This window comes from Sciurus carolinensis, chromosome 1 (genome assembly GCF_902686445.1).
Source record: "Sciurus carolinensis chromosome 1, mSciCar1.2, whole genome shotgun sequence".
NCBI lineage: Eukaryota > Metazoa > Chordata > Mammalia > Rodentia > Sciuridae > Sciurus > Sciurus carolinensis.
This window is the reverse complement of record NC_062213.1, coordinates 147,918,530-148,206,887: the sequence shown is the minus strand read 5'-3', so window position 1 is coordinate 148,206,887 and position 288,358 is coordinate 147,918,530. Positions and strand designations below refer to the sequence as shown.

General features: G+C 33.4%; 2 protein-coding genes across 2 annotated transcripts; one reads left to right on the top strand and one right to left on the bottom strand.

The window, feature by feature from the left end:
* Positions 1–67,144: 67,144 nt before the first annotated feature.
* On the bottom strand, positions 67,145–265,665 carry Lrriq3 (leucine rich repeats and IQ motif containing 3). The gene is made up of 8 exons (XM_047566903.1): positions 265,537–265,665; positions 249,914–250,162; positions 249,029–249,352; positions 227,846–227,979; positions 182,943–183,099; positions 130,790–130,916; positions 76,904–77,627; positions 67,145–67,988 (listed from the first exon to the last, which is right to left on the bottom strand). Exons 2-8 carry the CDS (start codon positions 250,160–250,162, stop codon positions 67,832–67,834), a joined length of 1,872 nt encoding a protein of 623 aa, XP_047422859.1. The 5' UTR covers positions 265,537–265,665; the 3' UTR covers positions 67,145–67,831.
* A 123-nt stretch (positions 265,666–265,788) lies between these two features.
* Fpgt (fucose-1-phosphate guanylyltransferase) lies at positions 265,789–273,552 on the top strand. The gene is made up of 4 exons (XM_047555386.1): positions 265,789–265,904; positions 267,182–267,349; positions 268,519–268,611; positions 270,880–273,552. The coding sequence occupies exons 1-4, from the start codon at positions 265,823–265,825 to the stop codon at positions 272,319–272,321; spliced, it is 1,785 nt and encodes a 594-aa protein (XP_047411342.1). The 5' UTR covers positions 265,789–265,822; the 3' UTR covers positions 272,322–273,552.
* The last annotated feature ends 14,806 nt before the right edge of the window (positions 273,553–288,358 follow it).

Genomic DNA, 288,358 nt, shown 5'->3' with positions numbered 1-288,358 from the left:
TTTTGTAGTAGAGTTGAAGATCTGGTATTGCGAAACCCCCTGCTTCACTCTTTCTGCCAAGGATTGCTTTAGCTATTCTGGGTTTTTTATTCTTCCAGATGAATTTCATAATTGCTTGCTCTATTTCTGTAAGGTACATCATTGGGATTTTAATTGGAATTGCATTGAATCTGTATAGCACTTTTGGTAGTATGGCCACTTTGACAATATTAATTCTTCCTATCCAAGAACATGGGAGATCTTTCCATCTTCTAAGGTTTTCTTTAATTTCTTTCTTTAGTGTTCTGTAGTTGTCATTGTAGAGGTCTTTCACCTCTTTTGTGAGATTGATTCCCAAGTATTTTATTTTTTTCGATGCTATTGTGAATGGGGTAGTTTTCCTAATTTCTCTTTCTGAAGATTCATCACTTATGTATAAAAATGCATTAGATTTATGTGCATTGATCTTATATCCCACTACTTTACTAAATTCACTTATGAGTTCTAAAACTTTTCTGGTGGAATTTCCTGGTTCCTCTAAGTATATAATCATATCATCAGCAAATAGGGATAGTTTGAGTTCTTTTCCTATTCATATCCCTTTAATTTCTTTGGTCTGTCTAATTGCTCTGGCTAGAGTTTCAAGGACGATATTGAATAGAAGTGGTGAAAGAGGGCATTCCTGCCTTGTTCCAGTTTTTAGGGGGAATGCTTTCAGTTTTTCACCATTTAGAATGATATTAGCCATGGGCTTAGCATAGATGGCCTTTACAATGTTAAGGAATGCTCCCACTATCCCTATTTTTTTCTAGTGTTTTGAGCATGAAGGGGTGCTGTATTTTATCAAATGCTTTTTCTGCATCTATTGAAATAATCATGTGATTTTTGACTTTAAGTCTATTGATATGGTGAATTACATTTATTGATTTCCTGATGTTGAACCACCCTTGCATCCCTGGGATGAAACCCACTTGATCATGGTGCACTATCTTTTTAATATGTTTTGTATGCAATTTGCTAAAATTTTGTTTAGAATTTTTGCGTCGATGTTCATTAAGGATATTGGTCTGAAATTTTCTTTGCTCGATGTGTCTCTGTCTGATTTAGGTATCAGGGTAATATTGGCTTCATAGAATGAGTTTGGGAGGGTTCCCTCCTCTTCTATTTCATGGAATAGTTTGAGGAGTATTGGAATGAGCTCTTCTTTAAAGGTTTTGTAGAACTCGGCTGAGAACCCATCTGGTCCTGGACTTTTCTTTGTTGGTAGGCTTTTGATGACTTCTTCTATTTCATTACTTGAAATTGGTCTATTTAAATTGTATATGTCCTCCTCGTTCAGTTTAAGCAATTCATATGTCTGTAGAAACCTGTTGATGTCTTCGAAATTTTCTATTTTGTTGGAGTATAGATTTTCAAAATAGCTTCTAATTATGTTTTGTATTTCAGTCGTGTCTGTTGTGATATTTCCTTGTTCATTCCGAATTTTAGTGATTTGGGTTTTCTCTGGTCTTCTCTTTGTTAGTGTGGCTAAAGGTTTATCAATTTTATTTTTTCAAAGAACCAACTATTTATTTTGTCAATTTTTGGTATTGTTTTTTTTGTTTCAATTTCGTTGATTTCAGCTCTCAGTTTAACTATTTCCTGTCTTCTACTACTTTTGGTGTTGGTCTGTTCTTCTTTTTCTAGGGCTTTAAGCTGTAGTGTTAGGTCGTTTATTTGTTGAGTTTTACTTCTTTTATTAAATGCGCTCCATGAAATAAACTTTCCTCTAAGTACTGCTTTCATAGTGTCCCAGAGATTTTGATATGATGTTTCTTTGTTCTCATTTACCTCTAAGAATTTTTTAATTTCCTTCCTAATATCTTCTGTTATCCATTCATCATATAATAGCATATTGTTTAACATCCAGGTGTTGGAGTAGTTTCTGTTTTTTACTCTTTCATTTATTTCTAACTTCAATCTATATGTTAGTCTTAAATCTAGTAACATTGAGAACTCTTCTTTTACTTCTAACATTTGTTGAATTCTGTAGGTTTTCATACAAATTGTTATATTTTGTGACAATAATGACTATTAAATATCTTCCTTCCACAGTAGAAACTATTCAGTGTGCCTATCCCTTGGTTGCCATGAATGTCTCTGCTAATGGTTTATACAGGCCATCTCTCCACAGAATGGTTTTTTGGTGACTGGAGTTGTCTTACTAGGAGTTGCCTGAAAATTACACCCTCTCCCTCCAGTGATGACCATATCCAGTAATTGATGAGATGAGGCTCCCTTGCCTAAAAGACTGAATCAACTTTAGAGCAATTTGCACTCTGGCACTCTTTCCAAGATCAGTTTTTAACTAAACCTCATCTATAACTGTTTCTGAGTTCCTTTTATTTTTCCATTATTGCTACCCTCAAGAGCCTTGTTAACATTTTTTCCTCCTAATCATCTATCACCATAAAGTTTTGATACCACAGATATACCATTTGTTATGGCTCAGATCTGGAATGTTCCCCCAAAAGCTCATGTGTTGAAAGCATGGTCCCCATTGCAGCAAGGCTCAGAAGTAGGGCTTTTAAACAATGCTTGGATCCTGAGGGTCCAGACATCACCAGTGGATTACTAATACATTGGATGGAATAATGATGAATGGATTATCTATTGATAGCTGAACAGACTATTGGGAGGTGGGACCTAGTTGGAGAAAGTAGGTCACTGGGGGCATGCCATGGAAGGGTCTAACTTCTCCCTGGTTCCTCTCTCTCTGTCTCTCTTTCTCTCTCCATGTCTGTTGTGACTGATTAGCTTTCATCTGTCACAACCTTCCACTATGGTATTGTGCCTCACCTCATACCAAAGAAATGGAACCAGTTGACCATGGAATGAAACCTTCAAAACAATAAACCAAAATAAATCTTTCCTCCTCTAAGTCGTTCTTGTCAGATATTGTGATCACAGTGACAAAAAACTAATAAAACATCTATTGGTTTATTTTTGCAATGTGATCCTTTGGAAGGCCCAAAACAACTGTAATGTCTTTTACCCCTCTGAACAATCAATTTTCACCCTCTTTGGGATAATATTGCTTTATTGAAAATATATAATGTAAACCAGATTGTTTGTTTTTTTTTTTCCTTTCTATGATCTGCTTCCCCCTATCCCTTATAGTTTTCCTGAAAACCTTCTTTGCTGGTCACTTACATGTGAACATTCATTGCAAGCTCTGTTGCTAGAGAATTCAATCTAAGTTAACTTACTTTTTTGTCTAGCTATGTACCATCCAGTCATTATAATTCAAATTCCTCTATTTTTCTTTTAATTCTTTGCTGCTTATTTGAGTATTGTTGTGAAGAATTATAAAATTATTTTATCAAACTTAAAAAATCTAATTGAAGTTTGATTTTAATTATATTAAACCTATAATAGAAGTTTAGACAAACTAGTATTTTAACAATATTTAGTCTTATTCAGAAATAAGATACATGACTTTATTTGATCAAAAATTTTTTTATGTCCCTCAGTAAAATATTACATGCATTTCTGATCAAAGTTGTCCCTTAAATCTTTTACATTGGTTGTTATTATGGAAGAATTTTATAATTATTATTTTATTTTCTGGTTACTAATTGTTTTATAGAAGTGATAAATTTTTTTATATATGATTTCTAAGATGTAAATCCCAGTGTGGATCTACACCCACACTGATCCAGGTGTGGTGGTGCATGCCTGTAATCCCAGCTACTTGGGAAGATGAGGTAGGAGGATCACAAGTTCAAGGGCAGTCTGTACAACTTAGTAAGACCCTGTCTCAAAATTAAAATTAAGAAGGGCTGAATAAGCAGCTCAGTGGCAAAATACTTCCGGGTTCAATTCCCAGGACTTGAATGATGACAAGACAAATAGAACTGCTAACATTATAAGACTAAAGAATATAAAATTAACACAACACAGATGGAACTCAAATCAGGATCAAAACACAATTGGGCACCTAGTGATTTTTTTACAGTAGAAGAGTATGAGGAAAAACAAAAGAAGACGAAATGAGAACAGATTAGTTCATAAGCTAAGTAGGTAAGCTGTATAATACTCTCCAAGAACAAATAATTGGCAAAACCCTAGATTGTATTTAAAAAGAAAAGATCAGGGAAGAAACTGTAAATAATCATCTTTCTTTTGTCAGCAATAATAGGACCTTGTTATATATAATACTGATGTATTAGAAGCCAATATTTCTATCAAAAATAATTTTATATCAGTTTAATAAAGGTTTTAGAATTTTCAAATCATAAATTTGTTGCAGCTATTTAACTACTTAGAGATTTCCATTTTTTTTTTTTTAATTTTAATAAGCCAAGCTCCAAATTGGCTAAGTAAAGGTCCAAATAGGTAAAACTAATTTCTCGGATACATTTTTCCTCCTCAGCTAAAGCCATCAGAATTTTTTCAATACAGAAATTGGAGTCATTTTAAAATTGCTTTTCTTTTCATCTCATATTCAATCAATGATCCCAGGCCTACTGTCTTTCTGTCCTAGACATCTGGCTAGCCCACAGACACTGAGGTCATTAAAGTCCTCATCAATGACTCCATGGTTTCATTCCACCAATGTTCCTCTGCAACTCCCACCAGCCATCACTGCACTAGAAGCAGCAGAGAAACAAAGGAGTAAAATTCTGTTTGTATCTACATTGGGTTCCCTTTCACTCCTTATTTTGATTTATCTTGAATAAGTTATCAGAGACTATTTTACAAAACATAAATCTTATCATTCTTAAAATTTCTAGGTAGTTTTGCATTACCAGGCAAGGTAAAGACCAAGTCCATCATTTGATCCCTCTTATTTTTAAGGCCCCTTGCTCATTACCACACGGACCTGTGCTGAAGCCACAGCCACACAGAAGTACTGACTTTTCACTAAATAGAATAGGGACTTTCATACAATAAACATAGAATGTCACCTTCCCTTTCTCTAGCATATTTGGAGGAAAGTATAGATGTCAATCCAGTCATCTCCTTGGTTACTGCTGCCATGGGAAATGCGATCCTCCTTAGTGCCTTCCGCTCTAACTCTGGTCATCATTTACTTAGTGGCTGGGCAGGACCTGATGTTCCAGAAAGCTACTCTTCCAAATGGTGCTCCTGCAGTGTTAGCAGCTTCTGTGGAAGGTGATGTAGGCATGGCCATTCTCTTCTTTAGGGACCCATCCCTAAGTCTCCCCAAGAATCACTACAAAAAAATTTATATAAAGTAATAGACTTTTTTGTAGTTTTGAACTAACTAAAATACATGTAAAACAAATCTAAACATTATGTATCATTGTTTCCAGTATCCAAGAAAAAGAATTCTTAATTCCTTTGTTCCTATCCTGAAGGACTTCTTTCTCCCTCTCTTCAGTATTCTAAGGTAAGTAACTGCCACACCCTTCTGCTCCCCACTCCAGGAGACTGGAGCCCACCTTTAACTGTAAGTAGCTCTACTTGATGGTTCTTCAGTTGCTTCAGCATTTGAATCCAGGCAGTGAATCCAATCAGAAAATTCCAAGGAATGCTTAAATACTTCATGAGTATTCTTCTTTAAGATCTCCATGGCAGTGTGAGATATCCACATGCTTCTGACTTCTTCCTGTAGTTCTGGGTAAGTAGCTATTGAAGCACATGCTTACAAACACACATAAGTCCCTTTTAAGGGAATTAGAAATTTAACAGTCCATGATAATGTAAAATCACCTTAAAACAACTATTTTTTCCTGTACATAAAATTTCTGCATTATTTTCCCTGGCTAGGATGTACGTAGAACTGAACATTTTAATGAAGAGTTAATTCACTTCTTTTCTAGGTCCCAGGTAATGCCCAAAGGATTATTGGATTTTTTAAGGTGGGTCATTAAGATATTCAAACAAACATCAGAACCATCCATAGCTTTCTCCTGTGTAGAAATTAAAATCCCACAGTGTGCAAATATGAGTGTTAGTGAGCAAAAAAAAAAAAAAAGAAAAAAAAAAGTAAAGAAAGTAGATTCCCCCTTATTTAAAATAGTATCTTGTGTTATTTTTTCCTTTATTTTCTTTTTGATAAAAATGACACTTCTACTAGTGATAAGGTTCAAGTGAAGTATCTTCTACCTGCCTTCCTTTACTCTCCTGTGCAGTTGCTCACTTGCCTGCCCTGAACTTCTCATAATAACCTACACTTACCTATCTATAACCCAGCACACTTCATCACATTTATTTCCATCTGTCTCTCCATGTAGCCTGTGAACTCCTATGCAGACAAGAACTATATTGCATCCATCTTTGTCTTTTAGTACTCAGTCATAGTATGTATTCAGTATATGTCTTAGAAATAAATGAGAAAAGAAATAAATTTTCAAAGTTACACAGATTAATGACAAAGTATATAAAAACTTGGTGCTTACGATTCCTGGTCTAGTATTTTCCACAATCATTATACAATTTAGTTTCCAAGCAGCATTTAATTTCCAAATTGCAGGCTTGACTTCAAAGCAATTTAATGAATTTTTCAAGATCACACTGATAATGTCAGAAATGCCATTATTTCAGTAAAGACAGGCTAGGTTATACTGCAGTAATGAGCTCAAAATTCCAATGCTTTAAAATAACACGTTCATTTGTTGCTCCTGATCCAGGTTCACCACAGGTTAGAAGGGAAGATTCACATCACACTAATTTCAGTCTGTAGAAACATAGACTCCAATGTCTGGAGGATATCTTGCCATCTCTGACACTTTCTTCAATCCTTCTGAGAGCCTCTTCTCCCATTGAAGAATTAACCACTCCTGTCCCATTACCTCTCCTGCACTCAGAGTGTTACCAAGGGATTGATTATCAGCTGGTTTCATTGGATAGTAAGCATTCAAGGACAGAGATCACTTTGTTTTCAGTTTGTTCCTCCCACGTCAGAGCCCTGTTCCAAGAACAGAACAATTATTCCATAAATATTTTGATTAAATGAACCTGTATCTTTATCACATCTTTGTTTTATTTCACAACTATGTGTACTTGTGAAAGTATCTCAGTCTGTAAGAATTTTATAACATGGACCTTGCACAGTTATTGAGGGTGTTAGATGAGAAAACAAATTAAATATTTAGTAAGAAATGATGTACTCCATACCATCATTCCATCATTCTCTGCCTAAAACAACAGTCCCTTCAGAAGCAGTGGAAGGAGGGAAAACTTCTTTTGGAAATTCTAATATTAAGGACAGGATGTGAAATATCCCTTCATTCCCAAGTCTGTCTGTCTTTCTGTCTCTCTCTCTCTCTCTCTCTCTCTCTCTCTCTCTCTCTCTCTCTAATCTCTCTCTCTCAGTTAGAAAGGTCTAAGTCATCATAATATTTCAAGAAATATGGAATAATTGCAAACCTAAAAGAAGTTTAACAAAGTTTGTAAAGCAGTGATTAAACTTCATAGAAAACACCTGGGGAAATTTTTGCCATAAACAGCAGTGAAACCTTCTGGGAAATTTAACTCTTAGATCAGGTCTCATTTTGTATGAACTTAGTAAAATCATCCCCCCTAATCTACAGGTTTGTTTTCTGAGACTGGTTACTATAATCAACTATGATCCAAAAATATTGACATTTGTAATAGAAACTATATTCACATAACTTTTATTGTATTATATTGTTATGATTATTGTATTTTATTATGAATATATTTCTCTGCCTAGTTTATAAATTAAAGCTTACTATAGGTATGAATTCATGGAAGAAATCATAGTATTTTACAGGGTGTTATGGTTTGGATGTGAGGTGTCCCCCAAAAGTTTATATGTGAGACAATGAGACAATGCAAGAAGGTTCGGAGGAGAAATGATCCAGTTGTGAGAGTCGTAACCCAATCAGTGAATTAACCCCCTGATAGGAATTAATTGAGTGGTAACTGAAGTGGCAGGGTGTGGCTGAAGGAAGTAGGAATTGGGGTGTGACTTTGGGGTATCTGGCAAATGGAGACTCTCGCTGCTTCGTGATCACCATGTGAGCTGTTTCCCTCTGCCACATTTTTCTGCCATGATGCTCTGCCTCACTTCGTGCCCTGAGGAATGGAGCATGTTGTCTATGGATTGAGATCTCTGAAATAGTGAGCGCCTAAATAAACCTTTCCTCCTCTACAATTGTTCTGGTCTGGTCCTTTAGTCATAGCGGCAAAAAAGCTGACTAAAACATAGGGTTCAGCATATGGATGTCTTTAGATATCCACAAGGGCATCTTGGAACACATCCCCCCTGATAAGCAGGGACTACTGCATGTAAACATGTAATGGTATATTTAATAAACAACATGTATTCATCCATTTATTGAGCAAGTATTTATTAAGCATGTAAATTATTTAGGGAAAATCAAAGCATTTTATCAAATTAACCAGTTAACTGCCCTAGAATGTTCTAGGATATTTTAAACTATAAGTGACCTAGGAGCACTTTTGAACTATAAAATATGGACTCTTTAAAGACCAAGTCCCATATTTACCTATTGTGTGAATTTCCAAAAAATGTGCATTGATTAAGTGCAATCGTCACTATAAAATTATTTTTCAACCTTTATTTAGTTTTTTTTTTTGTTTGTTTTTTGTTTTTTTTGGTCGAAGATGATGTTGAACTTTACCAGAACTCAGTGATACTGGATCATAATGATGTTAAAGAAATCCCCCCACCCCTTGGAAATAGTTTATTACGAAGAAACAACCCTCCCCATGTAATGTACTTAAGACTCAGGGATATTATCCTTGTTCCCCTATGACAAGGTCAGGCAAAATCCTCCATATTCTCTTTCTTTGTTTCATTAATAGTTACCTATGCAGCTTATCCCCACTGATCAATGAGAACAAAATGCTACCAAGCAAACTTTGGTCAAACTTCTGTCTTTCCTCTAGGCCTGCATCTCGACTTTGAAGCACCTTTATGGTGAGCCACTATACAACCCTTTAAGAGCCCCTCATAAGAGCAGGCTCCTCTCAAGGGTAAACACTCCAATTCACTGCCCAATCCATTGTCTGCACTTTCATCCCTCTTATCCAAGCCAGGATTTTTCTATAGCTTTGTTTACTTCTTTCTATAAAAGAAGAAACTCTTTTTGTTTTCAAAAGCTGGCAGATCTTGTAGTCCTTTGCAGTAGCCCCTTTCCACCCATTAGTCTTTTTCTTCCTTTAAAATTATCCTTTTGAATTATGTTTATCTAATTCCATAGTTATGTTTTGATACTGACTTTAATAGAGGACTGACCCCTTTCACATACACACAATGCACAAATGTAAATAAATTCTCTACTGTAGTCCTAACTTTAATTTTTTCCTTTGATCTCATTGGGTATGTTTTTTTCAATTCACTTTAACATTCATATTAACATTCAAGTTGCATAAAGAAAAATATTTAGAACTGGTATCAAATGAAGGTGTTTGCAAATGATAGTTCCATGACTGTCTAGGGATTTGGGGAGCAGTTCAGAAAGACTGCTTTTCTGAATATTGGGGCTCCTCTTAATTACACAAACTCCCCATAAGATTGAATATGTAGTGCCATCTACTGGCATGTACTGCAAACTTAAATCAAAACAAATTGCACTTCTTTCTTCTACACAACATGTAAACACATTTGTTGAAAAGATGGTCTTCTCAAATAACGGACCTAACAACAAAAGTATGTTCTACGTTATTTATTGACCTACTGTGTTTACTACTCCTTTGTCTCATATTTTCACAAAAGTAGTTTTTAGTTGCTAAAATATTATTAACTGATTTAGGGTTAAATATCTGAACAAATGTTATTTTTGTATAATGTAGACTAGAATGACACAGTTCAGCATAGTACAGAGATTTGATGCACAAACTGTTGTCTGCCGGCCAATGGTAACAGCATCATCTGGGAGCTTGTGAGAAATGCAGAATCTCAGGTTTCTTTTCAGACCTATTTTTAAAGAATTTACACATAAACAAGATCCTTAGGTGATAGATACTCACGTTATATGAGAAGCACTAGTACAAAGTATTGCACAGCAAGCAAAAACAAAAATACAAAGAAAGGGAAATTCTCAAGATTACTGTCATGGTCCCAGAATCATTTTTCATTTTTCAATCTTTAAATGGACTTCAACCTACAATTAAGATATTTTGAATCACTGTAAGATAAATTGAAGCAGTTATGAAACAAATTATATCTCTGTTAAAGAAAGACAATTAAGAACAATACCCTCAAGCTATATGTTAATATTATACATTTGCGCATATTGGGATTCATTCTTCTGTTTGACACCATTGATGAGACTTTCCATAAGATTAATGACTGAGACAGCTACACCAGCAGCCTCTCGTGAAAGTCAAGGGATAGTCAAGGGAAAGATACAAACCACGGCATTGGAATTGAGAGTAAAGTCAGTTAGGGATAGTAAATCACACACGTGCGTGCACACACACACACACACACACACACACACACACAGTGATCCCCCAATATCAAGTCAATAGTCCCCAGGAGTTGAAATTTGACAGGTCCCTGGCCTTCCACAGATTCCATAATCACTGTATTAGAAGGGGATTCCACTGCCTTAAGCAATGTCATTTTGTGCACTGAATACCTCTAACTTGAAAAAGAGACACAAATAAAAGTGTGCTCAGTCTTCATTTTTCATAAATTTCACTCTTTAAAAAAATTATTGAGACTTCAATTATGAGTACCACCTAGCACTTTTTTAATGTTTCATGTGTGCTTGAGAATGTGCATTTTTTAGTTATTAGGTGCTAAGTGGGTAGGTAGATTCACAGTCTATGTCAATATTGTTTATTTCTTTACCTGCCCAATCACTAATACAAATACATTAATATTCCCTGCTATAATGATGAATTAAAATTATTTCTTGTTCCAAATGATTTCACTTCCTATATTTTAAGGCTATTTTACTAGACTGTTTATATTTTCCTGATAAATTTATTATTTTATACTTACATTATTTTTGTCTTCATTCTTAATAATTATTTCATCATAAATTCTATATGATTTAATACTACTCAAAGTAAGCTAAACTTTATAGGTTAAGGGTCAGAAGTTTCCAGGGCCACAATCCTTCTGACTAGTTGGTTACAACTCAAGTATTCCCTCAAATGCCCTTCACTTCTTTAATTCACCAGAAAGATTCACAGGACTCACTGAAAGAAAGTAATATACTGACAGTTACAGTTTTACTATGGTAAAAGGATACAAATAGAGGAGGTGCATATGGTTAAGAGATGCATAGGCTAAAGTCTGGAAGGGTTCCCAACACAAAGCTTTCAACATCTTTCTTTCTAGCATTAAAGTGTGACAATATTCAGAATATTGTCAACCAGGGAAGTGTTACTATTCATAGTTCTCGTGGAGATTTAATCATGTAAACATGATTGGTTAAATCATTGTGCAACTCATTCAATCTCCAGCTGCTCCTGTCTTCTGCAGGGTCAGGCTGATCTCAAAATAGTTTCTTTCCAGAATAGCCAAACCTACCATTAGTCAGTTTAGTAACATGAACTATCTAGTACCCTTTCCAAGTTACCACATTAGCATAACCACCAGGTATGTTCTAACAGACTACTCATGACAGAGATCAATTATTTGGAAAATGTTAAAGGTTTGGAAGCTACTTCCCAGAAGCCAAGAGGAAGAACACCCTTTTCTTTGGGAAAATTTGATTCTTCATCAATAATAGTGCAGAAATACTAATATTGGTACCCTAATTTTTCTTTTTCTTATTTATTATATTTTTTTTTATTTTTACAGACTGCAATTTGATTCACTGTACATAAATGGGGTACATCTTTTCATTTCTATGGTTGTGCACCATGTAGATTCATACCATTCGTGTAATCATACATGTACATAGGGTAGTGATGTCTGTCTCATTCCACCATTTTTCATACCCTCCCTTCCTCTAATTTGCCTCTACGTAATCTAAAGTTCCTCCATTCTTCTCTCATCCCTCACCCCCCATTATATATCATCATCCACTTATCAGGGAAACATTCGGCCTTTGATTTGGGGGGATTGGCTTCTTTCACTTAGCATGATATTCTCCAATTCCATCCATTTATCTGCAAATGCCATAATATTATTATTCTTTATGGCTGAATAATAGACCCTGCACAAAATAGAAGACAAGGTAGATCTGAATCTTCATCATGTTGGCTTAGAATCAGACTTCCTTAATAAGACTCCCAAAGCACAAGAAATCAAAGCAAGGATCAATAAATGGGATGGATTAAAACTACAAACCTTTTTCTCAGCAAAGGATAGAATCAATAATGTGAAAAAAGAGTCTACAGAGTGGGAGAAAATCTTTTCCACATGCACTTCAGATAGAGCACTAACCTCCAAAGTTTATAAATAAGTTAACAAAACTTTACACCCAAAATACAAAGAACCCAATCAATAAATGAGTCAAGGAACTGGACAGACACTTTACAGAAAAAGATATACAGGTGATTAATAAATATATGAAAAAGTGTTCAATGTCTCTAGTAATTAGAGAAATCCAAACTAACTTTCTTTTAATTAGGATTTTTCCTGAAAACATAAAGTCAGATGTTACAAATATCCAAATATTGCAATAATGACAATAAATGTGAATGGATGAAGTTTAGTATTAAACAAAATTTGTTGTATTGGGGTAAAATAATTAAGATATTTGCCATTCAGTCCTAAATTATATGAACATATCTTCAGATAAATGCAAATTAAAACCACAATAGTACTTCACTACACAGTCACCAGAAGAGGCAAACCTAAAAAGACTAATTATACCTACAGTGTTCAGATGTGGCACAACTTGAACTGTCACATATTTCTAGTAGGAGTGTAATTTGGTTCAATAACTTCTGGGAAATGTCTGCAATATGTACTTAAGCAAGATGTATATATAACTTATGCTCAAATTTCTGCTTCTGGGTATACACCCAATAATACCATTTAACAAAAGACATGTACAAGAATACTCACAGCAGTTTTATGGATAATAGTGAAAACTGGAAACAACCCAAGCCTCAAGAGTCACATAGGTATTTTCACGAAAAAGGATGAGCAGATGCAAGAATATGGATGAACTTTATAAAATAATCCTGAAGGAACAATGTTAGACACAAAAGAGTAAATCTCATACCATTTCAATTAATATAAAAATTTGACAAAGGCAAAATAAATATATAATGATAAAAGTCAAAACAATGGTTATGGTTGGAAGCAGGTAGTGAATAGGTAGGACCTGAAGAATTCTGTCGGTTACAGATCATCATAATTTGAGCTATAGTTACACAGGAGTAAACATTTATATGTAATATAAATACATATAAAAATCATCAAGCTATGCAATTAAGACACATGTATATGCCAAATCTCAAACAACAATAATTGAACCATAAGGATATAGAAAGATATTTGCTTCCAAGGAAGCCTCACTTTCCAGTTACACACATCAATCTGCCTTCAACTGGTTTCAAAGCAACAACAGAAATAGTACTAGACAAGATATCTGGGGTGTGAGTGGGATGCAGAAGGAGCCCAGAACAAAGCCAAGACTTTAATGACAAAAGTTAATAGAGTTGAACAAAGACATCTCAGTGCTTAGATTGAGAAACTGGGATAAGAAAAGGGAGAATGTATAAAACGAGGAGGTAATGTTGAATGGAGCAGTCCTACAAAGGAAAGCCAGGAGGGTCATCAAGCCATTACTCTGCTTCAGAATGGTGGGCACAGTTGCATATTTAATGAAGTTTCATTCCTATGAGTCAATGAAATACTATGAGAAAGGCATTGCACATGAACAGACACAGTACTAAATCTTTGGACGCATTTTGTGATGTATGAATGGTGCAGGTCCTGGGACATAAATGCCTGTGGAATATCTGTGCTTTTGCTGTCCCGAAGGTTTCTAACATCTAGCATATTTCCTTCTGGGTCCAGTTGCAGTTTTTCTTTTTCTGATTATATTAGCTTTCTAGAGTTATCACAGAAAAGTACCACAATCTGAGTGACTTAAGCAAAAAAGTGTTTTGCATCACAGTTGTAGATGTCAGAAATCCAAAATTAGGTGTCAGCAGGGCCATGCTCCCTCTACAGGGACTAGGGAAAGATCTGATTGAGGCCTCCCTCCTAGTTTCTGAAATTCCCTTATTTTGTGGCAGCATAATTTCAATATTCAGATGGCATTTTCCTTCACGTAAATAATTTCTGTCCAGTTTTCCTACTTATAAGGATATCGTTATATTGAATTAGGACCCACCCTAATAATGTCATTTTAAATTGATAATCTGTGAAGACCCTCCAAATAAGTTCATTTTCACAGATGCTGGGAGCACATCTTCTGGGGAGATGTAACACAACCCATAACACTAGTCTACCATCGTATACTAATGCCAGAATGTCCTTGAACTTTTAAGTTTCCGAAACCAAGTCTTCCTTCCTAGGATCTCCTTTTTGCTACCATTAGTGGCCAGATGGAGATTACCTCATTCATAGCCACAAATAAATCACCTACCCATTCTCCGCTTATGGCAGCAGTTGTTTCAACCATTATTCATAAAACCTCTAGCAAAGCATCACTTTCTAAAATCAAGTATCCCAAGGAGTCTAGATGTCCAGGCATTTCTGTCACAGTGTAAATGTAGGCAAAACCTCTGGGTTAATGCACATTACACAAACAGGGGATGGAGATGTAGAAATTGGAATGCTAATGTCTCTTAAACTGTTGACCTCCTTCATCCCCAGTTCCATTACCTAAATTCAAGCTTCACCATCTTCTGCCTGGATTATTTTAACAATCTCCTAATGGGCTTCCTGCCTCCAATCTTACCTCCCTCAAATGCATTCTCCACATTAGACCCAGAATGATCTTTCTAAATCACCCACTCCCCTCCTCAAAATCTCCGTATTTGCTCACAACTGCTCTCAGGATAATGTCCCATATTTTGATAATGCCTTTCAAGCCCTTATTTAAATTAATTTCAGTTTTTTAAAATTCACCTTGCTCTTTCCTTCAGGAAATTGCTACTGCTTTTGTTTCTGCCTGGAATACTCTTCCCACCTCATCCTTTGTTTCAAGTGGCTAACTCAGTTGAGCACTTAATCCTTGCATAAACTTTTCCAGAATATCCAAAAGTTAGATTAGGTGCCCCCTTTCACTATCCTCAAATACTGCCACAGAATTCAGTACTTAACTCTTACTATGGCTTTATAGCTCTGTTATAATTATGTGTGCACCCATGTGTTTCCCCAACCATTCTCTAAATTTCTTTAGGGCCAGCATCATGTGTTGTCATGCTCACTATTGTCTTAATGCCTAGTCATGTCCCTTTCACATAGTAAGTATTTAGTAAAGTCTTTCTGGAGGGATAAATTAGTAAAATAACCAGATTAAAAGAAAGAGATATTTTTTTGACTGCTATGAATATTTTCTTCTGTATAAAACTGTCTCCAAACTAATTTTGAATGAATAAATTTCATTGCTTTTAAAACAATGGATTATTGCACTAAAGTCATCAAATACAAAGAAGTAACAATTTAGGTAGGACATATTTTTGTTTGATTCCATCCAAACAGGGTTAGTTGCTAAAGTCCCCAAAAGACTTCTCTCAGGGGTAAGTTTTCCCAGCACAAGTCAGTCTTCTATGCTTTCCTTTAGAACACAGAAATGTGTGACACTCAAAGGAAACTTGTGAAATACAACATGTGTTTTGAGATATTAAAACATGAAAGGGAACCTTTTGTTCACAAAATAGAGTTCTTCTGTTTTGCAAAAAACACACAAATATCCTCTACTAAATAGAAAAATGTAAAACTTTGAAGGAGAGAATAATACTGTAAAGTATCTTATTCCCCTTTCTTGCAAAATTGGGATCATAAAACTGCATAACTTTCCAAAACACTTTATTCCAGATTTCAAGAATGAAAAAAAACTAAAAAAAAAAAAAAAAAAAAAAAAAACTCACAGAAGATTTTTGTAAAATGCATACATACATAGATATATATTTTGTGCATTTCTGCAAAAAAGTACCCATTTTGAAGACTTCAGAGAAATAAAACACTATTATGAGCTAATACATTTCCTCTTATAGCTATTCACCAGGACACCTATCAAAAACAGGCCTAATCAAGGGGTTAATGTAGTTTCAAATGGAGGTCATTAATCTGGTGACAGTGCCCAATTAAAATAACCCTGAAAATCACTTCCTTGGAGGAGTGAACTATTGGTGGGAAAGTGGGATCCTTGTTTACTGTCATTCCTGACTAATTACAACATGATTGCTTAAGGACAAGCCAATTGTTTGCCTTGTGTAGAAAGGAAACAAAGATAAAGAAACTCCCTTTTGAAGGAACTCAGCTTTCTAAGATGTACATTTCTTTTATTGGCTCTTGTTAGTAAACAGGGAGAAAAAGATCCTGTTCTTCCATTCTTCGTGTAAAAGTTAAAGATTTCATTTAAGGTAACATAATAAATATAACATTTTGTATGACTACACAGTATATAAATTTTAACAGAATTAGAATAATTTATTATCTTATATCTCTGTACACTACTAAAGTAAAATAGCCATCAAAAAATAAAGTTTCTTACATTTTGCATTTCATTTTAGAGATGTGACAATAGCCAGAAAAATATTGATCTCACTGAATCAAATATCTCCTACCTTTTAATTTAATCTGTTTGTCATTATGAAAATGCATGAGATTTATTTGCAATTATTCTCCCACATATATACTCAAGTTTTGATTATCTAGAGTGCAAAATATAACCAAGATAATTCAACCTCAAATCACTCCCTTGTCTAAACCTCTTCTAATCAATTTCACAAAGCAACTTCACCTCAAGTTGATATGCCACTGAGCAGAAAAATCACCAAAATACAAGTATGAATTTTAAAAGTGAAAGAGAAACAGGACCCTGGAAAATGATTGACTATGTCAATCTTAAAATACTTCTTTATGAGGTAGGTGCAGGTTAAAAGTGGGAAGGGAAATTATTGCATTGAGTAAAATGCAAGACAGAGTTTGTCCTTTCTGTGTATAAGTCATATACACATGGAGGACTAATATGTTATGAAATGAAAACAGAGAATAAATTAATTGATCTTATGGGGCAATGGAATAAAAATTTAGTTTTTATTAACTGTGAAAGGAAGCAGTAATGATAAAGCATTTCCAGACATACATCAAATATCCCCTAAGTATCTTTGTTACTATACCATCTTCAAGAACAGTGGTCAGTAAGACAAGCACAGTTATTGCTTTTGAGAATCTATTATGAAAAGAGATATTAAGTAAATTTTACATTTAACCAATCAATTAAATAGTCAACACTATGAAGTCAATGCCATGGAAACACATACTGAGGAAGTGAGAGTGTCTGAAAGGGAAGCATCTTCTGGGGAAGTATAGTTTAAAAATCAATGGGGGTAAGTCAACGAATCTTACTGAACATGTTTTATATAAGGTACCATATGATACTTGTATATAATTTTGGTGGCATGTATAGGACTACATCTTTTGATAATAAGATGTGATCATACAATAAAGGTATGTTAAGTCATTGAGAAATAACTACCATGGAAAGTAGAAAGCATTGCTTCCTAAGAGAAGTACTTCCTAAGAGAAGTACTGATATACACTCTAGGAATATTCTTGGAGAAGCAATTGCCATCACATCATTTTCTTGATAATATTAAACAAAATTGAAAATAAATACCAATTGGGTTATCAGAATAACAATGGTAACAAGCTTACCTCTGATTAGTTTCCCAACACCAGAAAGTGACAGACAGCTTGCTTCTGGTGCACAATGATATCAGAGAGAGAGTGTCCTCACAATGTATCTTTTAGGACCAGATCCTATAGCAAAATGAAAACAGTATTCCCAGGGACTCTTTAGAGGTGGGCTTCTTAATGGGCCATGTGTAATTATACAAACATTAATTTGGGGACATGAAGTTCAAGTCCAAGTCCAAATAGCTTCCATTTCATGTTTCCTTATTGAGTAGGCTAAATTCATATAATCTTTAGGTTGCGTCTTTCATTTAGGAAAAATAATGGAAGCATGAATCTGTCAAGTCTTTTATATCAATAAAAATTGTGATTTCCAGAAATCCAGTAATATTAATATGTGGATAGAACTTTAATTAATGGATCAGCTGGTAAAGGGTATCCATATAAAACAGATATTTATAATCAGTCAAGTGAATCTCAATGAACAGATTTCTGTTTGATCCTTGTACGAGAAAATATGATGGATTTCCTAAAAAGATGATAATTATCACCACCCTTGTCCTGGCAATAACTCCTATCTAATAAGTACAAACTATGGGGTAGATTCTGAGTAAAATACTGACTATACATTATCTCACTTAACTCTCCCAACATATTTGTGAGGAATTCAATAGTCTGCTTTCAAATGAGGAAGCTTATTTACTTTCTGACATTCAAAAAAAAGCAGATTTTAAATCAGGCACATTTCCTTACTATGAGTAATACAGCCAGAGAGATTGTCAGAAAATGTTGGAGGATATTCTTAGCAAATGGTAGACTAGGATTTGGACTCATAATCATATCTACTATGCTATTGTTCTCCAGCAGTTGATAGTGGTTAATAATTAATAAAATTTCACTTTTAATTAAACTCTGAACTGCAAAGTTCAAAGATCAAGAAGGAAAACAGCCTTATGAGCAGGAATATGTTTGTGGCTTTCCAAATTACATCCCTTACAGGTACAGAGAAACTTATCTGCTGCTTGTTCTATCTATCACTGCTGTACAGAGCAGATCTCTTGAAAGCTATGATCTGCATGTGTTGTTTTATCTTATTTAACAAAGGATTTTGAAAGTGGCTAAATATTACAAGTTAAATTATGAAGTACTTTTAATGTACTCTTTTTACCCATTTATCTGATTCAATGCAAAAGTTTTGATGTTTTCATGTTGTATTCCTTTTGTAAAAGCTCTAGCCTACTGGTTCAATGATGACATGCTGATGTTAAAACAAATCAACTAAAGCTCAAGATACCAGAACTGAATAAAACAGAATCTTTGATAAAATGTCCATATTTACTCAATTAATGGGCGAACAAAATTGTATTCTATGGATGATGTCATATTTTGTAGTACCAACTAATCTTATATTTAGTCACTTGCATGATTGATAGCTCCATATATGCACATTTTTCCTATCTATATTTTTGCACAGTATTCAAGCAATTTAATTACTTATTAATAGAAAACTTTTTGTGCATCATTAAATTTGAGAAAAATCTTAAACCTATATATCATTATGCTGTTGTCTTTCCATTTTAAATACACTTAAACATTTTCACATGTTCACATTTTCTTTTGGAAGTTGCTTGGAATTCTGGGCTAATGCCTCTGTAGGCATTTGGACAATTATGCCAAACACTCAAGAAAAATTAGACACTCTAAATGATCTAGTTTTGTACACAATGGAGAGAAAACAGTTGATCAGAAAACCAATCATTATCTAAGCTTATAGATTTACTTTTAACAATTGGATTGTTGATTTTTTACAACCATGCAAAAAGTACCTCTGTGACCTTCTAAAAATTAAAATTTTAGGTACTTTTATAATTTGAAGTAGGACAAGATCATCCGAAGAATGTTCCTGTGATAATTTATATCATGCAAATTTAGCTAAGGTTAAAAGTGAACAATGCAAGTTATTTACTTCTATGTTATTCCAGTGCTGCCTTTTCACATGTGAACTGATATAATATACTTCATATTATTTATCATTTTTAGTTGTTTTCATAGTTGGTCAATTAATTTCAAATACAGAAAATGCCATTTATTTATTTGTTTATTTATTTATTTATTTATTCTCATTGTCAGCATGGAAACGTATAGCTGGTATGAGATAACTACTGCTCTTAACACTGATCAGTTAACAACAGTGTACATAGTATCAGGTGGCCTCAGGCGATGTGGAAAGACATGAAGAGGTGAACACTTTGGTTCTGACCTCAGTGAATTTGCAATCTAATGAATTCCATATAACACCATCATGGAGTCATAGGATGCAATAAAAATCCCTTACAAATATTTTATCTCAGATGCCAAATTATCATACTGAAATGTCTCTATATCTTTGTTCAAAAATATTCATTAAAATACCATTGCTAATAACATTAGAAAATATCTATTTCAAAAGGGCCATGAAAGATCCAAACATCTATATAAATAACATGACAGTTAATTCCACAGAATGTCTAATAGGTGCCAAGCCCTGGAGTTTTATGAGCATTCTCAATTAATCCTCATGACTACTCTGCCTATAGGGCTTGTCTCCATTTTCCACATGAAATTATCTAGGATTAGAGAGACTAAATGTTTATTCAGGTTACATAGCTAATAATACTAGAGTGGGGCTTGAAAATGAGTTATTCTGACTCCAAAGTTTAAACTTTTCTCCTTTCTTTAGGCAGCTTCTCAAAGTCTTCATATTCAAGATTGTTTCTCACTTTACAGAACCTCTATGATATTTACTGAATTGGTTAAAAAATTTTTCATTATACATCTAATATTGCATGGGTTACTGTTGAGAGACTTATAAGAGAGCAAGCAGGTCTCTAACAAAATAGACCTTGTATTCTATGGAAGAAAGTCAGTGGGTGAATATATCACCATATGAAAATAACAACAGATATGTTTAGGACCATTTGCAGATTTTGGAGAGGTACCAGTCTCAGATGTGAGTGGAAAGGGGGGAATAAAAGTAGGTATATGGAGACAGTTTCTCTATTTTTAAATAATACATCAAATCATTATTAAAAAGGTGATGTGATATTTTGATGCATGTATACATTGTGCAATGTTTAGATTGAACATATCTAATTCCACAAATTATTATTTCTTTACAATAAAAGTATTAAAAAATTTATTTAAGTTGTACCCCATTTGTTTACAATAAAAAAATAATTTATTCTAACTTTCTGAAATCCACAGTTCATTGTTGTTATCTACAATTAATCTAATGTGCAAAAGCACCCCCAAAGTTCCTGGCTCTTATCTAACTGCAAACAAGTATCCAATGATCAAGTTTTTCCCATAACTTTCTCTCTCCTACCGTACCTAGGCTCTGGAAAACAGTATTCTCTCAATTTTTATAAAATCAACACTTTTTGACTACACATATGAATGAAACCATGTGCTGCTTGTCTTTCTTTGCCTGGCTCATTTCACTTAATATATGATTTCCAGTTCTATCCATGTCATTGTAAATGACAAGAGTCTCATTCTTTTTCATAAAAGAATAGCATTTCATTTTGTATATGTGTCATTTATCAGTTGAAAATAATATCATTGTTTCCCCTTCTTGGCTATTGTAAATAGTGCTGCAATAAATGTGCAAGAGTATATGACTCCTCAACAAAAAATTTTCTTACTTTGGGATATATGCCCAGGAGTAGAATTGCTAAATCATATAGTAGTTCCACTTTAAATATTTGGAGTAACCTCCAAACTGTTTCCCATAATGGCTCTACTACCAACATTGTTCCCTTTCTCCACATCCTCACTAGCACTTGTTATCTTTAGTCTTTCTTAAAACAGTCATTCTTATTGGGAATGGTGAAATTTCATTGCGGTTTTGATTTACATTTTCCTGATGATTGGTGATGTCGAGCATGTTTGCTATTTGTGTATCTTCTTTTGAGAAATGTTCATTTAAGTCTATTTTCCATTTTTCTTTTTCTTTTTCCATATTTTTGGTCGTATGGTACATTATAGTTGTACTTAATGAAGGGATTTGTCATTACATATTAGTACATATGCACAATAAAAATTTGGTCAATATGACCCCCCCGACACTTCCCATACATAGTGTTTGTATCACTATAGTATAATTACTGTAATTCTTTAGGATAAATACTGAGGAATTGTATAACTGGGTCATATGGTCGTTCCATTTGTAGTCTTTTGAGGAACCTCCATACTGATTTCCACAGTGGTTGCACTAATTTACAGTCCCATAACAATGTAAAAGTATTCATTTTCCTCCCAGTCCTCTCAAACGTTTATTATTGTATTCTTGATGACTGTCATTCTGAGTGGTGTGGGAGATGAAGTCCCAGTGTAATTGTTTTTGCCTTTCCCTAATTGCCAATGATGTTGAACACTTTTTCATTTATTTGTTGACCATTTGTATGTCTTCTTTACCAAAGTGTCTGTTTAACTCATTGACCCATCTGTTAATTGGGTTATTTGACTTTTTGGTGTAAAGTTTTTTGAGGTTTTTATATATTCTAGTTATTAATACTTTGTCAGAAGAGTATCTAGCAAAGATTTGCTGCCATTAATCACATTCCTGATTATTTCCTTTGCTGTTTAGAAGACTTTAAATTTGATGCCATGCCATTTACTAACTCTTGGCACTATATCCTAAGTTTTAGGGGTCCTATTGAGAAATTTGTTGCCTGTGCCAATGTGCTGAAGGGTTGACCCTACATTTTCTTCTAGGATTTTCACAGTTTCTGGACTAATTTCTAGGTCTTTGATTCATTTCGAGTTCATTTTTTTGTACAGTGAGAAGTAATGATCTAATTTTATTCTTCTACATAAAGATAATCAGTTTTCCAAGTACCATTTGATAAATTAACTATTTTATTTCATGTATGTTTTTGGCAATTTTGTCAAGAGTCAGATGACTGTAGATGTGTGCGTTTGTCTCTGTGTCTTCTATTATTCTGTATCTGTTTATATATAAATATCATGCAATTTTTGTCACTTTAACTTTGTAATATAATTTAAAATCAGGTATTGTGATGACTCTGGCATTGCAATTTTGGCTTAGAATTGCTTTGGTTATTATTCTGAGTCTTTTATTCTTCCAAATGAATTTTAGGACATTTTTTCCCCTAGTTCTGTGAAGAATGTCATTGTTATTTTATAGGAGATTTTGTTTAATCTAGATAGAGTTTTGTCATTTTAATGCCATTTGTATGGCCATTTTAACAATAGTAATTCTGCTTACCTATGAGCATTGGAGGTTTCTCCATCTTCTTTTTATACTCTTGAGTTCATTGATTTTGGTTCGGATCTTAATTATTTCCTCCTTTCTACCGGTTTTGGAATTGGTTCATTCTTCTTTTTTAAGAGCCTTGAGATGCACCATTAGGTTTTTTATTTGGGATCTTATGTAGACACTCATAGCTATAAAATTTCCTGTTAGAACTGCCTTCATAGTGAACCAGAGGTTCTGGAATGTTGTATTATTATTCTCATTTGAGTCTAAGAATTTTTAAATCTCTCCCTTGATTTCTTATATTACCCATTTATCATTCAAAAGTGCATTGTTCAATCTTTGTGTATTTATATAGTTTCTGTAGGGTTTTGGTGTGTTGATTTCTAATTTCATTCCATTATGCTCTGATAAGATGCATGAATTATATCAGATAATTTTGTATTTGCTTAGAGTTTTTTTTTTAATGGCTTAAAATATGGTCTCTTTTGGAGAAGATTCCACGAGCAGCTGAGAAGAGGGTGAATTTACCTGTTGTTGGACAAAATATTCTACAGATGTCTATTAAAACCATGTGATTTATAATATTATTAAGGTTCAAAGAGTCTTTATCAAGTTTATGTCTGGATGACCTATCTAATTGTGAGAGAGGTGCATTGAAATCACCCAGTATTATAGTACTGTGGTCTATCTGAGACTTCAGTTTGAGTAGTGTCTCTTTTATGTAATTAGTTGCACCCACATTTGGGGCACAAATGTTTATTATTGTTATATGTTCTTCTTGAATACTTCCTTTGAGTAGTAGGAAGTCACCCTCTTTGTCTCTTCTGCTTCATTTTGTTAGATATGAGAGTAGATCCCCCTGCTTGTTTTTAGGCTCCATTTGCATGACATACCAATTTCCATCTTCTCACTTTCAGCTGTGGTTGTCTTTGCCCAGAAGGTGCATCTCTTGAAAACAACATATAATTTGGTCTTGTTTTTTAATTCTTTCTGCCAGTCTAGATCTTTTTATTGGAAAATTGAGACCATTTACATTTTATGTTATTATAGAAAGAGTTTATCAATCCCTGCCATTGTGATTTACTAGAAATGTTTAATTTGGTCCCATTTCTCATTTGTTGAGTTACACTTCAAGTGAATTTGCTCATTTGTGGTCTCTAATTTTTTTTTTTAAGTATTTCTGTATGGAATATTTCTTTAATTAAATTCTGTAGTGCTGGTTTAATAATCATGAATTTCTTTATTTCTGCTTATCTTGGAAGATACCTTTGCTGGATATAGCAATCTTGGTTGAGTTATTTTCTTTCAGGACTTGGAACACATCATTCCAAGGCCTCCTGGTTTTTAGAGTTTATGATGAGATATAGGAAATAATTCTGATTAACTTGCCTCTAAATATGACTAGACATTTTTATCTTAAAGATTTGAAAATTCTACTGTTCTGTATGTTAGGTGTTTTAATTTTTATAATGACTCTTGAATTCTTTATATAATTTTTCATCCACTTCAATATTTCAGGAACTTTGTTATGTGGTGTCTACTCTGGAGAGATTAAATCAACATACCCCTAGGGCATAGAAGTTGCCAATCTTTGTTGGGAATCTAGATCTCAGGAACCTCCTGAGAAATCTACTTGTAGTTCAGGGGAGGCAATACTCCACATGCTGTGCTGCCCATGAATACAATTTTACCGGTTTAGTCCAAGTGTGTTCACCCTTACCTGTTCAGATTCCTGACTCTCTTCACTAAACCTGTGAACTGCTAGATTCAAAGAAAAAGCCAACTGGACCCTTCACTTTCCTAATTTGAATCTCCCCAGGTACAATTTTCTCTGTTCCTGTTTCACCCACATTTTGCTAGGTATACCTTAGGTCTCATGGTAAGTACTTGCCAGGACAGTATGGCATCATTTGCTTTGATCTCCTGGCTCCTATAGCAGCAGCTTCAGTGTGGCCACATGAAGATGAATCTTGCCTTAGTTCTCTGAAGCCAGTCGAGAAATAGAGTATGTTTTAAAATGCAAGTTCACAAATCAGCCTCTGGATTGTCAAGTTCAAGGTACTCTTTTGATTGTAGACTTTTCCATACCAAATTCATCCCTTGTGTTTTTCTCTGTGTTTTCCATCCATTCTGCAATGAATCAGTGCTGCTACTGCTACAGCTGCTAAAACTAGTATGGTTCCAAGGTACTCTTTCTTCTTTGTTTAGTGTACCCAAATTTCTTAGTCTCTAGGACATTCTGACTTTCCAATATTGAATTTTAGCAAAATTCTTCTTTCAGTCAACTTATTGACAAGCAGTATCCTGAGTCACATATCAACTCGGAATACAGCCTTCCTTAATCCACCATCTTGAATCTTTATTGTCCATTTTTAAATCAGGCTGTTTCCTTGCTATTAAATTTTTCAGTTCTTTATATATTCTGGATAACAGTCTTTTGTCAGATGTATAGTTTGCAAATGTTTTCTCCCATTATGTTGTTTGCCTCTTCATTCAATTATTTGCTGTGCAGAAGCTTTTGAATTTTTAAATTTTCGTAATCCTGTTTATATCTTTTTGCTTTTGTTTCCTATGCTTTTAAAGTCTTATCTAATCCTTGCCCTTTCTAATGTCCCTGGTGTTTTTTTGCCACTAAAACAGTGATTTAGTCAATAGTTTGAATAGAACACTTGCTTCTCCACCACTGCAACTTATTTCTTAAATAGACATATTTTTTCTCTTCCTCTCCATTCCCTCCTCCCTAATATCCCTGCCCTAATCTCCAACTCCCTAATCTTCCTTTCCCTAATCTCAGGGAAAACAAAATTACCTCCTTTCCCATCCTAGACTTTATCCCATCCTAGAGTTATCTGTCCTTGAGCACACACCCACCACAGAAATGAAGTAATTTCAATTTCAGGTTGGTGCCAGAAAAATCTAAGGCATCTCCCAAATTGACAAAAGGATATGATTCCTGACAGGGCACACCTGAAATGTAGCCTTTGAATCACCTCTTTAAAAACCCTCTGTTCCCCAAGATGGGTAGAACTATAAATTCTGGGATAGAATTCCCAAGTGTTTCTTCTTTCCTAGCAAAGCAATAAAACTTCATTTTCCTTTTTCTCAAAATCTTGTCTTTGTTATTGTATTGGCATTGAAAATGAGGACTAAACTTTAGAAAATAGTAGTTTCAATTTCAGGTCTTACATTTAAGTCTTTCATCCATTTGAGTTGACTTCTGTAACTTGAGAGATATGGTAATCTGGTTTTGTTATTCTATGTTTGGATATCCTACTTTTCCAACCCATTTATTGAAAAGATTGTCCTTTCTCCACTTCATGTTTGAACAGCACCTATATTGAAAACCACATTGCTATAAATGCATGGGTTTATTTATAATCTTTCTATTCTACTCCATTGATCTAAATGTTTTTGTGATAATACTATGCTGTTTTGACAATTACTGTTTTGTAGCATATTTTCAAATCAGTTAATTGATGTCTCTTGCTTAGTTCTCTTTGTTCAAGATTGTTGTGGCTATTTGTTTTTTTTGTCCTTTTATTGTTCCATAAAATCTTTATTTTTCTTTGAAGAATATCATTGGTAATTTGGTAAGGGTTATGTTTTATTTGTAGAACACTTTGTTTATGTAAACTTTTTAACAATGTCAATTTTTCTAATCTAAGAACACAGGGTGCCTTCCCGCTCCCCTGTTTTTGTATTCACTTTCTTTTATCAGTGTTTCATTCTTATTATTTTCATTGTAAAATCTTTTATGTCTTGTTAAATTTGTTCCTAGGTACTTTAGGGGGTTTTGTAGCTATTATATATGGGTTTGCTTTTTTAATGGCTATATTAATAATTCACATTGACATATAGTGATGGTACTCATTTTTGTATGTTGATTTTTTTTATCCTGTGACTTTGTTGAGTTCATTTATTCATTCTATTATTAATTATTTTGGTGGAGTTTTTGTGGTTTTCTATATAAGGTCATGTCATCTGCAAACAGTGATATTTTAAATACCTCCTTTCCAATTTAGGCATCTTCATTTATTTCTCTTGCCTGATTGCTCTGGTTATGACTTCCAGTATCATGTTGAATAAAAATGGTGTAAGTGTGTATCTTTGTCTTGTTCTAGATCTTACAGAGAAAGTTTATTTTTATCTTTCCCTCACTTGGTATTATATTAGCAATGAACTTATTATGTTCAGATACATTTATTTAATACTAATTTATTTAATTTAACTAATTTATTTAATACTAACTTTCTTAGAACTTTTATCATGAATTTAATTAAATGTCTCTTCTGTGTCTGTTGAAATGATCATATGTTTTTTCCCATTCTGTTGATGTATTATATTAACTAAATTTACCATTATCTCCTCCTATATCTCACCAAGAATGTTTTCCTTTAGGGTCCCACCACCCAAGGCAGACACTGAGGCATTACCCTGGATCCCATTATTTGTTTTTGCATATGTTGAATCATCTTTGAATATCTGAGATGCAATGTCATTTGATTATGATAAATAAATGTTTTAATATGCTGTTGGATATGATTTGCCAGGATTTTAATTATGACCATGTTTAAGCCAACACAAGTAAGTAGTGGTGGTTAACATTCCAGACAAAGGGAATATCATGTTCCAGGTAGGTGGAACTAGGTTTTATAGGGCTTTTTTTCCAATGCCAAATTGCTCAGATTTTAACCTGAAACCAATAGTTTTCATAATTTTTTTATTGATATTTGTTTTGGTTACATAAAAATTTACTCACTTAAATAAAGACTTAAAGGGTTCTTTTATGTGCAGGGGCATACTATTTGTTTTGTATTGTTTTTAGATAAATAGTGGCAGTTACATATTTGTATTTTAGAAAGATCAATGTGTCTAGGTGTGAAGCAGAAAAACTGAGAGGAACTAAGAGATTGTCTTGCAATATATTCAAATAAATAAGATTGTCTTAACTAGTGATGGAAGAGATTTTAAATGGAAATAGATGATAGACTGTTTAGATGAAGGAAAAATGAGCAAGGGGATCCAGGGTAATGCCTCAATTTCTGTCTTGGGTGGTGGGACACTGAAGGAGAACATTCTTTGTGGGATAGAGGAGGAGATGATAGTGAATTTAATTATAGCTTGAATGACCTACCAAGTTTTCAAATGGAGACGCCCAGAAGATATTTCTGTGTGATTTATTGAGATGTATCCATATTCTCTTTTAACATTTCCTATACATTTTAATCTGACAGATTTTTTCTTTAATAATTTCTTGAGATAATAAAGGGGTGTTACATTATAATCCTTAGAATTCACACAGACCAAGAATAAAATATTACTTACAGTCACTGCTCAGTAAGGATTTGCTTCTTGACAAACAGATTGATTTATTCCAATAGATTGACCCTAATACTTACTGAATGAAGTTGGATAATGTTTACCTGAGAGAGATTCATAAAGGTTTTATTTGAAAAGTGTGGAAGGCAGCAGACTTATACTTATCAAAAACCTCTGTCCTAAATATTTCTAATATATACCCTAAATACTTGGCATCTTAGAAATCATTATTTATGTATATTTTGAGAACAAATATTGTGGTTTATTTTATCCTCACTTTATCATAAGTCACTTTTGTGGTACATAGTAGATATTCAACACATATATTTGAATAACTATATGTATCACAGTCACTAAGTCACAATTTACATAGCAAATTAAATTGCAAAAGTTCATATTAAATAGCAGCTCCATGATATAATTGATGGAGTTTATGTAATTTTGCTGTCCACTAATCACAAAGAAGTTTTGTTTGCTATCTTTAAGATATATTTGTAGTTGGAGTCTGTGTTTTTATATCTGAGCAATTCTGCTTCCATCTGCTAGTGATGCCAGATGGAGGAGAGGCAGGGAGACCAAGAGATTAATGAAGTAACTCATCAAGTTGTTTGAAAGGCAAAAAATATGTAAGAAAATCAAATCTGTTGAAATTCCCTTTCCAAAGAGTAATGGTTGCATATTGTTTAAGTATAAAGTTTCTGGAGACAAAGAAACTAAGAAACAAGAAAGAGAGGGAAAAAAAAAAAAAAAGAGGAAAGGAATGAAGGAGGAGGAAGGGGAAAGAAAGGAAGGAAGGGAGAGAGAACTAAGAAAAAAATTCTGTAAGATAAAATCATTAATGACTTATAAGATGTCTATTTTGGAAAGCAAAGGTTTCATCTTCTCCCCAGTATCTACTTAATACCCTGGTAACAAAGGGCATTAACTCTTTCTGACCACAAGGGTGAAATTAACTGCACTGGGGAGTACAGAGTTCAATAGCCAAAATGGTTCCCCAAGGCTCTTTTTGGGTGATGGGCTCAGACACTATGAAATAAGTATGCCAGCTTCTCTTTTCAAAGAAAAACCTGTACTTGAGAATAAGAATATTGCCTGTAATTTATAGGAGACAGAGAAAAGCAATATCAGGTAAACTGAATCGTTCACTTCTCTGGAAAGCAACATAAGGAACTGAAGACAGAAAAATATATACAACATTTTAGGACAGTGCCAGACCTCAACGAGTGAAATATAAAAGATTTAAATCCCTCAGTGTTTTAATGAAAGAAGCTATCTCATATAGCTCACCATTTGAAAATATATTCCAGTTGAAATAAACTCATTTTGAATGTTGATAACTCATAAAATTTCATGACAAGAAATAATATTGATAATATTACAAATAAAAGAATGGAAAAATTTTATCTGAAAAGTAACTAAAGCAGTGAATAAATTTATATGTAACCAAAACAAATATCAATAAAATAATTATGGAAACTTCTCATTAGAATTGCATAATTGTTCTGGTTAAAGAAAATTTTAGTATTTTAGAGTTGAGAAAATATAAATAATAATATTTTAACTTATAGTTGTTCAGCTCTCCTGCGTAGTTGATAGTCTCCCTTGTCCTAACCTTACTTTTCTTTACATTTAATATCTCAACTCCAATTTTTTTGGTTGTTTATAAATATATCAAATTTAATAGAATTCTGAGTTAAAAATTTTTGTTAAATTTACCTTATCTTACAGATTATAAGACTTTTTAAAATGCAAATAATTTTATTTGGTAAGAGCCATAGGGAGTCAGATTTGAAAAGAGAGGAAAAAAGGCAGAATTAGATTTAGTACTAGGTCTTTCTTGCTGGGTGCTTAGGAACACTTATCTTCTTTTTTTGTTTGTTTCTTATAGGAATCAGAGTTTTTTTTTAATTCATCTGTATTAATTCATTTATTCCTTCATGTACTCATCTGCTCAAAAGACATTTTCAAATGCTTACTAATACGTTAATCACTCTACTAATTATTAAAGATGGTGCAGATCTTAAATTGCTATATATAATATACATATATATGAAATACATGTATATTTCAAATATATATTTAATATACATAATATAAAATATGCCTACATATTTTAAATATATATATATTTAATATATGTAGCATATTTGAAATGAAGTTTTCGTATGATTGGTCAAAGATAATGCCCAAATGCTTTCTATATCAGAGGTGAGTTTGGCTGTTTTATCTGTTTCCCTGCATTTCTCAAAGATTTAGTGTTACGTGAACCAAGTGGAAAGTTCTGGGTAAACAGCTTTGAGCAGATTCAACATATGCCATTTTACAACCAAGGCATCCTAGGACTGTTAGGCTACCTCCTTTCTACTGTGCCTTCTTTCAGTGCTATAGCAACACTATAGTCCATGTGGAACAGACATTGAACATATAAATCAGTGGAGCTCTCCTCAGTCACATTGAACATGTAATATCAGTGAGAAATGAACTATGTGGGACTAAGATTTGATTATCTGTTATCCTAGCCTATTATTTCACACTGCTTAACTTAATGGGATTTTCCTGAAAGGTTGGAGGAAGTGTTGATATGAAATGTAGAAGTTCTTTCACTTTAAACATTTCTTGACTACTGGAAACTATGCTTGCCAAAGTATTGCATATTATACAAATAAAATCATTCAGTTCTTGCCTGGTTAGTGACTACTTCTATTCATGATAAGATGGAAGAAGTTTGCACAGTTCTCAAATCCATTTTGTCATGAACTCTTTCCTTTCTCTATAAAACATTTCCAGATTTATTCCATTCAGGCATATTCATTGTGAAGATACTGAGGCTTCAGCTTTAGTACTCATTATTTTATGGGGCCCATCCCATGTCTTCTATCTAACTTCATATTTTAAGTTCTGTATTGTTTTTAAATGATCCTTACAGTTGAACAAGCTTCAGTTCCCACAGAAAACTTAATCCAATCCTAATTGCTCTTTTATATTACTGCATTTTATCTGTTATTATGTCTTATTTTTCTATTTCTATCAGTTACGTATCTACTCTCCAAAAGCAAACTATGTGCCAATCATGGTGGCAAACTCATGAAATGCCAGTGAGATTGGAGGCTGAGTTAGGAGGATCACAAAACTGCAAACTGCAGTCAGTTTGAGCAACTTAGCAACACCTTATCTCAAAATGAAAGATAAAAATGAACTGGCAATGCAGCTTAGTGATATAGTGCCTCTGGGTTCAATCCCCAGTACTATAAGAAAACAAAACAAAACAAATGAACAAAAAAGTGAACTATGAAAAGCCTCTCCTTGTGGCATAGGAAGTGATCATGTGTATTTTTCCATTTTAGGTTATTAGGCCCAAGAGTTGACTCCTTTGTTTTAAACCATTGCTTTTGTTAGCTTCAGTCCTTTTTAGGAGCTCTTATTTGCATATGCAAACTGGTACCTTCATATTCATGAAAAAACATAAAGGGAGACTTACAAGCACACATAGAGGCACATTTTATGTTTTAGTTTTAGTTCTGTTTTATTTTCCAGATAGTAAGATGACATTGCAATAGAGACAGACCCTTACTGTGTATCAGTATCAGATGAAAAAGGAGTTTCTACAAACCCACAGATTCTGCTACACAGGTCATCTACTTTCATGAGGCATAGTTCAAAAGTTGCATATTGTACTTAAGGAAAATTAGCTAAACTATTTATGCCTGTGCTGATGGATTTTTTTTTTTTTTTTAAGTCAGAACTGGTCTCTCAATGGAAGAAAACCAGTCATGACTACAAAGTAGATTTCCTCTTTCCAAAGTACTTCATTGTGTGTCATGACGGTTGTGGAATGGGAAGGATCCTGAGTGCACTGATGGGCTAGAAGGATGGCAGCAGGAGTGGGTAAAGCAGGCCAGGAAGAGTCTGGCTAACAATTATGCATGCAGGTAGTGTGTTGGAACTCTTTCTAAAGCAATGATAAAGTACTTCATTCTTTATTTAACTCTCATAATCACTCTTTTTCTTTATCTAAAGAACCACATTTTTAGAAGTAAAATTCTAAAAAAAAAAAAAAAAAGTCAGCTTTCACGTTTTTATTTTTCCCTTCTAAAAGTAGGAAAAAAAGGAGAGTAGGAGGTTTTTGAAATGACTATAAATGGGGTTTTTAATCTAAAAATTGATTCCTCACCAGTTGAAGAACAGTTGAGAGAATTATTCAAAGAATAAGGCAGGAGGAAGTTTCCTTCTTGAAATTTTAGTGGCACTGAATGCTTATGTCTCAGTTTCATCAACCTATAAAAGATATTCACCAAATTTTGCCTCTACACAAAACATGAAATTTTAACAAAATCAGTTAAATATTTAAAGGATAATCCTTTATTCTTAAAACCACTTCAAGGGCTAAATACCATACACAGAAAATTTCAAATATCCCTTTTTCCTTGACTTGTCAAGAACTGGGGATATTGAAATCAACAAAATACAGTGAATATACAGTCAAAAGGGTAGAGAAAATTATAATCCAATTGCTGAAATACCAGGAAGTAAGTACTCTTGTGGGAATATGCACAAAAGCATCATGAGAAAACACTCACAGGGAACAGCCTGTGAACTCTCTAGGAGATCAATGGGAAGTTCTCCAAGCAAAAAGGGGATGAGGGCACATCAGAGAGGAATCTGAGAACTGCGAAGTCTGATAGTGGAATATAGAGTTTAAGAGTTCTGATGGAAAAAAGAACTAGAAAGGTAGGAACTGGCAAGATCATTAAGAATTTTTTTTCCTGGTAAACCAACAGGGTTTTGACTTTAACTTATGGCAGTGTGGAAACTACCAAAGAGTAAATTTTTATTTTAGAAGGTTATGGAGGACAGATTTGAGGAAAAATGGAAAGAACTGAACTATATTTTTTCATTGGAGATTCAGAATAGAAGTATTTGGGGAATGATAGATAAGAGAATGGACAAGATATGGTTATATAAGGAATGAGAGAGAGAGAGAGAGAGAGAGAGAGAGAGAGAGAGAGATTAGAGACTACATCTATAAGATAGGTTCTGAAAAGAAAAATCATGAATTTGTTTTGCAGTGTATTGAATTTGAGTGTCATGTGGGACATACAACTGAACATGTGCTGTGGATTGTAACAAATGTATCCAGAGCTCAAGAGATGCTGTTAAAACTTACTACTATACATGTGATGTCAAAAATTGAAGCCCTACATACCATGAACCTGAAAACACATAAAAATTTCAAAGTAGGTTGCATGTGGAAGAATGATATAGTAGTCATTTTAGACTGTCACAGCAGAAATGCCACAGTTCTGGGGAATTGAAAAACCCCAAATCAGGGTGCTGGCAGATTTGTCATCTGGTGAGGGTCTGCATCCTCATTCATAGATGGCTATCTTCTTGCTATGTCCTCACATGACAGAATGGGTGATGGAAGTACCTGGGGCTTCTTTTATAAGGCTACTAATCTCATTCATGAGGTCTCCTCCTTCATGACCTTTTCACCTCCCAAAGATCTCACCTCTAAATACTATCACATTTGGAATTAGGTATTTACATATGAATATGTGGGCATACATTCATTCTACAAACATCTAACATTTAAGAAAAATTTACCAGGGACCAACACTGTCAGAAGGTTAAGGAAAAATAAACAGAGCAGCATATGATATCATAGAAATCAAGATGGGAAATGTGTCTAAGAGGGATAAATTAATAGGATGAAATACATCTGACAATTTTGGAAAAAGAAGGGCAAAAGAAGTTTCATTTAGCAAATAGGAGGTTACTCGTGATTTTGTTGAAGGTGGTTTTATTGCAGTACCCTAAGACAGAACAGAAGTCTGCCTTTATAGGGTCCACAGGTAAAGCATAAGATAGAATGCTTGTATAAAGATTTGAGTGACCTGAGAAAGTATATATTTAGCTGAGAAGGAATCAATGAAGGTAACAAATAAGATAGAAAACTATACCAAAGAGAGAATAACTCAAGAGTTTCAATATGTGCATTTATAGTAAAAATGAAAAAAAATAATAGTTTTCTTTTTTGGATATAGGTGCTAAGCAAAATCTTCTCACAACTGAGGGAGACAGCAGTACATTTTCTTTGAGGATCACTGTGCTGTATAGGACACTGCCTGAAAGAGCCATGAAAAAAAAATATGTTAAACAAATTTCCTGACCATAAGGATTTTTATAACCTGTAATGATTAAGCAGATAGACAGGTAGAATTAAAAGTAGGGTAAGATGAGCACCAAAGGTTGTACACTCAGCATTAAAATAGGCCCTCAATTTACTGTACCCTTAGATTAGCAGTGTCTGATGTGTTCCCTTCCAGTCCCTTCCACAGCAGAAAAAAAATCACAGTAATAAAAAAGATTAATAATAATAGCAAGCACATATCTTGGACATATTCCCTTGCACTGTTATGAATGCATTATATTCACTAATATCTAAAAATTTATGATCACTATTGTTATACCCATTTGGCAGATGATAAAGATATAAGTCTACGTGTAAACCTCAGAAAAATCTTTTGCATGTGAAATGTAAGGTTTATTGAGATGAATAAAATACATTAGAATTCTTATTCTTGCATTCATCTGAGACCATTGCCAGTGAGAAAAATAAAATTATGGATAGTTTACCCCCAAGTTGGTTCCTGAAGCCAAAGAAAGTCCCAAATTCTATTTATACTGTTTCTACTGACATATACATACTATGATAAAGTTTAGTTTAAAAAGTAGGCATAACAAGAGCTTTATAATAACAATTAATTATGAAATAGTAAAATTATAAGAATATACTATAATGAAATTTATTTGAATGATAGCTCTTTCAAAATAACTTATTGTAGGGATGGAGATGTAACTCAGAGGTAGAGTGCTTGCCTACAGAGCATGTATGAGGCTCTGGGTATAATACCCAGTAACTTGTAATAATAATAACAATAACGGCAAAATAATAATTTATTGTACTTATATCTTCTTACTTGAAGGCAACAATTTACAGCTTCTATTTAACATAACTGAATTTACAACATCACATTCTAAGCCCAATCCTAAGAAACAAGTGTTACATGAACACAAGCTTTGCTATACTGAAATTCCATGCAAGCTTATATGATAACTGAGATAACTACTAGGTGACTTAAAGGATGAGTAGTAAATATAGCATGGAGACACTGAAAAAGGGGTGATTCACACACCTGCCAAACATAGCAGGGAGGCACAAGATTTTAATATGCTATTCAGAATGACATGCAGTTTAAAATTTATGAATTGTTTGTTGCTAGAATTTTAATATTTTGGACTGTGGTTGACACTGGGTAACTGAAACTCCAGAAAGATAGTTGGTAAAACGTGAGTCAAAAAAATCTGGAGTTTCAAGGTGGCAGACCAGAGAGTGACTGCATTTCATGTCACTCCAGGACTCAGGATTCAAGAAGAGAGGTATTGAGAGACTCAGAACCAACTCAGAGCCACCAGGTGAGTCTCTCCCATTGGGGAGGTGCCCCGATCGGGGCGGTAATCCTGAAATGCAGGAAACTTTGTGAAGTAGAGTTGCCCAACAAGACTCCCCCCTGGAGCGGTAAACTCAGACAAATGGGAGCATTGTAGAGGAGGGCCATTCAGCGAGAGGCTTAGGAGCAGAGTGAGAGTCGCAGGACAGCAGGCAGCTTCTCGGAGGAGGGGGTCACCCAGCAAGACGCTTCAGTGCAGAACAAGGCTCCCTGACACAGGAGGTAAGTCTACACCCCTGGGGACGTTGCAGAGGAGGCCTGCCTGGCCCAGGTTGTAGTTCTGGACCAAAGGGAACTTTTAGGAGGGAAGCTGACCAGCAGACTTCCCCACCAGGTGAGTCTTCCCTGCTGGGCAAGGCTTTCCCACCAGGATGGTAGAACCAGAGACACAGGCCAGACCAGCCATGCCCCAGCCCAGTCTAGTTCCCTTTTGGCTGACCATTGGTCAACAAGTAGAGGTACCTCTGCCCACTAGCAGGGAATAAACCACACCCAAAGGCCACCACCCCTAGAGGGGCAACTTCCTTGTGGAGCACTGCATTATCAACTTCCTCCAAAATTTCAGGCTACTGAAGCCTAGGAGGTGAGATACTGGAAATCTACAGGGACACTATCAGTCAATAGAGGAAATCTGCAATATCTCAGAGTTTCACTGATACCTGACCAATATGAGAAAACAAGGGAAGAAAATGCCCCAAACAAATCTAGATGTTACATCAATAAAATCCAACGACAGCATGGCAGAAGAAATGTCAGAAAGGGAGTTCAGAATGTACATAATTAAAATAATCAGGAAAGCAAATGATGAGATGAAAGAGCAAATGCAGGCTTTGAATGATCGCACCAATCAAGAGTTACAAGAGAAAATATGGGAAGCAAAGATCATTTCAATCAAAAGACCATTTCAAGAGATACTGAAAAAAAAAAAAAAAAACCAGAAATCCTTGAAATGAAGGAGACAATAAACCATATTAAAAACTCCATAGAAAGCATAACCAATAGGACAGAACACCTGGAAGACGGCACCTCAGACATTGAAGACAAAATATTAATCTTGAAAACAAAGGTGACCAAACAAAGAAGATGGTAAGAAATCATGAAGAGAATCTAGAAGAATTATGGGATAATACAAAAAGGCCAAATTGAAGAATTATTGGGATTGAGAAAGGCACAGAGAAACAAACCAAAGGAATTAATGATATATTCAATGAAATAATATCAGGAAATTTCCAAAATCTGAAAAATAAAATGGAAAATGAAGTACAAGAGGCTCATAGGACTCCAAATACACAAAATTACAACCGACCCACACCAAGGCATGTTATAATGAAAATACCTAACACACAAAATAAAGACAGAATTTCAAAGGCGGCGAGAGAAAAAAATCAAATGACATTCAAGGGGAAACCAATACTGATATCTGCAGATTTTTCAACACACCTTAAAACCTAGAAGGGCCTGGAACAACATTTTTCAAACCCTGAAAGAAAACAGATGCAAACAAAGAATCTTATACCCAGCAAAATTTACCTTCAGATTTTTCGATGAAATAAAATCCTTCCGTGATAAACAAAAGCTAAAAGAATTTACGAAAAGAAAGGCGGCACTACAGAATATTCTCAGCAAAATATTCCTTGAGGAAGAGATGAAAAACAATGATGCAAATAGCAAAGGGAGGAACTATCCTAAAGGGATAGCCAAATAAAGGAGAAACCAAGTCATGTCAAAAAATAAAAATGAGCCAAATGACCAGGAATACAAATCATATCTCAATAATAACCCTGAATGTTAATAGCCTAATCTCATCAATCAAAAGACATAGACTGGATGATTGGATTAAAAAGAAAGATCCAACAATATATTGCCTGCAAGAGACTCATCTCATAGAAAGAGATACCCACAGACTAAAGGTGAAAGGATGGGAAAGAACATACCATGCACATGGACTAAGCAAAAAAGCTGGAGTATCCACCCACATTTCAGATAATGTGGACTTCAAGCCAAAGTTACTCAGAAGGGATAAAGAAGGACATTTCATACTGCTTAAGGGAACCATAAATCAGCAAGACATAACAATCATAAATATCTATGCCCCAAACATTGTCTCTATCATGTATGTCAAACAAATCCTTCTCAATTCCAGGAATCAAATAGACCATAACACAATAATATTAGGTGACTTTAACACACCTCTCTGACCACTGGACAGATCTTCCAAACAAAAACTGAACAAAGAAACCATAGATCTCAATAACACAATCAATAATTTAGACTTAACGGACATTTATAGAATATATCATCCAATAAAGAGCGAATACACTTTCTTCTTTCTTCTCAGCAGCACATGGATCCTTCTCTAAAATAGACCATATATTATGCCACAAAGCTACTGTTAGCAAATACAAGAAGATAGAGATACTAACTTGTATTCTATCAGACCATAATGGATTGAAATTAGAAATAAATGACAGAATAAAAAACAGAAACTACTCCAACACCTGGAGGCCAAATAGTACACTAAATAATAACAGAAGACATCAGGGGTGAAATAAAAATATCTTAGAGGTAAATGAAAACAAAGAAACAACATATCAAAATCTCTGGGACACTATGAAAACAGTTCATAGAGGAAAATTAATTTCATGGAGCACATTCAATAAAAGAAAAAAAAATTGACAAATAAACGACCTAACACTACAACCCAAAGCCCTAGAAAAAGAAGAACAGAGCAACAACAAAAGTAGTAGAAGACAGGAAATACTTAAAATCAGAGTTGAAATCAATGAAATTGAAACAAAAGAAACAATAAAAAAATTGACAAAATAAAAAGTTGGTTCTTTGAAAAAAATAAACAAAATTGGCAAACCCTTAACCATACTAACAAAGAGAAGGAGAGAGAGAAAACTCAAATTACTAAAATTCGGAATGAACAAGAAAATATCATGACAGACACAATTGAAATACAAAACATATTAGGAAGCTATTTTGAAAATCTATACTCCAACAAAATAGAAAATCTCAAAGACATCAACAGGTCTCTAGAGTCATATGAATTACCTAAACTGAACTAGGAGGCCATACACAATTTAAATAGGTCAATTTCAAGTAATGAAATAGAAGAAGTCATCAAAAGCCTACCAACATAGAAAAGTCCAGGACCAGAAGGGTTCTCAGCCAAGTTCTACAAATTCTTTAAAGAAGAGCTCATTCCAATACTCCTCAAAGTATTCCCTTCTAAACTCATTCTATGAAGCCAATATCACCCTGATACCTAAACCACACAGAGACAATTTGAGGAAAGAAAATTTCAGACCAATATCCTTAATGAACATTGATGCAAAAATTCTCAACAAAATTTTAGTAAATCGCATACAAAAATATATTAAAAAGATAGCACACCACAATCAAGTGGGTTTTATCCCAGAGATGCAAGGCTGGTTCAACTTCCAGTAATCAATAAATGTAATTCACCATATCAACAGGCTTAAAGTCAAGAATTGTATGATTATTTCCATAGATGCAGAAAAAGCATTTGATAAAATACAGCACCCCTTCATGCTCAAAACACTAGAAAAAATAGAGATAGTGAGAACATTCCTTAACATTGTAAAGGTATTCTATGCTAAGCCCATGGCCAATATCATTCTAAATGATGAAAAACTGAAAACATCCCCCCTAAAAACTGGAACAAGGCAGGGATGCCCTCTTTCACCACTTCTATTCAACATTGTCCTCGAAACTCTAGGCACAGCAATTAGATCAAAGAGATTAAAGGGATATGAATAGGAAAAGAAGAACTAAAACTATCACTATTAGCTGATGACGTGATTATATATTTAGAGGAACCAGGAAATTCCACCAGAAAACTTTTAGAACTCATAAGTGAATTCAGTAAAGTAGCAAGATATAAGATCAATGCTCATAATCTAATGCATTTTTATACATAAGTGATGAATCCTCAGAAAGAGAAGTTAGGAAAACTACCCCATTCACAATAGCCTTGAAAAAAATAAAATACTTGGGAATCAATCTAACCTAAGTGGTGAAAGACCTCTATAATGAGAAATACAGAACACTAAAGAAAGAGATTAAAGAAAACCTTAGAAGATGGAAAGATCTCCCATGTTCTTGGATAGGCAGAACTAATATTGTCAAAATGGCCATACTACCAAAAGTGCTATACAGATTCAATGCAATTCCAATTAAAATCCTAATGATGTACCTTACAGAAATAGAGCAAGCAAACATGAAATTCATATGGAAGAATAAAAAACCCAGAATAGCTAAAGCAATCCTTAGCAGGAAGAGTGAAGCAGGAGGTGTTGCAATACCAGAACTTCAACTATACTACAAAGCAATAGTAACAAAAACGGCATGGAATTGGTACCAAAATAGACAGGTAGATTGATGGTACAGAATAGCAGACATGGACACAAACCAAAATAAATAGTTTTCTCATACTAGACAAAGGGGCCAAAAGCATGCAATGGAGTTATAAGATAGCCTCTTCAACAAATGGTGCTGGGAAAACTGGAAACCCATATGCAACAGAATGAAACTAAACCCCTATCTCTCACCCTGCAAAAAATCAACTCAAAATGGATCAAGGGCCTTGGAGTAAGACCAGAGACTCTGCATCTTATAGAAGGAAAAGTATGTCCAAAACTTCAATATGTCGGCTTAGGATCAGAATTCCTTAACAGGACTCCCATAGCACAGGAAATAAAAGCAAGAATCAATAACTGGGATAGATTCAAACTAAAAAGCTTTCTCTCAGCAAAGGAAACTATCAGCAATCAGAAAGCCTACAGAGTGGGAGAAAATCTTTGCCACACATACTTCAGATAGAGCACTAATTTCCAGAATCTATAAAGAACTCAAAAAACTCTACATGATGAATACAAATAACCCAATCAACAAATGGGCTAAGGACATGAACAGATACTTCACAGAAGAAGATCTACAAACAATCAACAGATATATGAAAAATGTTCAGCATCTCTAGTATTAAGAGAAATGCAAATCAAAACTACCCTAAGATTCCATCTCACCCCAATTAGAATGGCAATTATCAAGAATACAAGCAACAATAGGTGCTGGCGAGGATGTGGGGAAAAAGGTACACTCATACATTCCTGGTGGGGTTGCAAAATCAGTGCAGTCACTCTGGAAAGCAATGTGGAGATTCCTCAGAAAACTTAGAATGGAACCACCATTTGACCCAGCTATCCCACTCCTCAGCCTATACCCAAAGGACTTAAAATCAGCATACTACAGAGATGCAGTCACATCAATGTTCATAGTTGCTCAATTCACAATAGCCAGATTGTGGAACCAACCTAGATGCCCCTCAATTGATGAATGGATAAAGAAACTGTGGTATATATACACAATGGAATATCACTCAACCATAAAGAATAATAAAATTATGGCATTTGAAGGCAAATGGATGAAATTGGAAAATATCATGTTAAGTGAGACAAGCCAATCTCAAGAAACCAAAGGATGAATGATCTCACTGATAAGCGGATGATGATACATAATGGGGGGCAGAAGGTAGGCAAGAATGGAGAAAGGAGGGACTGTATAGAGGGAAAAGAGAGGTGGGAAGGGTGGGGGAGGGAAAAAACAACAGAATGAATCAAACACTATTATTACCCTATGTAAATGTATGATTACACATACGGTATGCCTCTACTTCATGTACAAACCAGAGAAACAAGATGTATCCCATTTGTTTACAATAAAAATAAATTACAAACAAACAAACAAAAAAAAAAGAAAGACATCTGGAGACCAAGCTCAGAATATGAGGAAACTCAAAAGGATACTATGTATCAGAACCTTGGGAAGATAATGCCACAGTAATCGTCGTCTCTTTTGTTATAATCACTGGAAGTTTGTTGCTGCCACTACTGAACTCAACATCATGGTAAATGACTTAATTGTCTATAGTCGTGGTGTTCCTTATTTACAAATAAAAGTGCTATCATGAGCGTCAAATGATGATTCTGTGTGCTAGAAATTTGGGTGAAAATTATTTGATTCCTCTAAAGATTTGTTAGGACATGGATCATTGGTCTAAATATGTCTTGACCAAAGTATATTATCCTGAGAGAAGATATACAGATGATTTAAAGAATAAAATATAACAAAACAAAAAGAATCTGAAAAATCTCAATTTACATCTTTCATCTGATACTAACTCCTCTCACTACCCCTAAGAGTTGTCTGAATCTTAGCATAAATATACTTTTCACAAACACAAAATCCATACATCTACCTTCCTAATGGAAATAATTTGAAGTCTCATTAGTTTCTACATCCAACTGAAACTTGATATCACTGAATGATATACATTAGTATTTAATTCAGTTGTAATTTTACATTAGTATCATATAGTTAAGAAATGGAAAATGAAGAGAAAGGAAAAATACATTAGCAAAATTATACAAACAGGAGAGGTTTCAAGATGGCAGAATAGAGCTGGTCACTCTCCTGGCTGCTCCATGGAGTAAAACCAAGAAAGCAGGCAACTTTTCAGCAAGGTGGGTGAATGAAAAATGTCAGGGGACTTTACTAGAATTTAATATTGGAAAATCAAAGTTGATCAGGGACTTAGAAGTTTGTATAAAATCAAATAAGAAAGAAATCTCCAGCACCACAAATGTTGCTGCAGTTGGAGGCACAAACCAGACCAGTCCCTCCACAAACACAATAGAGAGATAAGGAAATTAAAGGAACCCACATTTTTAGAAGACTAAGACCTGTCTGGCTAGAGAGAGTTTAGAGATGAAAGACACTGACTGAGAAAACTGAAAGGTGTACTGCACAATAGCCTTGTGTGGGAAAGAAAGTATTGCATGCAGAGAACAAAAGAAGGAACCATGTTGCAGTGGCACTGCTGGAACCAGCAGCTGATAGAGCTAGGTCCTGGCGAACCCACACTAACAAAACATAATGTGCCAAAGTGACCAGGACAAAATCAAACATGGAGAGAGGTTCACAGGGGACGACCGGTCACCCACCCAGCTCTCCCCCTTCCCCTCTAATCTGACCACTTGCAGGACTAGCTGGGAGAGATGCACCTGGCCAGGAATTCAAAAGGGAAGGGGCAGGAGAGACTGTGAAACTGACCTCAAGACCAGGAAACTTGGGATCCACAGGTGACATAGTGGAATAAAAATTGGATCCTCCACCATATGAGTGTCTTTCAGCATGAACTGGCAATTGCTGGGTCCTGGAGGTGTGCTTATTAAGAATGTCCAAATGAAGCATAAATCAGCAAGACATAACAATCATAAATATCTATGCCCCGAACACTGGCTCATCCACGTACGTCAAACAAAACCTTCTCAATTCCAGAAATCAAATAGACCACAACACAATAATACTAGGCGATTTTAACACACCTCTCTCACCACTGGATAGATCGTCCAATCAAAAATTGAATAAAGAAACTATAGATCTCAACAACACAATCAGCAATTTAGACTTAACAGACATATATAGAATATACCATCCAACAAAGAATGAATACACTTTCTTCTCAGCAGCACATGGATCCTTCTCTAAAATAGACCATATTTTATGTCACAAAGCTACTGTTAGCAAATACAAGAAGATAGAGATACTACCTTGTACTCTATCAGATCATAATGGATTGAAATTAGAAATAAATGACAGAATAAAAAACAGAAACTTCTCCAATACCTGGAGACTAAATAATACACTATTATATGATGAATGGATAACAGAAGACATCAGGAGGGAAATAAAACAATTCTTAGAAGTAAACGAGAACAAAGACACATCATATCAAAATCTCTGGGACACTATGAAAGCAGTACTTAGAGGAAAGTTTATTTCATGGGGTGCATTCAAAAAAAGAAGTAGAAATCAACAAATAAACGACTTAACACTACAGCTCAAAGCGCTAGAAAAAGAAGAGCAGACCAATACCAAAAGTAGTAGAAGACAGGAAATAGTTAAAATCAGAGCCGAAATCCACAAAATTGAAACAAAAGAAACAATTGGAAAAATTAACAAAATAAATAGTTGGTTCTTTGAAAAAATAAATAAAATTGATAAACCCTTAGCCACACTAACAAAGAGAAAGAGGGAGAAAACTCAAATTACTAAAATTCGGAATGAACAAGGAAACATCACAACAGACACGAGTGAACTACAAAACATAATTAGAAGCTATTTCGAAAATCTATACTCCAACAAAAAAGAAAACCTCGAAGACATCAACAAATTTCTAGAGACATATGAATTACCTAAACTGAACGAGGAGGACATACACAATTTAAATAAACCAATTTCAAGCAATGAAATAGAAGAGGTCATCAAAAGTCTACCAACAAAGAAAAGTCCAGGACCAGATGGGTTCTCAGCCGAGTTCTACAAAACCTTTAAAGAAGAGCTCATTCCAATACTCCTCAAACTATTCCATGAAATAGAAGAGGAGGGAACCCTCCCAAACTCGTTCTATGAAGCCAATATCACCCTGATACCTAAACCAGACAGAGACACATCGAGGAAAGAAAATTTCAGACCAATATCCTTAATGAACATCGACGCAAAAATTCTCAACAAAATTTTAGCAAATCGCATACAAATATATATTAAAAAGATAGTACACCACGATCAAGTGGGTTTTATCCCAGGGATGTAAGGTTGGTTCAACATTTGGAAATCAATAAATGTCATTCACCATATCAACAGACCTAAAGTTAAGAATCACATGGTTATTTCAATAGATGCAGAAAAAGCATTCGATAAAATACAGCATCCCTTCATGCTCAAAACACTAGAAAAAATAGGGATAGTGGGAACATTCCTAAACATTATAAAGGCAATCTACGCTAAGCCCATGGCTAATATCATTCTAAATGGTGAAAAACTGAAAGCGTTCCCCCTAAAAACTGGAACAAGGCAGGGATGCCCTCTTTCACCACTTCTATTCAACATCGTCCTTGAGACTCTAGCCAGAGCAATCAGACAAACCAAAGAAATTAAAGGGATACGAATAGGAAAAGAAGAACTCAAACTATCCCTGTTCGCTGATGACATGATTATATATTTAGAGGAACCTGGAAATTCCACCAGAAAACTTTTAGAACTCATTAGTGAATTCAGTAAAGTAGCAGGTTACAAGATCAATGCTCATAAATCCAATGCATTTTTATACATAAGTGATGAATCTTCAGAAAGAGAAATTAGGAAAACTACCCCATTCACAATAGCATCAAAAAAAATAAAATACTTGGGAATCAATCTCACAAAAGAGGTGAAAGACCTCTACAATGACAACTACAGAACACTAAAGAAAGAAATTAAAGAAAACCTTAGAAGATGGAAAGATCTCCCATGTTCCTGGATAGGCAGAATTAATATTGTCAAAATGGCTATACTACCTAAAGTGCTATACAGATTCAATGCAATTCCAATTAAAATCCCAATGATGTACCTTGCAGAAATAGAGCAAGCAATTATGAAATTCATCTGGAAGAATAAAAAACCTAGAATAGCTAAAGCAATCCTCAGTAGCAAGAGCGAAGCACGGGGTATTGCAATACCAGTTCTTCAACTCTACTACAAAGCAATAGTAACAAAAACGGCATGGTATTGGTACCAAAATAGACAGGTAGATCAATGGTACAGAATAGAGGACATGGACACAAACCCAAATAAATACAATTTTCTCATACTAGACAAAGGTTCCAAAAATATGCAATGGAGAAAAGATAACCTCTTCAACAAATGGTGCTGGGAAAACTGGAAATCCATATGCAATAGAATGAAATTAAACCCCTATCTCTCACCCTACACAAAACTCAACTCAAAATGGATCAAGGACCTTGGAATCAGACCAGAGACCCTGCATCTTATAGAAGAAAAAGTAGGTCCAAATCTTCAACTTGTTGGCTTAGGATCAGACTTCCTTAACAGGACTCCCATAGCACAAGAAATAAAAGCAAGAATCAACAACTGGGATAGATTCAAACTAAAAAGCTTTCTCTCAGCAAAGGAAACTATCAACAATGTGAAGAGAGAGCCTACAGAGTGGGAGAATATTTTTGCCAACCATACCTCAGATAGAGCGCTAATTTCCAGAATCTATAAAGAACTCAAAAAACTCTACACGAAGAATACAAATAATCCAATCAACAAATGGGCTAAGGAAATGAACAGACACTTCACAGAAGAAGATGTACAAGTAATCACCAGATATATGAAAAAATGTTCAACATCCCTAGTAATAAGGGAAATGCAAATCAAAACTACCCTAAGATTTCATCTCACCCCAATTAGAATGGCGATTATCAAGAACACAAGCAACAATAGGTGTTGGTGAGGATGTGGTGAAAAAGCAACACTCATACATGGCTGGTGGGGTTGCAAATTAGTGCAGCCACTCTGGAAAGCAGTGTGGAGATTCCTCAGAAAGCTTGGAATGGAAACACCATTTGACCCAGCTATCCCACTCCTTGGCCTATACCCAAAGGACTTAAAATCAGCATACTACAGAGATACAGCCACATCAATGTTCATTGCTGCTCAATTCACCATAGCCAGATTGTGGAACCAACCTAGATGCCCTTCAGTTGATGAATGGATAAAGAAACTGTGGCATATTTATACAATGGAATATTACTCAGCCATAAAGAATGATAAAATTATGGCATTTGTAGGCAAATGGACGAAATTGGAGAATATCATGCTAAGTGAGATAAGCCAATCTCAAAAAACTAAAGGACAAATGATCTCGCTGATAAGTGGATGAGGACATATAATGGGGGTTGGGAGGGGTTAGCATTAGGTTTAGGGTTAGGTTTAGAGTTAGGCTAAGGAGAGCGGTAAGAATGAAGGAAAGAAGGACTGTATAGAGGGAAAAGAGGGGTGGGAGGGGTGGGGGAGAAGGGAAAAAAAATAAACATCATTACCCTATGTAAACGTTAAAAATAAATAAATAAACAAAAAAAAAAAAAAAAAAAGAATGTCCAAATGAATTGGCATCCAGTGAAGAGTCTGGAGCCAACCTAAGCATAAACTCTGCCTCCAGGAGTTCTGCCTAAAGGATTACCTCTCTCATCCTAGCAGGATTCTGGTTCTTCCTACAGGATTACCTCTCTACCCTGAGGGCAGAGCAAGTACTATACTCCAGATAAACCCACCTAACTGCTGAGAAGGGAAGCTGAGAATCTTTTGAACTCCAAAGGAAACAATTATTTTCATTGAGATTTTTTTCTCTTTTTTTCTTTTCTCTGCTTAATTGTGACCTTAAAGGTTCATGGATGTTGATACATATTCATATTTGTGTTTTTTTCCCTTTTGTCATTTTTGGCATTTTTGAAGCCAGTTATTTTTAATGGGTCAGTTTATTAAGAAGTAGGAAGATTGATTAGTAAATTTGTTTTGTTGTGTATTCATTTTTATTTTTAATTTTTAAGATTTTTAATTTATATATTTTTCTCACACTTATCTGTTTCTCTTGAATCTCTTTCTTTTCTTCTGCTAACAATCTCTGTTGTTCTCTTTCACACTTCCTTTAATTTTTTACTTCTACCCTCTCTCCTCCTCCTTCATAATCATCACATCCTACATCACTTCTGTTCTCTGCCTGTCCACCATTTGAAATTATCAACCATTTTGCAAAAGTACTGCTTTTTTTTAAGTCAATAGTTTATTATATCATTTCTGTTTATAGTAATAACATTGCAAATGTCATAGGTTTAATGCTATATATTGTTTGCATTGGTTATTGTTATTATTCGTCTTCCCCTAAATGGTAAGATATTAGAAACCTTCAGGGACACTATAGGTCTTCAGGATGGACATTCTACTGCCTCACATCATACTGTTAGATGGGTAGACACATGAACAACATGAAATCACAAGGGAACAAATCACCCCAAACAAACTAAGATACTTCAATAAGAGAATGCATAGGCATCATGGTGGAAGATATGTCAGAGAAGGAGTTTAGAATGTACATAGATAAATTAATCTGCAAAGGACAATGTAAGGAGTGATATCAGAGAGAAAATACAGGAAGCAAATGATCACTTCAATAAAGAAATAGATATTCTGGAAAGAAAAATCAAACAGAAATCCTCAAAATGAAGGAATCAATAAAATTACAAATTCAGTGGAAAACATGGCCAATAGACTAGACAACTTAGAGGATAGAATATACAATCTTGAAAATAAAGTTGACCATGGAGAAAAGATGTTAAGAGATCATGAACAGAGAACTTTCAAGATATATGTGAAAATCTGAAAAGACCAAATTTAAGATTTATTTGGTTAGATAAAGGCCAGAGATACAAACCAAAGGAATGCACAAACTTTTCAATGAAACAATATCAGAAAATTTACCAAATGTAAATAATATAATGGAAAATCAGATACAGGAGGTTTACAAAAACCAAATATACAAAATTACAAAAGACCCACACCAAGACACATTATTATGAAAATGCCTAACATACAAAATAGGGATCGAATTTTAAAGACTGCCAGAGAAAAATGAAAAGTCACATTTAGAGGGGAACCAATCTAGATTTCAGCTGATGTCTGATCAAAGACCATTGAAGCTAGGTGGTCTTGGAACAATACATATCAAGCTCTGAAATAAAATTGATGTGAACCAAGAATACTATACCCAGCAAAATTAAGCTTCAGAATTCACAGTAAATGAAAACCATCCATGATAAATAAAAGTTAAAAGAATTCACAATGAGAAAGCCCACTCTACAAAACATACTCAATAAAATATTTAATGAAGAGGAAATGAAAAATAAAAGTGAAAACCAGCAAAGGGAGGAAATATGCTACAAAAGAGTGAATCAAAGTAGAAACTAATTTGAATTAAAAATCAGAAATAAATCAATATGACAAGTAATAAAAAATATTTCTCAATAATAACATGGAATGTAAATGGCCTAAAGTTATTAATCAAAAGACACAGGCTGGCAAATTGGATTAAAAAATAAGATCCAACAATATTCTGTCTCTTAGAAACTCACCTCTTGGGCAAGAAATCTATTGTTTACCACGGGGGCTTGTGTAATGGGGGGTGAAGGGTGCAGTGTCAATAAACACACAGACACCAGGAGCCAGGTAAGTTCAGGCAAGCTAGTAGCTGCTGACTCATTTATTGTGGAAGCTTCTTCTTCTTTTATTGAGTACCTATCCAATCAGTGCATCAATCAGCATGTCATACTGCTCGAAACCACCAATCATTTAGTCTCCTAGAACCACCAATCATTTGAGGGTTTTGTGTTTTGCACCAATGGGGATATATGATTCCACATTTCTCCCTTTTTCTTTTCTTTTCTTTTTCTTTTCTTTTTTTTTTTTTTTTTTTTGTGCATTGTTAAGTCCTCTGGCCAGGAGTAACACTATAACACCACCAGGCGGTCAAACTGTGTGGACACTGCAGGAGATAGGCAGCTGTGCCTGTCTTAGGTTGTCTCCCTCTGGAGATCTTACCCATTATTGACTACTAGCCATCATCAATCCCAAGTGTATAGCACATATTATAAAGGTAACATGTTGATGTAGGGGCTTTTGGGCATCCTCTGATTTTTCTTATGATTTTTTCCTTTTTTATGCTTGGTGTCTTAGAGATCTTCATCAGAAAGTTGTTCTGGTTCCTGTAGACAAACTTATTATGGCTTGGTGCTTACCAACATTGCCATCGATTTGCTGATGTTGTCGATTTGAATCTGTAATGAATTTCCTTAACAGCATAGCAAGGTATATCATTAGAAGCATTTTAGTCAAGCACAGGTATTTTTAACAGCTGTAGTGGCTCCCTCCCAAACAAGTTGTTTAATAAGAATATGCTTAGCAAACTCATCAGAAGTAGTGCGATCAACAGCAGTCTGAACACGTGTGAGGAAGTCCAGGTCTTTAACCTGATCATAATAAAGGTGACGACCCACAGTGGCTTGATTCCTAGGGTGTGTTTAATCACCGCGGCCCAATAACATGTCAAGGGAGATAGGCTCTCCATTGACAGCACCTGTTCTGGCTTGTGAATCAGCCTCCATGTCGCAAATGGCTTTCCATTATACAAATTGACCAGGAGATAAGCAGATCTTAAGAATGCTGAACCAGTCAAAAGGGGTCTGTAATTTACTTCCCCATTGTTCTAAAACTTACATAAAAAAGGACAAATTAGGGCCAGACTCGGAGGTAGCCTTATGACATGCAGTAAGATTCCCAAGTGTCGTAGGGAGCCAGGGGTTGTCCTCAGCATCAGGACCAGCATTGACAGGGAAGGCATAAGGAGGAGGCGCAGAAGAGGAAGGAGTGAAATAATACTGCACTCTCTAGATCCTTTCTCTATAGAGTTGTTTCCAGGTCATTTAGCAAGTGTTTGAAAGACTTCATAATGCCAGGTATGGTGTGGAAGGGTGACTGGGCCAGGCAGGTAAAGACAGACCAGAAAGAAAATCACCCAGAAACAAGACATCAGGCAATAAAACCAGCTGAAGCTCTTTACAACCACTCTTCAACCAGTGAAGCAGACTTACCATCAAGCTTTGAACAAGAAAGTAAATGCCTAGAGTTTGGAAAGAGTAGTTAAAGGACAAAGACAAAGTAGATGAGTGCAAAATCAACTTATCATTATCCACGGAAGCATTAGGTTTTTGAAATGTAGCTTCAGTGGAGGAACCCTGGAGGAATGCGATGATAGCTAGGAGAATGAAAAGAAGGACTCGCATCTAGATGTGTGGGTCCCAAATATTTTTAGAATTAATCCAAGGTGCCAGAACTATAGTCTCATTCCAAAACTTATCAAGGTCAGAAGTTTTTACTTTAAGGCCTCTCTGGGACAGAAGAATTTGTAAAGTGGATAATTGAGGCATTTTCTGGGTAGAAAGGAGATTGCTGATGTTGAGGGAATGCAAAAGAGAATAGAGGAAAAAAAGAGCAAAAAAACAAAGAAGAGGCACGAAAAAAGAGAAAAGTGAAAGGAAATCATAAGAGAGAAAGTGAAAGTAAAAAGGGAGACAAAGAAGGGAGCCCTAAAAATGTGGTGGATCAATGTAAATGCTTAAGCAGGGGACTTGCAACGTTTTTTAGGTGTTACCCTTATGCCTGCTACAGTGTCTCAAATTGTTCCCAAGCCAATTCAGGCAAGGGTGGTTCAGCATTTTAAGTGTGATCAGCACTGAAGTAAGTGCCCTGGACGAACCAAAAGTGTTGCAGCTCATGAGACAAACAAAAATGGGAAAAAGAAGGAGCCTATTTTACCCTATAGGTTCCGTATAAAACAAAACATAGAACAAACCCGAGAGACACATAAAGGGTCGATAGGGGCCCTTACCCAAGAGCTGAAGAAAGGGGCTGGGCAGCGGCAGTGGCCCCATGTTGGGCGCCAGATATTGTATACCACAGGGTGAAGGGCACAGTGTTGATAACCACACAGACACCAGAAGCCAGGTAAGAGCAGGTGAGCTAGTAGCTGCTGACTCATTTATTGTGGAAGCTTCTTCTTCTTTTATTGAGTACCTATCTAATCAGTGTATCAATCAGCAGGTCACACCACTCGAAACCACCAATCATTTGAGGGTTTTGTATTTTGCACCAATGAGGATATATAACTCCACAGACATCCAAAGACTGAAGGATGAGAAAAAGGTAGAAGGATGGGAAAAACCATATTATTCACATAAATCTCGTAAAAGAGCAGGGGTTTCTATCCTCATATCAGATAAAGTGAACTTCAAGTCATAATTAATCCAAAAGAACAACGAAGGCCATTTCATATTGCTTAATAGAATTATATATCAATAAGACCTAATCATAAATATGTCTGCCCATCAAAATGGAGCATCATCATACATCAAAAAACCCATCTCCATAGAAATGAAAAGTTGTACCCCATTTGTGTACAAAGAATCAAAATGCAGTCTGTAAAAATAAAAAATAATTTTAATAAAAAAAAATCTCAACTTCAAGAATCAAATAGACCACAACACAATAAAAATGGGTGACTTTAACACACCTCTCTCACCACTGGATAGAACATCCAAACAAAAACTAAATAAATTTATTTTATAAAATAAAGAAGATATAAAAAATCAATAAATTAGACAAAAACTAAATAAATTTATTTTATAAAATAAAGAAGATATAAAGAATCAATAAATTAGACTTAATATAAATATATAGAATATTTCATCCATCAATGACTCAATATACTTCCTTCTCAGCAGCACATGGATCCCGCTCTAAAATAGACAACACATTAGGCCACAAAGCAATTCTTAGTAAATACAAAAAAATAGAGATAATATCTTCCATTCTATCAGATCATAATGGAATGAAATTAGAAATCAATGACAAAAGAAAGTAAAATCTGTTGGGACTAATGACACGTTAACTAACTCAGGCTGACTCCTTACTCCCTGACGAGTGAACTAGATCAAGGCCTCAAAGGCGGTTTCAATAGTTAATGACGATAAATCGGACCACCGTCAGGGATTGGTTAACAACAGTTACGCGAACGTGATCAGCTCGTGCTTGCCATATAGTCCTATTGGACTCTCACCTGCGTGAACCCATGCCTTGCTGACCTTTAAGCTGATTGGTTCCCGCCTAGCCTCCACCCTACATAAAAGCTGTGTGATTTCCTCAATAAATGAGATTCCTGCTGTGCCTCATGTGCTGACAGACCTCCCGGCTCTGGTGTGTTTCCTTTGCTGCCGGCACTCATCATCCTGCTCGGCCTGGTGTTCTCCTCAGGTGGGCCCTGAGGAGGTACATCGGACCTTGTTGCCCGACAGGGAGCAACAAAAAACTACTCTAACACCTGGAGACTAAATAATATGCTGCTGAATGATCAACAAATAGCAGAAAGAAAAAACAGGAATGATATAAAAAATACTTAGAGGTAAACCAGAATAGTGATACAACATATTGAAATCTCTGGTACACTATGAAGGCAGTTTTAGGAGGAAAGTTCATTGCATTGAACTCATTCATTAAAAGAATAGAAAACAGCCAAATAAATAACCTAAAATTACATCTCAAAGCTCTTGAAACAGAAGAACAAATCAACACCAAAAGCAGTAGAAGATAGGAAATAATTAAAATCAGAGCTGAAATCAATGAAATTGAAACAAAAGAAACAATTCAAAAAATTGACAAAACAAAAAGTTGGTTCTTTAAAAAAATAAATAAAATTAATAAATCCTTAGTCACAATAATGAAGAGAAAGAGAAAACTCAAATCACTTAAATATGTGATGGAAAAGGAAGCATCACAACAGATAATACTGAATGCAGATGATAAACAGAAACTATTTTCAAAAATCATACCTCAATAAAATATAAAATCTTGAAGAAGAATCAACAAATTTCTAGAGACATATGACTTATCCAAACTGAATCAGGAAGACATAAACAATTTGAACAGATAAATTTCCAGCAATGAAACAGAAGATGCAATCAAAAGTGTACCAGCTAAGAAAGACCCAGGACCAGATGAATTTTCAGCTGAGATCTACAAGGCCTTGAACAACAACAACAACAAAAACAAACAAACAAACAAACAAAAAACCTAATACCAATACTCCTCAAAGTATTCCATGAAATAGAAGAGGAGGGAACCCTTCTAAACTCATTCTATAAAGCTCATAGCACCCTGAAACCAAAACCAGACAAAGACACATCAAGAAAAGAAAACCTCAGGCCATTGAACATAGATGCAAAAATTCTTAAGAAAATACTGGAAAATCACATACAAAGCATATTAAAAAGATAATGCACTATGATCAAGTGAGGTTCATCCCAGGAATGCTTGGTTCAACAAATGGAAATCAATAAACATAATTTGTCACTTCAATAGACTTAAAGGCAATAATCACATAATTATCCCAACAGATGCAGAAAAAGCATTTGACAAAATAGAGCATCCATTTATGTTTGAAACACTAGAAAAACTAGGGATAGTAGAAACATACCTCAATATTGTAAAAGCTAACTATGCTAAGCCCATGGCCAACATCATTCTAAATGGAGAGAAATGGAAAACATTCCCTCTAAGAACTGGAACAAGACAAGATGCCCTCTTTTACCACTTCTATTCAACATCATCCTTGATACTCTAGCCAGAGCAATTAGAAGAAATTAAAAAGATATTAAGAGGAAAAGAAGAATTCAAACTTATTTGCCAACAACATAATTCTATATTTAGAAGACCCAGAAAACTCCACTAGAAAATATAAATATAGCAGAATATAAAATTAAAATTCTTAAATAAATTACAATCCTATACAATAAATTACATCCTATACATCAGTGATGATTCAGTTGAAAGAGAAATTAGGAAAACTAATCCCACAATAGCCTCAAAAAGAAAGTAAAATATTTGGGAATCAATCTAACATGAGGTGAAAATTCTCCACAATGAAAATTACAGAACAATAGAGAAGGAAATTGAAGAAGACTTTAGAAGATGAAGATGCTTCCCATCTTCATGGATAGGCAGAATTAATATTGTCAAAATGACCATACTACCAAAAGCACTATACAGATTTAATGCCATTTCTTTTAAAATTACAATGATGTTCTTCAGAGAAGTATAAAAAAGCAATCATGAAATTTATTTGGAAAAATAAGATGCCCAGAGTAACCAGAGCCACCCTCAGCAAAGAAAAGTGAAGCAGGAGGCTTAACAATATCTTAAGTTATGCTACAGAGCTACAGTATCAAAAATGGCATGATATTGGCACCAAAACAGATAAGAAGATCAATGGCATAGAATAGAAGACACAGAGACAAAACCACATAAATATAGTCATCTGATACCAGACAAAAGTCCCACACACATACATTGGAAAAATGATATCCTCTTCCAAAAATGATGGTGGGAAAACAGGAAATCCATATGCAACAAAATGAAATTAGACCCTATCTCTCACCCTACACAAAACTGAACTCAAAGTGGATCAAGGGCCTAGGCATTAGACCAGAGAACCTGTGCCTACTAGAAGAAAAAGTAAGTCCAGCTCTCCATCACGTTGGCTCAGAAACCAAATACCTCAATAAGACCCCTAAAGTGCAAGAAGTAAAACTCAAAAATCAGTAAATGGGATTGTATCAAATTAAAAACCTTCTTCACAGCAAGGGAAACAATCAGGAACCTGAAGAGACAGCCTACAGAACTGGAGAAAATCTTTGCCACCTGCTCCTTAGGTAGAGTATTAATCACCAGAATATACAAAGAACTCTATTTTAGTCAGCTGTTTTTCGCTGCTGTCACTAAAAGACTTGACCAGAACAACTGTAGGGGAGGAAAAGTTTATTTGGGGGTTCACACTATCAGAAGTCTTAGTTCATTGAAGGCCATCTCCATTCCTCAGGGCTCAAGGTGAGGCAGAACATCATGGCATAAGAGCGCAACAGAGGGAAGCAACTCACACGAAGATCAGGAAGCAGAGAGAGAGAGTCTCCACTCTCAAGACACAAAATATATACCCCAAAGTCATGCCCCAATTTCCACCTCCTCCAGCCACACCTTACCACTTATTATTACTCAGTTAATCTCTATCGGGGAATTAATTCACTAATTGGGTTAAAACTCTTACAACCCAACCAGTTCTCTTCTGAACCTTCCTGCATTGTCTTACATGTTAGCTTTTGGAGGACACCTCACATCCAAACCATAATAGTCTCAAAAAACTTAACACCAAAATATTGAGTAACACAATCAATAAATGGGCAAAGGAACTGAACAGACACCTCACAGAAGAAGAAATATGATAAGTCAATAAATATATGAAATATATTTATTGAAATATATTACTTCATATATTTCATAAATATATGAAAAAATGTTCAACATCTTTAGCAATTAGAGAAATACAAATTAACACTACACTGAGATATCATCTCACTACGTTAGAACAGCAATTATCAAGAATACAAGTAACAATTAATGTTGATGAGGATGTGGGGGGAAAGGTACACTCATACATTGCTGGTGGGACTCCAAATTCATGCAACAACTATCTAAAAGAGTATGGAGATTCCTCAGAAAACTTGGAATGAAACTACCATTTGACCCAGTTATCCACTTCCTGGTTTATACTCAAAGAACTTAAAATAAGCATAGTATAGTGGTGTGGCCACATCAATGTTTATAGCAGCTCAATTCACATTAGCTAAGTTATTAAAGCAGCCTAGGTTACCTTCAACAGATAAATGGATAAAGAAAATGTGGTATGTATACACAATGGAATATTACTCATCCATATAGAATAGTGAAATTATGGCATTTGCCAGTAAATGGAAAAAACTGGAGACTATCATTCTAAGTCACTAACCAAATCCCCAAAACCAAAGGCCAAATGTTCTCTCTGATATGTGGATGCTGACTTATAATAGGCAGGGTGAGGGGAGAAGGGGAGGTTCACCAGATTGGAAAGGGCAGAGAGGGGGAAAGTAAAGGGGATGGGAATGGGAAAATAGAATGAATCAGACATAACCTTCCTATTCACATAAGAATATATGATAAATGTAACTCCACATCATGTACAACTGCAAAAATGGGAAGTTATACTTCATGAATACATGATATGTCAAAATACATTCTGTCATGTAAAACTTCACTAGAACCAGAAACTTTACCTTGTATGTTTACCCAAATAATCATTCTTGAAAAACACGAACTCTTACTTGTAGAATGCTACATGCCCTTTACTATTAACTTAAATCCTAGATCTGGAGGTATGTAAAGATGTTCCAGGACTAGCTGGAGCTCTATCTCTATTATTATGTGCTCTTATTGCATCTCAACCATTTTATTTCTTTGATAGTCAGAAACTTATTGGGAAAAGTAAGCCTGGAAATTCTCAGATTAAAGTGTGGGCAGGAATTTAGAGAATTTAGGCAGCAAGATACAAATTGAGATTATACTATAATAAGAATCTCCTAAGAACTGTAGCTACTACTTCTGGAATGTTGATGCTGCACTGCAGTAAATAATTAATCAAATACCCCTCTTGAAGCAATACTTCTTCAAAATTCAGACTCCTGAGCAAGAATGCTCAGGCAATTGTCCTAACACTAGCTGACAGAATAGGAGAGGAAATATTTACACTGTTAGCCCCTATTGTGGAAGATGAATGTCTTTCTTCCTTAAAAGTCTGCAAAGCTTACCAATATTCTTCCTTTTCAAATAGAGAAACCCCACTTGCCTAAAATAAGGTGAGGAGAAAGTTGAATCCCCTCCTATTCCACTGCTGCATCCTGGTTTAAACTCAAGATCCATACCAGCTTTAAAATGGAATTTCTCTTTCACAATATTTTTGTGCTGCTATTCCTATTATCTAGAATTCTGCTGAGTCACCTTGTACATATTTATCCATTATTAGTTACAATAAAGCAATTGGTCCAAAATATATATGTTTGTATGTCAAGAATGGTGAATATACCCAGCACCGCAAAAAAAAAAAAAAAAAAAAAAAAAAAGAATGGTGAGTATATTAACCTAGTTTGTTTTATATATGAGAGTTAGAGTTTTGGGTGGGGCCAGAGACAAGACCCCAATTAAGAGTTGGGTGTATCAGAGACCCAGAGACAGGACAAGGTAAAGGAACATGGAAAACAAATTAGTGAATAGTACAACACTTATACATGCATACTACTAAATGAAAAGAAGTAACTCAGTGTTAGCAGTGGTTATCTAAGAACTGTTAATTTTCATTGCTACTAATGCCAGTTTAAAATTTTATATTTTTCTACTTTTTAAATATATTATTTTAATAATTTAAATGCAAAAAAATTTAAATATTACAGTGACTCAGAAGTGGGTATAGAATATATCCGATTGAAAGCTTTAGTCAAAACAGATTTCTTTAAAAATTATGCAGGAGACACTGCTGAAACATACCAACTGAAAGAGAGAAATACCAGAGCCATGGAGGAAGGCAGATTACATGTTGATTTTGAGAACCATTGGTGATATAGTTTGAATGAGATATAGGTAACAAACAGTACTATTAGAAAGTTTATTCAGAGATAACAGAAAAATTCCCAAACCCAGAGAATGATACAAATATTCAGGAATATGAAGGTTAGAGATTACATCAGATTAAACTCAACCAAATCTACCTCAAGACATAATCAAGATCTTAAGGGTGAAAGATAAAGGTAAAATTCCCAAGACTGCAAGAGAAACAAATAATTCACAAGGTTGTCTGAATTTGCTTGACAACTGACTTCTTATCAGAACCCTGAAAAGCCAGAATAGAGTGGCAGGAAATTTTCTAAGTATTGAATTAAAAAAAGTAAAGAAAAGCTGTAAACCAAGAATGTTATACCTTGAAAAACTATCTTTCAGAAGAAGAGAGATAAAGTTCTTCTTAGACAAAAGCTGGGGGAATATACCTCCACCAGACCTGTCCTATGGAGGGCACAGTGGCACATGCCTATAATCCCAGTGACTTGGGGGGCTAAACCAGGAAGATCACAAGTTCAAAGCCAGCTTCAGTGAGACACTAAGCAACTCAGTTCAAAGACAGCCTCAGTAAAAGTGAGGTGCTAAGCAATCCAGTGAGACCCTGTCTCTAAATAAAATACAAAATTGGGCTGGGGATGTGGCTCAGTGATCAGTGCCCCTGAGTTCAATCCCCAGTACAAAAAAGAAAGAAAGAAAGAAATGCTAAAGGGAATTCTTGAAACTGAAATAAAGAAATGCTAGTGAATAGGAAGACATTGGAAGGTATAAAACTTCCTGGTAAGAGTAAATACATGGACAAATTTAGAATGTTCTACTATTCACATAATGCACAAACCATTTAGATTATTATTATGAAGATTAGAAACCAAAACCATTAAAAATTATTACTGTACTCAAATGTTAAAAGATAAGCAAGGTAAACTGATATACAATGAGATATCAAAAATTCAAAATGTGGCCTGTAATCCCAGTGACTTGGTCGACTGAGGCAGGATGATTGGGGGGAAAAATCAAAATATGGCCAGAAATGGAATGCAAAAGATTTTTAATTTTTTTTTTGGTATTGATTATTGAACCCAGGGTGCTCTACCACTGAACTACATCTCTAATCCTTTTGTTCATTATTTTGAAAAAGTGTCTCACTTAGTTTCCTAGGCTATACTAAAACTTGTGATCCTCCTGTCTCAGTCGACCAAGTCACTGGGATTAGAAGCATGTGCCATTGTACCTGGAACACAAGTGTGAGTTTTTTACGAGTCTTTTGCTCTTCATTTTTTTTTTTGTTTCTTTCCTGTCTTTAAAAATCAACAAGAAGTAGGCAACAAATTAGAATAACTTTTGATAATCAAAAAATATTTTCATAACCTAATTGTAACCACTTAGTGAAATTTATAATAGACACATGAAAAATAAAAGCAAGGAATTAAAACACACTATGAGAACAAATCAGTTAACCACAAAAGAGGGCTATAAAAGAGGGACACAAAGAGCTGTTTCTTCAAAAAGATAAACAAAATAAACTTTTAGCTAGACTAACTAAAAAAATGACTGAAGACTGACAAAAATAAAATCAGAGATGAAAAAAAAAATAACTAATGACACAGAAATACAAAATGATCATTAGAGATTATTGTGAATAAATATAAGACCACAAATTTGATAACTCAGAAAAAATGAATAAATACCTGAGCACATATACCTTACCAAAATTGTATCATAAAGAAATACAGAACCTGAATAGACTGATAGGTAACATGATTAAATCGGTAGAAAACAGTCTCCATCAATGAAAAACCCAGGGTCAGATGTCTTCTCTGCTGAAGCATGCCAAATATTTAAAGAACTGGTACCAGTTCATCTTAAATTCTTCCAAAAATTTGAGCAGGAGGGAACTCACCCAAACGCATTCTATGAGGTCATCATTATTCTTATACCAAAACCAGAAAAGGATATATACACACACACACACACTCTCTCTCTCTCTCTCTCTCTCTCTCTCTCTCTCTCTCTCTCTCTCTCTCTCTCTCACACACACACACACACACACACACACACAATAAATCTAAAGGCCAATATCCTTGAAGAACATAGTAAAAAATCTTGAACAAAATCTAACAATATGTTAAAAGATTATTCATCACTATGAAGTGGAATTCATCCTTAAGATTCAAGAATGCTTCAAAATACAAAAATCAACATGATATATCATAGTAGCAAACCGAAGGACAAAAATCACATGATAATGTTAATAAATACAGAGACAATTGATAATTGATAACAATTTAATATTGCTTTATGACAAAAATACTGGAGAAATCATGTATGAAACATACTTCAACACAAAAAAAGTCTATATATAACAAACCCATAGCAAACATCATACCGAATGGGGTAAAACTGAAAGCTATCTCTCTAAGATATGGAACAAGAAAAGGATATCCAATTTTACTACTTTTATTCAAAACAGTGCTGGATGTCTTAATGAGAAAAATCAGACAAGACAATACACAAAGTGTTCACATTTAGCCAAGCTGCAAGATAAAATGAACAGAAAAAATTAGTAGTAATGTTGCACACTACTAGCAAATTTTCTGAAATAGGAATTAAGAAACAATACTTCTTATAATAAAATGAAATAAAACAGAGGAACAGATTTAAGTGATGAGGGAAAATATTTCTTCAACAAAAACTATAAAACATTGATAAAATAAATTGAAAAGAACACAAAAAAATTTTGAAAAACATCCCATGTTAATGGATTGGAAGAATCAATATGGTTAAAATGCCCATAATACCTAAAGTGACCTACATATTCAATGCAATTCCTCTCAAAATATCAATAAATCTTTTCATAGAAGTAGAAAAAATAATCCTAAAATATATACAAAACCAAAGAAAAGTTCAAATATTCAAAGCCATCCTAAGCAAGATAAAGCAGAAGGCATTATTATACTACCTGACTGTAGTCATCAAACAGCATTGATATAGTCATAAAATCAGATAAACATCAACAAAATAGAATGGAGAGCTGCAAGTAAACCCATGCATCAATAGTCAACTCTTTTAACAAAGGTGTTAAGAACATACACTGAAGAAAGGACAATCTTTTCAATAAATGGTGCTGATAAAATTGGATATACACATATAGAAGAGTGAAAATAGACTATCACCACGTACAAATATAAAGTCAAAATGGATGATGATATATAATGTGGGTGAGGGGGTGGGAAGTAAGAGAAGAATGAAGGAACTTTAGATTATGTAGAGGGAAATGAGAGGGAGGAGGGGGGTATGAAAAATGGTGAAATGAGACAGACATCCTTACCCTATGTACATGTATAATTACATGAATGGTATGAATCTACATCGTGCACAACCATAGAAACAAAATGATGTACTCCATTTATGTATCAAACAATGAATCAAACCGTAGTCTGTAAAAAATTTTTAAAAAACACACCACAAAAAAGGATTAAAGACTTCAATGTGAGACTTACCACTGCGAAACTACTTAGAAGAAACATAGGGTAAATAGACCAGAACAGTGGAATATACTTGTCAAATACTTTTTGACAAGACTTCAAAAGCACAAGAAACAAATGCAACAAGAGACAAATGGAATTTCAACAAACTAAAAAGTTCCTGCACAGCAAATTAACATAGGGAAGAGACAGCCCAAAGAATGGGAAAAATATTTGAACTATACATGTGACAGGTGTTTGATACACAGATTATATAAGGAACTCAAACATCTCAATAGCAAAAAAATAAATAATACAAAGGACCAATGCAAAAATGATTTGATTTTTAAAAAGATAAACAAGATTTATAAATCTTTAGTCAAACTCACCGAAAGAGAGAAGACTCAAATAAATAAAATGAGAGATGAAAAATGAGATATCACCACAGAAAATGTTGAATTAGGAACTATTTTGAAAACATATATTCCAACATAGTAGAATATCTAGAAGATGTGGACAAATTTTTAGACACTTATGATTTACCCAACTTGAACCATGAGTACAGACCAATATCAAGCAAAGAGACTGAAGCAGAAATAAAAAGCTTCCCAACAAAGAAAATCCTGGGGTCAGATTGATTTTCAGCTGAATTCTACCAGACCTTTAAAGAAGAACTAATGCCAATCTTCCTCATATTATCCAGGAAATACAAATAGAAGGAACTCCCAAATTTGTCCTATGAAGCCAGTATTACCCTCATACCAAAACCAGATAAATACACATTGAGAAGAAAGCTATAGACCAATATCCCTGATGAATATAAATGCAAAAATTCTTAGTATTAGTAATCCACATTGAAAAACATATTAAGAACATTGTACACCATGATTAAGTTTATTTTATTTCAAGGATGCAAGGTTGGTTCAACATACACAAATCAATAAATGTTATTGATCACATAAACAGAATCAAAGACAAAAATCACATGATCATCTTAATGGATGCAGAAACATCTTTCAACAAAATCCAGCACCCATTCATGTTAAAAACACTGGAAAATCTAGGGATAGAAAAAACACACCTCAATATTATAAAGGCTATTTTATGACAACCCCAAAGTCCACATCAAACTGAACAAAGAAAAATGGAAAGTATTTCCTTTAAAATCAGGAACAAGACAAGAATGTTCACTCTCACTACTCCTATTAAATACAGATCTTGAAACTATAGCCAAAGTAATCAGGCAAGAGATTAAAGGACTGCAAATAAAAAATACATCAAATTATCTCTGCTGATGTCATGATTCTATATCTAGAAGACCCAAAATAGCTCATGAAAAGACTTCTAGAGCTGATAAACAAATTCAGAAAAGTAGCAGGAAACAAGATCATCATACAAAACTCAGTCTAAGACTATATGTCCAATAATGAATCTTTGAGAAAGAAATCAGGAAAGCAATTTTATTCACAATAGCCTTAAAAAAGGAAACTTGGGAATAAATCATAAATCTAACTAAGGAGATGTAAGACCGATATGATGAAAATTGTACAACACTGAAGAAAGACATTGAGGAAGATCTTAGAAGATGGAAAGACCTACCATGCTCTTGAATAGGCATAATTAATATTATCAAAATGACCATATTACCAAAAACAATATATATGCAATCTCCACCAAAAAACCAATAAAATTCTTCATGGAACTAGAGAAAACAATCCCAAAATTCACATGGAAGAATAGGACCTAGAATAACCAAAGAAACCCTGAGAAATAAAGGTGAAGCTGGAGGCACCACGGTAACTGACCTCATATTACACTACAGAGGTATAATAACTAAAACAGCATGGTATTAGCATCAAAACAGACATGAAGACCAATGGAATAGAAGATGCAACTGATCCAGGAAAAATAGTCTTTTTAATAAGTGATGAGAGAACTAGATATCACTATGCAAAGGAATGAAATTAGATCCCTATCTCTAACTGTGAACAAAAATCATCTCAAAGTGAACCAAAGTCATAGGATTTAAAACAGAAACACTGAAACTGCCATAAGAAAATGTAGGATCAGTACTCCAACATTACTGGCACAGAAACTAACTTCCTTAATAGGACTCCTTAAGAAATAAAACTAAGAATTGATAAACAGAATAGTTTCAAATAAAAAAAAACTTTTGCACAGCAAAAGTGTGTGAAGAAAGAACCTATAGAATGAGAAAATCTTTGCCATCTACTCTTCCAGCAGAAAATTGATATACAGAAAATGTGGCATATATGCACAATGGAGTTTTACTTGGTCATAACAAATTAAATAATGTAATTGCTGGTAAACGGATAGCACTGGAGAATATCATGCTGAGTAAAATAAGCAACTCAGAAACTGAAGAGTCAAATGTTTTCTATTATATGCAGAAGCTAGAGATAAATAAGGAAGTAAAAAAAAGTGTAAGGGATCTCATGAAAATTGAAGAACAGTGGAGTAGAGGAAAGAGAATGAGGAGGAGGGAGGGGGAATGGGAAAGGGAAGAAATAGCAGAATGAAATTATTTTAGTCAGCTTTTTTGCTGCTGTGCCTAAAATATCTGACCAGAACAACTTTAAAGGAGGAAAAGTTTGTTTGAGGACTCATGGTTTCAGAAGTTTTAGTCTTAGTCTATAGAAGACTGTCTCCATTTGTTGGAACTCAAGGTGAGGCTGAACATCATGGCAGACGAGGGTGGCAAAGGGAAGCAGCTCACATCCTGGTGATCAGGAAGCAGAGAGTCTGCACTATCCAGATACAAAATATATACCCCAAAGTCATGTCCCAATTACAATCTCCTCCAGCCACATCCTACCACTTCAGTTACCACTCAGTTAATCCCTATCAGGGGATTAAATCACTAATTAGGTTAAGACTCTTACAACCCAATCATTTCTCCTATGAACCTTCTTGCATCGTCTCACACATGAGCTTTAGGGGAACACCTCATAAGCAAAACCATAACAAATTAATGGAATTATGTCATGTATGTATATGAACATATCACAATGAATTACATTTTAATGTATAACTAACTACAGTGCACAAATTTTAAAAATAATGTTTAAAAAAATAAGTCACTCCAATTATCTTTTTAAATGGGCAGTAAACCTAAATAGACAATTCTCAAAAGAAGATGTAGAAATGGCCAACAGATGACATGATAGAATGCTGAACATCACTAATCATCAGGAAATGCAAGTAAAAATCACCATGAAATACCACCTCAACCCAGTAGGTAGGCATTTTATGTATGCAGTGGTATTTTCTGCAATTCCAAGACCCGCTCCTGTTGACAGATAAATAAATGACTTTAGAAAACATTATCTTCAAAGTATAATACAAATCTAAAGGTATCAAAATATTAGAAAAATTTTAAAACAGTCATTTCTTAAGAATTGGTGAAATCTCACTACCATCCTACCTAGTTATCACCATCATGAACTGAACATGACATAGTAATGCCCTGTAGGTTTTACATAGTTATGTCATTTACAAATGAAGAAGATCCTTATTGACTTTCTCAAAGTTACACAACCTCAGTTCTTTTTTACTCCAAAGCCTATGCTTTTAACCATTACTTTCTATTACCACAAACCACACAATTTGGACTGATTATTGGACACCAAATATAGATTTACTTTTGGTTCAAAGGACAGAAAAGGAAGAGAATGTTGATAATTAACCTGCTTTAGTTTCCTTCTGAGACGCTGCTCCTGTAGTCCCTGGAAGCTGGTTCAGTACTGCAGTGGCCTCTGCTTCCCCTAAGGACACACTAGGAAGACGTAAAAGGAAGCTTTTCTAGAACCAATATCTCTTCGAAGGAAGAGGTCACAGTATGTCATCTCTCTGGTTCTAATCTTTTTTCCAATAACTTTCTTTTTTAGTCTAACTTACCATTATTTCTTCTTTTAACTCTGACTTCAAGATGGCACTTTCTTTTGTAAGCCCATTTTATCCAGGTAATTATATATTGTTTTAATGATGATTTATTTTAAAATATTTCAGTATTATTATTATGTGTAAATAAAATTATATTCATCTACAACTAAACATGAGGGAAATTTTATTAGTGTAAGTAAAGTTACAGTAGTCATTTATTTGAGAAATTCATTATATTTTAAGGTTATATAAGATTGGAAGAGGGAACCCATCACCTTTAAGGAATAATATTTTAAAATATGCAAGTTCATCTACCAATGCACGGAATCAGAAAACTATTACTCATTGATCAAATCTGGCTGGTGTCCTGTTTTGTAAATAAAATTTTATTGCAACATCAGTTTTACCCAGATTTCTATTGTTTAAAACTCAATAATGTACTTCAATTAATTGCAAGAGAGACTGCAAAATATGGACTAGTTGTGCCATGAAGAAAGAGAAAATAAATTGCTGAAATGCTTGCTAGTTTCTACCATAGAGAACATTATAGTTAGATTGATTAGGTATAATATTTAATAAGATGTGCTATCTTCTAAGTATTCAATATGTGAATCTGTGTAGATGGTTATGTATCTACAACTGCTGGGAAATATAGAAGCAGCAGCAAGATGTAGGAGAATAAGAAAATAGTATTAATATATAAATGAATTCCACTTTAATGTACAATTTTTAAAAATATGTCAGGCCTTCAAAGTAGAGGTGTTTGGCATGCATTTCATACTATAGGATGCATATCAGGACTGAGATATAATCCAGAGGTACAGATTTTGGATTATTCAAAATAAGCAGTAAGTGGCAGTAAATTTCATGAAACTGACTTGGCATATTACATAAATAAGAGAGTTATAAACATTAAAAGCATAGTATGTAACATATTTGCCTTAGTAGAAGTAATAGAGACAGATAGATGAATAAAATATCCTTTGCCTCCAAGAAGCTCACAGTTGGCTGGAAATAGTTAAAAAAACCATTGATTGCCTGTTGTGTGATAAAAGTTATAAAAGATTCACAGTGTGGAATGGAAATATAGAGGAAGGAACAAGAAACATTCAGCAAATGTATGGATTAAATGAATGACTTATTCCAAATACATCACACAAATAAGCTCACTGTTCCTTGGTGGTTCCTGTCAAGTCTCATATAAATAGTTAATGAATCCTCCTCTAACAACAGAGAGAAGATGATTTCTGCTTCCACTCTTCTCACTTAACATTTATTAAATGCTTACTTTGTTGAAAATACTGTGCCGTTTTATTTATGTTGGTTTATCTTCATTTAAGTCTCATAATAATGCATCTGAAATGGATTATTATTTTCATTAAAGCCCCTAAACATATTTATTATTTCCAAAAGTGGAAGAGAAAATTGGATGAGTTAACTTGCTATAGTAAAATTAATATGTTATACTTTATACCACCCCACCACTCCATGGTATCTCCCTTTGTTCTTTTTGCAGAATAATTAGAAATACCAATATGACTTGCTCATTAGTTATATGTTAATTAGTAGGAAAAGGAAAGCTGGTGTCATAGATTTAAATAGACAGCTATTATTTTACTGAAAATTAGGAAAATACTACCAGCATTTGGTAGCAGTACAGCATAGAATCACAAATGAATAATAAACTCTGGAAATTTACCATAGATTGATAAAATTAAAGATTCTTTAAAGCAAGACAGGCTTAAAATATGTGAATTTAACTGATTTTAATATTAAAGAGAAATTCTGTTATTATGTTGTATTGTGAGTGATGTCATAATTATAGAGATATATTTATGTTCCTTAGATATATGAAAACACATTAAAAATTGACAAAAATTTTAAAAAGGATTTTTATCTTTTTAATGCTTTTCAAATTTTCTACCATTAATCAGAATTAAAATTAATATATATAATTTCTACATACTTTATGATCTCAGTTACATAATTATATGTATTCTTTCCTATTTCTCCCTACCTTTCTCTTCCCTGCCTCCCCATATTCACAAAAAAAGATAAACACATCAAAAGTAAGTGAGCAAAAAATCTTAAAACATCTGAGGAAGGTGATAAGATTGTTTACTTTTAATCATTTATATTTTCCAAATTTTTATGAAAGTATGACTCACTGATACAATGCTGAAATCTCTACTTTGAAAAAATAAATACAGAAATCATTGTAATAAAATAAATGGGAAATATAATTAAATGTATGAAAGTAGGTAATAAAAGAAGTCAAAGTAAGCAGTATCTTAATAAAAGTCAGCAGTAGGGGTAAAATTACTATGCTAACCTTGCCAGAGAAACTGAAAATAACTTACATATTGCTATACTCAGAGAGGATATGAAAGAGAATATACACAGTGTGTTTTCAATATTGCCTGCAATAAAGAAAATCTTTTTTAATTGTTCCTTGGGAATCTGGATATATAAGGAAACTTTTAGTGCTGCTAAGTCAACTTGATTTAAGTTAAATTATGACTAATACAAGAAACACTCAATTCTTTGTATATTTAGAAAATTTACATATAAATCCATCTGATGACACAGAGCATTATTTTCAGAGTATTATTTCAAAGTTCCTCAGGTAAAACTAATGGATTAAACTTAAGATGAGCATAGAATGTGACCTGCCATTGGTTCATTTCATCATTCCACTGGGAACATTAAAGACAAAATTTGTTTTCACAAGTGCAACTTTTGATTTAGCATCTTGATATCTCTCAACAGCTTTCTGAAAGTTAATCATGTCCATAACAAACTTTTCTGCACAGTGTTTTTTGTGTATTTCTTGAGCCCTAAAAGGAAAAAGAAAAGATTATAAAATGTGATAGTTTTAGGTTAATAAAATAGTAACAATTAGATTGTCAGGTTATTAAAACAGTAACTATTAAATTGTTAACTAATGATAATTAGATGGCTTCAAAACAGGTATGTAGGAATGGGAAACAACTCCATTTAAAGCCTGACACAGTAGTGCATGCCTATAATCCCAGTGGCTCAGGAGTCTGAGGCAGGAGGATAGTAAATTCAAGGCCAGCCTCAGCAATTTAGCAAGACACTGTCTCAAAATTAAAAATAAAAAAGGGCTGGGATGTAGTTCAACGGGTATGTGTCATTCAGTTCAATCCTTAATACTCCCCCCCAAAATTTTTTTTGGATAAATTATTTAAATTTTCTCTATCTAACTTTCTTTGTCTCTAAAAAGGGATAATACAATTCATAGAGATTAGTAAATGACTAAATTAGGTTTTTACATTAAAAATTTATATAAGAATGCCTGACATTTAAAAATTACTTTTTCTGGAAGAATAATAGTGGTGTGCATCAGACTGAGAAATGCAGAAAGAGCCAAAAAATGGCAAAAAGATTAGTTTTGTTTTGGTAACATTGTTCAAGAACCTTGCTATCCATGCAGTGACTCCCAAGGAGCTGAATATAGAGAAACAATGGCTTGTCATAAGAGTACAGGTAGTGGGGCTGGGGACATAGCTCAGTTCATAGAGTGCTTGCCTGTCAAGCACAAGGTCCAGTGTTCAATCTCCAGCTCCCCCACAAAAAGAAAACAAACAAACAAAAAAGGGTACAAGTAGTAAGATCATTCTTTTGGGGTTTAAAATTCAGCTCTGAAACTTAAGGATTTGTGATTTTGAATGAATTATTTAAACTTTCTGCCTATTTTCTTCATCTTTTTGAAGTTGGACAATCCAACTATAGTTTTAATAAGCATGTAAACTAATATATATGAAATACTTAAATGAGTTCCTGAAATTTAATAATTATTCAGTTAAAGTTAGTACCTACTATTATGACTCTAGAGTTCAAATAATCATATGTGGATGCATAGTAGAGTAAAATTCATGGCCAGAAAGATTTTATACATAAAATAAAGGGTATTAAGACACATATAGAAATAACCATTTTCACAGATTAAAAACTCTGGAAAAAATGTAAAAATAGAACTTAAAATAATTGAAGTGTGAGAAGTACAAAATAAGCAATTATTTTTACATATACTAAAATCAAACAATTAGAAAATGAAATCAAGAAAATAATTCCACTTAAAATATGATCTGAAAAACATAAGATACTTAAACAAATCAGATAAAAGGTAGGCAAGACAGACTTGAAAATAATAAAAAATTGCTGAGAGAAATTAAAGAAGACCTAAATTAATGGAGAATTATACCATGTTCAAGATTGGAAGATATTATTAAGCTGTTGATTCTCTTCCAAAGTGATATATAGAATCAATATAATCTCAGTTTATATACCAAGAATATTTTGGGTAGAAGTTAGCATTTAAATTTGTTTTAAATATATGTTAGATTTAATTTATTTATTTTGAATGCATTAAATTTAATTTTTTTAATTTGATAAACTTCTTATGGAAATGTAAAGGTCCTTGGACAATGGAAGCAATCTTATAGAAAAGAGAACAAAGTAGGAATATCTATTTTACATCCATAAATATGTTGACTTACAACAACAACCTTATATTATCTCATAGTTCTCATAAGTTAGAAGTCCAGGCATGTCATGTCTAATTTTCTTCTCACATTTTTTATGTTTTCCCCTTCATCTTCAAGTTACTAATATTATATCAAATCTTTCTCCTTGAATCCCTCTTGACTTACTTTTTTTGCCCTGGATTTAAAGGCTAATGTAATAACATTGGGCCCACCTGGATAATCCAGTATAATTTATTTTAATAGGATTAATGAGCAGTCTTAATTACATATGCAGGTTCCCCTTTACTAATACATTTACAGGTGTGGTATCTCAACTTATTCATAGCCCTGGAGATAAGAACATGGTATCCATTTTTGGGGGGGCCATAATTCTGATTAATGGAGACATGCATTCTATAATTTTACAGATTCCTAAGAGCATAAGTTGAAAGATCATTAGTTTCTAACAGAAATTGGAAAGCTAATCCTGAGAGAGTTGGGGAAAAAAGGAGGATAAATCCATAACATATAGAATTTTATAGATATGGATATACTAAATTGAATGAATTCAAGCTGGAAGGCCTAAATTCTTTGGAAAATAAATTTATTTAGGATAAAGTGACTTCCTGGGAAGTAGGTCATAAGTGGTGTTGGATAGGGTGATGGTTTGAAATTGATCTTGTAGCTAGTCGGTTAAAGAACAAACAACTGAGGGAGCAGCTAAAGTCAGAGATCATAAAATTAACATTGGCATAAATCTACAGGTCAGTGATTTTCTCTATGCATTTTGGCCTAACTTCAAGAAATAAAGATAGATAATTGGGTACAGACTGAGGAGTGGTATAACTGGGTCAAATGGTAGTTCCATTCCAAGTTTTCTAAGGAATCTCCACATTGCTTTCCAGAGTGGCTGCACTAATTTGCAACCCCACCAGCAATGTATGAGTGTACCTTTTTCCCCACATCCTCTCCAACACCTCTTGCTGCTTGTGTTCTTGATAATCGGCATTCTAATTGGGGTGAGATGAAATCTTAGGATAGTTTTGATTTGCATTTCTCTTATTACTAGAGATGTTGGATATTTTTTCATGTATCTATTGATTGCTTGTAATTCTTCTTCTGTGAAGTGTCTGTTCATTTCCTTAGTCCTATTATTGCTTGGGTTATTGGTATTCTTGGTGTAAAGTTTTTTGAGTTCTTAATAGATTCTGAAGATTAGTGCTCTATCTGAAGTATGTGTGGCAAAGATTTCTCCCACTTCGTAGGCTCTCTCTTCACATTGTTCCTTTGCTGAGAAAAAGCTTTTTAGTTTGAATCTATCCCAATTATTGACTCCTGATTTTATTTCTTGTGTTTTGGGAGAATCAGCATACTACAGTGATGCAGCCACATCAATGTTCATAGCTGCTCAGTTCATAATAACTAGATTGTGGAACCAACCTAAATGCCCTTCAATTGATGAATGGATAAAGTAACTGTGGTATACATACACAATGGAATATTACTCAGCCATAAAGAAGAATAAAATTATGGCATTTGCAGGTAAATGAATGCAGTTGGAGAATATCATACTAAGTGAGATAAGCCAATCTCAAAATAACAAATTATCTCTCTGATAAGTGGATGATGATACATAATGGAGGTAGGAGGGGGGTAAGAATGGAGGAAGAATGGATTGTATAGGGGAAAAAGAGGGGTGGGGAGGGGCTGGGGGAAGGAAAAATAACAGAATGAGACAAACATAATTACCCTGTGTACATGTATGATTACACAAATGGTACAACTTTACTTCATGTACAACCAGAGAAAAAACAGTTGTACCCCACTTATGTACAATGAATCAAAATAAAAAATATATATATAAAAATAGATAATTGGATCATTACCACATAGGAATTGATGATGAAGGGACTTAGCATTGTGGAGGCAATAAAATGAAGGGATTTCAGAAACACTGGACAGAATATACCAAAGAATATTTGAATAACCTGGAGCCTATGCCAGGAGTGAAAAGAAGTATATGATAGAGGTTTTTGAGGGATATATCTATCTTAAATCATATGTATATGATTTGAAATATATATATATATATATCTTTGAAAAATGTTTTTGGTGAAACTAAATGAAAAATTGAAAAGATAGATATTAGCCACACATAAATATACAAGAGTCTAAAATTTCGGAAGTGAGATAGTTCCAAGTGATGAGAGAGGCTTTGTGTGTCTACAGATAGAAGTTTATTAATTTTAAGCTTGATAAGGATTGTTGGAATTAAAAATGACTAATGTTAGGTTAAGTAATTTTTTATGTTAGGTAATTATTGATTTTAGAAAATCTGGAAGTTAATCATGATTTTGGCAGAGGTTTGTTGGAAAAAAGCTTTATGATTCAGGATAGAAAAACCATAGTGGATAAAGGGGTAATAGTAGGTCAACTGGTGTCCAAATAAAGACAAGTAAAAAATAATATAATTGAAAACTACCTTATTTGCTTCATCTTTCATGCTGATACTGTACTTCAAAATGGATAACTTGTTCTACTCTGAATATTATCATCACTTCCTCAGAGTGTGAACAAGAACATATTGGGAAAACCTACAACTAGCCTTTATTGGATAGATAAATTCATTTCAAATTTCTTTAATTCACACTTATATACTTCTCTGGATATTTTATCAACTTCCTAAATTAGAATTTTCTGTTTCCCTCTTGTTTTTTCTTCTTCATTTTACATTTCAGGATCAGGGAGCTACATTCTCAGTAACTTCACTAATTATTGAGAATCATCAGAATGCTTTCTAAGTCAAGTGATTGATACTGATACATTAATGAAGAATCAACAGTAGAGACTGCATCAGGATTGAAAAACTTCTGAAATCTCTAGACAGACTTTATTTTTTATTTTTATTTTTTGAGTCACAGTTCCTTTCTGCTTATTAATATTCAATTTAAAAAAAACAGAGAAAACTCAAAATTATTTTTTGGAAACTACGACTAACATAACCAACACTTTGCCTTATTTATGTGTGCTTTCAAGGATAATATCTCTTCAGACTTAGAAGATAATTCAGTTAAGATTCATTAGTAAGCTCATTTGACTCTGTATTCTCTTTGAATTAATTATGGTCAGACATTCAATTTACTGTGATTAAAACTAGGTTTATTAAATTTATCCAATGTTCATTTATACTGGACATATTTTGACATAACAAACTAGATTTTATTGTCTTTTCCAAGATACATTTTTAATAATAAATTATAGAAAATTATTTTCAAAAATTAAACACACTCACACAAACCACACATTAAGGTAAAGGATTATAAATTTGGTGAGAGAAAAACAAATATTTTTCATACCTAAGGAGATATTATACAAAGTCCCTTAGTAAATAGCTTAATATTGCTTATAACCAGGAAAAGGTATGTTTTCTTCTTATATACAATTCTTCTAGTAAAACAATTTTAATCATAGTATTTAAAAATTTTAAAGAAATCAGCAGCTATTAAGATCTTTAAATATTGTTATTCAAGTCTTCAATACATACATATATATAGTTTAGCCACTTAAAATACCACTAATCTAAAACTGACTGGTAAGCTTCAATATAGCAGGAAAAATAAATGTGTGAAATATTTTAAAGGGTAAAAAAGAAATTTGTGTGGTTTTTGTCTAGTGTACCCTTCAGTGTTTTCTGTGCCTTTCAACCTTTTTGAGCTATTTTACAACTCTACAAGTTGAAGAAAATTGTGCGTAATGGAAATGTTTCTTGTTTATGCAAATATAAATAAATTTGTGCAGTAAGATTATTTCTTAGTAGATATTGGCTAGTTTTACAGATATTTAGACTTTTTTTAGCATTCCTGTTTGTATATATGCATATATGCTTTTTGCATTTTCATTTTAATTGGTTGTAATGTCTTACTGTCTCTTCATCATATGTTAAATAAAATTTTTGCATGTGCTAATTTTATATATGTATACCATGTTTTTATGTTCTTAAAATATATCCTTTGACAACTACTGAAATTTAAATTTACTACATATAAATTAAAATATTTTGACTCAGTATTAATTCTCAGAGCTCCCACACATCAAAATTTAAATAAAAATCAAAAAGTCTTTATGGAAAAAACAATTTACATTTCTTTTTGTATTTGCTTGAAACAGATTTGTCAAAAAATCTCTTCTGAAGTCACATTCCAATCTATTTCTTAAAAAAGATTTTGTGGTAAAATGCATATTTAAAATGTGTATTTAAAATATATTCCCTACCTTGGTTGTCTCTCCTGACTTTACCTATTGTGAACTTTCCAAATTTGTTCATTCTCTTCCCAGTTAATAATGGTCTCCCCTCATCCTCTGCTTTTCCAAATTCTAATAGATAATCATACTTTTACTTCTGCTTTTTGTAAGAATTCAAATATCTGCCCATGTTTGTCACTGAACTATAAGCTCTTAGGGAATCAAGAATATCTTAATTCCTCTTTTTATGGCAGAGCAGAGGAGAATTGAAGTGAACTAACACTTTGATGTTTAGTTAAACCTTAATTTTGAAGGTTTTGATGGAATGTGGGCAATGATACAGCTTAGCATACTGAGTATTTTAAGCTGAAGGAAATTGAAAAAACTGTAGAAGCCTAAGGATCTCTGTGAAGTTCTCTTGTCCCCTCTCCTTTGAAGAACCTAACGTTCTTACCTATACCGGAAGGAAAGGAACAGTACATGGAAAGACAAGAATGGTCTGAATAATCTGAATAATCTGAACGTTCTTACCTATACCTGAAGGGAAGGAACAGTACATGGAAAGACCAGAATAATCTGAATACACAGTTCCCATCAGTTCCTTACTATTTAGGTCATGTCCCCTTTTTGTCCAACCACACCTCTACACAACTGTGCACTCTTCATCAACCCTAGGCATAAAAATACTGTTTTTCCTGGGCCTCTGATTCTTAATTTCTGGAAGTTCACATGTCGTGTAACTTTTGGTTTAATAAGGTTATTATGTTTTTCTCTAGTTAGCTTCTTTTGTTACAGAAGTGTTAGTCATGAACACTGATAGGTAATATATAAAATCTTCTCCAGTTTTCTACATGACTGCCACCTACTTATTATCTACCAGAAATTTTAATTCTGTCTCTTAATAGTTTTTGTGTTGTTACTTTGTATTATTATGAATTATTATTTAACTCTGGTAGTCTTATGGTCTTTTTTGCCTTATCACCTACATAGATTTTCCAGTTTGTTGGGCCAAATGGCTTTTATGTCCCAATATTACATGTGATAAGAATCTCTGAGGGCTAAAAGTGAATCACAACTTTAATAATTTGAACAGAAGATAGGTACTCATTGGTAGAAATACAAAGGAATGATCACTAAGGGAAAGAAAATAAGTGTGTACAAATTTATTGCCATGAAATAAGCACCTATGTTAACATGGATATTTATTCTAATTAATAGCAAAGCTATTTTCACAGCTTGGTTAATTATATTTTTATAATTCATTTAAAAATTCATGCTTGGATTTAGCTCAGTGATAGAGTGCTTGTCTACTATGCCAGAGGCTCAGGGTTTGATCTCCAGCACTGAAATCAATTCTGATTACATATCTTCATTACATAAAAATTTGGGAAAATTATGCATTATTTCTCATCACAATTGTTTAAGTTTTGAGTTAAAATGTATAAAAACACTCGACTTCTCAGAGGCAATTATATGACTTAAATGGAGTAATATACAATCACTGATAATTGGGATTCATACCTATTTTCAACAATAAACATTTATTGAATATATTCTTTTTTTTTCTTTATTTTATTTATTTATTTATATGTGGTGCTGAGAATCGAACCCAGTGCCTCACACATGCTAGGCGAGTGCGCTACCACTGAGCCACAACTCCAACCCCTTGAATATATTCTTTAATTAAGTACTGTACCACACACAGAAATGGAAAGATGAGTCAAATTATTTTATAAAAGATTTCACCAGTTCACTGATATGATATAGATTTTCCTATGACAGCTGCTAGAATTGACATTTAAATAAAGTGTTATGGAATCACCAAAATATTAAAAGGACTAATTTAGACTGGAAAAGTCATTGGAGAGAAATTCATATGACTTACTTTTAGTTGACTGTTAAAGGGAGGAAAATAAAAGAATGAGTTTTACCACTGGTTGTTCAGCTCATGTATTATATGATGGGAAATAAAAGGATGAAACACAGCCACAAACAGCTAAGCATCAACTACCTGTGATGTTTCCTTAGAGGAAAGACTATGTTTTCCATCCCATATAGAAATCACCTGACCACTAATTTGAAACATCCAAAGCATTCTGATTTTCATAATAACCAAGAGACTTTTGTTGCACAATAATATATAGTAACACTGTGAGCTTATAGTGCCATGGCAGGGTCATATTTGAGAGAAAAGGAAATAATAGTATGAGAAAAGTCATAGAAATAAGAAAGTATAAAGTTGTATAGGGAATGCAGAATGAGTCTGTCTAGAGAAAAATATGCTATTGGAGGTAGAGGGTGGACACCATAGTAGAAAATTTGGTGTGAGATGACTCTAGAATAAAATAGAACATATCTTTTTTGAAATGCCAGAGACTAAATTTAATTATGTGGGCAATTGAAAGCCATCGACTTAAATAGACATGATCAGAACTTTATTTTTAAAATATATTAGACATTGGCAGTGAGGTAGACTGAGTTGTAAGACTGGATTCTAGCACTGGTCAAAAGGCTGATGAAAATAGTATTTATGACAATTATAAATAATTATAAATTAAGCAAGTTTTGTAGGTTAGCAAAAAGACATGAGTTGAAGAAAAGATAGAGAACAGAAATGGCAATCTCAATTGGAAGATATAATTATTAGGGAGATTATGAGAGTTGGGAATGAAAAAGATCTGAGACTCCTCTCAGAGTAAAAAGAATACAAAAACGCATTAGATGTTGGCAGTGAGGGAGAGTGAGTTGTAAGATAGGTTTCTAGCACTAGTTAAGAGACTGACAAAAATGCTATTTATGACACATATAAATTAATCAGGTTTTGTTGTCTGAGGTTGAGAGGTAGAGAAAAACAGTTGTATTATCTAATCTATGATAATATATTAGTACACAATTGTCTTTTTTGTTTCCACTTTCCAAAGTAGAATGCTTTAAACAAAATACTACTTATCAGAATTCAGCATTTAGTATGCAATAGTGTAATTGACTTCAAAGTTTAGGTTGCATTAAACTGTACCTACCTATATTCCTTCATTTGGTTGAGTAAATTCCTTTGGTACTTTTCTTCTTCACGTTTTTTCTGAACGTTCAGATATTTCTGTTTTAGGAGAGCTTCTTTCCTCTTCAGTCTATCAATTTTAATAATCCCTTTGGTCAGAAGAGTACGCTCATTACTTAAGGTTTGAATTAATAAATGTTCTTCAGCCTTTTGGTTTTTTTCTTCTAGAAACAGAGTGCTTCTCTCTCTAACTTTTATAAGGTAGCTTAATCTGTCTTGCCAAAGTTGCTGTAAATCTTTCTGAATTGTGTCATGATCTCTTTCAATTAATTTTTTTGTAGTATTTTTTTTCTTATTTATACTTTCACGAACAATTAAGCCAACTCTTTTTTGGTCAGCTCGTGCCTTGGATACAGCTCTTATTTTTTCTTCATGGCTATCCTGCTTCTTTTGTTCTGCATAATATTTGTCAATATCATTAAGTGTTTCGAGTTTTATACCAGTTCTTTGTGTTGTAAAAAACTGTCTTATATTTGTTGCTGATAATGTGCCTTTTTTAATTATTGGTTTTGGATGACTGGTAGAAAACAGATGGGCATGCACAGGAAAATAATCTTGTTTTTTCTCTTTCAATACTGCAGCATACTTCAATGAACCTGGAGTATATATGGGTAGTTTGAATGCTGATATCCGAAAACTGGTATCCAATTCTTCATCCTCATTTTCATCTCCAGACTCCTTCTGACCTACATCAGACAGCAGACAAATTTTTATATACATATATATATTACTACAAAAGTTAACTTATTTTCTGTTCAAATTGTTTTGAAAGCTATATTAATAAAGTTGATGAGAACACATTATAAGTGTGATGAGAACACACTAATAAGCATTTTCCCCAAATTGCTTTCCAATTTGTGACTTTGGAGAGGAAAATCACAGCTAAAACACCTTAACACAGAAATAAACGGAAATAAATCTGATTCCTGTTTTCAGTGATTTTTCACAATTATTTAAATTGGACTGACTCGACAACAGAATCTTTTCTTATCCTTAGCACTTATAGATAGTATTTTTTCATTTAGTTTGATGAAAGGCAAAACTTGACAAATTAAACAGAGTTTAACTGAGCAAAAATGATTCACGAATTGGATAGTGTCTAGAAGACTAGAGATTCTGAAAGCTCCATTCCACAACAAGAGTAAGGATTACTTACAGACACAGTCATATTAGTGTTGGAATCTACACATACAGGAGGACCACTATCACAAGCACTACCATCTCTCCCTCGGTTCTCATTGCCATTTTTTCTATTAGACATTATAGTAAAAAAAAAAAAAAAAAAAAAAAAAATTGGTAAGATTGTCTCTGTACTACCAGTCTTTTTATTCACCTGTATTTACAATTTAACTCAGATATGTATTTCACCTCTATTCTTCCTGCCAAATTGTTGAAACTCTTTCCATAAAAGGCTTTTATGAAAATAAATGCAAAGGGTACTGTTTTGTTCTAATATTTCCTGAATTCTCAATGTGATTTAACATACATGTCCATTTCTTCTTCTTTTTTCCAGATTCTGTAATAATAGCCTCTCCTATTTTGTCTGATTGCTCCTTCCTAGTTTTGTTTGCAGACACTTTGTTTTCTGCCAAATCTCTTCCTGTTGGACTTTCTGAGGACTTGCTACTAGGCCTCCTTCCCATTTCTATCTATAGCCACTTTCTTTATCTGAATAATTCTCTTAGCTTTACTGATAAACTCTCAAATTCATCTTTTCCACTTGCAAGTCTTTTAGGCATATTTTAGGCATGCTACATTAAAAAAAAAAGCATTTACTTGCTTCCACAAATCTATTCCCTCTAAAATCTGTCTTTCTCACCTCAGTAAATGATACCTAATAATTTAGTTCCCCACATAAGTTTTATAAAAAAGTCCTGTATATTTTTCCCTCCAAATGTAACTCAAATTAATTCGTCTTTCTCCATCTCCTATCCCCTACCCTATTTCAGGCCTTTCCCAGCTCTTATTTTATGTATTATAATTTCCCAACACATAAAATGTTATTGTTTACATAGTGATCAAACCACAGTGATCCTTTAAACTGTTTTTACATGCCCTTATGATAAAATTCAAACTCCTTGCCATTGTCTACAAAGTTTGTATTTTTTTGATTTGTTTAATGATCAAATATAAACTTCCAGCTACTTATGACCACATTTAGTATCTATACCCAAGACATGAATGAGTTTTGGGGGTAATTACCAGGCAAAACCACTGGGTTCTAAGGCTACAAATGACAAAAATAAGGCCAATTCCTTTAACTAAATTTTTATAAGTGAAAAGTTTAATTTGAAATAGCTGAAAAAATGTAATTTCAGTCAGTATCTTCAAAATATGAAAATAGTACTGTTTGTTAAGAGTATTAGAGCCTAGTGAAGGTGACAAAGCTTATAACTTCAAAGTGTTTTGGAAATTTTAAAATACAAACAAGGAAACCTTGGAGGCCTAGAAGAAAGACAAACTCATTTCAGTCAAAATAAGTGATTAGGGACAAAAATATTCCAGAGACTGTTGACAAATATTATTTTACTAAACCCGAATCAGGCCCTTCTGAGTTTTCCTAATTCCTAATTCATCTTGGGTTCTGACCTGGGTCTGTTCCATCTAGTTTTATCAAGAATTCTGCTGATTCAGCTTATCTCTCATAAAATTCCTTATTCTCCAAACTCTGTATCTACTAACCCTACACTGTCTTCAGCAAGAACTTTGTGGAATCAATCTAATAACAAGAACAAACAAACAAAAACTTACTGCACATCCCTGTTTTTGGTAGGACTTTCTACAGAAAGATAATACAGAAAGGGAGAGAATTTAAGTTTACCTCTGAATATAGCAAGGACAAGTTATGATTTGTAGAATAAATCAGAGTAGGACCAATAGATGACAAATTACTAAGAGAAATCATCAAGTCTAGAAGGATTTTTGATCACAAAATTCTTACTAAAGACAGGACAGCATGTTAAGATATAGAGGTCAGTGGATGAGGACAGTAGGATACATTGAGCTAAGGATGGAAATTTGGGATAAATCAATAGTCAATATGAATATACTGGAAAAAGAAAACATGAAAAAGAAAAAATATCTAGGATCATAGCCTCTTGATGTGCAAATTTCTAAATAAATTGTTATTTGCAAAGGGAATTGGTATATGTAAATACTTTATTTTGCCATAGAAAGTCCTAGCTTACACCTATGACCCTGGTGATGTTTATTAACATCAACTGCTTTCAGTCTTAGAAGGGACCAAGTTTGGAAGCTAATTCATATAGTCACTCTAGCAGGGACACAGATGAATAAATAAAATAAAAATAGGACAGTAACATTGTGTTAGTTGTACTGTTTTAGGTTAAAGATCCTAATAGAATGTCTAAGACTTTGTAGTTGTTTAATAAGTGTCATTTTTTTTTTCCAATTTAGGGTTAGATCTCAAAGTCTTTGTGAAAGTTGGGGTCGTGTCTGCTTGCTCACCACTGCAAGCCAATTACTTAGAATAATATGTGGTTTATGATAGCCTTTCAAAAAATATGTACTTAACGTTTTTTCTGAAGACAGCTAGATAATTCAAATGTAATAGTCACTACTTCTGAATAGTATTTAGGTACTTCCTATCTTTGGTTCATGCTTTTCACACTCATTGAAAAAGTCTCATTTGTATTACCATCAAAAATAAAATCATTTATCTTAAAAAACATGAATGTTGTCATTTATTTAGCCCTTATCATGTGGCAAGCATTAGGATAAATTCTTCACATTAATGTTACCATTTATTTTAAATACTGGTAACATGTAAACTAGATATTATTGGTCATTTTCAGAAAAAAACAATAGGGTTACCTAAGTCAAATATCTGTCACACTGGGGTAACATCTTACAAAAATTAAACAAAATCCAAGTAAATATTTGAGGATAGTGAAGAATGCACAAAACAAGTACATGTTAGTGGTTTGCTAAAACAAAACATCTACACTCTTATAACAATTCAGAATATCACAACATAGCATTTTTGGTGCCCAAAATATAATCCAAAACATGTCATATTAATGAAATTGCATCATAAAGAAGGGTAAATGTAGGTGACTAAATGGCCTACATGTTAACAGAGTTCCATATTTTATTTGAAATATATAAAACTAACACTAAGTAGGTTGAAGAAAGAAATTATATTGTATTTCCTAGAGAAACTAAATATATAATGCAAGAGTTGCAGTTAAAAATCCACAGATAAATCAAGAATGAGCTTTAAAAACAGGGAAAAAAGAGAAAGGCATACAACAAAGAAGAAAATAATAAAATGATAGACCTACACTACAGTGATCAATATAAATAATCAATAACTTAATTTAGTGGCCTAAATAAGCAACTAAAAAGGCAAAGATTATCAGAATGGATTTTAAAAAGTTAAAGAATTCCATCGGAAACCTAAGATAGCTAAGAAAATTTCAACTATTTGAATATTGAACAAAAATCCCAAATAATCCATGAGTTAAAGAAAACACAAGGAAATTTAAAATTAAATAATAATGAAAATGCAGTACACTTAAACTGGAGGGATAAAGCTAAAGTAGTACTTGCAGTTTTAAATGCTAATAGAAATCAAATCGTTCACATTATTACAGGGAATAGAAGGCAAAGTTATGATTCATATCCTGCTCCATTTGATCATACTATTAGTTATATCTCTTTCATGTCTATAATCCTAAATTAATACTTTTCTCTTTTCACAAACCTCCTTCTGTCACTTAAGATGTTAGAAACTGAATATTTATGTATGTCTCTCAAATTTATATGTTCAAATCTCAACCTCCAAGCTGATGGTATTAGGAGGTGGGGCTTTTGAGAGATGATGGAAGATGGAGGTCTTATAAATGAGAATAGTGCTCTTATAAAAGAGACCTGAGAGAGAACCCTTGCTCCTACCACTGTGTGACCCTAACCTAGAAGGTGCAGACTATAAAAGTGGATTCACTGCAGTCACCAGATCTGCTGGTTCCTTAATCTTGAGCCTATAGTATTATAAGAAATAAATTTCTGTTGTTTATATGGTACTGAATTTATAGTATTATGTTACAGTTGACTGAATGAATTAAAAATCCCAACCTTCAGAATGACTAAAAAGTAATTAAGGTTAAGTGATGTCATAAGGGAAGGCCATTGATCCTTTATATGAAAAAAAATTCATTTTCTCTTTCTGTGTAAATAGATGGCAACATTCTATAAAACAGCCAGCCCTCAAAGGAAACTGACCATTTTGGCATCCTGATCTCAGAATTCCAGACCCAAAACTGGGAGAAAATAAATTCCTGTTGCTTAAACCACCCAGTCTGTGTTGTTTTCTTATGTAGTTTGAGCATAGATACAAAGGAACTTCCCTCTTTTCTGAGTTTCTGAGCAGTTTCACAACTGGTGTACTATGGCACACTAGTATGCTATAAATGGATAACAGGAATGCCCAAAGACTTTGAACATTCCGGTAAGAAATAGGGTTGCTATAGCATCTAAGATTCTATTTGTTATAAACTTTATCTTTGGACTTAAGTGGAGTCCAGTATATTGTCTGGGAGGATAGGCAACAGAAGAAGACGGGAACTCAAAAATGTAGTTAAGCTGTGAGTTACAATGGGTGTTGCCAACTATAGACAAGAGACTCATAAAGTAGGTGCTTAAAAAGCAAGGCACACATTCTAAAGTATACCTAATCTTGGATGGGTACTCTAAAATCCAGACTATATATATAAGATGATTTTATCCATTTTTGGTTGATAAAAGTTTTTGTTGAGATTCTACCTAGTTGTGAGATAAATGCTTTTCTATACATTTGCATTTCATAATTCTTTTGAAATATAGGAGGATATAAAAATTCAATTAGATATGAAGTCCCTTCATATTTGCATACATGCACAGCATCAATGTTATACTTGCCAATAAAAAATGTAAAAAGATCATTAACTGTTAGAAATGTCTAAATGATCATAAAAATGATTTTTCTGTTTACTCTGCCAGTTATTCATTGTTGTAGACAATGAAGAGTTAAAAAGAAAGTAATATTAAAACCTGAAACATCAGTTACTTATTGCTAATTAATAAATTACTCTAAAACATAAAAACTAAAAACAGTAAAACTTTATTATTTCATAGTTAATTTTTGGGCCAGAATTCAGAAGTAGCTTAGCTAGGCAGTTGTACAGAGTTTTCTATTGTGTTCCCATCAAGATGTCAGTCAGAGTCATTTATCTGAAGGATAGACTAGAACTGGAGGATCCCATGCCAAGATGGTTCATTTACCTGACTATTTATAGAAACTTTAAGTTTCCTACTGGCTGTTGATAAGTGGATTCAGTTCCTTGCCACATGACCCTTTCAAAAGGATTTCTTGAGTGTCCTCATAAGATGGTAGCTCTCTTCCTCCAGGGCAAGCCTGGAGCAGGACATAATGCCTTTTATGATCTGGTCTTATGAGTCACAAATCATTTCTTTTGCCATATTCTATTATATGTAAGTCACTATGTCTATCCCACACTCAGAAAGAGAAGAATAGGACTTCACCTTTTAAAGAGAAATGTTGAAGGCTGTATGGAAATACTTTAGATTACTATACCTTATATAAAACATTTATTTTCATGGAAACCAAGTTCAAGTTCATCAATAAAATAATTGTACTTTATTTAGAAGTTTTATATAAATTCCATATTTTCTATTTTATCTTAAACTTATATTCTATTTTAATTATTATAGTTGAATAATATAGCTAGAATATAAGTGTTTATGTTTATCTAGAGATAAACAGATACCTATACAATATATAAATATACAATAATTATACTTCCTCAAATTTTAATCCTGGATATTTTGAAAATAATATTATTAATCTGTGCCATGAATGAGTGAGTTTGGAAGCACTGTATCATAGCAGAGAAAAATAAAAAAAAAAACACTTTGTAGAGAATTCTGTTTATATTGCAGGTGCTCATCTTAATTCCCTGAATAAATTTCATGTTTGGGAAGATAAGAAATATGTCTCATATATGTTTTTATCCTCAACTACAGTTAGAAAGTTGTTTTGTATTCTTTGGTATTCAATTTAAAATTTCAACTATTTATTAAATGTGAATACTTATACTCAAAATTACAATTTTATTTATTTTTAATGTGTATATTCAATACAATATGCCTTAATATATATATTTAATCATCCAATCCCTTTCTTAGAAGACACCTTTATACCTTGCCTGCACCAATCCAAATTTTTGACAAACTACTGATGTAATTACTGATGTAATCCCCTTCATATTTGTGGCATTTTCTTTTAGAACTTATTTTAAGGGGGCTGGGCTTGTAGTTCAGTGATAGAGTGCTTGTTTAGCACATTTGAGGCTCTGGGTTTGATCCTTGACACCACATAAAAAATTGCAACTCTGATTAGCCCAAACAAACTTCCTTCCTTAACCAATTTCTGCTAAGTTTCCTTATGCTCAAAATACCCTTTAATACATCACAACAGCTCCATTTCCCCCTCCTTTTTCTGGTAACCTCACCATTCTGTTCTCAGTTTCTATTATTTAGGTTGTTGTTGTTGTTGTTGTTTTTTTAATCCACATGCAAATGAGATTATGTAGTACTTTCTGTGTCTGGCTTATTTTACTTAGCATAATATCCTCCAGATTCATCCATGTCATCACAAAAGGCAGAATTTCCTTTTTTAAAAGATAATAATATGCGTGTATATGTCAAATGTTTTTATAACTTCCTCTACTGACAGACACTTGGGGTGTTTCCATATCTTAGCTGTTGTGAATGAACAATGATGCAAGAATGTGGGAGTACAGATATATATCTCGCAAGATGCTGATTTCATTTCCTTTAGCTACAAATGTAGATGAGGAATTGCTGGGTTATATGATAATTCTATTTTAATTTCTGAGAATCTTCCTCATTGTTTTCCATAGTTGCTATACCAATTTACATTCTCCACAATAGTTTATAGGATTCTGTTTTCTCCACACCCTCAGACTTGCTACCTCTATTCTTGCTGATGGCAGTCATTCTAATAGGCATGCGATAGTGTCTCATCACAGTTTTGATTTTCACTTTTCTGGCAATTATTGATGTTTGAACTATTTTCATATACCTGTTCACCATTTGTATACCTCTTTTGGGAAAAACTCTATTCAGTTCCTTTCTCCACTTTTTAGTTGGGTTATTTGGTTTTCTGCTATAGAACTGAGTTCATTATATATTTCAGGTATTAAGGGCTTATTCTATGTGTGGTTTACAAGTATTTTCTACTATGCTGTAGTATACTTTTTTATTTCGTTAATATTTTCCTTTGCTATGCATAAAACTTTTACACTGAGGTACTCTCATTTGTTTATCTTTGCTTCTGTTGTCTGGGTTTATTTGTGTCAATTTTTTAAAAAAATCATTGCTAAGATCAATTTCAAAATTTCCCCCGTCTTTTCTAAGAGTTTTATGGTTTCAGGTCTTTAATTCATTTTGAATTGATTTTTGTGCATGGCATAAGGTAGTTGTCCTTTCCTCTTTTTTTTTTTAATTTTTCTCTTCAGTTTTCCCAATGCCATTTATTAAATTTATCCCTTCCATATTATTTATTTGATGCTGTTATTAGTTGACCATATATGTGTGTGAGTTTATTTCTGGGTACTCTATTCTGTGCCATTGGTTTGTTTCTGTTTTATGACAGAAAGTTTTAAAATTGCATTTTGTGCTGCATTTTTTTCTCAAAGACAGTTTGTATTTTAAAAGCAGGGTCAAAATTCCCACTGCAAAATTTAGATACAAAAAACTATTGAGCAATTTGAAAAGTTGATCAATCAATCAAACATATACCTAGGAATAAATTTAACTGGAAGTAGAAGATCTGTGCAAATAAAATTATCAAACATTGATGAAAACAGTTTAAAATATTTGATATGTACTTCTTCCCTCATCTGGTTTACTTATTCTATTTTTTCTCTGTCTTCTGATAACTTTCACTCATTTTTTTCCCCATGGCCTTTTTGTTTTGCCTCACTGTCAATAGCATCAAGAATCTTTCTTAGATTCCACTGAGAACATTAAAGGCTAAAACAGTAACTATATTAGTTTAGTAGGTTGCAAAGTGAACTTCTAATACAATAATTATAAGGTCTACATGTGTAACAGTTTTGTACTGGTAATGTTTGCCATAATCCTTCAATATTCTATACAAATCAATAATAATAATAGTAATAATAATAATAATCACCATAGCCTGCATATACAAGTACAAATCTTCAAGATAGACTGGTGATCTTATATATAAGCAACTTCTGTATGATATAGAAACTAGCAATTTTTTTAATAACAAGTCACAAAGTGGTATTTATGTTTTTGAATTAGGAATCAACAATAAATGTAACTCAAGTGAAATGGGTGAAAAATGTCCTATGTATACAACGCAAGCAATACTATCAGTGGCATCACCTTTGCATATGAAGGGCATTGACATAAAGTAATGAAAACTGTCATATCATGGCAAATAGAAGAGGAAAAAAAATGATATGAGGTCATATTGGTACTGCATCTCTGACCTAACATTACTATAGAAAAATGTCTAGAAATACATGTTTTCAAAAAAATTCTCAACACTGCTATGGTAATAGTCCTTTACCTAACTTTCTGAGTCATGTGAGAAAATGATTTATATAATTCTATTTAACACTCTGCCATATAGTTTATTTTCAATTTTCAAAAAAATAGAATTGGATATTTAAATTGTAGACTTATAAATGATAAATATGTGGCCAATGATTTAGAGTAGTTCTAACACTGTATGAAAATAAGATTTTAAAATAGTTTTGAGTTACACTTGACTGAAAGACCATAGTAGGGGTTTAAAATCATAATAGAAAGTTGGTTACACATATACATGTTCTCAGGAACACTTTGTTAAAATTTTAGTACTCTACATTCACCATAAAATTAATAACTTTTCCTGCTTTCTGGATATAAAAATGATATTAACAAGTTAAAGCTGTTAAACAGATAACAAAATGTGAAAACGCCTCATGCAAAACCCATGATTGCTTGTTTTTAGTGCTCCTACCCTCCCACTCCCAAATAGAAAGGAATCTGCCCATAAAACTCTCCTTAGGTAAAATAATGAAGTGATGAATGAATGTAACACGTGTCAATGGGTTCTATGACAAATATGTTAGAAAAGACCTAAAGTTCTCCATGCTTGGAAATAGAATTTCCAAGGAAACCTTTGATATCTAACATTCTGTTGCCCCTTAAAAAAAAAAAAAAAAAAAAAAAAGGTGTTGTATTGTATTTGAATATGCTCAGAGGAATTTTCTGTTTCTTTGGTTTTCTTTTTCTTTTTTCTATTTATAAGAAGAGGACTAATAACAGTATATATAAAAACAAAATGATGACATGTTCTTTAATACTGTTGTTGTAGGTAACAAAGGGACATTACAACAGCATTTGATAGGTCTCTGGGTTAGTGTCTTAAAATCTCTAACTCAGCACTTCAGCACTTATTTTAAAAAGTACAAATTTAGGCTAGGTCACAACATACACACCTCCTTCTTGAATCTAGAGTCAAAAATTCAAGTAATAATGAGAGATTTATTTTCTCACTCTCTTTCACACCAAATTTCTTGTGGGGTTTTTCTATTTAGTTGAAATATACAGAAAACAAAAGATACTGTGAAACTTCAGTTGTAGTAACTACAAAGTGACCAGAACAGCTAACCTCTTGAGTGTTTCTAAATAAATCCCTATAAGGAATATTAGAAATTCAACATCTAAAAGCCTTAATCTTTTGACAAGTCCCAATGATAAGGGTTCCAAAGTAGAAATAAATAGAAGTGTCAGAAGTCTCACAGAATCTTCAGAGACTATAAACAGTCAAGTATAAAATAGATATTTAACATTCTTAATTGTTATTTACACTCAAATCAGAGTTCATTTTTCTCTTTTCTACAGTTCTAAATTATTGTTTCTATTTATAATTCAGCCTAATGTGCTAATGATTTTAACTTTTTAGATAATCCTACTATATTCCAAACTGTGTGAGCATTTATATAGCCTTGAGTCTCAAATCTCAGTGTTTTATATGGACATCTTCTTTCAGTGGCAGCTACTTAAAATCACACATGATATCAATGAAGAATTAAATAGCATCTAGCATCCTAAAATAATTTTGATTCATTCATCAATTTATCATTTATCCTTCCAACCATCCATTCATATTTGTAGTACATTGTAAATTCAACTGATACTCAATGATTACAAATATGAAAGTTCTTTGTTCAATCTCTTTCTAGTTCATAGTTTTTTTCTATAAATTTTGTTTTTACTTTGGTTTGATAATTATTTGTTTCCTATACATACTACTGATCTCTCTTTCATCAAAATATTTTCTTTGCTAAATATAGAAAATATTATAATTGCAAAAGTGTAACATTTCCCATGTGTTAGGCATTTGTCCAGATGAGGAAGGTAAACTCATTACTAAGAAAGATATAGCCCCAAGTATCATGTAATCTCTATTCTAGAGGGAAAAAACAGATTACAAAATCATAAACAAAATGTGTTTATGGGATGGATGCTATGATGAGTGTTAATAAAAAAATGTCTGTGGAAGGCTCTAGGAATTCTATTGGGTGGGAAGGAAGGACTTTTAAAGGGAAATTTGATTTAACTTTGGATTAGAAATACAAGATGTAACAAGTGGTAAGGAAATAAAGAAAGTGGAATTAGATATAGTCAGAGAGGTAAGGCAGGGGCTACATTCTGTGGGGCATTGTAGCTCATAGGAAAAAAAGTTGTGATTTACATTTGGAGTTCTTTCAATAGAGAAGTTATATAATAGGTGTTTTTACCATGAAGAAAATGGGTTTGAATGTGAACCACAAGAATGTAAGGAGGGAGAAGGTTAAGAGACTGCTACAATAGATCAGACAAGACATAATGATAGACAGGGTCATAAAAAAAAATCAATGCAGTTGAAGAGAAGTAGAGAAACTTGAGACATGAACCACGCAAGAGGAAATTGGCCGTGAGCTTCCAAGGTCTGTTATTAAGAGCTGCTTTGCTGTTGGGGTTTGCAGCTTCCACGGAACCCACCTGCCGATGGGAGGAAGAAACTCTCCTTTCACCACAGAAACTTTTTAGAGAGATTCATCATTGGGAATTCCAAGATGGTGGACTAGAGGGCGGCTGCATTTCATGTTGCTCCAGGACGCAGGATTCAAAAGAGGAGATAGTGAAAGACTTGGGACCAACTCAAAGCCGCTGGGTGAGTCTCTCCTGTTGGGGAGGCGTCCCGGATGGGGCGGTAGCCCCAGAACGCAGGGAACTTTGTGAAGTAGAGTTGCTCGGCGAGACGCCCCTCCCCCCACAGGAGCAGTAAACACAGACAACTGGGATCATCGTAGAGGAGGCAGCTCAGCACAGAGCTTGGACTTGGAGCAACCACTGGGGCTCCAGGCGGCTGCCTGAGGAGGAGCTGCGTGGCAAGCTGTTTGGACTCAGAATGACCACTTCTGAACACCGGGGGGGTTGCCCGGAGGAAGAGGAGTTGCTTGGCGGGTCGCTTGGTCTAGGAGTGACTGCATCAGAGCCACAGGCAGTTGCCAGAGGATGAGCTGCGTGGTGAGCTGTTTGAACTCAGAACGACCGCTCCTGAACACTGGTGGCCTGCCGGGAGGAGGAGCACGGTGGGTCACTTGGTCTAGGAGTGACTGCATCAGAGCTACAGGCGGTTGCCAAAGGAGGAGCTGCGTGGCGAGCTGTTTGAACTCAGAACGACCGCTTCTGAACACTGGGGGGTTGCCAGGAGGAAAAGGAGGAGTGTGGCGGGTCGCTTGGCCTAGGAGTGACTGCATCAGAGCCACAGGTGTTGCCAGAGGAGGAGGCAAGTGGTGAGTTGATTGGACTAAAAATGACCGCTCCTGAACACCGGTGGCCAGCCTGGAGGAGGAGCCTGGTGGGTCCCTTGGTCTCAGAGTCACCGCTCCTGAACACCCTGGGGGCTACCCCGAGGAGGAGGAGGAGGAACAGGGCGGGTCACTTGGACTCGGAGTGACTGCCTAGGGCTACGGGCAGTTGGCGGGAGGAGAAGACGCGAAGTGAGTTGCTTGGACTCCTAGTAACTGCATTGGAAACCAGGCCGCTGTCCGGAGGAGGAGGTGTGTGGCGGGTCTCTGGGTCTCGGAGCTATTGTATGAGGCTCCAGGTGGCGGCTCAGAGGAGGGGCCGCATAGCCAGGTGATTAGGTGCAGAGCAGGGTCCCAGGAGCTAGGCGGCTTCTTGCTGGAAGAGCCGCACAGAGACACGCCTAGGGACGGAGCAAAGTTTCCAGGACTGCGGGCAGATTCTCTGAGGAGAGGCAGCCTAAGGAGACTTGCCTGCAAAGGGTGAGGTTCCCAGGCCCAGGAGGTAGGTCCGGGCCCCTGGGAACGTTGCAGAGGAAGACAGCCCAGCCCAGGCAGTAGTTGTAGATTGAGGGGAACCTCTAGGAGGGGAAATGACCATCGAGACGTCCCCACCAAGTGAGTCTTCCCTGCCGGAGGAGGTTTTCCCACAGGGACGGTAAAACTAGAGACACAGGCACAAACAGGCCTTGCCTCAGCCCGCAGCCTGGTTCCCCATTGGATGACCACTGGTCAACAAGTGGAGGCACCTCTGCCCACTATCAGGGAATATACCCCACCTGAGGGTCACCACCCCTAGAGAGGCAGCTTCTTCGTGGAGCTCCGCATTATCAACTTCCTCCAAGACTTCAGGCTACTGAAGGATAAGAGGGGATATACTAGCAATCTTCAGGGACATTATAAGTCGATAGAGGAAATCTGCAATATCTTAATGACCCACTGATTCCGGAACAATATGAGAAAACAAGGGAAGAAAATGCCCCAAACAAATCTAGATGTTACATCAATAAAATCCAACGACAACATGGCAGAAGAAATGACAGAAAGGGAGTTCAGAATGTACATAAATAAAATGATTAGGGAAGCAAACGATGAGATGAAAGAGCAAATGCAGGCATTGAATGATCACACCAATCGACAGTTAACAGAGCAAATTCAGGAAGCAAAAGATCATTTCAATAAAGAGTTAGAGATATTGAAAAAAAACCAAACAGAAATCCTTGAAATGAAGGAAACAATAAACCAAATTAAGAACTCCATAGAAAGCATAACCAATAGGATAGAGCACCTGGAAGACAGAACTTCAGATATTGAAGACAAAATATTAATCCTCAAAAACAAAGTTGAACAAACAGAGAAGATGGTAAGAAATCATGAACAGAATCTCCAAGAACTATGGGATATCATGAAAAGGCCAAATTTGAGAATTATTGGGATTGAGGAAGGCTTAGAGAAACAAACCAAAGGAATGAACAATCTATTCAATGAAATAATATCAGAAAATTTCCCAAATCTGAAGAATGAAATGGAAAATCAAGTTCAAGAGGCTTATAGGACTCCAAATACACAAAATTACAACAGACCCACACCAAGGCACATTATAATGAAAATACTTAACGTACAACATAAAGACAGAATTTTAAAGGCTGTGAGAGAAAAGAACCAAATTACATTCAGGGGGAAGCCAATACGGATATCAGCAGATTTTTCAATCCAGACCCTAAAAGCTAGAAGGGCCTGGAACAACATTTTTCAAGCTCTGAAAGAAAATGGATGCCAACCAAGAATCTTACTTACCTTCAAATTTGACGATGAAATAAAATCATTCCATGATAAACAAAAGCTAAAAGAATTTACAAAAAGAAAGCCAGCATTACAGAACATTCTCAGCAAAATATTTCATGAGGAACAGATAAAAAACAAAGAAGCAAATCAGCAAAGGACGAATTATCCTAAAGGAACTGTCAAATAAAGGAGGAATGAAGATGTGTCAAAAAATAAATAAATAAATAAAATTTTAAATATGAACCAAATGACCGGGAATACAAATCATATCTCAATAATAACCCTGAATGTTAATGGCCTGAATTCATCAATCAAAAGACATAGACTGGCAGATTGGATTAAAAAGAAAGATCCAATGATATGTTGCCTGCAAGAGACTCACCTCATAGAAAGAGACACCCATAGAGTAAAGGTGAAAGGATGGGGAAAAACATACCATGCACATGGACTCAGCAAAAAAGCTGGAGTATCCAACCTCATTTCAGATAATGTGGACTTCAAGCCAATGTTAGTCAGAAGGGATAAAGAAGAACATTTCATACTGCTTAAGGGAAGCATAAATCAGCAAGATAACAATCATAAACATCTATGCCCCAAACAGTGGCTCATCCATGTATGTTAAACAAATCCTTCTCAATTTTAGAAACCAAATAGACCATAACACAATAATACTAGGTGATTTTAACACGCCTCTGTCACCACTGGACAGATCTTCCAAACAAAAATTGAACAAAGAAACCATGGATCTCAATAATACAATCAATAATTTAGACTTAACAGACATTTATAGAATATACCATCCAACACTTTCTTCTCAGCAGCACATGGATCCTTCTCTAAAATAGACCATATATTATGCCACAAAGCTACTGTTAGCAAATAGAAGAAGATAGAGACACTACCTTGTATTCTATCAGATCATAATGGATTGAAGTTACAAATTAATGAAAGAGTAAAAAACAGAAACTACTCCAACACCTGGAGATTAAACAATATGCTATTATATGATGAATGGATAACAGAAGATATTAGGAAGGAAATTAAAAAATTCTTAGAGGTAAATGAGAACAAAGAAACATCATATCAAAATCTCTGGGACACTATGAAAGCAGTACTTAGAGGAAAATTTATTTCATGGAGCGCATTTAATAAAAGAAGTAAAACTCAACAAGTAAATGACCTAACACTACAGCTCAAAGCCCTAGAAAAAGAAGAACAGACCAACACCAAAAGTAGTAGAAGACAGGAAATAGTTAAACTGAGAGCTGAAATCAACGAAATTGAAACAAAAGAAACAATACAAAAAAATTAAAATAAATAGTTGGTTCTTCGAAAAAATAAACAAAATGGATAGACCTTTAGCCACACTAACAAAGAGAAGATGAGAGAAGACCCAAATCACTAAAATTCGGAATGAACAAGGAAATATCACAACAGACACGACTGAAATACAAAACATAATTAGAAGCTATTTTGAAAACCTATACCAACAAAATAGAAAATTTCGAAGACATCAACAGGTTTCTAGAGACATGTGAATTGCCTAAACTGAACGAGGAGGACATACACAATTGAAATAGACCAATTTCAACTAATGAAATAGAAGAAGTCATCAAAAGCCTACCAACAAAGAAAAGTCCAGGACCAGATGGGTTCTCAGCCGAGTTCTACAAAACCTTTAAAGAAGAGCTCATTCCAATACTTCTCAAAGTATTCCATAAAATAGAAGAGGAGGGAACTCTCCCAAACTCATTCTATGAAGCCAATATTACCCTGATACCTAAACCAGACAGAGACACATCAAGGAAAGAAAATTTCAGACCAATATCCTTAATGAACATCGACGCAAAAATTCTCAACAAAATTTTAGCAAATCGCATACAAAAACATATTAAAAAGATAGTGTACCATGATCAAGTGGGTTTCATCCCAGGGATGCAAGGTTGGTTCAACATCCGGAAATCAATAAATGTAATTCACCATATCAATAGACTTAAAGTCAAGAATCACATGATTATTTCAATAGATGCAGAGAAAGCATTTGATAAAATACAGCACTCCTTCATGCTCAAAACACTAGAAAAAATAGGGATAGTGGGAACATTCCTTAACATTGTAAAGGCCATCTATGCTAAGCCCATGGCTAATATCATTCTAAATGGTGAAAAACTGAAAGCATTTCCCCTAAAAACTGGAACAAGGCAGGGATGCCCTCTTTCACCACTTCCTTTCAATATCGTCCTTGAAACTCTAGCCAGAGCAATTAGACAGACCAAAGAAATTAAAGGGATACGAATAGGAAAAGAAGAACTCAAACTATCCCTATTTGCTGATGATATGATTGTATACTTAGAGGAACCAGGAAATTCCACCAGAAAACTTTTAGATCTCATTAGTGAATTCAGTAAAGTAGCGGGATATAAGATCAATGCACATAAATCTAAGGCATTTTTATACATAAGTGATGAATCTTCAGAAAGAGAAATTAGGAAAACTACCCCATTCACAATAGCTTCGAAAAAAATAAAATACTTGGGAATCAATCTCACAAAAGAGGTGAAAGACCTCTACAATGACAACTACAGAACACTAAAGAAAGAAATTAAAGAAAACCTTAGAAGATGGAAAGATCTCCCATGTTCTTGGATAGGAAGAATTAATATTGTCAAAGTGGCCATACTACCAAAAGTGCTATACAGATTCAATGCAATTCCAATTAAAATCCCAATGATGTACCTTACAGAAATAGAGCAAGCAAACATGAAATTCATATGGAAGAATAAAAAACCCAGAATAGCTAAAGCAATCCTTGGCAGAAAGACTGAAGCAGGGGGTATCACAATACCAGATCTTCAACTCTACTACAAAATAATAGTAACAAAAATGGCATGGTATTGGTACCAAAATAGAAAGGTGGATCAATGGTACAGAATAGAGGACATGGATACAAACCCATATAAATACAATTTTCTCATACTAGACAAAGGGGCCAAAAATATGCAATGGAGAAAAGATAGCCTCTTCAACAAATGGTGCTGGGAGAATTGGAAATCCATATGCAACAGAATGAAACTAAACCCATATCTCTCACCATGCACCAAACTAAACTCAAAATGGATTAAGGATCTCGGATTCAGACCAGAGACCTTGCATCTTATAGAAGAAAAAGTAGGTCCAGTGCTTCAACATGTCGGCTTAGGACCAGACTTCCTCAACAGAACTCCCATAGCACAAGAAATAAAAGCAAGAATTAATAACTGGGATAGATTCAAACTAAAAAGCTTTCTTTCAGCCAAGGAAACTATCAGCAATGCAAAGAAAGAGCCTACAGAGTGGGAGAAAATCTTTGCCAATCATACTTCAGATAGAGCACTAATCTCCAGAATCTATAAAGTACTCAAAAAACTCTACACCAAGAATGCAAATAATCCAATCGACAAATGGGCTAAGGAAATGAATAGACACTTCACAGAAGAAGATCTACAAGCAATCAACAAACATATGGAAAAATGTTCAACATCTCTAGTAATAAGAGAAATGCAAATCAAAACCACCCTAAGATTCCATCTCACCCCAATTAGAATGGCGATTATCAAGAATACAAACAACAACAGGTGTTGGCGAGGATGTGGGGAGAAAGGTACACGCATACATTGCTGGTGGGGCTGCAAATTAGTGCAGCCACTCTGGAAAGCAGTGTGGAGATTCCTTAGAAACCTTGGAATGGAACCACCATTTGACCCAGCTATCCCACTCCTTGGCCTATACCCAAAGGACTTAAAATCAGCATATTACAGAGATACAGCCACATCAATGTTCATAGCTTCTCAGTTCACAATAGCCAGATTGTGGAACCAACCTAGATGTCCTTCAATTGATGAATGGATAAAGAAAATGTGGTATATATATATATATACAATGGAATATTACTCAGCCATAAAGAATGATAAAATTATGGCATTTGCAGGCAAATGGATGAAATTGGAGAATATCATGCTAAGTGAGATAAGCCAATCTCAAAAAACCAAAGGACAAATGATATCGCTAATAAGTGGATGATGACACATAATGGGGGGTGGGAGGGGTTAGTGTTAGGGTTAGAGTTAGGGTTAGGGAGGGGGGCAAGAATGGAGGAAGGAAGGACTGTATAGAGGGAAAAGAGGGGTGGGAGGGGTGGGAGGGGTGGGGGGGAAGGGAAAAAAATAACAGAATGAATCAAACAACATTACCCTATGTAAATTTATGATTACAGAAATGGTATGCCTTTACGCCATGTACAAACAGAGAAACAACAAGTATCCCATTTGTTTACAATAATAAAAAAAAAAGTTAAAAAAAAAAGTAGAGAAACTTGGAATAATTTGCAGATTAAAGTCAGTGGGTGGGGGGCTGGGGAGATAGCTCAGTCGGTAGAGTGCTTGCCTTGCAAGCACAAGGCCCAGGGTTCGATCCCCAGCACCCAAAAAAAAAAAAAAAAAGTCAGTGGGTCTTGCTGATAATTTGTGTGGCATAAATAAGAAAACCAATAATCAAAGATTAATGTCAGCATTTTGGTTGAGGAACAAGGTAAATGGTGATATCATTTACCAAAAGAGGGAGAAAAGAAAATTTGGTGAATGGAATTAAACATTTTATATGTGCTACTGTTTTTACAATCCATAATCAACTTATGAGTAATATTCAAAGATGTAAACTAAAATTTTAATAAAACACTATTATATGTAAATCCCTTATCCTTAAAAAGCCATTAAATTTACCTTAATACAATTCTACTTTAAAATATTTTATTCTTAAAATAAAAAATCTTTTTCAATCAATTGTATTTATTTCCATTACCATGATTACTAACAATATCTAAGCAAAATTGAGGAAATTGACATCTTTGTATACTTTTTATTAATATTACCATATAAAATTTAAAGTACAAATTCTCATTTCTCACTCATAGTTTCCGTAAACTGATTTTTTTAACTTGAGGGTGCACAATAACTTATTTTGAATAGAGATTTCCAACAGAAATAATTGTTTGTACTTAACTATTTGAAATCAAAACAACTGGATCACATTACAGTCAATTTAGTCTCACTTATCTCCATGTATAGTTTTAACTGTCACATGGATGTTTCAGAACTCATAGGAACACAGAAGCCAGTTATCATTTGTGGTCAACAGAGCTTATTTGGTTCTTCTAAATGTATCACAGACTTGTGAACCATCTGTGATGAAGAAAACTGTCTAAGCCTATTTAAAATTAGTGTAGCTATGATCTGACTGTTCCGAAATGGGTTTGAAGCAGCTGTTGTCCTCAGCAACTTGCCCAACATCCAAATATAAGTGAATGACCTTGTGTAGTACATAGATGTCAAGACAGCTTTGAGTTCAAAGTGAAGCAAAGAGTAGAAGGTTAGAGGGAAGAAAATGAAAGGAAATGTAAGAAAACAAGCAGTGGCATCAACTTCTATCATGTAGTGAGTTTTCTCTGATTTGTTAGCCATAAAAATGTCATTGAAGTTATGACATAGTTCCCATTTTCTTCCTATTTTATTAGTGACGATCCAAAAATGTTTGAGTGAAGTCCTTCTTTTGAGTCCCATTACATATGAATTCATACTGTGGCATAAGTTAATCGTCTAAGGCATGTTATCATAAGAAATTTACCTAAAATCACATTTTATACATTGGAGATAGACTGCAATAAGATATGAAGAGATTCAGAGAAATTATCTCCCCTACTCAATATCACTAATCTATTTCTGAAAATTTGTCAGGGACTGTTGGATAGTGATCAGTTGTCAAATACCAGGAGCTAACTAACATGGCTTTCTGAAATGTCACATTGTAGCATTTCAAAAAGGTGTCATTGAGAAAGTTATTTAACTTCACAATGCCATTGTGTATTTGTCTATAAAAGAAGGGAAAGAACATGTTATAGGTTTGCTATAACAATGAAGAAGAGTGAGAAAGGTTTGGTTCCTAGGAATTTTTAAATGCTAGCATTTTAAAATATATCAGCTGTCAATTTCATTTTGAACTTATTTTTATCCTCATTTCCTTAATGATGAAAGACACTTCCAACACTATTCAACATAAAAACTCAGACCCCAGAATAATATTGCTGTATAATTTCAACACAACTCTCTCATTGAAAGGTCATTCAGATATAAATTCAGTGAAGACCCTTCAGATTTCAAAGCTATGATAAATAAAATGGACCTAAAGACCTAGAGACTATTTTATTCAAGAGTCAAATTCACTTTTGCCTCAACTACATAGTTCATACTTCCAGTTACAAAGCAAGTCTTAGCAAATACAAAAAAATAGATATAATCTGTTACATATTATTGGAGCGTAATGGAATATAATTAGAAATTAAAAGCAAAAGCATATATAGAATACAGTTTTGAACGATCAAGGAGCAAGAGTTGAAAAGAATTCTAAAATTCCTACAATCAATTGAGAATAGAGATATATCAAAATCTCTGGGATACTATGAAGGTAGTTTTAAACATAGCTATGAGTGCATATATTAAAAATCAGAACTATTCCAAGTGAATAAGTTAATGATGTATCTTAAGCTCTTAAACAAGGGCTGGGGTTTAAGTGCTCAGTAGTTAGAGCACTTGCCTAGCATGTGTGAGGCACTAAGTTTGATTTTCAGCACTGCATATAAATAAATTTAAAAAAAAGGTCCATTGACAACTAAAACAATATATACAAAAAAATTTAAAAAAACATCTTAGTCAAACAAGAACAAACCAACTCTAAAACCTATAGAAAGAAGTATATAATTAGGATTAATGTCAAAATTAATGAAATAGACAATGAGAGACTATGACAAATCAATAAAACAATGTATTGGTTCTCTGAAAAGACAAGTGAGATTGATAAACCTTTAGCGAAACTAACAAAAAAAAATTAAATAAATAAATAAAAGAGAGATGAAAAGGGAGATTTTACCACAGACATATCCAGATTTCAGAAGACCATTACAGATTATTTTGAAAATTTATGTGGCAATAAATTGAAAAATACAGAATAAATGGACAAATTTCTAAATGCATATGACTAACCAAAACTGAACCAGAATGATATAGCAAATGTAAATAGATCAATAACAAGCAATGAGTCTTATCAAGATTTAAGGCAGTAATAAAAAGACTTCCAACACAGAAAAGTCTAGAACCAAATAGATTCCCAGCTGAATTCTACCAGATCATTATAGAAGAACAAATTGCAATATTCTTCAAGTAGTCCATGAACCAGAAAGGGTCAGGGGGTGGACCTCCAAAATTCATTCTATAAAGCCAGTACCACCCTGACACCAAAACCAGATAAGGATAAATCAAGGAAAGAAAACTTCAGGTCAATGAACATAGATGCAAAAATTCTTAAAATATTAGCATTTCATATTCAAAACCACATTACAAACATGATCAAGGTGGTTGCATTCCAGTGACCCAAGGACAGTTAAACATATGCAAACTAATAAACATATTTCAGCACATAAATAGAATAAAGGAAAAAAGCACAAGATCATTTCAATAGATGCACAAAAAGACTTGAAAAAAAAAAGAACCCAGTTCATGTCATAAACAGAGAAGAAATTAGAGATAGAAGGTGAATATGTGGGTAAAAAGGAATACTTATATACTACTGATAAATTAGTTAACCACTACAGAAATCAGCTTTCCAAATGAGTAGCAATGGAACCATCATATGACCCAGTCACACTATTACTTGCTATTTATCAAGAAGAATTGAAGTCAGCATAATATAATGATACATGTGTACCCATGTTCATGGCAGCACAATTCCCAGTAGATGTTCAACAGATGAACAGATAAAGACAAATGTTGCATATTCAATAGGTGAAAGGATAAACAAAATGTTGCATATATACACGATGGAGTTTTACTCAATTCTAAAAAACAAAATTATATTACTTGCAGAAAAATGGAGGGAAAGGAGAATATCATGCTGAGTGAAATAAGCCAGACTCAGAATGTCAAGGGTTACATATGTTCTTTTATATGTGGAAGCTAGAAAGAAAAGGGGGAGAAAGGAGATCTGATAAAAATAATGAAGACCAACAAAGGATAGTGGGTAAGGGGAGAAAGGAGGGGAAAGAAAACGGGAGTTATTATTGTATTGGGGAATGAATTAGAGCAAATCACACCATGTGCTGATATGACTATCACAATGAAGCCTACTACTCTCTATAATTCACCAATAAAGCAAACAAAAAACTTAAAAATAAGAAAATAAGCAATCTCTTTTACAAATTGGACAAAAGTTCTGAACAGATACCTCACCAAAAGGATAGACTGATGTCAAATAAGCATATGGAAAGATATTTCACATCTTATAGGGAATCTCAATTTAAAGAGATACCAACACATATCTTTTTAGAACGAACAAAATTCAAAATGCTGACATCACCAAATACTGATGAGGAGGTGGAATAAGACCTCTCATTCATTTCTGATAGAATGCAAAATAGTATAGCCACTTTTGAAGATTATTTGGTAGTTTTTTATAAAATTAAACATTCTTATCATAACATCCACCAATTGTGCTTCTTGGAATTTATCCAAATAAATTGAAAACCAATATCTATACAAAAACACAATTCAAAATTTCCAAAACATGAAAACAACCAAAATTTACTTCAGTAGGTGAACAAATAAACTTGTGTAAATCCAGAGCATGGACTATTATTTAAAAAAGAAGAAAGGAGCTATCAAATCATGACAAGTCATAAAGGAAATTTAAAATAATATTACTAAGTGAAAGAAGCCAATCATAAAATGCTACTTAGTATATAATGACAAATATAGGACATTCTAAAAAAGGTAAAATTCTGGAGACAATAAACAGATCAGTGGTTGCTGAGAGTCAAGGAGGAAGGAGGGATGAATAGGCATAGCACAAGGGTTGGTTTTCTGTTAAAATTTTGTTTGTTTTTTCCCAAGATGTGGTCTTGTTATGTTGACCAGGCTGGCCTCAGACTTGTGGACTCAAGAGATCCCCTGGTTCCAGCCTCCAGAGTAACTGTGCCACCATGCCTGTCTCAGAAAGAATTTTTATGACACTGAAATGATTCTGCAATGACAATGTAATGATGAATATAGGTCATTATACATTTGTCAAAACCCATAAAGTATAGAACAAGAGTGAACCCAAATGTAAATATGGACTTTAGTGATGACTTTCATGTAGGTGCATCTACTATAACACATGTACCACTGTCTGATGTACCACTTTGTTGTGGGATATAGATAATGGAGGGGAGGTTATATATGAGTGGGACAGGGGTATAAAGGAATTCAGTACTTTCCATTCCATTTTGCCATGAACAAAACCTGCTCTAAGATATAAATTAATTGCAAAAAAGGAAACAACAGATATAAAAATCATATAATTCAATGGCTTTTTATCACAAAATAATGCAATCATCATGACTAATTTAACAACATTTTCATCATCCCCCTTCAAAAGAAAGTAGGTACTCATTAGCAGTCACTTATTGTTATCCCTTCTTCCCAGACCTTGACAATAACAATCCTTCTTTATTTCGCCATGTTTCTGGATGTTTCACATAACATGGAATAATAAAATATATGACTTTATTTGCAAGGATCAACCATATTATAGCAAGCATCAGTACTTCACTTCTATTCATTAGTGAATCAAATTCATTATGTAGATATAACACATTTTTATCATCAGCTGATGGATATTTAATTTGGTTCTACTTTGGGGCTGTTATAAAGTGCTTCCTTTAAATGTAAGTTTTTGTTTTTTGTTTTTGTTTTCGTGTTTTGGTATCAGGGATTGAACCCACGGGTACTTAACCACTGACCCCCACATCCCCAGCCCTCTTTGTATTTTACTTAGAGACTGGGTCTCGCTGAGTTCCTTAGGGCCTCACTAAGTTGCTGAAACTGGCTTTGAACTCATGATCCTCCTGCCTCAACCTCCAAAGCTGCAGGGAATACAGGCATGCACCACTGTGCCTGGCTCAAATGTAAGTTTTTATGTGCATGAATGTTTACAATTCTCTTAGATGAAAAGCTAGGGGTGTAATTATCGATGTGATAAAAACTCTATGTTTAACATTTTGAAGAACTGCTAAAATGTTTTAAAGAGCAATGTGTGGAAATCTGCCAGCAAAGTTTGAAGATTCCAATTTATCCTTAACCTTACTAATACTTTGTGCTGTCTTTTTTTTTATTATAGTCATCTGAGTAGGTGTTGTAGTGTTTTATTCTCCCAAACAAAATACTACAAACTGGGTAGTTAATAATAAATGTAAATTTATTTATTAAACAACATTAAGCTGCCACATCTGGTAAGGGCTTTCTCTGCTGTTTTTGTTCTATCTGGCCCCCAGCAGATTGAATTTTGCACCCCCCCACATTGAGGATAGATCTTTCCCTACTCAGTCTACTAATCTTTTCTGGAAACACCCTTATAGACACACCTATAATAATGTTTTGCCAGTTCTCTGGGTATTCCTCAATTCAGTCAAGCTGATACATAAAATTAACCATCACAGCAGGTGTGAAATGTTTTTTACTGCATTCCCCAAATGGTCAAAAAGTTTGAGCATCTTTCTATGTGCCTTTTGAACAGTTTCATATATTCTTTGGATAAGTTCATACTCAAATATTTTGCCTATCCTATAACTTGAATATTTTCTTTTGTATTCCTGAATTACAGAAATTTTTTACATATTCTGAATATAATGACCTTAACAGATATGTGATTGGTAGGGAAATATTTTCTCCCATTCTGAGTTGTCTATTCACTTTCTTAAAGGTATTCTTTGAAGTTCAAAAGTTTTTTTTTTTTTTTTTAATTTTGATGTAATCTTTCTCAGTCTTTCTCCTCCATCCCTCTGTCTCTCATATAGTCTCTCTCTCTCTCTCCCTTTTCTTATTTTTATTGACTTGTGCTTTTGGTGTCCTAAGTAGCCACTGCTTATAAGTCAATTTTAGAAAGAATTAATTGTATGTTTTATTCTGAAGGATTTAGAATTCAATGCCTGTGTTTAGTTTTATGATCTGTTTAAAATTAATTTTGGCATATGGTGTGATGTGAGTAGGGATCCAATATCATTCTTTTGAATGTAGACATTGCATTATCCCGGATGTTTTAAGAATACCCAGCTATAACTTGGAGTTTAAGTACTAGAGAGTTTACCAATCCTGTCCTAACAGAAAATGAAGAGGAGCTGGATGTACAGATGACATTTCATAACTCACGACTTTTATTAATGTTATTATTATTATTATTATTATTATTTGCTCACTTTTATTTTTGGGGGGCTCAGATGCAAATATTTTGCATCTGCCACTGGGCTAAATCCCCAACACCTACTACTGTTACTTGGTTCTGGGTAAGTGAACCCAGGGGCACTTCACCACTGAGCTACATCCCCAACCCTTTTTATTTTATATTTTGAGACGGGGTCTGGCTAAGTTTCTGAGGCTGCCTTGGAACTTGTGATCTTCCTGCCTCAGCCTTGAAAGTAGCTTTAGATGCAGGAAGCACCACTGTGCCCAACTGTATTTTATTGCCTTTTTTTTAAAAAGGAAATATATACCCATGATTTAAAAATTTTCTCAATAGTTCAGGGTATCCAGTGAAAATTCTCTTTCCTACTCTTCACCACAGTCATTCTCCTTTGGGACCCTGGTGTCATTTCCTTGTGTATCCAGAGATGTTCTATGCACATACAGACATAAGTGAGGTTTCTACAAAAAAACACTCCTGTACATATTGCCTTGCAACTTACTTTTGTCTCTTTCACCTAATATGTCTTGGAAGTCATCCCACAATATCCATGGGCTATGAAATGTCATCTATATATGCTTGTAATTATATAAATATCTATACTATAATGTTAATTGTAAAAGATAAATTTAAAATGATTTATATAACAGTTGCAATTATATGAAAGGTGAAATAGAAATGTTTATACAAAACTAATTGGAAGAAAATAAGGAAATATACCAAAATGTTAACCTTAGGACTATGGATGATTGCTTTGTCTATACTTTCCAATAGTCACATGTAAATCTTATATTAAAAAAATAAACTTTAGGCTGAGGATATAGCTCATTGGCAGAGTGCTTGCCTAGCACATGCAAGGCACTGGGTTCAAGCTCCAGCACCAAAAATTTTAAATAAATAAATAAACTTTTAAAAAATAAATAAACTTTTAGTTGTACCCCATTTGTGTATAATGAATCAAAATGTAGTCTGTAAAAATAAAAAGTTATAAAAAAAAATTCGATTTTATTTATTTTTTATATTTTGCTCTGATTTCCATTTCTTCTTAAGTCACTTTGGGTAGTTTATTTCTTTTATGTATTTGTTGTTAGATAAGTTACACATATTTTTGAATTTCATAAATTTCCTTCTGTTATTGATTTCTAATATAATTGCATTGTGGTAAAAGAACAGGCTTTATATGAAATTCTTTTTAAATTCATTTAATTTTGTTTCATTCTAATCCTATGGTCTATTCTAGAAGATTTTCTATGTTTATTTGAAAATTATATATATTCTCCTGTTGTTCAGTGGTTTATTAGGTCTGGTTGCTTTAAAGTGTTGCTCAAGCTTTCTTGTTTCATATAGTTGTTCTGCTTAGTTGTTCTATCCTTTATTGCAATTGGAGTATGGAAATTTCCAATTATTATGGTTGTATTGTCTACTTCTTTAAGTTTGGTCATATTTTGCTTTCTGTCACTTGGGGTTTTCAATAGTTAGGAGAATATATGTTTATATTCCTAAAATGTTGGAACTTTTATTAACAAGAAATGTTCTTCTTTATCTCTAGCAACATTTTTATTATAAAATTTCTTTTGACTGATATTAATATACTCATTTCAGTTCTGCATGGTTGCTGCTTACATGGTACCTTTTCCTATCATTTTACTCTTGACTTATTTAAAACTTTAAATATAAAGTCTGTTTTGGAAAATATATAAGTAGATATTGGGGGTTTTAACTTCAATCTGTCACTCTTTGCATTTTGATTAAACTGTATGTCAATACATAGTTAATTTTATTTTGATATGACTGCATTTAATCTATCATTTTATTTTTGTTTCTTATAAATCTCATGACATTTTCCTCCTCCTTTCATTCTGTATAATCTTTGTTTTATATTAAATAAATTTTTTCTCTGGTGACATTTTAATCATTTTAATAAATTTTAAGTACATGTTTAATATTTTCTCTGTGGTTATTATAGGGTTTGCAATAAATATATGTTATCTAGTCAAAATCAACCTCAGATTTATAGTAACATTAATTCTAGTGAAATGTAAAAAGCTTATGTTATTCCCCATCTTGAGCATATATAATAAATAGTATGTTTATTATGTCTATGTGGTTAGACATTATATTTGCATACTAAAAACCTAATAGTGTTTATATAATCTCTGCATAAAGTCTATATATTGTCTCTATATTAAAATATCTATATATTAAATAATGCCTATGTATATCTGTTTTAAAAATATAGATATTAAAAAACAAATTTTTGTCTATATATTGTCTATATTTTAAACCTCCATTATTTCTGATGAAGTTATTAATCTCATTGTGTTTCTACTGTATATGATGAATTATTTTTGTCATATTTATTTCAATAACATTATTTTTACTTTTGGAGCTATGAATAAAATTTCTTCTTATTTGAATATGAATGAAAGCATAATATTTACATTATCAATGTGTATGTATAAAAAGGAGTACCACAGTGTACACTTGATCTTTGATATGTTGGATTACTTTTGTTTAAAATTCATGTTTTTTTCAAATTTGCCCTTCTTAACTCATTACGTTCTAGGTTTGAAAGATTTCATATCTCTTCTCAAGCATATGAAGCTTATTCTCAAATTATGACTTTTGTTGTTTCCTTTGCGTAGGATACTCTTCCCTACCATCTTCAAGTGGATCATTCCTTTTCATTATAGAATGAATACTATTTATTCATATATGGACTTATCTATATAAAATAAAAAGCCAGTTACAAAGCCTGTGTTATCTAAAGCACCACATTATCCTTCCCTATAGTCTTTATTTCTATGGTTTATTTATAGTACCTATAACCATTTAAAATTACTTTGTTCATTTGTTTGCTGTCTGGCTGTTGTCTCCTGGTTGTCAGAGAGCCTGATTCTATATTCAAAGCACCTAGAACAATATTTTTTAACTTCTTGGTTTTAAGAACCTTGTATAACCTTTAACAATTACCTAGAACCTCGAAGAACTGCTTTTGTGTATAAAGATACTTATGATACATGCCATATCATAACTTATAACTATTTTTAAATATTAATCAATTAGAATATAATAGTAAACTTAATACATGCTAGGAACAGTGATGCCATCATCACATATTGTGCAACATCTACAGTGCTGTTTTATGCCTGTCAGAGGATGAGGGTGTAAAGCACCTTAGCCCAGAGGAACATACTTATTTTGAGTCACAGTCTATTAACTAGAAGTAAACTTTTGAACCCAACCAAATTTAAGGAAAGCTGGGAAACATAGGAGAAACCGGTTAAGTAGCTAGTAGGTACAAAGGCATCACCAAAGGTCCTCAAAAGAAAGTCATCTGAAACCCCACCAAGGCCAGAATCCTTAGATGTGTGTAGTATCTCTCAATAAAGCCTGGATAAAATTTTAGTATAGAGACATAAATTAAAAGACAAATCATCTGCCTCCTGCACCAGCTACCCATATACAAATTGAATATTTAAGGCACAATAAGGAAAGCCTAACTACAAATGGGAGTAACAGTAGATAAATAGGCTGTGCCTACCTTCAAGCTTAAATGACTCATGGATTAGTTCCTGACTGTTCTCTCTGAGCAATTCTGTCTTCTGGAGGTTTTGTTTTTTCATTACCTTCCTTATTTATATCACAGGTGGGAGATTAGGAAATTGCCTACCTGGAAGCTTCAAAAACTTTCTCTCTGTACTTCTTAGTGCTGAAGAATACAAACTCAAGTGTATATGCAAGTTTTGAATGGTCAAAGGTATTTTAGACTAAGATTCTTTGCTAATACTCTTCCCTTATAATTGTAGATGTTTGATCTGTTTTCTTATCAGTTCCATATACCATTAACCACAAAACAAATTCTTTTGAAATCATACCTAGTACTCAGGTCTTTTATTTTTCCTTGATTTCCTCCCATAACTTACTAACAATTTAATGAAAGTTACTGCAAATCTATTTAGAAAAATAGGTGGGAAGTACACAAAATCTAAACTCTGATCTCAGCCATCATTATCAACTAAGAGCTTTAGGCTTTTGTCTCAAAGTTTTGTTAAATTTAATTCAATTTAGGATTTAGAAGACAGCTTTTTCAAACGTTCAAGGCTTTGATTTTGGAACATTCCATTTTTTTAGTTTGCCTTGCAAACCAGCTATTTTCCTGATCTCTTCTTTTTTTCTTTTTAGGGTGACTTGCCAAATATAGTCAAATCCAACAAACACAGAATCAATACTCCATCTTCCAGCTTCTTTCCCTACAGCCATAAATTTTTGCACACACAGATTACCTTCTAAGTTATCACAGAAAAATGCTTTGCTACTAAAAAGCATTGAATTGCCATCCTTTCAGTGTGGTATATTTTTCTTACCTCGTGCAACTGATTACATAGATGTAACCATATTCAAAGATTTTATTGCTGCTATTGTTGTTGTTATGGTACTAATTTCTATATTTATCACCATTCTTAATTGCTTTTATTCTGAAGTGATAAGTTTCACTTTTGCTCAGAGTCAAGTGGAAAGACTGCTCACATAATTCCTACTTAACTGTACAAGAAGTTGGGCAACACAGGGAAATACATGGAATATGTGGCATTAGTGCTTAAAATTACCAAATAAATCCAAATATACATAATTTGAATTTGCCTTTCGCTTTCTCTTCTTGGGAGTAAAGATATTAAAATTAAAATTAAATCAATTTGAACTATTATATAAACACAATATATATACACATCTATATTGCTTTTAATTTTAAATTTTGTAGGAAAGATGTCATTTTAAATGCATAAGTATTCTCTAATTGTTCATCTGAAGTAATTTAGTTGATTCTATTTTTATGTTAATCTAAAATTCAGTCATTTCAGCAAACAATTTAGAAGAATAGAAAAAGAAAAAGTTCTGTTAAAATTGCATAGAGACAAGTGGGTTGAATTCAGCAAGATATGATAAATTGGATGAATTTGGAAGAAAAATGTTGGAGGCAGAAAATGTAATGTGTTTCAGTGGAAACCATAAAATCTCCTTTAGAGTCTTCATTTCAGATTTGAAAGTGGATTGGGAGCAAGACAAAGTATGTAATGGAAGAAAATAACTGAAGATTGTATAAATCTGATCACAGGCACTTTGATATAATGACCCTCAAATAATTAACCCTTTGACCTTGTATTCAGAATAAGAAATGTTCTCAGAAATGTCTTTTTGTAGCAGCTGGCACTTTCTGTAAAAGATTTGAATTTACTTCTTTATAACTATATCTGAAACATAATGGCATTCTAAAATAATTGCAGAATTTTGTCCTATCCTCCAATTATTCTCACAATAAATGATTAAAAAACATTAACATAGCACACAATTTCAGGGTTCTAGTGTCAATCTGGTATGCCATATTCTTTCAGTATAAATCAAGAAATTTTACATTTAATTTCTAATACTAAAAAGTCTCTTACTTATAAAGTAGAATAGGTTCCCGTGAAGTATTTAGAAACTCTGACCTGCAGGAATATATCATTTTAACTAAAAAAGCTAAATTATTTTTTTGGGTAATATAAAATAAAAACCAGAAGGAATAATAATTTTGGTTTAAGATAAAGAAGATAAAAGTGTATCTATTGACTTCTAGGTAATTAATAAAACAGGAATGTCAGATAATGTTTACAACGAAAACAGTCAGCATCTAAAATGTCATATGTAATTCAAATATTTGATTTGTTTATTAATATAAATAAAATAATTATCCTTATTTGCAAGCTACCAGTAGGTACCATGAAGATATTTTTTACCTCATATTCTTATGTATTTTTACTAAAACATATAATATCCCTATTCAAACACACTAGCACCATGAGGGTAGGGGTTTTATGATCAATTTTACTGTAGATTTTAAATGCCTAACACTGAAAAAAAATTTACATAGTAATAACTTAACATGTAATAAAGGTAAAACTAAGTGTAATAAAATATTCTCAAATGTCAAATATCTGCTGGATGTGTTGGAAGAAAGAGTTAAAGTATAGGGGAAAGCAAAAAAGACACGTGAGTTACCCAATCTCCATATCAACTGGAACTCCAGAAAAAAAATTAGACAAATAACATTTATTAGGAGGAAGAAAAATTATCTATTGAATGCTTGTAGCATGATGGTTCCCAGCTAAAGAATTGCTCATATTAAATAAAACCAGAGTCTGTGAGGTACACTCCCTGGAGAATGTCATATATGTTTAACAACTCTCTGGAATATATAATAGAAATATTTTATGATGTAAACACTTACTTGTCCGTGAGGTAAACAATAAAACTCACTAGAAACTTCATATTTTTCATGGCCAGATGTATATGTTCTTCAAGGGAAGAGAAGACCTGTAGAACTACCCTTTATGTCCCAGTTCTCTATCTGCTTTTTTCAAGTCTCTTGATTATATCCTTGAAATTAGTAGTAAAGTTTGATACTAGTGTAAGATTTCCAATTTGTCTGAATCTAATTTTACAATTCAATCATGTTAAAATGACCGATGGATGAGAGATAATGAGGCTGTCTCACACTTGTATTACCATATGTATTTATTTAATATTGATGGACCTTTATTTTATTCATTTATTTATATGTGATGCTGAGAATCAAACCCAGTGCCTCACATATGTTAGGCAAGAGCTCTACCACTCAGTCACAACTCCAGCCCACCCATATATTATTCAAAGTGGGACAAGTTCAAGACTGAAAGACACTTTTACATACCAGGACAACAGATACTAACAGACTTTCCAGGGCAAACCTGGGGCACATTGGTCATGCTACAAATAGCTATGAGTCTTTCACTCATTAGTTTACTTATTTATGTGATAAGGGTTTAAAAATTTCTGCCAAATTTGAAAGTCCAGGGGAAAAACTGAGTGACAAAATATAATTTCATGCAGGACCTGCAGGATTCAGCAATATATGAATTATGATGATGATCTTACATTTACAATATAAGGATCAGAAAATATATAACAATATAATATGTTATTTCTAATTAAATATTAACAAATAACATTGTTGCTATTGATTGTTTATTCACATTACATATATCTACAGAAATGTATTTAAGGATAACATCTTAAAGTTGGAATGATAGTAACAGGTAATATGAAAAGCACTTAGATTAATTTAGAGCCCAAAGGGACATTGAGCACCTCAAATGTCTTAAGTGAATCTTATAAAATGTCTGATATTTAGGAGTTGCTCAAGGCATGAAGACATAAAACAATATGCATGATCAATGATACAGAAACATTACCTACACATCTTAGAGATTTGTAAAGGAGCACAGAATCTTCTATATGTGATTCATGTTTTTATCAACTGATTTAAGCACCTCAGATAGGACTTTGAAGAGTTCATGAATGCCTCACAACTATAAATGAAATTACTCTGTGGTCATATGTGCATTTCTAGAACTGGGAAGAAGCTGACATTTTTATCAGATTTTTAAATTTTTTCAGTTATGTATATGTGACCAAAGAAGAAAAAAATATGAATCAGTGCTCATGAGAAATAGTATCTAGAGGATAGTTCCTATGAGAGACGACCTATATTGTGAGGCAATAATTGCTCAAATTCATGCTCTGATTAACATACAGATTTCTGGTCTATTTAGAACAAGGTACTTATTAACAAACATACCATTTTGAAAAATATTAACCCATAGCCATCCACTCAAATTCTCTTAACCTTAGAGGAAGGGAATAAGTAATTGCCTGACCAACCATCTTCACAAGACTCTCCCCATCCCTTATTTACCAATCTACATCTTATAGAATATCCAGAATTAACTTAAGTACAAGTTTGTTATTATTAAAATATTCTAATCATAATGTTCTTTCATGCTTTACTTATAATAAATTTTCAAAGTATAAATAAAATATTCATGGCGATAACTTGGGATCATAAGTTAGCATATCTTTTATTCAAAAGGTTTTTTTTTTCTTCCAGTGCATTGTTTTGAAGAATATAAAGACTATAGATTTTGAAACTCAAGAAAGTAAATATTGACAACGTTTTTACTTCTTTACTTCCATTCATACGTAACCTTCTCCAACATGGTTCCTATCTTTGCCACTATTGAATTTTCTCTTATAAAGGTCACCATTGATTTCCATAATTCCAAATTCAACAAACACTATTTTGTTATCATATTCTAAGACTTTTCAGCTTTTATTCAATTGAGTTGAATAGTCCATTCTTTCTTAATTAAAATTAATTTGATTAAATTAGTATATGTATGTATTCTTATAGGTATCGTAAATCACAAAATTAAAAATAACTTTTCTCAAAATAAGGTCAAAATGAAAGATCAAAACTAAGAAGTATTTATCAGAAGTAGTATATAGTATGCATGCAATTTGACATAGGGGCAGGGGATGTAATTTAGTGATAAAATACATGCTTAGCATATCCAAGGACATGAATCTGATTCCCAGTGTCATACAAACACAATAAAAAAATATGGAAGTTTCCATTTATAGAAATTCCAGTTTGTCATTAAAAATATTGGAAAAAAATCTTTTCTGCAAAAAATAAAATATGTATATGCATATGTGTGTATTTATGTGTATATTTATTCCACATACATATTTTCTGTTTCCTAATATACTATATTTTATTCTCCTTGTCATAATTAGTGTAATAAATAATTTTTTCACCAAGCCTCATACTGATGCTCTCCAAAATCATTCAGTTTGCCTTAGTGTGCCATACAGATTTTATAATTTTCAGCAAGTGCTCTTATTTTAGAAAGGTTGAAAAACACAGCTATATGGGCTTGCTGAATGAGCATCTGCCTTGGACATGATTGTGTCTTGAGTGCAGATAGGTACTCAATGATTACTTGTTGGAAAAATAAATTAATAAATCCACAAAAGTTGTGTTTCAGAAAACAGAATAAGAAATTACTACTAACCATACTCTGGTTTCTCTTCAGATCACATAAATCTTTCGCCTTTTACTACTAACCACATGCTTACTTGTTGCCATGTAATTTACCTTTTCTAGGTAGAATTTAGGAGTCATTTATTGAAGATTATTTACAAATACTTTGGACACAATGCACTCTCAAATATTATAAGACAGAAGAGAAAAAAAAAAACAATCACTATTTTCAAGGAATTCACATGTTGGCATAGGGAAATCTGCCAAACACAGTCATAACAAAAGGAACAAATAACATATTATGGGGTGAATAAAAACAAAGCATTTGTTTTGATTATGGAGAAAACTAAATAAAATGGAGAAGACGAATATAATTATGGCATGAAATAATTTTTAATAGGCAAAAATGAATACACTTTCACATAGAGAGGAAAAACAAAGAGAATAGCAATAGTTGTATACTCTTGTAATTTAAGTGTCAGGAGCCATAAATGAATCATTATTTTGAACTGTCCTGGATAGTGGTGACACCTCCCTTGGGAATTTGTGGTGCAAAGGTGGCAAGAAAACTGCCTACCTGAGGTGGTCCCTGTCAAAAGGAAAAATTATTTGCCTATCACAGAATTTATTAGCTCAATAGCTTTGAGTTCAAATGCCAGCTGCCTGGAGGTAGAAGAGCTACAAAAGCAAGGTGATAAGCCCTAATTAGGCTGTTTCACTCACAACCTCATTTTTGTTTGTCTTGAAGTAGCTTTCTCACAATTAATGCTTTTGATATTTAAACATATATAATAAACATGAAGAGCCTGCTCCTAGCCAGTCTCTCTCGAATCAGGAGTTTGGCTGTCCACCAAATCCTGCTCTCTCTATATTTGTGTATGTTTGTCTTATTTGCAATCCTCTCACTATACCATTCAGGAAACTGAATAGATGTTGCTCTGGCCATGACATAAAAGTAGTAACATGGAATAATTTGTAAAGGAGATATAATGAGATATGATTCTGAAAGACAGCCTGAGTATAGATCAGGTGGTAGAAAGCTATGCTAAAAAAGAAAATTGTTGTGTAAAGACTGATTATATTTTTAAAAAGTTTCAAAGCAAGGAAATAATAATATCTGATACATGTTTTTGAAATGATGTATTGGTAATTAGAAGCTAAATTGGTAGTAACCATAGGCAAGAAAAAATATTAGAATGAGTATTTAATCTATTGATTGATGTTGGATCATAATCTAGGTAGGTATCTTTCTAAGGTTTTGGAGTGTACCTAATTCAAAAAAATATTTGGTATGATAACACCAAATGGGAATGAGTTATTGTAGAGTATGACCTTTGCCTTAAAGTATATCTCTTTTCCTCTTAATAAATTTATTGGACAGGCATAGAATAGAGTCTGATACTTGCAATTTCACAACACACATTATCAAAAACAGAAACCACTAACTCCAAGAATATGATGTCTTAAGCTAAAATTAAACAACTTGGATAACAAATAATATTGGAATCAATATTATAATAAGAATTTAAAATAATTGTATTGAATGTACAGAGAAAGAAAAGGGAAGAAAAAGCAATATGAACTAAGAATAAGAAATAATACTAAATTAAAAAAAATCTATCTTAGGAAGGCAGATAGTACAAATAATAAACTGGAACCTGCTATAGAATATTACATGAGTCTGAAGATAAAATTGAGGAACTAACCCAGAAGAAACCTGGGAAAGATAGATACAAAATAAAAGAGAAGCGTTGAAAGACATGGAAGATAGAAGTAAAAGTGCATAGTACATATCCCAGAAGGATAGAAAAATAAATATGAAGAGGAGAATATACGTGAGGAAATGATTTAATATTTGATGAATAAAAGAGAATAAAAGAAAATATGTATGCAGACATACATGTGCACACTGAAATTTTGAGAGATAATTTTAAAAGCTTCTAAAGAAAGATGAATCAAATAGCATTAGATTTTTCAATAGCAATACTTACTGTGAATTTTAACAAAAAAAAGTGCAGTAATGATTTTAAGTATTAAATGAAAATACTTTGCACATAGGCTTCAAAAATTTAGCCAAATTATTGTTCAAATGTGAGGATAAACAAAACCAGTTTGGGCGATAAAAGATAAGAAGGTTTCCTACTCACATTAAAAACATTTGAAGAAAATCTTGGAAATGTTGCAAATGATCTAAAAAAATTGATCAAATAAATTTAAATGGTTTGTATTTCCCTTAAAGTGTTTTTTAAAGATAAAATCAAATAAACAGAAAAATTAAATATAAATTGTAAGGATGCGGAATAAGGTGTCTGAAAAAATAGATAAATGAAAATCTACCAATGTCCTAAGGATTGGGCAATTTTTCTTGTCATAGGCAGAATATTACAGAATTCTTCTGGGAAAAAAAAAAAACTGACATTTCTGCTCATAGAATAGAAAGTCTAGACACTACTTAATTATTATACATTAAAGATCAAAAGTTTTTAAGAAAACTATACATATATAAACAGAGTTTCCAAAGGTAATATTTCAGGAACTTACTCTTCAATATGGGTGAACAAATAAGGATTATCAGCATTATTGAAAATAACTCTAGCCAGGCACAGTGACGCACACCTGTAATTCCAGCAACTTGGAAGCTGAGGCAGGAGGATCCTGAGTTCAAAGTCAGCCTCCACAATGGCAAGGCACTAAGCAAATCGTTGAGACCTTGTCTCTAAATAAAATACATAATAGGGCTGGGAATGTGGCTCAGTGGTTGAGTGCCCCTGAGTTCAATCCCTGGTACCCCCCCCAAAAAAAAAAATCACCAAAACCAATGAAAATAAGTCTAATAAAAAAGTAACTTGGAAGGAGAATACTATATATTGAAGAGCCATCCACAAAAATTCAATCATCATTATGATAAAAATCACTCAAAACTCTAGAAATGGAAGGAAACTACTTCAACTTAATAAATGCCACATAAGAAACACCTACAGCTAGCACTACACTCAATAATAAAATATCAAATCGCTTTTTTCCTTTAGGAATAGATATAGGACAAGGTTGTCCACTTTTACCACTTTTATGTATTATAGTACTAGAAGTACCACTTTTATGTAATATACTACTAGAAGTCCTCCCCAGAGCAATATAAAAAGAAATGAAACATGCAAATTATAAAAGTAAAATCATCTTTTCACAAAGAACATGATCTTTATTGAAAACTCACAATGATTTCACATTCACACAAACACACTCACACACACACACACTTGGAATAAATAAGCTAATTCAGTAAAGATGCAAGACATAAGACCAACCCACAAATATCAGTTGATTTGTATATAAAAAATTCAAAAAAACAAAATTAAGAAACATATTTCATTTAGTGTTAAAAATTAAAAGTTCAACAATAATTTAACCAAAAAGGTGAAAGGTCAAGACTATAATGCTTTATTTCAAGAAGTTAAAGAGAACACAAATAAATGAAAAGACATCTCATGTTCATGAACTGGAAAACCTAAAAATGTTAAATACTACCCAATTGATCTACAAACCTATGCAATCCCTAGCAAACTCCCAATGGCATTTTTAGTGGAAACAGAAAAATATCCTAAAATCCAAACCAAATGTCAAGCAACCCCAGAGTAAATATATATATCTTTTATATATATATATATTATATATATATATCTTTTATATATATTATATATATTTTATATATATTAATAAAATAATAAATATTTCATTTATATATATATATGAAGATCAAAGTTACTAGTCTCACATAACCTGATTTCAAAAGGTACTTACTTCAAAACTATGGTAATTAAAACAGTAATTAAAATTATTTTAATTATTTAATTAAAATAATTAAAACTTATTTTATTCCTGGTATAGGTAAAACAGGATGGAAGTAAAATCCTCCACTGATAGCCCCCCCACAACGTAACAAGGTGAACAGTTAACCACACACCAAACTACCTTCACAAGAGCTAAGAAAATGAGGTGAGAGACAACAGTGCCTATTTTAGTATAACGAAATAAAGAGAGGTATTGAAGAATGCAGAAAGAAGAGTTACAGAGTTATCCCACCCGCAATTCCAATCATCCCAACTTGAATCATCTCTGCTTAGAAAAGGAAGAGAGCATTAAGTCCAGGTCCTAGATTTGACACCCAATGCCAGGCTTGCTGTGGTGCTTCCAAATGCTGTGGGCAAATTTTATTCACCCTTCTGCCAGGCCAATTCTCATGGTCTGAACTGAAACTACTATAGGCCAAGTGACTGACTGCTTTCTTTCCATTCTCCAACCTCCATCCTCAGGAGGCAGAGCAGGAAATAAGACTCCAACTGCTTGTGAGTAGTGCACAAAAACAAACACAGGGCTTTGTATTAGAGCTCAGTGCCAGGCCAGTAAAGGTGAGAACAAGTATTCACTATAACTAAAGAACTGTATGCAGGCCAGAGCCCACAGTTAGAGTCTAAAACTGGTCACAAGGTGACCTGTGCACCAGTAGGATAGACTCAAGTTTTTGCTTGAATCATTGCTAATCCTTAGGCATATGTGCCTCGCTACCAAGACTGCATTTTTCTTTGGCTCTGAGACTTATAAGTAACATGAGTAACTTATAAGTAACCAGTTTAACATGAGACTTGGTAGCTAAGGGAATGTCTCTACCACCTATCCCTCCCTCAACCTTGAGCAGAATAGTGTGGTGAAAGACCCCATTGACTGGGTGCAGGATATGATAGAAAGTAAGATTCTGTTCTGAAATTTAGTGCTGGGTTGGTAAAACTTAACACTAGGAAGATCCTAATGAACTATCCCTAGGTTTCTCTGAAACATCTCCAGTGCCAGGGGAAGAGAGGTGTATGGCCCAAGTCTATTAGATTTGTATTTAAGTTAGCATGATCTGTGGCTGGTTGCAGTAGTTCATACCTGAGAAATAGGCAACCCAGAGATAGCAGTGCAAGCCTTTAGCCTAGCCCAGTTTTATTCTGGTCTGCATAAGCTATGGGATCAGGGTACAACACAGCGTGTTGCAATAGCAACAACAGGTATTGTATAGGAGCTGAAGCTGGCCCACTTACAGTGACTCTGCCCAGAGAGAGTTGAGCAGAATCCCCAACATCTTGACCTTAGGCTGGTTATAGAGGAGACCTACCCAAGTCCCAAGGAGAAAGCTTGTGAGAACAGACTATTCTTTCTGTGTGCTTTCCTTGTTCATTCTGAACAACACACCAAAAAGTGTTTGGGGAATAAAAGTAGGCTTAAATTTCTCTCTAGTACTGAAATAGTGACAGCACACCAAGAGCACTCCTGGCAAACTTGCACATAGCTACCATCTAGTGCTGAAGCAGCAGAAGGGATAATGAGCTCAGAGAGAATCAGTAGCATGGTTAGAATTTCTGGAGAGACACATACAATAAGAAGACTAGAATCCTTCAATGCCCAAATGATATGGCATGCCAACAAGCATCAGAAGCGTTCAGGAAAACATGATCTCACCTAGTAAAATAAATGCCAGAAAATGGCCAGAGGGTAATCAGTATGATAAAATGCTCAGAGGATTTAAAAGAGCTGTTTAAAAGAAATTCAATGAGGTTGAAGAAAACACAGAGAAATTGCTCAATACCTTAGCAAAAAAAAAAAATTTTCTACAAGGAGATGGGAGTGATTCAAAAAAATCAAACAGAAATTCTTAAGCTGGAAAATACACTCAAGGAAATTAAAAATATGATAGAAGTTAACAACAACAATGGATAAAACACAAGAATTAGTGTACTTAATGACAGGCTAATGAAAATACAGAGTTGGATGAGAAAAAGGGAAAAAGAAAGATGAGAAATAAATAAAGCATGTTAAAATAACAAATATCACCTTCTAGGGTACAAGAAGGACTTGAGAATGTCAAAAGGGTAGAAAGTTTATTCAAAGAAATAATACCAAAACTTTCCAAACCTAGAGAAGGATAACATATATCCAGAATAGGAAGGTCATAGGTCACCAGTTTTAACTCAACCAAGTCTATCCTATGATATCCTACAATAATGCTCTTAAAGGTGAAAGAAAAGATTCTCAAGGCTGCAAAAGAAAAGAAACAACACAGAATGGTATCCCAATTCACCTTATACCAGACTTCACAGAAACCTGACAGGCCAGGAGAAAGTGTCATAAGATTTTCTCAGTACTGAAGGAAAAAGATCTGTCAGCTGAGAACAATGTACCCAGCAAAGATATCCTTCAGAAATGAAAAAGAGATAAAGATGTTCCCAGGTGGAAAAAAAAAAGTTGAGAATAAGCACCTCAGGCAAACCTGTTCTACAAGAACATCAAAGGCAGTGCTTCAAACAGAGACACTAAAGAATAAGAAAAAAATGGAAGATATAAAACTCTCTAATAATTACACAAATTCATAATGTTCTGATATTTTTAAACTGATGTATTAATCATTTATCTAGCATGAAGTCTAAAAAATAAAACAATAAATATATTAATATGTTAAAAGGAAATTAATATGATAAAGAAGGATGCAAAATAGGATAGCAAAAATTTTAAATACAGAGAGAAATGGAATGAAGGAGTAGTTTTCTTGTATATTTTCTCTTATTCTTGTTTGTTTCTGTTCTTATCTTTATGATAATAAACTAGTATCATTTCAAAATAGACTGATGTAATCAAAAATTTATTTTGTAAGCCTCACAAAAACCGCAAAGCAAAAATCTATAAGAAGTAAACTAAAATTAAGAAAGTAATCAAAGCAAACTATGAGAGCAAATGCAAAGGAGATCTATAAGAGTGAGAGAAAGAAAAATAAATTACGAAGAACTAGAAAAAAAGTTACAAAGTAGTGGCATTAATATTTAATCAATCAATAATTACCTTGAGTATAAAATTAAAATAATAGAGTAAATGAATAGATTAAAAAATAAGACTCAACTTTATGTTGCTTACAAAAAATCACTTCACCTCTAATGACACACATAGATGGAAAGTGAATGAATTAAATAAGATATTCCATGCAAATTGAATCCAAAGGAAAACAAGAGTAACCATACTTATAGAGAATGAATTTTAAATGACAATCAGTAACAAGAGATGGAGAATGCTATGTAATGATACAGGGTCAATTCAGCAAGAGGAAATAACAATTATCAATAAAGTCTATACCCAATATCACAGCATCTATATACAGGTATATAAAAATTGCTCAACATTACTAATTGGGCTGGGGGTGTGACTCAGTGGTAGAGTGTTTGCCTAGCACATGTGAGGCACTGAGTCTGATCCTCAGCACCACATAAAAATAAAATAAAGGTATTATGTCATCTGTAACTAAAAACATTAAAAAATTACTACTGGCGGGCCAAGATGGCGGACTAGAGGGCGGCTGCATTTCACGTTGCTCCAGGACGCAAGATTCAAAAGAGGAGATAGTGAGAGACTTGGGACCAACTCAAAGCCGCCGAGTGAGTCTCTCCTGTTGGGGAGGCGTCCCGGATGGGGCGGTAGCCCCGGAACGCAGGGAATTTGTGAAGTGGAGTTGCTCGGCGAGACGCCCCTCCCCCCACTGGAGCGGTAAACACGGACAACTGGGATCATCGTAGAGGAGGCAGCTCAGCACAGCGCTTGGACTCGAGCAACCACTGGGGTTCCGGGCGGCTGCCTGAGGAGGGGCTGCGTGGTGAGCTGTTTGGACCCAGAGCGACCGCTTCTGAACACCGGGGGGTTGCCCGGAGGAGGAGGAGAAGCCCAGCGGGTCGCTTGGTCTGGGAGTGACTGCATCAGAGCCGCAGGTGGTTGCCAGAGGAGGAGCTGCGTAGTGAACTGTTTGAACTCAGAACAACTGCTCCAGAACACTGGTGGCCTGCCTGGAGGAGGAGATCGGTGGGACGCTTGGTCTGGGAGTGACTGCATCAGGGCCGCAGGTGGTTGCCAGAGGAGAAGGCGAGTGGTGAGTTGATTGGACTAGAGGCGACCGCTCCTGAACACCGGTGGCCTGCCTGGAGGAGGAGCGTGGTGAGTCGCTTAGTCTCGGAGCCACTGCTCCTGAACACCCGGGGGGCTACCCCGAGGAGGAGGAGGAGGAACAGGGCGGGTCACTTGGACTTGGAATGACTGCCTGGGGCTGCGGGTGGTTGGTGGGAGGAGGTGACCTGAAGTAGGTTGTTTGGACTCCTGGTGACTGCGTCAGAGACCGGGCGGTTGTCCGGAGGAGGAGGTGTGTGGCAGGTCTCTGGGTCTCGGAGCTATTGTGCGGGGCTCCAGGTGGTGGCTCAGGGGAGGGGCTGCATAGCCAGGCTATTGGTGCAGAGCAGGGTCCCAGGAGCTAAGTGGCTTCTTGCTGGAGGAGCCGCACAGAGACGCGCCTAGGGGCGGAGCGAAGTTTCCAGGGCGGCGGGCAGATTCTCTGGGAGAGGCAGCCTAAAGAGACTCGCCTGAGAAGGGTGAGGCTCCCAGGCCCAGGACGTTGCAGAGGAAGACAGCCCAGCCCAGGTGGTAGTTGTAGATTGAGGGGAACCTCTAGGAAGGGAAATGACCAGCGAGACGTCCCCACCGAGTGAGTCTTCCCAGCTGGGGGAGGTTTTCCCACAGGGATGGTAAAACCAGAGACACAGGCACAAACAAGCCTTGCCTCAGCCCACAGTCTACTTCCCCATTGGATGACCACTGGTCAAAAAGTGGAGGCACCTCTGCCCACTATCAGGGAATATACGCCACCTGAGGGTCACCACCCTAGAGAGGCAGCTTCTTCGTGGAGCTCTGCATTATCAACCTCCTCCAAGACTTCAGGCTACTGAAGGATAAGAGGGGATATACTAGCAATCTTCAGGGACATTATAAGTCCATAGAGGAAATCTGCAATATCTTAATGACCCACTGATTCCGGAACAATATGAGAAAACAAGGGAAGAAAATGCCCCAAACAAATCTAGATGTTACATCAATAAAATCCAACGACAGCATGGCAGAAGAAATGACAGAAAGGGAGTTCAGAATGTACATAATTAAAATGATCAGGGAAGCAAACGATGAGATGAAAGAGCAAATGCAGGCATTGAATGATCGCACCAATCGACAGTTAACAGAGCAAATTCAGGAAGCAAAAGATCATTTCAATAAAGAGTTAGAGATATTGAAAAAAAACCAAACAGAAATCCTTGAAATGAAGGAAACAATAAACCAAATTAAGAACTCCATAGAAAGCATAACCAATAGGATAGAACAGCTGGAAGACAGAACTTCAGATATTGAAGACAAAATATTTAACCTCGAAAACAAAGTTGAACAAACAGAGAAGATGGTGAGAAATCATGAACAGAATCTCCAAGAACTATGGGATATCATGAAAAGGCCAAATTTGAGAATTATTGGGATTGAGGAAGGCTTAGAGAAACAAACCAAAGGAATGAACAATCTATTTGAAGAAATAATATCAGAAAATTTCCCAAATCTGAAGAATGAAATGGAAAATCAAGTTCAAGAGGCTTATAGGACTCCAAATACACAAAATTACAACAGACCCACACCAAGGCACATTATAATGAAAATACCTAACATACAAAATAAAGACAGAATTTTAAAGGCTGTGAGAGAAAAGAACCAAATTACATTCAGGGGGAAGCCAATACGGATATCAGCAGATTTTTCAATCCAGACCCTAAAAGCTAGAAGGGCCTGGAACAACATTTTTCAAGCTCTGAAAGAAAATGGATGCCAACCAAGAATCTTATACCCAGCAAAACTTACCTTCAAATTTGACAATGAAATAAAATCATTCCATGATAAACAAAAACTAAAAGAATTTACAAAAAGAAAGCCAGCATTACAGAACATTCTCAGCAAAATATTTCATGAGGAAGAGACAAAAAACAAAGAAGCAAATAAGCAAAGGGAGGAATTATCCTAAAGGAACTGTCAAATAAAGGAGGAACCAAGATGTGTCAAAAATTTTAAATATGAACCAAATGACTGGAAATACAAATCATATCTCAATAATAACCCTGAATGTTAATGGCCTGAATTCATCAATCAAAAGACATAGACTGGCAGATTGGATTAAAAAGAAAGATCCAACAATATGTTGCCTGCAAGAGACTCACCTCATAGAAAGAGATACCCATAGACTAAAGGTGAAAGGATGGGGAAAAACATACCATGCACATGGACTCAGCAAAAAAGCTGGAGTATCCATCCTCATTTCAGATAATGTGGACTTCAAGCCAATGTTAGTCAGAAGGGATAAAGAAGGACATTTCATACTGCTTAAGGGAAGCATAAATCAGCAAGATATAACAATCATAAACATCTATGCCCCAAACAGTGGCTCATCCATGTATGTTAAACAAATCCTTCTCAATTTTAGAAACCAAATAGATAATAACACAATAATACTAGGTGATTTTAACATGCCTCTCTCACCACTGGACAGATCTTCCAAACAAAAATTGAACAAAGAAACCATAGATCTCAATAACACAATCAATAATTTAGACTTAACAGACATTTATAGAATATACCATCCAACCAAGAGCGAATACACTTTCTTCTCAGCAGCACATGGATCCTTCTCTAAAATAGACCATATATTATGCCACAAAGCTAATGTCAGCAAATACAAGAAGATAGAGACACTACCTTGTATTCTATCAGATCATAATGGATTGAAGTTACAAATTAATGAAAGAGTAAAAAACAGAAACTACTCCAACACCTGGAGATTAAACAATATGCTACTATATGATGAATGGATAACAGAAGATATTAGGAAGTGAATTAAAAAATTCTTAGAGGTAAATGAGAACAAAGAAACATATCAAAATCTCTGGGACACTTTGAAAGCAGTACTTAGAGGAAGATTTATTTCATGGAGCGCATTTAATAAAAGAAGTAAAACTCAAAAAATAAATGACCTAACACTACAGCTCAAAGCCCTAGAAAAAGAAGAACAGACCAACACCAAAAGTAGTAGAAGACAGGAAATAGTTAAACTCAGAGCTGAAATCAACGAAATTGAAACAAAAGAAACAATACAAAAAATTGACAAAATAAATAGTTGGTTCTTTGAAAAAATAAACAAAATTGATAAACCTTTAGCCACACTAACAAAGAGAAGACCAGAGAAAAACCAAATCACTAAAATTCGGAATGAACAAAGAAATATCACAACAGACATGACTGAAATACAAAACATAATTAGAAGCTATTTTGAAAATCTATACTCCAACAAAATAGAAAATTTCAAAGACATCAACAGGTTTCTAGAGACATATGAATTGCCTAAACTAAAAAAGGAGGACATACACAATTGAAATAGACCAATTTCAAGCAATGAAATAGAAGAAGTCATCAAAAGCCTACCAACAAAGAAAAGTCCAGGACCAGATGGGTTCTCAGCCGAGTTCTACAAAACTTTTAAAGAAGAGCTCATTCCAATACTTCTCAAAGTATTCCATAAAATAGAAGAGGAGGGAACTCTCCCAAACTCATTCTATGAAGCCAATATTACCCTGATTCCTAAACCAGACAGAGACACATCAAGGAAAGAAAACTTCAGACCAATATCCTTAATGAACATCGACGCAAAAATTCTCAACAAAATTTTAGCAAATCGCATACAAAAACATATTTAAAAGATAGTGCACCATGATCAAGTTGGTTTCATCCCAGGGATGCAAGGTTGGTTCAACATCAGGAAATCAATAAATGTCATTCACCATTATCAATAGACTTAAAGTCAAGAATCACATGATTATTTCGATAGATGCAGAAAAAGCATTTGATAAAATACAGCACCCCTCCATGCTCAAAACACTAGAAAAAAGAGGGATAGTGGGAACATTCCTTAACATTGTAAAGGCCATCTACGCTAAACCCATGGCTAATATCATTCTAAATGGTGAAAAACTGAAAGCATTCCCTCTAGAAACTGTAACAAGGCAGGGATGCCCTCTTTCGCCACTTCTATTCAATATCGTCCTTGAAACTCTAGCCAGAGCAATTAGACAGACCAAAGAAATTAAAGGGATACGAATAGGAAAAGAAGAACTAAAACTATCCCTATTTGCTGATGATATGATGGTATACTTAGAGGAACCAGGAAATTCCACCAGAAAACTTTTAGATCTCATAAGTGAATTCAGTAAAGTAGCAGGATATAAGATCAATGCACATAAATCTAAGGCATTTTTATACATAAGCGATGAATCTTCAGAAAGAGAAATTAGGAAAACTACCCCATTCACAATAGCTTCGAAAAAAATAAAGTATTTGGGAATCAATCTCACAAAAGAGGTGAAAGATCTCTACAATGAGAACTACAGAACACTAAAGAAAGAAATTAAAGAAAACCTTAGAAGATGGAAAGATCTCCCATGTTCTTGGATAGGAAGAATTAATATTGTCAAAATGGCCATACTACCAAAAGTGCTATACAGATTCAATGCAATTCCAATGAAAATCCCAATGATGTACCTTACAGAAATAGAGCAAGCAAACATGAAATTCATCTGGAAGAATAAAAAACCCAGAATAGCTAAAGCAATCCTTGGCAGAAAGAGTGGAGCAGGGGGTATCACAATACCAGATCTTCAACTCTACTACAAAGCAATAGTAACAAAAACGGCATGGTATTGGTACCAAAATAGAAAGGTGGATCAATGGTACAGAATAGAGGACACGGACACAAACCCAAATAAATACAATTTTCTCATACTAGACAAAGGGGCCAAAAATATGCAATGGAGAAAAGATAGCCTCTTCAACAAATGGTGCTGGGAGAATTGGAAATCCATATGCAACAGAATGAAACTAAACCCATATCTCTCACCATGCACGAAACTAAACTCAAAATGGATTAAGGATCTCAGAATCAGACCAGAGACCTTGCATCGTATAGAAGAAAAAGTAGGTCCAGAGCTCCAACATGTCGGCTTAGGACCAGACTTCCTCAACAGAACTCCCATAGCACAAGAAATAAAAGCAAGAATTAATAACTGGGATAGATTCAAACTAAAAAGCTTTCTCTCAGCAAAGGAAACTATCAGCAATGCGAAGAAAGAGCCTACAGAGTGGGAGAAAATCTTTGCCAATCATACTTCAGATAGAGCACTAATCTCCAGAATCTATAAAGTACTCAAAAAACTCTACACCAAGAATGTAAATAATCCAATTGACAAATGGGCTAAAGAAATGAATAGACACTTCACAGAAGAAGATATACAAGCAATCAACAAACATATGGAAAAATGTTCAACATCTCTAGTAATAAGAGAAATGCAAATCAAAACCACCCTAAGATTCCATCTCACCCCAATTAGAATGGCAATTATCAAGAATACAAGCAACAACAGGTGTTGGCGAGGATGTGGGGAGAAAGGTACACTCTTACATTGCTGGTGGGGCTGCAAATTAGTGCAGCCACTCTGGAAAGCAGTGTGGAGATTCCTTAGAAACCTTGGAATGGAACCACCATTTGACCCAGCTATCCCACTCCTTGGCCTATACCCAAAGGACTTAAAATCAGCATATTACAGAGATACAGCCACATCAATGTTCATAGCTGCTCAGTTCACAATAGCCAGATTGTGGAACCAACCTAGATGTCCTTCAATTGATGAATGGATAAAGAAAATGTGGTATATATACAATGGAATATTACTCAGCCATAAAGAATGATAAAATTATGGCATTTGCAGGCAAATGGATGAAACTGGAGAATATCATGCTAAGTGAGATAAGCCAATCTCAAAAAACCAAAGGAAGAATGATATCGCTAATAAGTGGATGATGACACATAATGGGGGGTGGGAGGGGTTAGTGTTGGGGTTGGAGTTGGGTTTAGGGAGGGGGGCAGGAATGGAGGAAGGAAGGACTGTATAGATGGAGGGGAGGGGTGGGAGGGGAGGGGGGAAGGGAAAAAATGGTAGAATGAATCAAACAACATCACCCTATGTAAATGTATGATTACACAAATGGTATGCCTTTATGCCATGTACAGACAGAGAAACAACATGTATCCCATTTGTTTACAATAAAAAAAAAAAGCCAGCAGGAAAAAAAAAATTACTACTACTCACCAGGGAAATGCAAATAAAAACCACAATGAGTCATAATTTTACCCCAATAAGAATAGCTTTCAAAAAATTTACAGGGGCTGGGGAGATAGCTCAGTCGGTAGAGTGCTTACCTTGTAAGCATAAGGCCCTGGGTTCGATCCCCAGCAGCACACCCCCCAAAAAAAATAAAAAATAAAGTTTACAAATAACAAATACTGGGCAAGTATGTGGTGAAAAGGGAACCATTACACACACTGTTGGGAATGTATGTTAGTACAGCCATTATGGAAAATAGTAAGAAGATTTCTTCCAAGAATTAAAAATAGAACTACTATAATTTAGCAATCCCACTCATAAATATATATTCAATGGAAATGCATTAGTATGAAGAAATAGCTATACTTCCATATTCATTGCATCATTAGTTACAATAACCAGGAAATAGAAAAAATTTAATTGTTCATCACCTGATAAATGGATAAAGAAAACTTGGTATGTTGGGGTCCTCTCTGCCACATCTCCCATGGAGGAAGAAAGAGTTAACTGCCAGAGGAGGATGTTGATGGTTTTTCTATCTATTACCCAAAAAACTTATCTACTCAATGTACACACAAGAATGAATACTCTTTTTATGAGAGGGGATGTGATGGGTCCAGCCATACCAGCTCTGATCTCTTTCAACAACAACATGGAGTTGCCCAACTCTCTTTTATTTTTTATATACAGGTAAAGGGGGCCAGGACCGGGAGGAACTTCTGTGATGGACAGGATAGGGTGGAGTTAGGGGAGTCAGACTTTTAGGGGGGAAATTCCAGAAGGAGACAGGGAACCACTCCCATGCAGTACCATATGCTTCCAGGCAGTTCCTAGAAGGCAGGACTCTGTGTCATATGGCTCAACCTAGTCTGATTCTCTAAAACAAGTACAGCTTCCCACATTAGAATATTTATACAATGGAACACTATTCAGTCATAAAAAGAATTAAATCCTGTCATTTACAACAACAAGGATGAAAATGAAGATCATTATAATAAATGAAATAAAGCAGGTACAGAAAAATAAGTACTGTATGATCTCATTCAGAGGTGGAATCTAAAAAAGTGGACTTTATTAGAAGATGAGATTAGACTGGGTGGTACAAGATACAGGGAGAGTGTGGTAGAAGGGATGGAACGAGATTGATCAATGGGTACTAAATTCTAGTTAGATAGAAATGAGAAATTCTGGTGTGTTATTATTGTACAATGATGACAACAATGTCCTGTGCATTTCAAAAAGTCAGAAGAAAGGCTATTGAAAGTTTCATCATGAAGAAATAACTGTTTGAGAAGATAGATATGTTTAATTTAAATATTACACTATACATATATACTAAAATATTACATGTTATCACTTTTGTACATATAATTGTTTTTATATATAAATTTAAAATGAATATATTTCAAAATCAACATATGAAATAACAAAAGACCAAATAATAGAATAGAGTGACTAGATATAAGCTATTTCATAAATGGTCAAATGATTTTCAGTATAGGTTTCAAGATCAGTCCATGGGTAGGAGTCAGTCTTTTTCACAATAGTGCTTTGAAAACTGGATATCTACATCTAAATAAATGAGTTTGAATTCTTATTTTGTTAAAAAAAAAATTGATGCAAAGAGAATGAGGAATAAAACTTGCTGGGTGCAAAGGCTCATGCCTGTAATCTCAGCAGCTGGGGAAGTTGAGGCAGGATTTGAGTTCAAAGCCAGTCTCAGCAACTTAGTGAGGCTCTAAGCAACTCAGAAAGACCCTGTCTCTAAATAAAGTATGAAAAAAAGAGGTCTGGACGTGGGGCTCAGTGGTTTAGCTCCCCTGAGTTCAATCCCTGACCGAAAAAGAAAAAAATCATAAAACTCATAGAGAAAAAGCTTCAAGAGATTGGTGTACTCAGTGATTTCTTAGATATGACACTAAAATAACAGGAAATAAAATTAAAGTAAATGATTTGGACTTAATCAGAATCTAAAAATACTTTCATATATCACAGACACTACCAACAGAATGAAAGGCAATTCACATAGTGGAAGGAAGTATTTTCAAATCCTTTACCTGATAAGAGATTGATATATATATATATGAAATCCTACTATTAGCCACAATGAAAATAAGCAATCAATATGAAGACTGGTGCTTGCTGTGTTGGCAATACCTGGTAATACTGGCAACTCAGGAAGTTGAGGCAAGTAAATTGCAAATTGGAGGCAGACTTGACAATTTTGTGAGAACTTGTATCAAAATAAAAATAAACGAATGAGAAAGTTAGTTAGTTACAAGTGTTGACCAGGATGTGGAAAAATTTGTACTCTTGTACACTAGTTGGTAGGAACATAAAATGGTACAGTTGCTGTGGGAAATAGTATGGTAGTTCCTACAAAAAACAGAAAACAGAATTATCAAAGCTGGATGTAGTCACATTCACCTGTAGTTACAGTAACTTGGGATACTGAGGTTGGAAGATCACTTGAGCCTAGGAATTTTAGAACATCCTAGACACCATAGTGAACCCGCATTTCAAAGAGAGAGAGAGCGAGAGATAGACTCCCCTAAAGCAGGGAGTGGTTCAAAGAGATATTTCATACTCATGTTCATAGCAGCATTATTCACAATAGCTAAAACATGGAAGAAACTCAAGTGTCTATTGATGAATGAATGGGATAAGCAAAATAGGATATATACACACAAAAGAATTTTATTCAGTCTTAAAAAAGGATATCCAGATACATGATACAGCACAGATGAAACCTGAAAACATAATGCTTGAGTGACTAAAGTCAGTTACACAAGAATAAATATTGCTTAATGTCTCTTGTATGATTTAACTAGAGCAATCAAATTCTAGAGAAGAAAAGTAGATGGTGGTGCCAGGAGGTGGAACCCAAAGGATGTTCAGAGTAAATGTATGATGAATATGGAGCTTAACTTAAGGAAGATGGAAAAGTTCTGGAGATGGGTGATTATGATTGTTGCCCAATTATATGAAGGTGCTTAATATTACCAAACTGTAGAGTTACAAATGATAAATGTTTAACACAAAAATAATATAATAAAAATATCCAGAGCTGAAGGATAACATTTTTCAGATTAAAGGCATAATAAACAATAGAGAGAAAACCCAACCAATCAAATAAAACTGAAAGAAAAGTCACTTATGAAATAGTTGAATATCTGACATAACAAATATTTATTTACAGTGAGAGGTGAAAAATCAACAACAAACAGGAGTTCACACACATCAGATCAAGAACTAAATGACAACAGATGCCAAAAGTAACACTGTTGTCCAGAAAACAATGAAACAATTCTTAAAAAAGAAAACCGAAAAAGGTTCTGTACTCATATTATCAACCAAATTAAGAGTGGCATAAAGACATGCTTAGGCTTTTAAGTTAAAAAATTTACTCTCTATGCATAAGTTCTCAGTAATAGAGAAGGCCTGCCATTAAAAGAAGAAAATAAACCAAGAAAAAACATGATACAGAATCCTGGAAACAAGGGTTTCAACAGCTCAGAGAGACAAGTAAATTCTCAAAATCACAGTTGAAGTGCCAAGGTAACAGCTGTCAGAGGAAGTACAGAAATAAAATTAAAAGAGTGAAAAGATGGGATCCAGCAGGATTATCTTTTTAAAAAAGTGGTTATATTTGAATTGGCAGTGGTTTGAATGGTGTAAGGGATTTTTAAGCACATTTTCAACAAAAAAATAGTATAAGAAAACAAATATATTCCTAAAATAATGTGTGGCTCAGCTGTGAGCAATATTTGCAGAGTCATAATAAATACAACATTAAATATTAGTTAACCCCAAATAGTGATGTTAGAATTCTACTGGGAGAAGAGAGGAGGTAATTGATAAGCGTATGTGTTAGGGAAAATTTATAAGAGAATAAAATTTCAATCTTTCATGGTAGAAAATTATAGATAAAATCTAAATTTGAAAAAGATTTTTTTCTGATTAAGTCCAAATCATTTATTTTTAATTGCAATATGATAAAATTATTGAATTAAATTGCCTTGGAGTAGTAAAAAGAGTGAGTGGAGAGATATGGAGCATGGACTACTATTTTTCCTTTTACTCCATTTTGGTTTATAAGCCTAAGGGTTTAGAAGTCATATAAAAATAAAATTACATTTAAATAAAAGACTTAAGGCTTTATGAAGTATATGAAAATAATGATGAACAGATGAAATATCAAACAGTCACTGACAAATGTGGAACTGGCAGAGTGACTAGTTTCACATGTAAGAAGAAAAAAATCAATCAAGATAAGGATATACTAACATGAGTTTTTAAAGATAGAAAGAATTAAGTATTTCAGAATTAAAGAGGATCCCTTAAGAAAGTTGTTAATACCTTCAAATTATTTTACAGAAAAGGCTTTATAATTTTTTCTGTGAAACATAGTAATAAAGGAAAGAATGTTTATAACATTTTCTTAGAAAAAAATCTGTAAAAATAAAAACATGCACATTAATCACAATTATATTAATAAGATAAAATAATATTCATTTATATAACAAAAACAATTACACAGTTGAAGTAAATTTAATATCACTTTTTAATTTCAAAATTTAAGATTAACCTAATACTTCACGGATTTCTTGAAGAAGGTATAACACTGACAAAACCATACAACAGCAAAACAATTCAGTATGATTCTTATTATCATTAATTTACCAACTTACCAACACCTACACAAAATTAGGTTCTTCAAATTCATGAAATTACCTTCTGAATGTGTATATTTCATGTAATCTTATATTTATTTACAGTCCAAATCATTATTCCTAATGGATAATGTTTTAGTCATTATCAAAATATATTCATTAAATATAATTAAAATTTATACAACTTACCTTTTTGAAAGAGATGTCTTGATTTTTTTGATTTCCTGCCAATATCTTTTGTTTTCAATCCATATAAAATGGAAGAAACATTTTTTCTCTGTCCACTAGCTTTTTTAAAATCAAGAGGATATATATTCTGTGAAAATAAAATAAAAGCACTGATAGCATCTCATATGTTTTAGAGTTCCCAAAGAGCTTTCACATGCATTATGTAATATTTTGATTGTCTAAAAAAAAAATCTGGAAAGTAGGTAAAGAAAAAATGAAGAAAACTCCCTTCTATATTATTTTGATAAACTCCTTTCTACTAATAGTTAATAATATACCTTAGACAAAGGTACAAAGGAGATGGAGGAAAAGGGAGACTCAGGGTGCCATAAGGAGTAACAATGAAACACAATATAGTGTTTACCCAGAAAGTCTAAAGGAAGGTTTAGAGAAAGAAAAATTATTTCACAGAACAATGAAGGAAGTAACATAACCTGGAAAAGGAGGGACGGTAACACAAGAAGAATGTGGTAGGGGTAGTCAGCATAATTACAAGTCTTAAAAGTTCAAGTGGATCAGATATGCCTGGGAGGAATAACAAGTTGAAGAGGAGCTTCATCAGGAATGGGGACATTGTCTAATGTAAATTGTATAATGTCTGTATTGTAATGTTCTAGTAACACTGCTCTTTTTCTCTTCACATTTCACCCAGGCTATTTCAGAAGTTTTATCAGGTCATGAGGAAATCAACTCTATTTTATTGCACCACATTGCTTCTATCCTCAAAGTTTTATCATCATTCAAGAGAGATACTACTCCATGTCTACATTTCAGTCTGGAAAATGGAGGAAGAGAACATTTTAAAAGGGCACAGTCATATGTCTTAAGAATACCTTTTCTGAGATTCTCCAAATGACTTCTACTAAAGATCTCATTGACCACTACACTTACAAAGGAGAGGGTAAGGAATATGGCCTTTATGCAGGGAAAAAAAGAGGGAGCATTGGAATAAAATTGAGGGCCTCTTACCAAGAAGAAGGGAAGGAAAAAAAAGGATAAATAACAATAGGCAAATAATAATCTCTGTCGCACATAGAAAAATCAGAACCATAGAAGGATGTATATGTTTGTACATTGAAAGACTTTTGCAGGATAATGTACTTTCCTTGATGAGAAAAACTGATCTAAATTCTAAAGGCTTAGCAAATATTATCTTCAGCTAGATGCTTGCTTTTGCATATTTGTTTATGTAACACTTACATACAGCTTATCATCTGCCATTATTTTAAGCTCTTTACAGATATTAGCTCATTTAATACTCAAAATAACCAGGAGGTGAGATTTTCACACTGAAAGCTCTCATAGACATCTTTATTCAAGAGAATTAAAGTTATATATTTCCTATCATAGCTGACAGGATTTTGAAATAGAGAATTTATTCTCACATTTCCATCACTACTTTTAATTTTTTATTTCTTCTAATTAGTTATACATGAGAGTAAAATGCATTTATGTATTTTGATAAATCATACATAAATGGAGTATCATTTCTCAGTTTTTTTGATTGTACATATCATAGGATCACATTGGTCATGCAGTCATATACATACATAAAATAATGTCTATTTATTCTACTATCCTTCTTACCTCCATACCCCTTGTATACTTATTCAAATCTCCTTTATTCTTTTATTCTACATTTTAAAGAAAAGATACTTGGATATGTTTTCTATACACCACACAATATAGATATAGTTAATTAAATTTCTAGACTTTCTATCTTTTAAATTGTAACATGGTATTCTCTAATTTATCTTATTGAAAACTATTTGTCTCTGCAATGATTCAGAGGGTTAGGATGTTTTACTGTTCATTGCAGGTACTAAGTATTATCTTTCATGAGTTAATCTCAGGGTTTATTGGTCAGTGAAATATCTTTCACTCATCAACTCTCAGATGATTTCTTTTTAGTATTTACATGACAAAATCACTATTTTTGCTAGAATACAAATAAGCAGGGTACTTTAGAGTTCAATGATGTTCTTTAGACTTCATATTTAGAAATTTTTCTTAAGGTTACCAAGAATAATTATAACTCATAATATCAAAATGTGACATGATTTTAAGTAATGTTGAGTCTGTTTTCAAATAAATATTTTTATTTCTGTTAAATAAATATGACAAAAATAGCATAGAACACTATATTGCAATTAAATCTGTAACAAAAAACACCAAATGCTTTTGTAGCCTCAAATTTTCTATAAATCCTTTTCAAGTTATGGCATGATTTCTGAATCTTCTTACTTCTGTGAATATTGCTCTATTTTGATAACTTCCCTGTCTTTTCTTCCCTACAATTCATCCCATGTTAAAAAAATCACTTCAAACTCCATTTGAACCATGGAAATGGTCTTTTAGATACCACATTTTTATCCTACCCATGAGAAATTAATGCATGTTCTCAACAATTCTGTTTTCACAGTATTTATTCCTTTATGTTGCCTCTGAAAACACTTTGTCAAATTCAAGATGCCTTATCTCTAAACAAAGTTAATTTACAGAATCATGAAATTTAAAAGACTAGAAATTAAGTAGTTAGTAAATTTCTTTTCAAAATATCTTTTCTTTAGTTCCCCCATTTATCCCTTTTCATGTATTCAACCATCATTGTTTGACATAATTTAAAATAATTTCCTTTACATTACTAAAGAAAAATGGATTACAAAGATTTCATATGTTATAGCAGAATAAATCTGTAGTAAGATGATCAGTTAGTCTAGATCCCTAAATAAACTAAAACTTACATGAGCTACCTGATTAAGAAAAGTCTCAAAACTAAAGCTTACACAAGCTATCAACATAAGGAAAATGAACTTTTCTGCTATATATATTTCAAGAAGAAAAAGAAATAATGTGACCATTTATTGATTGATCTCTGAGACCACGGAGAAAGAAAAGCTGTCAGAAGACTGAGACCGATCTAATAAAGATTTTGTTTTCAATAGCAAAAGTGTATTCTATCATTTATAGCATCCTAATCCTCACACTTGTCTTTAATTGTTTTAGAAACTATTTTAAGAATATATTGTAGCATTTCACCAAGGAACATAATTAGATGACAACAAATTAATTGCATCAGATATAAATTCATTTTTAACAGGGTCAAGTTAATTCAGTTCAAATATCTGTGGTATGGTAAACCTAAATTCAGCAATATGTTTGATATATCTTTCATTACTTAAAATATTACAAAATGATTAGGTAGAGAGCCTGAGTGATCACATGGAAAAAAAGTAAGGATTAACAAAATGATACAACTCTGAAGGAATATGTATAATTGCATTATAAACAGATCTGTTCTCAACCGTATCTCAATCAATTTGTATATGTATGTTTGGACCCAAAATACAAAAGAAATGCTTATTGAATTTTCAGAGGAGATGGTAAAGGAACAAAATCACTTAACACCAGACAGCAGTCTAAAACATGGCATGTCCACAGACTGGAGCCAGGGTCAAATTAAATAGATGCATCTAAGTAGGAATAGATATCACAGGTGGGCACAATATACTTAATCACTTGAATACATGATATGATCTAAAGCATGAATGATAAGAGACCCAAAGTATTTCATTTAAGAGTAAACTAATTAGAAATCCATTGTATACAATGTGACCCTAATGTAACCTATATTATTTCTTTTAGAATGGGAAAAATAACAAACTTTTCCTATCACTTCTGATCAAACAGTGATAGTTGATACATTGTGTCAAACCAGAGAAACATACTTAAAGTTTGTAGAAAACTCTGAACATGAAAAGAAAGATGTCAACCCCCTAAAGTATTGTGCAATTAAGCCCTATATAGGTCATGTTTAAGTCTAAAGTAGAGAAAGTTAACAGAGAGATTTAGGCCCCATTTTCTTATGACATACATCTTCCTCATCTTGAAAAATATTCTTCTATTCAAACCAGAAAAAATTCTGTTCTATAACCTTTTTATGAAACTGTATATCTAAGTCATTAGCAAATCTTGGCAATTTTACCTTCAAAATAGGTTTCAAATCTGTTCAATTCTTTCCATTTCTACTGTTCTTTCTCTAAAGTTAAGATTATCTCTTCCCAGTCAAAGTCAAGCACAAATACCTTCTGTTAGCATATAGTGTACAGGATACATTTACATGGATCAACTTGTAAAACGGATCATGTTTCTTTTTAGCTTTCAATGTGGTTTAAAAGTGGTACGTCTTTACTGTGAGGTACAAAATCTCAGCAAAATGTGGCCTGCTGTGGTAACTTATCTCATGCTACTCTTGACTTGGTTCATTATACTCCTGCACTCTGGATTTCAATCAGTCTCCTGAAGGCACCCCAAACAAAATAAGCTATGCATGCTTCCAGTCTTTATTCAAACTCTTCCCCCTGTCTGGAACACTCTCTTTCCCATACTTCACATTATTAGCTCCTATTCTTCTGGTCTGAACTTTAAATATTATCTCTCAGAAAATCCTATAGCAACCTTGTGAAAAATAATCTCCTTCCTATTTTTCTCTACTCAATGTCCTACTTGTTTTGATTATAACATTTATCATGACTTTATTTGCTTGTGTACTTGGGTTATATCTTTTTCTCCTAGAATCTAGTTCACAAGGACAAAATGTTTACTCAGAACTGAGAATGGATTATGGCATTCATCAAATAATAATTATTTGTCAAATTCTGAATAAACAGTGCCAAAGAGAAATGTAATAAAGAGTGGATGGAAGTTTAGGAACTTTAGTTCAATAATATAAAATGGACCTCCATGTTTTAGAGAAAAACCAATAACCAGAAATAATTTTAAAAGAAATTCATATCTTTTATTTTTACATGACTTTATGACACTTTCAGCATTCTTTTATTTCTGAAGTCTTTCACACCTTACATTTACTCCAAAGCTTTTCACTTAGCAACTCTTCACAATGCTCATATTTTTCTTCTATGCTCTTTATCATATACATCAACTTAGACTCTCCAGAATTTTCTAGGATCTCTTCTAATTGACCAGTTCCTGAATTTGTCACATGAACACAAAAGCATAAACATAACCATCTGGTAGGAATAATTATATCTTTCTCAGACACATATCTCTACCCATTCTGTTGATTCTACATCAAAATAAGCCAAAGAACCAAAATAGTAATGAAGAGATTGTCTTACATGGTTTAGAGTGAAGAAGCTAAGAAAAAATTGTCTATACAAGGTTTGGAAGTGGGAGAGACATGCATGTATTAATAAATCTCATCCAATCATAATATGAAAAAAACTTAAGACATTGCTAAAAATGGGAATAAATTAACTGAGGATCAATGGTGTTCCATGTAACTGACAAACCACATATGTACCTGATTGTAATAAAAATAAAATGGATGCTTGTACTAGATATTTTTCCCTAAGAAAGATGATAATTTATTATTTAAAGTTTGAGAGTAGATGACAGTGGTAACAGTTCCCTCTATCTTCTTTCTAGACCAAGAGTAAATATTTTATACTGAACTCTTCTATCTCCAAACCTCAAGATATATTTCAGCTTTTCAAGCTTTGCTTACCAATTTCTCCTAATTAGTATTCCTTAACATTGTAGTTTTGCTTTCACATTTTGTGTTATGCAAATCAAATCCCTTTCACTTTTAAAGGAAATTGCAAGTTTTTGATCAAAGCAGTTTCACAAAGAACCACTGTTATCCTATTCCTGCACTATCTATGCCTAAACGAACATTTGCTTTGTAAATATTATACATTTTTCATTACAAATAGGCTGTATTTCAAAGATCATCTCAGAAACTTCTTTAGAGTCACAGTAATTCTAATTAGGATCCCATTCTTATGGTTGTACATGATGTGGAGTTCGGTGATTGTATTCATGTATGAACAGAGGAAAGTTATGTCCAATTCATTCAACTGTCTTTCCTAATTAGAATACTTTATACTCCATGTATATATAATATGTCAAAATATACTCTACTCTCATATTTATATAAAAAGAATAAAAATAAACCATTAAAAATAATTACCAAGAATACAAGCAGGGGCTGGGAATACAGCTCAGTTAGTAGAATGCTTGCCTTGCAAGCACAAGGCCCTGGGTTCAATCCTCAGCACCGAAAAAAAAAAAAAAAAAAAAACAAGAATACAAGCAACAATAAACATTGGTGAGGATGTGGGGAAAAAGGTACACTCATACATTGGTGGTGGAAATGCAAATTGGTACAACCATTATGGAAAGCAGTATGGAGATTCCTCAGAAAACTTGCAATGGAACCACCATTTGACCAGTTATCCCAATCCTCAACATATACCTAAAGGACTTAAAATTAACATACTACAGTGACACAGGCACATCAATGTTTATAGCAGCTCAATTCATAATAGCTAAACTAGATGCCCTTCAACAGGTGAATGGATAAATAAAATGTGATAAATATATATATATATTATACATATATATCACATATATATAAAATCACATATATATAATCACATATATATATCTATATGATGGAATATTACTCAGGTTTAAAAAAGAATGAAATTCTGGCATTTGCTGGTAAATGAATGGAGTTAGAGAAAATCATGCTAAGTGAAACAAACCAAACCCAAAAAAGGTAGAGGAGAGTGAAGGGAGGGTTGTGGCATGGGGGAAGGAATGACAGTAGAGTAAAACAGACATTATTATCCCATGCACATATATGACTGCGCAACTGATGTGATCCTACAATATGTATAATCAGAAAAATGAGATTATACTCCATTTATGTATGATCTATCAAAATTTATAAATGCATTCTATTTTCATGTACAACTAATTAGAACAAATAAAATAAATTTTAAAAATTTTTAATTAAAGATTAAAAGATTAAAAAGAACCTAAAATTAAAAAAAAAAAAACACAGTAATTCACCAGTCATTTGGCATTCTATCTCCCGCTTTGTTCTCTTTTCTATTTTCAGCCAATACACTTTTTTTAAAGTGCTAATCCAGATCTTAGGTTTTCCAGATAATACTCAATGGGATAACTTTGGAAGTAAAACACAAATTAAAACTGTTCATTTGTCTCAATGAAAAAATTTAGCTCTACTGTTTGGCATCAGTCTCTCATGAAATTAGAAAGCAAACCTTTCAATATAAAGGAGGCTAATGTATAGTGATAAACTTATGATAATCAGATAGAATTTTCCTCAAAGTGTTTAATCTGCAGGTAGCATTTGAACCCTACTTTCAAGAGTCAATGCTGGTTAACAGGAAAAACATAAAGAAAGGGACAAGGTTTAAAAATAGTGTTTTATGATAAATAATTACTTTTGAAGATATTACCCTTTAAATAATCTGGCAGGTTTAACTGACTTGAAAAATTGTTACTACCTTGCATTTGATCCTAATCTTAATTTGTCTTAACAAAGTAGACTAGAAACTATAACACTCTCAATGTTTAAGGAAGAAAATTCACAAAGGATGACCTAGATAAAAAGAGAAACATGACATTTTATTTTTATATAAAAAGTAGTCAAGAGAAATGAGGTTGCCTAAATATGTTTTCTGTAAATGTCCAGTTTAAGAACACATGGGGGGGAAAGGGAATCATAGAAATCTTATGCAGCCTCAGTTAATGCTAGTTTGTGAATGTATAATAATTGGTATCATGTAGAATAAGTTTTAAAAAAAGATATGAGGAAATTTCAGTGTTAGTTTTATTGAAAACTCAGTTTTTTTTTTTTAAATCTCTCCGGAAAGGCATTGGTTTATATTTATCTATATGGAATGCAATTCCATTTATAATCCTATCTTGCTTTTTTATGACATCTTCATAACATTGTCTAATAGCCCATGTACTTTATATAGGATGCACTTTTATCTGAAATGTCTGGGACCAGAAGTGTTTCACATTTTGGAATATTGTATATATATATATGTGAAAAGATACCTTATTGAATGAATCTGATCATGAAACATATTTATTTTTCATAATACCTCATAGACATAACCTAAAGGTAATTTTATATAATATTTTTAGTGCAATTGCATTTTGTCTACAACCCATCGTAAGAGGTCAGGTGTGTAATCATACTCACAGCATCCTTCAGGTACTCAAAAAGTTTTGAACTTTGGAACATTTTGGAATTTGGATTTCAGATCAAGGATACTTGAACCCTGAAATAACTGAGAATAATTCTGTATTTGGTTTACCTAAAGAGCACATTTTAGAAAAAGTATAGCTCTTCCTCCTTTGCATAAAAATGTTGTTAATAACTTTTAAAGTATTTATTGCATCTGGCCTGATGTCAATCATGTATATTTTTCACCCATAGGAGAAATTATTCCTTTTGAGGATTGAGACTGTGACTTTATTATCCCAATATCCCTTTAACAATTTGATGGGATTCATCAACCTCTGTTGTAATATCAACTGAAAAATAACAGGAGAGGATGGGAAATCTGATTATTTATTCAAATAAGATGTATCAAGAGCCAACTATCTCTATGGTACAATGTTAAGGCCTAGGTACAAAGCTATTTGAATATTTAAATTATATTCTCAACTATTTCATAGCTCTTCGTGTAGATGTGGAAAGATAAAACACTGAAACTGAGAAAAAAACAGTAGAAAGTAGACTAAATGGTAACAAAACTCCTGATTAAGCAGGAATTTTATTAACCCTCATATTTTAGCACAATTGGTTAAAATAATACTTTTCAACTAGTAAGTCTAATAATTTTAAAGTGAAACGAAAAATATAAGTTAATATTGCTAAGGAATCTTCAAATAAGACAAGTTTATAGGGTGATGTAAAATTTAATGATAGATAATATAAAACAGAATTTTCAGGTGAAGAAAAAATATCTGAAAATCAAAATATGTAGCTTGAGAGACTATATTTTGAGGTATATTTGAAAAATGTCTTTGTTTATGAAAATAGGAGAAAAGAACAGCAGTTTGGTGCTGTCAAAATTTTGATAATGTTTAGGGTGTTTTTCTTTAACCCAGACACTTTAAGCAAATCCAGCACTTTAGAGCTTATAGGTTTTAAACTGGAGTTTGAATCTTAGGAGGGATTTATATTATTCTTAAGGAAAACATCTCAATGAATTAACATGATATCCCTATGCATAATTATGTTTCTAAAGTATAGCATGTTACCAGCTCCTTGAGTATGCTTTAGAACTGAATTATTGATAAACTACCAAACTGACTCATATTTTCTAAAATTGAGGTTTTATAATCCTGCAACTTGGAATAATATACTCATTTTGGAAGTTTGAAATATATGTAAATGCTTCTTCACATTGCTTTTATTACAATATTAAGGCCTAAAAAGACTATTTTAAAAAAGATTGCTTCAAATGTAGTGTAGTTATGATTCTTCCCCCTAAATATCACATATATCCCAGGAACTGCAGGAACTCTTTTGATCTAAAGATACATTACATAAAAATGTGAAATAGAAATACACATTTGTGTGCACATGGTGTGTGTGTGTGTTAAATTTCCTGAGGCTCAGTAAAGTGTTCAGTGACCCCAAGTATACATTTGCAAGTTTTACAGTTTCAGTGCAAATCTCAGTCTCTCCAACATCACAGATTATTCACCACAACTTCTTTAACAGCCCCAAGCATGCAATTCACTTAAGAAATATTTCAGGAAATGCCCATTTGTAAGTTAGTTACGTGCAGTCCAATATCCCTGTGACTGGATAAAATGACTCAAAACTATAGTTGGTAGCAGCATAAAATGGCAACTGAGTAAAATCCTTTGGCAATCATCTTCAGACACATCAAATTTAACAGCTGTACACATACCAAACTACTTTCACAAGAGGTTTGGATATCAGGTGAGAGATCCTGGTGCCTGCTTTTAGAATAACAAAAAGAAAAGACATACTGAAGTAGTAAAGAAAGAAGGAGTTGCCTTCATCACTCCTAAAAAACAATGAAAATAATGAAACAAAGTGCAGGTTCTTTAAAACTATAAACAAAATAGGCAAACCTTTTCCTAGACAAATTAAGAAAAATAGAAGGCTTAAATAAAATCAGAGATAAAAAGGGAGACATAACAAATGACACCACAGAAATAAAATCATTAGAGATTTTTATGGACAAATAAATTCCAACAGATTTGATAACCTAGAAGAAATTCACAAATTTCTAGACACATACACATAACCAAGACTAAATTATGAACAAACCAATAACACTTAGTGTATTGAATCAGTAATGAAAAGTATTGTAATCAAAGAAAAGAACAGGACCAGATGAATTTACTGCAGAACTCTACCTACCATTTAAAGAAGAACTAATATAAAGAACTAATATCAAGTCTCCTTAAGATATTCCAAAAAGTAGTATAGGAAGGAATTCTTCCAAATACATTCTACAAAGTTAGAATTACCCTGATAAAGAATAATCCAAATTAGAAAATTATAAACCAATTCATGTACATGCAAAAATCCTCAAAAACTAGTAGCAAGTCAAATCCAACAGCATATCAGAAAGATCATATATCATGATCAAGTGAAATTCATTTGAAGAATGCAAGGATGGTTCAACATATGCAAATCAATAAACAAGATGCTTTCCATCAACAGGTCAGACAAAAAACATATGATCATCTCAATAGAGGCAGAAAAGGTTTTGATAAAATTCAACATGTCTCCCTTATAAAAATCCTGAGCAAAGTAGGTATAGAAGGATTGTACCTCATCATAATAAAGGCCATTTATAATAAGCTAATGACTAAAATTGTATAGAATGGGGCAAAGCTAAAAGGTTTCTAAGATTTGGAACAAGTCAAGAATTCCCACTTTCACCATTTTAACATAGGGCTAAAAGTCCTAACCAAGTCAATCAGGCAATCAAGCAGAAGAAAGAAAATAAAGGATAACTAAATTTAGAAATAAAGGTTCAAACTGTCACTGTTTGTGTAAACATTATCTTGTAAGTACATAATCTCAAAGACAACACCAAAAAGTATTGGAATACTAAATGAACTCAATAAAGTTGCAGAATACAAAATAAACATCCCAAAATTAGTAGCACTGTTATAGGTCAATATCAAATTCTCTTAAGTAGAAATGAAGAAAGAAATCCAATTTAGAATAATAACAAAAGCAAATAAAATACCTAGGAATAAATTTAATGATGAGTTGAAAGCTCACTGTAATGAAAATTATAAAATGTTAATTAAAGAAATCAAAGATGATAAAAAAGATACCTCATGTTCATGCATTATAAGAATGATTAAAATATCCACAGTACACAAAGCAATCCACAGTTTCAGTGCAAGTCTATAAAAAGTTTAGAAGTAAATCCACACATCTAAATATGGATTAAATATGGATTAAGAAGTAAATCCATATAACTTCTAGACAAAAGTTCTAAAAACATGCATTAAAACAAGAACAGTCTTCTTGATAAATGGTGCTGAGAAAATTAGATGTCTGCCAGCAGAAGAATGAAATTATACCTCTATTTCTCTCAATTTACAAAAATTACCTGAAAATAAATCTGAGACTTAAACATAAGACCCAAAACCATAAAAATACTAGAAGAAAATATATGGACAAAGAGTATTTGGAGAAAATCACAAAAGCACAGGAAACAAAAAGGAAAGAAAGAGAAGACAAAGAAATAAAAAGGAAAGACAAGTGAGATTATATCAAATTACAAAGTTTCTTCACAGAAAAGGGACCAACAGAGTGAAGGGGCAACCTAGAGAAAATATATACCAACTGTATATTTGAAATAGTATAACAAAAACAATCGAATTTTAAAATGGGCAATAGACCTTAATAAATATTTCTCAAAGACCACCAAGTATGTGAAAGAATGCTGAACATCACTAACCATCAAATAAATGCAAATCAAAACCATAATGATATATCACCTCACCCCAATAAAATTGTGTTTCTTTTTCAAAAAGACTAAAGATAACAAGTGCTGGTGAAGATGTGGAGAAAAGGGAAGCCTCCCACCCTATTGGTAAAAATATAAATGAGTATAGCCATCATGGAAAATAGTACGGAGGTTCCTCAAAACTTAAAATTAGAACTACCATATGAGGTAGCAATCAGATTCCTGGGTACAAATTCACTGGAAATGATATCCATGTGTCAAAGAGATATCTACATACATTCACTGCAGTACTATTCACAATTCCTATGAAATAGAACCAATATAAGTGTCCATCAAGTGATGAATGGATAAAGAAAATGTGGCACATGTAAACAATGGAATACTATATTCAGCATTAATACTATTCATCCATTGTGACATTAGTGGAAAATAGAGATCATTATGTTAAATGAAATAAGTCAGACAGAGAAAGACAAGTACTGTAGGATCTCCCTCATATGTTGAATTTAAATCATTTAGTCTCAGAAGTTGAGAATAAAATGGGGATTACCAAAGACCAGGGAGAGTGGGGCAGGTTAAAAGATAGGGAAAGATTGATAAATGGATATTAAGTTGTATTTAGATAGGAACAAGAAGTTTTCACTATAAAGCAATGATAATTTTTTGAGAAGATAAGAACATTTAATATGATTTAAATACTACCCAGTGTACACATTTTAAAGCATCATATGTTCCCCAAAAACATTTACAATTTTTATATTTTTATGTATACCACTATAAAATAAAATTAATTATTAAAACTAAACTTCAATCGCCAAATTTGCAAAGACACAAACAGATCAATTTAGGGTTTCATAAACTATTGAAATCAGCATTATCAGAATCATGTATATTTTATTAATCAACATTTAACCATAAAGGAATGCCTACTATTCACTATGAGTCTCTCCAGGCTTTTCTAGGTGAATATTGTCATCAAAACCCATGTGTAGAGGAATATTTTGCAAATTACCTTAGGTAAACTACAGAGCAGCATCAGTGTGATTCAATAGTTAATATTTTCTTCTTAAATCATGCTAGCTGAATGTATTTTGTGATGTATAGATTTGTCAACAACAGAAATATTTCCATTAAAGGCTTAGCTCAATATTGAAATACACCGAAATAGTTGAAAAAGTTTAGCTTGAATAAATCAAAATTTATCCTAAGTAAATGATAAAGAATGGTTATTTTATTGATTTTATAATCTTGTTTATTATAAGATGGACAGCTTAAAAGAGGTGCATTAGCAGTCTTCGCAACACAATATTTGTTTGATCATATATTTCATTCAATTAAAAAATGGTAATATCAGTTTTCTTGTATGAGGAAGTAAATGCTTTCATGAACATTTATATGTAAGTTTTAGCTTCTTAAAGTATGCTGACATGGATGAATTTCTACGTGTATTTCTCTTTTCAAACTTTACACTTATCTTGTGTGTACAGCTGATATCCCTAGTGTCCAGAGACAGATTTTCATCCTGTTGTCCAGGCAATAATGTGCACAATTCCTTTTGACATTGATGAAAGGTGAATACACACATCCAGCCCACTTCAGTGAAAATTGACCCATAATTTTGTTTTATCCTGAAGAAAAATACAGTAATAAAGTTTAAAGATGGGAAAAAAAATGTTTAACTCTTCAGGTGAACCATTAGTTAACAACTATCTGCAAACATTACATTTCATCTTAGGATAGTAAGCGCAAGATTATGACTCTTTAAATCACAGCAAAGAATCTAAAATTGAATTTTAACATTTCAATGAAATCAAAAGTTAAAGTTCAAAATAAAAGCATTTTTTACATTATTCTGTCTCTACTGTCAACATTTTTCCTGTGAAATAAATGTATATATTTCCTATAAATATTTAGTAGTTGAAAATAAATACTTATTTCCCACAAGATGACTACACAACGAAACGTATGGATCTTGCATGAAGTTTATTGGTATATCTAAACTAGTATTTTCAGGATTATACCAGAATCCTAAATATTGGGGGGAAATGATGGAATGCTGATTCAGATCAGTTGCTCTAATACCAAGTATCTTACCTGTAATAGTAGTAAAAGGAACATGATATGAAAAGTTAAGGTTATCTACCAAAACATTTTTGTTTTCTCTAGTAATCCTTAAGGATCTACTACTCATTAATTTAACTATACAATTTAATTTCAGTTATTAATATTATCAGCCTGTAGAATTTCTAAAATAATAAGCTTTACTGTAAAGATGACAGTATATAATAAATGCTTAATCTTCTTTGTCTTTGAACGGTATCTAAGTTCTAGTATAATAGGATCAGCAATAAAATTGGTTTTAGTTTCATAATTCATAACTTTATGTCATTGTTTTGACTTGCATCTTATTTTAAACTATTTTCTTTCAATGATATTCTTTATTCTTCCTACTGACATAAAGACCTCAATGATAAGTTGCTATTAGATACTATTTTCATCATAGTGCAGCGGATTAATATTCTCAGAAAATATACACGAATGACTCAGTTATAAGTTATAACTCAAAATAATTTACCAAGAATTTGAATTACATTTCTTTTAAATATAACAGATAGTATTTTAAATAAATATTTGTTGATTGCCTCCTATGTGCATATCACTGTGGTAGGTAAAGGATGATGAAGAGAAATAAAATACAATCTGCCATAAGTGGCTTTATATTCTTAAATACATTGACATAAAATAGTCATCTTGGAAGAAAGCAGGGTATAAATAAACTTTAAAAGACACATGCATAGGATATATATGAATAGCAATATTCCAATTAAGTCAGAGAAACTTATTTCCCCCAGTAGTAAAAAAGAACTTTATTAAAAGAAATCAAATCTTCATTTCAGTTTACATCAGGAGCTAAATCCTTTTATTTAATGCTACAAGTTAAAGTGAAAAGTAAAACAAACAAAAAGGTACATTCTGGAAATATTCACATTTCTAAATAAATGGAAGGAAGAATAGGTGCCAGAAAGGAGGTTTTCATCTTAGAGCCAAGAACTTAAGGTGAACTAGCAAAGGCCTGTTAGTGCCTACTTTGAGATTGAGACTGTTTCATAAACATAACTGTAGGATAAAGGCAATGTTGTAGAATGGAGGTGAAGTGGAAGAGAACACAAAGTGATGCTTTTCTACATTAAGCCTATTTATGACAATGAAGAGACTGCTCTCAATAAATGGCCATCTGATCCACAGGAGTTAAGGTCAAATAGATTAATTCTAACAAATTTAATTTCTTGTACTGGAATCTTTCACAATGTGCAGGTATGACTCTCTTTTGAGGGAAAGGCTTCTGATATAAATATGTTTTCTGTTTTATTCTTTTATGCCTTTGGAGCTACTAAATCTCCAACATACAGAGCCTCCTCTAATAATTATAGACCCTCTGATAGGAGACAACTAAACCTCTCAGATGAATACTTAGAACTCCCTTTTAATTTACCTTTGCTGATAGCCTAACTAATCATGTTGATATTTAGGTTTCTAACTCAATTTCAGTCTCATATATTTCTGCCTTTGCAATATTTCCTGGTCTCTTGCAATTTGACATTTCCCAAGATGCCATCAATCCATCCAGTCATTTAGTTCCAGTTTTCTTCTTAAGACAGTATGTTAGAATAGTGTCTCTGTCTGTATATTGTATCTCAGTATAGACATTTTTTAAAATGTGAGGTTGACAATACAGTTTCACTAAGTTAGACTTATAATGGAATGTCAAAAACAAGATATAAAAAATAATTAACTTAATAGAGATTAGAGAAAAATAATTAGAATTTTATGTAATATGGAATTCAAGTAATCAAAACTATAACATTCTTTAGTGTTTCCCATGAAAATTCAATGATGTAAACAAAAAGTCAAGTAGATAGGCGTTTTTCTAAATTATTATTTTACCATTTGATAAAATTGAAAATAACTAAAATGAAGAAACTAACACAGCACTATTATTTATAGCACTTCCATATTTTTCATTTGAACTTATTATTTGTATTTTTGTAAATTCTTTTTCTCTTTTTGAATACAAATATAATTTTTGTGACCTCTATGGAGTCATAATGAATCAGGTTTCAAGTTAGATTATCTATAAGTATCTACAAACTCATTTAAAAAATAAGTTAAAATTCTTTTATAGTTCATCTGGAAGAGAAGAATATTAACAATTAGTAGGCTCATATTTCTCAGAGTACAGTTTAGTTACTTCCAGATCTCAAGAAATAATGTACAATATATACACAGTTGATAGTAGTAGTAGGAATAAGACACAATCATGAGGACCTATTAACATTTGATTTTATAATCAACAAAAAATAAATCAGATTTTGGTCTCCAATATACTCTTAAAAGAAGAGAATGTGTATAAGGTAAAAAAAAATCTGTACTACTTAATAAGAATAAAAATTTAGTAACAGAAAGAAAATCATCAAATAAGAGAAATAAAATTTGGAGAATAGAGGCATCCATATCTAGAATTGGTAAAATGTAATTGTGGACTAATTCTTATAAAAAGCTGGGTAAAAGATGTTTTTAAAGTCCTTTGAGAATCAAGAAACAATATCCAGCAAGACAGTAGTTTTCAGGTCAAAATTTATTAGAAGGCAAAATCCCACAGCGGCAAGCACTCATATGCTTTTGTTCAGAAAGAAAATTTGCAGAACAGAAAGAAATATGTTAAAAATGGACTATAGCACTAGTGACTCAAGATCTCAAAAGTCAAAAATCAAAGCCCATAATCACCCAGAGAGCACCCTGCACAACTTTAACTGGAAACTCTAAGAGTGGTACCACAATACAAGTAACACAGCGTCAAATCAACATTAACATCAAATGTAGAATGAAAAGTCTATAATAAACCTCAAGCTCTGAACTTCTATGTGGTTTGATATTGGTGGGTGATCCCTAACTCCTAGCAGTAGGAAATTAAAATATTATTTGAAGGAAAGTATCTTCATTTTAGAGTCCAGAATTTAGAAAAATAGTTAAAATGCAGTGAAGAATACACAAGACCCAAGCTAGTGAAATTAATAGACATCAGAATTTTCTCTCTGTGGCCCACTGATTCAAAGAATTTACCTTTGGAGCTATTATTAAATTGAAATATAGGAATTTTGGTAGAGAACAAAAGTCAGTAAGTAATCAAATAAATTTGGAGGCTCTCAAGTTTTTTAAGGAAATGTATTATCAAATAAAGTTCATCCTGAAAAAAAAAAAAAAGCTGTGTTTTCTATACTTCTTTTTTTCTTTCTATTTTTTTTTTTTTTTTTTTATTGTACCAAGGATTGAACCCAGGGGCATTTAACTACTGAGTCTCATCCCCAGCCCTTTTTATATTTTATTTAGAAACAGGGTCTCACTAAGTTACTTAGGGCCTTGCTAAGTTGCTGAGACTGGCTTTGAACTCGCTGTCCTCATGCCTCAACCTCCCAATCCACTGGGTGTTTTCTGTATTTCTAAAGAAATTCAAACGTTCCCAAATCTCTTAAGGCTGTGAAACTGTGCAACACCCAAGAAGAACAAATTTGCTAATATCTACTTCCACTGTGGCAATAAATAATAATAGGTAAATGTTTCACAAGGAAGACATCGGAGATGGTTCAGATGTTAGAACAACTCTACTTCAAAAGAAAGTCGTGTTCATCATTCCTATCAGATAGATTTGGTAACTGCTATGGAAGAATGGTACAGTTATTCCCACTATCTTCCTTTCCAAATGGGAGGTTTTTTTTGTGGTTATCCAGTTTCTATGTCTTCTTATATGCTGGGTGTATAGAAGGTAGACACTTTATATTTTAACTTGTAGCTTGCTAGACCATCTCAGTTAAGTGAGTAAAACTGGATATCTATTAGTATGCCTAATAGAATTTAAGTTTGGCTTCATGTAGTGCCATATTCAAGTGTTATGGTTTGGACATGAGATAGCCCCCAAAGCTCATTTGTATGATAATGAAAGAAAGTTAAGAGGTGAAATGATTACCTTATGAGAACCTTAAATGATTAACTTGAGTTGTAACTAGGCAGGTATGTTATGGCTGAAGGAAATAGGTTACTGGGAATATATCTTTTGGGTTCATATTTTGTCCCTAGTAAGCAAAGTTCTCCCTCTGCTTCATTTTAATCATGATCTGAGCTGTTTTCCTCTACCATGCCCTTAAATTCTGCCTCACCTCTGGCCCAGAAAGTGGAGTTGGCCATCTATGAAATGAGACCTCTGAAACCATAAGACCCAAATAAACTTTTCCCCTTTCATATTGTTCTTATCTGGTTTTTTGGTCACACAACAAAAAAGCTGACTAAAACCTCAAGATAGAACTTTATTTCCATTTCACAAGAACATCTAGGACTAGTAGGACAGTCCCACAACCTTCTTTAATCAGCGGTTTACCACCCTAAGTGTGGCTTTTACTCTCTTATAATCCAAGAGTTCTGACCATGACATACCAGCAGTGGGATGAAGGAAGGCAAAAAGAAGAGAGAAAAGGCATCACCAGTTGTCTTTTGGGAAGATTTTTCTGTATCTGTAAAACAATACTTTCACTGATGACATGATAGGGTAAGGTAAATAAAGGGCTGCCATGATATCTACATTATAAAACCTAGAATCCTGTGAATTTCACCTTTCATGTTAGTTATTTTGGGTTTTCAGAAGGTACCATAGATTAGTGACTTAAACATTTATTTCCTTTCATGTATGAAAATCTAATACTAAGATTCTGACTAATAGAACTTTGGTGAGGGTTCTGTTATTGGCTTGCAAATAGCAACCTTATTAGTATATACACATAGGGCAGGTTAGTGGGATTCCCTAGTGTCTCTTTTTGTAATAATGCTAATGTCATCAGATTAGAACCCTATCCTTATGACCTCATTTAACCTTAGTTACTTCTTTAGATAACTGATCTCCAAATATATCCACACCAGAAATTAGGACTTCAAAATATGAAATTTGTGGGAATACAAATATTCAGGCCCTAACACCTTGTATGGCACAAAGGACTTTGAAAATGCAATTAATGATCTAAGTTTTTAAGTGAAATAGATGCCATATAAATTAAAATCTCTCCCGAAAATACCTGTGGTCCTTGAGATGGGTTGATTATTGGGGTGGGTCTGATCTAAGAACAGAAGTCCGTATAAGAGCGAGAGAGGTCATTAAAAAAGTAGAAAATAGAACAATAGAAATGAGAAGTGGAGAGATATGAGGTAGAGATCACAAGACATAGAAGTCAGGCAGCTTCCAGAAGTTAAATAGGCAAGAAAACAGAATTCTCTCCTGGAGCCTCTGGAAAGACAGCCTACCTTGCACCTTGATTCAATGGCAGAAAGAGTGAAGAACTCTGACAATATTATGAAGACAAGCTGATAAACCAGCTAGGCTAGGCATTGTTTATCTTCTTCTATAAAAGAGAAAAAAATCTGTTTGTGTAAGTCAATGCCATTCAGAGTAATAATTCCCAATTCTGATCAACACTTTCCCTTCTCTTTTGTATTCCTTTTTAAATATTATTTTTTTTCTACTTTTTACAGACTGCATTTTGATTCACTGTAGACAAATGGGGTACATCATTTCATTTCTATGGTTGTACACAATGTAGATTCATACCATTCATGTAATCATACATGTACATAGGGTAATGATGTCTGCTTCATTTCATCATTTTTCATACCCTGCCATTTCCTTCTACATAATCTAAAGTTCCTCCATTCTTCTTTCACTTCCCATCCCTCCCACCCCCATTATATATCATCCTCAACAGGAAAACCAAAGGCAGAATGTTTTCTTTTGTATTTCTTACAGAACTATTCATTTTTATTTTCAGTTGTCTCTAGATACATATTAATGACATGTATAACAGAGTTTTGTCTTTAAAATATAAAATTGGTACAATTATTTAAAAGTGTATGTGTTGTGAGGAATTTTAACTATGAGATGTAGAAGAAACTTTGTTAAATGCATGATGGTTATATACATCTTATGAGCAACTGACACCAAACACGGGTCTTCTAACCAATGAACAAGGATGCTTTTTTATGTAGACAGTATACTCAGCATTGCATATTTTTTGTACAGTAAAATCATGGCCATGTATAAATATTCAAGGGCTACAAGAGACAGCAAATTAAAAAAATGTAGAAATATATTTAGGTCATTATCATTAACTGATATATTTATACAAGGTATCCCTAATTTAAGTGTTACTTTATCATTATAGCATTTCATTTAAAAAGATAATATCTAATGGAGTAGAGGTTAAGTAGAAGTTCTCAATTTTTTTGGCAACCAGAGTCCTTTATACCCTAAAAAATCATAAGGTCACAAAATATTGTCTGTTTATGTACCTTATTCTTTCAGTATGTACCATACTGGAAATTTAAAATATAAAATGTTTTAAATATTCATTAATTTATTTAAAATGATAATAAACTCATTTCATAGTCACATAAATTGCATGTTTATAAAACAGCAATGTTTCAAATATAATGAGAAGGATGGGCTTAGTCTACATTTTTCAGAATCTATTTAGGGTCTAGCTTAATAAACAACAGATATTTTCATATCTGTATGCACTCAATCTCTTATATCATGTCATGTAGCCTCTGAACAAACTTCATGAATGAGAGTGGAAACTTGAAAACAATTTCTTAGTTATTGTTATTATTATCCTCTAAAAGGATTTCAGAATCCACATGTGGATGCTTATTCACAGTGGGGGGCAGCTAGGGAAGAACAGAGGTTCTTTGGATTAGTCAGAGGGGAGTGAAGGGAAGGGAGGGAGTGTGGGAATAGGAATGATAGTAGATTGAATCTGATATTATCACCCTATGTGCATATATAAATACACAAACAGTATAGTTCCACATCACGTACAACCAGAAGAATGAGAAGACATACTCTATTTATGTACAATGTATCAAAATGCATTCTACTTTGATGCATAACTAATTAGAAGAATTTTTTTTAAAAAAAGAAACAAAATAGTACCACATTGAGATGAAGACATTAGACAAAAATATACATTAGCTCTCCTATGTGCATTTCAGTACTCTTCACCATAGTCAAGATATGGAACCAACCTAAATGTCCATTTCTAGAAAATGGATAAAGAAAATGTGAAATGGTTCTACAATGGAATACTATTCAGCTTTAAAGAAAGATGGAAATGCAATATGTAACAAGGTAGAAGAACCTTGTGAACATTTCCTAATGAAATAAGGCCATCACAGAAAGGTAAATATACTGTATAATTTCAGTTGTACAAGAAATACAAAATGGTTCAATTCATAAAATTAAAGAGGAAAATGATGGTCACCATTGGCTGGAGGGAAGGGTGCCAATGAGAAGTTACTAATAAATGATAACAAAGTTTCAGCCAAGAAAGATAAATAAGATCTAAAGTTCTGCTGTGTACCTTGTACATATGATCAATAATAACATATTATAAACTTAAAAATTTAAGAGTGTAGATCTCATAGTAGATGCTCAAATTACAATTAAATAAATTAGAAAAAGAATCAAGTAAATTTGAAATAATTATGCACTTACATCAATACATGTTGGAGGGGGCTAAATAGATGTGATCTATGTATGACTGCTAGAGAAGAGTAAGAGCAGTAAAGAAGAAATTGTATTTAAAGGAGAGTAAGAGAGAGAGAACTTTGGAAACTAGCAAAGTAGTAACAGTAGGCATATTATTATGAAAATGCCTAGTACACAAAATAAGGATAGAATTTTAAAGGCCACAAGAGAGAAATATCAGATTACATATAGGGGGAAACCAATATGGATATCACCATGTTTCTCAATCCACACCCTAAAAGCTAGAAGATCCTGGAACGACATACACAAAGCCCAGAAAGAAAATGGATGATAACCAAGAATCTTATATCCAGAAACACTAAGCTTCAGATTTGATGGTGAAATAAAACATTTCATGATGAACAAAAATTAAAAGAATTTACACAAATAGCCTGCACTAGAGAACATTCTCAGCAAAATATTCCATGAGAAGAAAATGAAAAATAACAATGAAAATCAGCAAAGGGAGGAACTACACTAAAGGAAAAACTAATCAAAGGGAAAATCAAGTCAAGGTAAAAACCAGAAACAAGCCAAAATGACCATGAATACAAATCGTATCTCAATAATAACTGTGAATGTTAATGGCCTAAACTCATTAATCAAAAGACAGACTGGAAGATTCGATTTTTTAAAAAGACCCAACAATATGCTTAAGTCCAAGTCCAAGAGACTCATCTCATAGGAAAAGACATTCACTGGCGGAAGGTGAAAGGATGGGAAAAAACATATCATGCACAGGAACTGAGTAAAAAAGCAGGGGTTTCCATCCTCATATCAGATAAATTAGATTTTAAGCCAAAGTTAGTCAGAAGGGATAGAAAAGGACATTTCATACTGCTTAAAGGAATCATACTTCAACAAGACATAAAAATCAGATACATTTGCCCCAAATAATGGAGCATCTATATATGTCAAACAAATCCTTCTCAATTTCAGGAATCAAATAGATGATAACACAACAATACTGGGTAACTTTAACATACCTCTCTAACCACTGGATAGATTTTCCAAACAAAAATTGAAAAAGGAAACAATAGAACTCAATAACACAATCAATAATTTAGACTTAACAGACATTTATAGAATATACCATCCAACGAAGAGTGAATACACTTTCTTCTCAGCAGCACATGGATCCTTCCCTAAAATAGACCATATGTTATGCCACAAAGTAACTCTTAGCAAATACAAAAAGTAGAGAAACTATCCTGAGTTCTATCAAATTATAATGAAATGAATATAGAAATCAATGATAAAATAAAAAGTATAAGATACTCCAACACATGGAGACTAAATAATAGGCTATTGAATGATGCATGGATAGCAGAAAACATTAGGAAGGAGATAAAAAAAATTCTTAGAGGCAAATAAGAATGCCAATACAACATATCAAAATCTCTGGGACAATATAGAAGCAGTACTAAGAGGAAAGTTTATTTCATTGAGTTCATTCATTAAAAAAATAAAAGTCAACAAATAAATGACCTAACATTATATCTCATATCACTAGAAAAAGAAGAACAGATCAACACTAAAAGTAGTAGAAGATAGGAAATAATTAAAATCAAAGCTAAAATCAATTAAATTGAAACAAAAGAAACAATTGAAAAAATTGACAAAACAAAAACTTGATTCTTTGAAAAAATAAACAAAATTGATAAACTCTTCACACGAAGAGGAGAAAGAAAACTGAAATTACTAAAATTCTTGGTGAAAAAAAATTATGATGGACACTACTGAAATACAAAATATAACTAAAAGTTATTTTTAAAATCTATACTACAACAAAATAGAAAAATCTCAAAGATGTTGAAACATTTCTAGAGACATATGATCTACCCAAACTGAATCTGGAGGACATACACAATCTAAACAGATCAACTTCAAGCAATGAAATAGAAGACATCATCAAAAGCCTTCCAACCAAGAAAAGTCCAGGACCAGATGTATTCTCAGCCAAGTTCTACAAGACCTTCAAAGAAGAATGAATACCAATACTCCTCAAAGTATTCCAGAAAGTAGAAAAGGAGGAAACCCTTCTGACCTCATTCTATGAAGTTAGTATCACCCTGATACCAAAGACACATCAAGGAAAGAAAAATTCAGACCAATATCCCTAATGAACATGGATGCAAAAATTTTTAACAAATTTCTGGCAAATTGAATACAAAAACATATTAAAAAGATAGTGCACCATGATAAAGTGGGGTTCATCCCAGGGATACAAGGTGGACTTGGGGGCTGAGGCAGGAGGATGGCAAGTTTAAAACCAGCCTCAGGAAAAGTGAGGTGCTAAGTAATTCAGTGAGATCCTGTCTCTAAATAAAATACAAAAAATAGGGCTGGGGATATGACTCAATGGTTGAGTTCTCCAAGTTCAATCCCTGGTACCAAAAAAAAAAAAAAAAAAACACAAACAAAAAACCAAAAAAGGTGTTTCAACATTCAGAAATCAATAACTCAAATCAACAGACTTTAAAAAAAAATAATCATATGATCATTTCAATAGATGCATGAAAGCACTGGATAAAATACAGCTCCCTTCGTGTTCAAAACGCTAGAAAAAATAGGAATAATAGAGCTATACCTCAACATTGTAAAGGTTATATATGCTAAGTCCAAGGCCAACATCATTCTTAATGGAAAAAAACTGAAAGCAATCCCTCTAAAAACTGGAACAACATAGGGATGGCCTTTTCACCACTTCTTTTCAACATAGTCCTTGTAACTCTAGCCACACCCAAGAAATTAAAGGGATATGAATAAGGAACGAAGAACTCAAGCTATCACTAATTGCATATGATATGATTCTATATTTAGAGGATCCAAAAAATTCCATCAGAAAACTTCTCGAACTAATAAATGAATTCAGCAATGTAGCAGGATATAAAATCAGCACTCATAAATATAGTGCATTTCTATTCATAAGTGATGAATCCACTGAAAGAGAAATTAGGAAAACTACCCCATTTGCAATAGCCTCAAAGAAAATTAAATACTTGGGAATCAATCTATCAAAAGAGGTGAAAGACCTCTACGATGAAAACTACAGAACGCTAAAGATAGAAATTAAAGAACACCTTAGAAGATGGAAAGATCTCCAATGTTCTTGCACAGACAAAATTAATATTGTCAAAATGGCTATACTACCAAAAGCATTATACAGATTCAATGTAATTCTAATTAAAATCCCAATGTCTTTCCTCAAAGAAACTGAGAAAGCAATCGTGAAACTCATCTGGAAAAATAAAAGACCCAGAATAGCCGAAGCAAAAAAAAAAAAAATTAATATTTAGCAATACCAGACCTTAAAACTATACTACAGAGCTATAGTAATGAAAAATGGCATGGTATTAGTACCAAAATAGGTCAACCAATGGTACAGAATAGAAAACACAGAGATAAACCCATGTGAATATAGTTATCTCATACTAGACAAAGGTGCCAAAAACATACAATGGAAAAAAGATAGCCTCTTCAACAAATGGTGCTGGCACAACTGGAAACCCATATGCAGCAAAATGAAATTAAACCCCTGTCTCTTACCCTTCACAAAACTCAACTCAAAATGAATCAAGGACCTAGTAATTAGATGAGAGACCCTGCACCAAACAGAAGAAAAATTAGGCCCAAATCTTCATCATCTTGGCTTAGGACAAGACTTCCTTAACAAGACTCCCAAAGTGTAATAAATAAAAGCAAGAACCAATAAATGGGATGATTCACACTAAAAAGTTTTTCCTCAGCAAAGGAAACAATCAATAATGTGAAGAGAGAGCCTACAGAGTGGGAAAAAGATCTTTACCAAATGCACTTCAGATAGAGCACTAATCTCCAGGAGTTATAAAGAACTAAAAAACTTAACACCAAAAATACAAATAACCTAATGAATAAATGGGCTAGGGATCTGAGTAGACACTTCACAGAAGAAGATATACAATTAATCAACAAATATACAAAAAAATGTTCAAAGTCTCTAGTAATTAGACAAATGCAAATGAAAACTAAGATTTCTTCTCTCTTCAGTTAGAATGGCAATTATCAAGAATATAAGCAACAATAAGTGTTGTTGAGGATGTGGGGAAAAAGGTCCACTCATACATTGCTGGTGGGATTGCAAATTGGTGCAATCATTCTGGTAAGCAGTATGGAGATTTCTTAGAAAACTTGGAATGGAAACACCATTTAACCCAGTTATCCCACTCCTCAGCCTATACCCAAAGGACTTAAAATCAGCATACTCTAGTGATGCAGCCACATCAATGTTTAAAGCAGCTCAAATCACAACAGCTAAAATGTGGAACCAACCCTGGTGTCCTTCAATAGATGAATGGATAAAGAAACTGTGATACATATATATATATATCATATATATATGATATATATATATACATATCATATATATATCTCATATATATATATATCCAAAGTATTCTATAGATTCAAAGCGATACTCACCAAAATATGATTGACTTTCTTCACAGAAATAGAAAAGGTACCCAAAAATTCACATGAAAACACAAAAGACCCAGAATAGCCAAATTAATCTTGATAGGAAAAATAAAATTAAGCAATGTTGCAAGTATCAAATATCTGACTTTGAAATACATTGTAAAACTTTGGATGGTGTAGAGGAAAATGGGGTGGGAGGGAGTGGAGGATGGAAATATAGTAGAATGAAACAGCCAGTATTACCCTATGTATATTTATGAGTACATGAGTGGTGTGAATCTACATTGTGTACAACCATAGAAATGAAAAGTTGTACCCCATTTGTGTACGATGAATCAAAATGCAGTCTGTAAAAATAAAAACAAAAATTTTAATAAAAGAAAAAAGAATAAATATTGCAAAGCAAAAATAATACCTAAAATAGCATAGTACTGGCATAAAAACAGACACATAAACTAATGGAACAGAACAAAAGACCCAGAATTAAACCATATGCATACTAATTTTTGATAAAGTTGCAAAAAGCATACAGTGAAGAAAACAGTCTCTTCAATAATGGTGCTTGCAAAATTGGATATATATGTGCAAAAGAATGCAACCACAAACTTCTTCTTACCATGTGCAAAAGTCAACTTAAAATGGATCAAGACCTAACTGTTAAACTGAAACTAACAATTATATTCAAGAAAACATAGGAAAACACTTCAAGACATTGGTGTAGGCAATGATTGTTTTTAGCTAAAAGATGCAGGAAACAGAAGTAAAAATTGACAGGTGGGGACTTTATTAAATGAAGAAGTTTCTGCGCTGCAAAGGGAATATTTAACACAATTAAGAGAAAACCTACAGAATAAGAGGAAATATTTGCAAATTATTCACCTGATAAGGGATTGATAATGGACTATATGAAGATTTCAAAATGCTGACCATACAAAAAAATCAATTTTTTAAAATGGGCTAAAGAACTAAATACTTCTCAAAATAAGACATACAAATACAATAAATACATGATAAAATGTCCAATAATATTAATCATCAGAAAAATGCACAATGAGATGTCACGTCACCCCAGTTAGAATGAATGACTCTCATCAAAAAATAAAAAAATAATAAATGCTGGTGAGGAAACACGAAAAAGGAAACTCAAACACTGTTAATAGGAATATAACTTTTATAGTCATTATGGAAAATCATTCAGAAATTCCCCCAAAACTAGAATTAGAACTGCCATATGATCCAACAGTTCCACTACTGGGAATATATCCAAGGAGATGACATTAGACAAAAAGATACTTACACTCTCATGTTTATTGCAGCAGTATTCATAATAGCCAACACATGGATGCAACTTACATGCCCTTCAGTGGATGAATGTACAAAAAATGTGATATATATAGATAAGGGAATATTATTAATGCATACAAAATAATGAAATTGTGCCATTTGCAGTAACATACATGGAACTGGAGGTCACTATGCTAAATGAAATAAGTCACACAAAGAGCAACAAATAGCATATATTCTTGGGAAACTAATCAGTCCATCTTGAAAAGAATGAGATGGAATAGTGTTCATAGAGCCTGGAAAGAGTAGTGGAATGAGAGATGGAAAGATGTTCAATAAGGGCCACTAAAATATTGTTAAAGAGGAGGAGCTACTTCTGGTTCTTCTTTAGCACAGTAGCATAAGTATAGGTTTTTAAAATCCATGATATATTCCAAAATGACTAGAAAGTATGACATTCTCAACACATAAAAATGACTCATGTTTGAATAAATGAAAATGCTTGTTTCACTGATTTGATTATTACATATTGTATACATGTATTGAAATACCATAATGTACCTCATATAAACTTATACAAATATGTCTCAATAAAAAATAAAAACTTAAAACTTAATAAAAAGTTGGGCATATTGGTGCACACCTGTAATCCCAGTGTCTAGGGACACTGAGGCAGGGGGATTGCAAGTTCAAATCTAGCCTCTGTGACTTAGTGAGGCCCTCAGCAACTCAGTGAGACTCTGTCTCTAATAAAATATTTTAAAATGGGCTGGGGATGAGGCTTGGTGATTAAATGCCCCTGGGTTCAATCTCTGGTACCAAAAATTTAAAAATTAAAAAATTAAAAATAAAAATAAATAAGAAATAGATATAAAATATTATGAAAGTATATTGGAAGAAAACTGGAAATCTAGAAAGAGAAAATAAGCATAACACAAACTACAACTTTTAAAAATTCTAGTTGAAAGAGACAACCTTAGTAGTTATATTTTTATTCAAATTTTGTTTACTAAATTGACTCAGAAAAACTTAAATCTTGAATCACCTATTACAATGACAAAAAGATGTTGTAAATATTTACACACTAAAGTATCATAGGAAAATGATAAAGTTATGACCATGCTTTAGTAGTAAATAATCAAAGGACACTTAATTTCTACATTCATCAATTGTTCCAAAGCATAGAAAAAAAAACAAAAAACTCTTAAAGAGTGACCATTGTCCTAATTGAAATTGCTCAAAAAGCAAGCACAAAAAGAAAACAATACATCTCATTTAAGATTACAGAGGAAAACAATCTATAAATGAGCAAACCAAAATGAGTGTTTACCATTCAAACAAAACACACAATGACTTAGGCTTGTTTGAACAATGCAAATACAGTCAAACTTGGAAAATAAATTGATTTAATTCACTATCTTAATATAGTTAACAATAAATGAAACACTTAATAGAGTATAAAAAGGCATGTGATAATATTCAAACACTGTGCTTTATATCAGAATCTCCATAGTATGCCTTTAAGAAACCAGTAATATAGCTTTCTTAATGTGATCAAGACTACCTATCAGAATGGGCAAACAATACACAAGGTCAAAAAGACAGAAAAGTGCTGGGAAAGTTTTGGCATGGGAGATCCCAGGATGAGTAGCCTCCCTGTACTGACCCAGAGGCTCATTAAATTGGTACCCGAAAGTCACCCAGATCTGCCTGTGTGCACAGGGAGTCCTAGCTGGAGATATTTTGGTACCTTCTTGTGTCAGCGGTGAGGAACTCAGACCGAGAACTTAGACCGGTGAGTTCAGGGCTGATTCCAATACAGGAATGCAGCAGACACCAACTGGGAGATCTAAACTGAGCCTAGCAAATCAGGAGAATCTCTAACACAAAGACCATTTTGTCGGAGTGTAATACAATCAGAGAGGTCCAAGAAAGCTCCCCTGAACCCCGCAGCAGGCAGAACCAGAAGCAGGGAGGAGTGACTGAGCTCAGTAATTGGAAACGGTTCTTAACAGTACAAAAAGGGCAGTATTCTGGAACAGAACCTGTGAAGGACCAACTTCCCCCTTCCCACAAATGGTGCCCTGGGGGGAGCCATGGGGTACAGTCCTAGAAGTGAGTTGATTCATTAATGCCTGAAAATTCCCCACACAAACACCTGGTCAATACCAGACCTAAATCCCACCCCTGGAGCTTCACTCACAGAAACTCATCTCATAGAACCCAGCAGCAACTATACCCTGGAAGTATAGCCAAAAGTATCTTCCACAGTTCCTCACACCATCCTGCTGAAAGGGAAAGCTGAGAAATGGAAAGGCAGTTTGGTACAGACAGCATGCATATACTCTCATTATCTGTATTGTTATTTTTGTTTTTCTTTTTGTTTTGTTTTGAACATGTACTGACTGATACATAATGGACATTTATACATTCATACACATACATATTTGTTTCTACTTTTTCATTTCAGCATTTATTGAAGGTAGTTTTTTGTGCTTTGTTTTTAAAGGGATAGGATTTTTGATTAGTATATTTTGGATTGATTTTCTGTTGTCTGCTTCACAAATCTGTTTCCCTTTGTTTCTATTTCTTTCTTTTTTTTTTTTTTTTTTTTTTTTGCTAACAGCCAAACTCTATTGTTCTTTCACTCTTCCTTTAATTCTCTTCCTCCTATTTTTTTGTTCTAGTCCCTCATAAACACATCCTACATAAGTCTGTATTTGCCCTGTTCATCTCTTGAATCTACAAATCCTCTAATATGCCCCCAATTCTTCTATCCTCTTAATGAACTCTACCTAGGACTGAATATTTATACATATTCTTATCTGTTTGTCTCATTTCTAGCATTTTTGAAGGCAATTATTTTTAATGGATGAGTATTTTGAGGAATAAGATTTTTGATTAGTATATATTGATTTTGTTCTTGTACTCTTTTATTTTTTTTTGTTATCTCTGTTTTTAATTTTTCCTTTATACAGTTTTTCTCTAACTTATCTGATTCCCTTCAAATTTTCTCTTTTTCTCTGATAATAGCCAATTTCTATTGATCTCTATTTCATTCTTCTGTTAACTTTTTACACCTATTTTCTGTCCTCCTCCCTCATAATCATCACATCCTACATCACATATGTTCTACCTTTGTTCACCACATGAAATTTTATTTACTTTATTCTTTTATTTTATTCTTTTATTTATATGTGGTGCTGAGAATCGAACCCAGTGCCTCACACATGCTAGGCAAGCGCTCTACCACTGAGCCACAACTCCAGCCCCACCACATGAAATTTTAAAGCCTTTTGTAAACTCACTGTTTTTACTGTGGGAAACAACTGATCATATAATTTTTGATTATTGTGACAATTGACAGTGTGGATTTCATAGCAAGAACTATTTGATTTGATGCCGCTTATTGTTTGCATTGGGTTATTAAGTCCCTCCCTGAACTGTAAGGAATTGGAAACTTTCAGGGACAATATAAGTCTACAGGGTAGAAACTCTACTGACTCAAAGTCAACATTTAGATGAAACATGAAAAAGCAAGGGAAAAGATTGTCCCAAACAAACTAAACAACTTTAATAACAGAATCTATCAATACCTCAGTGGAAGAAATGATAAAGAGTTTAGAATGTTTACAGTTAAATTGATCTTTGAAGTAAAGGATGGTATAAAGGAAATACAGGAAACAAAAGATCTCTTCAATAAAGAGATAGCAATTCTGAAAAAAATAACAAGCAATAATATACAAAATGAAGAATCAACAAACCAAATTAAAAATTCATTGGGAAGCATTGACAGCAGATTAGATCACTTGAAAGATAGAATTTCAGGCAATGAAGACATAATATATAATCATGAAAATAAAGTTGACCATGGAGAAAAGATGCTAAGACACCATAAATAGGACTTCTAAGAAATATGAAATAACATGAAAAGACCACATTTAAGATTTATTGGGAGCCATGAATGCTCAGAGATACAAATCAAAGGAATGTACAATCTTTTCAATGAAAGAGTATCAGATAATTTCCAAAACCTTAAGAATCAAATGAAAAATATAGGAGGAACACCAGATACTAAATATACAAAATTACAATGGACCCACACCAAGGCACATTATTATGAAACTGTCTAACATACAGAATAAGAATAGAATTTAAAGACTGCCAGAGGAAAATGATAGCTCACATTTAGAGGGATACCAATCTGGATCTCAGCTGATTTTTCAACCAAGAACTTGAGAGTTAGGAGGTCTTGGAATAATATATATCAAGTTCTGAAAGAAAAGGGATGCCCAAAAGTACAATACACCCAGCAAAATTAAGCTTCAGAATTGATGATGAAATAAAAACTTTCCACAATAAAAAAAATTAAAAGATTCACAACTAGAAAGCCTGCAATACAAAACACACTCAATAAGGTATTTCATGAATAAAAAATAAAAAAATAAAAGTAAAAAGCAACAAAGGGAGGAACAACCATAGAACAGTCAAACAAACAAAGGAGAAATTAATTCAAATTAAAAACAGAAATAAATCAAAATGACAAGGAATAAAAATCATTTCATTGAATGTAAATAACACTGAATAACATTGAATATAAATGACCTAAGCTCATCAATCAAAAGACATACATTAGCAGATTAGATTTAAAAAATAAGACCAAACAAAATGCTGTCTCTAAGACACTCATCTCATAGACAAAGACATCCACAGACTGAAAGTGAAAGGATGGGGGAAAAAAACATATCTTTCATATGAATCTTACAAATAAGCAGGGGTTTATATCCTCATATCAGATAAAGTAGACATCAAATAAAACTTAATTAGAAAGAACAAAGAAGACATTTCATACTGCTTAAGGGAACTGTACATCAACAAGAAATAACAATCTTAAACATTTGTATCCTAAACAAGGAGCATCTACATATATCAAACAAACCCTTTACAATTTCAAGAATCAAATACATCACAACACAATATTACTGATGACCTTCACATACCTTTCTCACTACTGCATAGATACTCCAAACAAAAATTAAATAAAGAAGCTATAGAACTAAATAATACAATCAATAATTTAGACTTAACAGGCATATGTAGAATATTTCATCCATTGGTGACTGAATACACTTTCTTCTCAGTGGAATATGGATCTTTTTCTAAATCAGATCATATATTAGGCCACAAAGCAACTCTAAGCAAATACAAAAACATAGAGATAATATCTTGCATTTCATCAGATCATAGTAGTATAAAATTAGAAATCCATGATAAAGTAAGAAAAAAAAAGACAAACAGAAGATACTCTAATACCTGAAGATTAAATAATATGTATGCTATTGAGTGAACAATGTATAGCAGAAGAAATCAGGGAAGAAATAAGAAAATACTTAGAGGTAAATGAGAACAGCGACACAACATCAAAGTCTCTGCAACATTATGAATGTGATTCTAATAGTAAAATTCATTTCTTTGAGTATATTCATTAAAAGAATAGAAAGTTAAGAAATAAATAATCTAACTTTACATCTCAAAAACCTAGAAAAAGAAGAATAAATCAACACAAAAATCAGTAGAAGAAGGAAACAATAAAAATCAGAGTCAAATTAATAAAATTGAAACAAAAAATAATTCTAACAATCAATGAAACAAAAAGTTGGTTCTCTGAAAAATATCAATAAAATTGATAAACTCTTAGCCAAGATAAGAAAGGAGAGAGAAAATTCAAATTCCTAAACTTCATGATGAAAAAGGAAATATCACCAGAGACACTACTGGAATACAGATGATAATCAGAAAATATTTTGAAAATTTATACTCCAATGAAATAGAAAACCATGAAAACATTAACAAATTTCTAGAGACATATGACCTATCCAAATTGAATCAGGAGTCCACAGAAAATTTAAACAGATCAACTTCAAGCAACTAAATAGAAGACACCATCAAAAGACTACCAAGAAGAGCCCAGGACCAGACCGATTCTTAGCCTACTTCAACAAGACTTTCAAAGAAGAATTAATACCAATACTCCTCAAATTATTCCATGAAATTAGGAAAGGAGGAAACCCTCCTGAACTCATTCTATGAAACTAGTATCACCATAATCAAAACTAGACAAAGACATATCGAGGAAATAAAACTTCAGGCCAATACCCTGCTGAACATAGATGCAAAAATTCATAATAAAATACTGGAAAATTACATATAAAAACGTATTTAAAAGATAGTGCACCATGATCAAGTGGGGTTCATACCAGGGATGCAAGGTTGGTTCACATAGAAAAATCAATAAATGTAATTCATCACATCAATAGACATAAAGACAAGAAACACATGATTATCTCAATAGATGCAGAAAAAGCACTTGACAAAATCTAATCGTGTTCCAAACACTAGAAAAACTAGGGATAATAGGAACATGCCTCAACATTGAAAAAGCTATATATGCTAAACGTCAGGTTTATATAATATAATTCTAAGTAGAGAAATATTGAAAGCATTTTCTCTAAAACCTGGAACAAGACAGGAATGCCCTCTTTCTCCACTCCTATTTAACATAGTACTTGAAACCCTACCCAAAAGAATCAGACAAAAGAAAAAAATTAAAAGGCTACAAATAGGAAAAGAAGAGCTCAAACTATCTCTGCTGATGACCTGATTCTATACATAGAAGACCCAAAAAACTCTACCTGAAAGTTTCTAGAACTCAAATGAATTCAACAAAATATTAGGATATAAAATTAACACCCATAAATCAATTGCATTCCTATATACCAATGACAAATCAGCTGAAATAGAAATCAGGAAAGCTATCCCATTAAAAATGGCCTTAAAAAAAATAAAGCAATTGGGAATCAATCTACTAAAAGAGGTGAAAGGTCTCTAGATGAAAAATACAGAATACTAAAGAAATAAATTGAGGAAGACCTTAGAAGATTGAAAAATCTTCCATATTCTCTGATAGGCAGAATTAATATTGTCAAAATGGTCATACTACCAAAACTGCTATAAAGATTTAATGCAGTTCCTATGAAAATCCCAATGATGCTCCTTATATAAATAGAAAAAGCAGTTCATTAAATTCATTTGGAAAAATAAAAGGCCCAGAATAGCCAAAGCAACCTTAGTGAGAAAATGAAGTTGGAGGCATCACAATACCGGACCTTAAATTATATTTCAGAGCCACAGTAACAAAAACAGTATGGTATTGGCACAAAAGCAGACATAAAAGCCAATAGAACAGAATAAAAGATACAGAGACATAACCCCATAAATATAGGTATCTTATACTAGACAAAGGGGCCAAAAACGTACATTGGAAAAAAGATAACCTCTTCAATAAATAGTGCTGGGAAAAGTGGATATCCATATGTAGTAGAATGAAATTGAACCCCTATGTCTTATCTTTCACAAAACTCAACTCAAAGTGAATCAAGGACTGAGCTATTAGACCAGAGTTCCTGCACCTACTAGAAGAAAAAGTAGGCCCAACTCTCAATCATGTTGGCTTAGGAAATGACTTCCTCCATAAGACTCCTAAAGCATAAGAAGTAAAATCAAAAAGCAATAAATGGAATGGTATCACAATAAAAAACTTCTTAACAGCAAAGGAAACAATCAAGAATATGAACACAGAGCCTACTAAATGGGAGAAAAATCTTTACCACCTTCATTTTGACAGAGCTTTAATCTCCAGGATATACAAAGAACTCAAAGAACTTAGCACTGAAAAATCAAATAGCCCATCAATAAATGGGCAATGGAACCGAACAGGCACTTCACAGAAGAAGAAATATAAATGGTGAAAAATATTTTTAAAAGTGTTCAACATCTCACCTGAACTACTGAAAAGATCAATATCCAGAAGGTTTATTCTATATAAATTACATGTTAGTCTTTAGTAGAGAATCTTACCCCTTTTCCTTTTTCTCTTTTTCAATTTTGTTTTATTTTGGTTGTTTGTATGCAGGTAGTAAATAAACTTAATCTTCCAAAAAAAAAAAATTTCAACATCTCCAACAATTAGAGAAATGCAAATTAAAACTGCACTGATATTCCATCTTATTCTAATCAGAATGGCAATTATCAAGAATACAAGTAACAAAAAATGTTGGCAAGAATGTGGGGAAAATGGTTCACTCTTACATTGCTGGTGGGACTACAAATTGCTGCAACCCTTCCAGAAAGCAGTATGGAGATTCCTTAGAAAACTTGGAATGGAACCACCATTTGACACAGTTATCCCAGTCCTCAGCATATATCCAAAGGACATCATTACCCTATGTACATGTATGATTACACAAATGGCATGAATCTACATCATGTACGACCATAGAAATGAAATGATGTACCCCATTTGTGTACAATGAATCAAAATGCAGTCTGTAAAAAATTATAAGATAAATAAAATTTAAAAATCAGCATACTACAGTAATACAACCACATTAATGTTTATAGTAGCTCCATTCACAATAGTTAATCTATGGAAACAGTCTAGGTGCCCTTCAAAAGATGAATGGATAAAGAAAATGTGGTACATAAACACAACAGACTATTACTCAGTTATAATGAAGAATGAAATTGTGGTATTTACCGGTAAAATGATGGTACTGGAAACTATTATGCTAAGTGAAATAAGCCAAACTCAAAAAACAAAAGGTCAAATGTTCTCTGTGATATGTGGATGCTAACAAGTAATAAAGGTTGGGGAGGGAAAAATAGAAGTTTATTGGATTAGATAAAGAAGAATGAAGGGAAGGGAGAAGGGATAGGAATAGGAAAGAGTAGGATGAATCAGACAAAATTTTCCTATGTTCATATATGAACACACACCAGTGAAACTTCACTTCATATACAACAGCAAGAATGAGATCCTAATTGGTATTAGTTATATTCCATATCTGTAAAATATGTCAAAATACACTCTATTATCATGTATATCTAAGAAGAACAAGTTTTTAAAAAAGAAAATATAACTTTGGAAGAGAAAATCATTTTCTAATGCATACTTTGGAAATATAATCAACTGAAAATAATTTTATTCATGTTACCAATTAGAAAAACTGATATGCTTTTTTTAATTAAAAAACTAGTCTGAAATTATAATTCAAAACATTTTCAATTCTCAACCAAGACCAAAATTACTTGCAGTAATATTACATATGTAATATATAATTACATATGTAATTAGTACTATACAACAGTGACATTCAAAGAATAAATCAGTGAATGAAAATACATATATATTGTGATTGTTTAGATGACTCAATTTGTCATAGCTATTCTCACAAAGTTTTTAAACACAATAGCATTAAAGTTCAAATATCTATTATACTAATTGATATTTAATTTTATTTGAAGATATAGAATACAAGAGCAGCCAGTAATAATGATGAGACTAGCCTTGTCAAAAATTAGCATCATAAAACTAGAACATTAAATGATGCTGTTTTCAAATAAATAAAAGAACATCTTGTTAAAATGTATTATTCAAAATACATGGTAGAACAATAATTATCAAATAATTTTGGCATAACTTAATTACTGTATAAAATATATAGTTTTATCCTTACCACAATTCAAAGTTAAACTAACTTCAAAATAGAATAAGAGTTTAAAAGTAAAAAATAAAAACCGAAAAGTGTTAGGATAAAAGATTTCATCTTTCACTAATCCTAGTGTTGGGAAGAACTTTTAAAATCATTACATAAAATATAGGAACCAAAATACTCACTGAATTGATCATATTAAAATTAAAATTTTCTGAATAGCAAAGGACAGCTATGATGAAGGCAAATTTAGCTAACATGATCCTTTATAAATTAAGTGGAATAAAACCCTACATAGCAATCCCACATCAATAAAACAATGAACAAAGTTTATAAATGAACAAAGAAAATAGACAAAGGGAAATTACAAAGAAAAGTGTACAATATAAAATAGTTTATCTTCACTAATATTAAGTATGATATAAGTTTAATCTTCATGCTCTTGGTAAAAAATCATATGGTTTGTTAGTTGAGGCATTAACAAAGGAAGTATATATGCAAATTTATTTAAGTTTTAGGAATATTTTTATTTAAGTCTTAGAACTATTTAAAAACTGAACTGTGAATAAGAGCGAAAATAAAATGACCCCTGAGATGAGATTTTAAATGAACAATTAAGTGGTGGATCATAGTGGAAGTAAACATTATAGTAATAGGAAAGGGTTTATTAGGAAAAGAGCCTATAAGAAATTTCTAGTCATGGACAAGGGTTATAAAAATGAGAAATAACTGGAAATGTACAATAAGTATATGGTTTCAGAAGTATAGAATGAACACTATAATAATGTCAGAAAATCTGTCTTTAAATAAGAACAAGTGAATTTAAAAGATGAAGTCTGGAAAATGAGATAAATAAGAATAAAAATGCACATATGTGAGCCAGTCTTTTGCTTGATATAAAATTAGCCACCCCCTTCCAGTTACTTGCACCAAAAAAGAAAAAAAGGTTGAATACTGATGGGAACTAAGTTGAAGGATATCAGATAGGTTTCTAGCCTCTCCATGCAAGAATTCAGGCAAGAATATTGCTATATTTCATGAACACAGTGCCTTTACATACAGAACAAATGATTACTTCAAGTTGTATGCTTATCAAATGGCCTAGGACTACCCTGCCACTGTTTCCTAACAGGTTCCAGAAGGTCAAGGCATGCAGATATGTGAGTGTTCTGTGTGAATCATAGCTGAAAATCAGTTATGAAATATCTTAATAGTATTTTCAGTGAGGGAAAACAGACCCACCTTATTTGAAGAATATTAAGAAGAAGGGAATTAATATTTACATTTTTATTTTTATTTGCCTTGTGAATCTTAGGAGATGATATATTTATACATTTTTTATATTAAAGTTTATAAGTACTGACTTTTAGATAGATTTTTAAAGTAAGATGTTCAAAGAAGCCAATAATTTTATCATTTGGCATAATTTAGAAGGATCTTCCTTATAACTAATAAATTACAAATTATAACTTCCCTGATTTCTGTCTTAAGTTTAAGTTAATTTTCCATCACTCACTTCTAGGCACAAACTGTTGAACAGTACTATAAGAACTTTCTAGTTCCTTTCTCTTTCCCTTTTCAAGGATTATGAATGCATTAGATAAATCCTCGTTCAACTTTTATTTTCTAGTGATCTGTCAATTGACTGTGGCAACCTCACAGCTCTGAATCTCAAATTATGTATTAATCTAGCGTCTACCTCCTGATTTTAAAAACTAATCCTGCAACTACTTGGTTTCAAATCTTTCTTATTCACATCTGTGGAGCTAGGTATAATAAGTGGTGTCATTGATTTCTTCAGCAAAGGAATGGATGCCAAGACAAAACTAAATATGCAAGAGATTCCTTGGGAATTAACAGTTGTTAAAGAAACCATGAAGGAAGCAGGATTAAGTTGGGAAAGCTAGTCTCTACCTGCCCAAGACAGAAGTATAGAGCAAGTCCATCTGTTTGAAAGTTCCAGGCTAACACTGAGCAAAAATAAAAAAGATCCTTATAAAGTTCCCTTAATAATTATCTGGATTCTACCTAGAGAATAATATGACCTTGCCTTGAAATCAGAGGTGAACTTTAAGAAAACGAACAATTGGAACTAACAGCTAACCATACTCCTTGCAACAGCAACAACTGGTATTTATCATTGTATGCCTCTATCCTAGTCTTACAAAGGAAGAAAATTCCAGAGTCTTCTCCCTTTAGTCCATAAAATCTTTGAGTAAAGGAAATATGTCTTATTTTATTTTTACTTCCAGTGACTAACAGAGGACTTGATACCTATAATGCATGTAATAAATAGCTGCAAATCTTTATTAAATTGTTAAATTTAGCCCCCAATATGCTGACAGGGTCATTAAACAACAGGTTGTCTTATAAACTGTTAGTATTGCTTCTTTGGATCTCAAAAGAAAAAAAAAAAAAAAACCTTAAGTAAACTTTAATTATCTTTAGCCTTTGGTAGTCTTTATAGATTCTTTTAATAAACATCATATTTTTCTACCTGACAGGAAAAGCTGCTACTTCCCAAGAGACTTAATAGTTAAGATAGTTCCAACTCCTTAAATTATACTCATAAGGTGTAAGTGACTAACGAAATTGGTTTTGAATCTGTATAACATTCTCAATTTCACACTATAAAATCAGTCCCTGTCCAGTGAGTTTTTCTTAGATGTGCCCCATGTCCTACTAGTTTCAACATAAAACTTGCATAATTCCAACTTTTAAAGACTTACAGTTTATACGGTGCTAGAGTCATTATAAGTATTCAAACAATACTACCTGAAATTATTTCTGGTGAGGCCTAAAAATGACTACGCCAATAACAAAGGGCATTTTTTAGAGAAGTTATAAGAATGTGACTGTAAAACTTATTCTTGGCATTATATAAGCTAGGGTAACATTATAACAGCTTATGAATTTTATAAAGACTCACTTTCCAGTATAAGGAAACACTTCCTTCACAAAAGAAATAAAATAAACTTTTCAAAAATTAAAATAACCATACATTTTTTTAATACTCATATATTAGAATTAGGTGATTGATTCCACATTTTCTAAATTTGATGCAGGATCAATCTTCTCAATATTTTCTTAATCTTAATATTTTCTTTTTTGTTATTCTATTAAATAACAAAATAAAGAAGATGGTAAGCTGTAGATTCTATACTTCTTGGTTTATAATATTATGGAACTAATTATTCTTTGTATCTTCTCTCCATATTTGCCTGAATTTACAGTATATATAAAATTATAAACAATAAAATATGATTAGTTCTTTGATGCACATAATCTCAGTCTGACTTGCTAGCTATATTTTACATAATTCTATGGAATGCCATCTATATAGTTTATGATGTCAATGCAGTACCGAACTCTACAAAGTAAAAGTCCTGAGAAAGGTGAATCCTTCTTTCTTCTCTCTTCCTCACATAGGCCATTCAACAAATAATCTAGGTTTTCTAATAGTAAAGACAGAACTATGTCTCACTGAAGATGATATGCAAATGGAAAGAAAGCATGTAAAAAGTTCTTCAGTTTTATATGTCATTAAAAGAACTGTACATTAAAGCAAAAAAGGTTAATACTCCATATCTAATAAATGATCAAACTCCAAAACACTGAGAACACCAAAAAGTGGTGAGAATATGCAGATGAGAACTATTATTCATTGCTGGTGAGAATACAAAATGTAACAACCACTTTAGAAGACCTGTAGTTTTTTATGAAACTAAATATACTCTTACCATACAACTCAGCAATCATGCTTTATCAAAATGTAATGAAAACTTACATCTGCACAAAAAAATATACATGGATATTTATAGCAATTTTATTCACAACTGCCAAAACTTGGAAGCAACCAAGATGTCCTTCAATAGGTGAATGGATAAATTTCTAGATAATAGAATATTATTTAGTGCTTTTTAAAAAACAAACTCTCAAGTCATGAAAAGGCATGGAGGAAACTTAAATGCATATTGCCAAGTGAAAGGTGCCAACTTTGACTTTGTACTGTATGCTTCCAACTATATGATATTCAGGAAAAGGCAAGCTATGGAGACTAAAAATCAGTGGTTGTCAGGAGCAAGTTGGAGAAGGAAGGATGAAAAGAATTTTTAAGGCAGAGAAAAAAATTCAGTATGATACTATAATAATGAATACATGCAATTATACATTTATTGAATCACATAAATGACCAATACCAAGAGTGAAACCAATGTGAATTAGAGACTCTGAGTAATGATTTTTTTTTATTATTGTTTCATTAATTGTAACAAATTAACATTGTGGAGTCAGATGTCCATGCTGGGAGAAGTTATAAGTTTAGCAGGATAAAGAATATGTGAACACTATCTGTATTTCCTTCTCAATTTTGTCGTGAGGCTAAAATTGCTCTAAAAATTGTTTACCAAATAAAAGGAAGATAATTAATTTATGGGGCATATGATATAAAACAATTATAAGTTGCTAAAGATAGTTTTTCTATATTTTTTATATTATAAAAAATACAGGGTTTATCAAGATGGCGGACTAGAGGGCGGCTGCATTTCATGTTGCTCCAGGACACAGGATTCAACAGAGGAGATAGTGAGAGTCTTGAGACCAACTCAAAGCAGCCGGGTGAGTCTCTCCCATTGGGGAGGTGTCCCGGATGGGGCGGTAGCCCCGGAACCAGGGAACTTTGTGAAGTAGAGTTGCCCGGCGAGACCCCCTCCCCCCACTGGAGCGGTAAACACAGACAACTGGGATCATCGTAGAGGAGGCGGCTCAGCACAGCGCTTGGACTCGGAGCAACCACTGGGGCTCTGGGAAGCTGCCTGAGGAGGAGCTGCGTGGCGAGCTGTTTGAACTCAGAGCGATCGCTTCTGAACACCGGGGGGTTGCCCGGAGGAAGAGGAGAAGCGCGGCGGGTCTCTTGGTCTAGGACTGACTGCATCAGAGCTACAGGCAGTTGCCAGAGGAGGAGCTGCGTGGTGAGCTGTTTGGACTCAAAACGACCGCCTCTGAACACCCGGGGGTTGCCCGGAGGAAGAGGAGAAGCGCGGTGGGTCGCTTGGTCTAGGAGTGACTGCATCAGAGCCACAGGGAGTTGCCAGAGGAGGAGGCGAGTCGTGAGTTGTTTGGATTCAAAGCAACCACTCCTGAACACTGGTGGCCTGCCTGGAGGAGGAGCGCGGTGGGTCGCTTGGTCTCCGAGCGACAGCTCCTGAATACCCCGGGGGGTTACCCTGAGGAGGAGGAGGAACAGGGCGGGTCACTTGGACTCGGAGTGACTGCCTAGGGCTACAGGTGGTTGGCGGGAGGCGGAGACGCGAAGTGAGTTGCTTGGACTCCTAGGGACTGTGTCGGAACACCGGGCGGCTGTCCGGAGGAAGATGTGTGGCAGGTCTCTGGGTCTCGGAGCTATTGTACAGGGCTCCAGGTGGTGACTCAGAAGAGGGGCCACATAAGCAGGCGATTAGGTGCAGAGCAGGGTCCCAGGACCGGCTTCTTGGTGGAAGAGCCGCACAGAGACATGCCTAGGGGTGGAGCGAAGTTTCCAGGACTGCGGGCAGATTCTCTGAGGAGAGGCAGCTTAAGGAGACTCGCCTGCGAAGGGTGAGGCTCCCAGGCCCAGGAGGTAGGTCCAGGCCCCTGGGAATGTTGCAGAGGAAGGCAGCCCAGCCCAGGCGGTAGCTGTAGATTGAGGGGAACCTCTAGGAGGGGAACTGACCAGCAAGACCTCCCCACCGGGTGAGTCTTCCCTGCCGGGTGAGGTTTTCCCACAAGGACGGTAAAACCAGAGACACAGGCACAAACAGACCTGGCCTCAGCCCGCAGCCTAGTTCCCCTTTGGATGACCACTGGTCAACAAGTGGAGACACCTCTGCCCACTATCAGGGAATATACCCCACCTGAGGGTCACCAACCCTAGACAGGCAGCTTCCTTGTGGAGCACCGCATTATCCACTTCCTCCAAGATTGCAGGCTACTGAAGGATAAGAGGGGATATACTAGCAATCTTCAGGGACATTATAAGTCAATAGAGGAAATCTGCAATATCTTAATGACCCACTGATTCCTGAACAATATGAAAAAACAAGGGTAGAAAATGCCCCAAACAAATCTAGATGCTACATCAATAAAATCCAACGACACCATGGCAGAAGAAATGACAGAAAGGGAGTTCAGAATGTACATAATTAAAATGATCAGGGAAGCAAATGATGAGATGAAAGAGCAAATGCAGGCATTGAATGATGAGATGAAAGAGCAAATGCAGGCATTGAATGATAGCACCAATCGACAGTTAAAAGAGCAAATACGGGAAGCAAAAGATCATTTCAATAAAGAGTTAGAGATACTGAAAAAAAAAAACCAAACAGAAATCCTTGAAATGATGGAAACAATAAACCAAATTAAGAACTCCATAGAAAGCATAACCAATAGGATAGAACACCTAGAAGACAGAACCTCAGATATTGAAGACAAAATATTTAACCTTGAAAACAAAGTTGAACAAACAGAGAGCATGGTAAGAAATCATGAACAGAATCTCCAAGAACTATGGGATATCATGAAAAGGCCAAATTTGAGAATTATTGGGATTGAGGAAGGCTTAGAGAAACAAACCAAAGGAATGAACAATCTATTCAATGAAATAATATCAGAAAATTTCCCAAATCTGAAGAATGAAATGGAAAATCAAGTCCAAGAGGCTTATAGGACTCCAAATACACAAAATTACAACAGACCCACACCAAGGCACATTATAATGAAAATACCTAACATACAAAATAAAGACAGAATTTTAAAGGCTGTGAGAGAAAAGAACCAAATTACATTCAGGGGGAAGCCAATACGGATATCAGCAGATTTTTCAATCCAGACCCTAAAAGCTAGAAGGGCCTGGAACAACATTTTTCAAGCTCTGAAAGAAAATGGATGCCAACCAAGAATCTTATACCCAGCAAAACTTACCTTCAAATTTGACGATGAAGGAAAATCATTCCATGATAAACAAAAGCTAAAAGAATTTACAAAAAAGAAAGGAGGCATTACAGAACATTCTCAGCAAAATATTCCATGAGGAAGAGATAAAAAACAAAGAAGCAAATCAGCAAAGGGAGGAATTATCCTAAAGGAACTGTCAAATAAAGGAGGAACCAAGGTGTGTCAAAAATAAATAAATAAATAAATAAAATTTAAAAAATGAACCAAATGACCGGGAATACAAATCATATCTCAATAATAACCCTGAATGTTAATGGCCTGAATTCATCAATCAAAAGACATAGACTGGTAGATTGGATTAAAAAGAAAGATCCAACAATATGTTGCCTGCAAGAGACTCACCTCATAGAAAGAGATACCCATAGACTAAAGGTGAAAGGATGGGAAAAACATACCATGCACATGGACTCAGCAAAAAAGCTGGAGTATCCATCCTCATTTCAGATAATGTGGACTTCAAGTCAAAGTTAGTCAGAAGGGATAAAGAAGGACATTTCATACTGCTTAAGGGAAGCATAAATCAGCAAGATGTAACAATCATAAACATCTATGCCCCAAACAGTGGCTCATCCATGTATGTCAAACAAATCTTTCTCAATTTTAGAAACCAAATAGACCATAACACAATAATACTAGGTGATTTTAACACGCCTCTCTCACCACTAGACAGATCTTCCAAACAAAAACTGAACAAAGAAACCATAGATCTCAATAACACAATCAATAATTTAGACTTAACATACATTTATGGAATATACCATCCAACCAAGAGCGAATACACTTTCTTCTCAGCAGCACATGGATCCTTCTCTAAAATAGACCATATATTATGCCACAAAGCTAATGTTAGCAAATACAAGAAGATAGAGACACTACCTTGTATTCTATCAGATCATAATGGATTGAAGTTAGAAATAAATGAAAGAGTAAAAAACAGAAACTACTCCAACACCTGGAGATTAAACAATATGCTATTATATGATGAATGTATAACAGAAAATATTAGGAAGGAAATTAAAAAATTCTTAGAGGTAAATGAGAACAAAGAAACATCATATCAAAATCTCTGGGACACTATGAAAGCAGTACTTAGAGGAAAATTTATTTCATGGAGCGCATTTAATAAAAGAAGTAAAACTCAACAAGTAAATGACCTAACACTACAGCTCAAAGCCCTAGAAAAAGAACAGACCAACACCAAAAGTAGTAGAAGACGAGAAATAGTTAAACTCAGAGCTGAAATCAACGAAATTGAAACAAAAGAAACAATACAAAAAATTGACAAAATAAATAGTTGGTTCTTTGAAAAAATAAACAAAATTGATAAACCTTTAGCCACACTAACAAAGAGAAGATGAGAGAAAACCCAAATCACTAAAATTCGGAATAAACAAGGAAATATCACAACAGACACGACTGGAATACAAAACATAATTAGAAGCTATTTTGAAAATCTATACTCCAAAAAAATAGAAAATTTCAAAGACATCAACAGGTTTCTAGAGACATATGAATTGCCTAAACTGAACGAGGAGGACATACACAATTTAAATAGACCAATTTCAACTAATGAAATAGAAATCATCAAAAGCCTACCAACAAAGAAAAGTCCAGGACCAGATGGGTTCTCAGCCGAGTTCTACAAAACCTTTAAAGAAGAGCTCATTCCAATACTTCTCAAAGTATTCCATAAAATAGAAGAGGAGGGAACCCTCCCAAACTCATTCTATGAAGCCAATATTACCCTGATACCTAAACCAGACAGAGACACATCGAGGAAAGAAAATTTCAGACCAATATCCTTAATGAACATCAACGCAAAAATTCTCAACAAAATTTTAGCAAATCACATACAAAAACATATTAAAAAGATAGTGCACCATAATCAAGTGGGTTTCATCCCAGGGATGCAAGGTTGGTTCAACATCTGGAAATCAATAAACGTAATTCACCATATCAATAGACTTAAAGTCAAGAATCACATGATTATTTCAATAGATGCAGAAAAAGTATTTGATAAAATACAGCATCCCTTCATGCTCAAAACACTAGAAAAAATAGGGATAATGGGAAAATTCCTTAACATTATAAAGGCCATCTATGCTAAGCCCATGACTAATATCATTCTAAATGGTGAAAAACTGAAAGCATTCCCCCTAAAAACTGGAACAAGGCAGGGATGCCCTCTTTCACCAATTCTTTTCAATATCGTCCTTGAAACTCTAGCCAGAGCAATTAGACAGACCAAAGATTAAGGGGATACGAATAGGAAAAGAAGAACTCAAACTATCCCTATTTGCTGATGATATGATTATATACTTAGGGGAACCAGGAAATTCCACCAGAAAACTTTTAGATCTCATAAATGAATTCAGTAAAGTAGCGGGATATAAGATCAATGCACATAAATCTAAGGCATTTTTATACATAAGTGATGAATCTTCAGAAAGAGAAATTAGGAAAACTACCCCATTCACAATAGCATCGAAAAAAATAAAATACTTGGGAATCAATCTCACAAAAGAGGTGAAAGACCTCTACAATGACAACTACAGAACACTAAAGAAAGAAATGAAAGAAAACCTTAGAAGATGGAAAGATCTCCCATGTTCTTGGATAGGCAGAACTAATATTGTCAAAATGGCCATACTACCAAAAGTGCTATACAGATTCAATGCAATTCCAATTAAAATCCCAATGATGTACCTTACAGAAATAGAGTAAGCAATTATGAAATTCATCTGGAAGAATAAAAAACCCAGAATAGCTAAAGCAATCCTTGGCAGAAAGAGTGAAGCAGGGGGTATCGCAATACCAGATCTTCAACTCTACTACAAAGTAATAGTAACAAAAACGGCATGGTATTGGTACCAAAATAGAAAGGTGGATCAACGGTATAGAATAGCGGACATGGGACACAAACCCAAATAAATACAATTTTCTCATACTAGACAAAGGGGCCAAAAATATGCAATGGAGAAAAGATAGCCTCTTCAACAAATGGTGCTGGGAGAATTGGAAATCCATATGCAACAGAATGAAACTAAACCCATATCTCCCACCATGCATGAAACTAAACTCAAAATGGATTAAGGACCTCTGAATCAGACCAGAGACCTTACATCTTATAGAAGAAAAAGTAGGTCCAGAGCTTCAACATGTCGGCTTAGGACCAGACTTCCTCAACAGGACTCCCATAGCACAAGAAATAAAAGCAAGAATCAATAACTGGGATAGATTCAAACTTAAAAGCTTTCTCTCAGCAAAGGTAACTATCAGCAATATAAAGAAAGAACCTACAGAGTTGGAGAAAATCTTTGCCAATCATACTTCAGATAGAACGCTAATCTCCAGAATCTATAAAGAACTCAAAAAACTCTACACCAAGAATGCAAATAATCCAATCGACAAATGGGCTAAGGAAATGAATAGACACTTCACAGAAGAAGATGTACAAGCAATCAACAAACATATGGAAAAATGTTCAACATCTCTAGTAATAAGTGAAATGCAAATCAAAACCACCCTAAGATTCTATCTCACTCCAATTAGAATGGCGATTATCAAGAATACAAGCAACAACAGGTGTTGGCGAGGATGTGGGGAGAAAGGTACACTCATACATTGTTGGTGGGGCTGAAAATTAGTGCAGCCACTCTGGAAAGCAGTGTGGAGACTCCTTAGAAACTTGAAATGGAACCACCATTTGACCCAGCTATCCCACTTCTTGGCCTATACCCAAAGGACTAAAAATCAGCATATTACAGACATACAGCCACATCAATGTTCATAGCTGCTCAGTTCACAATAGCCAGATTGTGGAACCAACCTAGATGTCCTTCAATTGATGAATGGATAAAGAAAATGTGATATATATATACAGTGGAATATTACTCAGCCATAAAGAATGATAAAATTATGGCATTTGCAGGCAAATGGATGAAATTGGAGAATATCATGTTAAGTGAGATAAGCCAATCTCAAAAAACCAAAAGAGGAATGATATCGCTAATAAGTGGATGAGGACACATAATGGGGGGTGAGAGGGGTTAGTGTTAGGGTTAGAGTTAGGGTTAGGGAGGGGGGCAAGAATGGAGAAAGGAAGGACTGTATAGAGGGAAAAGAGGGGTGGGAGGGGTGGGGGGAAGGGAAAAAATGGTAGAATGAATCAAACAACATCACCCTATGTAAATGTATGATTACACAAATGGTATGCCTTTATGCCATGTACAGACAGAGAAACAACATGTATCCCATTTGTTTACAAAAAAAAAAAAATCACATCGAAAGGTGAGGATGGTCTTGGAACATAGAGTAAATTAAGGTTTTATTCTAGATATAGAGATAAGCTATTTAGAAATATCATTAAACACAACACAATTCATATTTTAAAAAAATACATGGAATTTTTATGCAAAATTAAAACATTTTATTTTGCAAATCAAGCGTAATATTTGATTTAAAAATAATGTTAACTGTTATAAAGGAATAATCACCTAAAATTTGCCATTTTAATAACCACTGTTAACATCTTGATAAGTATAATTGAACATATTTATAGTATAATTAAAATGTAATTCATTTATGTTTGTGACCTTATTAAAATATAAATAATTCTTCAAGTTTATGAAAGCAAATTGAAATACATAAATCTTTAGAATATGTTGAATAATAATTAATAGAGATGGTTCACAGAGAGGATTATATTTGAGAACATTATTTTATTTAATAGAAATGACATTCAACATGGCATGTATATAATTCCATCAGTATTATTTATGGGAAAAATAACCTTTGGAAGCAAAGCAATAATCAATAAAATATTTTAGAATGAAACCAAATCAGCAATTCTATAGCAATCTTACTTTAGTATAGCTGAATGTCACATTAGCTTATGTCATACTGGACCTATGCAGTGCCACAAGATTACAAGATATGAGCAATCAGTCAGAAGTGATTGCAAGTAAGAGACCCCTTCCCGAGAAGTTGTATTAGATTACCATATGGATCATTTTTTCTTTTTGTTGATAATTAAGGAGAATCAAGCACTTTCTCCGGAAGAAAAGCAAGACAAAGCATGTGAAATTCCAATCTTCATGCCTAAAGGAGGAGGTTTTACTCAAGTTCTAAGAAAAATATTAAACCATAATTTGAGGAAGTAAAGTGTAAAAGAAGAGAGAAATCAACAACCCTTATAATAGTCTGGCCATCACTTTCTTACCTCACAGATACTTTCTTTAACAACACATGGAGACTAAACTATCATAAGGAAGCCTCTGATATGGGGGAAAGCAAAGGAAAAGAGGGAAGCTAGGCTACCTCTTACACCAATTCTCTCCATCTCCCTTCCCACTGAATCTCTTTTCTTAGCCACATGGATGTGACCTCTCATGCTATATCTTTTCTAAAATTCATGTTTGAAATATAGGAAACAAATGAAAGAACACCATTCATGTCAACAAAGTATAAGTAGTGGAGAAACTATCTCTTAGTCAAGCTTATGTTACTATAATTGTACAAAGCACCAATAAAAAATTGCTGTTTGCTACTACTCCCTAAAAATATGTTTTCCTCAGTAACCTCAGAGGAAAAACCTTGACTTTGCCAGAGCAGATATTACATAGATAAGTGCCCCAGAAAAATACATAATAGTAATATCTAGATTTACTACATCATACTAGTGTCCATGTTTCCCTAAAATTTGATCTAAATGAACCATTATAATCTTACATTTAGGTCAGTCAAATATGCACAAGTAGCAACCAAACCCCTTATTAATCCTGTAAGCCAGGGATAAATTACATCCCAATTACTCCATATATTCTATTTCTTCTATTTTGACCCAAGTTTCTTTTATCAGATACCTTCCTCATGGTCCTTGACTTTTGTTTCTGTATGTCATTTATGTTTCCGTACATCATTTACTATTAAGTCTTGCTCCATAAACTTTGGATGTATATTTAGACATCTGGCATTTCCTAACTAAATGTAACTTGAACACTCCTCTGGTTCTTTCTATTTTAAATTACTAAAGACATGAGAAAATTTAAGCCCTTTGTATCAAGAACTTTTCATTAAAAGGAGTGAATCTGCTGAATTCTTCATCTAATTACTGAATTTTTAATTCCATTCTTGCCTAATCCTTTCTGTTGCTTTGCTCACAGCAATTTTTTAATGAACTCTCAGTATTAAATGCTGAAGTTTTCCTGCTTCCCAGCCCTTTCCCTACTCCCTCACCCTGTCACTGTCCCTTAGATGATAGGTTTTCTTAGGCCACTGGCATCAATACTACAGTTTCTAATAAACCAGACTCCAGCACACAAAAAACTATGTAGTTGACTGGTAAATAAATAAATAAAAGAATAGTATATCAACTAAGTGAAGTTAACAGGAGATTACAAATGAAGACAGAACAAAATGAAAGGCCAATTTTATATAAAAGAAAAAATAATTTATCAAAAATGAATATTACAATTAAAGATCATTTTAATTAAGAAATTGAGCTTCAAAGTCTGTAATGTTCTGTGAATGGAGCCTATAGACAACAAAAAAGTAGAGAACAAAAAAATTGTGTTTAGACTATGAAAAAATTCTTCCAAAGTGACATTAATAGTGGCAAGTTTGCAGAATCATCAATAGTCTAGATTTAGAAAACTATAATAGATATATTTTTCCAAAATTTCATAACATTCAAAATACTTACAAAGCTCTGATGTTGTATTCTATGTAACTTTGCAGATAATAATCTTTGAAAAATATTTTTCCTGATTTATATGCCTATAATAGTCTTTTACTATAACTATATATACTTATACATACATATTAGTATATTCAAGTAAGTTATAAGTATATAATAATTTGGTTATCAATATACAAGACTTACTGAAAAATCTCTTCTTTATAAAGTATGCAAAAAATCAAGTAGCATGCTCTGATATAAATGAGTTTCTCTTCTACACAGGGGGTCATAAGAAACAATATGAACTTTATAATTTCACAGAGTACACTATCAACTGGAACAAAATAATACAGTTGTTACTGAGTACCAATGTGAAAAAGGTTTTGAGTAGGATGTATTTGCCTTTTAAATGTGTTATTAATCAAAGGATAACTTTTGTGAGATTTGAGGATTTGTGAACATTACTGTGCTTTATATCTAGAACACAAGTTCTTACTTATTTGAAATCAAACTATTGGTAGTCTAGACATTTTGCAGTCACTTCTTTTTATGCTAATATAATAGAAATGTTGTAGCTCTGTCTACTTGGGAATAAGTCCATGTATGAAGGACTTTATCACAAACACATTAGAAATTTAAGAACTGGATGGGCATGGTGACCCATGCCTGTAATACCAGTGACTCAAGAGGCTGAGGCAGGAAGATCAAAAGTTCTAAGGCAGCCTCAGCAATTTAGCAAGGCCCTAAGCAACTTACTGAGATCCTGTCTCAAAATAAAAAACAAAAATGACTGGGGATGCGGCTCATTGGTTAAGTACCCTGGGTTCAATCCTTGGTATGAAAGAAAGAAAGGAAAGAAGGATGGAAGGAAGGAAGGAAGGAAGGAAGGAAGGAAGGAAGGAAGGAAGGAAGGAAGGAAGGAAGGAAGGGAGGGAGGGAGGGAAAGGAAGAGAGAAAGGAGGAGGAGGAGGAGGAGGAAGAAAGGGAGGGGGGAAAAAGGAAGGAAGGAAGGATCATAATTTTTTTTACTCTTGTTAACTCCAGTATAATGTTGAGTCTTCATTTCTACCATTACCTAATGTCCAAATCAAAACAAAACCCTAAAGATAGAAAAACTACAAACTTTGTTATCAGAGACCTGTAGTCAAAGCAAGCTACATCACATAACTGTATGACTTTATATAAGTTAATTAACATTGCTGAGTTTTAGTTTCTTTATTTCTAAGATTAGATAAAAATATCCATATCATATTGTTGTGGATAATAAATTGCATACCAGATGCACAATACCTAGCACAGTTCCTGGTAACATAGTAGGCATTCAACTAACATAAGCAAATTTCTTTCTATTTTGATATATCCTCAAAGCAATTTGGGATTTATTAAAAAACATTGAATGAATGTTATACTATACTTTAATAAGCTAAACATTTCTTTTTTGTTTTAAACTGAATTTATATCACTGTTTATTATTTAAATAATTAAATAAAATGATACATCAAAGCATATATTATTAAGTGGTCATAATGTTATTAATGTACTATATTATAATGTCATAATTAATTATATGAACTTTTTAAAGTATAAATAATAATATTAACAATATAATGGAAGATATTTGAGATTCAAGAAATTCTTCCTAATACTTCATAAATTAGGACACTAGTATCTTAAATAAAAATATCTCAAAATAATAAGCTACACTTACGTGTTTCCAATGTGTAAGTTTTCCTCGTATATTACTTTCATCCTTGAAAATGATATCCTTCAGGAACCCATCTTCAGATCCTTTGGTTATGTAAATCCATTTTGCTTCATATTCTCTAAAAATTTTTTCTCGGTATCTTTTACACATGAAGAAAGGACTTATTATAAGGGAAGAAAAAATATCCATTAAATTTTTGTTAGGAAATAAGAAAAAACTACTCATAAATTTACTACATCTTAGTACGGTGATGAATTTAATATAATATTTGTTTTTCCTTATTAGTATATCATACTATATATGGACTAAGGTTTGTTTGTCAACATTCATTAAGGGTTAAACGTGTGAAATTTCTGCTACTATGAATGTACAAATGATTTTGTTCTTATATCTGTCTATGTTATATATATTTTAAAATATAATTGCAGGAAAAAGAACATAACTAAACTATCAATATGAATATAAGACAAACAGTGTGAAGTCTTTTTTTTCCTCCCCAGTGAAGAAATAATTTTTACTGTGGTATAAATACTTACTATATCACAAAAATTATATTTGTACTGCATTACATATACTAGTTCTCTTGATTTGTACTACCCAACAGAATATAGATCATAATATAATTCTAAATTTACTACTGGACAGACTAAAAAGAGATAAAAAGAAGTAAGTAAGGTTAATTTTGGTACTATGGTTTAACATAATACATACAAAATATTACTCAGTGAATAACATCTACAAACTAACATCATACTTTATCATAAAATAGTGAATGTTTTACCCTCTAAGATCCAAAACAAAGGAAGGATATGCCCTGTCATCACCCTTACTGAATATTATTCTAGAACAACTACCTAGTCAAGCAAGGAAACAGAAAGAAACATACAGAATGACTTATCTTTGACTACAGATGCAAAATTTTTGAACATTAGAAAAAAGAATTCATCAAGGTAAGTAAAGTATAACAACACTCTGCTTATGTATTACAAAACTCAATGTATCAACAAATTAATGGAGGAAAAAATGTATGGTTATATAAATAGATACAGAAAAAGCATTAGAAAAATTTATTAAGGCAATCTTTATTCAACAATCTTTGTAAGAAGGCATCAAATTAAACTACACCCATATCATGGAAACAGTTTACCAAATATCAATAACATACATTCAATGTGACAAAACAGAAAAATCATGTAAATTCAAATGATGAACAAGGTAAGTTTATTGTTACCATTATTACTTAATAGCAGAAGTACAACAAAAATAATCTAAGGAAACTAATTCCTACTTCTCATATGTCTTAAGTGGGTACTATTTCTTCATTCAAACTACTTTTACTGGTGACCTAGAAAATACTTAGGGTAAGATGTATTAAAAGAATAAAATTTTTAATGATTTAAACAAAACAGAAGGTTACTTCTCATGCTTAACTGTCTAGGTTTGTGGGGTATCCCTGTTTCATAAACTCATTTGATCTTGTTTCACCACACCCAAGAACACTGTAATCAACCATATGATAGATGTATTCCATTATATTGCAAAGGGAATACATGAAAACAAGTGAAACATAATAACCATTCAAGCAAGTAAAGCAGAAACTGTACTCTTTACTCATGCTTACTTGCAAAGGAAACAAAAAATATAATCAGCATTGCTGGTGGGGTTGCAAATTAGTGCAACCACTCTGGAAAGCAGTATGGAGATTCCTCAAAAAACTTGGAATGGAACCACCATTTGACCCAGCTATCCCACTCCTTAAACTATACCCAAAGGACTTAAAATCAGCATACTACAGAGATACAGGCACATCAATGTTCATTGCTGCTCGATTCACCATAGCCAGATTGTGGAACCAACCTAGACGTCCTTCAATTGATGAATGGATAAAAAAACTGTGGCATATATATATACGATGGAATATTACTCCTCCATAAAGAATGATAAAATTATGGCATTTGCAGGCAAATGGTGAAATTGGAGAATATCATGCTAAGTGAGATAAGCCAATCTCAAAAAAACCAAAGGACGAATGATCTTGCTGATAAACAGATGATGACATACAATGGGGCGTGGGAGGGATTAGCGTTAGGGTTAGGGTTAGGTTTAGGGTTAGGGTTAGGGAGGGGGGCAAGAATGGAGGAAGGAAGGACTGTATAGAGGGAAAAGAGAGGTGGGGGGTGGGGGGGAAGGGGGAAAAATGGCAGAATGAATCAAACAACATTGCCCTGTGTAGATTTATGATTACATGAATGGTATGCCTTTACTCCATGTACAGAGAATCAAAATGTATCCCATTTGTTTACAATAAAAAAAAAAGCTGAAAAAAAAAAAAAAGAATAGCTTATGTTGGATTGTTATCAATAAGATACTTTGATATATTTTATATAATCCCATTTTAACATATTTATATTGCCTCTTTTATCTGAATCTACATAAAAATCACTATATTTTTTAAAAAATGTAATCAGATGAACAAGCTTAGCCACAAAAGAAATTTTAAGATAATCTCTACAGTTCAGTCAACTGCCAAAAGGAAAGAGAATAATGGATTTTTAGGGGAAAGGTAGTATCCTGCAAATGTCCAAAATGTACTCTGTGAGGAGAACAAATTCCTTAATACCATAAACTTACGTGCTCTAATAAGTAGAGATAGATCATGAAGAAATAAAACATTAAATATATATTAAGTGAATTACTTTTTATTTAGGTTAATCTAGGGTAATATTGCTAAGAAGAGATAAGATATACTAAGGATCTCAGGAAAACATTCCATCTAGAGCAAACATCTAGTGCAAAAGTCCAGGAAGAAGTATACTTGATGAGGCAAGATCACATATGGCATGTTTGAAGAACAGGAGGAAAGTCACTGAAATGAAAAATCATTGAACTTTAAACAGAAAAGTGACTTTGAAATGATCACTCTGGGAAGAAAAGTTCTGGAATAGAGATATAAAGAATTCTGTGGAAACTGTCCTCAATGAAACGAACTTAACCAGTGAAAATTATTTTTTTTTAATTTAAAGATCTCGGGAAATTCTCCAAAGAGAGTGTAGCACAGTGAGTAAATATTTAATCAACAAAATCTACTGTCTCATTAACTTAATATTTTCATTTTCTTAATATATTAACATACCCTAACAATGAGAATCTGTGCCATTTAAACCACGAGTTGCTTTCTTCTTCCTTTTCTTTCTTTTCAACCCAGTTCAGCATGACAGAAGTTCTACTGTGAGTAGGTACAGTCTGGAACACAGAATCCCTCTTCCATCAGGACCCAGCTGAGAGCTAAAGTATCTCACCAAAAAGAGAAAGGCACCAATATTTTCTCGTACCTTACCCTAAGCTCCATGTTTCGGAGGATTATGCCAGGCAAGAATGACTGATGACTGAACCCTTTTCCCTCTTCAGTTCCCGCTCAGGACAAAAGCTCTAACCTAGATTCAATACATACAGAATACGGACACTTTGTTCTTACCTCAACTCACTTGTAGGGTGGAGATTCTATATCATGTGAAATTATCCTAATTCAGCACTCTGCTTATGAAAGAAGGATGTCACTGAGAGAACTGTACCACTGACTCTTTCCCTGCTCCACAGAAGTGGCAGAGGTTCTACTCAGGAATAAATGCAGCATATCTGGATCCACTCTGACCTTAACAAGACAACTGACTTTATGGAACAGAATGTCAGGGGAAGTTCAAGTCTAAGAGCATTATTAAAACAATGAAAATTATGCAATTAAGAGGAGGCTGGTGGCTTAAAGGAAACAGTTGACTAGTTTGAAGTTACTAAAAAGAACAAGGGAAAGAGTTAAGCAGAGTCCTTCTAGGGTCAAAACAAACTGCAAAGACTGGATTCAAAGTTACCCAGTAATGGAGCCCAATTTAGAATATATATATATATATCAAACTATGGAGCAACTTATGTTCCAGAGCAATGTCAGAAACAAAAAAATTAATAGTAATTAAGTGGCAATTAGTGGAAGCTTACAGGGGTACTATAACAGAGGAGTACAGAGAATTTAACAGAGAAATCAGGAAAAAGAAAAAAGAAGGCCCTGCTAAAATGAGGGTCATCTCTGGAATAAATGCACATGGCCAAACATGAACCTTTAATGAGCACTTTCAGGAGCTAAACAATTCAGGGAACATACATTTTACTAAAATAATCTAGTCAAATCATTAAATTAACAAATAAATGAACAACAACAAGAAATCTGGATGGAGGTACAATGTACTGGTTTATTCAATATATAAGCTAAAATGTTCAATTTTCAACCACAATTTATGAGACAAGCAAAGTAATAAACATTGCAAATTATAGATAAGAAGGGACAACCAAAACTGCCTATGAAAGACCCAGATGACAAACTTAACAAAGACTTCAAGGCAGGTATTATGGTCAAAGGAAATCAAGCTTAAATGTATGATAACAATGCCTTTTTCAAATACAGACTATCACTAAAAACAAATATTAAGAGTAAACAAATGCTACAACTGGAAAAAATACAAACAAATGAAAAACTTAACCAAAGTAGCTCAACATAGATCTAAACTGGAAAAAGAAAGTGTTGGAAATTTTGAAAAGACTGTTAGAGATTATGAAATTTGAAAGAACAGAAAAAATAATTAAGATATGAACCAACCCATTAAGTTGAGCACCATTAAGTTCATCAAAAAGAGTAATAAGAATACAGAGGACAGAAAAGATGGAAAAAGGTAGAGAAAATTATCAGAAGCAATAATGATAAAAAGTTCTGAAACTTGATGAAAAAAGTGTACACATCAAAGAAACCAGTGACCTCAAATGACCTCAAAAATGAGACTTTTTTAGTCACATTCAGACCACTAACTTTGGATTTTTAATCAACATATCCTCAATGTTATTTGAATTAATGAATGTTGGAACAATGAATAGAAAAGCAATTGAATAAATAATTCCACTAAAAGGAAAATTAATTTTTAACATTTACAGATTATGGAAATGGTCTGGGCCTCCTTTGAGTCTTTGGCTTTACGTTCTACCTGCCATTATAAAAATCCAAAGTTAGTGGTCTGAACATTGCATGAACTTCTCATGGAAGATTTTTTTCTATCATTAATATGAATTATTTTTAAAAATTAGTGTTTTAAGGAAATAAATTATTTCATGTCAAAATATTTTCTTTATATTTCCATCTCAATTTTACTTGAGGCTCCCCAAGCAATATTATAAATTGGCTTCTTTATGTATACTACTGATCAAAGGATCTGAATTGTCTGGTTGCCTTAACTACTAAAACTCTCATTACAAAATAGTACAAAACTCATGAATTAAAACAAACAAACAAACATGTGGATGGTGGTGAAAGTTTGTTCTGTCTTTGACAAATGACTTAATTAATCTTTTAAGATCCTTTATGAACCTTGTAACTCAGCCTATATCTCAAGACCAAAGAAACTGGAGTGGGAAAGGAGAGTCTTGGATCTTCCACGGAATTATTTAGATTGCTTCCAATATTCCAAGAACATAGACTACAAAAGAAAATTTTTGAAGAGCTGTGGTACATATCAGAGATTAACTTAGGGATGATGAACTCAGTGAATTAGAAAACAAACTTTATTTGCATACACATGTGTAGGCTAAACAGAAATAATAAACACTGATTTTATTATTTTTAAAGGAATCTGTGACCACCCAAAACAAATTAAACTTTGGGACAGATATTAAAATGAATAAGAATGTTCTAAAAGAACAGAAAAATCAAAATAATTAAAAAATGAGAGGACAAGTTAAAGCAGTCTTGCATTTTTAAGATGTAGAATAGAAAATCAATAGAACACAAAGTAGGACATCGTTCAAGTAAATCTAGGCCCAAAATAAGTTATAGCAGCTTTAAAATCAAAATATATTGAAAACAAACTTGAAAAATTGTATAACTTGAAACGATAAAACAGATGAATTCTCCAAGATAGAAACTTGTTTCACCATAGGAAGCAGTCAATATTAGAGAAATTTGGAGGCACGGAGACCAGAAAAAAAAAAAAAAAATCAAAAACTCAGAACTCCCTTTACCTGGAGTTTTTACCTTTGCCCCACTGAGATTAAATAAAGTTTCATTCAGTCTTTCTTACTCTGGAAAGGGAGATAATATATTAAAGAATACTATCATAGCTTGAAATTTGCAACTAGAAAGACCCATAAATAAGATTATAATAGACCAGAAATAGTCCTTTAAAAATAAAGACACAAATTAATCAAACCCAATGCTCCTCCCCACTGAACCTATCAAAGGGCCAGATAATAACTTTGGCAATTTAGAAAAAAATTAAAAGTCTTCTCTGTCTTATAAAAATAACAATAAATTATTGAATTAACTAGTATTTATAATTGTATACACAGATAATATTAATAATATTGAATATTTTTAAAAGCTTGCAATCTCAAGTTTACAGTTAATTACCTAAGTTCAATAGAAAAATGCTGGGACATGAGCATCAAAATTCAAATGATGTATTGATTACAGTAAGTTTTCAATGAGAAAGAATATATATTTAACATGCTTTCAAAATATCTACAAAATATTAGCTGCAAAAAGCAGTAAATTTAGATATTAATGAAAATTTAAAGTCACTATATAAGTATTAAGATTTTATAATATGTAATGTTCCATTAATAAATTATAAGCTGCATATGCATAGAAAAAATTACCTATAATTCAAATAGTTATTAATTTAAGAGAATACAAATGCCCTATTATAAACTTAGTCTTTAGCTCTATTTCTCCATAAAAAATTATTAGTTTTTATGTAGTGCTCTCAGTACTATTCTATTGTAAAACAAAGAAAAACAAATTACTGAAAAAATAAAAATTACAATCAGTAGAGTAAAAATAATCATTTTTAGAATATATATATCTCAAAAGATTTTAAAGAGAGTTTAACCCAGAAGCAAGTGAAAGATTATCATTTTCCAGGTAACTCTGGCAGTAGTTGAAAGTAAAAATATAGACAAATGTAATACAATTAGAAATATTAGTTTTCAACATTGCTTTTAAATGCTACCTTCAAATGCATTTATCCCTGTGTCTCACCCCATTAAAAGCTTAATGACAACTGTCTCCTCCAGAAACTTCAGAAAAAAAGTAAGCAAATTTACATAAGGTCCTATTTTATAAGATGTATTTATAATGACATTATTACTAGCAGAAATAATAGAAAACATGCTGTCTTCATAATATTAATAATATACAATATAATTGTCAATTACTTTTACTAGTAACACAATGATAGAAACATAATACTACATACCCATTGACTTGGAAATTCAAATTTTAGAAACTGTTTAAAAAGTGTTATGCATAAATATATTAATTGAAGGGGTATCTCCCTAAATTTTTTTTATAATTTGGGGAAAATAGAAACAATATTACTGTTCAAAATATTGAGAGAGCTTACCTAAATATAATATACCCATTTGAAAGAATGCATGCAGTTATTTAAAATTAATTCTAAAATAATATTTAATACTACACAAAAATAGAAACAAGCCTATTAGAGATTAGAGAATACCAGGTATAGTCTTTTTTGTAAAAAAAAAAAAATAAATGTATACATATGACCATATATACATATGTATGCACTTATTTAAAAATGTGTATTTATGCACAATTATCAATAATTACTACTCCTTCTTATGAATATTGCCAAACTGCTGACCAGTTTCATATTTTTATCTTGCTCACATGTATATAAATTTTTGCCTTTGCTAGTATACACATGGAATTTTGTTACATTCATTTCTTTGTAACTCTTAACTTACTATGTTACTGAAATCTTTCAAATTAAACAGATTTTAGAAATAACTCATTATTTTTAACTGCATAATATTTCATACTGTCTTTGCATAACAAATTATCAATGATGGACACATAAGCTTTTCAAAACTAAAAATAACTGTTTCTTTCTTTATTCTCTCTCTCTCTTTCTCACACACACACACACTTTATCTTTGTAGTATAAATTTCAAGAAGTGTTATTGATGATGTAAGAATGTATTAGTCAAGATTCTCCAGAGAAACAGAATCAAAATGAAATAGATATACTTAGAAAGAGAGATTTATTTTAAAGAATTGGCTTCCAAAATTGTGGAAGCTGGCAAGTCTGAAATCCAGAGATGGCCAGCAGGGAAGAATTGATATTGCAGTCTTGAGGCAAAATCTGCAGTTTGAGAATGCGAGCAGGGATTCTGTGTTATAATATTTTGGCAGAAATACATCTTCAGAAAATCTTAGTATTTGCTCTGAAGATCTTCAACTGATTGGATGAACCCCACTCACATTATGCAATCTAATTTGCTTCACTCAAAGTCTATGGATTTAAATGTTAATCATACCTAAAAAAATACCTTCACAGAAACATCTAGACCGGGATTTGACCAAACAGTTTAGCAACATTACTTAGCTAAGATGACACCTAAACTATCACAAATAGGGTAACACTTTTATTAATTTAAATTTTAAAAACTACCATTTTGATTCTTAAAATATCTGTAGCAATTCTCACTGATAGTATAATTCCTCTTCCCCTAAATCTTCTTAAGAATTGTAAACACACTGTAATATTTTTAATTTCTTAAAGAAAAGTTGAATCTCATTACTTCTTTAATTTGCATTGATCTTGTTAAAGATATTTTTATAAACACATGGGTTATTTTATATTTCTTCTTCTATGAAATGTCTGTTCATATCATTTGTTTTTCTGTTTAACTTGGTTTTATTGCTTGATGAATTTATATAAGTTTTTTATATGTTAACATTCTTTAATTTCTATTGACAGATTCCTTTTAAGATAGTTAAATATCTTCTTCATTTATAGCTTATAAAAGGTATGTTCCACAGTAAGTTTACAAAATATTTAATTAAGTTCTATATTTAATTCTTAAACCTATCTGAAATATCTTTTTGTACATGGTATATAGAAGAAAAAAAACAAGTTTTGTTCATAAAGATAATCAATTTTGCCAACACCAACTATTAAACAAACCATACTTTTTCTATCAAATTTAAATACTACTCCTATCACTTTGAAATCTCTTTATATATTGCATTATGATTTATTAATGTTTAATTTTGAGTCATATATGTTCCTGATACAGTACAAAAATGTTCATTTTCATTATCACATTAGAATTAAAATTATATAAACCTTATAAAATGGTGTTTTAAAACCTTTTCCAATGAACAAGACAAGTTTAAACACTATTATAAACCTGTGTATTAAAGATTAGATAGAATTTAGCAATAAAACAATCTAGAAAGTATGCTTTTGTCAATGGTAGCTTTTAATTCTATTGTATGTTCATCAGTCTATAGAGATATTAAATTCTCTTTGGATCAATTTAATAGTTGCATTTGCTTAGATATTATAGTCATTCCACTAGATATGTATCATTGAAAAATTTTATGTTAGGGAGAACAAAGAAAATGATATTTTTGTTTACTATTGAGAACAAAGCAACTTGTGTCTGGAAGTGATATGCCAAAAGGCTCAGAGAATTATGACTTTCTCAGGCCTTTCCTGGCTGCTTACCCACTACCACTTAAGGAAGATATTAAGTTATTAAGTGAAGTGGTTAAAAGTTTTACTCCAGATTTTAAATGTTGATAATTTCACATACTAGTGATTTACACGATTTTAAACTTATTTTTTACTGTGAATATATGTCACTTATTAGTTTTCTTATACATTTTTACTGAACTGGGCCTGTCTATTTCATTATCCCTTTCAGGAAGTAAGCACTTATTCCAATGAAAAGACAGACACTTTCATACTAAATTAAAAATAATAAAAGATAAGTTCTAACTATGAGAAATATACATGAGAAAGTGTAAACTTTTGTTTTGTTTGTTGGTCCTGGGATAAGAACCCAGAACCTCGTGCCTGCCAGACAAGCACTATTCCACGGAGCTACATATCTAAACTGACACTATAAAGTAAAAGAACAGAGGAAAATGTTCCATAAAAAGAGTAACTGAAAGGAAGCTACAATGGCTATAATAATATCAGACAAAATAGACATTAAGTTAAAGGATGTCATTGGAAATAAAAAGGAAAATGTTATATTGATGAAAGGATCAATTTATCAGTTATACTTTAACAAATCAAAACACGTACCTAACAACAATGCTCCAAAGCTTGTGATGTAAAAGTTAATACAATTGGAGAAAAAAGTAGACAATTCAACAATAACAGTTTTAGACTTAAATGTCACACTTTCAATAGTAGATGGAATAACTACAGAGTAAATCAACAACCATATAGAAGGTTATAAGAACACTATCAATCAACTGTATGTAACTGATATTTATAGAAAAGTCCACCCAATCACAGAATAAGATTTCTTCTCAATCACATGGGACATTCTTTAGGATATAGTACATAAACAAGACTATAAAATAAGTATCAACAAATTTAAAAAAACTGATATCAGTAAATGTGTTCTATGATTTTGATGCAATTAAATTGGAAATTAAAAATGAGGGTAATTTAGGAAAATCAAATATAATTGAAAATTAAATAATTACTTCTAGACAATTCATAAGTAAAAGAAGAAATCATAAAGGTAGAAAATTTTTGAGTTCAATGAAAACACAACATATCAAAATTTTTGAGATATACCTAAAAGAGTGCTTAGATGGAAACTTACACCTGGAAATGGTCATGTTAGAAGAAGAAAGATCTGAAATTAATTGTATAAGCTTCTATTTGAGATACTTTTGAGGAAAAACAAAAGAGTAAAGCAAATTAATATCAAGCAAAATGAAAGGAATATAGAGAGAAAATTAATGATATGGAAAACAAAATAAATAATACAAAAAATCAGTGAAACAATTTATTCCTTGAAAATATAAACAAAATTGTCAAATATCTAGGTAGGTTTTATCAAAAAAAGAGTCATAAATTACTAAAGGACAAAATTACTAATGATCTAACAGATATTAAAAGTATCCTGAGAAAATACAAAAAAAAAGTATTATGCCAATAAACTGGAAAAGACAAATTACTCAAAAGACAGAAATAATCAAAATTAACATAAGAAAGAATAACTAGATCTTTCACAAAAAGAGAAAATAAATAAATAAATTGTAATATATAATGTATAATACTACCAAATATTTGAAGAGGAAAAAAATACCAATCCTTCATATTCCTTTCCAGAAATGTAGGATGGAATAGTTCCCAATTAATTTTGTAAGGCCAAAGTATTTTGCCAACCTCTTAGATGGTGGCTTCACTAGGTTTCAGTAGCATAGTGAACACTTTTCCAGGGGAACTTTCTGGCATTCCAGTAGGCCACTTACTAGTAATCTCAAGAAAAAGTAATCCTACAGGCATCTGTGAAGAATAAATAGATCCAATAACATATATATATGTTTCATATATATATATATATATATATTATATATATATATTAAAAACAGCAAATATTCCTCAGGATTTCAGGTTATGTGTAAATCAATGAAGGAAGGAGAATGGGAAGGCAAAAGAGAACAAATTAAGGGAGTAAAAAGTAAGGAGTGGTCACTCTCCATGCAGTCCTATAAATCAAAATGATTACTGTCATTCACTAAATAATCCTTTATTCCTATCACAACCAATGCTACCCAATTGCTCATCAATGTCTCTCTATATGGTACACATAAATGCATTTTCTTTGATTTTTTTTTCTCTGTAAATAGATTTTATACTGTTGCTTGGGGAATAATGACAAGAAAAAAGTCAACACAGATGCATATTTGGTCAAATTTTTGGCCTGTAGTTGTTGAATCTGTGGATACAGAACCCATAGATATGGAGGGCCCACTGTACATGTAGGCAGATAGCAGGAAGTGTGTAACCTCTGACTAGAGTCCCACTTATGTAGGCTCACATGCAAGGTCCTCAGATACATTTGCTCTTTTTAAAATAATTTTTTTACTCATTCTAATTAGTCATACATGATACCGGGATGCATTTTGACACATCATTCATAAATGGTGTATCACTTCTCATTATTCTGGTTGTACATGATGTAGAGTTACACAGGTCATTTAATCATATATGCACAAAGGGCAATAATGTCCAATTCATTCTACTATCATTCCTATCCCTCTCCCCTCTCTCCTCCCTTCATTCTCCTCTGTCTAATCCTAAGTACCTCTATTCTTCCCTAGCTACCATCTTATTGTGAATTAGCATCCAACCCAGTCCCTTATGTCTCATCTAAACTCCTTTCATAACCTTAACTTGCTGCTTATAGCCCTCCCTTGTTACAATTTTCACTCCAGATACCTTAAAGAGTGACATCTGATGATTATCTCTTATTTGCTTAAACATTTATAATGGCTTGCCACTATTCAGAGGAAATGATAATTTTTTTTAACTTTGTGTTACAATTATTCATGAATGCTAACTGCACAAATGAATGAATTGCATTGTGACATTTCCATACATGTATATAACTGGCTTTCATCATGTCCACTCTCACTCCCCCTGGACCACCTCTCCTTCCCTAATAGTCACCTCTTTACTTTCATTTTCTTTAAGAAATGATAATATTTCTTGATATGAACACTGATTGCATAAAACATAAGAATATCAATGCCCTACATGATTCAGAGAGAAAATAACAATACATGTTGTTATACTTGTGATCTTAAGTATCCACCAAAGGTTCGTGTGTTCAAAACTTAGTCCCCAGCATAGCACTATTAGGAGGTGGTAGGAACTTTAAAAGGTGAGGCCTAGAAGAGAAAACAAGTAGAAACTTAGTCTCTGTACCTCACAGAGCTTACATTATCTGGTGATACAGATAATTATATAGACAACTGCAATATTGTATGGTAAGGGTTTGTGATAACAAAAGTGTGTGATGCCACTTAAAGGATTTTAAGTAAGTGAATAAAATGATCAAACATCTATTTTAGAAAGATTACTCTGTTCTTGCTGAGGAAAATATAATTGAAAGGGAGCAAGAAATTCAAGGAAGGTATCCCTCCGAGTCAAATAAGGCAGACAGCACCAAATACAGCAACAATAATGATGATATTTTTTAAATAGCAGCTAATGAGAATGTAATATCCACCTTTGCTAGGTGCTATGTGCATGTTCATGGTCTCAATTCCCACAAGCAAATAGAGAAATAAGTACTGCTATTAGCCCCTGCTCTTTACAATTTTACAGATGAGAAAATCCATGCTCAGAGTAGTTAAGTTGTAGAACCAAATGTGCTCTTAATAGAATAAAACTTTAAAGAAAGAAAGCATTTCCAACCAGTCTCTCTTGAACCACTGTGATGTATTATTATTACTGATATCTCTCCCTGCAAAACCCATTCAAACTATTCATTCATGTTGAATGCCCTTAAAGAAACTGTGGGACCTTTCCTTTCCATCTTTTGTATCCCAGTCATGATGTGATGGTTTTGCTCTGCCACGTGTTCCTACCATTATGTGTTCCTCCTTTACTAGAGATCTAACAGCAGTGGGATCAACCAATCATGAACTGAAACCTCCAAAATTGTGATCCAAACTAAACCTTTTCTCTTTGTAAGTTGATTTGTTATAGTGACAGAACACTGACTAACACAAAAATGGTTCCAAGAAGTGCTGTCACTGCTATTAACATATACTTGGTGATGCAAAACAGCTTTTGAAATTAATTTTCAAAAAGAGTTTGGAAAAGTTTGGACAAATGAGCTAAAGAAATTCTAAAATGGTATAAATGGAGCTTCATGGGTGATTCTAGGGTGAGCTCAGAGGACCAGAATGCTGATGGGAACATAAACAGTAAAGGCAACACTGATAAGAGCTCAGATGAAAATGGGGACTCTATTGGCATGGACTAGAGGACACCCTTATTACACTATAAAAACAAATTTGTATACATTTGGTCCTCACTCAGCTTTATGGGGAGCTGAGCTTAAAAGTGAGGAACTAGTTTATCTGACAGAGGAAATTTAAGGCAGTATAACATTTAGGCAGCAACATGGGTATTATTGACTGATATTTAGCCAAATTTATGGTGAGAATCAGAGCAGAAAGATTTGAAACACTTGCAGTTTGTCCAGAAAAACATCATGTTTAAAGATGCTGCCAAAGAGGGGGCAGTTATTAGGTCTGAAAAAAGAGAAGCCAAGTGCTTTGTATTGGACAATAGGAATAATATCTGGAAGGAATCTCAGAAACCAGCAAGGTCACAGCCATTATGAACTCAGAGATATAGGAGGGAAAAAATTGTTTCAAAAACTTTTCAGGGAAGATACTTTTGATAAGCAGTCCTGAGGGCATGAAGCTTGCTTTCCAACAATATTGACTTCCATCAATATCTCGAATAAAAGCTTGGGAGGACAGGCAAAGTGTTTACAGGGTTGAAGTCCCTGCCAACTAGACACTGACAGGGTGATGTGTAGAGCTGTTAGAATAAATCTGAAGTCATAATGGAGACTCCAGGAAGGAAGAGAGGCCAAGTATAAGGGATCCCTGCCAAAGGACACTGCAAGCAATATGTAAAACCTACAGAGTCAGATCATGTTGGTTGCAGCCAGTAAGTCTGTGGGGCAGGTCTGTCCAAGCCTTTTGGAGCCACATCCTACAACAGTGTGCCCTGAAAGCTGTACATGAATTGTAGGACTTAATGTTAGACCTGATGGGTTTCAGTCTTGCTTTGATCTGATCCTTTCTTTCAATATCACTTTTTCTTCCTTTAAAAATGTGTGTGTGCTTATGTATAATACAAAAAAAAATTACTACAAAACAAAGTAAAAACCAAACCCAATACAAACTAAAGTAGATATAATATCTCATAAAATAAACTCTAAGTCATAAAAACAAAAAAACAATTATTTGATAAAGTGAGGATCATTTCACAAAGACAAAAGTTTCAAAAGATATGGAAGTTTAAAATTTGTCAGGTAATGACCTAGCTCAACATATATCAAACAATATTTGACCTGATTATAATGAAATAAATAAATATATATAATCACAGTGAAAAATGTTAACATACGTCTCTCTGTAATTGCTGAAAAAGTGACAAAAATCAGTAAATAGAAGATATGAATGGCACTAACCAATTACCTAATAAAAGTATATACATATGAAGTTCAAAACTGCAAAATCCACGGTATTTTTTTCAAACAAATGTGAAAAGTAAATACCAATAAAATTCAAAGGACTAAAATCATACAGAGAATTTTTTCCCCATTACCATGAAATTAAGTTTATTTCTCCTTGCCTGAGTATATATTCATACCACATACATTGGTGCCCCCTTACCCATTGATTTGTTTCTGTAGTTACCAGTGGCCAACGAGGGTTGACCAGAAATAAACAATTCAAAAGTTTTAAATTGCATTTGGAATAGCATGATGAAATTTGTACCCTCCAGCTCTGTCCTTCCTGGGATATGAATAATCCCTTTGTCTAGCATATTAATGATGTATAGTCAGTTCTGTCTGTTCACAGGTTCCACATCCATACATTGAACCAACACAGGGAAAATACTTTTTAAATTGCATCTGCACTGAGCATGTACATATTTTTTCTTGTCATTATTCTTTAAATAATATAATAATAATTTACACAGAATCTACATTGCATTAGGTATTTAAGTAATATGTAAGAATATTAAGATATGTTCAAGTATCTAGGAATATATGCACAGTTTATAAGCTAACACCATACCACTTTTTATAAGGGACATGCATATCCATGGATTTTAGTATCTACTGGAACAAATCTACTAAGAGATGACTGTATACTACCCACCCATTAGTCACTTGATAGACATTTTATTAATCATATCAACTATTAAGGTTTACCAGGTTTGTGTTCAAGTAACCCTAATTTTACTTCAGAATGGCCTAAAGTGCAAAGGTAGTGATGCTGGAAATTTTTAGTCTATTATTGTAATTGCTCTATTTAATTATTTTGTTACTTTGCACTACTATAGCATAATACCACAGATTGGATACTTTTATGAAAAACAGTCATTTCTTCCAGTTCTGAAGTCTGGGAAGTCTAAGACTGGAGGGATGCATCTGGTGAGGGCCTTCTTACTGCATCATAGCTTGGTAGAAGTTATCAAATAACCAAAAATGGTGCTACAGATTCAACTTCAGCCTCAAGTCCCTTTTCTAAATAGAGTTTAACTCATGCACGAGAGTGGAGGCCTCATGACATAAACACATCCCACTCAGTGCCACTTCCCAACCCTGTTGCACTAGGGATTAAATTCCCAGCACATGGAAATATACTCAAACCAGAGCAGTAATAATTTTCCAAACTTGTATAGGATGGATAAGAAAAGTACATGTTTTAATGATTATTTGAAAGTAACAACTCATGAGCTATTCAGCATGACACAATTAGAAAATAACCACAAGCATAAGTCTTCTGAGTATGATGCTCTTTTTCTAGACCTACTATGAATTAGAAGAGTTTGGAGATATTCTCCTATTAAAATATAACAAATTACTTATATTTTCATTAATTATATTGACATTAAATATCTAAGTTAGTACTCTTTCTTTTTCTTTTCTTTTCCTGTTTTTTGGTTTGGTGCTGAGAATTAAGGATTTGAACCCAGGGCCTTGTACATGCTAGGGAGTTGCTCTACTACTACGCTATAATCCAAGTTCCAATTTCTCTTGCTTTTAGAATCTATTTCTTTCATGAGTCCTCAATTTTCATTTATATGAACTAATTATATTATCTATCTTATAGAGAGGCATTATAAGAACTGAGTGAGATGATAAACAGTGTATTTAAAATTTAAGCATAAGAAAAAGTACATTTTGATAAAATAACATTAGTAATCAAGTACTTATAAGTTATTTTTATAATATAAAGTAATATATAAAGTTAATGTACTATTATTTATATTCAATTATATACTATGTGAAAATAATGATTCCATTAAATGTAAACTTCATGAAGGCGATGACTTTGAATGTTCTGTTCATTGTTATATGTTCCGCACCTAGAAAGTGTCTACCCTATGTATGCAGTCAATAAATGTGTCTATATTGAAACAGTGAAAATTAGCAATTGTATATGCTACATTATATTATGACTATGAGACAGGGCACTTATCCATAATTTCAAACTTTGCCAAAAAAAATTCCTAAGAGTACATTATTTTCCCAGAATGTTACAAATGGTAACAGAATAAGAACCTTTTAGTTGGTTAGAATCCATAAGATTTAAACCTATGTTCTGTTCTGTAAATTATAAGCTTTGTAACTTCGGAAAAGTTATTCATAAGATTATTTATGGAATTGGATGAGGAGGATAACATAAAATGTCTGGCATACAATGCAAAGCCAGAACTTGATATATGTCTGCTGATTTTAATCCACTGCCAACTTTGGATGACACCAAAAAAATTCATGATAGTTAAGGATACTTGATTATACCAAAAGAATTTTATATTCTTCTAATAAGTGAAAAAGGTGAATGGTCCTTTTCAAAAGTTACTTATGAAAAATAAAAATAAACAAATTTTATTTGATACATTTAAACTCTATCTTTCCATGCTTAATACTGTACAGACAGCAAGAAAATTCTAAAAAGTTCTTCATTTGAAAATAGTTTTTTATTATTTTGATATATTCATTTCTTTCACTAGTCATCAAAGATTATAAAGTCACTTATGATAAAAAATTTTAGGGTACTACACAAATCCAGATAATTTAAGATTTGATTGTAACATGTGATGCTAATATGACAATGAAAACAAAGAATAATGATTTTGTAAAAAATGCTAATCATTTCAGAAGGATTTTCAAATACCTAACATTATCTAGAAAATGAGATAAAAGATCTTTTAAAAATTAATTTAAAATGCATGCATTATTGATTTGTTTAAAATGTGCTTTTATTTTAATCAGGTTTTTCATCACTGAGACCGAAAAAAAACTAACAAAAAAATTCTTGATGAAAAAGTTTACTTGAGGCCTACAGTTGCAGAGATACCAGTCCATAGTCTACTGGCTCCATTGGTCTTGGCCCAAGGTAAGGCAGAAAGAAAATCATGGCAGAAGAGTGAGGAGGAGAAAAGATTACTTATAGAATTGAAAGAGGAGGATAACATAAAATGTCTGGCATACAATGCAAAGCCAGAACTTGATATATGTCTGCTGATTTTAATCTACTGCCAACTTTGGATAACATCAAAAAAATTCATGATAGTTAAGGATACTTGATTATACCAAAAGAATTTTGTATTTTCTAATAAGTGAAAAAGGTAAATGGTTCTTTTCAACAGTTACTTATGAAAAATAAAAGGAGAGAAAGTTCTGCTCACCAGGGACAAAATACATACCACAAAGGCATATCCCAGAGATGTACCTTCTCCAGTCACACCCTACCTGTCTGTAGTTACCAACTTGTTAATTCATTCAAGTTAATTAATACACTGATTAGGTTAAGGCTGTCATAACCCAATCATTTCACCTCCAAACTTTCTTGCATTGTTTCACACATGGGAAAGATAGATAACAATGGTGGGAACATAAGATTAAGAGAATAATTCTATAAAAAGGACCCATATGCTTTCTTTGCCAAAAAGCAATCTGCCTGTAGCCCTGCCTGGTCTAAGTAGACAGGATATGTCATTTTCCTCGGCAAACTGAGGCAGAGGCAAAGGTTAGACAGGCTGTGTAGGTAATCAATTATGGGGATCAAGAGAGGATGACAATTGATTATCAAAGAAAGGACAGTAGCTTGTTAAATTTCACAATAGTGCTCCTAGGCACTCTGGGTTTCTAACAATTAACCTCCATGTCCCTGTCCTTTGTCATGTATAAGGGGAAGAAAGAGAAGGCAATAATTAAAGAGGGAGGTTCAGGGGGCCTATAAAAGAGCAAGATGCATCCCCTCCAGTGGGCTTCAAAGGCACCTTCTCTTCAGAGAAGTCTGACTCTATCACTTTCTTAAATAATATTTGCTTTCTATGCTTGCCTAGGTATTTCTTGGGTGTTTAATCTTAACACTGGGAAACAAGGGGCCATTCCTGATCTCTAGGACCAGTATCAAGATTTTGGAAATACCTCATATCTAAACCATAACATTCTACCTCTGAACCCCCAAACCTCATGCCCATCTCACAATGCAAAATACAAGAATCCCCATATAATCTTAACAGTTTTAGCATTGCCAAGAAACAAATTCAAAGTCTTCTCTAAGACTCAAGGCAAACTCCCAGCATTAACTGCTCTAAAAATTAAAAGCAAGTTATACATGTCCAACTTATAAAGGCTCATAGTAAACATTTCCATTCCAAAAGAAAGAGAAGGGGACAGAGAAAGGTATGAAACCAAAGCAAGACCAAAATCCAGCTGGGTAAACAAGCTCTGTAGAACCATGTCCAGCATTTGGGGCACATGGCAATGTGATGGTCTCTTCAAAGTGCTTGTATAGTTCTGCCCTTAGGGCCTTACTGGTTGCAGGCTACTTAGCCCCTGCCTTGGATTGTCTCTGCTAGATTCCTGCAACTTTGCTAGGGAAACATTTCACAATTTTGGCATTTCTTAATCTCAGGGATCTCCACTGCAGCTTTGGTTTCCTTCTCCTATTTACATGCATCACCATCTTAGGGGCACCCTACAAGTACTTCAACTCTGCTGCACTTTGCCTGGTCTTCAAGGTCTTCCTTTGAAATCTTGGTGGATCTCTCCATGACCCCCTAACACCAGCACCCTGCGTATCAGCAGAACCAGCACCTTGTGGTTGCAGCCAAGGTCTGCCACCATCTTAAACACTAGCCAAGTTTCCAGGGACAATGGCTGCACCAACCTCTGAATGCCTGTGTGGCTTCATTTTGTGAAACAACGTCCTAGTCCCTGCTGTGCAAGACAGGTACCCCCTGGTCTCTTAAAGGAATTTTTGCTGGTGTAGCCTTGAGTCTGAGATGAGTGGGCTCTTGCCAATTCCTGAGATTCCCTCAAGCCTCTTTCTTATTGTCTCTGGGTACGTATTTAGAATTTCTCTGTGACCAAAAGACCCAAAGAAGAGAACTTAGAGGAGAAAATGTTTATTTTGTCTCACATTTTCAGAGTTTTAGTCAGTTAACTCCATAGCTCTGGGTCCAAGATGAGACAGAACATTATGGTAAAAGGGCATGGCAGAGGAAAAGCAGCTCAGGACATGGCAACCAGGAAGCAGAGAGAAAGAGAGAAAGAGCACTCCACTCGTTAGGGGCAAAATATAAACTCCAAAGGCACACCCCCAGGTATCTACTTCCTCCAGCTACACTCTACTTGCCTACAGTTAGTGCCCAGGTAATCTACATTAATTCATTAACTCACTTAATTAGGTTACACCTCTGAAAATTCTTGCATTGTCCCACACATCAGCTTTGGGGGAACATTTCATATCTAAATCTTAACACTCAGGTTATAGGTTCCCAAGACCTGCAAAGTACCTACAAACATCTATCTGCTTTCCATTTCCAAAATGTGTTGATCTCTTTCTCTTTGTCCTTTTCTTGTCCTCCATCTTTCTATGTTGTTGTCATTGGGGTTTTTCTTTTTCTTTCCTTTTTTTTTTTTTTTTTTTTTTTTTGCTGTCTCTTTAGTGGTAATTTGAGAATGAGTACAGACCAACCTGAATTTCCAAACTAATATTATTTTTTAAATTATATATTATTGAAGAAAAATTCCTACAGTTTTGATAAGGAATACATTGTGGTTACAGATCAATTTGGATCAGTTTTTTACTATGTTAATTCACCTAATGCTACAAAAGCAATACATCCTATATTCATTGTGGTCTTGTTATATCCTAAAGGCTTGGTAGCTTCTTTAAAAAAAATTATATCTTTCCTAACATGTGTCCTAAGTTTGTAGTATATGGGATCCATGGAAGTGTGAGGCTCAAATATTCTTTTAGAACCCACTATGGGAAGCATAGCTGATTGACTCCTGCCCAGCTACTGTTACTTTGTAGCTACCACTATGTTTCAAACCAAGGACTGAGCACATCAAAAGTAATTATGCTGGCCCATTTTTGCCTGATGTTAGATTTCTTTAATGCACACCTTTGTACAGGAATTCCAAATTGGCCTGGTTAATATTTTTTTAAATTATTGCTCTGAGGCTTTTTGTTTTGTTTTGTTTTACTAGAGTGATAAGTTCTTTCTGAGTCTTCCAGACAATGATTCAAACTTGGCAGTCATTTTGGATCACAAGTGAGTTTGAGATAGAACACAAAACATAGAAAGATAAAGTAGGAAATTAAAGGAAGTTTGGGTCCTTAATTTTGTGCAGTCATAGGCCTAGACTTCTTGAAGTACAGACTCTGCTGTTGTAAAAAAGAAAATTTTGCTTGGCTTAAACCACATGCTGGAGAATCTGTTACATAAAACCAAGTCAAATAAATAACTAAAACATACATATATATATATATATATTGTTTCTTCTTCTGAAAAACATTTTCTCAAACTCACCAAAGTTTTCGGGAAGTTGTACTATAACAGTGACGATTTTAAGTCTCCTTATCTTGCTCCTGATCTAAATATGATCATATATTATTTTCTTTCTATATTCTGATGCATGTATAAACACATCTAGTCATATTTACTTGCAAATAAAGTCTAAGTATCTTAAGTATTATAACAAATAAACTCTGGGCTCTGCGAAAATATAATTTATTAAACTCTGATATTCAAATGGCTCATATTTTAATACTAGGTAGTAGTATTTTAATAGGTATTAAAAGAAATTTACTACCATATCATTCAGATAAACATAATCAGAAATTTTTCTTGGAAAAGAGATGAAATCTGTCTTTCTGCCACTTACATCTACTATCACTGATTTTTTAAATTATTTAATATACAAGAAATAGTCAATTATTTGAATTTCACTAAATTAGCTTTTTTGATACTTAAATATCTATTTACCTAACAATTCACCTCATAATATGACTATAGGATAATTCATTATGGAAAACTATCCTTTGGAAATCTAAAATATAAATGAATGGGGGAAATCCACCAACACCATAAGGTCACTTGGTGTTAGCAATTATGCAGGAGGAAAGTGATGGATGCATTTAGGTATCTGATGAGTAGAAATAAAACAAAAAAGTTAGATACTACCTGGAAAGCTTGTAGAGTTAATTTAAGGACAGAAACTAAATCCTAAATCCTAGGAGGGGATATATATTTCAATAGTGTGTGGGTACATGGGATCTCTGGTAAGGATCTGGAGCACTGGGACTATGAACCCCCAAAACTAACCAGCAATAGCTGTACTCCAGGTCAGATTTCATAACTACATAGATGATCCTGAAGACAGAATCCAAATTGAGCAGCAGCAGCAACAGAGAGATAGAGAAAGACAGAGAGAGGGTCCACATTAATAAGGGGGCAGTGGGGAATAGCACCAGCTATATCAAAAAGAAAACCATAATATTTTTAATATTATACAAAAACAACAAAGAAGCAGTGCTAGAACCAGAAGTAAAAAAGCTTAAATTTAAAAAAAAAAAACTAATTTCTCATAAAAAGAGCATTACAGAAGTATTTCTATGTAATCCAGTACAGAGATAGATAATACAGAAAGAAGAAAATAATAACATCACTGTAGACAGTGAAAGAAAACCAGAAAGTGAAGCCTAACTTAAAAAAAAACTATAACCTATTATTTCAAAATGTATAGAAGCAAGAAGATAATTAAAACTTAAAAGCAACATAAGCTAGAATTAGAAAAATTTAGAAATAGTGACAGGACTCAGAAAAAAAATCAATACTTAAAAACTAATTTTAGAAAGAATAAAATAGAAGAAGCATAATTACAAATAAGCATGATATAAAATGCTCTACAAAAAATAGAATATTAAAATATAAATATCTTCAAAATAAAATGAAGTAAAATAATTAAAGAACTAATATCACTTTGATAAATAAAGCAAATAGCCATTCAACACAGTATTTAAATTATTTATCTCCAGTCTAATGACAAAAAAATATCACCTAACATATCTAGAGTTTTATTAAACTTGTTATATATACAACAATTCTAAACCTATTTTGTTTTATAGAATTAAGCTAATGTGTGAAAATACAGATAATGCTGATAATCAGAATTCTCATAGAAGAAAGAAAGTATAATGTTGAATGAAAGCAGTTAAGAACCCTATGTGTTGGATTAATATTTAAGGTATCAATATGAAATTATAATATAAAAAATAATCAGTTTATATTCTGTCTGCTGAAATGGTCTAGGAACCATGACATCCCAAGAGCAATTAACACATCTAGTTCCTATGTTTTAGATTCCAAATATCACTCCCCATTAAAAATACCAGAGCTTTCTGGAAGTAGTTAATTAAAGGGCTTTGGAAAGCAAAAGGAGCCTAGAATTTGGAATTCATGAAACAGATTTAATATGCATAATTTCATCTCTTTATAACTACCAACAAATGACCAACACAAAACAGCTGCTGACAATCAATAAATATCCTAAACACTCCACCAAGTTTAAATTCTTAATGCTTTTTTTTATCAACAGAAAATATAAGACAAACTCAAAAACTCTGTGAACTAAATGATAAAAAGTGGACTAATAAAGTTCTTTATATAAACTGTACATGTCATAATGTTTTCTTCCTATTTTCCATTTTTTACTTTTTTCACAGCTCATCAACCAAACCAGTAATTTCTCTATGACCCCAATAAAATTGCCAACTCTATTTAGGAGGCTGCCAATTTGATGATAGTATTTTATTCTAAGAATGAAATGTATTCCCCTTATATTATCCATATTAAAAGTACTTCCATTCTAAAAGGTAGTAGCATTAATCATAACTCTGAATTTAGGCTTTATATGGTATTTCAAGCAGTTTAAGCAAAAATTTTCAAGGAAGATTCAAAAATGTTTGAGTTTGGAGAGGCATTTCTCAAGGCTAGAAATAGATATATAAGGACTAATTACTTGTCCTCTCAGGGCAACATTTCGTGTCCCCCCTAGTTCTGGCTTTCACTTTACCATAGATGAATTAAGAAATACTTTTCTGATTACAGCTCCCATAGTCTTTTCATTTATTGATGTATTCATCAACTCCATAAACATTCTTGAGCACTCAACATATGTAAAGTACTGTTATATACTACAGATAAAGAAGGGAAAACAAGTAAAAGTGGAGTCTGCACCTCACAGAACTTACATTATATCTGGTGACACAGAAAATTACATAGACAACTGTAATACTGTATGGTAAGGGTTTGTGATAACAAATGTGTGTGATGCTACTAGAAGGATTTTAATTTAATGAATAAAATGATCAGACATCTATTTTAGAAAGATTACTCTGTGCATGCTGTGGAAAATATAATCGAAAGGAAGAAAGAAATCCAAAGAAGGTATCCCTCTGACTCAAATAAGAAAGATAGCATCAAATACACAACAGTAATTATGATTTTTTTAAAAACAGCAGTTAATGAAAATGTAATATCCAATTTTGCTAGGTGCTATGTGCATTATAGTCATAGTCTCAATTCCCACAAGCAAACAGATAAGTACTATTAGCCCCTGCTCTTTATAATTTTACAGATGAGGAAATTCATGCTAAGGGTAGTTCAGTAATGTGCTCTTAATAGAACAAAACTTCAAAGAAAGAAAGCATTTCCAACCCGTCTGTCTTGAACCACTGTGATGTATTATTATTATTGATTTCTCTCTCCACAAAACTCATTCAAACTATTCATACATGAGTTTTCAGAGATTATTCCCATGAAGAAAAATTTTATCTCAACGTTACATGAGTAACAGAAGATGCCTTGATTATAAAAGAGAGAACTCAATTCTGGGGAATAAACTAAAGCCAATTTCCTTGAATTAGATGTTTATTTTTTTTAAAGTGCATACTAAATTTAAATGGAACACATGAGACTGAAATATATTTAAATAAAGGTGCACCTGTCAGCAACTGCCTGATTGTTTTTCATATCCTTTATTCCAATGTTTTCACATATTCCATTTTGTAAACTCATTCTCCCTTATAATTTGACCTCGGTTTGAAAAGTATATGGAATTACTCCTCAGAACTTGCAGACACTGTATTACTGTCAGTTTTGCTACTTGTCCCCAGTATCTGTTTCTCTTTATCAGGACTATCACTAAGTATGATTAAGCACATGTGGGCTAATAAAGAAAGACATTCTACCTTACTACAGAATGTTGAATCTTAATTTGGTGAAACTTCCTAATCCTGCTTTCTAAGGAAACATTCACTACACTGTTCTAATCTATACCTATTTATTTATTTTTGGTACTGAGATTGAACTCAGGGGCCCTAGACCACTGAGCCAAATCCTCAGCCCTATTTCATATTTTATTTAAAGATGAAGTATCACTGAGTTGCTCAGCACCTCCCTTTTGCAGAGGCTGGCTTTAAACTTGTGATCCTCCTGCCTCCAACTCCTAAGCCACTGGGATTATGGGCATGCATTCTGTGCCCTGCTAATCTATACCTATTTTAATTTTACTTATATATCAAAGACAAATTTCATTTCTATCTTCTGAATGTTATCATTACACAACTGAAAATAAGCTATATGAAAATGTTCATTTATTTTTTTCACAAGTTTGATATTTGGCATGAATAATTACATATAACTTGATGACACAGTATCCTATTTTACTTGTCCAAGCACAATGTAGCAAGATTCTAGCAAGAAAGATTTTCCATTATTTGCAAAGATCAGTTCCAGAGAGGAAAGGACAACTAATTAAGGATAACTGATTGATGCGTTAGCAGATATCTCAGCAAAATTGTCTTTAGATTTATGCAAAATAAAAATTCTCATACTTTTTTTTTATTTTTTCATTTTTACTTTTACAGAATGCATTTTGATTCATTATACACAGATGGGATACAACTTTTCATTTCTATGGTTGTACACAATGTAGATGCACACAATTCATGTAATCATACATGTAAATAGGGTAATAATGTCTGTCTCAGCCTACTATCTCTCCTCCCCCAGCCCCTCCATTTTCTTCTACACCATCGAAAGCTCCTTCATTCTTCTCTTTCCCCCTCCTCCCCCTCATTATGTATCATCATCCACTTATCAGAGAAAACATTTGGCCTTTGGTTTTTTGGGCTTGGTTTACTTCACTTAGCATGATATTCTTCATCTCCATCCATTTACCAGCAAATGCCATAATTTTATTTTTCTTTATGGCTGAGTAATATTCTATTGTGTCTATATACCAGAGTTTCTTTATCCATTCATCAATTGAAGGGCATCTAGGTTGGTTTCATAATCTGGCTATTGTGAATTGAGCAGCTATGAATATTGATGTGGCTGCATCACTATAGTATGCTGATTTTAAGTCCTTTGAGTATAAACTGAGGAGTGGAATAACTGGGTCAAAAGGTGGGTCCATTCCAAGTTTTCTAAGGAATCTCCATACTGCTTTCCAGAGTGACTGCACCAATTTACAACTCCACCAGCAACGTATGAGTGTGCCTTTTTCCCCACATCCATGCCAGCACTTATTGCTTGTGTTCTTGAAAACAGTCATTCTAATTGGAGTTAGATGAAATCTTAGGGTGGTTTTGTGTTTCTCTAATTACTAGAGATGATGAGCACTTTTTCATATATTTGTTGATCACCTGTATATCTTCTTCTGCCCAGTTCCTTAGCCCATTTATTGATTGGGTTCTTGTATTTTTGGTGTAGAGTTTTGTAAGTTCTTTATAAATTTTGGAGATTAGTGCTCTCTCTGAAGTGTGTGTGTAGAAAAGACTTTCTCCCCCTTTGTAGGCTCTCTTTTCACATTATTGATTGTTTCCTTTGCTGAGTAAAAGTTTTTTAGTTTGAATCCATCCCATTTATTGATTCTTGCTTTTATTTCTTATGCTCTGGGGTCTTGATAAGGAAGTCTGATCCTAAGCCAAACTGATAAGGATTTGGGTCTACTTTGTCCCCTATTTGGTGTAGGGTCTCAGGTATAATTCCTAGATCCTTGATCCATTTTGAGTTGAGTTTTGTACAGGGTGAGAGATAAGGGTTTAATTTCATTTTACTGTATGTGGATTTCCAGTTTTCCCAGCATCATTTATCAAACAGGATATCTTTTCTCCATTGTATGTTTTTGGCACCTTTGTCTAGTATGAGATAACTGCATTTATGTGTGTTTTTCTCAGTGCCTTCTATTCTGTACCATTGGTCTACCTATTTTGGTACCAGTACCAAGCCATGTTTGTTACTATTGCTCTATAGCAGAGTTTAAGGTCTGGTATTGTGATATGTCCTGCCCAGGATTGCTTTGGCTATTCTGGGTCTTTTGTTCTTCCAGATAAATTCCATGATTGCTTTCTTTATTTCTATGAGGAATTTCATTGGGATGTAATTGGAATTGTGTTAAATCTGCATAGCACCTTTGGAAGTATGACCATTTTGATAATATTAATTCTGCCTATACAAGAACACAGGAGACCTTTCCATCTTCTAAGGTCTTCTTCAATTTCTTTCTTTGATGTTGTTTTCATTGTAGAGGTCATTCACCTCTTTTGTTAGATTGATTCCCAAGCATTGTTTTTGAGGCTATTGTGAACAGAGTTGTTTTCCTAATTTCTCTTCCAAAGGATTCATCGCTTATGAATAGAAATGCATTGGATTTATGTGTGGTGATTTTATATCCTGCTATTTTGCTGAATTCATTTATTAGGTCTAAAAGTTTTCTGGTGGAGTTTTTTGGATCCTCTAAATATAGAATCATTTCACTGGCAAATAGTAATAGCTTGAGTTCTTCTTTTCCTATTCATATCCCTTTAATTTCTTTGGACTCTCTAAGTGCTCTAGGTAGTATTTTAAGCACAATGTTGAATAGAAGTGGTGAAAGAGGGCATCACTGTCTTGTTCCAGTTTTTTGGAGGGAATGGTTTTCATTTTTTCTCCATTAAGAATGATGTTGGCCATGGGCTTAGCATAGATAGCCTTTACAATGGTGAGTTATGTTCCTACTATCTCTAAATTTTCTAGTGTTTTGAGCATGAAGGGGTGTTGTATTTTGTCAAACACTTTCTCTGCATCTATTCAAATAATTATATGATTATTAACCTTAAGTCTATTGATGTGATGAATTACATTTATTGATTTCTGGATGTTGAACCAAACTTGCATACCCAGGATGAACCCCATTTGATCATGGTGCACTATCTTCTTAACATGTTTTTGTATGCAACTTACCAGAATTTTACTAAGGATTTTTGCGTCTACGTTTATCAGAGATATTGGTCTAAAGTTTTCTTTCCTTGATGTGTCTTTGTCTGATTTTGATATCAGAGTAATACTATCTTCATAGAATGAATTTGGAAGGTTCCTTCCTTTTCTATTTCATGGAATACTTTGAGAAGTATTGGTATAAGTTCTTCTTTGAAGGTCCTGTAGAACTCAACTGGTCCTGGACTTTTCTTGGTTCATAGATTTTTGATGGTTTCTTCTATTTCATTGCTTGAAAGTGATCTGTTTAAACTGTAAATGTTCTCCTGGTTCAGTTTGGGAGGATCATATGTCTCTAGAAATTTGTCAATGTCTTTGAGATTTTCTATTTTGTTGGAGTGTAGATTTTCAAAGTAGCTTCTAATTATGTTATGTATTTCAATGTTGTCTGTCAGGATATTTCCTTTTCCATCATGAATTTCAGTAATATGAGTCTTCGCTCTCCTTGTCTTTACTAGTGTGGCTAAGGGTTTATCAATTTTGTTTATTTTTTCAAAGAACCAACTTTATTCAATTTTTTAATTATTTCTTTTTTTCAATTTCATTGATTTCAGCTCTAATTTTAATTATTTCTGTCTTCTACTACTTTTGGTGTTGTTCTGTTTTTATTTATCTTGGGCTTTGAGACATAATGGTAGGTTACTAACTTGTTGACTTTTTACTCTTTTCTTTAATATACTCCATACAATGAATTTTCCTCTTAGTACTGCTTTCACACTGTCTCAGAGATTTTGATATGTTGTATCCTCATTCTCATTTACATCTAAGAACTTTTTATCTCCTCCCTGATGTTTTCTGTTATCCACGTTTCATTCAATAGCACATTATTTAGTCTTCAGGTGTTGGAGTAGTTTTTGTCTTTTATTTTATTGATTTCTAATTTCATTCCATTATAAACTGATTGAATAAAAGGTAGTATCTCTATTTTTTTTTTTTTTTGGTATTTACTAAGGACTGCTTTGTGGCATAACATATGGTCTATTTTAGAGAAGGATCTATGTGCTGCTGAGAAGAAAGTGTATTTGCTCACTGATGGATGGAATATCTATATGTTTGCTAAGTCTAAGTTATTGATTGTGTTATTGAGTTCTATAGTTTCTTTGATCAGTTTTTGTTTGGAAGATCTATCAGGTGGTGAAAGCAGTGTGTTAAAGTCACCCAGAATTATTGTGTTGTGGTCTATTGATTCCTGGAATTGAGAAGGATTTGTTTGACATACATGGATGTGCTGTTGTTTGGGCATAAATATTTACAATCATTTTGTCTTCCTAATTTATGGTTTCCTTAAGCAGTATGAAATGTCCTTCTTTATTCCTTCTAACTTATTCTGACTTTATCTGGTATAAGGATGGAAACCCCCACAGTTTTCCTGAGTCCATGTGCATGGTATATTTTCCCCCATCCTTTCACTTTTAGTCTGTGGATGTCTTTTTCTATGAGACGAATCTCTTAAAGGCAGCATATTATTGGGTCTTTCTTTTCAATCCAATCAGCCAGTCCATGTCTTCTAATTGATGAGTTTAGGCCACTAACATTCAGGTTTATTTTTGACATATGATTTGTATTCCCATTTTGTCATATTTTTGGTTTTTAATTTAACTTGGTGTCTCCTTTGATTGACTTTTATGGTATTTCCTCCCTTTGCTGACATATATTGTTGTTTTTAATTTCCTCCTCATGGAATATTTTGCTGAGAATGTTCTGTAGCACAGACTTTCTATTTGTAAATTCTTTTAACTTTTGTTTTTCATGGAAAGATTTTATTTCATCCTCAAATCTGAAGGTTAGTTTTGTCGGGTATAAGATTCTTGGTTGGAAACCATGTTCTTTCAGAGCTTGAAATATGTTGTTCCAGACCCTTCTAGTTTTTAGGTTCTGGACTGAGAAATCTGCTGATATCCATATTGATTTCCCCCTATATGTAATCTGACCTTTTCTCTCACATTCTTTAAAATTATCTCTATTTTGGATGTTAGGCATTTTCATCATGCCTTTGTGTGGATCTGTTGTAATTTTGTGCATTTGGTGTTCTGTAAACATCCTGTAGTTGATTTTCCATTTTATTCTTCAAGTTTGGGAAATTTTCTGATATTATTTCATTGAATAGGTTGTTCATTCCTTTGGTTTGTATCTCTGTGACCTCCTCAATCCCGATAATTCTTAAATTTAATTCTTTAAATATTTTCATGATATCCCATAGCTCTTGGAGGTTTTTTTCATGATTTCTTACCATCTTCTCTGGTCAACTTTATTTTCAAGATTAAACATTTTGTCTTCATTGTCTGAGGTTGTGCCTTCCAGGTGATCTAGTCTGTTGGTAATGCTTTCCATTGAGGTTTTTTATTTGGTTTATTGTTTCCTTCATTTCAAGGATTTCTGTTTGTTCTTTTTCAGAATCTCTATCTCTTTGTTGAAATGATCTTTTGCTTCATACAGTCATTCTTTTAACTGTTTATTGGAGTGATCACTATTGCCTGCATTTGCTCTCTTATCTCATCCTTTGCTTCAGGAATCATTTTAATTTAGTATGTTCTGAACTCCTTCTCTGTTCTCTGATGTTTCTTCTACCACACTGTCATTGGATTCTATTAATATAGAATCTTGGTCTATTTGGAACACTTTCTTCTCTTGTTTTTTCATGGTGTTCATGTATCTTCCCCTCTAGTAGTGCAGATATGGGGTATTGCAGTTTCCCCATAATGGGCTTACAGTGACCCTGTAGATTTTCAAAACCTCTTCTTTAAGGAGGAGATCAATATTAGCAGCACCCACTACAGAAAATATGCAGGCCTAAACCAAATAGTCCCTAGGCAGATGTTAGCAATATCGATGTAATAAACAGAGAGGATGAGTACAATTATTATCTAAAGTAAACAAGTAGATTTGTCGCACCTAGGTTGGTGCCATCACTGGTTGGTCACACTCGCTGAGCGAGCTGCTGGGTGAGCCAGGTCGCCTACGTCATGGAGGTAAGTGATGGGCAGCTATCCCTCCCAGGCAGCAGGCCAAAGACAGGTCTCATAACTCAGCGAACCCGCCTGACCCCTGCACCTAGGTTGGTGCCATCACTGGGTGGTCGCAGTTGCAGAGAGAGCTGGTGGGCAAGTCAGGCCACTTGCATCATAGAGGTAGCAGGCAGGCACCCAACCCACCTGCCTTGCAGAGCTGGGCGGGGGGTAACCAACCTGCCCAACCACCAGGCCAAAGACACACACCATCACTGAACAACCCTGCCCCACCACCAATCTGAGGTTTGTCGCCATCACAGAGTTAGTCAGAGGCTTCTATATAGGCTGGTGCAGGCATTCTGAATTACTCCTGAGGGTGTGGCCATCATCATTGGAAGGGCAACTCCCTTCCTGAGACACCTACAGGAGGCTAGAGGACCTCTGACAAGACCCAGGAGCCAAGAAGAGGAGGTATTGAGAGACTTGGGACCAACTCAGAGGCACCAAGGAATATACCCCACCTGAAAGCCACCACATCTAGAAGGCCAGCTTTCTACTGGAGCACAGCATTATCAAGTTCCTCCAAGACTTCAGGCTACTGAAGGATAAAAGGTGAGTTATTGGAAATCTACAGAGACAGTATTAGTCAATAGAGGAAATCTGCAATATCTCAGAATTTTACTATTAGAGTGGTAGATACCTGAACAATATGAGAAAACAAGGGAAGAAAATGTCCCAAAAAAACCTAGATGGTATAGCAATAAAATCCAATGACAGCATGGCAGAAGAAATGTCAGAAAGGGAGTTCAGAATGTACACAATACAAATGATTGGGGAAGCAAACGAAGAGATAAAAGAGCAAATGCAGGCATTGAGGATGAGATAAAAGGGCAAATGCAGGCATTGAATGATCGCATCAATCCACAGTTAAAAGAGCAAATGTGGGAAGCAAAAGATCATTTCAATAAAGAGTTAGAGATACTGGGAAAAAAAAAAAAAACACACAGAAATCCTTGAAATGAAGGAAACAATAAATTAAATTTAAAACTCCATAGAAGGCATAACCAATAGGATAGAACACCTGGAAGACAGAACCTCACATATCAAAGAAAAAATATTTAATCTTGAAAACAAAGTTGACCAAACAGAGAAGATGGTAAGAAAGCATGAACAGAATCTCCAAGAACTATGGGATATCATGAAAAGGCCAAATTTAAGAATCATTGGGATTGAGGAAGGCTTAGAGAAACAAAACAAGGGAATAAACAATCTATTTGATGAAATAATATCAGAAAATTTCCCAAATCTGATGAATGAAATGGAAAATCAAGTACAAGAGGCTTATAGTACTCCAAATATTCAAAATTACAACAGACCCACAGCAAGTCACATTATAATGAAAATACCTAACATACAAAATATCAAGACAGAATTTTAAAGGCTGTGAGAGAAAAGAATCAAATTACATTCAGGGGGAAACCAATAAGAATATCAGCATATTTTTCAATCCAGACCCTAAAAGCTATAAGGACCTAGAACAACATTTTACAAGCCCTGAAAGAAAATGGATGCCAACTGAGAATCTTATACCCAGCAAAACTTACTTTCAGATTTGGCGACGAAATAAAATCCTTCCATGATGAACAGAAGCTAAAAGAATTTACAAAAAGAAAGCCCGCATTACAGAACATTCTCAGCAAAATATTCCATGAGGAAGAGATGAAAAACCATGATGTAAATCAGCAAAGGGAGGAACTACCCTAAAGGAACAACCAAATAAAGGAGAAATCGAGTTGTGTCAAAAAAAAAAAAAAAAAATGAGACAAATGACCAGGAATACAAATCATATCTCAATAATCACCCTGAATGTTAATGGCCTGAACTCATCAATCAAAAGACATAGACTGGCAGATTGGATTAAAAAGAAAAATCCAACAATTTGCTGCCTGCAAGAGACTCATCTCATAGAAAGAGATACCCACAGACTAAAGTTGAAAGGATGGGGAAAAATATACCATGCACATGGACACAGCAAAAAAGCTGGTGTATCCATCCTCATATCAGATAATGTGGACTTCAAGCCAAAGTTGGTCAGAAGGAATAAAGAAGGATATTTCAGGGCTGATCCAAGATGGCAGATTAGAGGGTGGCTGCATCTCCTGTTGCTCCAGAACCCAGGATTCAAGAAGGGGAGGCATTGAGAGACTCGGACTAAAATAGAGCCATTGGTGAGTCTCCCCCACCCAGTGAAGCTCGGCCCGGGCGGCAGTCCTGGACAGGGTGGCTTATCAGAGCAGGGCAGGAGAGCTAGAGTCTTCCCCAGGTAGCCCTGCTCCCTCTGGCGGTGGACTTCTTCCTCACGGCCAGCTTCTTGGAGCAGGCCACCAAGTGAGAGCCTTTCTGCACAGAATCAGCTCCACGTACGGGAGCCAGCGGCAAGCTCTGGCCTGCAGGCAGCTTCAGGGACCAGGACAGGGCAGTCAGGGACTTCCCGAAGCAGCCCTGCTCCTCCAGCAGCAGGTTCCTTTCACGGCTAGCTTCAGGAGCAGACCGCCTAGTGAGAGCCTTTCTACACAGAGCCAGCCACAAGTCCCAGAGCCAGCGGAGAGATCCAGCCCGCAGGCAGCCTTTGGGACCAGGGCAGGGCAGCCAGAGACTTCTCCAAGCAACCCTACTCCCTCCGGCGGCAGGCTCTTTCCACGGGGTGATCCAAGATGGTGGACTGGAGGGTGACTACATCTCCTGTCTTTCCAGAACCCAGGATTCAAGAAGGGGAGGCACTGAGAGACTCGGACTAAAATAGAGCCACAGGTTGAGTCTCCCCCACCGGGTGAAGCTCAGCCCGGGCGGCAGTCCTGGACAGGGTGGCTTATCAGAGCAGGGCAGGGCAGCTAGTCTTCCCCAGGTAGCCCTGCTCCCTCTGGCGGTGGACTCCTTCCACGCGGTAAGCTTCTCGGAGCAGGCCCCCAGTGAGAGCCTATCAGCTCCAAGTCCCAGAGCCAGCAGCGAGCTCCGGCCCACAGGCAGCTTCAGGGACCAGGACAGGGGAGACAGAGACTTCCCCAAGCAGCCCTGCTCCCTCTGGAGGCAGGTTCCTTTCAGGGCCAGCTTCTCGGAGCAGACCGCCCAGTGAGAGCCTTTCCACACAGAGCCAGCTCCAAGCCCTGGAACCAGTAGCTTGCTAGGGACAGCTTTCTTTGGAAGCACTGCATTATCAAGTTCCTCCAAGATTTCAGGCTACTGAAGGTTGGGAGGTGATATACTGGAAATCTACAGGGACACTATAAGCCAATAGAGGAAATCTGCAATATCTCAGAATCCCACTGACATCTGACCAATATGAGAGTACAAGGGAAGAAAATGTCCCAAACAAACCTAGATACTATATCAATAAAACCTAATGACAGCATAGCAGAAGAAATGTCAGAAAGGGAGTTCAGAATGTACATAATTAAAACAATCAGGGAAGCAAATGGGGACATGAAAGAGAAAAGGCAGGCATTGAAGGAGGAGATGAAAGAGCAAATGCAAGCATTAAATGATCGCACCAATCAACAGTTAAAAGAGCAAATACGGGAAGCAAGAGATCATTTCAATAAAGAGTTACAGATACTGAAAAAAAAAAAAAAAAAAAAAAAAAAGAAATCCTTGAAATGAAGGAAACAATAAACCAAGTTAAAAATTCCATAGAAAGCATAACCAATAGGATAGAACACCTGGAAGACAGAACCTCAGACATTGAAGACAAAATATTTAATCTTGAAAACAAAGTTGACCAAACAGAGAAGATGGTAAGAAAGAATGAACAGAATCTACAAGAATTATGGGATATCATGAAAAGGCCAAATTTAAGAATCATTGGGATTGAGGAAGGCTTAGAGAAACAAACCAAAGGAATAAACAGTCATTCAATGAAATAATATCAGAAAATTTCCCAAATCTAATGAATGAAATAGAAAATCAAGTACATACTCCAAATATACAAAATTACAACAGACCCACAGCAAGTCACATTATTAGGAAAATACCTAACATACAAAATAAAGACAGAATTTTAAAGGCCGTGAGAGAAAAGAATCAAATTACATTCAGGGGGAAACCAATAAGAATATCAGCATATTTTTCAATCCAGACCCTAAAAGCTAGAAGGGCCTGGAACAACATATAGCAAGCCCTGAAAGAAAACGGATGCCAACCAAGAATCTTATACCCAGCAAAACTTACTTTCAGATTTGACGATCAAATAAGATCCTTCCATGATAAACAAAAGCTACAGGCATTTACAAAAAGAAAGCCGGCATTACAGAACATTCTCAGCAAAATATTCCATGAGAAAGAGATGAAAAACAACGATGCAAATCAGCAATGGGAGGAACTAGCCTAAAGGAATAGCCAAATAAAGGAGAAATCAAATCATGTCAAAAAACAAAAATGAGTCAAATGACTGGGAATACAAATCATATCACAATAATAACCCTGAATGTTAACGGCCTGAACTCATCAATCAAAAGACATAGACTGGCAGATTAGATCAAAAAGAAAAATCCAACAATTTGCTGCCTGCAAGAGTCTCATCTTATAGAAAGAGATACCCATAGACTAAAGGTGAAAGGATGGGAACAAACATACCATGCACATGGACACAACAAAAAAGCTGGAGTATCCATCCTCATATCAGATATTGTGGACTTCAAGCCAAAACTAGTCAGAAGGGATAAAGAAGGACATTACATACTCCTTAAGGGAAGCATAAATCAGCAAGACATAACAATCATAAATATCTATGTCCCAAACAGTGGCTCATCTATGTACGTCAAACAAATCCTTCTTAATTCCAGAAATCAAATAGACCACAACACAATAATACTAGGCGATTTTAACACACCTCTCTCATCACTGGATAGATCCTCCAAACAAAAATTGAATAAAGAAACTATAGATCTCAAAAACACAATCAACAATTTAGACTTAACGGACATATATAGAATATACCATCCAACAAAGAATGAATACATTTTCTTCTTAGCAGCACATGGATCCTTCTCTAAAACAGACCATATTTTATGCCACAAAGCTACTGTTAGCAAATACAAGAAGACAGAGATACTACCTTGTATTCTATCAGATCATAATAGATTGAAATTAGAAATAAAGGACAGAATAAAAAACAGAAACTTCTCCAATACCTGGACATTAAATAATACCCTATTAAATGATGAATGGATAACAGAAGACATCAGGAAGGAAATTAAAAAATTCTTAGAAGTAAACGAAAATAAAGACACATCATATCAAAATCTCTGGGAAACTATGAAAGCAGTACTTAGAGGAAGATTTATTTAATGGGGCGCATTCAACAAAAGAAGTAGAAATCAAGAAATAAACTACTTAACACTACAGCTCAAAGCCCTAGAAAAAGAAGAGCAGACCAACACCAAAAGTAGTAGAAGACAGGAAATAGTTAAAATCAGAGTCGAAATCAACGAAATTGAAACAAAAGAAACAATCACAAAAATTAAGAAAATAAATAGTTGGTTCTTTGAAAAAATAAAAAATATGATAAACCCTTAGCCACACTAACAAAGAAAAAGAGGGAGAAAACTCAATTACTAAAATTTGGAATGAACAAGGAAATATCACAACAGACACGAATGAAATACAAAACATAATTAGAAACTATTTTGAAAATCTATACTCCAACAAAATAAAAAATCTCGAAGACATCAATAAGTTTCTAGAGACATATGAATTACCTAAACTGAATGAGGAGGATATACACAACTTAAATAGATCAATTTCAAGCAATGAAATAGAAGAAGTCATCAAAAGTCTACCAACAAAGAAAAGTCCAGGACCAGATGGGTTCTCAGCCGAGTTCTACAAAACCTTTAAAGAAGAGCTCATTCCAATACTCCTCAAAGTATTCCATGAAATAGAAGAGGAGGGAACCATCCCAAACTCATTCTATGAAGTCAACATCACCCTGATACCTAAACCAGACAGAGACACATCGAGGAAAGAAAATTTCAGACCAATATCCTTAATGAACATTGATGCAAAAATTCTCAACAAAATCTTAGCAAATCGCATACAAAAATATATTTAAAAGATAGTGCACCACGATCCAGTGGGTTTTATCCCAGGGATGTAAGGTTGGTTCAACATCAGGAAAAAAATAAATGTAATTCACCATATCAATAGACTTCAAGTCAAGAATCACATGATTATTTCGATAGATGCAGAAAAAGCATTTGATAAAATACAGCATCCCTTCATGATTAAAACACTAGAAAAAACAGGGATAGTGGGAACATTCCTTAACGTTGTAAAGGCCATCTACGCTAAACCCATGGCCAATATCATTCTAAATGGTGAAAAACTGAAAGCATTCCCCCTAAAAACTGTAATAGGCAGGGATGTCCTCTTTCATCACTTCTATTCAAAATCGTCCTTGAGACTCTAGCCAGAGCAATTAGACAAACCAAAGAAATTAAAGGGATACGAATTGGAAAAGAGGAACACAAATTACACCTGTTCGCTGATGACATGATTATATATTTACAGGAACCTGGAAATTCCACCAGAAAACTTTTAGAACTCATAAGTGAATTCAGTAAAGTAGCAGGATATAATATTAATTCTCATAAATCCAATGCATTTTTATACATGTGATGAATCTTCAGAAAGAGAAGTTAGGAAAACTAGCCCATTCACAATAGCATTGAAAAAAATAAAATACTTGAGAATCAATCTAACAAAAGAAGTGAAAGACCTGTACAATGAGAACTACAGACACTAAAGAAAAAATTAAAGAAAACTTTAGAAGATGGAAGACTCTCCCATGTTCTTGTATAGGCAGAATTAATAGTGTCAAAATGGCCATACTACCTAAAGTGCTATACAGATTCAAGGCAATTCCAATTAAAATCCCAAAGATGTACCTTGCAGAAATAGAGCAAGCAATCACGAAATTCATCTGGAAGAATAAGAAACCCAAAATAGCTAAACAATCTTCAGTAGAAACAGCGAAGCAGGGGATATTGCAATACCATATCTTCAACTCTATTACAAAGAAATAGTAACAAAAATGGCATGGTATTGGTACCAAAATAGACAGGTAGATCAATGATACAGAATAGAGTACATGGACACAAACCCAAATAAATGCAATTTTCTCATACTAGACAAAGGGGCCAAAAATATGCAATGGAGAAAAGATAGCCTCTTCAACAAATGGTGCTGAGAAAACTGGAAAACCATATGCAATAGAATGAAACTAAGCCCCTATCTCTCACCCTGCACAAAAATTAACTCACAATGGATCAAGGACCTTGAAATCAGACCAGAGACCCTGAATCTTATAGAAGAAAAAGTAGGTCCAAATCTTCAACTTGTTGGCTTAGGATCAGACTTCCTTAACAGGACTCCCATAGCACAAGAAATAAAAGAAAGAATCAACAACTGGGATAGATTCAAACTAAATAGCTTTCTATCAGCAAAGGAAACTGTCAGCAATGCAAAGAGAGAGCCTACAGAGTGGGAGAATATCTTTGCAACTCATAGTTCAGATAGAGCACTAATTTCCAGAATATATAAAGAACTCAAAAAACTCTACACCAAGAATACAAATAATCCAACCAACAATTGGGCTAAGGAAATGAACAGACACTTCACAGAAGAAGATCTACAAACAATCAACAGATATATGAAAAAATGTTCAACATCTCTAGTAATAAGAGAAATGCAAATCAAAACTACCCTAACATTCCATCTCACCCCAATTAGAATGGTGATTATCAAGAACACAAGCAACAATAGGTGTTGGTGAGGATGTGGGGAAAAAGGCACACTCATACATTGCTGATGGGGTTGCAAATTAGTGCAGCCACTCTGGAAAGCAGTATGGAGATTCCTCAGAAAGCTTGGAATGGAACCACCATTTGACCCAGTTATCCCACTCCTTGGCCTATACCCAAAGGACTTAAAATCAGCATACTACAGAGATACAGCCACATCAATGTTCATTGCTGCTCAATTCACCATAGCCAGATTGTGGAACCAACCTGGATGTCATTCAATTGATGAATGGATAAAGAAACTGTGGCATATATATACAATGGAATATTACTCCACCATAAAGAATAATAAAATTATGGCATTTGCAGGCAAATGGATGAAACTGGAGAATATCATGCTAAGTGAGATAAACCAATCTCAAAAAACTAAAGGACGAATGATCTCGCTGATAAGCGGATGAGGGCATATAATGGGGGGTGGGAGGGGTTAGCATTAGGGTTAGGGTTAAGGAGGGTGGTAAGAATGGAGGAAGGAAGGACTGGATAGAGGGAAAAGAGGGGTGGGAGGGGTGGGGGGGGAGGGAAAAAAATAACAGAATGAATCAAACGACATTACCCTATGTAAATTTATGATTACACAAATGGTATGCCTTGACTCCATCTACAAACAGAGAAACAACATGTATCCCATTTGTTTACAATAAAAAAAAAAGAACGACATTTCATACTGCTTAAGGGACGCATAAAGCAGTAAGACAAAACAATCATAAATATCTATGCCCCAAACAGTGGCTCATCCATATACGTCAAACAATTCCTTCTCAATGCCAGAAATCATATAGGCCACAACACAATAATAAAAGGTGATTTTAACACACCTCTCTTACCACTGGAAAGATCCTAAAAACAAAAATTGAACGAAGAAACCATAGATCTCAAAAACACAATCGATAATTTAGACTTAATGTACATTTATAGAATATACTATCCAACAAAGAGGAATACACTATCTTCTCAGCAGCACATAGATCCTTCTCTAAAATAGACCATATGTTATGCCACAAAGCTGCTGTTAGCAAATACAAGAAGATAGAAATAATATCTTGTATTCTATAAGATCATAATGGATTGAAATTAGAAAAAAATGACAGAGTAAAAAACATAAACTACTCCAACACCTGGAGATTAAATAATATGCTATTGTATAATGAATGGATAACAGAAGATATCAGGAAGGAAATTTAAAAATTCTTAGTGGTAAATGAGAACAAAGAAACAACATATCAAAATCTCTGGGACACTATGAAAGCAGTACTTAGAGGAAAATTTATTTCATGGAGCGCATTTAATAAAAGAAGAAAAAATCAACAAACATCCTAACACTGGCTCAAAGCCCTAGAAAAAGAAGAACACAGCAACACTAAAAGTAGAAGAAGACAGGAAATAGTTAAAATCAGAGTTGAAATCAAGGAAATTGAAACAAAAGAAACAATACAAAAAATTGACAAAATAAATAGTTGGTTCTTTGAAAAAATAAACAAAATTGATAAACCTTTAGCCACACTAAAAAGGAGAATAAGAGAGAAAACCCAAATTACTAAAATTCAGAATGAACAAGGAAATATCACAACAGACACAGGTGAAATACAAAACATAATTAGAAGCTATTTTGAAAATCTATACTCCAACAAAATAGAAAATCTCGAAGACATCAACAGGTTCTAGAGACATGAATTATCTAAACTGAACGAGGAGGACAAACACAGTTTAAATAGATCAATTTCAAGCAATGAAATAGAAGAAGTCATCAAAAGCCTACCAACAAAGAAAAGTCCAGGACCAGATGGGTTCTCAGCCGAGTACTACAGAACCTTTAAAGAAGAGCTCATTCCAATACTCCTCAAAGTGTTCCATGAAATAGAAGAGGAGGGAACCCACCCAAACTCATTCTATGAAGCCAATATCACCCTGATACCTAAACCAGACAGAGACACATCGAGGAAAGAAAATTTCAGACCAATATCCTTAATGAACATTGATGCAAAAATTCTCAACAAAATCTTAGCAAATCGCATACAAAAATATATTTAAAAGATAGTGCACCACGATCCAGTGGGTTTTATCCCAGGGATGTAAGGTTGGTTCAACATCGGGAAAAAAATAAATGTAATTCACCATATCAATAGACTTCAAGTCAAGAATCACATGATTATTTCGATAGATGCAGAAAAAGCATTTGATAAAATACAGCATCCCTTCATGCTTAAAACACTAGAAAAAACAGGGATAGTGGGAACATTCCTTAACATTGTAAAGGCCATCTACGCTAAGCCATGGCCAATATCATTCTAAATGGTGAAAAGCTGAAAGCATTCCCCATAAAAACTGGAATGAGGCAGGGATACCCTCTTTCACCACTTCTATTCAACATTATCCTCAAAAGTCTAGCCAAAGCAATTAGACAGACCAAGGAAATTAAAGGAATATGAATAGGAAAAGAAGAACTTAAACTATCCCTGTTCGCTGATGACATGATTATATATTTAAAGGAACCAGAAAATTCCACCAGAAAACTTTTAGAACTCATAAGATAATTCAATAAAGTAGCAGGATATAAAATTAATGCTCATAAATCCAATACATTTTTATACATACGTGATGAATCTTCAGAAAGAGAAGTTAGGAAAACTACCCTATTCACAATAGCTTCAAAAAAAATAAAATACTTGGGAATCAATCTAGCAAAAGAGGTGAAAGACCTCTACAATGAGAACTACAGAACACTAAAGAAAAAGATTAAAGAAAACCGTAGAAGATGTAAAGATCTCCCATGTTCTTGGATAGGCAGAACTAATATTGTCCAAATGGCCATACTACCAAAATTGCTATACAGATTCAATGCAGTTCCAATTAAAATCCCAATGACGTACCTTACAGAAATAGAGCAAGCAATCATGAAATTCATCTGGAAGAATAAGAAACCCAGAATAGCTAAAGTAATCCTTAGCAGGAAGAGTGAAGCAGGGGGTATCACAATATCAGATCTTCAACTACACTACAAAGCAATAGTAACAAAAACGTCATGGTATTGGCACCAAAATAAGACAAGTAGATCAATGGTACAGAATAGAGGACATGGACACAAACCCAAATAAATACAATTTTCTCATACTAGACAAAGGGGCCAAAAATATGCAATGGAGAAAAGATAGCCTCTTCAACAAATGGTGCTGGGAAATCCATATGCATAGAATGAAACTAATCCCCTATCTCTCACCCTGCACAAAAATTAACTCACAATGGATCAAGGACCTTGAAATCGGACCAGAGACCCTGCATCTTAGAGAAGAAAAAGTAGGTCCAAATCTTCAACTTGTTGACTTGGGATCAGACTTCCTTAACAGGACTCCCATAGCACAAGAAATAAAAGCAAGAATCAATAACTGAGACAGATTGAAACTAAATAGCTTTCTATCAGCAAAGGAAACTATCAGCAATGGGAAGAGAGAGCCCACAGAGTGGGAGAAAATCTTTGTCACTCATACTTCAGATAGAGCACTAATTTCCAGAATATATAAAGAACTCAAAAAACTCTACACCAAGAATACAAATAACCCAATCAACAAATGGGCTAAGGATATGAACAGACACTTCACAGAAGATAATCTATAAGCAATCAACAAACATATGAAAAAAATGTTCAACATCTTTAATAATAAGAGAAACGTAAATCAAAACTACCCTAACATTCCATCTCACCCCAATTAGAATGGCAATTTTCAAGAATACAAGCAATAACAGGTGTTGGCGAAGATGTGGGGGAAAAGGTACACTCATACATTGCTGGTGGGGCTACAAATTAGTGTAGCTACTCTGGAAAGTAGTGTGGAGATTCCTTAGAAAACTTGGAATGGAACCGCCATTTGACCCAGCTATCCCACTCCTCGGCCTATACCCAGGACTTAAAATGCCTACTACAGAGAATCAGCCACAACAATGTTCATAGCTGCTCAATTCACAGTAGTCAGATTGTGGAACCAACCTAGATGCCCCTCAATGGATGAATGGATAAAGAAACTGTGGTACATATATACCATGGAATATTACTCAGCCATAAAGAATAATAAAATTATGGCATTTGCAGGCAAATGGATGCAGTTGGAGAATATCATGCTAAGTGAGATAAGCCAATCTCAAAAAAAGAAATGGCGAATGATCTCATTGATAAGCGGATGATGACACATATAGGGGATGGGAAGGGGGCAAGAATGGAGGAAGGAGTGACTCTATAGAGAGATAAGAGGGTTGGGTGGGGTGGGGTTGAGAAAAAAAAATAACAGAATGAATCAAAAACGAGTACCCTAGGTAAATGTATGATTACACAAATGGTATACCTCTACTTCATGTACTATCAGAGAAACAAGATGTATCCCATTTGTTTACAATAAAAATGAATTAAAAAAAAACAAGTAGATTTGTAATGAGGTCTGCTGTTTCTGACAGTGGACAAAGTGGATGGGGAGAGGTGTAGGATGTAACTGCTAATGGGATCAGAAAAGAGTATATAGCAGTACTAGATCATAGGAAGAGTGAAAGAGGAATCAAAAGAAACTGGTTGTTAGCATGAGAAAAGGGAGAAACAGATGCTGAGGAAACAGGTGAACAAAAGGAAAATAGAGCCAGAAAAATACAGAAATAAAAACTTAATTTTTTTCAAAAAGGAGATAAAGAAAAAAAAATCTATACTATAACAATCATATACTATTCAAACTTCCCAGTTTTCAGTAGCCTGATGCATGAGAGGTACCTGACAATGAGCTTCCGGTCTCCACTTGGTGTCTCAGAATGGGATTGGCCCTACCTAAAGATGGCAGCTTCCGCTTCCAGGACCATCCAAGATGGCTGCACTGGTTTCCAAATGTGTTGGCAAATGGGGAGCTGCAGTGCCTTGCATGGGCACCAAGTCTGTGTGGGGTGCAGTTGGTCAGGAAGGGGTTCCTGGGTGCGGGGTGGGGTTGGTTGGGCTGAGGGTCCTAGAGGTGGGGCACAATCTGTGAGGCCAGGGACCCTGCATGTCATGGCTGTTGTCCCAAAATGGCAGCAGCCTCGGGTAACCAAATATGTGGGTACTATGACAGTGGACTTTCAGGCAACAGCAGGCAGCTGGCGATCCTCTGGTGGTCTGTGGGTGGTGTGTAGGCTACTAGAGGATGATAGGCAGGAGAACTGGTGGTGGTGATGGATAGGTGAAAGACAGATGATGGGCAGGCAAGAGGCAGGCAAACAGGCAAATGGCAGATGATAGGCAGCTGTCAGTGAGCAATCTGTACTCAAGAAGTAGTCAATACACTGTCAGACTATCGGTGATTGAGGTAGACAAATGGGGTAAACAGCAGGGAAATGATAAGCAGCAAAGACTGCCTCACAGAGAAACTGATTTTCCTCTGCCTGAAACCCAAGTTATGGATTGACAAGGAACACAGTCTCCCTCTAGTCTGCCATCTTGGATCTCAATATTTTATATTTCTATTGTATCACATTATATAGTTCTATTATATCTCATTACATATCAGAATTTCCATGTGTTTTTGATTTATACTTTTAAGGTTAACTTTAAAAACTATCAGAATTATTCAAATATTTTTCAAACAAGGCTTATAAAAACTATTGATTAGCTAATATATAGTTAATTTAAAATAAAAAATAAAGTATCAAATTTTGATTATGCTAAATATTATAATACATCACTACAAAGTCTGTGGTATTTTCTTTAACTTAGGTCAAATAGTGTATATCATTTTGAGGAGAGAGAATACAAAAATGTGAATTATTAGAGAATTTTTATCATGATTTTTCTAATATTATTATGTGACTATTCAAATGGGAAAGAAAATAAAACATACCTTAATTTTTTTCTAACTAAAAAACCACGTATCCATCTTTGAATAATCAAAACTGGTGAATTATGAGCCAGAATTTTATTAATTCTTGAAATAACATCTTTAATGTTATTAAGCTCATCATCATAGGTGGCTCCCTGTATAAAGAAAAGATATTCAATAATTTTATCTTTCATGAAATTTTTTCCAAAAACTATTTTATACTTGGTAATCTAATGGTATAAATAAACCCATAGAATATTCACAGGGTATATTCATTACAGGTATAATATTTTAAAGGATACTATTTCACACAATGGAGTTTCATTCAACCATAAAGAAAAATAAAATTATGGTATCTGCAGAAAAATGAATAGAACTAGAGACCATCAATAAGTCAAATCAGAAAGTTAAGTTCATGTGTTTTCTCTCACGTGTGGAAGCTAGAAAGGATAAAGGAAAATAAGAGTGGGAATGGATCTCCTCAAAACTAAGGGAGAGCAGTAGAGGAAAGGGATCAAAGGGTGGGAGGTTGGGAGTGATATGGGCCAAATTATATTGTTATATTGTGTACATGTACAAATATATAACAATAAATCCTGTCAATATGTACATACAAGGCACCAATAAAAATGAGGAAATAAAAAATTTATATTTTTATTAGAGAAAAATATCAAAAATTAGAAGCATCAAATAATTTCAATGCTACGTACAACATGCCAGATTCTTGATAACTTTCTTCATTCAAGGTGCTTCTTTCAATGTGTTAATAAAGGTAAAATTTTGTCTATATTCATCCTATTTTCTGAAAAGTAGCAATATAAACTGATATCCAATGAAACTCTTAGTCTGTGGATCAACCTAAATAAAACTGATATGTGTTAAATTCATAAAATAATTCATAGTAGTTCAAAATTTTGTTTAGCTGAACTACAATTTGATATGCTTTTATTGGAACACAGCACATTCCTTTGGGAAAGATATACTTCTAAGGAAGATAATTCCTACAAGTCTTTAGATTTGGGATCAGACACCCACTATATCTCATTGATCACTTGATTGGTTAGCAATAAGTTCACTTTGGGTTTTCAATATAGAAGAATACATTTAAAGGATGAAATTTACATTTACTAGTTTTAAGGTGCCTATCATGAAGATTACCAACACTTTAATATTCAAAATATATACCTTCTCCTCATGTACACCCAATCATCTATGTGCTGCTTGAAACAAACCAAAAAATCACAAAGCACTGTAGATTGGTATTACTTTAGATTTATACTTTTGAACATTCATTACTGATTAGCAAGTTATTTACTTGACCTCATCTTACTTCCATTTTCAACAGTAGTAAAATCCTCCTGATATCTAAATTAATTCCTATTCCCTTCCAATCATAATATGAATATGCATTATTGCTGGGGCAAATATTCCAAAGTACAAATCTAAGCATATGGCATTCTAGCTTAATATATTTCTTTGACACCACTGGAAGATCAATTCCAAATTTCGTGATGTGGCAGACAAATGGCCTTCATGATCTAGTCCTTTCCCTCTCTTATCTCCCTTTGCCTTATATATAAGAATTTCTAATCTGATAATACTTAACCACTTAAACCACCATATATCATCTGTTGATCAAACCCCAATGATTTTTTTACACAGTCCATTCCACTTTCTTGAATTACCCTCTCAACAGTTTGTCTCAATATCTTAGTTTTTGGAGAGTCAATTTCTTTCTCTAAGAAGTTATTGTTGGCATTGATCTGAAAATGACATCCTTCTACAACATTATCCTGAGTGATAACTCATATTGTCACACTTGACACTGTTGAATTTTATCTGAGTCCTATAATCCTGGAAAACAGTGAAAGTTGAGGATTTCCTCATCCCTTTGTTTCAATTTTGTGCATAGAAGCACCCTTCCTCTTATGACTGATTTGCATAATATTCATGGATTCCCCCCTTCTGTACCTGTAATGTATTACACAAATTTTCCAGATTCTTGTTCTTTATCTATTAGTGATTAGGTGAACTGTTTTGTCTCCTGATCTACTGGAATAAAATGCTTGTTGTGCCAAATATTAGTTAAGATTCTCTAGGCCTGAGTTTGGGTCCTCCCTCAGTCCAAGCCAACATACTGTATCTGCTTATATTATTTTTGATTATGGACTAGACAAAGAGATTAGATTCTCTAATCTTACTTTCAGAAGAGTCAAATATTCTCTATTCTTACTTTCAGATCAAACCATTTCCCTTTATTTCAGTTCCTTTCACCAAACTCACTCACCCTTTTGGCTAACCCTTAAGGCCTTTGCAAATCTTGGGGTAATAGAATTCTGCTCAATCCTCTCCCTCTCCCTATGGAAAAGTCTCTGTTCCTCACTCTTCCTTTCCAAGTTCTGATTTGTTTGTTTTAATTTGACAACTTTATGCCATAAAACAATTATTGGTCTATATTTACCATATAGCCTCAGCAAGTTCAACCAATTTTTATTCTATATATGTAGGACTAAGTCAGTTTTTGGTTTATAATTGACATTTAGTCATCAATTGATTATTAAATCACTAAGTAATCAGCATTGTTGACCTTCAAGCTGGATTTGGCAATGTCAATCAATTCTTATAATTCAATTCTTTTACTGAGCTACAATCACATCACACTTTTAATGTTTCTTTTTAGTTTTTATTTCTCCATCTGTATTTCTTCTTACTTCTCTGAAAGCCATTTAAACATTTTTAGAACTTAGATGTTCTTTTGATTTTTATCTCTATTTGCTAACTTTCTTCAAATGGTCACCTTCCACACTACTTCTTACTGCCTCACATTTGCAGATTATCCATAAATTAGCATTTTCTGTCAGAAATTATCTCCGAAATTACAGACCTATAAATTAAATTTCCAATTCCATTTCTTTACTTACCTATCAAAACTTAAATAATTATTTCCCTCATTTAGACCAATATAGTATTAACTAGTCATTAAAACTATTCATCTTGGAACTAAGTTATTTAACCCACAGTCCTCTTTCTCTTTCACTCCTTTCCATTCACTTAATTCTATCAAATATCTCTTCAATCTGTCTCCTGTACTCATATACACTGTACCAATTTATTAAATTATTCCTTATAAGCTAAGGCCCAAACTGTTTTAATAGACTGCTCACTACTACCCCATGTTATGCTTTGGATGTGAGGTGTTCCCCGAAAGCTCACATGTAAGACAACACAAGAAGTTTCAGAGAAGTAACAATTGAATTGTGAAAAAATTAATTTCTGATGAGATTGAGTGGTAACTGGAAGCAGGTGGGGTGTGGCTGGAGGAAGTGGTTCCTTGGGGGCATGGTTATGGGGTATATATTTGGAGAGTGGAGTCTCTCTCTCTCTGTGTTTCCTGATCACCATTTGAGCTATTTCCCTCTGCCACACTTTTCCTCCATGATATCCTACCTCACCTCAGGCCCCGAGGAATGGAGCTCCACAAAGATCTCTGAAACAGAGAGCCCTTAAATAAACTTTTCCTCCTCTACAATTGTCCTGGTTGGGTCTTTAAGTCGCAACAACAAAAAAAGAGCTAACTAAAACACCCTACCACTCGGTTAAAAAAAAAAAAAATCTAATTCAGACAATTAATCTAAATCTAATTTAGACAAGGCTGAGCCTGGGATCAGGCACTTCAAACTCCTTATGTGAAAACTGAAGCTCAATGTAAATAATAAATGAAAATCAAAATTATTTTTTCTTGCTTCTGCTACTGCTTTTGAGTGTATATGTGTGCTATTTGGGATTTAACCCAGGGTATTTACCTCTGACCTGAACTTCATCTCCAGTACTTTTTTAAAAATTTTGAGACAGGATCTTGCTAAGTTGCTAAGGGGCTCTCTAAATTGCTGAGGCTGGTCTCAAAATCACAATCCTTCTACCTCAGCTTCTGGAGTCAATGGGATTACAATCATTATCCATCTCTGCAACCACTTTTCTCCTCTTTCCCCTCCTGCTGTGATCTGATGCTACTCTAACTCATGAATCAGGAAATGTTCACACAAACTCTGCAAAAGTTAAATAAAGGCACTGACAGATCCAGTATCTGCCTGATGAAGGCTCATTTCCTGGTTTATAAGTTATGTCCTTCCACTGTGTTCTCACACAGTAGAAGGAGGGAGGGATCTCTTAAGACCTCCTGTATAAAGGTATTAATCTCACCTTCATGGTCTAATCATCTCTCAATTTCCTACCTCCAAATTCTATTGCACTGGGAATGAAGTTTCATTTTGAGGGAGGGTTAAACATTCAGACCATTGCAAATCTCATCTTTATTACATCTTTGAAAAAATCTTACATTATGTCTAGAAAGTACCTCTAAGAATTAATTTAAAAAAATGTATAATCTTTACTAGTTTTAGTATAGAGGAAATTCCCACAAGTCTTCATGTTTCTTTGTATTTGAGCTCATGGTGTTTATGTGAGGCTTAAGAAAAGAAGAGGGGAGGAAGTTTGACTGTTAGGTATATACAAGTGCATAACGGAGAAAGAGAAAAAAAGTGAGGTGAAAAAACGCAGGAGTGGAGGTAGATGACTAAGCTCAAGTAGTCCTGATCACATGCAATTCACATCAGAATCATTAAGCTCACACTGTTTACAGCAGAGCCCTGCTTCCCAATGAGTCATAAATGATCCCTTCTCTTTAAAAGAGACATGTAGAATAACTACCACTTATGGGTAGTGTTAATGGACCTTCTAGGGAAAAAGTAAACTTCAGACAATACTTAAAATTTCCAATGTCCTAAGACAATTATCTTTTAAAATGCCTCATAAAGATATCACTGCAAACTTGTACAAATGCCATAAACCATTTTATATCTAAAGGCAAATGGAAGTATACTCTTTCTAAGGAAAAGTATTGCATTTCCTCCACTAGAGGAGTGATGTCTCCATATAAAATCTGACTAGGTTAAATTCTAGTTCTACCACTTGTTAGCCGTACATTATAGCATAAATAACTCATCTATCCTCTGTTTTCATCATCTGTAAAAATGCAGATAAAATTGGTACTATGTCACTTGTTCATTGTGAAATGTTTACAAAGCAGTCACAATAGTAGCTGAAACATTTCAAGCATCCAAACATGTTATCTATCAGTAGTTTTATAGAATTACTTAAAATTATATAGAGTTTTATATTTTTTAAAGGACTTCAATATAACTTACCATTTTTGATATTCAAAAAATTAACATAAAGGGAGGTATATTGAAAGCAATTTACAAAAACTAACAATGTAAAATTATTAAATCAATAAATTAACTATTAAAGACACAGTACTAAAGTTTTCAATTCAATGAAAAACACTATTGTAATCTTGGCAAAGAACATGTTTAGGCAGGAAACTATCAACAATCAATAAAATAAGTGATAGTAATGATATACCTATACTCAACAATTGCATGGAAATAGAACAGATGGTATGAGCTCTACATAAATTTGGGTTATTAACCTATGACTTGTAAATAATTTTCCTAATCTGTTGCTGGCCTTTTCATTTTTTGCTAATTTCCTTTTCTTGTTTGATGTAATCCTGTACATTCATTTATTTATTTATTCATTTTTTTCTTTTTGCCTGAGGGGTGTTACATGAAAAAAAACTCACTACCAAAGCCAAAATCAAGGAGCTTTCCTCTGATGTTTACTTCTATGAGACTTATGGTTTCTGGTTTAGGTTGTGATCCTCTGTCCATATTGATTTGACTTTTGTCAAATAGGATAAGATCGGAGTCCAATTTCACTCTTGAATGTAGAAATTCAGTTTTTCTAACACTATTTATTAAAGACAATAGCCTTTCCCATTTTATCATCTTGGTTTCCTTGTTGAAAATTAGTTGACACTATGTTTGAATTAATTATTTGACTCTATGTGTTTGGAATCTTTATTTTGTTCACTGGTCTGTATGGCTATTTTTATGTTAGTATCATGCAATTTTGATTACTAGAACTTTGTAATAATATTTAAATCAGAAAATATAGTTCTTTCAAGTCTGTTTTCTGTTTTGTTTTGTTTCTCGAAATTACTCTAGATATTTTGGGTCCCTTGTGGTTACATTTTAGGATTTTTTTCTATTTCTGTGAAGAATGCCATTGGTATTTTGAGAGAGTGCACTCTGTATATTACCTTGACTAGGATCTATATTTTAACATATTAATTCTTCTGAACCATGACCATGACTATCCATTTATTTGTATCATCTTTAATTTCTTTCATCGTTGTTTTAGAGATTTAATATATCTGCTTCCTTAGCTAAATTTATTACCAAGAAGATTAATTTTTGAAGCAAACATAAATATGATTCTTTTATTGTTTTATTTTTCAACCAGGTTATTCATTTTATGTTTATAGAAATGCCACAAATTTTTGTCTGTTAACTTTGTATCCTACAATTTGACAGAATTTATTAATTCTAATAGGTTTTTGGAGGAGTCTGAGGTTTTTCATAATGCAAAATCATGTCATCTATAAACAGTGACAATTTGATTTTTTATAATTTGAATATACTTTATTTCTTTCTCTTGCATTATTGCTCTGCCTAGGACTTCCACTACTACATAGAATAGAAGTAGTAATGTGGGAATCCTTACCTCTACCTAATGTTAGAGGAAATGATACCAGTTTCTTCCAATTAATTATGCTATTAACTGTTTTTTTTTTTCATAAATGGCCTTTGTTATATGGACAAACTGTCCTTCTGTAATAAAACTGTTGGATTTTTATCAAGAATAGATGATGCACTATGTTGAATGCTTTTTCTGGGTCAATTGACATGATCATATGGTTTTTGTTTTTAGTCTTTTAATGTGATATTTAAAAATGTTGATTGACTGGCATATATTAATCCATCATCACATATCAGGGATAAACCCACTTGATCCTTTTTAAAAATATTTTTCATTTGTTCTAATTGTTATACATGACAGTAGGATGTATTTTGACATTATACATATATGGAGTATAACTTCTCATTCTTCTGATTGTACATGATGTAGAATTACATTAGTCATATATGCACATGAAATAGTAATGTCCAATTCATTCTACTATCTTTCCTATTCCCAATACCTCTCCCTTACCTTCATTCCCCTTTGTCTAATACAAAGTACTTCTATTCTTCCCTCTTATTTTCCAAATGAATTTATGACTGCTTTTTCTATTTATATAAAGAACATCATTGGAATTTTCATAGGAACTGCATTAAATCTGTATAACACTTTGGTAGTATAGTCATTTGGACAATATTAATTCTACCGATCCAAGAGTATGGTAGATCTTTCCATCTTCTAAGGTCTTCTTCAATTTTTTTCTTTAGTGTTCTGTAGTTTTCAATAAGTCTTTCAACTCTTTCCTTAGATTGGTTCCCAATTTTTTTTTTTTTTTTTTTTTTTTAGGCTACTGTGGAATAGAGAATCATGTACTCAGCAAATGGGGATGGTTTGAGTTCTTCTTTTCCTATTTGTACCCCTTTAATTTCTTCCTTTTATCTAATTGCTCTGGCTGGAGTTTCAAGAACTATGCTCAATAGAAGAGGTAAAAGAGGGCATCCTTGTCTTGTTCCAGTTTTTAGAAGAAATGTTTTCATTTTTCTCCACTTAGAATTATGTTGGCCTTGGTTTTAACATATATAAATTTTACAACATTTTACAATGTTCCTACTATCCCTATCTATTCTAGTGTTTCAACATGAGGGGGTGCCATATTTTGTTCAATGCTTTTTCTGCATCTATTGAGATAATCATATGATTCTTGTCTTTACATCTATTGAAGTGATGAATTAAATTTATTGATTTCCATATGTTGAACCAGCCTTGCATCCCTGGAATCAACCCCACTTGATCATGTTACACTATCTTTTTAATATGTTCTTGTATGCAATTTGCTTGAATTTTACTGAAAATTTTTGCATCAATGTTCACCAGGGATACTGGTCTGAAGTTTTCTTTCCTTGATGTGTATGTGGTTTTGGTATAAGGATGATACTAGCTTCATTTGGAAGGGCTCCCTCCTTTTCTATTTCATGGAATAATTTGGGGAGTAGTGGTGTTAATTCTTCTTTGAAGGTCTTGTAGAACTCAGCTGAGAATCCATCTGGTCCTGGGCTTTTCTCAATTGGCAGGTTTTTGATGTCATTTTCCATTGTATTGCTTGAGACTGATCTGTTTAAATTGTGCATGTCCTCCTGATTCACATTGGGTAGATCATATGTCTCCAGAAATTTGTTCATGTTTTCAAGATTTTCTATTTCATTGGAGTATAAGTTTCAAAAGTTTCTGATTATCATCTATGTTTCAATAGTGTCTGTCATGATATTTCTTTTTTCATCATGAAGTTTAGTAATTTGAGTTTTCTTCTTCTCTTCATTAGCATGACTAAGAGTTTTTCAATTTATTTTCTTAAAGAACAAAATTTTCATTTTGTCAATTTTTTGAATTGTTTCTTTTGTTTCAACTTCATTCAGTTCACCTCTGATTTTAACTATTTCCTGTCTTCTATTGCTTCTAGTATTGATTTTTCTTTCTTTAGGGCTTTGAAATGTAATGTTAGGTTACTTAATCGGCTATTTTCTACTCTTTTAATGAATGATTTCAATGCAATGAACTTTCTTCTTAGAACTGCCTTCTTAGTGTCCCAGAGACTTTGATATGTTGTGTCAATATTCTCATTTACTTTTAAGTATTTTTTTTATTTCATCCCTGATTTCTTCTGCTGTCTATTGGTTGTTGAATATTATATTATTTAGTCTCTAGGTGTTAGAGTAGCTTCTATATTTTATTTTATCATTGATTTATAAATTCATTCCATTATAATATGATATAATGCAAGGTATTATCTCTATTTTTTAATTTCTATTTATCTCTATTTTTATCTCTATTTATTTTTTATTTTTGCTAAGAATTTCTTTGTAGCATAAGATGTGGTCTATTTTAAAGAAGGATCCATGCACTGCTGAGAAGAAATTGTATTCAGACATTGATAGATAAAATACTTCCATTGTATTAAATCTAAATTATTGATTGTATTATTTAGTTCTATAGTTTCTTTGTTTAGTTTTTGTTTTCAGGATCTATCCAGTAGTGTTAAAGTCATCCACTATTATTGTGTCCTGATCTTTTTGATTCTTACAATTGAGAAAGGTTTGATGTACATAGATGTTCCATTGTTTTGGGGCATAAATATTTATGATTGTTATGTCCTATTAGTTAATAATTCCTTTAAGCTGTATAAAATACGCTTCTTTGTCCCTTCTGATTAATTTTGGCTTGATGTCCACTTTATCTGTTATGATTATAGAAACCCCTGCTTGTTTACAAGATCCACATGAGTGATATGCTTTTTCCCATCCTTTCACCTTCATGGTTGTGTCTCTTGGAGATAGCATATTGTTGGGTCTTGTTTATTAATCCAATATTCCAGTCTGTGTCTTTTGATTAATGAGTTTAGGCCCTTTACATCCAATGCTATTATTGAGAAATGAATTTAATTCCCTGTCATTTTGGTTTATTTCTGGTTTTAATTTGAATTATTTTCTCCTTTGATTGACTCTACCTTTACTGTATTTCTTCCCTTCACTGGTTTTCACTTTCTTTTTTTCATTGCATATTCAGGGATTATTTTGTTGAGAATGTTCCATAGTGAAGGTTTTTTAGTTGTGAATTATTTCAATTTTTGTTTATCATGGAAGGCTTTTATTTCATCTTCAAATCTGAAGCTTAATTTTTCTGGATATAAGATTCTTGGTCAGCATCAATTTTCTTTCAGAGCTTGATATATATTATTTCAAGGCCTCTTAGCTTTGAGAGTCTGGGTTGAGAAATCAGCTGAGATATGATTTGGTTTCCCTCTAAATGTAATCTGACATTTTTCTCTGGCAGTCTTTAAAATTCTGTCCTATGCTGGATACAGTGGCACACACCTGTAATCCCAGCCACTCAGGAGGCTGAGGCAGGAAGATCATGAGTTCAAAGCCAGCCTCAGCAAAAGCAAAGTGCTAAGCAACACAGTGAGACCTGTCTCTACATAAAATTTTTTAAAAATACATGACTGTGGATATGCCTCAGTGGTCAAGTGCCTCCGAATTCAATCCCCAGTACCAATAATAAATAAAAAAATAAATGAAATTCTATCTTTATTCTGTACGTTAAGCATTTTCATAATCATGTGCCTTGGTGTGGGTCTGTTGTAATTTTAGATATTTGGGGTCCTGTAAACCTCCTGTACTTTATTTTCCATTTCATTTTTTAGGTTTGGGAAATTTTGTGATATTATTCCATTGAAAAATTTTTGCCTTCCTCTTTGTATCTCCATGCCTTCATTTATCCTGATAAATCTTAACCTTGGTCATTTCATGTTATCACATATTTCTTTAAAGTTCTGTTCATGGTCTCTTTTCAAGATTACATCTTTTGTCTTCATTGTCTGAAACTCTCTACTCCAAGTGGTCTAGTCTGTTGGTCATGCTTTCCATTGAACTTTTAATTTGGTTTATTGATTCCTTCAATGCAAGGATTTCTGCTTTATTCCTTTTCAGGGTCTCTATCTCTCTTTTATTAATTTTTTTTTTATTTTTTACAGACTACATTTTGATTCATTGCACACAAATGGGGTACATCATTTTGTTTCCATGGTTGTACACAATGTAGATTTATACCATTCATGTAATTATACATGTACATAGGGTAATAATGTCTGTCTCATTCCACCATTTTTCATAACCACCTCCCTCTCATTTCCTTCTACATAATCCAAAGTTCCTCCATTCTTCTCTCACTCCCCACAATCCCCACCCCCATTATATATTATTCTCCACTTTTCAGGGAAAACATTCAGCCTTTGTTTTTGGGGGATTGGCTTATTTCACTTAACATGATACTCTCCAATTCCATCCATTTATTTGCTTATTGAAGTAATCTTTCACACCCTGAATTTTCTCTCTGATTTCACTCCTTACATCATCATTTACCTCATGGATCAGTTTACTTATGTACATTCTAAACTGCTTCTCTGATACATTTTCCACTGTGGTGTTAGTGGATTCTATTATGGGAGCATCTTGGTGTGTTTGAGGTGATTTGTTCCCTTGTTTTTCAATGTCGTTTGTGTGTCTACCCATCTAGCAGTATGGATCAGAGGCAGTACCATTTCTACCTTGTAGACTTACAGTGTCCCTGAAGGCTTCGAGTAATTTGCCATTAAGGGGGGAAAAATAATAACTGTTACCAATGCAAACAATATACAGACAAACCAAATAGCTCGTACTAAGAGGTCTACAGTTTTGTTGCAATAAGCAGAAATGATATGTTCAGTTATTGCCTACAATAAAAACAGTAAGTTTGCAAAATGGTTTACAATTTCAAATCATAGACAAAGAGAGAACAGAAGTAGCATAGGATGTGAAGTTTAAGGGGAAGGAAGAGAGAAGACAGAAGTAAAAATTTAAAGGAAGAGTGAAAGAATAATTGAGGTTGGTTGTTAGCAGGAGAAAAGAGAATCTAGGGAAACACATAAGTGAGAGAAATATATATATAACATAAAAAGTTAACAAAATTAAAACTAGAAAGAAAAAATTAAAAATAAAAGAATACAAAACAAAACTGAAATATACTAATCAGATATCCTACTCCTCAATAAATTGATGCATGAAAAATAACTGGTTTCAAAAATGGTAGAAACATGAGAGAATAAACGAAAAAAATCTTGATGAAAAATTGAACAACTGTTTCAGTTGGGAGTCCAAAAGATTCTCAGTGGGGCTGGCACTGTAGCTCATTGATAGAGTGCTGTTCTGGCATATGTGAGGCTCTGGGTTCAATCCTTAGATAAAGAAATAAAGATAAAGAAATAAAATAAAGGCATTCTGACCATCTCCAACTACAAAAAAGTAAATAAATAAATAAAAAGATTCTCAGCTCCCCTTCTCAGTAGTTAGGTGGGGTCTGAAGAATGATGCTCGCTCCACACTCAGGATGTGGTTGCTAGGGTGACAGGTTTAATTCTGGAGGGGAACTCCTGGAAGTGGGGTTTAGGCTTAGGTATGTTCCAGTCTCTTTGCTGAATGCCAATTGGTCTGGAGATTTTAAAGCAGCACACTTCTAGGAAGACTGAACCATAGGAATCTCCTTTGATTTTTAGTCATGTGGTATAGGAGCCAGTTCTTAACTCTCTACGTCACCGGCAGATCCCATGATTCCTGGTCTCTGATTCAGTCTCCAAATTCAATCTCTTCCCCGAAGCCCTTTTGAATTCCTGGTCAGGCACTGCTCTCCTTGCTGGTCTGGCAAGCAGCCAGATTAGAGGGAGGGGAAACCAGGTGAGTTTCCATGACCAGTATTCCCCTGTGTAAGCTTCTCTCCACACTTGATTTTTTTCCTGGTCACTTAAGCATGCTATCTCTCACACAGTGTGGGTTTGTCCAGCTTGGTTTTTGAGCCAGACTTGGGTATGCCAGAAATTGGCTCCCCTACCTGCCAGCTCCTGCATCACAGCTGCAAAATGATGCCTTTTGCTGTCTGCCACAAGTCACCAGGAGAGATGGCAGCTTCTTTCCCATACAAGAATATTGTGCAGCGTACCTTACTGTTTTAGATGGACAGTGACTCTGATCTCTACACTCTGTATTGTGACATGCCTCAGTCCTTCTGAGAATGAGGGTTCCTTTATTTCCCTTATTGTCTAACTGAATTCATGGAGGGACTATTCTGGCTTGTGCCTCCAGCCACTACTGTGGTTGTGGAGCTAAGACTTTCTTCCTTATTTTATATTTGATCTCCTGAGTCTCTGATCTCTTTTGAACACCCAGTATTAAATTCCAATAAAGTCCCCTCTAATTTTTGTTCATTCACTCACCTTGCTGAAAAGTTGCCTGTCTGCATTTCTTGATTTCACACCATGGAGCTGCCAGGGAAGTGACCTCTCTATTATGCCATCTTCCTCTCTCTTTCCACTGGATCCTTAGGTAAAATCTTTTTGATGTGTTGTTGAATTCAGTTTACTAATGTTTTACTGAGGATCTTACCATAAATGTCCATTAAAGATATTTGCTTATAATTTTATTTTCATGTGGTATCTGTCTGACTTAGGCATCAAGGTAATGCTGGTCTCAAAACACATGTTATCAGATATTCCCTCCCACTTTGTTTTTCTTATTTTTTGTTTTGAAGAGTGTAAGAGGTATTGATATTAATTCTTCTTTGAAAACTTTTTTCTTTTTTTTACCGTGTGAAAAAGATGACTCAATCATTCTTGAATCTCTTTATTGACTTGTTCAGCCTATTTCTTCCTGATTCAATTTTCTAAAAATATACATGCAACCACATCAGGTTAGCTGGCAAGCAACTGTTCATAATACTCCTTGTTCATCCTTTTTGTTTCTGGGGCTTCCATTGTAATGTCTCCACTTTGATTCCTTATTTTATGTTTGAATATTCTCATTTTTTCTTAGTCTTAGAAAGGTTTTGTTGATTTGTTTATATTTTCAAGGCAAATCTTAGTGTTATTGATTTTTGTCCTATGGCTTTTTTGTTCTTTGATTTGTTACTATACTGATCTTTATTGTTTTCTTAGTTCTGCTAACTTTCAGTTTAATTTGTTGTTTATCCAGTCCATTGAGATATAATTTTAGGCTACTTATTGGTATCTTTATTCTCTCCTTTTTCTTTTCTTTTGAGTGTCAGGGATTAAACTCAGGAGCACTCAACCACTGAGCCACATCCCCAGCCCTATTTAGAGACAGGGTCTCACTGAGTTGCTTAGTGCCTTGCTTTTGTTGAGGCTGCCTTTGAACTCACAGTTCTGCCTCAGCCTTCTGAGCTGCTGGGATTATAGGCATGCAATACCATGCCCTGAATCTTTCTTCTTTTCTAATGTAGGAATTTATTGCTATAAATTTTCTCTTTGAACTGCTTTTGTTGTATCATATAGGTTTTGGTATGTTGTGTTCTATTGTTATTTGTCTCGAGATAGTTTTAAATTTTATTTTGATTTCTCCTTTGACACACTGGTTATTCAGAAATATGTTTACCTATTTGTGGATTTTTTAAAATTCCTTTTATTGTTGATTTCTAGTTTCATGTCACTGTGACAAAAATTATACTTGATATGATTTAGAATTTCTAAGTTTTGTTAAGATTAGTTTTGTGGCCTGATACATTCTATCCCAGAGAACGTTCCATGGGCAGAGAAGAATGTGTATTCTGCTGGTGTTAACTGCAAATATCTGTATATGCCTGTTGAGTCCATCCTTTTCTTAAATGTTATTCAATTTCATTATTTGCCTACAAATTTTCTGACTCATTGATCTGTCCATTGTTGAAAGTGAGATATTGGAATCCACTACTATTTTATTGATATCTATTTCTCCTTCATTTTTCTAGTTATTTAGTAAGGAAGATAGATCATCAATTTGAAGACTTGAAATATTCTTTTCCATTTTAGTACTATGCATTTTCATCTCAGTATTCCTTTAGCTGTGTCCCACAAATTTCAATATTTCATATTTATATTTTCATCCAGTTAATGTATTTTTTAAAATTCTTTAAGACTTTTCCTTTGATCAGTATATTTACTAGAAGTATATTGCTTTATTTCTGGAGTTTGAAGATTTTGCCCTCATCTCTGTCCCTCGTGAACACACTTTGTATGATTTAGATTCTTCTAAGCTTGTTAAGATTTGTTTTATAGACCAGGATATGGTCTATATGTACTTCCATGGGCACTTGAAGAGAATGTATATTTTGCTATTGTTAGATGTAGCATAATATATCAGTTAGTTCTTATTGGTTGATGGGGTTGTTTGCCCAGTTTTTCTATATCCTTCTGATATTATGTCTAGCTGTTCTGTCCAATTTCACTAGTTCTTGAAAGAGGAGTATAAATATCTCCAACTGCAATAATTAATTTCTCATTTCAGTTTTTTTCCTTCACATATTATGTAGCCTTGTTGTGTAATACATTTATATTTAGGATAGAGGTCTTTGTAGGTTGAAACTCTTATTGTTATATAATTTTCCTCTATACCTATGGTAATTTTCTTTGCTCCAAAGACTACATCATCAGATATTAAGATACCACTCATTTCTACTTTCCTTCAATTAATTTTTGTATAATATATCTTTCTCTGTCATTTTATTTTCCACCTGCCTTTGGGATTATGTTTAAAAAGTTTCTTGTAGACAGCATATAGTTGAGTCATATTTTTACATTCACTCTGCCAATCTTATAATTACTGTTTTTAGACCATTAATTTAACCTGCAAAGTAACTATTGATAGATTAGTGCTTAAGCCTACCTTTTTTGTTTTTTTCTTGATTCTTCTATTTTTTTGGTTTTTATTCCTGATTTCCTATATTCCTTAAAAAATTTTAGAATTCCATTTAGATTTACATAAACTTATATATACTTATTTTTCCTCTTAATGGATTTTTTTGAGGTATAATTGGTATCCCCCAAAAAGTGAACATAAAAACGGTATACAATTTGGTGAGTTTGCACATATATACAAATTTGTGTTACCATCACCACAATAAAAATAATAAACATATTATCCATCGCCTCCCAAACTCCCCTTGTGTTATTGTTTTGTTTTTGTTTTGCTGTTTTCTTTTTGTTTTCTTGTGGTAAAAACACTTAACATGAGATTTTTTTCCTCATAAGTGCATAATACATTATTGGAAACTATAGGCACTATGTTATACAATGATTTTCAAAAATTTACTCATGTTATATAATTAAAAATTTATGACATTAAAAAAACTCCCAAACCCTCCCCCATCAACCCTTAGTACACATGTTATCTAGTTCTAATATGTTCTATTATTTGTTTGACTATGTTAGATGCTTCAAATGAGCATTATTCAGTATTTGCTTTTCTGTGACTGAATAATTTCATGTAGCATGATGTCTTTTAGATCTGTTCTTGTCATCAAATGGGATAATTTCCTTTTTAAAGACTGAATAATATTTAATTGTATAACACACTTTCTTTATGCATTTTTCTCTCCATGGACATTTTGGTGGTTTCCACATTTTGGTATTAAAAATAATGCTACATGGACATGGGAGTAAAAATATCCCTTTGAGACCCTCATTTCAACTTCTTTGGATATATACCCAGAAAAGGGATTATATGGTACCAATAGTTTTACTTTGCTGAGGAACTTCCATGATGTTTTCTATAATGATTTACTTTCTACAAACAGTGAACAGGATCTCAATTTCTACAGTATTTATATTTTTAACAGTATTTACAATTAGAGATAAGAGGTGATATCATTGGTTGATTTGCATTTCCTTGATGATTAGCAATGTTGAGATAAGGTATTATGTTTTCCCTCTATTGTCATTTTTCTATCAATTTATTCTTATATTTACAAAAGTATTTATGGTATATATATTTGCATTGTTTTGTACATTAATATTCAGAATAAAAATATCTTTATTATGGCTGTTACTTTTTATGTCAGTTGAAAGAGATCCTCTTTATGCAATATCATGTTTTATATATTAAATTCTACATTGTTTGAGAACAAGTCTTTCATTTTATTCTAAAATATACTTGTTTAGAATTTTACATTTACTTTTTATGTATTACTTTTTTGTTCAAACTCAGTCTTGTTAATCATTTTGAATATGGCTTTTACATTTATTTATAATAAATTTATATTTATTTACTTTTTTATAATTCAGGTTTCATCCATAAATGTAAAGATGTAATAATTTTATAAAAAGTCTTACTTTTGATACTTTTACTTATAATTTGTTTCATTTAGACTTTTTTAATCTCTAATTTTTTGGAAATTAAAAACATTTAAAATTTCGTAAATATTATTTAATACATATTACTGTATAAAGTGAATTATGAGTTTACATTAAATATCTATTTAGTACTTGCATACATATGCATTTTTATATCTTTTGATATTTTCATTGAAAATAAAACAAATGAATGCCAATTGCTTGAACTAAAAACCTCTACCTTAAATTGCCATCCCTGTAATGAATTATCATTTATATTTCTCTATATGATGGAAAGTGTTATCTGCCTTCAAAGAATCTATTATACTTTCTATCCTCATTAATAGAATATAAGTTTTGTTTAAAAGTAAAGGTACATATTTAAAAATACTCATTGAAACAAATTCCCTTCAATCAAGTGGTAGCCACCTGAGTCACTTTCAGAAGTGGAAGTTTATCAGGTAAGACATTTGCAGGAGTTATTATTTTTCTAATACAAAATGGAAGACTTAGCTGACAAGAGCTTTTTGATCTCACTATTCCCCTTCTTTCTGCCACATGCTAGAATGTAAAATCTCACTGCCCATAATAGTAAATGCCCACTAGCTAAATGGCAGAGGCAGAAGATAGACTAAGCTGTGTTCCTTCATGATTTCCTAAACAATTAACTACACAGAGAACTACCTGTCTTTAAATACATATTACATGATAAAAATACAATACTTGATTAGTTGGCCTTTTATTATATGCAGACAAAAGCAATCCCAATTGATAAAATTAGCTATTTCCCAGATCACTTCCATATTTAAAATGATTATAGAGATAAAAATATAAATATATATCTCTCTATTATAAATTTTTAGATATATAAACATTTTGAATTTCTAAAGTTACTTTTATTTCATATAAAAGGATACCCTATGTTTCTTCATCTATAAAATATAAATATTATACAACTGTACCCACAAAAAGAACTAGAAATCATTTTATCTCCCAATTAAGAATAAACAAGATGCTTATCAATTTTTTAATTGTTTTATAAGGCACAAGCTATAACTATACTACTAAATTGTTTTTTTTCAGAATAAACATTCTTCTTGAATTTCCTCATCCATTCTTTACTAAAAAAAGTGCTAATCCTTAGAGAAATAATTGTATGAACACTTAAAAGGTTATTATTTTCAGTTTTCATAATATTCTTACATTCATTAATAAGTACAATGAAATCTTAAGATATATATTTCAAACATTACTGAATAAACATCTATTCCCATAGATTTACATTTATTCCCTCTCAAAATTTATTGATATTGCTATAAAGTTTCTCAATCATCAAAGAATAATCAAAAGAACATTGCTTACAGCAGAACAAACTGAAATTCATAGATAAACTAAAAAGCTGATATTAAAATAGTTTTTTACATCTCTACAACTCAAAAAAAGTCTGCCAGCATTTTGTGTACTATATCTCTTTTAGGTTTGTTGTATTTGTGTTGTTTTCCATTCATACTTTTTCAGTAGTGGTTTTCTTCATTTTTCACTTCATTTCTGAAATTTTCAATCTTTTTCTTCTTAAAATATTTTCCTCAGCTTAAAAATAAGTTGAACTTAGTAACATCTCACTTTTTAAAAATCTTCAATTTATCCTATTTCCTATCATTTAGGCTTTATCTTTCCTTTGTCAAAAAATTTCTGAGAAAAGCTTTTATAATTGGCAATCAGTTATCCACTACAATTTCATAATGGCATCTGCAAACTACTGAAATTCCAATGATTAAAAAAAAACTCTTTGCCATCAAAAAGCCTCTCATTATACATTTCTTTTAGTGCTAATTTTCTTTTTGATCCTTTAGACACTTTCTTCATTTTTTAACCACTTTTGTCCCCTTAGTTTAAGTGATGATAGTGGCCGTGTCTCCCTTTTACTCTCACCTCCCTGGATCAATTCCCTTTTATCTTCATTTGTTCCACTGCTTTCTACATACAAATTGACTCTCAAGGGCTTGTCCTGGGTTCTTAGTCTTCATTGATCCCTATATTTTCCCAAAAGAGCTTGGTTTCAACTTTGTCTTCAAGCAAATGACTATTGGACATACACCTCAAGCCTAGAACACTATTTCTAAATTTTAGTTCATTTTTTCTAGTGCCTAATAGATATGCTGCCAACAAAAAAAGTCCAGAACAAACTCATCTTTCTATTACAACCTTTTTTAAATGTTCCCCTATCTGGATACTAATTTTTTTGTGTGTCAGTTACACAGTTTCAAAATTTTAGAGGTGTATTTCCTTATTTCTTTTTTTCACACATCAATCCATTAAAAATTTCTCATCAAATCTTTGCACTAACATTTATGAGGCATTGATGGAAGAAATGTGAAACTAAGACTTGTTGATATTCCAACTTTATGACTTGCTTATTTTTCTGATGCTGAATTAGACTCCTGTATCTCACTATGCTTCATTTTCTTCTATGAAATAAAATTAATACCTTTCCACATCAAAGGACATGATGAATAATAAACAAGATATTTTTCAGAAAGACCTTTCCCATCCAACTGATCTAATTTAGTCCAAATCTTCAGGCCTTTCATCCTGTGAGTTCCTTCTTTGCATTTTGTTTGTAATTAACATCATCTGACATTCTAAGGTCACTTTAATTCTTTTTTACTTTTTTTTTCAGCTCATATGTTTATTTCCTGTGTCTTTCCACTGACCTTAGACAAAGGCAGGAAATTTGTCAGTATTGTTTACCACTGAATCCCCAAGACCCAGAATAATCCCTTTGCTATCTTAGGTAAAAGATTAGCACATATATGGTCAAAGGGTGAAGGAATAAAATACATAAAGTGCCTACTACAATGGTTTTCACAGAAAGTGTCTGTCCTCTACTTTTTATACTAACTTTGTTAGCATTGAAGTCTGCTCTATAAACCTTAATAAATCCCTTCTTGTCTAGAGTAACTAATCTCACTGCTGTCATTTGTTTTCCACCCTTGTCTTCTATAATCTACTAGCAAAATATTGAATAATTGCCTTTTAACTTTAGTAATATCATTGGTTTATGAGCACATACTATTAGAGAACCATTCCATTTTCTTACTCAAATAACTTCAAATGATCTTCATTGTATTCACCAAAAAATCTAAATTCTTCTGTATATTATCCAACTTGCCCAACTTTTCATTTCTTCCTTAAATGAAACTTGATCCCTCATTTATTTTTTATTGTCCTTGATGGGGTAGTGTATGGTTCTATCTTTGATTATATCATACCACAGAAAAGAAATTCTTCCTTTAGAGTCCAGGTTAATATACCAAACTTAAATATGCCCTCATGTTTAATATTTTTAATCATTATGAGAAAATTATTATCAAAACCCAAAGTTTTAAAAATTAATATTACAAAATATTACTATATTGATAATTTTTAAAGAATTGTATTTACTTATAAAAAATCAGTGTCATAATTTTAGGCCTCGTCATATATAATCACTTAAATTTTATATACCTTTTCAATTGTAATCAGTGTTCAAAATAATTTTCTATTCTTCCTCAAAACATCCAAGCATATATAGTCATGCACCATATAATGATAATGACATTTGGTTGATGATGATGACAGACTACATACACAATTATGGTATCATAAGATTATATCACTTAATGATGTCATTGCTACCTTAGTTTATGTAAGTACACCCTCTGATGTTTAGACAATAACAAAAATGCTAATAACATATAAACATGGCGACATTCCTCAAAATGTATTCCCATTGTTAAATGATGCATATGAATTCATATATACTTGGAATATCAAAATTAAACACTGCTTTGCAACATACTTGCTTATTTACTATATCTTATACTTGATTTTTTCCTAACAGCTGCAAAGTTAATCCCCTCTTTTGAACTTTTATTTATTTGCTCTAACATTGATATTCTATGAAGAATTTTTTATATATATATCCAGCATTGTGTAAATTCTAGGAATCAAGTTCTTCCAATCACTTCTTCAATACTTTGTAAATACAATGATGGTTTGATTATGCTAATGTCAAATTACTTGCTTAAGAATTGAGTATTTTATGCTTTTTCAAAAATAATATAAATTGTACTTTATGGCATTCTAAAAATACCAAATATTTCTCAAAGAAATCATTTATATACCAAACCAAAATGAATTAGAGATCTATTTTTACTTAAAAAGCAAAAACATATTTTTCTACAACTTCATGATTTTAGGATCAATGTCTTCATGCAAGAAGCATATAAGCCTTCATGAATGCTCAGATAGAAAGCCATTATTAATACATTCATGGATTTATGATATATAAATGAAACAACTCTTAAAAAGTTTAAAAAATTTAAGCGTACAATTTAGAAACTAAAATTCCACTTCTTTAAATTTATTTCAAATAAAATTGTATTGAAGCCAATTACCTTTCTCAAAGCAGCATAGAAATTGAAGAAGAGTCGCTGGTTATATGTTTTGAATCTTTCAGGAAGATGCCAGTTCTCAATTATTTCTTCATCAGAAATAACATGATGATCCAGTGCTTTGAGAGGCCATATACTGTTAACAAGAACATGTCTATATCCTTTCTTAAGGCTTACCGGACAATCAAACAGAGTGAGAGCAATGAGGCTTGGACAGGCAGACAATATACATATATTCTTTAACTTTGCAAATGCATTGTCATGAAGATAAAGGAGTTTCAGGTTCTTTAATCCTTTCCAAAATTTTGTATCTGGTAGATTCTTTATCTGAAATATTATTAAAATTAAATTTCCTCTAATATTAGTTTTGTAAACATCGCATGGGAAAATAGCAAAACACTAAACATCTAAAATCATTATCTCGCAAGTTTCTAATTAATAATCAAGATAAACATTTCCAAGAATCTGAATGATTTCTGGGAAAACAGCAATACATTGGGTATTTGTAATAAACTATCATTGTTATAATTAAATGCATAACCGTATATATTTTATTCAGTGAAAATTCCTTGATAATAGCTGACTCTTTAAATTTTCTAAAACACTTTCTTAATATAAAGAATTGGCATCAGGAAGTATTCTTAATCTGCACTACAAATTTAAGAAGTAAAATATACCAAATCATGCATTGTTTATGTACTTTATTTTAAAATTTTATTGCATTTTTAAATTTATATTAATACACATTTTATTTTTAAATTTATTTTCAATTTTATATTTATAATTTAGATAATAAATTATCTGGAAACAATATTGTGGATAGATAACATAAGTGTCCATTACATATAAATTTCACATATTCAAATATCTTAAATGACTATTGCTTACCTGATTTCCATGGAGATCAAGTTTAATTAATTTTATACAATTTTGAAGTGGATGAATATCTGTAATAAAATTATTTGAGAAAATGCATACTTTAAGAGAGACACAAGGTTGCAAATTTTCCATAGATTTTAAATAAAGGCCACTGAACTTCACAAAAACAAAATCTTTTTGATCTTCTCTTATATTTTCATTATAGTGACTCCATTCTTTATGACTGGTTAGCTCTTCTGTGATTGTTCCATGAAACATCTAGGAAAGATGGAAAAGTTTTCAACTTTTAAAATATACCTGAAAACAAAATAGAATATTTGCTAAGATATAATGAGAATGAAAATGAAAAGATAAAAATTTTAAAAGGAGTATCTAATTCCCATAGAATCTTCTATCCTGAAGTATTTTAAATATCTAATTATTACTGTAAAAGGTATCATTGTACTTACCAAAACCAAACCAGTAAAAGGAAGAAAACATTTCTTTTCATAGAAATGAGAATATGGAATGAATAAAGATGTTACTTCTAGACCAGACAAGTAATAAATTATGCCTTACATAGTTAGTATAATAATTTTGGTTTAACAATAATGTTAAACAAATAAAATCACTGAAGAGTTAACAAGTTAGGAGAGTGATAATCTGTACAGAGGCTGAAAAAATGCATTCGGAGGCAATTAAGGTGTAATACCGATTTTCAACTGTTATCAACAATATTTATTTCTTAAAGGAAAACCATCACATTATATATTTTTATGTTCAATTTAATTAGACTATTAGTATTCAGAATTCTAAAAGCTTTAAAATTTGACTAATTAAATTTATTTAAAACTTTTGGATCAATATTTTATAGTACATTCTTATATGGTATATCTCATACATATGAATTCCCTCAGTATGGGTAATTTTAGTTTTCATAAAAGTTAGTCAATTAGTGATAGTTTAGAAGAGAATGTATAAGCATAAGTGGATATCTGGGGCTTCCAAGATAAACCACTTTCCCTACAGAAGGAATCCAGTTTTTATGATATGCAGATAAACTGTTAACAAAATTCAAATGAGAATGTGAAAATCCAGATAAACTCATACTAATTAAGACATTGGCTGTGTTTTATGTCCTGACTAAGGCCTAAACTATACCCTTCCAATTCTTAAGCAGCATCTATGGAATTTAATTTAAAGGCAGAGTTCTGAGCCCCACCTTCATAACTATTGTATCAGAATCTCTGGGTTAAGAATTCAGGAATCTATTTAAGCAGGCAATTTATGGATATCTTGAGAAATATTAGTCTAAACTAAAAGTAAACCTGCCTTCCAAAATCAAAGAGCAAAACAGCACAAATAGACACAAGCTCTTACAAAATTCACCAGGTTCCAGAGGTCCTAAAATATAAGGCAATATCTACTTTGCATTCCATTGTTTGCATTCCTTTTCTAAACAGAAAATAACTTTAGGAAGTCCTTCCTCAGAGTCTCCTTTCAAAATACTACTTTTCTATTGTCACCGGAAGATAGGCTAGCTCCAGAACAGTTCATGACAAGAGCTTAAGAGAGGCTATATATGGGACATATTGGCATGTTTCAAGAAAGATAAATGGGTGCTCAAAAGTTTCAACTATAGTATCCACTTTTTGAAAGCACTAACAATTCTGGAAGAAATCTGCAAAGTCACATACCAAAGAAGTGTGTGGTTTATTTTATGGTAATGTGTTTTAAAAAGAAAAAATTTTTTGAAGGGGGGAGATATTTTGTCAATAGAAAAAGTGAGTAAGGAGTACAGATTTCCTATATACTCTCTCATTAACCCCCAAACCCCTGTAGTTCTCCATTATTAATATTTTGCATTAGTGATATATTTGTTAAAATGGATGAACCAATATTAGTACATTATTTTTAACTAAAGTCCCTATTTTGGACTTCACTCTTTGTTGTGGTATATCTCCTATGGGTATCAGTAAATGTATAATGATATGTGCCCATCATTACTGTATCATGTAGAATCATTACTATATCATACTCTAGAAGTCGCATGGACTTCACCTCCTTGCCTCTTCTCAAGTCCCTGATAACCACTGATCTTTTTAATGTCTCCATAGTTTTGACTTTCCAGAATGTCATATAGTTCAAGATATACTGTAGGAAGCATACAATGGATACGCTTTCCAGATTTGCCTCTTTCATTTAGTAATATGCATTTAAATTTCCTTGGTATCTTTTTCCTAAATGCTCATTTTTAAAGCACTGAATGTACAATGCTTTATTAATTCATTCACCTACTGAAGACAGCTTGTTGGGTTCCAAGTTTGAACAATTATAAAGTTTCTATAAGCACTTGTGTTCAGGTTTTTGTGTAGACACTAGTTTTCAAATCATTTGGGTAAATATCAGCTGTTTACATATTAGAACATATAGTATATTCCATTTTGTGAGGAAAATGTCTCTGGCTTCCAAAGTCACTGCCCTATTTTACATCTCCCATGCAATGAATGAGAAGACTGTTGCCCCTCATCCTCACTAGTATTTGGTCAGTATTTTGCATTCTAGTCATTCTAAGAGGTGTAATGGTATCTCATTGTTTTAATTTGCAGTTCCTAAAGACATGATCTTGAGCATCTTCCTTCATGTTTATTTGCTATCTGTGCATTTTACGTGAGATGTCAATATCTTTTGTCCATTTTTTGACTGCACTGATTTCTTATGGTTCAGTTTGAGATTCTTGTATTATTTTGGATGCCAGTCCTTTATCATATATGTGTTCTGCATGTATTTTTTCCCCAAACTATGTCTTGCCTTTTCAATTTCTTACATTTTCCTTTATGTTTCACCTCAAAAATTCATCAAAAACATCTCTGGACAATCAACATCCATCAACCATGAAGTATTAGAGATCTTATTTCCTCATAAAGGATGAAAGTGATTTTATACTTTTCATTACTGCATCCCAACAAAATATACACATACACAAAATTTTATATATATAGTTAATGTTTATTTCTTACACAAATCATTATGTCTCTAATAAATCTATTTTGAAACTTATTTCTACAAGGTGTAATATTCACCCTGGCATTTATTTCCAGACATTATAAACAGTGATAGTAACTAAATATAGTTATTAATGTCTGTAGACTCATTACTCACCAATTTTTTTTATTTTAAATTTTCTTCCATGAAAAGTGGTTTATCTGTATTTCATTTTATTAATTATACTACAGCAGTTGTGTTAATACAATTTTCATTGATTCATTTCACTAAATTTTCTGGATGAACACTGTCTATGTCATCTGAATATGTCAATGACATACATACTACTCGCATTATTCAAAACTGAATTTTTTTGTTTTCTATACTGATCTGATATTCTAGATAATTTTTTGAAATGAAAGGTTCTGTAATTATGTGAAGAATTCAAAAGTATCTATTAGATGAATAACCTCATTAGCTTTGTGAAGTTTACTGATACAATTGTAACACTCCTCAAAATGTTGTACCCTCCCCACCAAAATATTAAATATGTTTTCTACATTAAAATGAATGATGTATGGTAAGGGAATTAATTTGACTGGCATTCTTCACTCACTTGAAAACTTCTTGCCAATAAGATATGAGTCTGATGAAGACAAGAACTACTGAGTTTAATCTGAATTTCAGGTGATTTTTATATTATGTAATACAATGCCTTTATTTGCATTCATACAACATTTTTTAGCTTTAATCAAAAATATGCCTACTATAAGTAAAAAAAAATCTATAATAATTAAAAACCAGTGTGATTAAGGGGCTATTCAATCTAAATTTGAGATAACCAGCATAATCCTTAATTCCATGCCCTTTCTTTCCATTTTGTACAACTGTCTACTTTTAGCTTTAATCAAAAAGATTTCTTTTATAAGCCAAAAAAGTAAGAATTAAATACCAGTATGATTAAGCAGACTCAGGTTTCATGACTTAAATTTTTTGTGAAAAGAAAACTAATTTTCTGAATTGTTAAAAGTTTTAAAGTAATACATTGGGGAAAACACTGAATTAACTACATGGTAAACAAAAAAAGGCAGTATTGAAATATTAGTTTTTATTTAATTCAATTATTAAAATTCTAAACAATTAACAACACTGATTCTTAGTTAATGAAATATGTTGAACTCTGACATCGCAGGATGTCACACATCTGTCTTTGTGTGATCCTCTTATGAACTGAGAAATTATAAAAAAGTTTAAGATTAAAGCAACGACAGTTTTATCCTGGTGCAAAATAATTTATTCATTGGGATTATAGGCTCAGTATTCCAATGAAGGAAAATGGGCTTCAGCTTTTACAAGGTTCGGTGTTTGGAAAATGAGGCAAATAAGGGTAATATCTGTAAATTTTCTAAGTCTATAGAATGTCTGGATCAAAAGTAAACTGGCCAAGCTGATATTGCTCAAATCTTGCAAGGTATCGTTAGATTCCAGCAAACAGTTCTCTCCCTATGGTGGATTCAGTTCTTCCCATGATTCTATATGGCAATTTATTTTTGTCAGTAAAATCTCTTAAGGCTCGGAAAAGAATTTTGCTGTTTTTTTTGTAATTATGCAGCGATTTTAATTTTTACTGTGATTCTCTGGAAAATCATTATCCAGCTGACTTTTATTTATGATAGTAGATTCCACTTCTATTCCCACATATCCAATTTAAAAAATTTAAATGTTCTCTTTCCATTAAATTACGTGTACTCTGAGAACAGGAAACTTGTTCTGTTAGCTAACTTTTAAAAAAATTTTAATATAAGGCCTAGAGTTCTGCCAGCAGTGGTAGCACACACCTGTAATCCCCGGGGGCTCAGGAGGCCGGATCAGGATGATCGAGAGTTCAAAGGCAGCCTCAGCAAAAGTGAGTCACCGAACAACTCAGTGAGACCCCCGTCTCTCAATAAAACACAAAACAGAACTGAGGATGTGGCTAAGTGGTTGAATGCCCCTGAGTTCAATCCCTGGTACATCCCCACCATCCCCCTAAAAAAGACCTACAGTCAGATTTCAATACTACTAGCACACACAGATATATCTGGCTGTCTTTTCCTTTCCTTAGAGAAACAGAAGTTTTAGATGAGAACATATAAAAGACTACAAAGTACAAAGGACAAACTCTCTCATTTAGGCAGAAATCTTTTGTTAATTCCTTGAATTCTTTATTTGGAATTCACAAACAATATTCAATCTCTTGCAAAAAATTTTTAAAAACATGTACTTTTAAGTTACTTATGCAGTATAAAAAATCACTCCAAAATCTACTGACTTATAACATAACCACTTCATTGTCTCTGAAGTTTCTGTAGGTTGACTCAGTTGAAGTAAGCAGTTCACTGAGGTTTACTAAAGTTTCAGTCTTGTGAGCCTCAACTGAACTATCACATCCAGAGTTATTCATTCACAAGTCTGATGTTTTGGTAAGGACAGTAGGAAAGTTAGGTTCATCTGTGAGGAGCCTTTTTCTCCATACTATCTCAGGATCATCTTGACCTGGCTTCTGTGTTCTCTATCTATGTGTTTCTGTAACAAGGGAGCCAGACATGCTTGACACAAGGCTCCTGAAAGTAAAAAGCAGAATCAGTCAAGTCTTTTTAAGACTTAGTAGACCAAACTGGTAGAGTTTCACCTCAGTCATACTCTATGATTAGAATACGTTATTCTGATTTTCCAAGCAGTTTATAAAGTAGGTAGAAAAAGATGGAACTGAAAACACACTGTTCTAAGCTGTGACCTTAACCATATTATGTATACTCCGTTTCCTCATCTGTAAAATAACAAAAGTATTTGTACTTAACTTAGAGAATTGTAACATGAACAAATAAGTTGACATAACTTATTTACGAACATATTTAGCACTTGGTAAGTTCTACAAATGTATTAATTACTAAGGTAAGTTCCTCATTCAATTAACAATTTAAAAGAGAATGTGTTCCTCAAAAAGTCAATCAAGAGACTTCTAGTTTCCAGTTTAGTATGTAAGGAGCTTAGAATTAATTATTCCACCTCAAAACACCTTAACAAGCTAGACAAAATGAAAAATGAAAAACTCCTAGATTTGTTAGAAAACTAAGTCAAAGGCTTCCTGCTGCCCCCAAATTTGCAGCAATAGACAGGCAAATACAGATTCATCAGAACAATATAGACAGGAAGGATGATGGAATTATCAGAGTGGGAATTTAAAGCATAATTAATATGCTAAAGGGTCTAATGGCAAAGGTAGGCGACATGAAAAAATAGATAATGCAAATACAGAAATAGAAATTCTAAGAGAAACAACAAAACATGCTGAAGAGTACATTGCAACAAAATAAAGAATGCCTTTGATAACTAGTAGACTACACATGGTTAAGGAAAAAATCTCTAGGCATTATTTGAGAATGTATCAATAGAAAATTCCAAAACTGAAAGCAAAGAGAAAAACTGGGTGAAAAAAATTTCCAGTCCCAAAACTGTGGGAAAACTCCAAAAGATGTAGCAAGTAATGGAAATGCTAAAGAAAGAAACCAAAGCAATATCTGAAGTAACAATACTGAAAACTTCCTCAAACTAATGTCAGACATGAAGACACACACTCAGGAAGCTCAGAGAAGACCAAATAAGATAAACTGAGAAAACACACACACACACACACACAAACACACACAGAGACAAGTCATATTCAAGCTTCAGAAAGATCAAAGATATGGAAAAGAAACTTGAAAGAAGTCAGAGGAAGAAAACATCTTATGCTGAAGAAATATTTTTGGTTCCACTTAACTGATATTTGTTTTAGATGTATTCAGTTTTTAAAACCATTCTCAACTGACATTTTGTAGTAGTATGAATTTAAAAATAAATTACTATTATAAGTACTGTTTTCCATATACTACACAATTTACTGTATATTCATGTTCTCTGTTAACTTAATATTTAACTCCAATAGCATCTGTCATTAAATAACCTTAAAAAGGTTAGATTTAATTTTATAATTAATTTTCTGAAATGCACAAAGTGTAAATTATTCAGTTCAAATAATATAATGTTCAAAAGGCAAATTTAGTTTAAGTATACCAACAAATTACAGAAAACTCCATCTAATTTTAGTTTCAAAAAAGTTATGCAGTATGAGTGGCAAAGATTTTCTCCCACTCTGTAGGCTCTCTCTTCACATTGCTGATTGTTTCCTTTGCTGAGAGAAAGCTTTTTAGTTTGAATCTATCCCAGTTATTGATTCTTTTTTTTTTTTTTTTTTTTTTTTCTTGTGCTATTGGAGTCCTGTTAAGGAAGTCTGATCCTAAGCCGACATGTTGAAGATTTGGACCTACTTTTTTTCTATAAGATGCAGGGTCTCTGGTCTGATTTCAAGGTCCTTGATCCATTTTGAGTTGAGTTTTGTGCAGGGTGAGAGATAGGGGTTTAGTTTCATTCTGTTGCATATGGATTTCCAGTTTTCCCAGCACCATTTGTTGAAGAGGCTATCTTTTCTCCATTTTATTTTTGTCACCTTTGTCTAGTATGAGAAAATTGTATTTATTTGGGTTTGTGTCCATGTCCTCTATTCTGTACCATTGATCTACCTGTCTATTTTGGTACCAATACCATGCTGTTTTTGTTACTATTGCTTTGGAGTATAACTGAAGTTCTGGTATTGCAGTACCCTCTGCTTCACTCTTCCTGCTAAGGATTGCTTTAGTTATTTTGGATTTCTTATTCTTCCAGATGAATTTCACGATTGCTTGCTCTATTTCTGTAAGGTATGTCATTGGGATTTTAATTGGAATTGCATTGAATCTGTATAGCACTTTTGGTAGTATGGCCATTTTGACATTATTAATTCTGTCTATCCAAGAACATGGGAGATCTTTCCATCTTCTAAGGTCTTCCTCAATTTCTTTCTTCAATTTTTTGTAGTTTTCATTGTAGAGATCTTTTACCTCTTTGGTTAGATTGAGTCCCAAGTATTTTATTTTATGTGTTTTTTTTTTTTGAGGCTATTGCAAATGGAGTTGCTTTACTTGATTCCCTTTCAGATGTTTCATCGCTTGTTTATAAAAATGCTTTAGATGTATGCGTGTTGATTTTATAGCCTGCTATTTTGTTGAATTCATTGATGAGATCTTGAAGTTTTCTGGAGGAGTTTTTTTGGATCCTCTAAATATAGAATCATGTCATCAGCAAATAGTGACAGCTTCAGTTCCTCTTTTCCTATTCGTATCCCTTTAATTTCTTTAGTCTGTCTAATTGCTCTAGCTAGTATTTCAAGAATGATGTTGAATAGAAGTGGTGAAAGAGGACATCCCTGTCTTGTTCCCGTTTTTAAAGGGAATGGTTTCAGTTTTTCTCCATTAAGAATGATGTTGGCCATGGGCTTGGCACAAATAGCCTTTACAATGTTCAGGTATGTTCCTACTATCCCTATATTTTCTAGTGTTTTGAGCACGAAGGGGTGTTGTACTTTGTCAAATGCTTTTTCTGCGTCAATTAAAATAACTGTATGATTCTTATCCTTAAGTCTACTGACATGATGGATTACATTTATTGATTTACAGATGTTAAACCATCCTTGCATTCCAGGGATGAACCCCACTTGATCGTGGTGCACAATTTTCTTAATATGTTCTTGAATACGGTTTGCCATTATTTTGTTAAGGATCTTTGCATCTATATTCATCAAGGATATTGGTCTAAAATTTTCTTTCCTTGATGTGTCTTTGCCTGGTTCAGGTATGAGGGTGATATTAGCTTCACAGAATGAGTTTGGTAGGGTATCCTCCTTTTCTATTTCCTGGAATACTTTGAGAAGTATTGGACTGAGTTCTTCTTTGAAGGTCTTGTAGAACTCGGCTGAGAATCCATCTGGTCCTGGGCTTTTCTTGGATGGTAGGTTTTTAATGGCTTCAGATAGAGCACTAATTTCCAGAATATATAAAGAACTCAAAAAACTCTACACCAATAATACAAATAACCCCATCAACAAATGGGCTAAGGAAATGAACAGACACTTCACAAGAGAAGATCTACAAGCAATCAACAAACATATGAAAAAATGTTCAACATCTCTAGTAATAAGAGAAATGCAAACCAAAACTACCCTAAGATTCCATCTCACCACAATTAGAATGGTGATTATCAAGAACACAAGCAACAATAGGTGTTGGCGAGGATGTGGGGAAAAAGGTACACTCATACATTGCTGGTGGGGTTGCAAATTACTGCAGCTACTCTGGAAAGCAGTGTGGAGATTCCTCAGAAACTTGGAATGGAACCACCATTTGACCCAGCTATCCCACTCCTTGGCCTATACCAAAAGAACTTAAAATCAGCATACTACAGAGATACAGCCACATCAATGTTCACAGTTGCTCAATTCACAAGAGTCAGATTGTGCAACCAACCTAGATGTCCTTCAATGGATGAATGGATAAAGAAACTGTGATATATATATATACAATGGAATATTACTCAGCCATAAAGAATAATAAAATTATGGTATTTGCAGGCAAATGGATGACATTGGAGAATATCATGCTAAGTGAGATAAGCCAATCTCAAAAAACTAAAGGACGACTGATCTCGCTGATAAGCAGATGATGACACATAATGGGGGATGGGAGGGGGCCAAGAATGGAGGAAGGAGGAACTGTATAGAGGGAAAAGAGAGGTGGGAGGGGTGGGGGGGAAGGAAAAAATAACAGAATGAATCAAACACCATTACCCTATGTAAATGTATGATTACACAAATGGTAGGCCTCTACTTCCTGTACAGACAGAAACAACATGTATCCCATTTGTTTATAATAAAAATAAATTAAAAAAAAAGAAAAGAAACTACAGGTCACAACCTGGGTCTTAGGATTAGCATCTGAAATGGTGATGGGGGACAGTCTGTGTTACTGAGCCCTTAATCTGAGATCTGATGTCATCCCCAAGTAGATAGTGTCATTATTGATTATATTATAGAATGTCCAACTGGCAGTCCACTACAGAATTGATTGATGTGGAGGAAACAGTCCACATACATTTTGGTGATCAGAAGTGTCTTTGTTGAGTGGTGAGTGTGAAATAAGGAGGAAAAAAAATAGTTTATCTTTTACATATCTATACTACCTTCACCAGTGTTTTCTATCTTAGAACCTATTTACTTCATCATAGTGACCCTAATTTGGAATTATTTTATTTCTTTTATTTATTTGCTAATGGCTCTTGTGTCTCCTGCTAAACAATACACTCCACAATGACAAGAACCACATGTCTCTTCAGCATCTTGTCATCCAGTACACTAGGTGCTCAACACAGCCATGTTGACTGAGTGAGGAGCACTAAGGTGCAACGATTCAGAGCAGGGATTTGAGCCCTACTACATGGGCTAACTGTGACCCTGGGCAGGATACTAAGCTGTGCTTCCACTCTCTCACCTGCAAAATGGGAGTTAGAACAGTACCTGCCTCTTAGGACTCTCTCGAAGATAAAATTAGTTGCTATACCTAAGGCATTTAGAAAAGCTCCTTGACAGGGGCTGGAGATGTGGCTCAATGGTACAGCACTTGCCTGGCTTGTGTGAGGGCCTGGATTCAGTCCTCAGCACCATAACAAATAAACAAAATAAAATATCCATTGACTGGGCTGGGGAGATAGCAAGCACAAGGCCCTGGGTTCAATCCCCAGCAATGGAAAAAAAAAAAAATCCATTGACTAAAAAAATATTAAGAAAAAGAAAAGCTCCTGACACATATGAGGGCTATAGAAATAATATTGCATGAAGAATATTTGAGGGGAAGATGATCTGGAGACTGGTGGAATGATTGCCATCTTCAGCTCTCTGAAGGAAGAACAGAAATGCAAAACTAGAAAGGAAGGCTCAGCTCATTATGAAGAATTCAAAGTAGCTTGAGCTGTCCTAGGGTGACCAGTTATTCCCAGTTTGTCTGAGACTATCTTGGTTTAAAAAAAAAAGTTATGCTGTTAAAAATATCAGTATCACTATCAGTAAAAATTTCTTTAGTTTACATCTAATAAAGTCTTAATTTCATTAATAAATATTTTAGTAACACTATATAAAATATTTATACAATATACAAAATACATCACCTATAAGTCTCATCTTTACTCCCCAAAATTTCCACTTAAAAACATTGGTGGCAGGGCTGGGGATACAGATCAGGGTAAAGCACCTGCCCCGCTTGAGGCCTAGCTTCATTCCCCAGCACTGCAATAAATAAGCAAATAAGGAAATTGGTGACAAATGCATGAAGTGGAATTATATACGATTATAATTACCTAATTAACATAACATCTAAATTAAACACTGAGAAAAAATATTTATTCTGCATATTCATTTATTTTCCAAATGTACATAATCAATATGGAAAATAAATTTTCAAAAATATGCCTTGCTGACTATATCAATTATCTTTGTGGATTTTTCACTCATTCACTGAAATGAATTTAGGTATGAAGAATATAGGTGCATTGTTTTCTTAAATAAAAAGTATATTAAAATATGTTATTAGATTTGATGATCCATGTAGATGTAACTTATAAACATTACCAATGACATTATTAAATAAATGAAATTCTGGATACTGAACTCCATAATTATTAAAACAGCTGCTAAGATACTTAAATGTAAAATAAAACCATGAAAAATGAAAAAAGAACAAAGAATTTGATTTAAACTGTAACACATTTAACCCCTTCGAACCTAATAAAAGAAAGTGATATTTTTAGAATATTTTTTATTTGGACAACAGGCATATTGGAGTTAATCATATTTTGAGGAAGAATTGTCATGATTTTGTACTATAGACAAAATGTTTTTGTTTTTTGTTTTTTTCTATGGCACTGGGAATCAAACCCAGGGTCCTATGTATGCTAGGCAAGCATTCTATAACCCAACTATTTCTTCAGACCCAACAAAATGTTTTGGTTTTTGTTTTATTTTTCAAAATTAAGGAGAGGGAATTTTGTGGGCCAGAACAGTGCATATGTATACTGGAACATAGTAGGTTAATAAATTAACCTAAATAATCCTGATAATTCAAAACATACTTTCGTGGATAATCCATGTTTTCAAATGACATACAAAGTCATTTGGAAGAAGGAATCAGGATTCATTTCTATTTATCACATATTTCTTTTTCTTTTAAATGTATTTACTTTTTTAAAATTATATTATGTTCAGAAAAAAGTGATTCTGTGACACATCAGTTTTCAGCTTTTGTTTTTATTCCACTGTTGAAGGCTACAAAAGTAAAAGCTTCCCAAAATAAAAGGTGGCAAACCAAACAATGAACATAAAAAAGTCAAATCTAATCAAAAGATCCATATATAAACATCTACATGGAATCACTCTTAAAAAGTTTATTTAGCATAGTAAATAATTTGATTCTTTTACCCCAAACAGTACTTGATTAGCATTCATGAAACATGTATTTTTATCTCCTAAAGTTGTACCACTGGTATATTTCTATTAAAAGCAATAAACATTGTACTAAACTAATTGAAATTTATTTCTATACTAATTTAATTCTTTAACCATTATTCCTACTTCCTCATCCAAAAAAAAAAAAAACCTTCATGCTAATATCTGGACAAAGCACACTATATTTATACTATTTGGACATTTCATTTGAAGCTTACAAAAAAACTAAGGAAGAAACTAAAAAGAGAAGTTTGGAAACAGGAGGGGGGTAAAGAATTTTTCCCAGAAAGAATTTTCCTTTCTCCCCTTAACAAGTAAGAGGGAATGAGGGTTCCTTCAAGAAGGTTCAGTGGGGAAAAATATATAAGAAATAAAGTTGAGAATAGGCTAGCTGAGTAAACAAATTGAAATAAAAATAACTATAAAAAGAGTTGCTGTTGCTGCATGTCATGAAAAGTAGGAGAAGGAAGCAATAGTTAGATAAAATAAAAGCACTGGAAGTGAGCAGAGCTGTAGCATGGCCTGGCTATGTCATGTACAATGAGCTCCATGACTCAGGATCCATGACCCTCTTCATTTGGTTTCAACTTCTTCATATTAATAGGGAGGGGAATTAAAATGTGCTCCTCTAAAATTGCCATTCAACAGTCATATTTATGTCCATAGTAATTAAAAAACAATCTAACTCGCATTAGCTATAAATAAATAAAATTAAATTGTTCACTTAATTCAGATTAAATTAATGGCATAAAAGTATAACTTAAGAAAGCTGGGTTTTTGGTTTTTTTTTTTTAAACATATCTTACTCTTCATGGCAACTCTTCACATACTTTCCTCCAAGACAGGCCCAAATGCCACCACAGAATATTTTTCTATGGATTATACACTCATTTGTTCAATGTGTCTTTTAAAATATGGAATCTAAGACTAAGATTGTTTCCAGTGTTTGATATGTGCATAATTAATAAACTTACTACTTAGCTGGAATGGCATATCTTACTCTAGTAAATTAAGACTCTGGCAAATATATAATACATTCTTTGTGGTAAATGCTCTGGTAAAATAACACTGATAGTATAACTGTTTAAACAATCATACCTCACACTATGTGATTATATTGAATATAGACTTAAAACTTTTAACTTACTATAATTTTACTGCCAAAGAAATCTACTCCCAGATAGTATACTGAATTTTTAAAAAATTATTTAAAATTTAATGAAAATGTGATAAAAATAAGAAAAACAGGAGCACCAAAAACATAGCTGATAATGTGATATATTCACTTCTAGCATGTTTTACGTGAGCAATACCGTCACATTAGGAATAAATAATATCCATTTCTATGGCCATCCTTCGTAGATCCAAGAAGTGTTCTATTTAATACTCTGAAAAAGTATCACCATTACAGTTCTTTGCACTCTATAAACTTGGTTACTCTTTCATTGTTCACTTCACTTTATTAGAATGTACAGTGCCTGAATATATAGGCCCTATTAATTTCCTTAGTAGCTCAATCTAGTATCATAGTTGACAATTAATTCCATCTGTATGTTGACAACTCATAAAACTGTATGTCTAGCACAGACCTCTCTCCTCAACTCCAAGCTCGCATGTAAAGTGCACGCAGACACATAAACAAACTTCTATTACATGTGTATACATGTTTATTCCATATGTCCCAAACCAAATTCTGTTCTCTACCCAAACAAGCTTCCCCATCCTTAACTTTCTCTGTCTCAACTAATGACCACCATCCTCAGGCAGTCATCTTTGACTTCACTCTCTAATACTCCACACCCATTCTATCAACAAATTTTATTGGTTTTGCCTTCAAAATATATCCAGAATCTGACCGATTTCTCCACATTTGACACATTTACCATCTTGGCTAACTCTCACCTTTATGCATTATTCCAGTGACCTCCAAACAAATCTTCCTGCTTCTATCTTTACTCATTCTCACATTTCTGAGTGATCCTTTTAAATATAAAAGGATCACTCAGAAATATAAGGTAAACCACATCAAAACTCTGGAATGGCTTTGTTTTACTCAGGAGTAAAAACCAAAATCCTTTCTATGGCCTTTATCTCTCATATATTATTTCTTGCTACTTTCTGTATTGCTCATTCTCAATTTAGTCAATCTGTATTTTCTAAATATCCTTCAACAAGCATGTAGTTTTTATGAGCAAAAAGAAGTTTTTTTAAAAAATTTACTTTTAACTTTTTTCTAATTATTTATATATGACAGTAGCAAAAAGAAAAGTTTTAAAAGATAAAACTGAAAGAGCAGCTGGGGTTGTAGCTCAGTGTTAGTGAGTTTGCTTATTATGGCATGGCCCTGGGTTCAATCTTCAGCATCACAAAACAAAACAGAAACAACAAAAACAGTATCATGCCTTTTTACCCAAATGTTTTCACTATCAAGTACAGACTTAAATACCAAGGTCTAGCACCTTTAAAAGAACTAAGTTACCTTACAATCTATGTGGGTTTCTAGGGCCTTGACTGCCTAAGCTCCTGAAGAAGACTTTAGTGAAGAAAGTCTTCTCAAATAAATCAAAACATAAATTCTGGGTATGGGACTGAAATACAGTTCTCGAGTCTTTTGTTATTTACTAATCTTGATACCTTGACTAAATCACTATTCTCTGATTCAGTTTTCTTATGTATAAAGATGAAGAGATTAATCTGTAGGGCTAATCATAAACTTGGTGCTTCACAAAAGAAATAAATAACAAAAATACATCTAAGACTGAATTTTCTCCAGTAATGCTACTGAATGTTCTAAATTAATCTACACCTATAAAAGAATACCGAAGCAAAAAAAAAAAAAAGTAGCAAATATCAGAGTCCTGAATTTTATACAACTTCAAAGACCACATCTGGGAGACTGGCATGTGTACCTAGGAAACCAACTCGGAGACAGCGGTCGTGTGGCTCACTCTCTAGGAGCTGCAAGCGCAAAGAAGCCACAAACCCACAGTTTCTGTAGAAAATACTGACTTTATTCAGACATTGTATGGCCTCGGGGTGGGGATCAGATGGCTCCAGGTGACCCGGGGGTTGAATTTATCTGATAAGGTGTTAGGGAACTGCTTCTAACTGAAACAAACCTCCAGGTAGGACAAATCACTCGGGCGAGAGAGTTGGAATCAAGTTCGTTTTCTCCGTAGCGGGTCCGTCCTAACAATTGTGTCACCCAACCTGAACCACTCACCGGGTCAACCGGGCTGTAAGAACTTATGAGCTGGGAAGAAGAAGCCCAGATCCTGCGCAGTACAACAAATCGCTAGCCGGCCATCGGCTCCTGAGACCGTTGCTAAGGAAACCGGCAGGGATCCAGCTCAGCCCATCACCGCCTTCGGGGTGGAGAGGAAGGCACTCCGGGAGTAGTTACGTGATGACGCACGAGGGGGGCGGGGCAGCGGTGACCGGGTCACGGAACGTGTTGCGTCCCGCCGCACGTGCGTGCAGTGCTGCGCGGGCTCCGGAAAGGTGGGGCCATGGCAAGTGCTAGGGTCCCTGTAGATGTAACTCTGCGAGAAGCCATCCAGCGAAAATTGCGGAGATTTTCAAAACTGAGAGGTACCAAAGGAGGAATCGAGACCTCTTGGTCAATGAAGAGGGAGGGTGCCTTCTGTGCATTGCCACGCCCTGACTGCCTCCTACCTGCAGTCTTTGAGTTGCTGACCCAGGAATGGCTAATACTCCCTTTGAGTTTTTTTGTCACCGTCCTCTCTTTGCATTATTCTTGTTGCTTTTTTAAACTTTATTCCTAGTATTGTAGATATCAAAAATAAAGGAGGAAGGAGAAAAAATTATTAATACGTCTAGTGAAGCTCTAAATAGAAGTTATGCATTGTTTAGTTCATTAGTAGAAATTATTTTAAGTGAATCTAAAAGATCTGGAGCACGATGTTTTGACCCTTACAAGTAAATTTGGTTTTGTCTTCACTCCCGACCTCCTACACCTCAGGAAGTCATTCTGTTATGCAAATGCTTACTGAAAGGGGAAACAAAACAGAACAAGGAGGAACTATGGTTTAAAAATTTTAAGTGAAGTTCGGTATTTAAAAACAGGCTGTGCCACTTATCATTTCTTATACAATTATCTAATAAAAGTGATTTTATTTCCAATAAGTGGTTGTCTAAAAAATACTAGTATTTGGATAACAGTAAAATATTCTGCACTATTAAACCCTAGCTTCCAACTCCTGTTTCTTAGCTAATAAAAACCCTGTTCATCCTTTTTTATTGATAAAGAAGTGACTCAAACTGTTTACCAAAAGTGCAGTCTGTATTTTAACGAGTTCATCAGGGAATTGGGACCTTTTCTGTTATGCAGAACCTGGTGTTTCAGTCCAATAGCCTTTGGAAACTTTAATGACTCATTAAGGTAATAAAAAAACGAAGAAATAAACAGCAGCATAGATCCTTCCGTTGAATGTTTCTTAGCCAACAAGCACTAAGTGGCCCTTATATATGAAAATTTATTTTTAAAGCAGGATAGTCAATTATTTGGTTCTTTATATATTATACTTTTCTAAGAATTGAAATAATGGTCTGTGGCAAATTAAAAGAACCTCACTTAATCAAGAAACATTACATTTTTTAAAATTTCTAAAAAAACAGTTTTTACTGTAGACCCTAGAGGGGGAAAAAATTGTGAGCAGTCCTCATTAGAACTATTTTAATCATAAAAACAGGACACTAATTATTCCCTAATTTTCAAAAGCAGAAGATACAATTTTGAAGAGAATTATGAAAGCTATCTTTTTTCCTGCCTTCTAAGAGAGGCAAACTTGGAACAGCTAGGAATTTTGATAATATTTTGTTATCATTTTCTTTCTTTTTCTAAATAGGCAAACCTGTGGCAGCTGGAGAATTCTGGGACATAGTTGCAATAACAGCAGCTGATGAAAAGCAGGAACTTGCTTATAGGCAACAGCTGTCAAAAAAGCTGAAAAGAAAGGAATTACCCCTTGGAGTTCAATATCATGTTTTTGTTGATCCTGCTGGAGCCAAAATTGGTACGCATTTTATGAACAGGTTTATAACACAAGATTCTGGGCAGAATAATAATTGAAGAAAAGCTTTTCTGTGGTTCACAGTTTAAAAGCTCCACCCTTGGTCTTTACAAACTTCAAAATTTGAATGTAAATTGATTCCTTTTTCCAAAAGATAAAAGGCATAGCAACTGTTCTTAACCCATTGTGACTTACAGTGTAAATTTTTTAGAATGTTATTTGAAAGAGAATTTTATTAGTTATACCGAGATCCGATATGGTGAATATTCCTTTGGACGTTATCAGTAGAGCTTCTAAGATGCCTCCTAACCTCACTGTTTCTTGAGAAATTTACATGAAGAGGGAAATCAGGAAAAATAATTAGATGCATCCATACGTACATATATCATGTATACATAGCTGCTTGGGAACACAGCACAATGTAAAGAACACAAGTCTAGTGGTTTAAGTATCATAGAATATTTTCCTGAAAATTCCCATTTAGTTCTGCTTTGTCCTTTGACCTTCCTTCTTTCCTTTGCAAACAAAATTATTTTCATGAACACTGTTTTCTTTCAGCTTAAAGCAAAGCCCCTTGCTACCAGAGATCGCATGTATGTGTGTGACTCTAGCTTTGTTCTTATTAACCAGTATTGTCTTAATTCCTGCAACAATGAAGTGAGTACTTGTATTATTCCCATTGATAAGAATCTAAGGTACAGATCTTGCTTAGATGGTAGTCAAGTGTGGTAGTTACGTTTAAGATGACTTTTAGGAAACAAGGTCCTAAAAAATCTTTTTAGAAAGAAAATTAAACTTGTGAATTTGATTATGTCACATAGAATTATTAAAATAGCTTTTATGATGTGTAACTCCATATATTTATACTTCACAGACTTCCTGTGTTAAGTATTGTATAATTTATTATTTCTTTTTTTATTACTATTTTTGGGAGAATATTAGCAAATCTTTTATTACTGAGGACCCCTCTCTAGGTATCTTTACTAGTATTCATTTGTTCTATTTGCCATGAGATGTATTTATTTAATTTTTTGCCAATACCTTTGCTATCAATTTTAGCCAAAAACATATTCTTATCCTTAACCTTAAAATAAACTTATCCTTAAAATTATAACCTTAATTTTAGTAGGTTTCTATTAAACAACAAATTTTCCTTTTTATTTATTTTAAAGGAAATGGAGGATCAACACTTTGTGCTCTTCGATGTTTGGAAAAGCTATATGGAGACAAATGGAATTCTTTTACTATCCTGTTAATTCACTCTGGTAAATTTATAACTTTATTAATTTTTATTTTCTTTTGAATTATCCTACCTTTGTTACCTTGGGAACTTTTTCTCCCTTTTCTCTACTTTTATTTATTCTTTGGAATTATTTTACTTTGAAAAAAATATTTCATACTTTTCTTGCTATTTTAGGTAATAAGTGTAAATAATTTTCACAAAATTTATTCTTAAAATTGTTCATCACATACATCATCAACTGTTCATGGATATTGTTTTGTCCTTCATACGCATGTAGAAAACTACTCTTCCTTAAATGGAACTCATCAAAATGTAATCTTTTCTCAAGAGTCCTTTGTAGGAGAGGCCAAGTTAGCACTGTTATTACTAGCCTTCTGAAAACTTTCAGTCTAGCATTTTTGTCTGATTATTATTAGCCAAAGGCTATAATCCTTAGAGTTTTAGAAACATAGGGAAAAAATGAGAAGACATGGAGTTGTTGAGTTAATATACCAAGGGGAAAACACACAGAGATAAGGAAATTTTAAAACAGAAAATTGGAAGGACATAATTTCATAATAAAGGGTAGGTTTTTTTAATATTTACATAAAGCATAGTTTGAATACACTTTATTGTGTGAAAATTGCAATTACATGGAAACCTCTGTTATTTTTCTCTATATGCTGGGGGACTGATGGAAACTTTGTTATAAATTGGTACTGGTCCAGGGACATAGTTTTAAAAGACTCATCTACATAGTTTCTAAGGCCCTTTCCATTTCTTACCATTTATGTATAGGATCATGATTCTTTGTATTGATGATGGCAACAAAGTGCAACCATGTTCTGGTTTCTAGACTAATGAAAAATGTAAAACAATTCAGTTTATAGTTTTATTCTAGAAAAGTAACTATGACTATTACCAATTTAGTGGAAATTTCAATTAGACACCAGAAGATATATAATTAGTAATATAAATCTACATCATGTACAGCCATAGAAAGAAAATGATGTACCCCATATGTGTATGATGAATCAAAATGCAATCTGTAAAAAATTTTTTTTTAAAATTTTAAAAAAAGAAATATAGTGGGCCCTCTGTATCCATGGGTTCCACATCTGTAGACTCAACCAACCATTAATAGAAAGTATTTGAGAAAAAATAATTGTATACTAAACATTCACATACATTTTTCTTGTCATTATTCTCTAAATAATATGGTATAGGAACTACTTAATACATTATTTTAATAACATTATATTACAGTTCATTAGAGATTATTGAAAGTACACAAGAGGATACTGCATGCAAATACCATGTCATTTTGTATAAACTACTTGAGCATCCATGGACGTTGGTATCCCCCTGGGTCTTGATCCAATTTCTGTGAATGCTGAGAGACAGCTGTAGATAATTCTTTAGTGCTAAATTTTACTATTAGCTAGTCTTGGAAAAGGGAAAAATAGGAAGTTATAATTAGCTTTAATTTGTTGAACAATGTACTATGAGCCAAGTACTTTATCTGTATTATTGATCTCACAAAATATGACAAGGCAAGTATTATTCCACTTTTGCTGATTTGGAGTAAGTCCAAAGATAAAAAGCTTAAAGGTGGTGAACCAGGTTTGAACACATTTTTATCTAACTCTTTCTACTAAGGTAAACTACCTCTCACTCTAATTATTTGCATGAAAATGATGTACAATATTTAAAGTAAGAGAACACTTTTTGATGAATTAAGAAGTTACAATGCTCATCTTAGAAGGAAAATTCCTGTGTAAGTGAAAAGTAAATTTTTAAATGTTTTTAAATAAATTTTCCTTTTCTTATTTTAAGTATATATAATAATTTGAAGAAAGATAGTACACCTGAAAACAAGAGTTTATTAGAGAATTATATTTTGGATTGTTACATTGTGTTTTTTATAATTTTTTCTATTAAGTAAATTTTTAATGTGTGAATTTAAGAATGATTGAAATTTATTTTTTAAATGTAGACACAAGATCAAGTTTTAGACCACAGTCCTTCAAACTTATTATATAATTGATTCAAAACAATTTACAGGCTCTATAATATATTAGAATTTGTATTAACTTAAAATCTTTAAAATTGTATTATATCAAATGACTACAGGGGAATTGCTCTTTCAATTTTTAATCTGGATGTCACTATCCTTTCCTGAATTATTATAACATGGAATATATTAAATATAGAGATACTTGAATTATAACAGATGTCCCTGGGTTTTGAAATATTTCATAAATAATAATACATTTTTAAATGTTTATTCTATTCTTTTAAAATTTTGTAGGTGGCTACAGTCAACGCCTTCCAAGTGCAAGTGCCCTGGGGAAAATTTTTACTGCATTACCACTTGGTAACCCCATTTACCAGATGTTGGAATTAAAACTAGCCATGTACATTGACTTTCCCCGACGTATGAATCCTGGTATTCTTGTAACCTGTGCAGATGATATTGAACTTTATAGTATTGGAGAATTTGAGTATATTAAGTTTGATAAACCTGGCTTTACTGCTTTAGCTCATCCTTCTAGTGTGACGGTAGGTACCACACATGGAGTATTCGTCTTAGATCCTTTTAATTCTTTAAAACATAAGGAACTTGAATACACATGTTGCCATTGTTTTCTTCATAAGCCCAGCATAGAAAAGATGCATCACTTTAATGCTGTGTTTCGACCTGGAAATTTTTGTCAACGGGAGTTTGCTATGGGTGACACTCCCTATCTCCAATTAGACTCTGAGTATGTCTATACAGATAGCGTATTTTATATGGATCATAAATCAGCAAAAAAGTTACTTGCTTTTTATGAAGAAATAGGCACACTGAACTGTGAAATAGATGCCTATGGTGATTTTCTGCAGGCCTTAGGACCTGGAGCAACTATAGAGTACACCAAAAATACATCAAATGTCACTAAAGAAGAATCAGAATTGGTAGATATGAGGCAGAGAATATTTCATCTTCTTAAAGGAACATCACTAAATGTTGTTGTTCTTAATAACTCCAGATTTTATCACATTGGAACAACTGAAGAATATTTATTTCATTTTACTTCAGATAATAGTTTGAAGTCAGAGCTTGGCTTCCAATCCATAGCTTTTAGCATCCTTCCAGATACTCCACCATGCTCAGGTAAAGCATACTGTATCATTCAAAGTATATTGGATTTAAGATGTTCTGTGGGAGCTGGCTCAGTTATAGAGTATTCCAGATTGGGACCTGATGTGTTTGTTGGGGAAAACTGTTTTATTAGCAATTCTTATATCATAACAAAAGCTGTGCTGCCTGCATATTCTTTTGTGTGTTCCTTAAGCTTGAAGATAAATGGACACTTAGAGTATTCAACTATGGCATTCGGAGTGCAAGACAACTTGAAAAATAATGTTAAAACATTATTAGATATAAAGTTACTTCAGTTCTTTGGAGTCTCTTTTCTGTCGTGCTTAGATATTTGGAATCTTGAAATTACAGAGGAACTATTCTCAGGAAATAAGGCACATCTGAGTTTGTGGACTGCTCGCATTTTCCCAGTTTGTTCTTCTTTGAGTGAATCAGTTATAACATCCCTAAAGATGTTAAATGCTGTAAAGAACAATTTACCATTCAGCCTGAATAGCTATAAGTTGTTTTCAATTGAAGAAATGCTTGCCTACAAAGATGTAGAAGACATGGTAGCATATAGGGAGCAAATTTTTCTAGACATAAGTTTAAAAAGCAGTCCGATTTAGAGATATCATAAATATTGTATATTTTGCCCTTCTCTGAGGAAGATTACAAATACAGACATTATCTGTTGACATTTTTGGGAGGATTTAGTAAAGCAAATTAGTGAAAACTGTATTAATTGCTGTACTATTTTAACACAAAAAATAGACCATTTTGTTATTGAAGAATATTTCAAGACTGTCTTAAGAAAACAATTTTTTGGATGTTTTTCTCTGTTGTAATTTTTTTTAAATAAGGATGGATATGTGGAACACTCTTTTGTTTACATCATGAATAGTAGTTTTAAAGGTAATTTTAAACACTAGTCTCTTTAGAACTTTCCCATCTTCTTTTGGACTTTGGTTCTAATAAAGTTTTAAGTGTTATTGGCAATTTTCTCCCCAAATATAGTCCTATTTTTATAAAATAATAAAAATGACACATTACAGGGTATTCCAAATACTGTAGGAATACTTTTTCAGAAACAAATCCATAGCTGACAATTTCAGATTAAATCAATGCTTAATATATAGAGATTATTTTAATTGATAAATAACTAGATACAAGTTTTCTAAAATTGATGAGAAATTGTCTTATTGGTCTTATCAAAATGAAATGAAATAAATATTTTATCCTTTTATACTTGAACATGTATTAGTATGTCTTATATCTTTTCTCTGAAATTCCATTCCATAGGAAAACACATGTGTGCTTACATGCACATATACATTCATAAAAATCAGTTATCTGTGGGGAAGGTGGTAGGAATAATTGAGGTTCATTGATGGTCATACAGTTTCACCATGGACATTACATTCATCTTCTCCTAACAATCCTTTTAATAGAACTGTTAAGTTACCAGGTGAACTGATTTTACTTTCCATTTTTATTTTCTGTCCACATATTAGTGGTAATGCTTTGAAGCATTAATTGGCCAAAAGGTAGACAGCAGGAGCAAGGCAAAAGAACAGAAAGCTGTGATAGTACACAGATGATAAACAGCTTCAAGTAACTAAAATTGGCTGGAATCCCAGGCTATATATTCCTATTTTGATATAAGCACATAAGTGAAATGTCTAATCAAATTCTAATAAGTAATTACATGATATGTCAGAGTTTTGTATTCCAAATTAAATTGAAATAAGAACCAGTTTTTCTCCATTAAGAATGATGTTGGCTGTGGGATTAGCATACATGTATAATTACATGAATGGTATGAATTTACATCATGTATAACCATAGAAACAAACAGATGTACCCCATTTGTGTACAATGAGTCAAAATGCAGTCTGTAAAAAATAAAAAATAAATAAGTTTTTAAAAATGAGAACCAGCTTTATTTATATATTAACATCAATATAAAAATAATTGGAAAACTAGAAATGACTTGTCTGAAACCCTTAATTATTTTTGTATGGACATATTTTTTCTTAAAGTTCTTCCCAAGGAGAAAATAATAAATGTATAGTGGTTATTTTAACATTTATTGATTTACTTATAGAGCTTTCAGAGAATTTTATGTGTTTTTCATTAAAGGTTCAAGAATATAATTTTACCTAAAGTGCTGTTAATTTTGAGACTCACTATTAATTTATGTTCTACTAAGAAAGAGAAAACACAACCAATAAAGTATGACACATTGCTTTCTTGGTTAGTTTTTTATGTATATCAGAGATATCTTCAGTACATTTAACATAGACTTTTATAATTTAACCTTTTGAATGTACATATAAAGGAACAAGAAGTGAAATGTGGAAATTTCACCAAGACATTTATGTAGTTTTACAAACTCTTCTGAAATGCTTTCAATTCACAATTGTTGATACCCGCATATCCACCCAGAACCATCTTCTGTATCATCAAAGTTATTAGTAAGACTACATTAGAGTGCCCTACCATGCTTCTGTCTAGATTTTTACACCAAGTTGCAGGTACCTTGCACCTGGTCTGCAAGTTCTGATGCTGATCCTTTACTGCTTGACAAATTGAGTTTCATTTTTGCTAAAGTTTAATCATGTCCCTAAAAAATAGGTGGCCTCAATTCAAAGTCAGCAGGAGGTTTCTAACAAATTGATATGTCAGTTATGAAAATAATTGGTAACTGTAAATGACTTGTCTCTCTCATGTTTAGTGGGGTGTGTGAGTGTGTGTATGTGTGTGTGTGTGTGTGTTTTCCTCAAAGTTCTTCCCATAGAGAAAACTTAGTAACTATTGTTAAACATGTATTGATTAACTTTCAGAGCTATCAGAAATTAATGTTTATCATTTATTAAATGCTTAATATTATAGTTTACCTAATCTTAATTTTATCATAATCCTACACAATACATGCATTCTAGTTAAAATATCTGTTCAAAAGTCGTGTCTGTCTCTTACCTTGATATGTATTGGTTGGTGTGTAGTATCAGAACCACACATGTACCAACACTGTACCTAACTTAACTGACAGTCACATCCACAACTTTGACTAAGTTCACATGACAATTAACTACATTACACTGCTACTTGGATAATAGCTGTTTTTAAACACTATCAATTCTATGATACACTATGTTGACATGAGAAAAAAAGATGAATTAGGAAATGATTTAAACTTTAGTGTGCATTTGTTTAAAACTTAACTTAATTCAACCCTGTGATGATAAGGGGGGACCTTTTTTTTGATTAGTGACTCAATTTTGTGACAGTCACAATTTTTTTTGACTTTCCATTTAGCCTTTCAAAAAAGATTCATAGTTTTTGTTTTCTGAATTTTATCAGCAATAAAGTAAAACAAGGCCTGCATGTATAAGAATTAAATTATATATTTCCTCTTGATTTATAATTTTAATTTCATAAAAGCACAGCACTTAAATCATACACTAAGGTTTATAAAGGAATGGTATTGCTTGTAACTAACTGTATTCTATAAACTTATTGATGAGCTAATGATTAATAATGACTTGTGATTTGAATATGGATATCCCCCAAGGTCAAGTTTTAGGCAATTCAGGAATATTCAGAGGTAAAATGATTAGATTATGAGAGCTGTAAACTCATCATGGATTAATCCATTTGATGGTTTAATAATTTAAATGGACTATTGGGTGGGGTGGTATGTAGGCAGTTGGGGTATGGCTGGAGGAAGTAGGTCACTGGGCAGGCATGCCCTTGGGAATTACATTTTGTCCCTGGGTCCTCACTCTGCTTTCTAGCTGCCATCAGTTTAAGCAGTTTTTCTCCTCCACACCCTTCTGTCACAGTGCTCTGCCTCATGTCAAGCCCAGAGTGATGGAGTTGGCTGACCATCAACAGAGACCACTGAAACCATGAGCTCCACATAAACTTCTGCTACTCTAAGTTCTGGTCAGGTATTTTGAACACAGCAACAAAAACCTGACTTAACATAATGACCCAAGAAGTATATGGAAAAAATCTAATATTTGATAATCTACCTTTAGCATTTACTCTCTAAACAAAACAGAAATAAAGAGTATGAATCAGTGTATGCTGAGGAGACAAAAAGCTTCCAAGTAATATGCCGAAAGTGGCAAAATTTCGATGGCATAAATCCAGAATTAGCTTCCAGAACCTGTAGTGACCTATTCATCTTCTGTAGCTAATACTTCCAATGTTCCATAAAGACTCCAAATCCAACAATAGAACCAAACTATTCATGTCAAACTTCATGTATGACAAACCGTGTGCATGGTTTTACAGTAAAATCACAGACCATTCACATTTACACCATGATGCCCTCTGGACTTGAATAACTTGTGGATACAGAAATAAGTGAAGGGAGGGGAGGGGGCATGGGTAGGAGGATAGTAGAATGAATTGGACATTATTACCATATGTACACATGTGATTACATGACCTGTGTGATTCTACAACGTACAACCAGAAGAATAAGAAGTTACACTCCATTTACATATGATGTGTCAAATGCATTCTCTGCCATGTATAACTAACTAGAACAAATTTTCAAAAACTTTTTTTAAAAAAAGGCACCTTAATCTAGTTAAGCAAAATTAGGATGAAGAAAAAAAGAACAAAATATTATTAATGTGCTGTTATTCAAATTTGAATTATCTTCTTGATGTTCAGCTGAATAAAACCGTCTTCATTTATGTTAAGAATTAAATTATTAAAGAAAAATATTTGAATTCACTTAGTGTAAGTAATAATTAAGAGCAACTATTATCTACTTAAATTAACTTGAGTTTCTGTTTTCTAAAAATTGTGTTTAGGCAAAGCCAAGTTCTTTTGAAGTTAAAGAACAATTTCTATTGTTTATACTTGGTGAAATTATACTATTATAATTAATTTGTTATTTAACTTCATCAGGGATTATTTCACATCAGGGATTATTGCATATTCTCCTTCCTTTCAATATCAATGTGCTAAACCCTATTATATTAGTGTGTTCTTCATGTTCCCATTTGTCTATTTACACAGAAATTTCTGAATAGATTTTTTTTGTATATAAGGAAAGGCAATTTACAGCTTGGAAAGTTAACAGTTTTGTACCTGTCAGAGTTAACTTGTATGAGCCATGATAAACCAAACTTGCCACAGAATTCAAACTTAACAATTTGGTTTTAGTTTAATAGACCACCATTTTGGAGTAATAAAAAGTGACGATTCCCTACTGCATTGACACTTGTAGGATTAGAGGAGGATACCTGTGAAGATTAACTATTATCATCCACCTGTAAAGCAACTTGACTGTTGATATTCGTTTCTAAAGACATTCATCCCTAGGGCCTTATTCCCCATGCAAGTTAAGCAATTGAAACAAAGAGAATTAATGTTTCCCTCTAGGTAGTTGGACAAGTAGTCTATCCTTCTGAAGCCTCTGGCTGCAAGGATCTCTTAGCCTTCCAACTTATAAATTTCAACCATCGAAACAGCAATTCATTTCTGATTGCTGCAGACTGGTGCAATCCATCCGCTAGTGTCATTTCCCAACTCTGTGCCGTAATTATGATCCTTCAATGCATTGCTCAAATAATCTAAACTTTAATGTCTACATTCTTTGGGCACTATTTTATGGTGTGTTACTGATCTGCTTTTTGAATCTCCAGCCTCCTTAAAGGTTTTAAAAATCTTTGCTACAACCAACATTTTGTGGCTTAGTAAACTGCGCATGTGAGTGAGTGATTTTTTATTCATCAGTATCCACTCTTTTCTCTGCAGAAGATTCAGATGGTTCAAGTTGGTTTTAATTTACCACTTCCTTCTAAGAAAGTGTCACATTTACCCAGGCAAGAATTAAAGCATTTACATCTCGAGGCAAAAATCTTTTAAAACACAAACTCTGTTGAAATCGAGTAAGTGTTCATTTCATTTGCAGGTTGAGAAATGTTGCATTGCTCAATGAAGTTTTACATGATTGGTTTCTTTCTTATTATTTTTAGCCTTGGGCTTTGAGGAAGTAAATTATATCCACCAATATGCTGTTCTTCAGAGAAGTTTCAAACATTTTTAGTAAAACCTAAACCTAGGAAACGTTATACAAAAAATAATTATGATCATAATAACTACTCTAAGTGTAAATTTTAAATGTACAGGCACACTGAGAAGGACATCAATAGCTTATAAAACTCACTAATTACATATCATTGGTACCAATTCTTAATGAAATTTAACTTTAAAAATCACTCAGAAATTGGTTAAAGTTAATAGAATTCCTCATTAACTATTATCCAGTCAAATCAAGAATTGTTGATGGTAACTAGCTTGTCATGAGATAGGGAGAGAGTTTTAGTGAGATTCTTTTTTACTTGTAGCAATTCCTGATACTTAAATGGAAAAATATTTGCCATGAGTTCAATAAGAAAAGATAACAATTTATGAATTTGTTCATGTATCTAATATCATCTATCTATACACATCTAGACTACAACCATACCTTAATTACCCCATAACAAAAAACTAGCCATATTTTTCACTATGTGAGTCTTAAACTTTTCCTCTTTCCTATAGTTACTGCATCATCATCCTCTTTAGAAAAAAAAATAACTTCTCACATTTTATGTGTATATTCCTATGAATAATTGTGGCTACAGAAAAAGGTGGCAGGAAAGAAAAGGATATGTATCAGAGAAATGAAAACACAATAGTATTGTCTTAGAACTCTTTTGCCATCCTCATCACCAAGAATTTCTTCACTTGCTATTTTATTGTATTCCAAAATTACCTCTTTGACAATTCTTTCTCTCTTCCCTTGACCAACCCCTTTCCCTCACTATAATACCAATTGTGTCCACATTATCTCTAGGACCTTGAATATTAGAATGTTTTCATGCTACTAGGTTGCCCGGTTTTGCTATCTGACAACCCTATTCCAAACACTAGACTGCTCTTCATATATTCAGACACATCAGATATTTGACAGAACCAAAGAACTTTTTCATTACCAAGATCCACTTTCCATAGGTTTCAGCACCCTGTTATACAGTGTTATCTTTAATTTGTAAGCTGAGTATAAGTGAATCTACTACAATGAAAAAGTGTTTTGGTATTAGTGGTTGACTGGTCACATTAATACAACCCTTTTCCAGATAATAACCTCTGCTGCTTATTATTGGATAACTTCCTATAGAGATGGAATGACCTTATGCTAAACTTTGTGAATACTATTTATAGTTATCATGTAAGGAAAATTTTAGTTTATAAAACCAATAGAAGCTTACTGATACCAACTAAGTTTGAGGCACTTCATTGCCTATTCCTGTGATAAAAGAATATGCCATAATGCTGTATAATCTTATCTCTGTCTTTGTTAAACTAGTGACTTCAACCAGGCTATAACTTCTGAAATGGAATATATAAATACACTTGGTAAAATCCTGAGCTCACCTATCCTCAAATGTGAAGCATATATTTTGAGTATTCTGAATCACTGTAATTTAAAAATAATATCCAATAAAATGTGGCAATTTATTTGTAACATTCTTATGAATGAAGACACCACTCTGGTAATTTTTCCTTCTTTCTCTTATTTCCCTCTATACTAGATCATTCTTACCTTACAAACTTGCTTGTATTTTTCCAGTTAAATAACACCTCTTTCTTGACTCTACTTCCTTCAGCTATTACTTTAGTTTTCTGCTCCCTATACACTAACATCCCTGGAATACATTGTACCATTTGTTCTTCAATCTAATGTAGACTTTTAGCCCCACTCCTCCACCACCACAGCTCTTCTGGGCTTGTTCTGAACATTTCCAGGGCTCCCATTTGCTGAATTCAATGGTCATTCTCATTCACATTTTAAGGCCCTTTCATAAGTATTATCTCAACTGATCATTCCTTCTTTGACCTATATTCTTTAATTGACATCAATACCCCCACACTTCTGATTTTTTTCCCAAGTCATTGTTCATTCCTATAAGTCTCTTCAAACTGTTTCCTCATCATGATTCATATGTCTCATATCACTAGAAGGTAGGAGGTCTTTGTGTTTGTATTTCTGTATCCACATTCACTTCTCAAGAGATATCATCCATTCTCATAGCTCAGATGTGCCATCATTTTTTAAATCTTTATTCTTCATTATTAAACTATAACTCTTGAAAAGGGTAAAAATAGAATCCTATAAGTTTTGAGCATGTGTCAAATTTTATTTAGTTAATTAGGAAACCAGTAGCACAATGAAGTGGGTTTTATATGGTTCCAGATCCTACAAGGAAGAAAAATTATATATATATTTATATATATATATATATATATATATATATATAAGTACAGCAATTAACAATTATACAATTACAGTAATTATATATATGTAATTATATATTATAATATATATTATTATAACTATAATTATATTATAATTATATTATAATACAAATACAAAGTGCTGGAAGACAATTACCAAGAGTTTTCCTAGGAAGTTCTTTTTTCAGATAAGATGTCGGATTACATAATGGCTACAGGTCAGATTTCCTAGGAAGTAGAACCTGAGATGGAGTTCAGATTGCAGCATAGAGTTGTTAAGGAGTGTTCTTGACAATAATATTGATCAAGATTTAACAAAAGAGAGAAGTCAAGCTGGGGTGCAAACCCAATTACAGCCTCAATCGGTTGATCCAAAAAGGAACTTTGGTAGTAAAAGGACACTTCAATATTGTCCCAAATTCAACTTGTGTGGCCAGGATTTATATGACACATCATTACTGGATGTAGATACCTTTGACAAGATAGCTCTTTATGACTGAGACCATCTGTGAATGGGACCAACACCTGAAGGCTCTCTCCTAACAGCATTCCCAGTAGCTCAAGCATCCAGTCTGTCATTGAAGAAGGATCTGGGTGTCACATCATCGTATCCACCAGGATAACTTATAAAGTCCAAACCAATGCCAAGATTCCCTTTTTACATTAAACTATTTTAATGAAATATGCATGTTCTAATTCAAGATGAATTATGATGACTTTCAAAGTAATCATGCAATATTGTACATATTTTAAGTGGACTCAATCTATAATGAAAGAAAGAAAATGTAGTAGATGTGTCAATCATTGATTTATAGAAGCAAAATTTTTATAATACTCTCACAAATCTACATGATAATCCCTAGTGCCAGATTTTACTTTTGACTAGCTGAACAAGCTAAAATATTCATAAATTCACATGAAGCCAGATGGCTTCCCACTGAATATGCATTTGAATGATTTATGTACATTATTTATTCCAAGAAGTGCACAAAATATACCATCATCATAGTACAGACTCCTAATAAGTTTATTTAAGAAAGGAATAAAGGAGTAACAGGTGTCCAATGCTAACTGTATTTTGCATTGAACCTTGATTCTGTGTATATTTGAGAATTATAGCAAAATCAATACAGTTGTTTTTATTAATTTCTGAAATATCAGGAATCTAAAATAAGGAGTTCAGCAATAAAAACTAGGGTTTTGGAAAGAAGAGTTTAATATGCAGACATAATTTTTAAAAAAATTTGTTTAGGTTTCTAAAAATTCAAATGTATAACAAAGTCTTAACCATTTTTATTAAGTTGATCAATATTTTTTGAGGATCTAATTTTTTCATTTCAGTTTAAAATTGTATATGTGAATTTAAAATCAAAACATAATTAGGTCATTGAAAATTTTCATGAACTTATTTTGAAAGAGATGAAATGATAATTTCTGATTTTTAAAAATTTTTTAATTCACAGAATTTTTCTATGTCTGTTTTGTGCTTTTAGTTTCTCCTCTGGATATATATTTATTATTGATATCTATCTCATTTTTTTTACACCTTTAAATGTGGTACCTAAGATGGTTGTTTTGTAAACTGTATCTGATAATTCTACTATGTTAACCATAGTTTCATCTCTGTGACCAAATCATCTGACATAAGCAATTTAAAGAAGAAAAGATTTATTTTGACGTATTATGTAAGAGGTTTCAAAAGTCCATGGTTGACTGACTCCATTGCTCTGGGCCTGAGGTGAGGCAGAAATCACAGTGGAAGGGCAGGGTAGAAGAAAGAACTCAGTTCCTGTCAGTCGGAAAACAGAAAGAGTAGAACAAAGAAGCCAGGGACTAGAATGTTCCCTCCAGGGTATAGCTTCAGTGACCTACTTTCTCTGATCTTGCTCCACTGCCTACAGTTTCCATCACCTCACAGTAGTCCACACAGCTATTAATGGATTAATTCACTGGTGAGACCAGAGCTCTTAACCTAATCAGTTCCCCAAAACCTCACTTCTGAAATGTCACCGCACTGAGGCCCAAGCTTTCAGCACATGAGCCTTTGAGGACACTCCAGATTCAAATATCTGAAGTCAGTAAGGGATCACTTCTGATGCTTGTTTTTCAGCTCATTTTGCCATGATTTCTGTATGTCTCATTAATTTGTTTATTGGTTATTGTCCATGATAAAGCATCTTCTAGAGTTTCCCCATGACCTAAAATGACAGTATTTGCTTCTCTTAGGAAATAGGAGAAATGTTTTTAATTGGGAGCAACCTTAGAATAAGTTCAAATCTGAGGTTATTTGACTTTTCAGATTCTGAACAACCAAGGGCAAATCCCAAATGAGCACACGTATGGCCCTAATTTCCCAGGAACTTGGTTTTACTTTCTTTTTTCTTTCTTCTGCTGTGCTCAACATTTAGGCAACCTGATCCATAATCCCTTCAGTTTGGAATAATGAATGACAGGTTTATGTCTAATTGATCCTCCCCTGAAGGCATATTTTTTAGTGTTCCAGCTTAATATGTGAGAGTTCCCCTTTGAGAATTCTAAACCTGAGAGAGCCCTGGGCCAACCTCTGATTCTCAGAACCTAAATCCTACTATATGCATTTGGCAAATGTCTTAGTACAAAAACTTACCCCATATTCCACTTATATATCTGATATCTGAATTCAAGCTTTTTCCTAACTGTACACAGTTCTTTCATGTCTCTCTGATTATGATTTTGTATTTTATTTAGCTAATATATAAGAATCAGTCTATCATTCTCAATTATATGAAAAATCAACTACAATTCTATTTTATTGACTTACTATTCAAAATTTTTCCTAGTGATGGTATATTTTTGTTAGTAGAAGAGTGGCATATTAAAGGGGATACTAGTAGTAAATGTAAATTTTTGTAATTATGTTATACTCATGGAATGTAAAGATCAGGAAATTGTTAAATTTATGAAAGAAAAAAGAAAGGAGTAAGGTAAATGTCTTGATCCTCAATTCTTTAAGTCCATGTCAAATAAGCTACGTGATAAGAGTAGACAACCCAGTACCTAGCATAATGCCTCATATTGAGATGATAAATTAAATATTTTATAGAGAAAGTAAGACTAAACATAAGCTGTTCAAAGGTATGTTTAATTACATCTTTTGAAATAGAAAATCTACATAATGCCTTCAAAAGTAAGGTCACCATTTAAAATAGATAAATCAGATATACCACCCTTTCTAACTTCAAATGATCAAATGTATAACAAGTATTAATTATGTGCCAGATACTTTGATAGATACTAAATATATTTCAGAGTTCTTCCAGTTAGTCAATGAGGGAACAAATTTGTCATAACTCTGATTAGAGCTACAGTAAAAAAAGTAGAAGATATCATTAGAACCCTCAACAGAAGGCACTAACAAAAGCTACCAATCCGGAAATATCCTTAAGACCTGAAGGAGGAATAGGAATTGTCTGTTTTTGTTTCTTTTTGTGGGAGGTTGGAAGAGAGAGGGTGAGAAGAGTATATTTTGGCAGCAGGAATAGCATTTATGTAGTTTGGTAAGCAAGAATGCCTCGTGCATAGTAGGTTCTAAAAGAAGCCCAATCTATGTGTAGTGTATGAAAGTGTTTTATTCAGCTTTTTCACTGCTGTGACTAACAGGTCTTACCAGAACAACTGTAGAGGAGGAAAAGTTTATTCGAGGGCTCACAGTTTCAGAGGTCTTAGTCCACAGAAGGTCGGCCCCATTCTTGGGGCTTGAGGTGAGGCAGAACTCCATGGCAGAAGAGTGTGGCAGAGGGAAGTAGCTTACATTGGTGATCAGAAAGCAGAGAAAGACTCCACCCTCTGGATACAAAATATATACCCCATAGCCATGCCCCCAGTGAACTACTTCCTCTAGTCATACCCCACCTGCCTCCAGCTACCACTCACTTAATCCCATCAAGATTAATTCACTGATTGGATTAAGGCTATAACCCAATCATTTCTCCTCCAAACCTTCTTGCATTGTCTCACACATGAGCTCTTGGGGAGCATATCATATACAAACCATAATAGTAAGAGTGACTGAAAAATGTCTAAACTTTAGAGAAATTTATAATCTTTTACAAAATTTAAGATACCATTTTAGAAATTAAAACTAATTAAAATAAGATCAATATTCCTTTTCAGAGAAGAGGAGAGAATAACAGAGGAAGTTTTTTTTTTTTTTTTTTTTGTGTGTGTGTGTGTGTGTGTGTCTATGTGTGTGTGGGGGGAGTTGGGAATGCCAGTCTCAGTATTTGGCTGCCAAATGACAAAGTTGACTCTAGACTCAGGTGAAGAGTAAGGAAGAGGCGAGAAAAAAAATCTGACATCTACCTCCAGATCACTTCCTTATAAACACAATAAATTAAAGTGGTGATTCATGTGATAGCTTTGCTTAGTCATAAACTGTGCAAACTGAACTGTGTACAGTGAATCAAAAGAGAACTGGAAAACAGAAACTTCATGAGTGATTAATATAGTACAGACATTGTACTGAAACTTATTTACTTTGAACCTGAGAAAAGAAGTTAGACTTCAAAACTTTTGTGATTAATCCTGTATTTTATATTCTCCTTAAAACATGTATTTCTGGAATATGTTTTTTGTTTAAACATGAATAATTACCTTTTGTCTTTAAAAGTTTATCATCATCTATGCTAAACTAAAAATCAGTGTGCAAGTGGCTGTTTTAATGATACAGAAATGACCTCCCATATGACATTATTGTCTCAGTGTGATTTAAAAAGCTAAAAGAATGTATTTAGGTATTTAGCTCCACTTCATAAAGCTTTTCTTCCATGACCATTGTAGAAAAGTTAACATCAGTAACAAACAGAATACTTACATAAATGCATATTTTATAGCCCATAATCAGACATTAGCTAAACAATAAGATAATCTCCAAAATTTTTCAGTGAATGAAGACAAAAATAATTTTCTAGTTAAGCAAAAAGCTCAACAAAGTCAAAGTATAAAAACCAGACAGCATTTTAGCTCTGTTCTCAATTATACCATTAACACACTGTGATCTACTTTAAACCAAAAATCAAGCACCAAGGGTACAGACTAATGTGAGTCTGAGATGGTTTGATGTAAGTTATTAGAAATTGTTTTGAAATTGAAAGAAAGAAAAAACCCTCCAAATGGTGAAAATATGCTGCCTATCAATTGTTATATAGGAAACTTACTTAATTATTAAAGGAACATTTGAAGAATATGTACAATTACTCTTTTTAAGCAAAACAAATATATTTCATAATGCATTTCTTCATTTTTAAAAAAAAAAATTCCTTCCTTAATCTTTTGTTCTTATATGGTAATAAGGTAGGTGTCCAACATTAAACATTACATCTCAAATGTAACCTCAATAGACATGCATCCACCTAAATTTTTATGTTTTTTTATAAAAAAGAGTGCTTTGAACACTCACATCCCCTCAATTTACCATGAATTTACATACAGTTTGCTGTTCCCCTCACTCATAGAATATTGGCTTATTTGACTCCCCAGATCCTTTTCTTCTCCAATAATTATGATTTTCTTAGCTTTTCTAAGCTCTATTGGTTTAACATTTTTCCTTTTGAAACTTTTTATCTTTCCTGTTCATATTTTCCATCACTGCTGCTACTTTATGTATAATTTCTCTGTCATTTGGTATTTATGACTTTGCCTAATTTAGCCTCATCAATTTTTAGTCTCAAAAAATATCCAAGATGAAATTTAAATTACTTTGGTCCCATCAGTTTTGTTTAATTTGTTTTACTGTGTAGAGTAATAATAGAGATTTTAATGAACATCATCTTAATAATTTCTGTGAATCCTCTGAAGTGATATAATGATCTAAATTGTGTCCAAGCTCTCAATTTATCATATGCTAGAGATTAAATAGTTATTTCCTTTTCCTCTAAGATTTTGAAAACTCCACAAGTAGCAAGACCTATTTCAAGTTATGCCATGTTCAAAAATTTTTCTGTGGCCAGCCCAATCTAACTCTTTCCTCTTATTAACTTATATATTACTTATTTTTGAACCAATCATTTGAGTCTCAACAAAATGACTTTGTAGAGTAAATTAGATTCTCAAGTATCAAAGTAGGGTGCAAACTCTGCAAGTGTGGATGCTGCCTTGTATTTCTTTTCTGTACAACTGTGACCCAAACACTTTTTGGAGTTTTGCTATATTTATTCCTAATTCAAGGGCTTAACCCTGCAGATTTTTTATTTAGTTGATCATGGGTGTGTTCTGGTAATTATAATTTCTAAAAGCTCCCTGAAAACTCTCATTTATGGATTATGTCTAGGGCATCAAATATCTTATATAAATGACTAATGCCAATAACTCCAAATAACCAAAAGCTCTTAATGGGTAGGTAAATGTTTAGAATAAAAATATGAGGAAAACAGAGACTAAAATTTGTTTATAATTTCAAAATGGTACTTATACTGCAGAATTGGCAATGACTTTATCTAAATTTATATCACCTCTTTTCCAGACCTTAATAGTATTTCTCTTATTGAAGGGATCGATTCCACTTAATTCATTTGGTTCAATCCACTTCAGTTTGGTTTAATTTAGATCAATTTGATTCAATACAAGGCAATTAAAATTATAACTATATCTGTTGTCAGGCACTGTACTAGTCTATTTTCAATGCAATAATCCTTGCTTTTGAGTAGTTCCTTAACTACCATGAGAGACAGAATCATTAATTCTACTTTCTTCAATAAGTGTTTTAAAAAAAGTAGATGTTGCTTTCACAGAAACAAGTTAGAGCATGCCTTTGAAGTCTTTGGTTTATTTTGTTGCCTGGTCTTGAAATGTGTGTGCATGTGTGCATGTGTGTATATACATTTATATATTTATGTAGTGTATATATGAATGTATATGACATATACATATGCATGTATATATAGTGTATACACATATACATATATACATTACAGTACATAACTGCCATATTATAAATATGATTTTTTATCCAAAAGAAATAGTAACTAATAGAATAGTCATCCTAGTAACATTAGAGGATGCAACCTTAAGACACCATCTCAAGATGATTTTATGAAACTAGCATACGTCCAGACTCTCTAGAAGAAATAAGGTTTCTTTAATAGTTCAAAAGGAGGAAATGTGCTCTTTAGAGGATCCATAAGTAAAAATTGTGATCAGTTAATAAGTTAGTTATTATAACATGACTACATGAAATGGAGTTTTGGAAATCATGGACAATGCAAGGGTCAGAAAAATAATGATGGAATTAAATTGTATGTGAAAGCCTCTACATATTTCTCATTCTGTATACCTAAGGTCCACACAAATTCTGTATACCTTGTGCCCCTTTACACAAGCTCCATCATTTCTTCTCTGGATTCATATGTGAAGTAAGGCGGCTATTTGTCTGATCAAACCTAAACATAGACTTGGGAAACTGACCAGCAGTTAGAAAATGGTGTCATTTAGTGAGTCAGCTTAAACAATTAGACTCAAGACTTGAATCCAAGTCCACTGTATTCTACCATATTTACTAATACTAGGCATCAGAAACACCCATGTTGGAAGGGTGTTTTTATCATTTGCTTTGGACTTCAAGATTTGATAATTCCTATTAAAGAAGGGGAGAAAATTATAAGGAAAAGTGTGTAATCTTTTTCACCAATTATAATTAAAAATATAAATTACTTGTTATAGCAAGCCCCCCAAATATTTAGCTTTGGAAACAACAGTCCCTTCAAAATAAAGTCAGAATGCTCTCTGACCCTAAAAACTATGGCTTTCTGTTCTATCACCCCGCCAAATGTAGTGACCCACTAATGGAATTGTGGGCAAAAGCTGATTTTATATATCTCCAGCAGCATTACATTAACTCCTTATACTCCCTTAAATAATTATTCCAAATGTTCAACATTATATGTGTGAAATTTCACAGTGGAGGAAGCCAGCCTAATGCTACAACTACAGTATAAAATGTATAATAGCGTATGAGTGAATCATCCAGTTCTGATTGTTGGGGCCCTGAGCTGGACATTGTGAATACACAGAATAGCCAAACCTTTGAGCACATGTGAAATGGTGAAGGCATTGCAGCAATGATATGTAGGATGAAGGGGTGGGTCAAAAAAGCATATGGCGTGATAACTGTCATTACCATTTTGCCATTGAGAAAATTTAGGAAGAGGTGTGACAAATACTAATGGTAACTACGCTTGAACAGACTGTTGATTAAGACTGTCTCTGCTGGAAGGAACTAAGAATTGGTCATATGGAAACACTCAGCAGGTTAACTCCAGGACATACCAAAACCTGGAGACATAGTATTTTGATGATACTCTTCAGTTTCATGGCCTTCAAC

Bases quoted from the DNA above. Each gene is read 5' to 3' on its own strand.
- Lrriq3 (XM_047566903.1), bottom strand. From the start codon at position 250,162: ATGTTTCATGGAACAATCACAGAAGAGCTAACCAGTCATAAAGAATGG. The intron at 130,917-182,942 runs GTAAGTGTAGCT...TTATTTTCACAG, and splicing joins AACTTACACATTGGAAACAC to AATATATATCCTCTTGATTT. The intron at 67,989-76,903 runs GTAGGTACAGTT...TTTTCCTTTTAG, and splicing joins AACCAAATGAAGGAATATAG to GGCTCAAGAAATACACAAAA.
- Fpgt (XM_047555386.1), top strand. From the start codon at position 265,823: ATGGCAAGTGCTAGGGTCCCTGTAGATGTAACTCTGCGAGAAGCCATC. The intron at 265,905-267,181 runs GTACCAAAGGAG...TTTTCTAAATAG, and splicing joins GAGATTTTCAAAACTGAGAG to GCAAACCTGTGGCAGCTGGA. The intron at 267,350-268,518 runs GTACGCATTTTA...TTTATTTTAAAG, and splicing joins TCCTGCTGGAGCCAAAATTG to GAAATGGAGGATCAACACTT.